We start from the raw sequence: 288,358 nt of genomic DNA, 5'->3' as shown, positions 1-288,358 counted from the left end.
TATATCCCCAAATCCCCAAATACCTCAATAGTGTGCGTCACAAGTGCGTCACAGTATTACAAGGTCTCAACCATTTGCAATTTTCCAAGCTCAACCTCTTCCCGTGCTTTGATGAGTCTGACTCGTGATGCACTTACAGCTGAAGTATGACAAACCTTACTCAAATTTTGAATACTCTTCAAAATAGCTCTTCAAAGTACTCTCAGCCATAATCCAGCCATATCAAGGATCCCTGATTATAAAATAGTTACAACATTTTAATTCTCTTTGTCAGTTTTAATGTTTATAGCTCTGAATAGTTAGCATCTGATAAATAAATGGTGCGCAAAGGGGTTAAAAGCTTGAAGACCAGAAAACTAAAAATCCCTAAAAGTATATCAACGACTCTCCGTATTTATAAATTTGATGGTTTTGTATCGCACACATGGACATAACATGTGGCGAGCTAAATTCGTAGGTTGTGTATCTACGTGTTTTAGGGGTTGCAACGCGGTCCATTCGGCGAACAAGCTCGTAAGTAACCTCTGGTAAATCAGTACCCAAGGTGGCCGTAAATCTGTCCCCCTGGACGCAGCGTCGCGGCGCAGCGCGTCGTCAGCGTCGGCAACACGATGGAGGAGAACCCCTTGCTGCCGAACCTGTAAGGGCTCATAACAGCCGGCGGACAAGTGTTATGGTATGGCTTATAAGTGAATGCCACCCTCTAATCGGAAAATACGAGCTCGATTGTCGAGCGAGGGTGGAAATTTCAAAGCTTCGTCCTTTTCTCTCTTCAAACCTTTTCTCTCGTTTCTGATTTTTTTTAAGCGTCTCTTTTATCATCGTTCCGTTTGTCTCTCTCTCTTTCTAAACGGTACGCGTGACCGAACCGAACCACGCTCCTTTTATGGCCGAATTTGTAACTTTAAATTGGCGGGCTCGCGCCACCACAGCTCTCGCACCGTGAAATTTCATGGCTTTTTTTACGGTCTGATTTACTGGATCAAGAGGACGATTTTCGGCGATTTATGGGCTTTCTTGATACTGCTGGATAATATATGTCAAATTCGGTCGAATTTTGGGCTGTTTCATTATTGTGGCAATATACAGTTCTTGTGATTTTTTCCACTTTGAGAAATTTCACTTTAACATGTACATATGTGAACATGCATGTATGAATGTGTGTATTTATTTATGTATGCATGTATGTACATATGTATGTGTTTATTTATGCATGCATGTATGTACATATGTGTGTGTTTATTTATGCATGCATGTATGTACATATGTGTGTATTTATTTATGCATGCATGTATGTACATATGTGTGTATTTATTTATGCATGCATGTATGTACATATGTGTGTATTTATTTATACATGTATATATATACGTATGTATGTGTGTATGTGTGTCATGTATGTCATGTATGTCATGCATGTAATGTATGTAATGTATGTCATGTATGTCATGTATGTCATGCATGTAATGTATGTAATGTATGTAATGTATGTAATGTATGTCATGTATGTCATGCATGTCATGCATGTCATGTATGTCATGTATGTCATGTATGTCATGTATGTCATGCATGTCATGTATGTCATGTATGTCATGTATGTCATGTATGTCATGTATGTCATGTATACATATGTATAATGTATGTAATGTATGTAATATTATGTCATGTATATACTGCATGTAATGTATGTCATGTATGTATGTACGTATGTATATGCATGCATGTGTGTATACACACATATGTATGCATACATGTAAAATATATTTATTATACATTTTATCAAAAGAAGTTCATAAATTTTACATTTCACTATTATTAAAATTATAATTAAATGTCACATAATTTTTCTCCTAATAAATTTTCTTCTTCTATCAATCATATATTTATCACATATTCACATATCACAACGTGCACAAGTACAAAGAAGCATGTTTTTCCAAAATAGAAAAAAATCATGCAAAGAAGTATTTAATAATACATATTTCTTTTTAATACAAACAAGGATTCTCGTTCTAAGAGAAAAATAGTCGTTTTATTCGATCTCGAATACTGATCGTTTGATTTATATAATTTTCCAACAAGCAGTTTTCGTTATTATACAAATCACCGGTTGCTACTTTACTATATATAACGTGCCAGTTTGGTAAAAAGGAAATTACAGTGGAACGAGAATACGATTATAACTGCATCCTTCACTCCTTATGATTATGTCAATCCGATGGTATACGCTGAAGCGTGCATCATATTTGCCATAACACAATTTTCGTACCTAGCGGTTTCTTGGATCTTCGATCTATCGTTGCGCCGAGCGAACGTTGCCAATAACGACCGATCGTTGACCAAAGAAAAGTATAAAAGCGTAAATTGTACCCGGGAAATTGATCCATTAAAATTTTTCGTTCCGAATATAGAGTCGGTAATAGTTTCGATGTCGATGGCTCCTTTCGAACTTTCGCGTTTTCACCACTTTTGCAATACTGGATTTTCAAGGTTCTGGATGTTTGGGGAATTTTGGAATTTTCAGATTTGGAGATTTTGGGGATTTTGGAATTTTGGGACGTGAGATTTTGGGGATTTTGGAATTTTGGGACGTGAGATTTTGGGGATTTGGGAATTTCAGGACTTTGAGATTTTGGGGATTTTGGAATTTTGAGTCGTGAGATTTTGGGGATTTTGGAATTTTGGGACGTGAAATTTTGGGGATTTGGGAATTTCAGGACTTTGAGATTTTGGGAATTTTGGAATTTTGGGACGTGAGATTTTGGGACTTTTGGAATTTCAGGACTTTGAGATTTTGGGGATTTTGGAATTTTGAGTCGTGAGATTTTGGGGATTTTGGAATTTTGGGACGTGAGATTTTGGGGATTTTGGAATTTCAGGACTTTGAGATTTTGGGGATTTTGGAATTTTGAGTCGTGAGATTTTGGGGATTTTGGAATTTTGGGACGTGAGATTTTGGGGATTTGGGAATTTCAGGACTTTGAGATTTTGGGAATTTTGGAATTTTGGGACGTGAGATTTTGGGACTTTTGGAATTTCAGGACTTTGAGATTTTGGGGATTTTGGAATTTTGAGTCGTGAGATTTTGGGAATTTTGGAATTTTGGGACGTGAGATTTTGGGACTTTTGGAATTTCAGGACTTTGAGATTTTGGGGATTTCGGAATTTTGAGTCGTGAGATTTTGGGGATTTTGGAATTTTGGGACGTGAGATTTTGGGGATTTGGGAATTTCAGAACTTTGAGATTTTGGGGATTTTGGAATTTTGGGGCTCTTGGAATTTCAGGGCTTTGAGATTTTGTGGATTTTGTAATTTTGTGGCGTGAGATTTTGGGGATTTTGGAATTTTAAGATTTTAGAGATTTTGGAATTTTGGGATTTAATATTTTGAGGATTTTAGAATTTTGAAATATTGGAAATTCAAAGGAAACTTGAGAAATTTCAAAATAAATCAAAATAATGAAAATTGTAAACAACTGAAATTTCAACATATCAAAACATAGTTTGTCAAAATATATTTAGTGCATCTAAAAATGAATAAAGTAAAAATACATGAAATATAGTGTCGGGTAGTAAAACAGTATGAAGTGTCCATAAATTTCTCACTGATTTATCCTTGAACAAAGGGGAGCATAAGGAGTCGGATCATTCGAATCGACATAATACGATAGCGTAGTGTATCGAATGGTGGGTGGAAGTGGTGGTTGATCCGCGTGTAATTCATTGTATGATCATAGGTCGCTATGGTCGCACGATTGTTCCGGGGTTAGTGGCGTCTGGCAGGGTTTGAACGTCGCCATCTATCCTTCTATTTGTTAGCGGGCTTAGCAAATCACCCCAACGAGCTTACCGTTGCCTTCGAACGAGGGTGCTAAGCCGTACTTTTGCGCGTCTCGTGTCTCCTTCGCAATATCCACGCTAATTTCGGATCAACTTCACCGGAGCCGTGACATTTCGATGATAATCCAATAAGCGAACTGCTGTTGCGGACTACGAACGCCCACATTTTGTGCCAGTTAAGTTGATCTTGCTATTTTGAGATTTTTAAGTTGCGAAGTTAGAGAGTTTTGAAGTCTTGAAATTCCTTGAAATTTTTCTAAAATATCAAAATTTCAAGAACTCAATTGTTCTGAAGTCCCAGTATTCAATAGCTTCAAAATTTCATGACATTAAAAATTGCACAGATTAATAGTTCAATGATTACCAAAATCCATGAATTCTAGATCCTTGAAAGACAAGAGTTTCATAAATTCTAGAGCCTTAGTCCTTAGAATCACAAAGTCCCACAATTCTAAAATTCTGGGGTCTGAAAGTCTCAAAATCAAAAGTCCCTAAGTCCCAAAATCTAAAAATTCAACATATGAAAATTTCATACATTTCTTCTTTGTCAAATTTTTATATATATTAACACTGAAAATTTCACATATTTCAATTTAACAAAATTTTCATATATTTCTTCACATTGAAATTTCAAACATTTCAGCCTTCTACAATTTTCATATATTTCACAGTATTCAAATTTCAAATAAAATTTCCTATATCTCACCACTTCACCATGTCATCATTTACCATTTTAAAATATATTTCATATTTTGCCTTTCGTTCTCAAATTCTATAAATATTCATAACTGTTCTGAACAAAAACTGACTATGCTGATAGCATTTTAAAATATACTTCATGTATTCTATCACACATTTTATCTTCGTGAATTATTTATGTATCTATAAATCTACGAACTATAAATGTCTACACAGTGTATGATTACAAAATTGGCTTAATAACAAAATAATAAAATAATAAGTAAAAAATAAGTAAGAAATATTAAAAAACGGTTTAGCAAATATTCTAACTAAAAACTTTCAAGGTTAATATATCTTGCAATAGTAAAAATATCTGTGAGTGCAGAAAGTTAACCTCAAAATACTACACTATGTGTGATTACAAAATTGGCTTAATAACAAAATAATAAAATAATAAGCAAGAAATAAATAAGAAATAATAAGTAAGAAATAAATGAGAAATAGTAAGTAAAAAATCAGTAAGAAATAAATAAGAAATAATAAGTAAGAAATAAATAAAAAATAATAACTAAGAAATAAATAGGAAATAATAAGTAAAAAATCAGTAAGAAATAATTAAAAAATAATAACTAAGAAATAAATAAGAAATAATAAGTAAAAAATCAGTAAGAAATAAATAAGAAATAATAAGTAAGAAATAAATAAAAAATAATAACTAAGAAATAAATAAAAAATAATAAGTAAAAAATCAGTAAGAAGTAATTAAAAAATAATAACTAAGAAATAAATAAGAAATAATAAGTAAAAAATCAGTAAGAAATAATAAGTAAGAAATAAATAAAAAATAATAACTAAGAAATAAATAAGAAATAATAAGTAAAAAATCAGTAAAAAAATAACTAAAAAATAGTAAGTAAAAAATCAGTAAGAAATAATAAGTAAAAAATAAATAAGAAATAATAAGTAAAAATTCAGTAAAAAGTAACTAAAAGACAATAAGTAAAAAATCAGTAAGAAATAGTAAGTAAAAAATAAATAAAAAATATCAAGTAAAAAGTAAATAAGAAATAATAAGTAAAAAATCAGTAAGAAATAATAACCAAAAAATAAGTAAAAAATATTAAAGAAGGAAGTGTTTCTATAGAGTGCATTCAGGGTGAATTTCCATATTGTATCCGGCGCCCGGACGATGCTGTATTAAATTATCCTACGTGCAAACACGCCGAATAATGGCGTGTACCGAAACGCAAATAGGTCTAGTCGAGCGCCAGTTTGATTCGACGTTACACGTCTTCATGGCAGCAACGAGGAATCGTTTTCGTGAAAAAATTTCCTCTTCTCGTTACCGGTTTCCAACCTCGAGGAGCTGGCGAACGGCCAATTACGGACACGCGAGATCTCCGAGAGGAGACGCGCGAGAATTCTCGTCGGGGTTTCCGCGAATATTTCATACGCGATAGGATCGGTGAAAATGCGAATCTTACCGGGCCATCGACGGAAGGGTTGAAATTTTCGGCTTTGAATACCGATCGATTGTCGAGGAATTGATAGATGAAGGAAAGGTTATTGTTAGTTATGTAGGAATTGTTACTAAACTGTAGTTTAGAAAGATTTATGGTTAGGTTAGGTACTATCGTGGGATTTATGGTTAGGTTAGGTACTATTTTGGAGGATATTGTTTATCTCGTATTAATAAATTTTGGGATTTTTGCAAATTTCTAAATTTTTCAGGTTATTACAGTTTTAGAGTACTTTTGTGTATTTCGGAATTTTGAAATGGGAGAAATTTTTGAAAATCCTAATTTTGCAATTTTTCAAAGTTCTACACTTTGAAATCTTGAAATTCCTGGATCCACGAATTTCTGGATTTCCAAACTTATGTATTCCCCAATTCCCACATTCCCCTATTCGAATATTCCCCAATTCCCACATTCCCCAATTCCAATATTCTCCAATTTCCACATTCCCCAATTCCCACATTCCCCAATTCCCACATTCCCCAATTCCCACATTCCCCAATTTCCACATTCCCCAATTCCCACATTCTCCCATTCCCACATTCCCCAATTCCCACATTCCCCAATTCCCACATTCCCCAATTCCCACATTCCCCAATTCCCACATTCCCCAATTCCCACATTCCCCAATTCCCACATTCCCCAATTCCCACATTCCCCAATTCCCACATTCCCCAATTCCCACATTCCCCAATTCCCACATTCCCCAATTCCCACATTCCGCAACTCCCACATCCCCCAATTCCCACATCCTCCAATTCCCACATTCCCCAATTCTAACATTCTCCAATTCTTACATCCCCTAAATCCCTATATCCCCAAATTCCCAAACCCCCCAATTCTTATTTCCCCAATTTACTAATTTTCCCAATCTGCACACCCCTAAATATCTATATTACCTAATCTCCAAATTTCCAAATTCCTATGTCCACAAATTAGTAAATTTCTCTGTTCCCAAAATCCCCAGATATCACACACGCTATTCCGTCAAATCCCTATGCTCCTCTATATCCACCGATTCATTCACCCTTATTATCTAAAGCCCTAAAATTCAAAAATTCCCATAACAAGAAATCCTAAAATCAACGTCCATTCTGCCGATTACTAAAAATCCCTAATCCTAAAAATCTCTAAAACTCCATAATTCCTAAAAATCCATAATCTCTAAAAATTCCTAAAAATCTCTAAAAATCCATAATTCCTAAAAATCCATAATCTCTAAAAATTCCTAAAAATCTCTAAAAATCCATGATTCCTAAAAATCCCAAAAAATCCATAATCCCCAAAAATCCCTGAAAATCCCTAAAACTCCCCAAACAAAAATTTCCCAAATCCCGAATACCAAATTAATTCCTAAACGCCCCATATACACTCTCACCACGCATCATTAAAAAAGCACTTAATTTCAGGAAGCATAAACGCGTACTTAATGCACTGAAAAATGTATGTACCTCCATCTGAAAGCAACGATATCAAGAAACATAACGAAGTGCAGCAATTAGCGCAGACACAGTCGTGTTAGGTAGCAATTAGCAGCGAAATTAATTAACCCCTTATCACGTAACAAGACAGAGCCAAGGAACGTTCTTCGGAGATTAAAGCTCAAGAAATATTCGTTCGTCCCTTTTTTTCTATGAAAGAAGAGTCCCGGAGATAAGGGACAGAAGATATGATCGCTTTTTTTGTCCCTGAGAGATACATCAACTGATGTGTATCGTCGAGGAATAATTGCAACAAAGAAAGTGATTCATTGACAATGTTTAATCATTGAAGTTCTTATAACTGAATCCTATGTTGTTGACTGCAGATTACGTCGGAATAAATTTATTATTAATTTAGTTATTAGGTTACAATGTTAGGTAATGGTACAATGGTAACAATGGTACTTTATTAAGTTATAATAGTAATTTAATACTGTTATTATTACTTTACTGGTTTTTCATTTTTATGTAGAAAATTTGTTATCTAGGTTTTTGGATGTGAAGAATTTTATGACATAGGTGAAGTAGGTTGAAAGTCATTTTGGGGATGCATATGGTTCACTCGTTATTTTATTAAATTTTTACAAATATTTTACTGCCTATTTAATTTTATTAAGTGTCTATTATCTAGGTACATACTTGATGCATCAACGTAGAAAATTGTTAAGTAATATACACAGGATATATATAATAATTGTTACATGAAGCAGCTAAATAAATGTGGAACCAAAACACAAGAGGGTTGAATGTACCTCACCTTTCATTTCTTTTAATTTCTACAAATATTTTGCTGTCCCTTAAACTTGATATTAAGTGTCCATTGTCTATGTTCAAACATGATGTGTTAATATAAAAAATTGTTAAAAAATACATATAATATAATAACAGTTACAGTAGGTAAATAAATGTGGAACCAAAACACAAGAGGGTTGAATGTACCTCACATATCACTTCATTTAATTTGTACAAATATTTTGCTGTCTTTTAAACTTGATATTAACTGTCCATTGCCTATGTTTAAACACGATGTACCAATACAAAAAATTGTTAAAAAATACATATAATATAATAACAGTTACAGTAGGTAAATAAATGAGGAACCAAAACTCAAGAAGGTTGAATGTACCTCATCTATCATTTCATTTAATTTTCACAAATATTACACTGTCTCTAAAACTTGATATTAACTGTCCATTGTCTATGTTTAAACACGATGTACCAATACAAAAAATTGTTAAAAAATACATATAATATAATAACTGTTACAGTAGGTAAATAAATGAGGAACCGAAACACAAGAGGGTTGAATGTACCTGACATATCACTTCATTTAATTTGTACAAATATTTTGCTGTCTTTTAAACTTGATATTAACTGTCCATTGCCTATGTTTAAACACGATGTATCAATACAAAAAATTGTTAAATAATGCACATAATATAAAAACAATTACAGCAAGGTTAAATGTAGCTCACCTACCATTTCATTTAATTTGTACAAATATTTTACTGTCTTTTAAACTTGATATTAAGTGTCCATTGTCTGTGTTTAAATTAGGTGTTTCAATAAAAAAAATTGTTAAATAATGTATATAATATAAAAACAGTTACAGCAAGGTTAAATGTAGCTCATCTACCATTTCATTTAATTTATACAAATATTTTGCTGTCTTTTAAACTTGATATTAAGTGTCCATTGTCTGTGTTTAAATAAGGTGTATCAATAAAAAATATTGTTAAAATCGCACATGATATAAAAACAGTTAAAGCAAATAAATAAATGAAACAGTTTGAACATACCTTTTATTTAAACCACTCGTATTAAACACTTATAATACCTTCGTGCGAACGAAAATACATTATAATAATTAACAGGAATATTTCCCAGCGCGACGAACATTCAATTATCGGCACGCAAATTCGCGCGGCGATCGGCAACGAAACGATGAAAGTTAACGAACCGATAGAATTTGCAAATCGAAACCGCACCGTTTACGGGGGATTCGATTTCAGGTTGGCCAACGGAGAAAAAGGAAACACGATTATCGTTAAGTTTTGACACGCCCCGAACATGCCGACCAAGCGAATTCAACTTGTGGAAATCCCAACAGATTGCCACGGGGTTTTGTCGCCTGGCTCCCTTTTCATGGTGGTTTCCTCATAAATAAAAATAACCATCGCACCCCTCGAGGGATACGTAGACGCGATATCGTTTTCGCGTCTACTCACACCCGCCGCTGGAAATCAGAAAGAATCGTCACGTTTCCTTTCTTCGTCCTGTGTCCATTTCCTCTTTTCTTTCTTTATAGATATTTCGACCGGTAAATATTTCCTTCGTGTCGATTGCCACCACCATTTTTTACATTTTCTTAAATTGGGAAAAAGATCTTTTCAGAGCAATATCTCGCATAATAATTAAATTGCAGAAGTTATCTTATTAATTACAGCATTTTTCAGTTCTCAAAATTTTTATTTGCCAAAAATTCAAATTCCTAAATTTCCAACACCCTCATGAGTTCTACATATCCCGTTTAAATTACTAAACATAATAGCGAATAAATCAAATGTTAGTAAAATGCCTGCAGAGGGTAAACAAGATGGCGAGAATAAAGCAACGAAACAACGAGCCGTATAAAATCGTTTAAAAAGCAACCACCACGAACAACAGGGGGTTGTCTTTAACGCGTATGCACTTGTCCATATGGTCCTGGTGGCTGGTACGCGATAACAGCAAAGGGGACCCCGTTATTCTCGCGGACCTAGTATTCTGGTGTCACGAGGGTGGGGACGGCCCGTTATGGTACCCATGGGAATTCGGCCGCGGGCTACGCAACGACCCCTCTCTCTATTGGCTATGTAGATACACGTATTACGGGATTTTCAGCCTGATTCTCCACGTACACTTTTGCCACCCCCTGACCTCCTATCTTTCTATTTTTTGCTTCGCTCCTCCTGTCATTTTTATGCTGACTTCTGTTGTTACAAATTTTGTATATCTTGCAAGTTATGATGATATTTAATTAAGAATGGAAAGGTAGATGATGGTGATGAATGTCATCTTTGACGGTAATTTTTAAATTAAAATTGAAGACTACCTCTTTTATTTACTATTGCATAATGTATTATGTCTGTGCTGTATTATAATACAATTATATTATATTATATCATATTATACAATTATATTATATTATATTATATTATATTATATTATACAATTATATTATATATTATATTATATTGTATTTTACAATTATATTATATTATACAATAATATTAGATGACTTTGTTGGTCATGATGAATGTCATCTTTGATGCTAATTTTTAAATTAAAATTCAAGACTTAACCCCTTTTATTTACTATTACATAATATACCGTGTCTATACCATATTTATAATACAATTCTTAATAATACTTAATCATTGAACCACCCTGTTTATTTACATTAAACAAGATACAATTGCACATATAAATCTTACATATATTATTAATATTTTACATAACATATTTTACAAATAACATCAATGTCTTACATAATATATCTTTCATGTATCATCAATGTCTCACATAATATATTTTACATTTATAATCAATGTCTTATATGTATAATATATTTTACATACATTATCAATGTCTCAATCAAAAATAAACATAAATCATGAAGCTCAGCAAAAATTCGTAAATAATAAAAATTGCAGTATAAAGTTTCCCCATTTATCGGTTTTCTCTCCTGTCGTCCAGGGTGCGTTTACTTGCGGATCGAAGCGCTGCCAAGACCAAGAGGATAACATCCCCCGGGAAGAGGCTTGAACAGGGGGTGGCTCCTGTGGTCAGCCACCGATACCGCACACACCAAAGGCCAGAGAATTTGCCAAGCTGGCGAAAATATATTTGGGATTCGTTTCTCTGTCTATCGCAATCCCTGAACAGGGGGTGGCGACCAACAGAGGTTACGGGGTGAGATCCTATAAGCTGCCTTACGGGACTCGATTCTGCAATCTTCACGATTTTTCCGAAAGAACAGGCTAGTCAGTCTTTACGAGATTTATATAAATTTTATGGTAGGCATTTGTTAATATTATTGGTTTAGTTAATTGTTAAATTATTAGTTAGTTGTTGCAAGCTGTTCATTTATAGGTATTATTAGGGGTTGTTGTAAGCTTTTGATTTGTTAATATTATTGCAGGTTGTTGCAAGCTGCTCAGTCGTTAATATTATTGCAGGTTGTTGCACGCTGTTCATTTGTTAATATTTTCATAGGTTATTACGAGTTATTCGTTTGTTACTATTATTAGGGGTTGTTGCAAGTTTTTGATTTGTTATTAATATTAGTTGTTACAAGTTTTTGATATGATGTTGTTATTGCAGCTTGCTTCAAGCTGTTCATTTGTTAAAAATATTTCAGGTTGTCACAAGCTATTGGCTCTTCTAGAATTATTACATCAATTATACTACTTTCCACATTGAAATTTATTTGAAACAAATTAAGCTACATAAAAAAAGTTTTGAACATAAACTTTCTTACATTACAAAAATGTGCATGGTTTAAAAAAAAATAGTACTTTTTAACATCCTTCACGAAATCGATCATAACCAAAAATCATACAGCCGTAAGTAAAAGAAAATGGCGGACATTGAGTCGATCTTCGAGAAGCCCAGAGATGGCGATCCAATTTAAAAGGCTAATTCTCTAACGGAAGCCCGTGGGATCGTCCTTTGTCGCCCTCCTTCGTTTACGGAGAAAAGTCGCCTCTCCAGACGAGACGGGGTGGCTTCCAGCTCAAAAGTAAACCAATTTCGTGGCTTGTTTAAAGCCGAAGCTCGGATAGAACGTCGACGAGGCCACGGTCCCCCGAGTTATTTCGCGTAGGTAACGCGCCGTGAAATTACGATGATACGCGAATCAATGGACTTCCAGGGACTCCGACGGTTCTTCCTGTTCTCCTCGCACGCGTGAGAATGCCTGGGAATTTCGATTATCGATCTTCTGCTCGTCTTTTGGTACCTCCGACGGATATTTTGCGATTTTATAGTGCATTTTATGCGGAATCGAACCGTGATATTCGTCAATTGCTCGAACGTTTCGTTTGATTTCTAACTTAGAGAAGTGGAGAAATGTCTCTTCGGATGGACCTGAACCTTGTCAAGCTGAGATCGTGTAACGAAATCACGGGCAGGCGCAACAAACTGCTCGCGTTGAATATTGCGAGTTCTTATCAAAACAGCCAGACGAAACTATACATTCCTGGAATCAATTGTAACTAGTGATGGGACGCGGTGCTTCAAGTATGAATCTCGAACAAAGCGCCAAAGTGCAACGTGGAAATCTCCAGGCTCTCCAAAATCAAAAAAATTGCGATTCCAGAAGTCCCACGAGAAGACAATGTTAATTTGCTTTTACGATTCTAAAGGAATTATACTTCGGGAATTCGTTCCACAGGGACAAAATGTTAATGGCGAATATTATCTGGGTGTTATGGAACATTTGTGGAAGAGGATCGTTCGTGTGAGGCCCGAATATCGAGCGCCGGGAAGTTGCTTTCTGTTGCATGATAACGCACCATGTGAACTGTCGCTGTTCGTGAATTTTTGGCGAAAAAACAAGTCTGTTCCAACATCCTCCTAATTCTGACTTATCTCCGTGTGATTACTCCTTTTTGCAAAACTGAAATTAGCTATAAAAGGATCTTATACAAGTCTAAGCAGTTGTGACAAGGGTGTTTGAAGCGATTCTGCAAAACAACATAAAAGAATCTGTGTTCTGTCCGAAGTAGAAGAAAATGGCGGACATTGAGTCGATCTTCAAGAAGCCGAGATGGCGATCCGTCATTTTTTCGACATGAAGTCAATAGTTAATAATAATTAATAGTCTACAAGTGCAAGAATAAAGCTAGTATTTACTCAATTCATAAGTACTTCATTTAAAAGTCTTCATCTTCCTTTATCCACCTAAATTTGAAAGAATCACTTAATCTCCATTAAAAGATAGCAATCATCGCAGCTGGCACATATTTATTCCCGAACGTGAGAAATCGAGGAGAACGCGTTTAAGCGGATATCGAGTTCTCCGTAACGAATCTGGAGGACCCAGTCGGTGTCGGGTCGTCCTGATCAAACACATTAGCCTTGACTTCCGGTCGAACGTGCCAGTCAAAGTGTGCCAGGATGATGACAGGCCATTGTCGCGGTTCGCGAGGACGCTCGTTTGTCGAGGAAATGGGAAAGTCGAGTGCCTCTCTCGACCCTCCATTGTTAAAGGAATAGGGTATCTTTCGATATTTCCTGTGTCAAAAAGGACCATCAAGAGTGACGATTGTCGATGATATTGCATTTATTTCGGAGGGGATACATTCAGGCTTGTAGATACTCTTTTTCTAGGTTTACTAAGTTTCATCTAGGTCTCCTAGTCTCTAAAGATTCCATGTTCCAGTTTCACAAAACTAAAATTGTTAACATTTCTTTTAGAGGTGAAAGGAAATTTGATTTGTTTGGTTCATCTTTCATGGGCAAAGGGTTAAATTTAGAAAGAGTTATGGTTACGTTAGGTTAGGGTAGGCTTTCAATATTCCCTAATAAGAATATTTCCAAATTCCAAAATTCCCAAATTCCAATATTTCCAAATTCCAAAATTCCCAAATTCTAATATTTCCAAATTCCAATATTTCCAAATTCCAATATTTCCAAATTCTAATATTTCCAAATTCCAATATTCCCAAATTCTTATATCCCCAAATTCCAATATTGCTCAATTCCAACATTCCCTAATTTCAATATTCCCAAATTCCAATATTCCCCAATTCCCACATTTCCCAATTCCCACATTCCCCAATTCCACATTCTCCAATTTCCACATTCCCCAATTCCCACATTCCCCAATTCCCACATTCCCCAATTCCCACATACCCCAATTCCTACATTCCCCAATTCCCATATTCTCCCATTCCCACATTCCCCAATTCCAACATTTCCCAATTCCCACATTCCCCAATTCCCACATTTCCCAATTCCCACATTCCCCAACTACCAAATTCTCCAATTTTCACATTCCCCAACTCCACATTCCCCAATTCCCATATTCCTCAATTCCACATTCCCTAACTCCCACATTCCCCAATTCCCACATTCCCCAATTCCACATTCCCAAATCTCTATATCCCCAAATTCCCACATCCCCGAATTCCAATATTTCATAATTCTTACATCCCCAAATCCCTATATCCCCAAATTCCTATACCTCTAAATTCCAATATCCCCAAATACCCAACTTAGCTTCCCCTAAAATTAGAATCTAATATTTCATCAAATCCGCTCAGCCAGAATCGATTTCACAGCAAAATGAAAAGATTCCCCAGATCGTCGAAACGGTGCAGAAGATTTTAATCGAGGCAATCAAAAAGAAAGATGGGAAAAAATTGCATGTACAAGATAGGAGGATTTTTGTGCGGGATTCGAAAGTGGAAATGCAACCGCACGAGAGGCAGTAATGGCGAAACGAATTTTGCAAGAAAAGCGGAGTGTAATTCGGCCATTTCTCTTCGTGCTGCATAACTTTGCATGCCACCATCTTTATCGCACTCGTGGGAACAGCGAGCTGGCCGTACATCACCGGCGCAATATTGTGCAAAACGCGGCCCCAACGTTTCCCTCTCGTTCGCTCTCTCAGAACGCTCTTCTTCCACCAATCCCCCGCTATATTTCTCTCCCGTGCGCACGCTTTATCCCGCGAAATTTCCCCTATACCGGTCTCTCTCGCTCACTCATGGGAGTAGCTACATTCAATGTGCCGACCATATCTCAGCTGCGAGAGACACTTTAATGAAAAATCATACGGCGAATGCACGTACCGTTGGGTATAGAGCGAATATTTCAGCCGGAATGAGATTTTAGACGGGAATAAATAAGGAGTTAGAACATCCACGGATGATCGTCGCCATTTTTCGAGCCGCCAATGGAAAACATTCGATGGAATTTTTTTTACCTTCAAGAAATACTTCCGTAAAGATACGACTGTATTTTTAGTATAAATCCTATTATCTTCCAACATGTGACTCAATATTATTATCTTTCAATGTATTATTTCTGTAAAATTATTTCATTTCGTAACAAAATTATTTCATTTTCTGCTATATTGTATGGTACTTTTTTATAATTATTTTATTGGATGATGTGATGAGTTTGGTAAGAGGTGTTTCTTTGACGTACACAACCGAAGTAATTAGCTCGACACATAATTAAAAGGAATTCTTTTTAAATTGCTTTAGGCCGCGCACAAATTTAAGCGGAATTTTTACCAGCACGAATTTCGCGAACGCTGCGGAATAAATATTCATGAGCGTCACAGGACTTCTGTTCTTCCAATAAAACGCGAACGAATGCGACACGGAACGCGTACGATATTACACGAACGTTGCTACATTAAAAATTTATTAGCCGAATACTATCGCGGATACGACAAAGTTGTTTCGAAAACACATTCAACATCCGGTGCACACGTTCTGGTTCCAAAAACGTATCTCCACATAAGTTTTGTACGTATGTTATATTAAAACTGGAAGACGTATGACTTCTCGGTGAAAAATTATTTTTAGTTGCAAATGGTAATAGCAGTTTTTTTATAAAAATAGGTATTGCGGATATTTGCTTGAATATTAAATTACTAGATATTTAGATTGTTAGGTTAATATAGTTCTAGAAACTTAAATCCCTAGATTTTAATAACATTTGAAATGTAGGTCTCTAAGTATATAGATTCCTATTAGGGGCTTAAATTCCCTAGATTTCTACATTTCTAAAATTTTAGATATGGTTACTTCTAAGTTATTAAACTTTCGTGTTTCTAGTACCACAAATTCCCTAGATTTTCCTGGATCCTCTAGATTCCATAAATTCCCTAGATTCCCTAGATTACCTGGATTCCTCAGATTCTCAAGATTTCCTAGGTTTCCTAGATTCCCTAAATTCCACAGACTTCCTAGATTCCTAGTTTCTAAGAATCCCTAGGTGCCTAAATTCCATTGCATAGACTTCCAGATTCCCAGAAATCCCTAGGTCTCCTAAATTCCTTAAATTCCCTAAATTTCATGGATTAATAGATTACAAATTCTCAAAGTTCCCCAAATTCCCTAAATTTCTTGGGTTCCCTAAATTTCCTAAGTTCCCTAAATTCCCAAAATTCTCAAAATTATCTAAATTCCCTAAATTTCATGGATCAATAGATTCCCAAAATTCTCTAAATTCCCTAAATTTCCTAAATTCCCAAAATTTCCCAAATTCTCAAAATTCTAAAAATTCTAAAAATTCCCTAAATTCTCTAAATTCTCAAAATTCTCAAAATTCCCTAAATTCTCAAAATTCTCTAAATTCCCTAAATTCCCTAAGTTTCCTAAATTCCCAAAATTCCATAAATTCTCTAGATTCCTTAGATTCCCAAAATTCCCGAAATTCCCTAGATCTTCAGTATCCTAGATGCCTTGGATTAATAAATTTCCTAGATTCCTAGATTCCTTTGATGTTCCCACTTCCCTAAGTCTTGCGATTTCCATAATCCCAGGTACACAAACTCTACGATTCTTGCATCTCGAAATCTCGAGACTTCTAGTAATAAATTAGAGCAATTAAAAAATGTTGTTTCAAGCTTTCTAATTATTCCCTATATTTGTACACCTCTAGATTCAATATATTCCATGAAAAGCGCGAAACCGAAATACGTTTCTGTTTCTTCGACAACGATCCGATTTTTCCGTCGTCTGCCCGCGTCTCATTACCATCGTTATTACCGCACAGCGACGCCGCGGCGTCGTTTTCCAATTTTCCCGGAGGCCGCCCTTCACGGACCGCGTCGGCGTGGCGGTACACGACAAGAACAGGAGAGAAAGAAAAAAGAAAAAAATTAGCTTATCGCCGACAATAATCCCGTTTCCCGTGGGACCGCGGCTACGACGACGACACGGTGGGCGTGCGGTCGCGGATTAGGGAACATATTTCGTAATCCGCGATAGATACACCGTGATTATTCCACTCGCACCCCTGCTTACGCAACCCCATCCGAGGGTTCAGCTCGAATTATTATTACGAAGATCTCCATGTATCTCAATGACGCATCGCTTCACACGGGACTTAAGGTTTAATGGAGTTCGGACCTGACCGGGCCCTTTTGCATCCCACCCTCGTCGATTTCGAGACTCCGCAGGGAGGACGAACTACTAAACACGTGAAACGCGTGAAATCGGGGTAATTTCGACCACGAGGGGCCTGGTTCTTGAATCGGTAACGAGATTGTGGGATAAACTGAAGATTTTTTATGGGAGTTCATTTTGTAGAACACTTATTGAAAGGTTTCTTTATTTTAAAGAAGATACTTGCGAAAGTAAACTTGAACTGATTGGTGTTTGAGTTATGTCTGAGTTATGGTGTCTTATTCTGGCGATATAGTGCGAGGAAGAGGTTTGTACTAATCAAGGGTATTGTGATGAATTTTTACATGATATGAATATAGTCTGATATGAAAGTTATCATCAGATATATTATTATATTATTATATACTATTATCACACATATGCATCACATATGAGACTATATATTCTATCAGCACATATGGTAATTTTGAAGCTTGAAAATTAATCAAAATTATCGTGTAAGTATTGATGCTTTTAACAATTACAATTACATACCATCATCATATACTATTATCACACATATGCATCACATATGAGACTACATGTTCTATCAGCACATATGGTAATTTTGAAGCTTGAAAATTAATCAAAATTATCGTGCAAGTATTGATGCTTTTAACAATTACAATTACATACTATCATCATATACTAGTATCATACATATGCATCACATATGAGGCTATATGTTCTATCAACACATATGGTAATTTTGAAGCTTGAAAATTAATCAAAATTATCGTGTAAGTATTGATGCTTTTAACAATTACAATTACATACTATTATCATATACTATTATCACGCATATGCATCACATATGAGACTATATGTTCTACAAACACATATGGTAATTTTGAAGCTTGAAAATTAATAAAAGTTATCGTGTAAGTATTGATGTTTTAAACAATTACAATTACATACTAATATCATATATTATTATCACGCATATACATCACATATGAGACTATATGTTCTATCAGCACATATGGTAATTTTGAAGCTTGAAAATTATTAAAAATTATCGTGTAAGTAATGATGTTTTTAACAATGGAATATAATGCATATTAAAGGTATTTGATGATGTTATAGTGTGTTAGTCTTTCATATAGTGTGCTTGTTATAATGTGTAACCATAATGGTACATATACATATACATATATGTATACACACATATATGTGTATATATGCAATGGTTCATTCTTGATATGATATTGTTATGATATTTGTTATAATTTGTCTCCTTTGTTATAACCTTGATCCTCCATTTTAGACATCTCACAATCTTGAGAATATTCATGAAGTATTTTCCCGCCATTTTTGTACAATCTTAGGTTATGTTGTTTCATGAGAAAAATGTCCCTCAAATTATGTGGAGCCATGTAGAAACTTGTATGTATAATATACACAATCTAATACAAGTCATGTATCATACACATAGGCTAACACAATTAATAAACCACATAAGCTGACATAATACGATCGAGATATAGCATATATCAATGCTCAGTAAACATAACCTAAAACCGCACACTAGCGCCATAAAGGTTACAATTTTCCTAATTTCAAGCTTGAACCTAACCTCCACAATTTCTGCTAAAATCCACACACTGCTATAATAAATTTGATACTGCTTCGATAAATTTGGAAGACTAAAGAAAAAATTCAAAATGAAAGTAAAATGAATCGTATTAATCGAAGAGCAATAGAAACGATAGCGGTTTAATTAACGAGATTTTAAAAATGCGACGGCAATTTCAATCCAGCAGGAGTAACTTCAGCTCCGAGGGTAATTCTATTAGGCACTGGCGCAGCATCGTAAAGGGTTGAGAACAAGAGACAGACGGACGAACAAAGAGAAGGAGAAAGGAAAAGAGAGAGAGTAGAGAGAGAGGAAGAGAGAAAGGTGAATAGCAAACGATGGTAGCAGGGGTGTACTGCCCCCTGGGGCACCCTCACGCTAACTGGCTGCGACTGTGCCGCGGACCCCTTTACGATTCTGACTTAATTTATGTATCATCCGAGAGTTAAGTAATTTCTCCTCACGAATTACCTTCATACGCTGACTGAACGAATTTCTTTCTCTTCGATCTCTAATTTCTGATTTTCTTGTAGACGCCATTTTGTTATAGCGGCCATTCTGTCGAAACTGTTATAGCAGGCGCCATTTTGTCGAAACTACTATATTTATTTTCAATGTTTTCGTTCCAAGATTTTTGCTTAGAAATTAGAAGTTGTATCTGTAATATAATACGTACGTGATTGAATAAATTTCTGTAATATAAAAATGACGAAAATTAAAATATAAAATACAATGAACCTACTGTTGTAACAAAATGGAAGCTGGAAGCCTTCGAAATGGTATCTTTTTAATATTCTTCACTTTTGATCCCCAAAAAAGGTAAAGATTAATTCTTTTATAATAAAAAAAAGTTATTAAAATAGAAAGAAGACTACAAAGTATTAATAGTAATATTTTCAACACGAAAACAGCGTACCACAAAAAATTGTAAATTAAATAATGTACCTTTTGAAAAGAGGAACCGATAAAGGAAGTTTAAAATGGTTTTAATTTGAGAAGAAAGAAAATCGTGATTTAGAAGAAGTTCGTCGAAGTTAGATAACGAAAGGAATGAATTTTATTATGTCGTCTTTGACATTTTCCAGCATTGGAGCACGAAAGATCGAAGAGGAGGGTAGATTATTTAAAATTTCCTCGAACGCTCAGCACGAGGATTTTCCTAGAGGCGAGCGGTTCGCTAATTAAAACGCGAGAAAGTTTCGTGGCAGCCCCGAGGAAACGAGTTTAAATCTGTTTCAAACCAGTTTCCAACGAGCGGTGCCTTAGTGGCTCCCTCGTGGACCGTTTCCAACGTGACTACACCCCCAGCACTTTATTACGAGTCTAATCTATCTCGGCGTGAACCAACGCCAGCCAAAGGGGGTAGGTATTTAACCCCCAAGTTAATTGCTACCCTTCAAATTTTCTTAGAAACATCTTTCTTCGTCTTTGTGGTCGATAGTAATATCTATTTTTATTATTATTTATTTTTAGGGGAATTTTATTATTTTTATTTTTAGTCCTGAATGTGGTTTTGGGGGTAGGAAGATTTGGTGGGGGGAAAGTTTCAGTTGTACAGTATGCAATTTCACAAATTTTGTATTTAAAAAGTTAAGATATTTTCAATTAATAATTTTGAGGTCTTGAGATAGTGAAATTTGCAGAGCAGTGAGTTTTGAAATATCAAATTCTGAAGGTAGTAAATTAGTAAATTATTAAATTACTAAATTGCTAGTTACTAAAATATTAATTTATTAATTATTAAATTACCAAGGCACTAAATTACTAGTTTATTAAATTACTAGATCACTAAATTACTAGATCGCTAAATTACTGGATCGCTAAATTACTGGATCGCTAAATTACTAGATCAATAAGTTACTAGATCATTAAGTTACTAGATAATTAAGTTATTACATCACTAAGTTACTAGATCATTAAGTTACTAGACCACTAAGTTACTAGATCATTAAGTTATTACATCACTAAGTTACTAGATCATTAAGTTACTAGACCACTAAGTTATTACATCACTAAGTTACTAGATCACTAAGTTACTAGATCACTAAGTCACTAAATCACTGGATCCCTGGATAACTAAATCACAAAATCACTAAATCACTTAATTACTAAATTACTAAATTACAAAATTACTAAATTACAAAATTACAAAATTACTAAATTACTAAATTACTAAATTACTAAATTACTAAATTGCAAAATTTCCAAATTGTAATTTGTTGAATTTCAAAATTTCTAAATTTCCTAATTTTTAGATTCCTAATATTCAAATTTCCAAATCCCCAAATCCCCAAATCCCCAAATCCCCAAATCCCCAAATTTCCAAATTACCGTACTTGAAAATTCCAAGTCCTCAAATTCTAAAATTTCCAAATTTTAAAGTCCCCAAATTTCAAAATTTCCAAATCGCCAAAATATAATTTCTCGAATTCCCAAATTCGCAAATCTAAATTTTCATCTCCCCAATTTGCAGGCCCTAAATCCCCAAATCTCCAAGTCTCAAGTCTCCAAATTCCCTTAATTCCCCAAATTCCCTAAATTCCCCAAATTCCCCAAATTCCTCAAATTCCCCCCAAATATTCCACAAACAAAAACAATGCAAAATATCAAGTAGTCCCAACAAACCAACCATAAGAAATAATCAGCAATCCCAACGTATTCACGCAAACTAGTCAAACGCAATTAATAATTGCCTAATTAGAACGAATATTTAATTCAAAATTTCCCTATGAACGAAGAGTGTAAAAATAGCCCCTAAGAATAATTCCCGATTCCATCTGCGATTTGTCAGAGTAATTACACCGGGCTCCACCATAAATTCATCAGGGCCGTTTCATCTATCACAAGCTCATTACGCATTACACGTAAGTAATTAACCCGAAATATTCTAAACAGAGGTCTATAAATAAAAATTGCATCATAACATTTTACGGTCCGCGTACTGGAAAACCAGATGCAAAATGGTCAGATGATCGTAACGGCGCCAATTAAACGCTTCCTGAAACGTAGCTCTGCCAAAATAAGAGACTGTCGGTTCGTGGAAGACATAAAAGCCGCGAGATCGTGTAGCATTTGCAATTCGATATTTAACGGTACAAAGATATGGAACAAAGAGGATCGGTTCACCTGCCGGATTAAGTTATTCAGGGTGTAAGGTGGCGTCGTTAAATGATTTAGGCGAGATCGGAATCAAAAATTGCCGAAGAGTCGACCGATCATCCATGGAAACATGTGGCAAACGTGAAACGTGTTCCCCGCGATGGATGCGCCCGTTATGCTCGTAATTGCATCTTACACCAATGAGCAACGAATTACCAGGTAATATATTACCTCAAATTATAGGTGATAACCGACCGGGACATTACGATCGCCACCATTTGGACCAGATGGGTCGATCGGGTCCGTTTTTCGGTGGCGATTCGCGCCACGGCATATGGAACCCCCATAAATAATTCCACGGGCTTCCTGCTACCATTGACGTAACTAGGATTTTTCTCCGGACACGGTCCAGATATGTAAATATCAAATATCCAGATATGTAAAATATGTAAATATGAAAATATAGGGATTTAGGTACCTCTTAATCTATCAGTGTAGTGATTTAGGTAGCTGAGATTAAAGAACCTGGGGATTTAGGTACATAGAAATCTTAGAATCTAGGAATCTGGAAACTTAGCAATGTAGAAATCTAGTTATCTAGCAATCTAGTAACTTAGTAATGTAGTAATCTAGGAATCTAGGAATCTAAGAATATTTCTACATTTGAGACCTCAAAAATTTTTAATGTAGAAAAGATAAAAATAAAAGTATTTGATTTTCCCAAATAGAAAAATGTCCCAAATGCGTCCCAAACTTATCCCAAAATTGTCCCAAAATTGTCTCAAAATTGTCTCAAAACTGTCCCAAACTTGTCCCAAACTTGTCCCAAACTTGTCCCAAAATTATCCCAAAACTATCCCAAACCTATCTCAAACTTGTCCCAAACTTGTTCCAAACTTATTCCAAACCTGTCCCAAACTTATCCCAAACCTGTCCTAAACTTGTCCCAAACTTGTTCCAAACTTATCCCAAATTTGTCCCAAACTTGTCCCAAACTTATCCCAAACTTGTCCCAAACTTGTCCCAAACTTATCCCAAACTTATCCCAAACCTGTCCCAAACTTGTCCCAGACTTATCCCAAACCTGTCCCAAACCTATCCCAAAATTATAAACACCAAAAAAAAATTCACACCTTGCCTCCTACACTTCAAATCCAACCACTTACGCCAATGTTCACCACTCACCTCCGAACCTTCCTATCTCACCTATTTCTCACCCGAAGATCAATTCCTACAGGTATCAATAGACCCGATTCTCAAAAGTTTGTTCAGTCCCTCCATCCCCGTGTTAATATTTCTGACATACTTGAAATTTTCATTGAAACGAAAAGTATACAGAAGAGAAGTTACTTTAATGGTCGGAGGAATCTCGTCCCGAAGCCGCGAAGTTCGAGATCACTCTAGGGAAATGAAAAATACATTATTAACGTTTGGAAGAAAACGGTGAGTACGTGTCTTGAGAAACTTGAAATTAATTGGCCGTATAGGAATTCGTTTGTGGGATTCGTGTCTGTTAGGATAAAAGTTACTTCTGTCATTCTTGTTTGAAAGTAAAAAACAGTCTTTTTGTGTTATTTAATTTTGAACGTTAGATTGACAAATATTTAGGTGGACAAATATTTGGGATTGACAAATATTCAGATTATAGTCATCAAATATTCAGACAACTGATATGTGTTGATGTGCATTTTGAATTTCCCACTCCTTTTTATATTTGTTACTGTTATAAAAATAACATATACCAGGTATCTCACAAATAGTGGTCCCTGAAAGCTGATGTGATTCTGAATAATATTTCCCTTTGCAAAAATGAGGTTTGAAGCTTCGTTTTTGAACTATTCGTATTTTCATCTTCAGCCGAATTTTAGCTAAACCGATAGAAAATCAGAAACTGTTTTCTCTCGGCAATGTCACAAAAATTGTTAGCCCACTCCGAGCTTTTGTGAAACGTAAAAATTCTTCGAGGAGTCACTCTCGAGTCATCAAGTACGCAGCAAAATAAAAGTACGTATCAAGTTCCAAGTATCAGGTTCCAGGTATCAAGTATCAGGTTTCAAATATCAAGTTTCAAGTATCGAGTTACAAGTCTGGTCGTTAAAAGTACGTATCAAGTTACAAGTATCAGGTTTCAGGTATCAAGTGTCAGGTGTCAGATATCAAGTTTCAAGTTCCAAGTATCAGGTTTCAGGTATCAAGTGTCGGGTTTCAAATATCACGTTTCAAGTTCCAAGTATCAAGTTTTAGGTATCAAGTGTCAGAATCCTTATTTAAAAAATTCTTAGAACCAATAAAATATTGGTATAAACTCCTCATATCAACCCACATCATAATTCCGAAATATTATAAACTAAATAAACGATCTAATAAATATTCTTGAGTCCACGTGACGCAGCGACCTGTAATTGCATTAATCCCACGATGACGGTGTATCGTAATTCCGCGAAGTCGAAGGTCGCATGAAAGGGTGAGAAACGGAAGGGTTGTAGGTTGTCGACGATAGGGGTAAACGCCGGGAGGTAGAAAGTGTTGCCGGCGTACAGGTGCCACCAGGGTGCCGTTACTTTGCCGTGCAGAGCGGCGGAAAATTGTTTACTGGATTGTTTAAACGAAATTTACTAAAGCTTACTGATTTTATATCACGCCAACGCAGCCCCGGGGAGCCAGGCTGGATTATACATTAACGAAGTTACCAACAGGGAAGGAGAAAGCGGGAAAGAGGGAGCTCGGCTAGTTGGAAATTAGCTTTCCACTATAATCGTCCTGTTATAAAGTCACGGTTAACCGCGGACTTTAAAGAGCAAACTCGAAAAACGAACTGTGCGATATTGCACCGGTTGTAAAACGGGCTCAAGTATTTTTAATGACTTTCGAACGTCTGCTAAATCCTTTCCCTTCGGCTGAAAAAGACACCCTTGTTTATTCATGCTATTGTTTCTAACACCGTTCAACAGGGAAAATTTTAATTTTCAATACAAAAAAATAAAACACAAAACCTTATGAAAATATTTAAAATTTGCAACAGTAATTACAGATCTCAATTTTGAAAATTTTCCCCGATTAAAAGTTCGACACCTGCGCCCTTAATGTACGGCCATATAACGAACATCGTATATCACACATGAAAAAAGTAAAACAGAAAACCTTATGAAAATATTTAAAATTTGCAACAGTAATTACAGATCTCAATTTTGAAAATTTTCCCCAATTAAAAGTTCGATACCTGCCCCCTTAATGCACGGCCATATAACGAACATCGTATATCACACATGTCAAAAATAAAACAAAAAACTATATGAAAATATTTGAAATTTGCAGCAGTAATTACAGATCTCAATTTTGAAAATTTTCCCCGATTAAAAGTTCGACACCTGCCCCCTTAATGCATGGCCATATAACGAACACGTATATCACACATGAAGGGCAGATTTCGAAGGATGCGTGTTTTCTGCGACAGTTTTCGAAAATTCCGATAAAATATCGGCGCGTCATCGATACCGATGGCAGAAACCGTAGGAAGGTTGCGTCCCAGCAGATACAGGCCGCTGATGCATTTTCGTCATAAATAACGAGCGGCACGGCGAATAAATAAATGCCGGTGCGTGATCACCGTAACTCACAATTATGGAGGGCCGGTTTTCACGGTGCCGATATGCAACCGCGTACAATACACGCCGTTCGCCCGTCACTTTTAATTTCGCGGCCGGCCCGTTTGACACGTTTTGATTTGCGATTTATGGCCGCGTTCGATATCCCCCGGGACACCCACCACCCATTCATCCCCCCTCCGTTGGATGATTTGTGCCTGTTCCTCGCCACTCTTTTTTTTAACTGAGTTATAGATACTTTTATCACTATCACTCTAGCACGCAAAAATATGCCGTAAATAGCGATACCGTGTTTTTTTTTCTTTGGTTTGCGGATGCGATGTTTGCTTGGGAAATAAATTTTGGTGAGTAATTTATGTGGACGCGATTAGAGGGCGACATGATGGAATGAGGAAATATTTGCTGGAAATATAGGTTATGTTTAGGCTCGTATTTTTGGTGTTTATGTGCAGTTGTTGTTGGGACGAAACGTGTGGTAATATAAATGCATTTGTAAGGTGAATTTCTAGGTTAATCAACTTGAAAAATTTGTAAAAAAGTTGAATATATAATTATTTAAAAAATGATCGAGTACAACTTTAAAGTGGAAGATTGTATTATTTGGATATTATTTCACTGTTCAATTTTTAAGTTACTGAAAAAAGTTTTCAGATCGACAAATTAACAAATCTCATCCCTCTAAATTCTCAAATCTTGAAATTTCCTAATTGTTCCACATCCAAATTGCAAATTTTTGTACCCTGAACTTGCAAATCATAAATTTCAATGTTTCAAGCTTGCAAACCTCACATTTCAGTATTTTAAGCATGCAAAACAGGAATTACAAGGTTTTAAAATCACCAAATTAACAAATTCCACACTTGTGAATATCGAAACTACAAATTCTCAAATTTTTCCAGATTGAAATCATAAATTTCAATATTCTAAGCTTGCAAATTTCAAATTGCAAAGTTTCAAAATCACCAAATTAACAAACACCACCCAAATACCATCTAAATACCTAAATCCCCAAATACCACCTTCTTAAATCCCTAAATCCCCAAATACCATTCTCCCAAATCCCTAAATTCTCAAATACCACCCTCTTAAATCCCTAAATCCTCAAATCCCCAAATCCTCCCACATCCAAATCCCAAATTCCAAAACTTCAAAATCATCAAATTAACAAATCCCACCCTACTAAATCCTTAAATCCTCAAATCCCACCCTCCTAAATCCCTAAATCCACAAGTACCAGCCTCCTAAATCACTAAATCCATAAATACCACTCTCCTAAATTCCTAAATCCCCACATCTCCAAATCCACCAATCCACCAATCCACCAATCCACCAATCCACCAATCCACCAATCCACCAATCCACCAATCCACCAATCCACCAATCCACCAATCCACCAATCCACCAATCCACCAATCCACCAATCCACCAATCCACCAATCCACCAATCCACCAATCCACCAATCCACCAATCCACCAATCCACCAATCCACCAATCCACCAATCCACCAATCCACCAATCCACCAATCCACCAATCCACCAATCCACCAATCCACCAATCCACCAATCCACCAATCCACCAATCCACCAATCCACCAATCCACCAATCCACCAATCCACCAATCCACCAATCCACCAATCCACCAATCCACCAATCCACCAATCCACCAATCCACCAATCCACCAATCCACCAATCCACCAATCCACCAATCCACCAATCCACCAATCCACCAATCCACCAATCCACCAATCCACCAATCCACCAATCCACCAATCCACCAATCCACCAATCCACCAATCCACCAATCCACCAATCCACCAATCCACCAATCCACCAATGCACCAATCCACCAATCCACCAATCCACCAATCCATCAATCCCCAAATCCCCAAATCCCCAAATCCCCAAATCCCCAAATCCCCAAATCTCCAAACCCCCAAATTACCAAATCCCCAAATCCCCAAATCCCCAAATCCCCAAATCCCCAAATCCCCAAATCCCCAAATCCCCAAATCCCCAAATCCCCAAATCCCCAAATCCCCAAATCCCCAAATCCCCAAATCCCCAAATCCCCAAATCCCCAAATCCCCAAATCCCCAAATCCCCAAATCCCCAAATCCCCAAATCCCCAAATCCCCAAATCCCCAAATCCCCAAATCCCCAAATCCCCAAATCCCCAAATCCCCAAATCCCCAAATCCCCAAATCCCCAAATCCCCAAATCCCCAAATCCCCAAATCCCCAAATCCCCAAATCCCCAAATCCCCAAATCCCCAAATCCCCAAATCCCCAAATCCCCAAATCCCCAAATCCCCAAATCCCCAAATCCCCAAATCCCCAAATCCCCAAATCCCCAAATCCCCAAATCCCCAAATCCCCAAATCTCCAAACCTCCAAATTACCAAATTCCCAAATCCCCAAATCCCCAAATCTCCAGATCCCCAAATCTCCAGATCTCCAAATCTCCAAACCCTCAAATTACCAAATCCCCAAATCTCCAAATCCCCAAATCCCCAAATCTCCAAACCCCCAAATTACCAAATCCCCAAATCCCCAAATCCCCAAATCCCCAAATCTCCAAACCCCCAAATTACCAAATCCCCAAATTCCCCCACATTCAAACCAGAAATTCGTATACCCTAACCTCACAAATCCACCTTGCCATCTCCCAAATACAAATCCACCTTATCATCTCTTTAAGTCCCTCAAAATACCCAAATTTTAAAACCTTCCTCACACAAAGAACCTCGAATTCCATCCCCCTTCAAACGAATCCTCCAAAACTTCAGCAAAAGGATCTCAGTGCCCGAAGCAACTCTAAGCACTCGCGCGAACAGTTGTCTACGAATCCTCCCGAAAACCCTTTAACGAGGAAACTTTTCGTGGTAGTCGAACGTTTTCGTCGGTAAGTTTAAATATTCGAAAGCATAGCTTTTCCCTTGGTCCGCCTCTTTCTCTCCGTTCGGCCCGGTACACGCTTCAGTCCGCCATGACAGTTCTAATTTAACGCTAGCTAACGACGGAAAAGGGGGAAGGTGTTACTCGTTCTCCCATCCCCATATAGCACCGGCTATAGCGCGCGTTCCGGCTAACAATGTACTGTTTCGGGACCAGGAATAAACAAAAAACACCGATTCTCCATCAAGTTGATTGGCAGCGTGTCCGAGGATTTACGATGCGGACTTTTGGCGAGCACGGTCCATCGGCTGCTTTTTTTATTTTTATTCCGTTTTTCCCTTTTTTTTTTTCGTTTTTCAATGGCGCGAACGGTGCCCCGTTTAGACGTTAACGTTGAAATAATTTAAATTACCCGGCGAAAATTGTAATTAGCCGGCCCGCCCGTGTAATCGGACGTGCAGAAAATTGCGAGGAAGGAACGTTAATTATGCGGACGTGACATAATGGCACCGAAAACAACTTCTGCTGCCTCCAAACGCGCTCGCAATTATTTTTGAAACGCCGCGTAACTGGGATTTCGCTGTTTGTTTAAAAACTCGGAAAAAATTATGGCGACATTTAAAACTACGGTCGTTGTTTTTTTCACGGCGTTTAGGGAGGGCGGAATAATTTTGGGAAACGGGTTTCGTGCTGTAAATTCGCTGAAAATAGTATTTATATTATATGGTATAATATGTTACACATTATGTGTCATAATAATATAAGTATCGTGTGTGGCTGACAAGCTGACAGTTGGAGGAACATGAATCTGATTGGCTGCCGACGTAATTGAGGTGAACAGAAAATTAATGTATCTTCTTCCATGTCTTGTGTAATTATACAGCATCGAAATTGTACAACGGCAGCTTTAGAAACCGATAAACGAGCATCGTTATGTAAAATTGATCATTAAACGTGACACACGATCCATTCACACGTGCACACGCATTAAAATCCCCCGTTCACGGGCGCATTATACAAGATTCGAAATTCCATTCCGTGTGCAACGAGACGAAAGGTCCGGCAATAATGAAAATTTTCAAATTTCACGCTCGATTATCCGCAGACCCGCATACACCACTGCCATTTGGCGCTTTCACGATTGTCGATCCCTCGCAAAGATTGCCTCTGTCCCTTCCTTGATCAATCGATAAATTATTCGATTACTTCGATAAGACTGCAATTAACTTCTAGCTTGTGCGAAGTCAAGTCATGCAAATATCTTTGATTTAGGAAAATATTTTGCAGTGGGAGGCCAGACTTATATTTTCACAATTAAATTTACGGTATGATTTGTCGAGTTAAAAATTATGGTAACCTCCTAACATAATTTCTCTTAATAACCTTTGTACAATTACTGTAACACTAATCACGAAGCCCCAAAATTTTCTTCGAATCGAACCGAAACAAACGGAACGAAAAACAAGAGTAAAAACTCGAAATTAACCGACGCGGGTTAACCCCGCTAAACGTGCACGCGAACGAAAAGTTCGTTGGTCGGTTGATTGTTTCACGACGCGTTTTTCCAAAAACCAATTCCGCTCTTCAATGAACGAAACGCGCTCGGCGGTTGAAAATGAAAAAAAAAAAATGCCTAGCATCGGGTCGCGGAAGGCAATCTACGAGGTGTCACAGGCGAACACGGCGTAGCTCGTTAAAAAATCATCACCGAATTAAATCGAGTCGCCTCTTTCCGGCGGTGTAAACAACCCCCTCCGTATAGATTTCGAGGGGTCGAGAGAGGCCGACTTTCGGGTAGAACGGCGGCAGTCTGACCCTCAATAATAGATGGCACCCCTGGGTACCGCAAATGAACCACGAAATGCTGTGCCCAGGACCAACCTGTCATAGGGCCTGCTGCCCGGAGACGCTGCAGACCATCTGTCCAATGTTCGGATGCGACGATGCACTTTGGGAGATAACGCGGAATTCGACGCTTCGCGTTTAACGTCGCGACGATCGTTTATGACGGACGAGGCGTTGAAGGGTGAATCGTCGGGGGTTGACCGATTAGGAACACGCCAAATGGCAGTCGACAAATGTTACCGTTTCAACGATGTTTCTTTAACACCGAGGTTCGGAGAGGAACGATCAGAATGCGGGATGTTTGTATTTATTGCGGTATTTTGAGTTTGTACTTGTGACGCACTGGTGACGCAAGGGTGACGCACTGGAGACGCAAGGGTGACGCAAGTTTGACGCACTGGTGACGCAAGGGTGACGCAAGTTTGACGCACTGGTGACGCAAGAGTGACGCACTGGTGACACAAGACTGACGCAAGGTTGACGCACTGGTGACGCAAGACTGACGCAAGTTTGACGCACTGGTGACGCAAGAGTGACGCACTGGTGACACAAGACTGACGCAAGGTTGACGCACTGGTGACGCAAGACTGACGCAAGGTTGACGCACTGGTGACGCAAAAGTGACGCACTGGTGACGCAAGAGTGACGCACTGGTGACGCAAGGTTGACGCACTGGTGACGCAAGACTGACGCAAGGTTGACGCAAGAGTGACGCACTGGTGACGCAAGGTTGACGCACTGGTAACGCAAGACTGACGCAAGGTTGATGCACTGGTGACGCAAGAGTGACGCACTGGTGACGCAAGGTTGACGCTCTGGTGACGCAAGGGTGACGCACTGGTGACGTACTTGTGATGTATTTATGACGCACTCATGATACATTCTTGACACACTCATGACGCACTCATGATGTAATGATGCATTCATGACGCACTCGTGACGCAATCGTGATATATTACTGACGCATTCATGACGCACTCGTGATATATTCTTGACGCACTCATGACATACTCGTGACATATTCTTGACGCATTCATGATGCATACGTGACGCACTCGTGATATATTCTTGACGTATTCATGACGCACTCGTGACGCACTCGTGGTATATTCTTGACGTATTCATGATGCACTCGTGATATATTCTTGACGTACTTGTGATGCAGTCGTGATATATTCTTGACGTATTCATGACGCACTCATGATATACTCATGACGCATTCATGATGCACTCGTGACGCAATCGTGATATATTAATGACGCATTAATGACACACTCGTGATGAACTTATGACAGACTCGTCATAATATTTTATGCAATATAGTGCGTCACATGACGCACTCTTGATATTTTCATGACGCAGAGACCACATTGAAGAATTTCATTCAAACTGTACTGCAAAACTAATAATCATAAGCTGTATCGAATATTTTTGTTAAAGATATTTAAAATTAATAACCATGAACCGTGTTGAATAACTTTATTCAGAATATGCTTCACACGTATGTTCAAATATATTTACTCCTACATGAACGTACGTGGAATCACTAGTTAAACGTAAAATTATGTAAATGATGCGAATGCAAATTCAACTGTCGTCGAGGGATGATGAAGATACCGATCAAGAATTTCTGATAATTTTATCACGATCAGATCTTTTGGCACTGGTCAATTAATTCTTTATATCGAACGATAAGCTGTAGCCTTTTTATACTAAATATCCCGCTGAGCTGCATTTATTTCAATTTTCAGTAATCTGTCGACACGTTTGCAAATTTAAATATGAACTGAAAATTTGGAGGGAAAATTTCATGAGTGATTGAATAACTGTTTTTTTTAAAGACTCATATGTCCACATATGTTGACAATATATGCAGTGGAATTGTTCAACAATATCACATTAACAAATTATTGTACTATAACGCTATGACAACAATCAACAAGTTAATAAATTTTATACGTTTCAAAAGTGGAACCCTTAAATTCGATTTAATATTATTTTGACTTCGAGATACAAAATGACCTTGTAAATTCATAAATTATTCGCGATAAAATTTTTCCACCTTAATGATAAATAGAATTTGGTAGTTTTCCTTGAAAGGAAACTTTCACCGTTCGATTCTCGTTTCCCGTTTTTTCCCCTGTCGGAGGACTTCCTCTTGTCCCGTCGTTCGCTTTTCATTATCACCCAGCACGGGATCGCGCGTTCCCTTGAGTGAGACATAACCAGTCGAGAACGGGCCGGGCACCTAACAAGACGTACAAAATAAATTGAGAGACGCGAGATTAATGAAACCCCCGTAGGCGTCGGCGAGCTCGAAAGGAACGCGTTGAAAAAAAGCCCAGCGAAACAACAGAGAGAGAAATCGAACGAATCGAAGGAGAACAGAGAACTCTTGTTACGGCATTTTTGCCAGCTCCGAATCGGGTTCCTGCCCAATTGGTTAGCCTAATTTACTCCTTTTTAATTACTTCTTCGACTTCCTAATTCTCTTCTTTCAAATTCCTTTTCCCTCTTAATCCCTTCTTCGACACTCTTACGGCTTTTTGTGTAAGATATCGTAACTAAAATTAATTTACCACCACACATTTTTAAAACAAAATATTTCAAGTTTATTCAAAGTTTGATCGAGACGCGTCAGAACCATTAGCTATAATAATAAAACAGGCAAAAGAAGTCAAAATGTTATGACAGTTTATTATGCTGATTGACTTGAATTCTAAACTGAAGCGAATTAAAGTTTCAGTAAAATCATTAGTATCTTACAAAGTGCGTCAAGAGTGCGTCACAACTGTATCAAGAATACGTCATCAATGCGTCACGAATATATTATGAGTGCGACACGAGTGCGTCATGAAAATATCAAGAGTGCGTCATGTGACGCACTATGTTGCATGACGTATTATGACGAGTGTGTCATAAGTACAATATATACTTCTAAAGCACGTTTTGAATAAAATTGTACATAGTTTCTCTCGATTACTTACTTTGAAGTATATTTTTAATGAAACAATACATAATTCCTCTTGGTTGTCAGCTTCGACGTATATTTTGAATCACCCTGTACAATATATACTTCTGAAGCACATTTTGAATGAACCTATACATAGTCCACGTTACTTATTAGCTTTGAAACACATTTTGAGTGAAATTATCCAACACAATTGAACCATGTCTCTCAATAACCTCCTCTGAAGTATATTTTGAACAAACCTGTACATGCAAGCTTATTTTCTCACAATCCTTTCAATGAAATTTCTCCACGTATCTATTGCAGTATATTTTGCAGTAAAATTACAGCCCAGCCAATATATTCACCAGTTAATAAACTTGCGAAATTAATTTGCAAAATCCGAAAAAAAATACTTCAGCAGCTCCGAACTTGATTTTTACACCATCACCGCGGCATTTATCTACATTCTCGAAAAAGCCCGAGGAACAAAGCTACCGTCGAGTAGAATCTAGCGAGGGAATCTCGTAATTAACGTGTCCGATCATTGTGATCATCTCTTAACGCGACGTGGCGGCCGATCAAAAACGTTCTCCTTATCGTTTCCATCGATCTTTTCTCCGGTGGTCGCGTTCGTCCCACAGGACCGAAAAAGGGGACTATCCTCGGTGTACTGCTGACGTGTCCCTTTTTGACGAGCCACCACGGGGACGTTTCGTAGCCCGCGGCTGCGAACAAGCATTGTTCCACGGTCGAGAATTGTTCACGTTCGCTCGTATTTACGCGTGGTCCATGGTAAACATCCTAATAGTAACGTGGAACGATGATGGTGCACGATTGACCCCGAGCAACGACCGCGCTCGCATACCAGATTACGGTGATTTGCGCGTTGTTACGCGTTCGCAAGGAAACAACCAAATCTTTTGTAATCGACACCATAACTGTCGTAACGCAACTTTTTTTATTAAAATTAATCAAGTTGATAATAGTACATATACAGTATTGTAGAAATTTCAGAATGTATGTGTCAAGAAACGTATGTTACAACCAGACGCACCAGGTGCGTCATACAGTTAGCCTGAACCTTGCAAGAAATTTAAGAGATGAAAATTTAAAAATTTTATCAACCCATTTGTAGGTGCATAATTTCACGTAATTTCAAGTTTAAGAAATTTTTATATCAAAAAACGTGATGTCAAAGCCTGACGCACCAGGTGCGTCATACAGTTAACTTGATCTTTGCAAAAATTTTGAAGGGTAGAAGTTTAAAAATTGTATTAATCCATTTGTAGATACATCATTTCACCTAATTTCAAGTTTAAGAAATTTGTATATCAAGAAACGTCGTGTCAAAGCCTGACGCACCAGTTGCGTCATACAAATACTTAAACAAATGTGCAGAAATTTAAAAAATTTTTAAATTGTATTTCAATTGACTTGTGAGCGTACATGTAAAAAGTTATTATATCAAGAATATGTGTATCAGGAAACACGTTAACGTCCGACGCACCATGTGCGTCGTGCAGGATAACCCATTTACGAATCTCGATTTCACGTAATTCGACGATTAAGAAATTTTGCGTATATCGAATTGCAGTCCCGTTCGAGACATCAAAGGATTTCAAGAAAATAAAAGCGAAGGAAAGTGGAAGAGAAAGCTTCGACGGTAATTAGCAAGACAATTCTCATTAATCATGTTGTACCGATTCTGGACGGTACGATTTTTTTTTTCCTTTCCACGATGCACGCAATTAGTGATTCATTTTCTTCGCGAACCGTCTGCCCGGAAAGGAAGCAAACAGCTTGTGCAACACAACGTGTTATTCGATTCTCGTACTCCCACGAGGATCATAGATGTTTGCCGGTGACACGAAATCGATCAACCTTAACTGCGTGGAGGATGCTTCTGACCGTTTTTATTAACATGCGATGCGGAGAGAAATAATCAACTGTCTCTGTGCAGAAAACAAGCTCATATGTCTACGGTTGAAGCTTGAAAAATTATGGGAAGGAGAACCTGATTTATAGAACTTGATTTCTGACTCAGTTGATTTTGATTTTCAGGGACTCAGTTGATTTTGTACAAGTTTGATGATTAGTTACAGGTGCTTGATAACTGGCTTTAAATTCTTTGAATCAGACGTAGTATTAGTTCATATCCTAACTCTGAAGATGCCAGATTTATGTGTTACATTCAATTTATAGTTCCAAGTGATCTAGACTTAAGATAGACTTAGACTTGTTCAGACCTAATCCACATCTGATGTTGCAATTAGGCTAATACATGATTCTGAGCAACTGGAGATGAAGTTTACCCAAATTCTAGCTTTGTACACCTTGTGTACATGTGTCACAATGTGTCATTTGTCATAATATGTCACAATTCCATCAGCATCTACCTCTGAACCAAACCCAAACATTAATACAGCACCTAAGACTAAATCAATATACCTAACTGTCCACATGAATCTACAATATATGAGTGTCTTTAGCTTAAATTTTAGCTCTAAGCAGCTTTAATCTAACAGACACCTGAGTCCAATAGTCTAAACCTAGTCAGAGTTAGCCAGAATCACAGGTGGAGCATACCTAAGCCACAGTTAGGTCATCTACCTCTGAACCTAGGACTAAATTAAATTTTAGTTTAATTAGTCAAATTAGGTGTAGCAAACCACAATTAGGTTAACATCTACCTCTGAACCTAGGACTAAACTAAATTTTAGTTTCAAGTAGTCAAGTTAAGTGGCACAAACCTAAGCCACAGTTAGGTCATCCACCTTTGAATGCAAGACTAAACTAAATTTTAGCTTTAGCAGTCAAGTTAGGTTGAACAAACCTAAGTCACAGTTAGGTCATCTACCTCTGAACCTAGGACTAAATTAAATTTTAGCTGAAGTAGTTAAGTTAGGTGGAACAAACCTAAACCACAGTTAGGTCATCTACCTCTAAACCTAGGACTAAATTAAATTTTAGCTTAAGTAGTCAAGTTGAGTGCAACAAACCTGAGCCACAGTTAGGTCATCCACCTTTGAATGCAAGACTAAACTAAATTTTAGCTTTAGCAGTCAAGCTAGATTGAACAAACCTAAGTCACAGTTAGCTCATCTACCTCTGAACCTAGGATTAAACTAAATTTCAGCTTCAAGTCTCCATCTAGCTACCTAAGTGTAAATAATCTGAACCTACCAGTTAGCTAAATCCTTGCATCAAACTTAAACTGCTCCACAAACCAACAATCCAAAATCAAACTACACCTAACCTAACTAAAATTTCAGTAAAATTTCACTTCCACATCCAGCTAAACCTGAAACAATCATCCTGTTTTGCACCCAAATCAAGTTTGAAACCCGAGATCATATCACATTTCGCAGGAAAGTAAACAAGCGACCATAATCCATTTGTCGGAACAAAATAATTGATAGATCAAAAGATTAATTAAGTCGGACAGAAAATTAGCAGTTCTAAGGCGATCGATTTCAGTTGGAGAAGCCACGGATGTATTAATTCGCAGCGGGAAGACCGGCTGAATCTCTACACGGCGTTCTGGATATTCCATTTCCACCTCGTTGCACGGTACCACGGTGATATAAATGCTAATTCGTGACGGGCATCTCCGATCGAGACTAGAGGAATCCGTACCTAATTTTCCTGCTGCCAAGGGATTCACCACGAATAGAGACAGCTGTTTCTCCGAGAGAACGCCAGAAACATGTGTACGTCCCACTTTTCGTGCCAAGTTTGACATTTGCGGCCTCGTGCTACGTTTTAATTGCATCCATGTCTTCGATCTGATTTTACTCGATTAACTTGCGTTCGCTTACAACCGGATTAATATCTGGATGATTGCTTAATGTCTGATAACGATGTTACTCGATGTGCTTTTGCCCGGAAATTATCGGGACAATCTAAATTGCAGGAAATTAGGTGGACAAATAAGCTTTAAGAAGTTTAACTATGGAACTGTTTTTAAAAGCTCGATAGCAACAATAGAAAAGAATGACAAAGTACCAGAAATTGTCACGAGTTTCATATCAAAGTGTAACAAGCAACAGGAACTGTAAATGGTATAAAATTCCCTATACATAAATTACAGAGACTTTCGTGCAGTTATTCGCGGTTGGAAACGTACGAGATGTCCTATTGATGCACACTCGCGTCGGCATTTGTTGCTCACGAAACAGAACAAATGGCGGAGGGTAATTAATTTACGTGGACAAAACCAGTAACACGTTCGATGCATGCAAGCAGCGTGCAGAGGGGCCTTTTCTCACGCGATATCCCGTGATATTCCTATCGAACATCGTGTACGTACACACATGTGGACTCGTCTTAATATTCCATGATGTTCCTCCGATCGTCGTGTTTCATCGCAGGTGTCTCGATCCTGCCCACGTAGCAAACGTGTTCTCTTGCGCGTCTTCGTTTATACGTCAACAGAGTACTCTCTTTTTGCTCTGTGCGGGACAAACATATTGAACTCTGTGGATTTTTGTTTTGAGATGTGGTTATGAAGCTTGGGAAGTTGGGAAGTTGGGAATATGGGGATTTGGGAATTAGGGAGATGGGGAATTAGAGGGATGGGAATTTGGGGATTTAGGAGTTTAGGGAGATGGGAATTTGGGAGATGGGGAATTAGGGAGATGGGGAATTAGGGAGATGGGGAATTAGAGAGATGGGGAATTAGGGAGATGGGGAATTTAAGAAGATGGGGAATTAGAGAGATGGGAATTTGGGGATTTAGGGATTTAGGGAGATGGGAATTTGGGGATTTGGGAATTTGGGAGATGGGGAATTAGGGAGATGGGGAATTAGAGAGATGGGAATTTGGGGATTTAGGGATTTAGGGAGATGGGAATTTGGGGATTTGGGAATTTGGGAGATGGGAAATTAGGGAGATGGGGAATTAGAGACATGGGAATTTGGGGATTTAGGAATTTAGGGAGATGGGAATTTGGGGATTTGGGAATTTGGGAGATGGGAATTTGGGAATGTGGGAATTTGGGAGATGGAGAATTAGGGAGATGGGGAATTAGAGAGATGAGGAATTAGAGAGATGGGAATTTGGGGATTTAGGAATTTAGGGAGATGGGAATTTGGGAAAATGGGGAATTCGGAAGATGGGGAATTAGAGAGATGGGAAATTAGAGAGATGGGAATTTAGAAAGATGGGGAATTCGAGAGATGGGAAATTAGAGAGATGGGGAATTAGAGAGATGGGAAATTAGAGAGATGGGAAATTAGAGAGATGGGGAATTAGAGAGATGGAAAATTAGAGAGATGGGAAATTAGAGAGATGGGGAATTAGAGAGATGGAAATTTGGGGATTTGGGAATTTGGGAAGATGGGGAATTAGGGAAATGAAAAATTTTAATGCTTCAAAATTGGAAATTAAAAAATATTTGTAAATCATTCTGTTGCCACTAAGTCGGTACTGAACATTGTCAAACCGCATCCAACCTTGTCAAACGTCATCCAACATCATCAAACAGCATCCAACCTTATCAAACATCATCCAACATCCTCAAACTTGATTTTCATCCATCCGAACCCTTTAAATGTTTGTAAATCATCCTACAACAAAACCTATGCTAATTTTGAAGATGTTCCCAAAGCAACTCCGCTTACTCGCCTAATCGAGCAACAAGGTATCTGCGTTATCATACGCTCCACCGATCCACCTGCCTTTTAATTTCCGCCTTCGATTATCGCAACGAAACTCTTTATCAATAATTAAAAAAAAACGTTAAACTTCTTATTCCATGCACAATATCGTATAGGTTCGGTACAAAGAAGTCTTCTATCGTTTCCGATGACTTCACGGCATTTTGTCGAATGGCATCAACCAATTCATTTCCGCTTCTTTCATCGACACCGATCGAACGAGACACGCGATTAGATTAACACGACGTTAATCGCGACTCAACGATAAAAAATCGTGACGCGGCCATCAACCATCGGAATAGTAAATAGGAATCGCTGCATCGGAAAATAGAAGAGATTCGAGAATATGTTTCACTGTTATCAACGATGCCATCGCTTATAGGAGGCCTGATAGGATGAAACAGCGACTCGATTAACACGCGCATGTGCCGGTAGGCGTATATCGACATTTATTGCCTACCATTCTGGTCGATAATAGGACACATGATGCTGCGTAATCAGTTTACCGCGAGAATTGCTAAATCTCTTGCAATCGGTTCGTTTAGAACGAAAGCATAAAGCATGGTCGGAATTCTAGCAACGTAAATGCGAACGTGCTGCTCTAAATCTAAACGTTCCTCTATTTACCGATTAATTAATCGATGCGTGTAATAATATACCGGCTATTTCTCGCCGCTCGATAAATCTGTTTATTCAATTTTAAATTAACACCTTGGTTACAGTGTGGCTCAAACGCGGTGCTGCAGATATTTATTATAGGATGTGCGAGTTTGTGCTTTGGATTTATTGCATTTTTAGGTACGAGATTTGGAGAATTTTTCGGTGTCAAATTAGTAGATCTTTAAATTGAGTGGAAAGCTTCAAAGTTAGTGGATGTTACGTATTTTCGGGTTTGCTAATTTCCTAATTTTTAAGGTCTCAAATTTCTGGGATATAGAATATACGGAGTCTCAAGTTTCCAACTTCTCAAATTTCTATGTTATCAAGTATTTAAGTTCTCAAATTTCCATGTTATCAAATATGTAGGTTCTCAGATTACCAAAGTATCGAATTACCAAGTACTCAAATTACCAAGTTCTCAAATTTCCAATATTCCAAATTTCAATATTCCCGAATTCCAATATTTCCAAATTTCTATATCCCCAAATTCCAATATTGCCCAATTCCAATATTCCCAAATTCCAATATTCCCAAATTCCAATATTCCCAAATTCCAATATACCCAAATTCCAATATTCCCAAATTCCAATATTCCCAAATTCCAATATTCCCAAATTCCAATATTCCCAAATTCCAATATTCCCAAATTCCAATATTCCCAAATTCCAATATTCCCAAATTCCAATGTTCCCAAATTCCAATATTCCCAAATTCCAATATTTCCAAATTCCTATATCCCCAAATTCCAATATTGCCCAATTCCAATATTCCCAAATTCCAATGTTCCCAAATTCCAATATTCCCAAATTCCAATATTCCCAAATTCCAATGTTCCCAAATTCCAATATTCCCAAATTCCAATATTTCCAAATTCCTATATCCCCAAATTCCAATATTGCCCAATTCTAATATTCCCAAATTCCAATATTCCCAAATTCTAATATTCCTAAATTCCAATATTCCCAAATTCCAATATTTCCAAATTCCAATATTCCCAAATTCCAACATTCCCTAATTCCAATATTCCCCAATTCCACATTCCCCAACTCCCACATTCTCCAATTCCCACATTCTCCAATTCCCACATTCTCCAATTCCCACATTCCCAAATTCTAATATTCCCAAATTGCAATACTAAAATTTCCCAAATCCACAAATTCCAATATTTTTACATCTCCAGAGGCCTAAATATATCCCTAAATTCTGATGTTCCAAATTACTACATCAAAAAATCCCTAGACTCCCAATTTCTATCATCCGAAGTCCCTAGATTCCAAGTTCCTGCATTCTAAAATCCCTAGATTCCCAATTTCTTCGTCCCGAAATCCCTAGATTCCAAATTTCTACGTCCTGAAATCCCTAGATCCCAAATTCCTATATCCTGAAATCCCTAAATACCAAATTTCTATATACAGAAATCCCTAGATTCCAAATTTCTATATCCCAAAATCCCTAGATCCCAAATTTCTACATTGCAAAATCCCTAAATTCCAAATCTGAACATCCAGAAATCCCTAGATGTCCAATTTCTACATCCCAAAATCCCTATATTCTAAATCTCTACATCCCGAAATCCATAGATCCCAAATTTCTACATCCCGAAATCCCTAGATTCCAAATGTCTATATTCCCAAATTCCTATGTCCCCAAATTCCTTCGGCTTGAAATTACTATACATCCCCAAATTCCCATGTGCCCAAATTTACAAATTCCCCACGTCCTACTGTATTAAATCCCTTCGCTACCAGTCCATAAATCCCCAAAAATCCTATCCCCCAAATCGGAACATCCCCAAATTGCAAACCCATCCCAAAATTTTGCAATCCTCAAAAATTCTCCAAAATCTCCATAAGTCGACTGCAACCCGAATCGTTACCCTACTACCCTAATTACCCTAATATTTCTCCTAATAAATTTCTTGAATTTAAATTATCAATTATTATTTATATTAATTATTACTAATAATTGTCAGCTGTGCAACTGTCCAAAGCTTGTCAATGTCCTCCAAGACATTATCAAGCTAAAGAAAATTAAAAAGATTAAGAACCTCGAGAAGATATTAGCGAGCGAAGTTGAATTTCCCTGAAAAGAATGATCGAAATCTACGAAGATGGTAGAAGTGAAAAATCAAGGGTCCCGGGCAAACTGTTGGTCGCGCGCTCGAGCGGCGCACGGTGGGGGTAATAACGTGAAATTAGGAGCTAATGTGGATCGATGTGCCCTGCCGACGTCGTGGCTCGACTGTTTTAAGAGCGATAATAAAAACGAAACGATTTCGACGAGGGTTCGTCCACGGACGTTGTACGACGAGGGGAACGAACAGCGGAAGAGGCGTTTCCAGCGAACGCGACTTCTTCGTTCAACTTTTGCCCCGCCTACGCCTACGTGTTTCTCCGATCCCCACCAGGATTCCCCTAGAGAGAGGGGTAACTCCCTACCCGCGATGTGTTTCGATTACCAACCGACTGGCTGCGAACGTTCGACTGGCGCAAGTCGCCATGGAAACCGACGAAAAGCGTCGCCCGGGATTGTTCGAAACAATTATCCGACGCTCAATTCTGCCCGCCGCTAGTTCTATGTATCTCTTTGCGCCTGCCGGATGCCAACGGTGAATAAAAATTCTGAGAGATACTCATTTGATTCGTGGGGTTCTTTTTGACTTTTATCGACTGCGACAGGGAGTTCAATGTTTTCTTACGCTTTTGAGTTATTCTCACGGTTTCTTATGTTATTGGACTGTTCTTATATTTTATGTTATTGAACTATTCTTCTTATATTCTTACTGAAATATTCTTATTTTCTTGCGTTATTGAATTATTCAAAATTTCTGACGCTTTCCAATTCTTATGATTTCTCATATTTTTCAGTTATTCTGGAGTATTTTTGTATTATTGAGCGATTCTCACATTTTCTTACGTTATTGAATTATTCCTATTTTGTTATACTTATCAATTATTTTTACATTTTCTTACACTTTTAAATTCCCGAATCTCCAAACCCTAAAATCCTGAAATCTCTAAATTTTCAAATTTCCCATCTTCCCAAATTCCGAAATCCCCAAATTCCCATCTCTCTAATTTCCCATCTCCCTAATTCCCCATCGCCCTAATTCCCCATCTCCCAAATTCCCAAATCCCCAAATTCCCATCTTCCTAAATCTCTAAATCCCCAAATTCCCATCTCTCTAGTTCCCCATCTCCTTAATTCCCCATCTTCTCAAATTCCCAAATCCCCAAATTCTCACCTCTCTAATTCCCCATCTCTCTAATTCCCCATCTCTCTAATTCCCCATCTCCCTAATTCCCCATCTCCCAAATTCCCAAATCCCCAAATCCCCAAATTCCCATCTTCCTAAATTCCTAAATCCCCAAATTCCCATCTCTCTAATTCCCCATCTCCCTAATTCCCCATCTCCCAAATTCCCAAATCCCCAAATTCCCATCTCCCTAAATTCCTAAATCCCCAAATTCCCATCTCTCTAATTCCCCATCTCCCTAATTCCCCATCTCCCAAATTCCCAAATCCCCAAATTCCCATCTCCCTAAATTCCTAAATCCCCAAATTCCCATCTCTCTAATTCCCCATCTCTCTAATTCCCCATCTCCCCAATTCCCCATCTTCTCAAATTCCCAAATCCCCAAATTCCCATCTCCCTAAATCCCTAAATCCCCAAATTCCCATCTCTCTAATTCCCCATCTTCTCAAATTCCCAAATCCCCAAATTCCCATCTCCCTAAATCCCTAAATCCCCAAATTCCCATCTCTCTAATTCCCCATCTTCTCAAATTCCCAAATCCAAAGTAAAATTAAATTCTTCAACCCTAAAATAAACTTTCACAGATACAAATAATTTTTATCCATCACAATATCGAAGAGGCACATATAAGCTCCTCTAAGTACCTAATTTTTACCCATCACAGTATTTGAAGAAGCACATATAAGCTCCTTTATATACCTAATTTTTACCCATCACAATATACAAAAATCCACATAAACATATAAGATCTTCTAAATACCCGAGGCGTATCTCACGGAATATGAAGGAAAAAGGTATTCTGCAAATGTTTCCCAGAAGATGGCTGAATAGTGGTTATATAGTATTCCGGTGGAGTTTTACTTTAGCAGAAGCGAGCAGGGATTCGTGGTGTATGTGTGTGTAAGAGCTTGCGTGGTTAAGGGTACCACGATTCGAGCAAATGTGTTTCACGCTTCGCTAAGCGACGGCTCGATTGGAGATCAGAAAGATGTACGGCATCCCGACTGTCTCCTCGGAATATAAAACTTTACGTACAAGCGAAATGAAAAATTTCGGTACACTCTATCTGCGAAGCGACACTTGGATGGTGTAAAATCCATTTGAGATATTGGGGTTTGATAATTTGATGAGATGGATAAGCTGATATTGTTAATTAAATAAATTTTAAGTTGTTAGTGAGTAGTACTCTTGCTTGAGTAGTGAAAGTTACATCTTTATGATAATATATTAGAAGAAGTTAACTTAAGAGAAGAGGTTAAAGTCAGAAGGGACAATTATTTATACTGAAATGCAAGATTAATTCTTTATTTCTTGTAGGAACTTTAATTTATGAAATGGAACGGGAAATGGGATTCTAAATAAAATTGCAAAAGTGCAGTATGTGACAAATTTTTCATTTGTTATTAGTAATGAATAAATAAAAATGTATATATTAATATTTATCTAAATTATTTTTGAGATTCAAAAGAAATGAAAAATACAATATCTTCACATATGAATGTTAAGGTTTCACATGTAATTTAATTTGCCACCAAACATATTGATGAACAGTATATTGATAAACAATACTTTTTGCATAAGATATATCTCACTATTTAAATTTACACAAGAAAATTAGCATACAACGAACAATTCCTAATAAAAATGTATGAACGCACAAAGCATCATTGTTCATCCCCAAGATTTGCGACGGACGAGATTTTCTGCTAGGACTGTATTTGAAGCCTCTGTTATTTTCGCGAACATCCAGATATCGTTTCCGCATCACGTCTCTGCTATTCGCCTCGGTTCACCTGGAAATAAATATGTTTCCCTTATCGTTCCCGGCCGGCCGATCGGAGAACAACGATTTCTGCAGTTCTGAAGGGTCGACAGAGGGATAAACGTAAGAAAATCTTTATTACACGGTATAACAGATACACCTGAAGCCCTTTTGTTCACAGGAAAAATTCTAAATTCGTGCCAACATGGTTTGTAATTATTGTTATCTATGATCGTTTATGATACAGGTGATTAAGACAATTTTGATTTTTTTTTTGTTTAATATAATTCATGGTAAGTGGTTGGAGATTCAGGAGATACGGGTAATTTACGTCCTTATTAATTACGCATCCTTGATACCCTCTTTATCGTAATTAATTGCTTGCCTCCAGTTTCTAGCTGATGAAAATGTTAATTAACATGCGTTTGAAAGATTCAGTTGTTTCCTCTATATAGGGTTTATTTAGTTTGTAATATTTGGTAGCATTATGAAAGTACCAAGAGTGGAAATACCACGCGTGGAAGTACGAAGCGTGAAAATTCCATGCGTGGAAATACCAACGCATGCAAATACCCGGCATGGAAGTACCAAGCGTGAAAATTTCACGCATGGAAGTATCAAGTGTGAAAATACCACGCGTGGAAGTACCAAGCGTGAAAATACCACGCGTGGAAGTACCACGCGTCGAATTACTACGCGCCGAATTACCACGTATCGAATTACCACGCGTGGAAGCACCACGCGTCGAATTACTACGCGCCGAATTACCACGTATCGAATTTCCACGCGTGGAGTCACTACGTATCGAATTACCACGCGTCGAATTACCACGTATCGAATTACCACGCGTGGAGTCACCACGTATCGAATTACCACGCGTGGAGTCACCACGCGTCGAATTACTACGCGCCGAATTACCACGCGTGGAGTCACCACGTATCGAATTACCACGCGTGGAAATACCAAGCGCACAAATACCACGCGTGGAAGTACCAAGCGCACAAATACGACGCGTGGAAGTACCAAGCGTGGAAATACCACGCGTGGAAGTACCAAGCGTAGAAATACCATGCGTGGAATTACCAAGCGCACAAATACCACGCGTGGAAGTACCAAGCGCACAAATACCACGCGTGGAAGTACCAAGCGCACAAATACGACGCGTGGAAGTACCAAGCGTAGAAATACCACGTGTGGAAGTACCAATCGTGAAAATACCACACATCAAAGCTTCGTTTCTGAATTATTAAGAAAAAAGCTCACTTCTAATAAAGTAAAAGATATTGAAGCAAGAAATAATTACATGAAAGTTCCTCCACTTCTAAAAAATAATAAAGAGGTTAATTGCAAAGTCACGAAGTTCGAATAATCAATCAATGACAACTTTTCAAAATTCGCTCGTAAGTATATCTTCATCTTCATCGATAAAGTAGCAGTCCGTATTTTGCAGTCAACGAGTGTTAACATCGTTATTAACGCAAAGAATACAGATTGAACGGTAATTCGAAACGCGGCAACACAGAATGATTCAGATGCTCATTGCCACGAAGCTCCGGTACCGTTCGAACATCAATAACGTCTAATCACCCTGACGTAGAACCGATCCTGCTTGGTCCTGCGGTGCAATTTCGTCCTCTAAGCGTCCGCCACAAATCACACCCCGACGCGATTTCGGGACCCCCATTCTCGACATTTAAACTCGGCCGGATTATGGTGCCGGAGCCTCTTGCTCTGCCCGATAATTAATCGCCACGATCTGTTTTACGATCACCTCTAATCACGCTGCGGAAAGAGTTTCAAGAGATTCCAAGTGCATTTTCGAAGCTCTGCCGCCTCTGAAAAAACCATTTCTTTTTCCGGGAGGATCTGTTACTCAATTTGCTATTGATACTGTTCTCGTTATTATTATAGCATCACGTCTCTTTTTTGATTAGCATCTGATTTAATATACATTATTGTTTTTTAGTGAGCAACTTTAGTAGTGAGTACTATTGTTTTTTAGGGAGGAACGTTTTTAGTTAACATTATTTAAAGACCATCTTTCCTGGAAAGATGGAATTATCTGTAAAATTTAATTTATTGTAAGTTTTGTTGATAATAAACTTGAAGTGCTTGAATTGACACGGTGAATTTATGGTGAACCCACAATAATTGTCTTTGGAAGTGAATATTACACATATGAATAATACACATGTTAGTAATACACATATGAATTGTTCATACACATATGAGCCCTATATTCACATATGACTTTCTTAAAAGAGAACAATATATGATTTTTGTACAATTTGTAAAATTGATTGTTTTACACATATTAATTATTCACATATGAGCTTCATATTCACATATGAACTTTATATTCACATATGAACTTTATATTCACATATAACTTCCTCAAAAGAGACCAATATATGATTTTTGTACAATTTATAAAATTGATTGTTTTACACATATTAATTATTCACATATGAGCTTCATATTCACATATGAACTTTATATTCACATATAACTTCCTCAAAAGAGACCAATATATGATTTTTGTACAATTTATAAAATTGATTGTTTTACACATATCAGTAATACACATATGAATTATTCACATATGAGCTTTATATTCACATATGACTGTCTCAAAAGGGAACAATATATAATTTTTGTAGAATTTATAAAATTGATTATTTTGCACTAATACTCACCTTCAAAATGAAAATACGTCAGCAAGAAAAGGAATCGATATTTTTTAAATTCACTTTCCAAGTGAAAATCAACAGCACATAAAGTTCAGATTGCGCGACTCGAACCGGGCATACATTATCCGTGAAGTGGTTGTAATTTCAGTTCATAACTTAATTTCGGTGGTTTATGGGAAGAAAAACGATGACGAGAGTGGATCGTAGCTATCCGATACCGGGAACCGGGTAATAATTCTCATTTAACCATGTGCCGGAAATAACGATGAAATAACGACGACGGAAACGTCGTCCGTGGGAAAACGAGATAAATATTCGCTTAAATACGGTCAACGTTTATAACTGCTCACGTTATAAACTTGTTTGTGGAAGATACAATTTTCTTCTACTTATTTGTCCCTAGATACATTCTTACTAGGACATGTTCAAAAATGTGTGGAACTTGTGTACAAAAGATGTGTAAATTATGTGTGAAGATGTGTGAATCATATGTAGAAAACATATGTAAAACACATGTACAAAAACATATGAAACATGTGTGCAAGAAATGTGTAAAACATAAGTAGAAAACATGTATGAAACACATATGTAAAAATATATAAAACTTGTATATAAAACATATGTAAAAAACATGTGTAAAACACATATGCAAAAATATATGAAGCATGTGTATAAAACATATGTGAAACACATATACAAAAACATATAAAACATGTGTGTAAAAGATGTGTAAACCATATGTAGAAAATATGTGTGAAACACATATACAAAAATTCATAAAACTTGTATATAAAACATGTGTGAAACATATGTGGAAAAGATGTGTAAAACACATATACAAAAACATATGAAACATGTGTATAAAACATATGTGAAACATATGTAAAAAACATATGTAAAACACTTATACAAAAATGCATAAAACTTGTATACAAAACATATGTGAAACATATGTAGGAAACATGTGTGAAACACATATACAATAAATCTCGAATATTTCGTTTCACAAACATCCTCATCATGAATAAATATAAAAGTACTAAATGCTTGAAGTTTATTAAAAAATGATGCAGAAGAATAAAAATCAGGAAAACATAAGAAATCGTAAAGTCATGCGAAAGCGTAATAAGTTTGTACAGTGGTTAAAAGTGAGAGACACATGCTAGGTATTATCGGAACGTATCTCAATTACGTTGGCGTCCATAATTAACAAAAACAAGGGGGATAGTAGTAGAGCGTTTGTCGGAAGCTCGGGCTATTTTGTTATCGAGGCACAGAAACGGTGGATGGTGGAACCGCACAATTACCCGGCGCAGAATGTACATCGTTCGGAAATAGGTGCACGGAATCGCGGGCGCAGATTAATTGTAACTGCATCGTGGCTACCGATTTGCCTAATTAATTCGGTTACTAATGGTCGCCACGGAATCCTCGAGTTCCGTGGATCGAAACGTGGCTTGTGCGAACGCGATTCACGTCCAACGCCTATCAATTGGAATCGAAGCGAAACCGAGTTCGATTCCACGGCTGCCAGGCGACGATGGAAACACCGGCGCCGGAATTAAATCGTCAGAAATCTTGGCTAACCCGTCCTTCCTCCCATGTGGACTCGATTAATTCCAATCGATTCCTTCTCTACACCTGTCCTCGCCGTTTCTTCCAGGGTTTAGTAATATCAATTGCGACGGACACTTTTCGACTCGCTGTAATTGCTCCTGTCACAACTGTGCCTTAAGCTTTTCAACGTTATGAACATACAAGCTTAATCCGGTGTTAATGTTTAACTGTTGCTCTTTTATTTTACTTTTGATCAAATGCTGAAGGAGAGAGATAATCTGGAAGTTTGAGAAGTTAGGTTGTGAGTGATGTGTACGATATGGAGAGCCAAGTTATGTGGCAAGACATGTTACACATACGACACATATGTATATGCACATGTATGTTGTATACATGTGTTACACATGTATGCTAGTTGGACATCATTACATATGATATAGAGAGCCAAGATATATGACAATATGCATACTACACATATTATACATATTACACATACGACACATATGACACATATGTATATGCAAATGTATGCTATATACATGTATTACACATGTATGTTAATTAGACATCATCACACATGATACAGAGAGCCAAGTTATATGACAATATATATCTTATACATAATACACATATGACACATATGACACATATCACACATATATATATATAGACACGCATGCTGTGTACATTACACACGTATGCTAGTATACTACCACACTGTTTTAGCATATTATACATGTACGTATATATTCATATATGTATACATGTATGTACATATGTATGTGTCATACATGTACATATGTGTGTGTGAATTATTATCATTAATAAAAATTCAGCAACCATATAAATATCGAGCCACCCAAAAATTGAGAACAGAGTGCGAAATAGGAATTTATTCAGAGGTATAAAAAAAGCAGTAATTAAAAAAGTAATGGAGCAATTTTTGATCGCATACCACGATAGTACAATGTCTCGCTAGCGAGGCAAAATGTTCCCAAGCGAGAGGCGGCGATAATGGATTTTTCACAGGGACCGAGAAACGGCGTGGCGTGCCGTTACGAAAACGTTGTTCGACCGCAACAATCACCGGCTTGTTTACCGAACAAAACCGCGAGGACGTGATCGCGGATGGTAAAAAGAGGGACGAGACGGCGTAGAGTAAGAACGAAGCCGAGAGAAGTCTATCTCGTTGAAAGGAAGGTAGCCGATCGAAAGATATCGGCGTCGAACGGTTACGAAGAAGACCAGAAGCCACCACAAAAGATCCCGGTTCAGATATGGACATCGCGTTCGTTCCTTTTCTTCTTTCCTTTTCTTTTCGCTTCCACCTCGGTGAAATCGTTGGCCTCGCGATTTCACGTTGTAAACGATTGACTCGAACGAGATCGACGGCTCCATTGAAAACATCGAACGAAGAAACGGACTTGCGTTATAAATTGAGATACAAGGTATCCACTTGACTTTTTTTCATTTCTCGCTTCAATGATTCCATGCCGATCCTCTTCCACTCTTTTAATTGATTAGCCTGGGTATATGAACCTTCCCTGCCATTTTTTCGACATTGTTGGATCTTTGATTAAGCGGAATTCTTCAAAACTTTCGGCACGGAGTAATGTCGCGGGCTTTCTCTTTAATTGAACTGTCAACGATCTTTGTTTCGCCGCCAGTTATATAGCCGTATGTTATGCCGTCTTGAATTATATACCTTTGTGTCGAATTTCGTATTTTATAATAATGTAACAATGCATTATATCGCCACGCGTTATATAGCCACGCGTTGTATCACCACACGCTATATCGCCACGCGTTGTATTGTCACGCGTTATATTTCATATGCGTTATATCGCCACGCGTTATACAGCCACGCGTTGTATTGTCACGCGTTATATTTCCCACGCATTATATCGCCACGCGTCATATTTCCTACGTGTTATATCGCCACGCGTTATATTTCCCACGCGTTATATCACCATGCGTTATATTTCCTACGTGTTATATCGCCACGCATTATATAGCCACGCGTTGTATTGCCACACGTTATACTTCCCACGCGTTATATTTCCTACGCGTTATACAGCCACGCGTTGTATTGCCACGCGTTATATTGCCACGCGTCATATTTCCTACGCGTTACATCGCCACGCGTTATATTTCCTACGCGTTATATCGCCACGCGTTATATTGCCACGCGCCGTACTTCCCACGCGTTATATTTTCTTCGCATTGTATTTTCCACGAGTTGTATCGCCACGCGTTATATCGCCATATGTTATATTTCCTACGCGTTGCATCGCCACGCATAATATTTCCTCCGCGTTATATTGCCACGCGCTGCACTTCCCACGCGTTATACTTTCTTCGCGTTATATCACCGCGCGTTGTATTTTCTACGAATTATATCGCCACACGTTGTATCACCATGTGTTATATTTTCTCCCGTTATATCCACCATGCGTTATATCTTTCATGCATTGTATCCCTTGTTTCGCATGCATTAATTTTGCCCTCCACTTCTTATATAGCCATATTATTTGCACCTAAACAAATTATTAAACCTTGAAAACAATACGAAAGATTGCAAATATAATGTCCAAATATTAAAACGGAAATAAATTTGAAAGACTATCAAATTTTAAAAACTCTATGTATATAGCCGTTAAACAATTTCAAGCGAAAAAGCATAGACGAACGGTGAAAAGACATAAAGCAAGCGAGGAAAATTAAAAGGGATAGCAAAGTGAGCGAATGGACGGCGTGGCACGGTTAATACAGCACGGTGGAAAAATTAAAATAACGACTTGATTTATTGCCGAAGTTCTCACGGTCGACAAGAAGAACGAAAAAGTTTCGTCACGCCAGGGATTCCGTTGGTCGTCGTCGTCGTCGTCGTCAGATACGAGAAAGAACGTTCGTTCCCTCTCCCTTTTTCGCCGGCCGGTTAACACCCCCTTTTTCCACCACCACCACTACCGCCGTTCTTTATTCAAAGTTGTAATAACGTTTGGCAGATGTTTCTGATATAGTGGCGAAGCTCAGGGCCGCTTTATTCCGCGAACTTTTATCGAGTCAATTTAAGTTGCTGCCAGAGAGCCGGGCTCGCGTCTGTTCGCCTTCCTTTTCTCCTTCTGTTGCCACCCCCTCGTCTCGCAACCCCCTTTTCTTCCACCTTCGTCACGTTTTTCTTCTCAAACTTTGTATTCATATTCATTGTGAAGCGTGGCTTCTTTTCGACGCGACTCCGGCCGGGCGGATAGATTTCCTTAATTTTATGCCGCCAGACAACTTTCGACTTTGTTGGACGGAATGCTGATGAAGCTTGGAAACGTCTTCGTTGATCGCTTTCGAAAATGAAGCCACCTTTCGGAACTGATAATCGCTCGAAACTGAATGCGTTGGAGCGACGTTAGGGGCTGTGAATTTCGGGGATGTGGAAGTTTAGATGATTGCACTTTGGGGTGTAGAATTTTGGAACACTTGAATTTGGGATCATAGGATTCAGGAGGATCAAATTTGATAGAACGTGGAATTTGGAGGCGTGAAATTTGGGGGCGTGGAATTCGAGGGCGTAGAATTTAGGGGCGTAGAATTTGGGAAAATCGAATTCGGGGGCGTAGAATTTTGCAACCTTGAAATTTGGGAAAGTTAAATTTGAGGACGTGGAGTTTGACAGCGTGGAGTTAGGGAGCGTGAAATTTGGGGGCATGGAATTAGAGAGCGACGAATTTGGGGACGTGGAATTTCATATCTTGCAATTCGGGATTGTAAAATTCGAACGGATCGAATTCAAGAGCGTTAAATTCAGGGACGTGAAATTTGGGGACGTGGAATTTGACAGCGCGGAATTAGGGAACGTGGAATTAGAGAACGTAGAATTAGGAAGCGTAGAATTCGGAATTATCGAGTTCGGAAACGTAGAATTTTGGAACCCTGGAATTCGGGATCGTAGAAATCAGGAGGACCAAATTTGGGAGCGTGGAATTCGGAGACGTGGAATTAGGGAGCGTGAAATTAATTAGCATGGAATTATGGAGTGTAGAACTTCAAATTATTTAATTCGGGAGCGTAGAATTTTTGAGCCCTAGAATACAGGATTGTAAAAATCAGAAGGACCAAATTTGAGAGCGTGGAATTCGGAAACGTGGAATTAGGGAGCGTGGAATTAATTAGCATGGAATTATGGAGTGTAGAACTTCAAATTATTTAATTCGGGAGCGTAGAATTTTTGAGCCCTAGAATTCGGGATCGTAGAAATCAGAAGGATCAAATTTGGGAGCGTGAAATTTGGAGACGTGGAATTAGGGAGCGTGGAATTATTCAGTGTGGAATTAGGGAGCGTGGAATTTGGGATTATCGAATTCGGGGAGCGTAGAATATTTGAGCCCTGGTATTCGGAATCGTAGAATTCGAGAGAATCAAATTCCGATGCGTGGAATTCGGAGACGTGGAACTAGGGAGTGTGGAATTAATCAGCGTGAAATTAGAGAGCATAGACCTTGGAATAATCGGATTTAAGAGTGTAGAATTTTGGAACCCTAGAATTCGTTATCATAGAATTCGAAAAGATCAAATTTGATGGCATTAAAATGAAGGGTGTGAAATTAGGAAACGTGGAGTTTGGAAGCGTGAAATTAAGTAACGCGGAATTTCCCACGTGCCAAATTCCTGTATAAAATTTGCAACAAAAATGTGAAATCGTCCAGAAAAAGTGAAATTATGCATAACTCGACAAGTAGAGAAAATAACAGAATATAATCCAGTTCATTGTACGAGCAATAATTTGATGTATGTGCGGGCTTCCTGTAACGAGCAGCATATAAATTCTAGCGCACGTATTATGCCAAACTGGTATCGATACGTAGGCCAGGCAAATATAGCCGGGTTTAAACCTGCCGATGTCACTTTATTTCAGCTCACGTGCGAATCCAATCCAGACATGATTTTCCATTTCAAATCGAGCGTATATCAAAAGTCGAGCCGTCTCATCCATATCAATTGAAAGAGGGTATCGCCTCGTGTACCGGAATTATAATAATTGTTTGAACCCACAGAAAAATTGCTAGGCTACCCTTGTAATTCGATACATTCTTTCTTGGCCAGAGAATTAAAAAATGGTAAATTAAATAAACTGTTTCTTGATTAAATTTTCTGGTGTATCGTCGATAAAAATGATAAACGATATCTGTTATTACTGATACGGTGCAGATAATTTTGGGCAATTGAGTGCGATTCGGTGTCATTTTTATCGTATGTAAATTTTTACTTTGGGGTCATTAAATATTTGAAATGTTTCCGATAATGGTTTGATAGGCTTATCATATGCCGGAGCGTTCGTTAAATTACTGTACCAATAAAGTCGAATTGATTCTGTTGGATAACAATTATTGGAAGCCTGGTTTTTCAGGAAAAGAAGAAATGTTTATCGAAATTTTGCAGACACGTCATCCGTCTTTACGAGATGATATTAGTACTTTATGGGTTCTTTACAAAAATGCAGTTAAGTAACAACAAAAATTTCAAAGATACAAAATAATTTTATCTAATCAATTTATAGGACTATCTAATTTAATTCATAAATAATTTATTTATTGACTGTTGTAAATGTAGATTGTCACTTTCTCAGCAACAGATATGAAGTTTCCTTCTTTATTGACTGTCGGTAACTTTTTCTAAAAATCTAATTTTTTCTGAAGTTAACAGAAATTTCTACTCTGTATTATTTCAGGTGCGGACAAAATATATAACAGATTGCTTTAATACTTTTTTCTGTGAGTCTCTGAAGGTAACTTACCTTATATCGCATCCTACTATATCAACCGAGCCTGGATTTGTACCACAGCGCTCCCTGTCCTCTAATTATTACCTCCAGTCGATAAAGAAGATTTCTACACATCCCACCACAGATAAAACAGCTCAAATATTCTAATATCTACAGATGGTTGCTCAGATTAAATCAATTTAAATTAATTACAAGAATCATTAATTTTCCGGTAGTTAACTTTTACATGCATTCATCTCCAAGTTCAACTGATTGTAACAGTTTAAATAAATTTGAATAGACACTTTCATAACAGAACGGTAAAATCCAGGCTATTTTCCATCATCGAAGGTTACTCTTTTTATACGAATCAAGCGAGTGGAAAACTGTGATACATTACTCGCATACCAAAGTTAAAGCAGTGCAGGTGTTCGCATTACTGAACTATAAACAGAAGCATTGCATCAAACATCTTTTTCCTTTTATTAAAATTGTAATCTGAATACTCGTCCTTCTGTAAGCTAATGCGATGATCTAAGGTCTGCATAACTTTCCTGTGACGTAATCTCTAATGACTCTTCTGCATTGCTTGAGCTAATGAACCTGTATTTTATCTGTTTATGCAAACCTACATAGTACTGGAAAAATTACTGAAATTGTCGTTATTTATTTCTTGCAAAATATATATTTTGTTCAATTAATATTGGAATAAAGCAGCTTCTTCAAAATTATATACAATTGTGACATCTGAAGATTTATTATAGCGTATATTGCTATAGTGTTTTACAATAAATAATTTGTTCATATAATTACAATTTTATATTTTACATTTTGCAATTTTACTTTTACAATTTTCCCAAGTTTATGAGAAACATTTTGTTCTCAAAATTGAGATCACAATCAGAGCCTTATAATCCTAGACTCTCATTATTATTTTACATTTACAATTTTCTTAAATTTATGAGACACATTTTGTTCTCAAAATTGAGACCACAAACAAAGCCTTATAATCACATACTCTCATTAACATTTTACATTTACAATTTTCTTAAATTTATGAGACATGTTTTATTCTCAAAATTGAGACTACAAACAGAACCTTATAATCACATACTGTCATTAACATTTTACATTTACAATTTTCTTAAATTTATGAGATACATTTTGTTCTCAAAATTGAGACCACAAACAGAGCTTTATAATCCCAGACTCTCATCATTTTACATTTACAATTTTCCCAAATTTATGAGACACATTTTGTTCTCAAAATTGAAACCACAAACAAAGCCTTATAATCACATACTCTCATCATTTTACATTTACAATTTTCCCAAATTTATGAGACATATTTTGTTCTCAAACTTGAGACCACAATCCAGAGTCCCATAATCCCATCATCCCTATACTCTCACCATCATTCTACATTTTCCTGAATTCACAAAATCCTCGTTGCTTAAGTGTCCTCAAGAAGTGTCCCAAAATATCTGAAGATCTTCCCACAATTCAAGCCCATCAGAGTATCAAACTCCACATCCCTCCCCATAGACACCTCAGCAGAATGTACAGTTGTCCCCAGTGTGAATTAATATTCACCTGACCCCCAAAATCCCACGATGAAATTAGCATTACCTACATCCCCGATTGGAGAAAACGAGGACCGCATACCGTCGACGAAACCCGGTTGTAGCAAAAGTGAAAATCGTGCAATAAGTCAGAGAGTGGGTCCGTCCGAGTCCCGTACGAGGACAATGGCCGGCGATTAGACACTTCGGTCCGTCGTATTTGGTATACACCTGTGCAGGTAGAAGCAAGCCTGGATCGACGGTTAACAAAAGGGGACTCCACGAGCCACCTGTAACTCGTGTGTAACGGTACAGGGGCTCGTACAGTGGCGCCGATCGTCGCCAGAACGAACTAGAGTCTTGTTAGGCGAGGTCGAACAGCCGCATACCACGATCCAGAATCGCGTCGAGAAGGCAGTCGGTGTGTCCGGTTGTCCGGGAACGCTTGAATCGAAAACGGCCGAGGTGACCTGGAACCGTGTCCAGGTACCCACAGGAGTTCAAGTGACACGCGTGCAAATACCCGGATTGTGATCTACCCGGTTCGGTTTTCCTCTCCGTTTCACTTCTCCTTTCGGTTCGTCCCTTTGTTCCTCGTGGATCTGCAGTGAAATCATCGGCTACGACGCTTCCCAAGTGAGTACAGCTACGGAGACATCGATGAGCGCATAAGACATGCGCTTCCCACGAACGATCTACGCTCGATCGATTTTAAAATGGCGCGGTGCACCATGACACACGAGATACGCCTGGTATTTCGCCGTCCGGATGCTGCGAGACGAGGAATGCCATTGAACCTAACTCCGGGAACCGCAGTCCTTTCGCTGCCATAAACGCGGAGTTTCGAGCCTTGTCACGTTGCTGACAACGGAATTCTTTAGCTTTAGCCTCCTTCAAAACTTTTCACTCGAGTATTCCATATTTTTTGTATGGCGATTAAAAGTGAGAATACTCCATGTACAGGGTGTTTCATTTTTGTCATAAACTTTGTAATGATTAATGGGAAAAATGTTTTAGGGTGGTGTTGTATGTATTTTGTTCAAATCTTTGTGATTACATTGTTCATATTTGTAAACTCACTTGACAAGATTTGTAAATTAACTGACTTGAATAATTTTAATTAAATTTTGTACGAATTTTATCTTCGACATTGAAGGAACATCTTCAATATCAGAGTCATTTATAATTATTTATCTTCAGAATATTTTGTCCATATTTTGTCTTCAACATTGAAGGAACATCTTCAACATCACACTCATTTATAATTATTCATCTCCAGAATATTTTGTCCATAGTTCAGTAGTGTTTTTCTAACTTTGAAAGAATTTATCAATCAACTTTGTTTATAGAATTCTTTACTTAAATTTTGTCAGGGAATATTCTGACATAATTTGACACTAAAAGTGAAACAACCTGTACGTTTGACAAAATTCCTCGTAACAATTATAAAATACAAAACAAGTTCATTAATTTTTTTTAAGCCTCCATTTTTGGATAAGTGAATCATAGATCTTTAAAGAATAATTCAATAATTTTACACTTCTTTCTTTTTTTATAATTAAGAATTGTGACCCAGCTTCAGACTGAAAAATTCTATGTGAATGTTCACAATATCATTCAGGTATTGTTGGGATTTATTTAAATTTTGAGTAAATTGAAAGATTCTGATCTTAAAATGCATGATTTCATAATAGTGTGTTCGTGACACAAGCACATTAAGTGAACTAGTCAGTCAAACTGCCGGTAATCAAGTACCTTTGCGAATTAATTTCAAGAAGATGAAAGCGAGCAACTTTTCCTTTTACACAATGTTTCTCACTATCACGCAGATGAATTTGTATCCGCAAATGGCGTACACTTTTAAAGAGGGTAAACGAAAGTTTTCCTGTAATTTCCTGGATTTTTAAATAATCTTCAAATGATCTTCAAATAGATCTTCAAAATTTAAATCTCCAAATGAAGATTAACTTCAAATAATCTTCAAATAATCTTCAAATAATCTTCAAATAATCTTCAAAAGGAGATCTTCAAAATTTAGATCTCCAAATGAAGATCATCTTCAAATGATCTTCAAATAATCTTCAAAAGTAGATCTTCAAAATTTAGATCTCCAAATGAAGATCATCTTCAAATGATCTTCAAATAATCTTCAAATAGATCTTCAAAATTTAGATCTCCAAATGAAGATCATCTTTAAATAATCTTCAAATAATCTTCAAAAGTAGATCTTCAAAATTTAGATCACCAAATGAAGATCATCTTCAAATGATCTCCAAATAATCTTCAAAAGTAGATGTTCAACTTTGCGAGGTCACAAAGAAAATGTGGGAATAAAAATGTCCTGCGAATTCCAGCGAAATACCGTTAAAGTGTAATTAAAAAGATGGTTGACTGTTAAAATTCATCGCGGTATTTTAATGAAATCCTTATTGTAACAGGAGCAAGATACAGTTCGATCTAGTTGCCCGATTAGGCGAAAGTATTCAAGGACAGTGAATCGTGACCTCTTGGCTCTGCTGCTAGATTTGCCCCGTTATTAACGATTCATTCGTGTCACGCAAATGTTCGAACGTGTTGGAAATCACCGGTGAAATAATTAATTAATCGCTGCGCGTTGCATCGTGGAATGTCTTCCTCTATCCACATTTTGTAATTCTAACTTTGCAACTTCGTTGTCAAACAATTACAAAACGGATAAATATCGGGGTTACGTAACATTTCGCAATACCTTTCGGCGAATGGTTCGGGCTGAATTTTTTTTTATAACAAAAGTTTGTAGAAAGTTAACTGATTTGTAGATTTATGAGATAATTTGTGAAACTATGTTTCAAAATATTATTGTTAATAATAGAAATTATGTACAATTTGATATTGGTGATTTAAATTATGAAGAGAATTGTTTTATTCTAATTTCAGAGCAAGTCACGTGACCTAACCTAAAATTTCTTGTTATTTTATAACAAAGTTAGTGGTAGAAAGTTAAATAATTTGTTAATTTATGAGATAATTTGTGAAGCTAGAAATGTTCAAAAATAATATTGTTAATAATAGAAATTATATACAATTTAATATTGGTGATTTAAATTATGAAAAGGCTTGTTTTATTTTAATTTAAGAGCAAGTCACGTGACCTAACCTAAAATTTCCTGTTATTTTACAACAAAAGTTAGTGGTAGAAAATTAACTAATTTGTAGATTTATGAAATAATTTGTAAAGCTAGAAATTTTCCAAAATAATATTGCTAATAATTGCGTGCAATTTAATATTATTAATTTAAATTATATTAACAAGTGTATTTGAATTGTTCACATGTTTTACCTTAATGTCAGGTCAAGTCACGTGACCTAACCTAAAATTTCCTGCTATTCAACTCGTACCAAATGAAGCTTATACAAATGAAACAAATAATCGAAAGAGTCGATCTGAGTTTACACCATGTTCTATGGTTAATGAATTGACATTAATTAATTTGCTCTCCACGCTCAGGAGCTTCAAATCGTCAATAAAAGAGCAGCCTTTAGGAAGCACTTTCACCGTGAATTTTAACTCGTTTCGTATCACTCGCAATCGAACTTTCAACGGCATAACAACCTCTTCCAATTACAAGCTAGCTAATAAATATTTGCACAATCTCGACATTATTTGCGAAATAATCCCGCGGCGATAGAAATCGTATTCCAATTAATTGGTTAAGCAGGGGCAAACAGAACTGTTCTCGTTCCATCACCGATGCTATTGTAACTGTTCGATCAATTAAAAACTAAATTCGCTAGATTAATTATACAAACATTTAGATTTGAATTTCAAATTGTTTCATGCATTTTTGTTTGAATTTTAGTTTGAATTTTCTAAATGAAGACATTAGGTACATTTGACTAAATGTTAATTTGTGTGACCATCAAAAATAAATTATAATAAAGTAAATAAAGTAAAAATTTATTGAAGAAATATAAAACTTGATGTTATAGAAGGTTCAACTAAAGATACACGTTACATAATATTTAATCTAAACTTGTATGGTGGTTGCAACCCTTAAAATTGAATATCTTCAGTAACAATATTATGTACTCATGCTAAACATCAATGCTTATCTTCTTACGTTGAAAATCAATTTTTCTGATAAAAATTTCAGGTAAAATACTGGATGAAGTAATAAAAGACTCAATCACTAACACACATTAAATAAAATTTATTCTACAATTATATGGTGATTGCAACATTTAAAATTGAATATCTTCAGTAACAATATTATGTACTCATGCTGAACATCAATGCTTATCTTCTTACGTTGAAAATCAATTTTTCAGATAAAGAAACTTGATGTAATAAAAGATTCAATTAACTCAATACACGTTAAATATGGAGCATTAGAGTTTGGGGATTTGAGGATTTCTTGAGGTGGTTATTTTTGGAAATTAAGGGATTTGGGAGGTGGGGAATTATGGAGTGGAAGTTAGGGGATTTGGGAAGTTTTTGAAGAGTTGGCGGATTGGAGAAATTTGGAAATTTGGAAGTTTGGAATTTTGGAAAATTGGGAATTTGGAAGTTTGGAATTTTGGGAAATTGGGGATTTAGAAGGTGGGGAATTATGGGCTGGACCTTGGTGAATTTGGGAAATTTTTGAAGAGTTGGAAAAGTGGAGAAATTTGGAAGTTTGGAATTTTGGGAAATTAGGGAATTTGGAAGTTTGGAATTTTGGGAAATTAGGGAATTTGGAAGTTTGGAATTTTGGGAAATTAGGGAATTTGGAAGTTTGGAATTTTTGGAAATTAGGGAATTTGGAAGTTAGGAATTTTAGGAAATTTGGGAATTTAGAAGTTTGGAATTTTGGAATTTTGGGAAATTAGGGAATTTGGAAGTTTAGAATTTTGGGAAATTAGGGAATTTGGAAGTTTGGAATTTTGGGAAATTAGGGAATTTGGAAGTTTGGAATTTTGGGAAATTAGGGAATTTGGAAGTTAGGAATTTTGGGAAATTAGGGAATTTGGAAGTTTGGAATTTTGGGAAATTAGGGAATTTGGAAGTTTGGAATTTTGGGAAATTAGGGAATTTGGAAGTTTGGAATTTTTGGAAATTAGGGAATTTGGAAGTTTGGAATTTTGGGAAATTAGGGAATTTGGAAGTTTGGAATTTTGGGAAATTATGGAATTTGGAAGTTTGGAATTTTGGGAAATTAGGGAATTTGGAAGTTAGGAATTTTGGGAAATTAGGGAATTTGGAAGTTTGGAATTTTTGGAAATTAGGGAATTTGGAAGTTTGGAATTTTGGGAAATTAGGGAATTTGGAAGTTTGGAATTTTGGGAAATTATGGAATTTGGAAGTTTGGAATTTTGGGAAATTATGGAATTTGGAAGTTTGGAATTTTGGGAAATTAGGGAATTTGGATGTTTGGAATTTTGGGAAATTAAGGAATTTGGAAGTTTGGAATTTTGGGAAATTAGGGAATTTGGAAGTTTGGAATTTTGGGAAATTGAGGATTTAGAAGGTGAGGAATTATATGGTGGATCTTAGGAAATTTAGAAAATTTTTGAAGAGTTGGGTAATTGAGGAGATTTGCAAATTTGGAAGTTCGGAATTTTGGAACATTGAAGATTTAGAAGGTGGGGAATTATGTGTGGACCTTGGTGAATTTGAGAAATTTTTGAAGAGTTGTAAGATTGAAGAAATTGATATTTCAAGAATGTAGAACTCATAAATCCAATAACTTTCAGTAACCTATAGTTCTAGAAATATAAAACATCCCAGAAAATATTATTCCATGTCAAAGTGGTATCAGAAACAGTGTTTACATGGAACGGTAGACCCAGGAAAATAGTACAAAATTACAGCGACAAATCGCTGCAGCTACGACACGGTGAAATAAGTTTTCAGGGCAGCGAATAAATTGCCTTCCGTTTCGTTGAAATGGTTAATTCGCTTCTGTTAAATCGTTCAGCAAGACAAATTGTGCATTGCAAAACCCTCTGAACAAGTTATACGAAAAACAACGTAAACATTTTATACAGCTTCTTTTTCCGTTTATACAAAACCGTGTGGCTGCTATAGAATTCGATTTATGGTAGTAAACAGAGAAGTACTTAAAATCGGTAGGAGAGATTTTGCGAGACAAAGGCACGAATCTAACATCAAAGAGAATCAGGGTTTCGTCGAGCAAGTATCGAGGTCATACAGAGAAAGCAGCAGCTCAACTACAGTGATACAAGGATCTTATGTAATTCATAATCGCGCCTCTCCTTTATCGAAAAAGACACGCGAAGGATTACTTATCTCAGCTGTAAATAACGGCGACGTAATCTTTCTAAGGGGATGATTTGTTCACTTACCCTTTCCTTATGGATTTTTTATGGAAAGTTGACTTTTAACTTAAGCAGATAAGCATTAATTTTTGGCAGGAGATTATATTATACAATATTTATGATATTGTTGCTCAAGGTATTTAATCATAAGGGTTGCTGGTATACAATTTTAAAATTCCAAACTTCTAAATTTCCCAATCTTCCAACTCTTCAAAAATTTCCCAAAATTCTCCAAAATCCTCCACCTCTCAGTTCCCTAATTTTCAAAAATAGCCACCTCAAAAAATCCTCAAACTCCAAATTCTAATGCTTCATAATTCCAGCAACACCTCACCAAATCAAACAAAATATCTTTACTCTCAAAGTTTGAACAGATGTTGAATATTAAACCATGAAGACTATAATTCATTTCATATATCATTACACAGAAATTACTCATCTCTAACCCAATTTAAAATTAAAATTCAATGATGAATAACTCAAACAAGATAACGCAGACAAAATTTAAAAAGTCTATATTTATTTTTAAAATAATTCTATCTTAACATGTCATGTCATTCATATGTGGGTGACACTTAAGTTGCTAAGTTGATCTAATATGAGTATTATTAAAAATTTGTTCACTTTCTTCATAAAAAATTCTCGAATTAATTATATGGATCTATGGAAAATAAGTGTAATAAGATAAAATGAAAATATTTGGTAAAATTGATTAAAAATTAAAACACTATTTAATGCAATTTTTAATTGTTTCACTGTGACAATCAATGTGTTAAAAGAAAAGTACTGTTAGTGTGCTATTAATAATTCTATTTCAGTTGAATTGTAATACTAGTTCAGTTGAATTGTTGAATTGTAACACTACTTCAGTTGAAAATACAGGTAATAAATTATTCCGCGCGACAAAGGCTTCTGTTTATATCTGCTATTTTTTCCTTGTACCGTCGTCAATATTCGTTGGTTATTCGCGATCGTTCGTTGACTATGGCTTTAGTATTATCTCGACCGCCATTGAAAGAGGACGCGCGCGATTCCTCTTCCTATTCGAAATTTCCGCGTGGATTCAGTGAACGGTCAGAAAGTTTCATTTACATTCGAAGCTAATGCTTCTTTAGATACAATGAGGTCTTTTTATGTGCTAGTTTTTGTGCGTTTTTTAATTTGCCGGAAGAATTTTGACGTGGGAGAATAATGGCGCCTGATGGCTGTAAAAAAGGTCGATATTATAGTAATTAATACTTTTTAGCTGTGGAATCACGAGGTGTAACAATTTGTTAAATTTTTTTGTGACTTTCATATTGTGAGATGTGGTTTGCAATTTTATATATTTTTTAATTTAAGTCTAAAATGAAAAAATTGCAAATTTTAGTAGAATTCTAATATTCTTATATTTTTCAAGTTCCAATGTTTTATAATTTAAATTTGCAAAGCAAAAATTACAAATTTTATTAGGATTCCAGTGTTCCACTCTTCAAGCTTAAATATTCTATAATTCAAGTCTAGAATGTGAGAATTTCAAATTTTACTGAAATTCTAATGTCCTACTCTTCAAGTCTAAATATTCTATAATTTAAACCCAGAAAGCAAAAATTTCAAATTTTGCTAGAATTCTAATATTCTATTCTCTTCAACCCTACTCCATAATTTAAATCCAGAAAGTAGAAATTGCAACTTCCACTAGAATTCTAATGTCCCATACTCCACTAGTTTAAATACTCCATGATTTAAATTTGCAAAGCAAAAATTACAAATTCCATTAGAATTCCAGTGTCCCACTCTTCAAGCTTAAATATTCTATAATTCAAGTTCAGAATGTGAAAATTTCAAATTTTACTGAAATTCTAATGTCCCATTCTTCAAGTCTAAATATTCCACAATTTAAACCCAGAAAGCAAAAATTTCAAATTTTGCTAGAATTCTAATATTCTATTCTCTTCAACCCTACTCCATAATTTAAATCCAGAAAGTAGAAATTGCAACTTCCACTAGAATTCTAATGTCCCATACTCCTCAAGGTTAAATACTCCATAATTTAATTTTACAGAGCAAAAATTAAAAATTCTATTAGAATTCCAGTGTCCCACTCTTCAAGCTTAAATATAATTCAAGTCCAGAATGTGAAAATTTCAAATTTTACTGAAATTCTAATGTCCTACTCTTCAATTGAAACTTAAGCAAACCTAATTATTAATATACAATAAGAAATTCATAACAGTAAAAAATTCTATGCCCCAATTTCCACATTTCCAAACAGAAGTCCACATCTATCAAGCTACACTTGTACAAACTCATACTCATATTTACCATACGTTCTCCCCAAAATTTATAACACGATTAAATTTATGAGACGAAAGTTATATCGATCAATGATTCACAGTTGATCAAACGCCAAGAGGATAACGTCGGTAAAAGTCCTAGTGTCCTTCTGCTGTACCTCAGGAATGTATTTTGCAATCTTATGCTAATTTGGTTAGTCACCCTCGATCGGTCGCCTCTGCAGTCGAAGTGTGTGTACTTACTCTTTAGAGTACTCGCATAGCAGAGGCGTAGCTCTAAAACTCAACCAAGGGAACAATGGCGACGGCAATTTGGCCTTTCGACACCATCGATTGTTCATTGTCCTTTCGTATCCTTAAAGCTGTTCCATTGAGTGCTCGAAATGGCGAGATTTGTTAGCCAATCACTTTTATAGTGACATTGAAATGTTTATGATGGTTTGATGAATGTTGTTTTGTCGTTTGGACAGAAGTTTCTGTGTTCTTGTGATGGTTCTTTTAATTTGGGGGGTTTTGGTGAGAGAGGAGGATTTATAGGTTGAGATTGTTTGATGAATTAGTTGGTTGGGATGAGTAGACGGATTTGGAGGTTAGAGTGAGTCAGAGGACTATTTTTAGGTTAGGATCATTCGAGGAATTGTTATTACTAGCTTGGGATCATTCGAGGGATTATTATTTCTAGGTTGGAATCGTTCGAAGGGTTATTTCTAGGTTAGGATCATTCGAGGGATTATTATTGCTAGGTTAGGATCATTCGAGGGATTATTATTGCTAGGTTGGGATCATTCGAAGGGTTATTTCTAGGTTAGAATCATTCGAGGGATTGTTATTACTAGGTTGGAATCATTCGAAGGATTAATTCTAGGTTAGGATCATTCAAGGGATTATTATTTCTAGGTTAAGATCGTTCAAAGGGTTATTATTTCTGCTGGAGGATTATTCGATGGATTATTATTTATATATTAGGATTATTCAAGGAATCATTTCTAGATTAATATCATTCAGAGAGTTATAGTTGCTAGGTTAGGATCAATCAAACGGTTATTATTTCTAGGTTAGGATCATTCAAAGGACTATTGTCCCTAAGTTAAGATTATTCGAAGTATTATTGCCCCTAAGTTAGGATCATTCGAAGGATTATTTCTAGGTTAGTATCATTTGAAGAATTATTATTCCTAGTTTAGGATCGTTTGAAGTTGAGTTATTGTTTCTAGGTTAACATCAGTCAAAGGATTATTATTTCTAGGTTAGAATCATTTAATGAATTATCGTCCTTAAATTAGGATCATTCAAAGGATTATTTCTAGGTTAGGATCATTTGAAGAATTATTATTTCTAGTTTAGGATCATTTGAAGTTGAATTACTGTTTCTAGGTTAGGATAATTTGATGAATTATTGCTTATGATGTAAAATTATTTAAAGAATTATTGTCTTTAAAATTAGAATTAATAACAATTGACTAATTTAGAATTAGTCAAAGGATTAGCATTGTCAACATTTTGGAATGAAGTATGTCAAAGTTGTACAATCATCAATTGTTATACAATGTTCACAATTATACACCCATCAATTTTTTGCCAATTAACGTTGAAATGGAAATCAAGTTTCCTCCCAACTTTCAGTGAAATAAATCAAATCAAGATGGTTATAACAAGGATGAGATGGAAGATTTTATAATACTTCAATGTAACACTCGGTGAAATTCACACTTTCTATAGTGAATCTTTTCGATTTCAATGATACATTTATTACGATATCAAAAGTGAATTTGTACTCACAAATTCTCTACAAGTTTCAAAGTTTCAAATTTGTTATTAATCTTCTACAAAATAAACATTTGACAATTTGTATAAAACCACCCTTGCTCTATGACTCACCAGGTGCGTCACAACTACAGCTATAATATTAAAATAAAAAAAGTTGAAATTTGATGTATTTTTGGTATTATATAATTATTATACAAGGTTGACTATGCAAATTGACTTGAATGGCAAATTAAAGTATTAATTTCAGTGAAAACAGCTGACGAGTCACGTGACAGACTCAAAATGGCGCAGGAGGTTAAATCAAAAGAATTAAAAAAGATTTTATACAATACTAGTTCTCCACCTACTAATTTATATACAAAATATAATGTAACTTCATAATTTTAAAATAAAACCAAAGGTAAAAAAATCTGAATAAACCTAAAAATTAAAAATTAATAGAAACGAAGTCGAAGTAAAAATACTTTCTTATCGTTTGTAACTGCATAAGAATGTAAATTCCTCTTGGATCATTTTATCGGAATCTAAACAGCGCCACGAAGTACGGTGATAAATCAAAAAGAAATCTCCGCATATTCAATGGAATCACCTGAATAATTTCATTCTTTCGCAAACACGAAAGTATACAATTGGCGAAATATTTTACACGAAAATTATACGCATCGCGTGTTCAAACATTTCTCCCACTTTCTCCCTGACAATAAACGGTATCGAGTTTCAAGCATAACACGAGAAGCTGTTTCTTCATCTTTCGAAACGATAGATCGTTTTCTTGCGACAGTTCCGGCATCCCGGGAACGCGAACCGCTCGATTTTAAATAGCGATCGCTTTCCAAACACATCGGGAGAACCTTTTTCTTTGTATGATCTTGCAGAAATCGTGAATCATAAGAACGCAATGATATCTCAGCTTTTTGAATCGAGCTATCGTTTCTTCACGCAAATACATTCGCAATGCTTCCGTTCTTTCTGAAACGTCATAGATCGGTATCGTATGTATATTTACATAGAAAAATCTACTTCTTTTCTTCTGATTATCATTTTTTTTTATTAATATACCGATACTGGTGGTCAATTTTTCAGTCTCAACTCTTTATAGCATGATATACAGGGTGTATCACAACTGTAGGTCCCTGAAATGGTAGCTAACGTGATTCTGAATAAGATTTCCCTTTGCAAAAATGGGATCTGAAGCTTCGTTTTTGAATTATTCATTCGTATTTACATCTCCAGCCGAATTTTAGCTAAACCGATAGAAAATCAGAAACTGTTTTCCCCCGGCAATGTCACAAAAATTGTTAGCCCACTCCGAGCTTTTGCGAAACGTAAAAATTCTTCGAAGAGTCACTCTCGAGTCATCAAGTACGCAGCAAAATAAAAGTACGTATCAAGTTCCAAGTATCAGGTTCCAGGTATCAAGTATCAGGTTTCAAATATCAAGTTTCAAGTATCGAGTTACAAGTCTGGTCGTTAAAAGTACGTATCAAGTTACAAGTATCAGGTTTCAGGTACCAAGTGTCAGGTTTCAAATATCAAGTTTCAAGTTCCAAGTATCAGGTTTCAGGTATCAAGTGTCGGATTTCAAATATCAAGTTTCAAGGTCCGAGTATCAGGTTTCAGGTAGCAAGTATCAAGTTTCAGATATCAGGTTTCAAGTACCAAGTGTTAGGTTTCACGTATCAAGTGTCAGAATCCTTCAGATTCACGTCAGCTACCCCCTATTTTAGGCACCTACACTAGTTGAGATACCCTGTATAAAAAATTGTCGGTAACCAATACTGTAATTATATACGAGGTTATAGTACACGAAAAAAGAAGTCAAAAATGCAATATGACATGTTTTCATGGGAACCTACGTTTTCGAGAAAATTGAATTTGAACATTCGTCAAAATATCTGCAAAAATGTTTATACAGAAAAATTATTTCGACAAGTTTTTATTTAATTTAATAATTAATTCAGACTTCAATAGTTCATCTCTCTGATACAAAAATTGATCTATTAAACAATCATATTGTATTAAACAATTATATTAAACAATCACATTGCATTAAACAATTGTATTAAACAATCTACCAATTAAGTGATCATTTCTTTCTATCATAAAAATAATAAAAATGCACAAATTATATTTAATAATATTTCATCCAACAATATCCGAACCGTTGTGTTGCACTTTGTCAATGATACCGGAAGTCGAATAATAATCAGACAGCACGGTACTTCCGGTTCGTATGCGTCGCTATCCCAGTCACGTGTTCTAAAACTTTGCAACATTATTCGAACGTTTATGATTTAATACGATTTTCATTTTAATCTTGCAAAGTTTCCTGTGAGGATTACTGGGATCGGTGCTAATTACATTCATTCATTTATATTCATTTTTATGTTCACAATTTTAATGAACGGAAGAGAGATTCAGGCATCCACTTGCTAATTGAGAGGAGACATATTTTGTAATTTATTCGGATTTTGGAGAAACTTGCTGACATTTATCGATCTTTGATCATTTTTTTGTCTTTAAAGTTTTGAAGGGGATTTTATATTGATAGTTATTTTTAATGCGGTGAAATTTTATTTGGGAGGTTTGTACACTCGTTAGTGACTTGTTCGTTATCGGACCGCTCGCTATTCGACCGTTCGCTATCGGTACGCTCGGTAATGGCCCATTACCTAATTCCCTCAACCAACAATTTTGTTCCAAAGTTCCAAATATCTGAAGCCTTAATATTTAGAAATTCCAAGCTTCTGAGGTTAAAAAATTTCAAATTTCCAAAGTTACAAAATTGAAAACTTCAAATATTAAAAAATTTCAAAGTTCAAAAGTTTCAAAACTTCAACCTTCTTAAATTAAAAAATTTCATGATTCCAAAGCTGCTGAACTGTAAACTCTAAATATACAAAAATTCCAAAGACCCAAATTTAAAAAATTTCAAACTTCTCAAATTCAAAAATATGAAGGGTCCAAATTCACAAAATAAATTTCAAAATTTCCAAAGTCCTAACAAAATCCTATAACTCTAAGGTTGTAAAATTACCAAAGTAGCAAAATTGCAAGGTCCATAAATCCCAGTGATGTTCCCCAGAATCCAACTTCGCAAACAAGTAATAGAAGTCGCTCCTTAAATTTACTACCATCATTCAGTTCGCGAACTTCAATCAATACCTCAACTTTGTTTACAGTGTTTGAAAGTAAAACTGTCTGTTACAGGAAGCGAAGAACAACAACCCGAGGTACTCCCGCAAAATGAGGGAATCTTATCTTCCTTGGATAACGCTGTAACGGTATCTCAAGATGTACACCGAGTGGCAAAAGGTGAGTCATCTTATTATTCCGTGGTTTTCTTTATAATTCAAAAACGAAGCTTGGAACCCGATTTTTGCAAAGGGAAATTTTGTTCAGAATTAGTTTAAGGACCTGGTACGAGGACGCTAGTTGTGAGACGCCCTGTAGAACGACTACAATTATTAATCTACATAATATTAATCTTGCTAGCTTATGTGGATTATAGCTAGCTTAGCTATTATCTTACTAAAAGTATTCCAATACTGAAGGTTAAAGTAGAAATCGTCAACCCTCCCATTTAGATTCCGAAAGAAAATAACTGGAAGGGACACGCCTAAACGTAGAAGACAGAGGAGTCTATTGTTGACGAGAAGAATAAAAAGAAATAATGAGCAGCTTTCGGTTCATTGTGGTGTTGCACAATATTTACGTGGTCAGGATCGTAGCAGGGATTGTTGCGTGGTCGGAGTCAATGATCTGTGTACACGCAATTGCGTCGCCTTGCTAGCTAGCCACTTTCGAATGCCTCTGCGCTTCGTGTTGCTTCGTCCGACGACCTAATCCCACTCTACTCGCCATTACTCGCGAATACTATTGTGCGACTTGTACTATGGGGCGTTCAGCTTTTAACTGGGTACACGTTTTAGTCGGGTGTAGATTTTAGGATCTTTTGCTTAGGTCCACATTTTTTCTAGGTATGGACCTTTCGTAGATTCACCCTTTTACGAGGTCCACATTTTTTCTGGGTTTGGACCTTTCATAGATTCACATTTTGTCTAGGTTTAAATTTCTCGTAGGTTTGGGTATTTTATAGATTCATACTTTGATTGGGTCCAGATTTCTGTTGGGTTTAGAGGTCTTTCAGATTTGGATTTTAGCTAGGTTCAGATTTTTAGATCTAGGTTTTACCTAGGTTCAGATTTCCAACTCTAGGTTTTACCTAGGTTCAGATTTCCAGCTCTAGGTTTTACCTAGGTCCAGATTTCCAGCTCTAGGTTTTACCTAGGTCCACATTTTTTCTGGGTCTGGACCTTACATAACTCCACACTTTCACTAGGTCCAAATTTTTTCTGGGTCTGGACCTTTTATAGATCCACAGAATCTCTAGGTCCAAATTTCTTCCAGATATGGACCTTTCATAGACCCACACTTTGACTAGGTCCACATTTCTTCTGAGTTTGAATATTTCATAGATTTACTCTTTGTCTAGGTCCACATTTCTGTTAGGTTCAGACGTCTTTCAAATTTAGATTCTAGCTGGGTCTAGATTTGTTCTAGGTCTAGATTTTATCCAGGTCCACATTGCTACTAAGTCCAGATTTGTTCTAGGTCTAGATTTTATCCAGGTCCACATTGCTACTAAGTCCAGATTTGTTCTAGGTCTAGATTTTATCCAGGTCCACATTGCTACTAAGTCCAGATTTGTTCTAGGTCTAGATTTTATCCAGGTCCACATTGCTCCTAGGTGCAGACATGTTCCAGATCTAGATTTTACCCAGGTCCACATTTCTCCTAGGTCCAGATTTGTTCCAGGTCCACATTTCTCCTAGGTCCAGATTTGTTCCAGGTCTAGATTTTATCCAGGTCCACATTGCTCCTAGGTCCAGACATGTTCCAGGTCTAGATTTTACCCAGGTCCACACTACTCCTAGGTCCAGATTTGTTCCAGGTCTAGATCTTCCCTACGTCTGAACTTCTTCTAGGTCTAAATTTGCCATAGGTCCAGATTTTCATCAGATCCAAATCCTCACAACGTCCAAATGTTATATAGGTCCAGACGTTCTTTACATCCAAATATCACCTGGATATAAATTTCTCTAAGATCTACGTTTAATCTAGCTCTAAATTTGCAACACATCTAATTCTCCTCTCAGTTTTATATTAAAATCCACATTTTACCTAGGTTCAAGCTTCGTTCAGGTCCAGATCTTGATCCACATTCCACATGTTCAAATTGTTTCTAAGTCTAATATTATTTCAAGTCTGCATTCTTATGCATATGTACTGATTTTCTGAGTTTGAGCCACACCATTGATCGTCATATTTAATCATATTTTGATCTACACCATAAAACTAATCACAGCACAAAATCTAGCACCATGCTGCACAGAAATAACTTTCATATGCAGATCAAAGAATATTATATAACGCAGTACATAACAATGTTACAATTAATAGAACATATACGAGTGAAAAGAAGTTAGTGAAGCTTGAAATAACATTCTTAAAATTAGGTATTCAGTAAAAATTGTACCAAATTAAGTAATTATTCGATAGCTTATGTAACTCGCAGCTATCAGTTAGCGAACAAATGGGGAGCAATTATTTGAATAGAGGACTCCGTTCGTGGGAGATGTAGCCAACAATGACTCATTATGAAGTATGCTCTTTCAGAATGTTCAAAATACTGATATACGTAAAATAGCATATATGTTCTTTCAAACTGAACATTCAAGTGTCACTGTTTCGAATTTCACTCGATTCGATTTGGAGTTAAACCAGCAGCGTATTTAAATGATCAGAAAAGGAAATATGGTACATTAATTATCAAAGCTATGTGCGTTATATTGCACCGATATCATAAAATTGGTTACGCTACTCGACGACGATGTCTTCCTCAATTATTCACGAGCTCATTATTCGTGATTGGACGAATGTAATACGGGCTCGAGTAAAAGTGAGAATCTGTCTGAGCAAGAGGGAAATGTTTTTAAAATCATTGCAAATGTTGATTAATTTCACGACCCGCGTTCTTGCTTCTTGCGGAAACATTTCCCTGTGCATCATAATTCATTTGATGCACCGTTCGCTTTTTACGGAGTCTTATTTACAATTTAAATTCGACTATGTACTTATGGAGAGTTGGGGATTTTGGAATTTAGGGATTTTTGGGAGAGAATTTTTGGAATTTGGGGATTTAGGGACTTTGGGGCGGGAATTTAGGAATTTAGGGATTTAGGGATTTTAGGGCAGGAATTTTTGGAATTTAGGGATTTTGGGGCAGGAATTTTAGAATTTGGGGACTTAGGAATTTAGGAATTTAGGCATTTAGGAATTTTGACATTTTGGGACAGAAACTTTGGAATCTAGGAATTTTGGTATATAGAAATTTTGGAATCTAGGGATTTGGGAATTTTGGGATTTGGGGACAGAAACTTTGGAATCTAGGGATTTTGGGATATAGAAATTTTGGATTTTAGGGATTTTGGTATATAGTAATTTTGAATTCTAGGGATTTTGGTATATAGAAATTTTGGAATCTAGGGATTTGGGATTTGTGGACAGAAATTTTGGAATCTAGGGATATTTGAGATATAGAAATTTAGGAATTTGGAATCTAGGAATTTTGAAACAGAAATTTGGAAATTTATTGAATTTTGGGATAGAAATTTATGAATTTAGGAATCTGGGGAATTTTGGGAGAGAAATGTACGAATCTAGGGAATTATGAGACATGCATTTAGAAATCTAAGGATTTTGTTACAGAAATTTAGAAATTTAAGAATCTAGGGAATTTTGTTACAAAAATTTAGAAATTTAAGAATCTAGGGAATTTTGTTACAGAAATTTAGGAATCTAGGGATTTTTCAACATAGAAATTTAAAAACTTAGGAATTCAGAAATTTAAGAGTTTACAAATCTGAAGATCTAGATTGGAAATTTTGGAATTAAGGAATTTATTAATTTTGCTGCAAATTTAATTATTAGAAAATCTGGGAATTTAATAACGTCCAACATTCAGAATAATGGATTTGACACTTTGGAGATCTTCAAATTCCAGAACCTATATTTTTGAAAATATTAAAATTCCCCAAAACTTCTAAACTATCTACTACTCTCTCAAAAGTCCTAAAAAATATATTCCACTTACATTGATCGAATCAACAGATATACTTGAAGAGTCCAAATACCTAAACACAGTCGATCACAACTTCAAACGCTTCCATACTCGATCACAATTCTGCCCGTCGAACTGACGTTTCTACCAACACAATCGGCTTTTACCATCGATAGTTCATGCCGCTTCTGCAACTCGCCACGGTGGCTAGTTAGAGAATCGCTTCCCCGACGGCCACAACCTATATCCAGGTACCTCCACGTAGGCGTACGCGTATTTAGCGCGTAATTTATATAAGAAGAGAGGCACGCTTGGTTCCACCCCAAAGCACTTCGATACACTGGCGCCAGCACTTCTTCCTTCACGTTTCGAAAACTCTGTAAAAACTCCGAAACCTCCTCAACAACTGCCTCCTATCGCCATGAAAGGACAAACCGCCTCGATAAGCATCTCGATAACAAATTCAACATAATTTCTTGGACAGACCGGTTGCTCATAGCTAGCCAATTAGACGGTGTTTCGATAAAAAAGGTGTACGCCACTGCGAGCACACAGCAATTGTTGCGGAGAAGAGGCGTATAACTTCCAGTGTTGCATCGAACATCCTCGCGTCCGGATCGTGAAAGCCTCCTCGTTCTTTTTCGAACAACCCCCAGTTCTCTTCAGAAGTGCAATTTTCGTGTTTGTGCAAACTTGTGACTTTGTGCACTCGGATTATTCAGAACAAAGTATGTCGAGCTGAATTGGTTCCTGACGTATTCCCGAAACGTACACCGACCGTTAACGCATTCTATGGGACACCGATTTTTCGAGACTGCTGACCCAATGTTCCCGATAGTAATCGCCTTCGTGGCCTCCTAACTCCCTTTAAGTGAATTTAAAATTCACGGCGATAGTGCTCGAGCAAATCTGTGTCCGTACGTGTCCGGCTTATTAAACACTGTCCACATCTTGCCTCTGATTTTCTGAAGACTTTTGCTCAGATTTGTCAAAATGTGACGAGGTCAAAAAGAACGGAAAATGCAGCTTTCTATAAATAGAAAGGGTGACTAAAATCGCCTGGGGCAACCTTGAACCCTGAAACACGAAGTTCGGTTAAATTGTCGCAGAAAATAGCTGGTTAGACAGGTACAGGTAGAACCCGTACGATCGAGTGATAAGAAGGTCAAGCGTTAACCGGTGTTAAACGAAACTGGTGCACGCTTTCAAACGGCCGGCAGCTTTGTTGAATTACACGCTTCGTGGTCTGTTTGTGGTTTAATCGAGGTTCCCGTTACCAGAAATGTCGCTGGCGGAATATCACGTGTGCACAGAGTCGAGTTATAAGTTGAGTGATAAAGTGCGAGAAATGAAAATCTGAAGGTACAAGATGGAGTCGTGCAAGAAAGCTGAGCGCAGGTCTACGCGATCGTCGACCTCGAGGAATCGGTTTTCGTCACGAAACACGCGCTCGGAAGCTTTCTACGCTGCCGCGGAACCGTTATCCGTCCGACGCGCGTTGCATAATTCCTCCGGCCCAGACCCAGATACGAATTCCGCTCTGAATTCCAGCGGATCGACGGAACGCGTTAGAAGGTACCACTCTTCCGGTCGGCCGAGGAACCAGAGTCCGGTGAAAACCTTCCATACAATCCCGCGGGACGTGGCGGTCTCCAGAAAGGACATCTTGCGAAGGTACAGCAAAGAGAAAGAGGAGGATGGCAGAAGAAGGTCCACGGACGCGGAGAGGCCTAAGACTCTGCCCTCCGTGGGCAAAAGGTCCAAGGAGCCGAGCCGGGGTGTCCGAAGAGTCTCCAGACAGGATATCATACAGAGGAGAGCTAGCGTGGACGCGTCGACTCTTCGGGCCAGAGAGCTAGAAAGTTCAGAGGCGAAAGGTGGCACCTCCACCGGTTTCTCGACGAACGTCTCGAGGCCGAGGAACACCGGGTGGGGCAGAGAAGATGAGAGAGAGTCCAGGTCGGCCTGTGATTTCCTGACAGTCACCAACAAGCTGCAGGATATTAACCGCGGCCTTGTGCCGAGACCGTCGACCTTGCCCAAGATTGTTCACGCATCGAGGACATCCAGGTCAACGGAGGATTGGGCCAGCCCTAGGCTGGCCAAGGACGCGGTCAAGAAGGAACCACCTGTCTACGGCAGGATTCGACGGAGGAAGTCCTCCCTGCCGAACAGTAGAGGCTCCACGACGTCCCTTAGCGACACCAGGTATAGGCCTGGGAGTTTGATGGTTAAAGAGAGGGCGGTGGACGTGGAGTTCAAAACGACCCGACACCTGCGGGATCCTGTGCCTGACGCGCCGTACTATCCGGCGACCCTGCCTCTGGTGGACATGCGAACGAATCCTCACAGAAATGCGCTTTACGCCAAGGTGTCTCGGAAAACGAAGAGTCAGGCGCACGATAACAAGGCTGATACGAAAGCTGGTGTGGACGGTAGGGTCGAGAGTGAGCTAGAGCCTGGACGGACCATGTCGAGGAAGAGGATCATAGAGAACATGAAGGAGGACAAGGACTCTGGCGAAATTCAGTCGGAATTTCAGTCAGAAAGTCAGTCAAAGCACTTCGAGAAGGAAAAGAACGCTGTTGACAGCAATCGAACGAAGCGGAGATCGAAGTCTCAGAGCAGGTTGATCGAAAACTTTCGCTCGACGCATCGAGAGATCGACGCAGTCACCAGACTGGCCACTCTTCCCAGTTATGTGAAAAGTTCGAGAAAGTGTTCGACCGAAAGCCCACCGGGTATCGAGTGTCACGGAAAAACGACCAAGGAGATGTCGAAGCAGAGCAAGGAGAGGTCCAATTATGTGAAGAAGTCCAACGGTCATGCGAGGACCTTTAGCGACGCTAATAGTGGACGATCCATCTCGCCAGTTACGACATCCTCCATTTTCGGCTTCTGTACGGGAAAGAGGAAAGTTCAAAATTCCTCTAACGGTGCCGCCAAGAATGAAATCGTGTCGTGTCCCACGTGGAACGTGAAAACGGTTAGCATTCTTTATGATTATGCTGACAGCGTGATATTCTTGTAACTGTGTAGTTCAAAGGGTGAACATAAATCATTTCTATACATGATAGGATTCATAGTTTGTTCTTAGCGGACCTTCATAACTGCGCGGTCAGTTATGGAGGGTGGTGTGAAAAGGGACTTTCAGGCTCAATTTTTGATTGGAGAAATATGAAAAACAGTATGAACTTATGGTGGCAACTTTTATATCAAAAGTTGTATATTTATCTTATATTTTTATGTCCAAATTTTTGTCTCACAATTTTACATTTCTGCTTGAGAATTAGGTTTTGTTTTTGTTCTGGGTTTTGTCAAATAGACCCATTTTAAAATATTTTCAAGTGGACCTATTTTGAAATCTATTTTGAAAATGGATCTAGAGATGTTGCTTTAATATACATTACAGTGGTGTCTCGCTATATGGCCCAACAGTTAAAATTTCGAAATTTGAGTACAATAAAATGTGAAAACCTATTTTGAACATAGATCTCTAAAAGATGTTTCATTGTACATTGCACTAGAGTCTCGCTATATGGCCCAACAGTTAACAATTCGAAATTTGAGTAGAATAAAATATGAAAACCTATTTTGAACATAGATCTCTAAAAGATGTTTTATTGTACATTGCACTAGAGTCTCGCTATATGGCCCAACAGTTAAAATTTCGAAATTCGAGTACAATAAAATGTGAAAACCTATTTTGAACATAGGTCTCCAAAAGACGTTCCACCGTACATTACAGTAGAGTCTCGCTATATGGCCCAAAACCGAAAATTTCGAAATTTGACTAAAATAAAATGTGAAAAACTACATATTAGCGAATTCTAAGTTTTGTAATTGTATTTGCAGGGTGAATTAGTGTGGTTCGACCCGGGTGTCGGCCACGTGTTACCAGGAGAAGTCTTGGAGTACCACAGAGCGGCGAACGTTCTATCCGTGCAAGCAGTGATCGCCGGCAAGGTATGAAGTCAATCAAAAAAATGATGAATCGATTACTGTAAATGGGACAAGCGTAAATTATTCGCAATTTGAACGATCGACTAAGTTATGCAAGATCTGTGACAACCTCGATTACGATGCGCGCGAGTCGTTAATGAGTCCGCGTTACGCTTTTGCGTCGTTTTTTCGCTCGGGTCAAAAATGAAACTACGTTATTACCGAAGGGATAGAAACGATGGAAGTGTGTTAGCGTACATGCTAGTCAACAATACGACTTCGAGGCCAAGGAACAACCGGTTATTCTGCATTTCCTTAAAGCGACGTTCGCTTCGACCAGTTGGTCGACGTTCTTTACTATGTTCCATTGACTTTTTACTATGGCTGTTTGGCGCAATAACAATGGCTGGAGAATAGAATTCGCGAGAAGAGCTGCTCGTCGGAAATGTTTATTCTATTTAATCACCGTTGTTTGTTTCTTGGAAGTGGGTCTTCTAACCGAGTTATTGTGAGAACATTCTTACAGATTCGAATATTCAAAAACTCGCTTCTTTAAGTCACTGCATTTTCGAGCTTCGTGCTTGCCGATTTATTGAAATCGTGAAAGAAATTGTACTTACTGAATTGTTAATGAAAAATAATTTTCACAATGATGGGAAAATGAAAGTCTTCGTATAATAAAGTATTTTATTAACTCTAACTACATGCTGACAAGATTTTGTAATCTTGAAAGTTTTATGAAAATTATTGGAATAAATAAATTAATTCTCAACTTGTAAGATGCTCTGAATCGTTTTCACTGTACTTTCAAACTGCTGTACCACTGCTAGTTTGCAATACTATGTCATCGAATCAATTACGCTTTCATTTTCTTTTCGTTAACCAGATCACTTGCGCCATTTTGTGTGTCGAATGAAGTTTACTCTGCATCTGGTCTTTGCAGCAATTAATTATTTGCTTTATGTACTGAATATTGGTAAAATGTTTATGTACACATGTTCTTTAATTCTTGAACTTTAAATTGACGTACCACAAGTGCTATTTTAAATCATTTTTATAAAATTATGATCGTGAGGCAGACATAACCTAAAACCTACATATTCTGAATCTGATCATTGCTGAAATTATTATTCATTTTGTGTAAAATATTGATGAAATGTTTATGAACACACTTTCTTCAAACCTTGAACTGTAAATTGAAGTATTATAAATGCGATTTTAAATCATTTTTATAAAATTATGATCGTGAGACAGACATAACCTGAAACCTACATATTCTGAATCTGATCATTGCTGAAATTATTATTCATTTTATGTCTAAAATATTGATGAAATGTTTATGTACACATGTTCTTTAATTCTTGAACTTTAAATTAACCTACCACAAGCGCTATTTTAAAGCATTTTCAAAATTTTTACAGACAGTCTTTATGTAACAAATCTGACACATTAGAAAGTTCACATATGCAAAAAATGCACGTGTCGCGAAAAAATCTTGGAAATCAAAAACTCAATTAAATAACATGAAACAGCACTTCCTTGATTTTTGTTAAGATTTCATACTGTCAAGATTTTGTCAAGATTTACCGCGTTAACAATACATACGTAATATATTAATTTTTATTCCTCGAGTAAAAATACCTAACATATAATTACATATTACAAAAATGCCTAAAGAAGTATCAAATCATCAAAAAAGACCATTTGGTCAAAAAAGACCATTTGGTCGCAGGAAGTAGCGATTCGAGCTACAAGACTTCCCGTGGAAGCCTGGCTAGTCAAATGCATCGGGACTAGAAAGTCCCGATCGTCGAATGCCATGCATTCTTTGCGAAATACCGCGAAATACTTCCGCGAAAGTGGTCTGTTAGGTATCTTGGAAAATTACGTCCACACCGTGTCCGATAGAACGTCGTGTATCGATCGTAACGCGAAAGTGCATATCGTAAAAGGGGCAGCATGCTGATCGCGGGGTTGCAACACCTTCGTACACTTTCAAGCTCCAAGGACGATATATCGGCAGGAAACGTGTCTGCTGAGTATTTTTCACGTTCCTGTCTTTCACTTTCGTGTCTCTTCTTTGCGTTTCGATTTGGTCGATTTGTACTTGCTTATCGATTTGTACTCACGTGATACGACATACATATGTGATATTATACGATATTTTTATTTGATGTTGCATTGGGAGTCATGAGAGTTAGGTCTCAAGGTGTGGTTGATAGTTATAAAATTTAAAGTAATTTCAAAGTTTGAGTTGTAAGTCAATAGTTGGAAGTTTCAAGATGGATTCCAAGGAAGATTCAATATGGCTACCAAAGCATCTGATGCTTCTAAAGCATCAATCACGTGCTTTTACAGCATCAATTTAGAACTTCAAAGTGATGAAGACACAAAATACTATTTTTTGAGATTTTTGTTTCACAAGGTTATTTTTTAATGTTGTGTATTTTTCTAAGCTTTAAATTCTTAAAATTTCAAGGTCTTCAGGGTTACAAACTCTTATAATACTAAATTCATGAAGTTCCAGTATCTTGGGGTCCTATCTTCGAAGGTCCTATTTTCAAATTCTCAAAATTCCATATTCTCAAATTTAGTACCAGGGTGTCTATTTGTCGAAGACCCTAACTCTCAAGGTTCCTATAATTGAAAGACCCTAACTCTCAAGGTTTCTATGTCTCAAGGACCCTAACTCTCAAGGTTCCTATCATTTAAAGACCCTAACTCTCAAGATTTCTATCTTGCAAGGACCCTAATTCTCAAGGTTCCTAACTCTCAAGGTTTCTATGTCTCAAAGGCCCTAACTCTCAAGGTTTCTATCTCTCAAAGTTCCTAACTCTCAAGGTTTCTGTCTCTCAAAGTCCCTAACTCTTAAGGATCCTATCTCTCAAATACCCTAACTCTCAAGATTTCTATCTTGCAAGGACCCTAATTCTCAAGGTACCTAACTCTCAAGGTTTCTATCTCTCAAATACCCTAACTCTCAAGATTTCTATCTCTCAAAGGCCCTAACTGTCAAGGTCTCTATCTCTCAAAACCCCCCTTCACAAGGTCCCAAACTTTTATAATCCCAAATTCCCAAAATTCCAAATTTTCTAGGTTCCTATCTCCTAAGTATCCAAATTTGCAAGGTTCCTATTTCTAAAAACCCCTAACTCTCAAAGTTCCTATCTCTGTAGGTCCTAAATTCCCAAACCCCCCCCTTCTCAAGGACCCAAACTCCTGTAACCCCCAATTCTCAAAATTCCAAATTCTCGAAATCCCAACCTCCCAAAGTCCCAATCTCGCAAAGTTTCAATCTCCCAAAGTCCCAATCTCCCAAAGTCCCAATCTCCCAAAGTCCCAATCTCCCATAGTCTCAATCTCCCAAAGTCCCAATCTCCCAAAGTCCCAATCTCTCAAAGTCCCAATCTCCCAAAGTCCCAATCTCCCAAAGTCCCAATCTCCCAAAGTCCCAATCTCCCAAAGTCCCAATCTCGCAAAGTCCCAATCTCCCAAAGTCCCAATCTCCCAAAGTCCCAATCTCCCAAAGTCCCAATCTCTTAACTCACCAAATTCCCAAAATACCAAATCCTCCTTAATTCCTCCCCAAGTCCCTAATTTCCAAGGTTCCTATTTCTCAACATCCCAAACCCCAAACCCCAAACCCCGAACCCTGAACCCCAAATCTCAACATTCCAAAACTCCGAATCCCTAAAATCTAAAAGCCCAAATAAAACCATGACACTAATCACTCCAAGACCGACAAATAACCTCCCAACGAAAACGCAAGTTTTTGTAGAATAATTGCCGTTATCGGAGCGCGTCAAGAGGAAATCCCTCGTCAACAAAGTGCTCGTCGGCTGTCAGCTGACAGTTTATTACACGATCGACAGTAGCAACGCTTTTCTAAATAAAGCATAACGTTAATGTAATTGCAGTTGACGAGCTCACAGCCGTATCGGGTTCGTTTTATTTCGCGTGACGAACGCGGCTCGACTTATCATTGATTATTTACCTCTGTGAATGTGTCTCGTGTTCGATTTCTCGATGCATTGTGCACCAGCGGCGGAGTCTAGTTCAATGGTATCCCATTATAGATGACGATGCACACGGGCGTAGGAAATAGATACTCTTGTTTCGGTCGTTTGCATTGTAACTGTATTTATTCTTCATTTATTCTTCATTTATTCTTCATTTATTCATTTATTCGTATACTTATTTATTTTTGAAAAATCACTGTTTCATAGAAAAAAAATGTATGTTCTATACATTTTTAGTATTGTTTTTTTTGGTGAAGTTAAGAGGTTTGAAGTTGTAATTTATTAGCTAGTGATACTATTATAATACATAACATTAATATATGTTAACACTTTAATAGTCGCTCACACAACATATGTACATATGTGTGCTGACTGATGAACATATGTGAATGAGTATTTTTGATAAAATTAAAAGGTCTAATGAAGTTGTAATTTATTGGCTAGTGACACTATTACAATACATAACATTAACACATGTTAGCAATTTAATGGCCGCTCACACAACATATGTACATATGTGTGCTGACTGATGAACATATGTGAATGAGTATTTTTGATAAAATTAAAAGGTCTGATGAAGTTGTAGTTTATTGGCTAGTGACACTATTACAATACATAACATTAACACATGTTAAAAATTTAATGGTCGCTCACACAATATATGTACATATGTGTGCTGACTGATGAACATATGTGAATGAATATTTTTGGTAAAATTGAAAGGTCTGATGAAATTGTAATTTATAAACTAGTGACACTATTACAATACATAACATTAATACATGTTAACAATTTAATGGTCGCTCACACAATATATGTACATATGTGTGCTGATTCATGAACATATGTGAATGAATATTTTTGGTAAAAATAAAAGGTTTGATGAAATTGTAATTTATTAGCTAGTGACACTATTACAATACATAACATTAATACATGTTAACAATTTAATGGTCGCTCACACAACATATGTACATATGTGTGCTGATTTATGAACATATGTGAATAAATATTTTTGGTAAAATTAAAAGGTCTGATGAAGTTGTAATTTATAAACTAGTGACACTATTACAATACATAACATTAACACATGTTAACTATTTAATGGTCGCTCACACAACATATGTACATATGTGTGCTGATTCATGAACATATGTGGTTGCTGCAATAATTATCATACAGAAGAAAATATTAAATTTATCATACTAAATGTATTGATTATCGATAGTAACACGTCAGTTGCTATATGTACATCATTATCAACATACGTATTAATAATTTTGCATCGCCTAATTTTCCACATATGACACAATTATAGCCATAATTCGGAAGTTGCTGTTTACCTATGATTTATAACCTAAAAAATTACTTGAACAGGTGTTTTCTATTTAAATGAAAAATTCAAGTGATAATTGGTGTTTACAAACGTTCTCAAAAAGTTCCAATTAATCAATCAATTTCAAAGTCAGTTAATTACCCAACGTTCCAGCGTTAAGTCCCAGTAACTTTCGCCAATTAATCCGTCCGTAAGTGCACCGTTTACCACATTTCCAAAACGCGTCTCAAAAAGAGTTTCTCCGATATCAATCACAGCAATTAATACGGGTTAAGGAGTTTAACAAAGGAGAAATAAATAATACTTGTAATTACTGTGTCAGTAAGGGGTATCGTTTTGTATTCATATATATTTAGAGTCAGGCTCGTTAAGAAGCCGGTAACGGGATCGGTTTCCGTTCGCAGCGATAAACGAACATGTCAGTTAAAGCGTTTAAGATCTAAGGGGATCGCGTTTCCCGCGGTTGGTTCGACGCCAATGGTACTGCAAAGTCAGCCTGCTCCGGTATCCGGTTAAGTCTCACGTGAGTGGCTTTCGCGTCTTATGTGAATTCGCGCGGATCTTCCTTTTTTATCGTGCGTTCGCTCGGTGATCAGCTCGCGTTCGTCGGGAGAATCGGGCAAAAAACGCGATGCCAGGAAAGTTCTGGTACAACGTTTCAACGAACTTGGAACCTTCCTACTAACGCAAATGTTTAAAATGTCTCGACGTGTTCATGTAGAAATTTTATAAACATCACGCATTACGTGTACAAATTAAGGATATTGATATGTATGAGTTTAAACTCATAGGTACACAAGGTTATAGAGATCTCTGTAGGTATGTGATCATATAGGAATATTTACCTAGGTACACAAAAATTGAGGATATACTAATTGACACTAGGTAAAGATACCTAGGGATATGGAAGTTCAAGAGTATAGTAATCAATATACGTAAAGATTTGGACATCTAGGGAGACGGTAGGGAGAAGGTAGGGTGGTACAAGGATTTAGATATCTAGGGATATTCGATAGTACACTTGTCAAGATATACGGTAATCTAGAAATGTAGATATAGGAATCTTGCTATCTAGGGATATTGGGATCTAGGGATATAGGACAATTTTGGATCGTGAGAAATTTGGGGTCTAGAGAAATTTGGGATTTAGGGATATTTGGATTTAAGGATATTGGGATTTAAGGATCTAGGGAAATTTTGGGGTTTAAGGAAATTTGGGATGTAGTGAAATTTGGGATCTAGGGATATTTGGATTTAAGGATATTGGGATTTAAGGATTTAGGGAAATTTTGGGGTTTAAGGAAATTTGGGATGTAGTGAAATTTGGGATCTAGGGATATTTGGATTTAAGGATATTGGGATTTAAGGATCTAGGGAAATTTTGGGGTTTAAGGAAATTTGGGATCTAGGAATATTTGGATTTAAGGATATTGGGATCTAAGGATCTAGGGAAATTTTCAGGTTTAAGAAGATTTGAGATGTAGTGAAATTTGAGATCTAGGGATATTGTGATCTAGGAAAATTTTAATCTAGGGAAATCTGGAGTTTAGCAATAGTGTGACCTAAGGAAATTTGGGATCTAGGGAAATTTGGGACCCAGGAATATTGGGGCCTTGAGATATTATGATCTAGGGATAGTTGGGATCTAGGGATCTAGGGATGTAGAGATCTAGAAATCTAAGAATTTGGAAATTTGGAAATTTGGAAATTTGGAAATTTGGAAATCTGGAAATTTGGAAATTTGGAAATTTGGAAATTTGGAAATTTGGAAATTTGGAAATTTAGAAATTTAGAAATCTGGAAATTTGGAAATCTAGAAATATAGGAATCTCAGGATATAAACACCTAGATCTCACATTTCCCTAAATTTCAAATTTCCCTAGATCCCAAATTTCCTTAGATCTCAATATCGCTAAACCCCAAATTTCCCTAGATCCCACATTTCCCTAGATCCCAAATTTCCTTAGATCTCAATATCGCTAAACCCCAAATTTCCCTAGATTCCAAATGTTCCTAGATCCCGAATTTCCCTAGATCCCAATATCCCTCGATCCCAAATTTCCCCAGATCTCAAATTTCCCTAGATCCCAAATTTAAATCTAGAGAATTGAACCAATCCATTGACCTGAAAATAGTATTTCAATCTAGAAACCTGGGAACCTAAGAACCTAAGAATGAAAAAAAAACTAGGAATGTAGAATGTATACAATAAATCTAATATACATTTTAAATCAGTTGCCACGTACGATTGCATGAATATCTCGTCAGTAAGCGGCGATCGAACAATAACGACACTCCAACGGAAAAGTTTGGGCTGCACAAAAGGAAAACTAGAGTCGACGAGTTATTCTGAAACATGACGATGTCAGAAATCCACGATGGAACCGAGCGACGATGTTCAAAAGTCAAGGTTACGCTCGAAGGAAAGTGTCTTCAGACACAAGGACGTGGAAGAGGTGCGTTCGTGTGCGTCACGGCAACACTTCGTACAACGGCATTACAAAACGACCGAGCCGATGCCGAAGAATTTAACGTCCGCCATCGACTTGAACTTCGATGAGGAATTTCTTCGAGAATTCCCAACGATCGATTCACGTATCGATCACCTGTTGCCAGCTCTTTCGAACGAGGAAAGTGACTATAGCGTTGGGTTGAGGATTTTAAAACTTCAATGTTCTATCATGATTTTATTATAGAATTGAAAAGTGTTGCATGACACTTTGCGTGTAACACTGGTACGTTAATTTAAAGGTCAAGATTTTATCAAAATTACTGCAAGGTTTGGGTAAAATGCCTGATACTTTTAACACAAAATGGTCACTGAGAAGTTGCAAGAGATGACTCATTTTGAAAAGTTGCAAAACTGAATTTACGCTTATGAGTTTGATAAAAATAATTCGTTGAATTAAAGAATCAATTTTTAGGCTTAAACTGAAATAACTCGAGGATGATTGTAGTGAAGTAAGTTGTACGTTTCAGCCACAGATCTTCACCCTGACAAACCTGAGCGGAGTGAAACCGAGGCAGGATCTTGGTCAAAATGGAGTCGAGGACATGATACAGTTAACGTAAGTTTGGTAACTAAAAAATGAGACCTAATTTAAAAGCATGATGAAAATTGCAGGGACCTGAACGAAGCGTCCTTACTATGGAACCTGAAGATTCGGTACGACAAGGAGCTGATATACGTACGTCTTTTATTTATTACAGCAGTGAGTAATTACAATAATTATGATAATTTAATTTAATTGTCAATTGATATCGTTAGACGTACACGGGAAGCATCCTGGTGGCGGTGAATCCCTATAAGATGTTCGACATTTATGGCTTGGACCAGGTGAAATTATATGAAGGACGGATCCTTGGAACCCTGCCACCGTGAGTTCTTTTAATAAATACTCGAATTTTATGACAAAATTATAAAAGTTTGTATAAGTTTTAAGATAAAGTAAAAATTTGTTAACAATCTCGAATTTGTTGATTTGAATTTTTTGGTTTGCAGTCATCTGTTCGCTGTTGGTTCGTCGGCGTACAGTCAGGTAACGGCGGCAAATAATGCAAGTGCGAATCAGGTGGTGGTCATTTCCGGTGAATCCGGTTCGGGAAAGACGGAATCCACCAAACTTGTAATGCAGTACTTAGCTGCTGTTAATCGAGCGCCGAACAACCTCGTCACGGAACAAATTCTTGAGGCTACCCCGTTATTGGAGAGTTTCGGCAACGCTAAAACGCCGAGGAACGATAATAGCAGCAGATTTGGGAAATATCTGGAGGTTTATTTCAGAGAGTGAGTATGAGAGAAATTGGAATCGTGCTACGTGTGAACGTTAGATAAATGAACGTCCTTGTGGCATAATTAGAATTGACACAAGTTATCCTATATGTGGAGGTTAGATAAATGAACTACATGCTGCATCATCAGATTTATGATTGCATTCAACTTATTCATATATGAAAATTAGAAAAATAAACTTCATCTTCACATTTTGTTTTATTAAAATCATGGGTACACTTGAAATATTATAACTCTCCACATATGAACATCTCCACACATGTATGTATTACAGCTCTCCACATATGAACATCTCCATACATGTATGTATTACAACTCTCCACATATGATCATCTCCACACGCGTATGTATTATAACTCTCCACATATGAACATTTCCACACATGTGTATTATAACTCTCCACATATGAACATCTCCATACATGTATGTATTACAACTCTCCACATATGAACATCTCCATACATGTATGTATTACAACTCTCCACATATGAACATTTCCACACATGTATGTATTACAACTCTCCACATATGAACATTTCCACACATGTATGTATTACAACTCTCCACATATGAACATTTCCACACATGTATGTATTACAACTCTCCACATATGAACATGTCCACACATGTATATTATAACTCTCCACATATGAAGTTCTCCTATAACTCTCCACATATGAATATCTTCACATATGAACTTCTTCTATAACTCTCGACACATGACTATCTGCACCTATGCATAACTCTCCACATATGAAAGCTAAATAAATAAACATCCTCAAATTTGAACTAAACTCTGACGCAAAAATAATCCTATCGTATGATTCATCACTGAAACTTGTATCTAACTAATTAAAACACTTCCTCGATTAATTCAACGACGATTTCCAGCGGAGTGATCGTGGGCGGAAGAATAACTCAGTATCTGCTAGAAAAGAGCAGAATAGTGACCCAAGCGTCAGAAGAAAGGAATTACCACGTGTTTTATGAGCTGTTAGCCGGTCTTGATCAGCAACTCAGGGACAAATACGGATTGCTAACGCCGGATAAATATTTCTACTTGAACCAGGTGATCAGAACGTTCAACTGAATTAATATTTGCTCATTTAACACTTGGCTAATAAATTCATTCAGAATAATCATATGATAATTGTTCACCAGGGTGGGAACTGCGAAATCGATGGCAAGAGTGATGTTCAAGATTTCAAGGCACTGCTATCAGCCATGCAGGTCCTCGGTTTCACGTCCGAAGAGCAGGACACAATTTTCAAGATCCTCGCCAGCGTGTTGCACCTTGGGAACGTTTATTTCCACCGGAAGCAGATGAGACATGGGCAGGAAGGCGTCGAGGTTGGATCGGACGCCGAGATTCGTTGGGCTGCTCATCTTCTTCAAGTTAATTCCGATGGCATCATTAGGGCACTCACCACGAAGACAACGGTACATTCACATTGCACTACTAGTGACATCACTTCTTATAAATAATTGCATTTTCATTTATTTACTAGTTGTAAATGAAAAATTTTATATATATGCAAGATTATATGCCTTGATGTGTTTTGTGAATTGAGGAGTTGATAGGTTAAAGAAATTAAGTGGAAAGGGTTAGGTTGTTATTATATTACTCATATGTTATTACACATATGTGTTTAACTTACAATACGTGTTCAGTTGTTTACAATATCAAATTTTTAATTTTATAAGACTTGGTCTGAGTCTCACAGAAGTTGCATGTGTATTTCATATGTGTGTCCACATATGCACATGTTCCCTTGCTTATAACATGACATTTCAAATTTTATTCAAATCCAAAGCTGTCTCATAGCTGTTTAAGGTTACTGAACGTCTCTGAGTCTCAGAAGTTGCAAGTGTATTTCACATGTGTGTTCATATGTGTGTCCACATATGCACATGTTCCCTTGATTATAACATGACATTTCAAATTTTATTCAAATCCAAAGCTGTCTCATAGCTGTCTAAGGTTACTGAACGTCTCTTAAGACTCAGTCTGAGTCTCAGAAGTTGCAAGTGTATTTCACATGCGTGTTCATATGTGTGTCCACATATGCACATGTTCCCTTACTTATAACATGACATTTCAAATTTTATTCAAATCCAAAGCTGTCTCATAGCTGTCTAAGGTTACTGAACGTCTCTTAAGACTCAGTCTGAGTCTCAGAAGTTGCAAGTGTATTTCACATGTGTGTTCATATGTGTGTTCACATATGCACATGTTCCCTTGCTTATAACATGACATTTCAAATTTTATTCAAATCCAAATCTTTGGTCTGAGACTTCATCTGACTCTCTCATAAATTTCTAAAAGTCCAATTTTTTTCTAAAATAAAATTCTTACAGGAAGCAAGAAACGAAAGAGTCTTCACAGCTCTAAACATCGATCAAGCTCTGGACGCAAGAGACGCGTTCGCCAAGGCGTTGTACAACTCATTATTTTCATGGCTAGTAGCTCGCGTGAACCACATAGTTTACAAAGGAACGAAACAGACCGCCGCCATCTCGATACTCGATATATTCGGGTTCGAGAACTTCACGGAGAACAGCCTGGAACAACTATGCATCAATTACGCGAACGAGAATCTTCAGTTCTATTTTAACAAGCACATATTCAAGCTGGAGCAGCAAGAATATGCCAAGGAGAAAATTGATTGGACTACTATCAATTACACGGTGAGTAACAGGATATTTAATGGTGGAGAAATTAACTGATAAGACTTTATTGATGCTTCGTTTGAAAATTAAAACAGCTAGTCATTGAGAGAAGAACATTTTTATTTATAACAATTTTAATTGTTTCTGACAATTATTAATGGTTTGAATTATTATACCAAAAAATTTATTATATAAAAAGTAGAATTATTATACCAAAAATTAATTGGAAAATTGGGAAATGCGTGCAGGATAATTTGCCAGTGATTCACCTAATCGCAAAGAAGCCTGTTGGTATACTACACCTTCTGGACGATGAAAGCAATTTTCCGAAGGCCACGGATCTCTCGTTCCTGGAAAAGTGTCATTACAATCATGCTCTCAGCGAATTGTACTCGAGACCAAGGATGAATTCCGCTGAGTTCGCGATTAAACACTATGCGGGTCAAGTTTGGTACAACGTCGAAGGTTTCTTGGATAAGAATAGGGACACGCTGAGACCCGACGTGGTAGAGCTGTTGATCAGCAGTAAAATATCTGTGAGTTATTGTTTATATAACAAGTTTTAATAATCCTACTGTTATATTAGACTATTAACTTAATTATTCTTAAAGAAGATTTTTAATAAATTCATAATTCACAATTGTGATTCATAATTCATAAATTCATCTGAATGGTCTACAATTTTAAACTGAATAATGAGATGTCACTACAAACTTTTTCTCGATGTTGTTAGATGGTGAGCAAAATGTTCCAGCACGTAAGAACGACACATGAAGCAAACAAAACCATGAACAAACCGAATGGTAGATTTGTTACTATGAAACCTAGAACGCCGACTGTGTCTGCAAGGTTTCATGACAGTCTGCAGCAGCTTTTGGACTCCATGTCTCAGTTAGTATATTTGGAACTTTTATTGTTTTTGGGAGATTTACAAATTTTGGAGAACCACATTCCAAATCCTCACATCTCCAATCCCACACACCCCAGATCCATCACATCCCAAATCCCATACACCCCAAATCCCACACATCCCAAATCCATCACATCCCAAATCCATCACGTCCCAAATCCCTCACACCCCAGATCCATCACGTCCCAAATCCCATACACCCCAGATCCATCACATCCCAAATTCCATACACCCCAAATCCATCACATCCCAAATCCATCACATCCCAGATCCATCACATCCCAAATCCTTCACACCCCAAATCCCACACATCCCAAATCCATCATATCCCAAATCCCTCACACCTCAGATCCATCACATCCCAAGTCCTTCACACCCCAAATCCCACACACCCCAGATCCATCACATCCCAAATCCCACACACCCCAAATCCCACACATCCCAAATCCATCACATCCCAAATCCCACACACCCCAAATCCCACACATCCCAAATCCATCACATCCCAAATCCCACACACCCCAAATCCCACACATCCCAAATCCATCACATCCCAAATCCCTCACACCCCAAATCTATCACATCCCAAATCCTTCACACCCCAAATCATTCATGTCCCAAATCCCACACACTCCAAATCCTTCACATCCCAGATCCATCACATCCCAAATCCTTCACACCCCAAATCCCACACATCCCAAATCCATCATATCCCAAATCCCTCACACCCTAAATCCTTCATATCCCAAATCCCACACACCCCAAATCCTTGACATCCCGAATTCCAAATCCCCCAAATCCCTCACACTCCAAATCCTTGACATCCCGAATCCCAAATCCCCCAAATCCTTCACACCCTAAATCCTTGACACCCCAAAACCTTGGCATCCCAAATCCCCAAATCTCGAACCTCCCTAAAACACTAGAAACCCCAAATCTCCAAACCTCCAAATCCCCAAAATCCCAAGTACCTCAACATCCAACCCAACCCCACCCTCCAACCCAAATCCTCCCAAATCCCCATAATCTTCGGGTCCATAATTTTCAACGCGCACGTCAACATTGCAGATGCAATCCATGGTTCGTGCGGTGCATCAAACCGAACACAGAGAAGGCGCCCATGAAATTCGACATGCCCTGCGTACTGGAGCAGCTGCGTTACACGGGAATGCTCGAAACGATTCGAATTCGGAAAACGGGTTACCCGGTCCGACTCTTGTTCGGACACTTCGTGGATCGGTATAGATACCTGGTTTCCACGCATTTACCTAGAGGAGCACCTAACAAGGAGCTTTGCCGAATAATTTTGGACAAGGCTGCTCCGAAGGAAGCTCAGTCGCAGTATCAACTGGGACTCACTAGGGTGTTTTTGAGGGAGTCGTTGGAAAGGACTTTGGAGTATAATAGGGCGCTGATTTTGGAGAGGGCGGCTATTACTGTTCAGAGGTAGAGTATTAAAAATCATCTAGTTTGATTATTTAGTTAGTTTGCATAGATGATGTGGATTGGAATCTTTGACTGAAGCTAACTAAAATTGAACATTTGTATCTTTGATGAATCTCACATGTAGTCGAGTTGTATTTATTGTATGATAACTAGAATACAAGTAATTTTTTATAAAATACCGAATTTGTAATTAAACAAGGTTCTGACAAAGCTAGCCATCCACATGTAAAGCAACAGCCTATATGTTAGTATATGAACATCTGATACAATGTCTGTAATTGTCCCACAAAACAGGTACACAAGAGGATTCCTCGCCAGGAGAAGGTTCTTAAACATTTCACGTAGCACGGTGCTGATACAAGCCGTTTATCGCGGTTATCGCGAAAGGAAGAAGTACAGGGCGTTGAAGAAAGCGGCGTTAATGGCGCAGAAGATATACCGAGGCAAAAAACAGCGCGATAAGTTTAAGGTGCTGAAGGAAGAAATGGCAAAGAGGGCGGAGATCGAGAGAGCCAGTAAAGAACGAGCTAAGGTGAAGCAACAGAGGGAGGAGCAAGAAAGAACCTCCAGAGCTGTGGCTGGTGTGAACCATTTGGAGATTCCGGCTGAGTTGGCCTTCATTTACAGTAAACTTGATGGTAATTTCTTGGAAATTGTTGGTTAAGTGTTGGGGCTATGTAGGATTTATTTCTGAATGGTTAGATTAGATAGTAGATTTACTAGTAGATTAGATGTGGATTATTGGATTTGTGTATATTGTGTTTATGTAGTTTAGGAGTTAGGTTAATAGGTCTAGGTATGATTATGGCTAGGTAGATCCATAAATACCTGTGCACTAAAATTGCAAAGGGCCTAGGTTCCTATACTCCACATCTAGGTCACTAGGTCTAAATATCATTATGGCTAGGTAGGTCCACAAATACCTGTGCACTAAAATTGCAATGAGCTTAGGTTCATATACTCCACATCTAGGTCACTAGGTCTAAGTATCATTACGGCTAGGTAGGTCCACAAATACCTATACACTAAAATTGCAATGGGCCTAGGTTCCTATACTCCACATCTAGGTCACTAGGTCTAAGAATCATTATGGCTAGGTAGGTCCATAAATACCTGTGCACTAAAATTGCAATGGGCCTAGGTTCCTATACTCCACATCTATGGTTCTAGATACCTATACTCTCCACATCCCTATAAGTCTAGATATACCCTCCATATCCCTATAGTTGTAGCTATACTCTCCACATCCTTGCAGTTCTAGATACCCTCCACATCCACATAGTTCTAGATCCCTATCTCACTAAATTCTTATATTCCTAAATTGACATAGCACTAATCCTCTTAGACATTTAGACACTTGTAGTCCTAGGTGCCTATAGCTCTAGATCACCACATTCCCAAACTCATACACCTCTAAATCTCCACATCACTCAGATGATTGTATCCTAAATAATGATGTGAAGATCCATATGTCCCTACATCCCTACATTTCTAAGTCTCAAATCCACATGCACCTGGATACCTAAAGACCTAGACCTCCACATCTTCAAACCCATATACCTCCACATTCTGATACACCCACCCATCTTGATTCATCAGATCTTGATCTTAATAGTACAGTCTTACAATAATAATAGTCTTACAAATCCTTAAATCGATAGACTTGCCATAACCCTAACAGCCTAACCCTGCATCCAACTAATCACTACAATTTATTCTTACAGACTGGCAGCCTACCCACACAGAAAGAAACCTCCTGAAAGTTGTAGGCCAAGTGATCCCCATGCACCACAACTACACTCTACCCAACGACATCGACCAGCACCAGTTCTCGAAATTCACCAACATCTACTTCAAGAGCCACATCTTCGGCATGAAGCGAGAACCAATAAAGACACCGTTCCTAGCGAAAGCCAGAGATCAGGATTACACTGACTCACTGATGATCTTCAAGATGATACTCCGCTTCATGAACGAGAACAACTTGAGCGGCAAAAGGGAGCAAGCTTTAGGAGACTACATAGTGAACAAAGGCATCGTCAATGAGAAATTGCGAGACGAGATTCTGTGTCAGTTAGCTAACCAGACGTGGAAGAATGAGAATGATGCGAATAAAGAGAGGGGATGGTTGTTGCTGTCGAACTGTCTGTCAGCGTTTCAACCATCGTCGACTTTGTTTAAGTACTTGCTGAAGTATGTGTCTGATCATGCGTACGATGGATACAAGGCTTACTGTCAGAGGAAGCTTCTGCAAGGTGAAAGAACGATATTCAGAATTATGAGCAATAATCAGCAGATTGTTCATCATGTGCCGAGAAACTATCCTCCGTGCGTTCTGGAGTGGAGGGCGAATAGGAACCGAGTTAATATGGCGCTGAGTGTGGGATTCTATGATGGTGAGTAGGTGTGAACTTTCAGTTGGAGAGTCAGAGGATAGGGTTAGGTAGAGGGATGAGGATAAATGATTTTTGATGAGGTCACTAGGTCCCACTAGGGCACCACTGTTCTGAAATCTGAGGACTCCAGTTCCAAATTCCTAAAGTCACAAATTCAAAAATCCTACAGCCAAGGTTCTAAACTCCTGAAGATTCCAAGGTTCCAGACTGAAAATCACAAAGCACCAAATCCCAAGGTCACAAGGTTCCAAACTTCTGATATCTCAAGATACTAAAATTCCAAAGTCCTCAAGCTTCAAACAGCTCTAAAATTCCAAGCTCCCATGATCTCAAAATCCCTCAATTCCCAAGGTCCCATGATTCCAAAATCCCCAAGTCCCAAGGTCCTAAAATTCCAAGGTCCCAAAACCTAACCTAACCTAACCAAAAAAACCCAAATCCTACCCAGACTCGAGCAGAAGTTAAGAATCCTTGCAAAAGGTATGGTTATTCACTTCAGCATCTATTTCCAGGTGAAGTAGTGACCTGCGCAGTGGATTCATGGACGACCTGCGAGGAGTTGGCTAACCTAGCCGTCCACAATCACGGTGTGGACAATTCTGGCTGGACCATCACTCTGTGGAACCAGTTAGATGGTCCAGACGCCATAGTGACGGAGACCAATGGATTCGATTACGTGCTAGACCTGATTTCGGAAATGGAACTGGCTCCAGCGTTCCCAGCTGCCAAACACATGTTCCTGGAGCAGCGGAAGAATAGCTTCCCTCCGATTAAGAAGAGAGAAGTGAGTGCACGTTTATGTGGGGATATTATGAGTGACTGTGATCTCTTATGACTGTGTGATGTCTTTCAGCATACGCAGATAATTCGAGAGCTGGAGCAGGAGATAGAGCCGCCGGTTCTGAAGACCTTCCAGCCTCTGGAGAGGAAGACGGTACCCAAGGTTGTGGACAAACCTGTGGAACCGGAGATCCAGTCGCCGAGGAGGCCGGCTGTTCCTCCTCCGCAACCACCTGTCACCAAACCATCGGTATGTGACTTCTTGCAAATCTATCTTACTGAGAAGTGTATTTGAAACATCCTTGATGTTTATTAATAGATGAGGAAGCAATCACATGAAGGAATACTCGAGACCACAACCGAGACAGGTCTCTCCCGCAAATCTGCCCTGAACGACAGATACTTCGAGAAGGAGAAGCAACGCAGCCGCAGTTTGGATAACTTACTCCAACCAGAGGTTGTGGCTCCACCCGTGAAGCTAGCCAATCTGGGTCTATCCTCCTCGAAGTTGAACGAACGTTACCACAGTCTCGAGAGGATAGGCGAAACGTCCGCGGTCAGCAATGTGGAGTACATGAGCAGGAACGAAATCTCGCAGGAGAGGAAGTACAGTAGGATAACCAGGACGACGGAACCGAATATCGAGGAGGAGGACCTTACCATCGATTTTGAGTACCCGGACATTCAGTCGGTCAGCCAGACTGGGAGGTCCGAGGATGATAAGAGCAGCTACATTAGGTCCCAGACTAGGTTCATCAAATCTCAGTACCCTGGTAAGCTTGCTTAGGTCTTTAGTTTTTATGTGATCAGGTCACTTCATCGCTTTGTTTATGGGATCACTGGAGCATTCAGTGATCAGGATTTCAATATTGTTGATGTTAGAAGGGTAGAGGCTAGAATGTGAGGGATCACCAGTTAGGTAACTTCTAAGCTATCTAACTACCTACTCTCCTAAGCTACCTACTAAGCTAACTACCTACTCTCCTAAGCTACCTACTAAGCTAACTACCTACTCTCCTAAGCTACCCAACTACCTACTCTCTTAAACTACCTAACTACCTACTCTCCTAAGCTACCTACTAAGCTATCTAACTACCTACTCTCCTAAGCTACCTACTAAGCTATCTAACCACCTACTCTCCTAAGCTACCTACTAAGCTAACTACCTAGTCTCCTAAGCTACCTACTAAGCTACCTAACTACCTACTCTCCTAAGCTACCTACTAAGCTACCTAACGACCTACTCTCCTAAGCTACTTACTAAGCTACCCACTCTCTTAAATAACTAAGGGCATACCTCAGTCATACCTTAGATCATAAGGTATCTGAAGAATGTGACGAAGTAATTTCAACATGTTCAGACTTTCAAAGAATGTGCTACTTTCAGTACATTCCCTCAATGTGTTGCAATTCAATCAGATCCCTAACAGTACACCTTTGGAATGCGACTGAAATCCTAAGTAATGAACCTCAAAGCTAACAGTCCTCCGTATAATTTGAAGGTAAACGAGCACTGCCAGGCAGTCAATCCAGCCGAGCATACATCGAGAAGAGCGAGTACGGTGTGAAATCGTCGGCCATGTCAGACACGAGCGAAGCTCCTTCCCTGGCGTCCCACGTAAGGCGAGTCAGGGTCCCTAGTCAAGCTTCGGACGTGGACCAGTTTCTGGACGAGTTGTTCATGCCCGTCCTCGACGGCAACCTGGACGAGCTATCGGACGCCAGAAGCCTGGCCGCCAGCATCAAAGGTACAAAGGAAGACAGATCTCGGAGCGATGCCATAATCCTTGAATCCCTGGAGCGAGATCATGCGCCTCGAACTGTGAACGAGTTCATTGAGAGGATGATGAAGAGCGACGACGAAACGATCACGGGTGAAGAGTTGTCAAGGAGGATCAAAGGCGGAGGCAACATGGACATACCCAACCAGAACGCGACCTTCAACTTCGGTGCCATTACGCCAGGGATGATGTCACCGCCCATGATGATGCCGATGTTCAGTGCACCTCAACAAGTACCCCCTGCTCAGAGCAGCAGCATGAACATGAATCCTAGCTTCATGCCCATTCCGATTTATAGTATGCAAGGACTCAGTCTCCCTCAGTATCCTAATTCACCTCCCAATCCTAACAACGACATGATGGCCTATCAGCAGAACTTGCAAAGAGCCTTCCTGCAGAGTGCCATGGCGCAGAATATACAGATTCAACAGCAACTGCTTGCGCAGAATCAGGCTCTTCAGCAACTGCTCGTGCAGAGCCCTCAGAACTCTTCGCAACAACCGGTGAGAAATTTTTTATCAGTTCGTGTAGGAGTTTTGAGAATCAACACTGCAGAATTTTCGGTTATTTTCTGGGGAGTGAAATTGGTTGATGTTTGGTCTTTGAAGGGGGGTTGGATATCTACACGTTTGATATGTACACGTTAGATGTTTACTCGGTGGATTTGCACGTGGTGGTTTTGTTGCGTTGGATATTTACGCGTTGGATATCTACACGCTATGTTAATACGCGTTGGATTGCTGCGCGTTAGATATCTGCACGCTAGATTTCTACACGTTGCATTACTACGCGTTGGATCTCTACGCGTTGGATTTCTATGCGTTGGATTTCTACGCGTTAGATATCTGCGCGTTGGATTTCTACGCGTTAGATATCTACACGCTACATTACTACGCGTTGGAATTTTACGCGTTGGAATTCTACGCGTTGGAATTCTACGCGTTGGATTTCTAAGCGTTGGAATTCTACGCGTTGGAATTCTACGCGTTGGAATTCTACGCGTTGGAATTTTACGCGTTGAATATCTATGCGTTAGATATCTGCGCGTTGGATTTCTACGCGTTAGATATCTACACGCTACATTACTACGCGTTGGAATTCTACGCGTTGGATTTCTAAGCGTTGGAATTCTACGCGTTGGAATTCTACGCGTTGGAATTCTACGCGTTGGAATTCTACGCGTTGGATATCTATGCGTTAAATATCTGCGCGTTGGATTTCTACGCGTTAGATATCTACACGCTACATTACTACGCGTTGGAATTCTACGCGTTGGAATTCTACGCGTTGGATTTCTAAGCGTTGGAATTCTACGCGTTGGAATTCTACGCGTTGGAATTCTACGCGTTGGATTTCTAAGCGTTGGAATTCTACGCGTTGGAATTCTACGCGTTGGAATTCTACGCGTTGAATTTCTACGCGTTGGATTTCTAAGCGTTAGAATTCTACGCGTTGGAATTCTACGCGTTGGAATTCTACGCGTTGGAATTCTACGCGTTGGATTTCTAAGCGTTGGATTTCTACGCGTTGGAATTCTACGCGTTGGATTTCTAAGCGTTGGAATTCTACGCGTTGGAATACTACGCGTTAGATATTTACACGCTAGATTTCTACGCGTTGTATATCTGCGCATTGAATTTCTACGTGCCAGATCTTCATTCCTTAAATTTTTACGCGTCGAATTTCCACATTTTGAACATCTATGCATTCAACATCAACATGCCCAATATCTCCACGTTAGACATTTGCACGTCGGATATCTACACGTTGGATATTTTCCTGTCTTATAATTACGCGTTCAATTTTCTCTCACTGTACATACATTCCAATGCATTCTATGACATAAATCATCACAATTCCTTGAAAAATAACATCTACAAAAATACCTAGAATCGCAGAAAATCAAAACCAACCACAATCCAATTAACTTGAAAGTTCCATACCCAATTGAAAGGTTAAACATCGAGCAATTTAAGTCAGTGAAAACCTAATCTTGACAAACAAGTATTGCGTCACAATCTCCAGAAAGTAATCGACAAACACAAACGCACAAACAGACACAACCTCGAACAAATATCGATTCTCGTACAGCAGCATCACCTTTGTCGCACAATAACAATATACTCACTGTAAGATGTTGTAACACGTGTGTAAAACGATGAATCGCATGTTAAATATCATCACAACGAACGAATAGCGATCGTTCCACACACGCGATCGGTCACTTTCACGATCACATAACTGGTATAAGTACTAACACGATCGTTGTTTGCGCAATACACCGCACGAACGGCTTTAAAAGTGAATTACGATCGCCTCGTGATTTGTGTCCTTATCCGGAGGAAAAGAATCCTGGTGGGCTTTTAGAGCCGCATCGCGGCATGGGTGTGTGTTTCCAGGGCACGGTGTTGTCCGCAGGCCCCTCCAGTATGAATCTTGTCCCCCCAGCCCCTCAAAACGGTGCCCAAATGGGGCCCAATGATTCTATTGGACGCTACTCTAAGGTATCTAATGATTTCATCTAACAACAAAAAATCAAACTTGTATATTTATTACTCGTAACCGTTTCAGAGTCGATTGTTTTGTTTCTGTTTAGCTCTGATGTAATTCGAATGTTGTAACATATGTCAATGATATTAACTGGTTATGGGAAATCGATTTCTGCAGCCGATCGGTACAGTGGCGTGCTAGAATGTGCCAATACTATTTTAACATTCGACTCGTGCAAAATTCCTTCAAAATTTTAAACAATTTTTTAAAATAAATGACGATTTAGAGTGAAAACTTTGTGTAAATATTTTTGGAGAGAACCTGGTGTAAATACTGTGAAATAGTAAAACTTTATGTGAAATATCGACCGAGCAATCTTTCACAGCACTGTACATAGTGGCACGGATAAAGTCATTCGAAGCATTGTAAAATAAAAATAACTTTCTCTGATCAATTACCAAAATATAACAAAGCTTGCAATCATCAGGTGTCGTTCAGAGAACCAGAAGACGGAGAGCTTTGGTCGACAGAGAAGCAAGCAGGACCGCAATCGTTGAACCAACGTCAAGAGGTAACCGTGAAAGCTCAGATCCACCGTTCCCAGAGTCCCCCGAGGAAAAATTCCGAGTTGGTCCGCAAAACCAGCGTGGAATACGCGGTGAAGAAAACGATCGTCGAGAGAAAGGCTGGTGACAAGAAATCCTCGGGTCCGGTGGATCCCAAGAGGTCCAACAAGAACAACGTGCAAAGCAATTTCACGAATGTGCTGAGCGAGCTGAAGAACCGTAAGAGTAGTGTGGATAGCAATTTATCGAACTCGAGTAATAATAAGGGTGTGCCACCTCCTCCGCCGATGCCACCTCCTTTGGAGTCGCATGATCCTTCGGAGTCGAGGCCGTTTTTGGATCCTTATGGACGGGCTAAGACTGTTCGAATCGGCAAGTGGAGGTAAGGATGTTAATAATGAAGCTGCAAGTCAAAAATTTTGGATAGCTTGTATGATCTCATGTGAGGATGTGGAGAGACTTTGTGTGACGTCATGTGAGGATGTGGAGAGACTTTGTATGATCTCAGCATTGAAGGATATTTTAAAAAGTTGCTGTTGAAGTGTACAGAGTGATTTACTAAGTTTGTACTTAGTACCAGAACACTTATATGACATCATATGTGGAGACCTCATATGATCACATATGAGGATATGTAGAAACCTTGTATAATCTCAGAGTTAAAAGACACTAAAAAATTACTGTTGAAGTATACAGAGTGTTCAACATCCTCTAAATTTGTACTTAGAACCAGAACCCTCATATGGTCTCATATGTGGATATGAAGAGAGCTCATATGATCTCATATGAGAATATGAAGGAACCTTGTATGATCTCACAGTTGAATGATATTAAAAAGCTTGTTCTGAGGTATACAAAATCTTCAACATCCTCTAAATTTGTGCTCAGCACCAAAGTCCTCATATGACCTCATATGTGGTTATGAAGAGACCTCATATAATCACATATGGACATATGAAGAAACCCTATATGATCTCAGAGTAGTTTGATATTAAAAAGCTCCTGCTGAAGTATACAGAGTGTTCTACATCCCCTAAATTTTTGCTCAGCACCAAAACCCTCATATGATCTCATATGTGAACATGAAGGGACCTCATATGACCACATATGAGTATACGAAGAGACCTTGCACAATTTCAAAATTGAATGCTATTAAAACATTACTAGTAACATTTCAAGGTCCCTGTGCATATAAGTTTGATTTAAGAGGACACCCTATATCCTTGATGATTCATTTAACACATTTTCAGATGGCCCCCACCGAGCGACTCGAACGAGAATCAAAGCCAAGACAGCTTCATCGAGTTCAAAATGCGTCAACAGCACCAGCAGCGTAAAATCACGCCCCAGTACCAGGAGTACAATCAAGGAGACGGTGAACATAGCACAGAGGGTGCGGTGGAATGGGAAGAGTTCGAGATCGAGAACATAGTTGGTGTGGAAGAGAAGATCACTCACGCTCCTGTCCCTAGCAAGCACGAGAACGGGTACAAAGAAGAAGGGGAGAAGAAGAAGAAGAAGTCCAAGTACGATAATATTTTTTACTTCAATCCCTGGGAAGAGGATTATTGAATGACCTGAATTATTTGTTGAATGACTTTCGCTCATGTTCTTTGTTAGGTCCGGTTTGGAGGTGGGTGCACAGAGGCCATCACCAGGCAGTATAGGAAAATTGAAGCTCAGCTCGGAGATGCGGCAGAGGTTGGAAAAGGTGACTGCGAATCATAGTGTCAGATCGACGAAGACCAGCGAGAAACCAGCACTGCCGCGAGAGGATGGTAAAGTGAAGCGTTTGGAGGATAATAGGAAGCTTCTGCTCGAGCAACAATTAGGTAACTTTTGTGTTGAGGGTTAATTTTTAAGATTGATAAGAGTTAATGATATTGAACTATCGTAGGAGGACGATGGGACGATTACGCTTCCACGGCTGACGATACGCAAAGCGTGACTTCAAAAGGCACGACGGATATGATGACTCAAGCGCAAGTGGTTAGAACTCAAATTGAGAGGATGGAGAGGCCTGTGCCTCCTCCGCTTCCGGTTACTCCTCCACAACCTCCTAGTCCCAGAGGTGGAAGCATGTATAGTAATAGGTACTTTTGCAACCATGTGTGGATACGTTAATTGAACCTTGTAATAGCTTGGTGCTTATATTAGGTATATGGTACTTGTATTAGGTACTCATACGTTACACACACTAGATTTTCATATGATACTTGTACTGGGTACTCATATGTTACTGATATTGGGTATTCATATGGTACTTGTACTAGCTACACATATATTACATATAGTAGGTATTTATATGCTACTTGTACTAGGTACTCATATGTTACATATACTAAGCACTTACATGGCACTTGTACTACTAGGTATCCATAAGTTACATATACTAGGTACTCATATGACACTTGTACTGGGTACTCATATGTTACTGATACTAGGTATTCATATGATACTTGTACTAGGTACTCATATGTTACTGATACTAGGTATTCATATGATACTTGTACTATGTACTCATATGTTACATATACTAGATACTCATATGATGCTTGTCCTAGGTACTCATATGTTACTTATACTAGGTATTCATATGATACTTGTACTAGGTACTCATATGTTATTGATACTAGGTACTCATATGGTACTTGTACTATGTACTCATATGTTACATATACTAGATACTCATATGATGCTTGTCCTAGGTACTCATATGTTACTTATACTAGATATTCATATGGTACTTGTACTAGCTACTCATATGTTACATATACCAAGTATTCATATGTTACTCATACTAGGTACTCATTACCATAACAAATGTCTACTGGCACTTCCACTGTACACTTATAATTTATTACTCTATTAATTACCTTGAAGTGCTACTAAATGACAATGATAATTAAAAACACTTCTTCAAATATTTAAATCAGGTGAACAACTAATTAAAAATCTTTATGTATCAATATGTTCTGTGGACACTATGTTTGGTCACACAGTCTGAAACAACTGCATCCTATAAATCTAACAAAATTAATCAGCTCTTAAACTTCTCTCATTTCAGTCAATCAGGAATAGCTCAGCCCAGGTCTCCCCCAGCGCCCGTAGAGCCAAAGTCCCGGGACTCCTTCAGAACCTCCCCAGACTCCGAAGCGTTCGACCACTTCGCCAAGAGCCAGCGCGACATGTTCAGCCAAAGTCGCGACATATTCGCGTCCCAACAGCACCTCCGCGAGAACCACGAGTACCGCAACGACTTCGACAAGTCCCGCCAAGACCAAAAATCCAAGGACTTCTACGGGAAAGACAGCACGGATCTCGCGAGTTCAGCCAGAGACCGCAGCTCGGACTTCGACTCGCGTCGCGATCTGAATTCCGACATATTCGACCCGAAATACGCCAGAGACATCTTCGAGAACACGAGTTCCAAAAGAGACCCGTTTGGAATGACCCGTGACGTGTCTCCCAAGTCACGCGACAGCTTTGGAATGCCATCGTCTAGGGACTTCGGTGTAATGCCGAACACCAGGGAGTCGTTCGTAGCGGCGCGTCAGAGCTTCAAAAAGCTGGATCGCGAGGTCGACAGAAGATCCAGCATCGCGTCGACCCATCGCACTGACAAGATGGAGAGGATCGAGATCGAGGAGTGGCCGGAGTTCCTGAGACCCGTGATGCCTCCAGCAGAGAAACCGGAAATTGAAAAGGTGCAGGAAGTCGTGAACACCAAACTGTACCCTCAAACGTCCACCGCTCATTTCACGTACAACCGAGTGACGTGGTCGTTGAGGGTGAAGAAAGAAGTCTTTGCACCCAATGAGACATTAAACAGTCCTCTGGCATTGCATTTGGTCTTCTGTCAAGTGGCCTACGATGTCCTCGCCACGTCCAGTATTAGAATCACCAAAGAGGACAGGCAGAATATGCTGAAGATGCTGGACAATTATGGAGTCACTTTGGACAACCTGCAGAGCACTCAGCATAAGATTACTATTAAGAAGAATGTTGTCGATATGGCGAAACAGTGGCCTTTGTACTTTGCGAGGATCTTTCCTGTGTCGGTGAGCAAATGAATATTTAAATGTATTTGTGGTGTCTTCGGGTTGTGGAACTTTTGGACTTTGATGGACTTTTATGGGGTTTTAGGATTGTGGTGTTTTGGATTGCAGAGTTTTTGGATTTATAGGTGGAATATGGGAACGTTGGGACGTGGGAAGTTTGGAATATAGGGGTTTTGGGGTGTAGGAATTTCGGGTCGATGGAATTTCGGGACGACAGAATTTCGGGGCTTGGCGACTTTGGGACGATGGAATTTCGGGGTGTGGGAATTTCGGGACGATGGAATTTCGAGGCGTGGGACTTCGGGACGATGGAATTTCGAGGCGTGGGGACTTCGGGACGATGGAATTTCGGAACAGTGGAATTTTGGGACGATGGAATTTCGGGACGATGGAATTTCGGGACGATGGAATTTCGGGACTATGGAATTACGGGACGATGGAATTTCGGGACAATGGAATTTCGGGGTATGGGAATTTCGGGACGATGGAATTTCGAGGCGTGGGACTTCGGGACGATGGAATTTCGAGGCGTGGGGACTTCGGGACGATGGAATTTCAGGACCTACGAATTTCGGGACGGTGGAATTTCGGGTCGATGGAATTTCGGAACGATAGAATTTCGGGACGATGGAATTTCGAGGCGTGGGGACTTCGGGACGATGGAATTTCAGGACCTAGGAATTTCGGGACGTTGGAATTTCTGAACGTAGACTTCGCAACGTAACTTCAGAACATAGCACCATCAGAACATAACCACAAAATCTTAAAATTATAAAGCCACACACCTCCGAATCTCAAAATTCCAAAACACCCAAACCCACTAACTTTTTTAATCCTCCAAACGTCATCAATTCTCCATCTTCCTAAATTTCATCAACTTTAAAAATGAAAGACATTACAGCTAAATCCAGTCCACATATAATGCAAAGCAAAGCATTAGCAATGTGCAACTGTGCCATAATGAACATGTCCGTTCCAACCCAAGCAATCAACATTCTGAATCAAATTAGGTTTACCATATTTGTTTCGCTTGTTTTTCCATATGAATCACATTTAACTGTTCGCTACATGCACCGTGTGTGAATTCATACATGGCTAATCACACGTGCAATTCTTCAGTAGAAAGTCATGAATAGAAAATACTGTGATTAAGAATACCATTGCTAGTTTAACTTTGGAGTATCGAGCAGTTGTTCAATGTACTTCTTACGATGTAATTATGTCACGTGCTACCGTTTCGTTTTCTATTTTCATTGGATAGATTTTAATACCGTTGACATGTAAGTCTAATCAAGCTGATTAATTGACTAATTTAATTTGAGTGATTTATTATTTGTTCACAGAGTTGTTCATTATTTGTTCACAGATTGGACCTCAGCATCCAGAAACCCAACACGTAGCCGTCTCCCATCACGGTCTCCGACTCATAAAACGCACTCCAAACGGCGATCTGGTGATTCTAGAGACTTTGCCTTTGGAGGACATTGTTTCTGTGAGTTCACCCAGAGCCGGCGTGTGTGTTATGCAAATTTCGTCCGGGGTTAGGCTACCTCTGCACACCAATCGGGCGCCGCAGCTGACTGAGATGATCAACACTTACATCAGACTGGTAAGTCTCATACTTAATTTATATTATAATATATGGGCTAGGTACCATGCGTGAAAATACCACGCGTGGAAGTACCATGGATCGAATTACTATGCGCCGAATTACCATGCGTCGAATTACCACGCTTGGAAGTACCACGGATCGAATTACTACGCGCCGAATTACCACGTATCGAATTACCACGCGTGGAGACACCACGCGTCGAATTACCACGCACCGAATTACCACGCGTAGAGTCACCACGCGTCGAATTACCACGCGCCGAATTACCACGCGTGGAGACACCACGCGTCGAATTACCACGCACCGAATTACCACGCGTGACGTCACGACGCGTCGAATTACTACGCGCCGAATTACCACGGATCGAATTACCACGCGTGGCGTCACCACGCGTCGAATTACCACGTATCGAATTACCACGCATTGAAAATACCACGCGTGGAAGTACCAAGCGTGGAAATACCACGCGTGGAAATACCAAGCTTGAAAATACCACGCGTGGAAGTACCAAGCGTGGAAATACCACGCGTGGAAGTACCAAGCTTGAAAATACTACGCGTGGAAATACCAAGCTTGAAAATACCACGCGTGGAAGTACCAAGCGTGGAAATACCACGCGTGGAAGTACCAAGCTTGAAAATACCACGCGTAAAAGTACCAAGCGTGAAAATTCCTCGCGTGGAAGTACCAAGCGTGTAAATTCCACGCGTGGAACTACCAAGCATGAAAATACCACGCGTCGAAGCTTCATTTCTGAATTATTAAGCAAAACACACGGACTTCTGATGTTGCTACGTGACACAATTGAAGAAAGAATGTTGTCAAACGGTTAAGGTCAAATTGCAACGGTGCAGCGAAGTTGCAAGACAATGTAGATTTCAGAAAGCGAACCCAAGGACACAGGTATAGGTTTTCCGGTAAGATTTCGCAAAATTTTCCGGATTTACGTTTGCTCTCAATTAACTACGGATTGTTCGAACACAGCCGGATACAGATTGAATTATAAAAGGAAGAATCGAACGTGGCTGAAATTTCTGCGGTAAGACACGATTGACCGACATCCGTGTGTGTCGTTTTCTTCGATAATCTAGCTGTGTAACCGTTATCCGTGACGAGTCGCGTTTCCGAATAACGCGAAACGTTTTGCGCGAATTGCTGCGATAAATTTCGCGGTTGCATTACGGTTTGCTTTTGATGTTTGCGGAAACTTCTTGTAATCTTCTACAATACTTCCTAACATTTATTCTTGTAATCTTAAAACATTCTTCTGGTCTTCTTCAAAAGTCCTATGTGAAAATTCTTTCTGCAGTTTTAAAAACTTTTTTTAAAAATTCTTGCAATTTTAAAAAATTTGTTTGAAAAATCTTATTGCATTCTTCAGAAAACCTTGTTCAAATTTTTTCTTGTAATTTTGAACAATTCTTCCGAAAACTTTTCTTGTCATCTTCAAGAATCCTTGCTAAAATTTATTCTTCTAATCTTGAAAAATTTTTGTGAAAATTCTTCTAATAAAAATTCTCCTTCAAATCTTCGAAAATTCTCACTAAAAGTTTTTCTGTAATTTTAAATGCAAGGGAAAGCATAAGGATAAGACTAATTAATATTTGCATCGATTTTCTTTTGATTTAGAAATGTTTGCATGAATAGACTGGTTCTCAATGCAGATTATTTTATCAAGAATTTTCTGCGATTTTTATGGGGAATTGATTAAATTTATCAGTGATGGTTAATTCATGAGGAAAGTTATCTGGATCATCGATTTCGGTCATCTGATAGAATTTGAGGTTCTTGATATACACTTTCTGATAGTGGTCATTAAAATTGAACAGCTACTTAATTTGTTAGATGAATTATTCTTAAGATTCTATTATAAATATGCTAAATAGTGCACATACCAGAGCTTCACAATTAAAATTAATTAAAACATTTATTATTCTTTCTAACAATTTTTTTTGTCCTTCAAAAATATTTCTAGCCTAAAATACTGTATCAAAAATTATTAGACAAACTTGAATAAAAGAACGAATGATCGAACAAAATTTTTTTAAACAAAGAAAGAAAATTTCTTGAACAAAAAATGTGCATAATAATATCAGACGAGAGTACAAAACTGAGTTTATTAAAAAGAACAGAATAAAATTGTAATAAAGTGTAGTGTAACATAAAATTACATAGCTTAAATAAAAACTGTAATAATCCACAGGTAGTAATTACAAAACGAGTGTTTATCAACGACCCAATATAGTAAACGTTATCAAGAAAGTATCCACGATTTCTCTCAGCGGATTCCTCTTTTTCCATTTCTCCGGAGGATGCAATCTCTCTAATCCCGCGACAAGAACGTGGAATCGGCAAGATCCTCGAAGGTCGGCGAGTACGTTTTTGCGCAATTAATCGCGTGCACACAGTCGCCCCGATGAAGTAACGCGATCGCACGTGTGGAAATCGGGTACGGCTGTAATAAGCGCTACAGAAATGAAATAAAACGACGAGGTGTGCGTCCAAGACGCATACCAGCACGGTAATGCGTAGGTAGCGGAAAACGAGGCCCACGATTTCCTTGAGAAACGATCCTGATAGACGTCCCTAAGGAAGCGTTTTAACATTTCGAGATGGCGTCGTTAGATTCGATTGCTGAACGAAATAGAGAGAACGCTTATTTATTTCCTTGCCCTGGGTTATTTATACTTATTTATATTTTGTAATAATAATCTTGTTGTTTGGAAATTTTATAAACATATTGTTCTAAAATTATATTACCTTCTTTTGGAATTATATGCAGATACGAGTATAAGCTTCCATTTTTGAGACATCCTGTAGAAGGTGTGAAACATTATACCGTAATCCATTGTTTGTTCCAACAAAGAGCTATTTTGTATCAAGAATACTGTTGAACGTTTATGCAGTCCTTGTCAAACTAAGCTAATTGCTGTCAGTGCAATTTTGTAGCACTTTTATGAAGTCAAATTACAATAACATGAATCAGAGCCTTTGTACTTCTTGAAATCATTGTTGTCTATAATTGGTGATCAGGCATTTTATATTGGAGATATTAATGGGGCTCTTATACTGCTATTTTCCTGAAGCTTTACCCTCTAATTTGATGTATCATAAGTGGTATTTGAAGATACTTTTCTGTCATGAATTTATAGTGACATAAATTAGTAATAACTTACACTTCCTATACTTTTAACTGAATCATTGCTTGATACATGTGGTCGTCAGCCATTTTGTATTAAAGATATCGAAGGGGCTCACATACTGCTATTTTCGTGATACCTTAACCTTTAATTTGATGTATCATAAATGGCATTTGAAGATACTTTTCTGTCATGAATTCGTAATGACATAAATCAATGACAACCTCGACTATATATATTTTTAATTGAATCACTGTTTGGTACATATAGTCGTCAGCCATTTTGTATTACAGATATCAAAGGTGCTCACATACTGTTATTTTCGTGATGCCTTAACCTTTAATTTGATGTATCACAAGTGGCATTTGAAGATACTTTTCTGTCATGAATTCGTAATGACATAAATCAATGACAACCTCGACTATGTATATTTTTAATTGAATCCCTACTTGCTACATGAGATCGTCAGCCATTTTGTATTAAAAATATCAAAGGTGCTCACATACTGCTATTTTCGTGATGCCTTAACCTTTAATTTGATGTATCATAAGTGGCATTTGAAGATACTTTTCTGTCATGAAATCCACTTCCCAATCAAAACCAATCTCACAAAAACTACCTAAAAAACAAAGCCAACGATTAACCTTTCCATACCCAAATTCACGGAAGAAGCTATAAAAAGAACTTTCTCATTCGACGACAAACGAATGATTAAACCCCGACCGGTTCGATCAAGTCGTGTAATTACACCGGCAGTCGATTTTTTATGGTACGGAGAAACCTATAAACGGAGAGATCGAATTTCTCACAAGGTGTATTCGCTCCTCTCACGAGTGATACACCTGCGCTACAGGTATGGTGTGTTTACAATCGGACTCCGTATATTGAAGTTCGTGAGAGTCGCATCTCGAAGACGAATATTCCTGTCGACGTTTCATAATTCGCCGCAGGATAGTTTCATAATTCCTTCCTTTTTATCGGATGAAAATTGTCTAATTGCGAGACGCGGTGAAAGTCTCTTCGTTGGCGGAAAACGCATTGGAAAGGTGTCAAACCGGTAACAAATTGTTTGCCTCTTTTGTCGCGACGACCATTTTGTGACGACATTGCGTACAATAGATAGCCGGAAGATGTCGGCGTCTTTCAAACATTTTACGAACGCTGAATCTCTGCATAACATGTCTTGAGTCCACATGATTTTAATCATCTTTGAAGTCCACATTATTGTCTGGATCTAAATGCTTCTGATCATGTTTTATGTCCACATGATTTTGATCATCTTTTGAGTCCACATGACTGTGATCATCTTTTGAATCCACTCGATTGTCAACATCTTTTGAATCCACATGATTGTGATCATGTCTGGACCTAAGTGCTTCTGATCATGTTTTACGTCCACTTAATATTAATCGTGTTTTATGTCCACCTAACTTTGATCATCGTTTGAGTCCACATAATTGTATTCATCTTTTGAGTCCACATGATTTTAATCATCTTTGAAGTCCACATTATTGTGATCGTTTCTGGATCTAAATGTTTCTGATCATGTTTTATGTCCACATGATTTTGATCTTCTTTTGAGTCCACATGACTGTGATCATCTTTTGAATTCACTCGATTGTCAATATCTTTTGAATCCACATGATTGTGATCATGTCTGGACCTAAGTGCTTCTGATCATGTTTTACGTCCACTTAATATTAATCGTGTTTTATGTCCACCTAACTTTGATCATCTTTTGAGTCCACATAATCGTATTCATCTTTTGAGTACACATGATTTTATACCCAATCCAGACCAAGCTTAATAACCACATGGTCTTGTTTCATGTCCACATAATTCCTAACATCTTTCAGGTCCCATCAATAAAAAGCTTAAAACAAAATTGAGTAATCCTTCCAAGTATGTTAAAAGTCAACGACCAAGAGAGAAATGGGAAAGTGACACGGGTCAATGAGATTCCTATGCATTTTAAAAGGTTTTTGAGGCTCGAACCATTTGATATTTAAATTCACAGCAAGTTATTTATGCTATCTCCTATCCGCATTACTTTCTAAGCTGTCTCCCGTTCATCCTTGACAGTGTAAACTGGTTTCAGAAGCTCGACCATCAATTTCTTTTTTCATGTAAATGAAACGCGTAACAACTGTGTTTAAGAATTATCATAAAAAGATTGAAAATGCCGGGGAAGAAATTGGGTTGGCGATTATTTAGAAAGGATGTTTTGTCCCGGAAATCTGCTATTATAATTTCAAATGAAAACCATATGCACTATTGGAAAAAATCATTTTTTAATAATTAATAGTCAGTTCGCTACTTTAATTTTCTCAGTAATATTTCATCTTTCAATCAAGCAGAGAATTATCATTTATTTATGATTTTTCAAGTATAATATGAAGAATAGTAATATAATAGACATGCAATATATGAAACAGTGCAAAGTTGCAGTAATTAAATTTTCATCAATCAATTTTCTAATAAAAAATCGTTCAAATGATTTTGTCAACAAACCTAACTACTTCAGAAACATTTTTCATTCCTGCATGTTAATTCAAGATTAATCATTCTCCGTTACGAAACCAACACCGTTCATAAAACAGGGCTTATCACCGTCGTAAATGAACAATCCACGATAAGGTTGCCAATCGCAACGCGAGTGTACGCAACAACAACGTGTAATCTTGTCAGTCGACTTCAATGGGATTCCGATTAATTATCATAAAAGAACGTTCGATGTACAAACAGCGGTTACTTCTTTCACCGTCATTTCGAAATCATTCGACCCCGATCCATTCTTCATCCGCTGCCATTATCCGGCAATATACGGCCATAGTTGGATAGCCTTCAATTTTCGATTGAAATATTATATTTATATGGTGCTGTTCAAGGATTATGATCTAAGAAGTTATGTGGAATCTTGAGACTCTTAGTGGGAGGCTTCAGTTGTGGAGGTTTTTGAATGGAGACTTTTTTGGGAAGAACTTTTAGGAATGTAGTGCGAGAGGCAGAGATGGGAATTTTGAAGATGTGGTTTTCTGATCTCAAGGTTTTATAAAGTTGTTAAGGATCTGAAGGTTTCATAACCTTCTTAAGGATCTCAAGGTTTCATAACCTTGCTAAGGATATCAAGGTTTCATAACGTTCTTAAGGATCTCAAGGTTTCATAACCTTGCTAAAGATATCAAGTTTTAAACTATGTAAGTTTTGTGATTTGAAAGTATAAAAATATCAAGGTCAAAAACTCTTAAAATCTAGAGATCTTAGTCGTCTAGAATCTTCAAATCCTAAAATCCCAAGGTTCCAAAGATTTCAAGGTTTTAAAATCGTGAAATCTTGAGATTTCAAGGTTTGAAAACCTCTAAGTTTTAAGATTTCAAGGTTTAAAGATCTCAAGGTACCAAGATCTCAAGGTTCTACAAATCTCAAAATCCTTCTACCTGAAGGTTCAAAGGCCTCAAGATTCCAGAATCTTTAAAATTTGAGATCTGAGATCCCCAGAACCTTCAAACCCCAAGATCTGAAAGATTCAAAACCTCTAAGTCTCCAGATCTCAAAGTCTAAACACAACAAGGTCTAAAAATCTCAAGATTTAAAGACCTCAAGGGTCTAAATACCTCAAGGATCCAAAATCTCAAACTCTTCACATCTCAGATCCCCAAAACTTTCAAACCCCAAGATTTGAAGGACCCAAAACCCCTAAGTCTCCAGATCTCAAGTTCTAAAAATCTCAAGGTTCTGAGATCTCAAGGGTCCAAATACCTCAAGGTCCTAAGATCTCCAGGTCCACAGACCTCGATGTCATGTAATCTCAGATCCCCAGAACCTTCAAATCCCAAGATCTCAAGGATCCAAAACCTCCAAATCTCCAGATCTCACTAACCAAAGACCTACAGATCAAAAAATCCCAGAATCCCCAGATCCACCAAATTCCCATATCTGAACGTCTCATCCTCATCAAACACCCTATTCCTCAATAGTCCCACATCCCACATCCTATAACTCAAAATTGACCCACATCCCAAAGTAATCCACATCCCACATCTTAAAGTAACCCACAGTAACCCACATCTCACATCCCATATCTCAAAATTGACCCACATCCCACATCCCACATCTCAAAGTAACCCACATGACCCACATCCCACATCCCAAAACTAACCCACACCCCACATCCCACATCCCATATCTCAAAATTGACCCACATCCCAAAGTAATCCACATCCCATATCTCAAAGTAACCCACAGTAACCCATATCCCACATCCCAAAACTAACCCACACCCCACATCCCACATCCCATATCTCAAAATTGACCCACATCCCAAAGTAATCCACATCCCACAGTCCACATCTCAAAGTAACCCACAGTAACCCACATCCCACATCCCATATCTCAAAATTGACCCACATCCCACATCCCACATCTCAAAGTAACCCACAGTAACCCACATCCCACATCCCAAAACTAACCCACACCCCACATCCCACATCCCATATCTCAAAATTGACCCACATCCCACATCTCAAAGTAACCCACATAACCCATATCCCACATCCCAAAACTAACCCACACCCCACATTCCACATCCCATATCTCAAAATTGACCCACATCCCAAAGTAATCCACATCCCACAGCCCACATCTCAAAGTAACCCACAGTAACCCACATCCCACATCTCAAAGTAACCCACAGTAACCCACATCCCAAAACTAACCCACACCCCCAAAATTTAACCTATACCATCGCTCCACCTATTCTCCCCTTTTCCAAAATCCGAAACCACCCATAAAAGTTCCCTATGACCAACCTCGCCTATGATTCATTGATCAACCTAATACACCGAGTGGTAGTAGAAACCGGTATCCATTTTCATCCTTGATAAAAATGGAGTGCCATTGAACGTCAATACCGGTGGCACGATATTCGTGCGACACTTGAACCTCTGCATTGAATTCGATTGCGAACGTGGGATCGATCAACGCTATCGCTTTACATCGATCGATCAGCGCCACATCACGCCGCAAGATTTCTCTGAAATAAACCGCATACGCACACGTACGCGTCGGCGTGTTGATTTCTCTTTTTTCGAATTTGTACTTTCCATTTTTACGTGATCCGAATCACTTTCATTTCCATAAGAGAGAACCTGTTGTATTCCTGCGGAATAAGGAATTTGTATATTTATTTTCTATGAATTTGTTTTATGTAAATATGTTATGTATTTAGAAAGATCGATATAGCGATAAGATGTTTATTAGGTGTATCGATCGATTGAAAATCTTGATTATGCTTCGATAGCTGCACGTTCTCCGTGAGGAGAACAGGAGGCATTGGCCAGCATATATGACCACTCATTGGAAACGCAATTTACACTAGGCGTTGCCTCGAGTTACCTTGTTACGTTGCACACGACTCTGCCCGTTAGAATTTCCAAGCCCGTCGTCGTTAACACTTTGCTACCGCGGTTCAGACGCACGCAAATGTTTCTTCTAACAGAATATGGTAACTCTTTGCTTCTTGATTTTTAGGCATTTTTCAATTTTTATGTTTCTCGGTTGGGAGAAGGATTAGTAATTTCAGATTGGAGGAATTTGGGGATGTGCGCGTGACGACTAAGCAATTTGAGGAGTAGGTAATTTGGGGAGTAAGTAATTTGGGGACGTAGAACTTTGGGATATGGTACTTAGGGATTTGGCAATTTGAGGACGTAAAAATTTGGGATATAGGTATTTGGGGACTGGACAATTTGAGAATATAAGTATTTTGGGACAGGACAATTGGGAAATATAGGTATTTGGGGACTGGACAATTTGGGAATATAGGTATTTGGGGACTGGACAATTTAGGAACTAGGCAATTTGGGGACGTAGAAGTTTTGGGATATGGTATTTGGGGATTTGGCAATTTGGGGACGTAAAAATTTGGGATATAAGTATTTTGGGACTGGACAATTTGAAAATATAAGTATTTTGGGACTGGACAACTTGGGAATATAGGTATTTGAGGACTGGACAATTTGGGAATATAGATATTTGGGAACTGGACAATTTGAGAATATAAGTATTTTGGGACTGGACAATTTGGGAATATAGGTATTTTGGGACTGGACAACTTGGGAATATAGGTATTTTGGGACTGGACAATTTGGGAATATAGGTATTTGGGAACTGGACAATTTGAGAATATAAGTATTTTGGGACTGGACAATTTGGGAATATAGGTATTTTGGGACTGGACAATTTGGGAATATAGGTATTTGAGGACTGGACAATTTGGGAATATAGGTATTTGGGGACTGGACAATTTGAGAATATAAGTATTTTGGGACTGGACAATTTGGGAATATAGGTATTTTGGGACTGGACAATTTGAGAATATAAGTATTTGGGGACTGGACAATTTGACAATATAAGTATTTTGGGACTGGACAATTTGGGAACATAGGTATTTTGGGACTGGACAATTTAGGCACTACGCAATTTGAAGACGTAGAAATTTTGAATATAGCCATTTGAGGATTTTAGGATTTGAAAATCTAAAAGTATAAGAATCTAGAGATTTTGTGATCTAGAAATACAAGTATTTAGGGATTTCAAGGTTCAGAAATATTGCAATCTAGAGATTTTATAATTTACTAATACAAGAATCTAGGGATATTGTGATCTAGAAATATGTATGGGAATTTAGGAATTTGGTGATCTAACAATTTGAAGACCTACAAACTTCAGATGATAAAAATTTGAGAATATATCTAAAGATTTAAAAACATAAAATCTAGTAACCTAACTAAAAAATCAAACCTAACCTAGAAATGTATGAATATATTCCAATACCCACAAACGTAGAAACCTAGAAATTATGTACTTCCCGCTTATTCAACCAGTCACATTCGATATATGAGATCCAGCAACTAATCAAATTCACCGGTTGTTCAGAAAGCATGAAATAGTGATAAAAATTTGAGCAGTTTCCCCATTAATCATACCTAACGAGCGAACCACTCGCCGTAAAGATGTCAGAAGACTAGGAAGGAGGTAGTTTAATCGTGAACAGGTGTCACTCGAAGGAAAGAAAATAATTAAATTTATTAGAAACGATCGAGTGTTAAAACGTAGTAATAATGATTAGAAGTGTTTAGATCCAGACATGATCATGTGGATTCAAAGGATGATCACAGACATGTAGACCCAAAACATCATATAACAATCATGTGAATGTAAAGAATGATCAAAGTCATGTAGATCCAAAACATCATATAACAATCATGTGAATGTAAAGAATGATCAAAGTCATGTAGACCCAAAACATCATATAACAATCATGTGGATGTAAAGAATGATCAAAGTCATGTAGATCCAAAACATCATATAACAATCATGTGAATGTAAAGAATGATCAAAGTCATGTAGATCCAAAACATCATATAACAATCATGTGAATTCAAAGAATAACCAAAATCATGTGATTATAATAAACATACCCAAAATCATATTGTTACAAAAAATACCCTAAATGGACCCAAAACTAGCCCGGCACCACATGCATTCCAAATCTAGCCAACAGCACATGGACCTACTACCTGACTGCAATCTTATTTACAAGTCACAGAAATCTTGTAAACATAAAATATTTCAAATTTCCTGCAACCACAAAACACGACTTAAGCTTATAAAGCAAGATTACATGTAACAATTTAAACACAAAACAAGAAATAATTATTTTAAAACCTCACTAGACATAAAAATACCCATCTTGCACAGAAGGCAAGTGAACACAAGGGACATGAGGCATGCGACGTGTTCGTGTATGCGATTCAATGAATCGTCTCGAAATTTGAATAAACGCGTAGCCATAGAAAATTTTAATTTCCTCGTTTGAATTCTGGGAAGCACTTTGGCGGATCCGATGCACACGGTTGCATGCGTGGCAGCCTCCTCGGAAGCTGAAGCCACGTAACGTTCAGGCGCACGGATACTTAGGCTTCTTTCGAGCGATTCAGGGTTCAAGCAACTCGTGTTTACCGCAGGCAACACCTTCTTTCTCGTGTGTATACGCCAGCATGGAGGCCGGAAACCGTTTGAATTGCTAATGGCCCTGGCAACGATCGTTATCCCGACACACGGCGTCTGGCCTAAATTCCCACCTGGGTGTCCTTCACGGGAGCTGTCCTTTCCGGTTTCGAAGCTTTGACGTATCGAATGCACCCTGATAGGGTGGATGTGAATCACCTTGATACATGGTTTACATGAAGTTCGTGGGAGATGATTTTATGGAGATTTTGGGTGGGGACATGTGGATGTGGACATGTAGATGTGAATACTTTAGAAGTGGACATGTGGACATGTGGACATGTGGCTGAGGATAATTTAGATGTGGACATGTGGATGAGGATACTTTAGATGTGGAAATATGGACATATGGATGAGGATACTTTAGATGTGGATATGTGGATGTGGACATGTGGACATGTGGATGAGGATACTTTAGATGTGGACATGTGGACGTGTGGATGTAGACATATGGGGATTTGGGGATTTGGGAAACTGGGGACGTAGAAATTTGGGAATGTGGGAATTTGGGGGTTTAGGATATTGGGGATGTAGAAATTTGGGAATGTAGGGAATTGGGGATTTGGGAAATGGGAGATATAGGAACTTGCAAGCTTAGAAACTTGGGACTTTACCAACTTGAAAACCTAGAAATTTGTTAATATAGAAATTGGAAAATTGGAAACTTGAAAAAATGGAAACTTGGAAAAGTGGAAACTTGGAAAAATGGAAACTTGAAAACCTAGAAATTTGTTAATATAGAAATTGGAAAATTGGAAAATTGGAAACTTGAAAAAATGGAAACTTGGAAAAGTGGAAACTTGGAAAAATGGAAACTTGGAAAAATGGAAACTTGAAAAATTGGAAACTTGGAAAAGTGGAATCTTGGAAAAATGGAAACTTGGAAAAGTGGAAACTTGGAAAAATGGAAACTTGGAAAAGTGGAAACCTGGAAAAATGGGAACTTGGAAAATTGGAAACTTGGAAAAGTGGAAACCTGGAAAAATGGAAACTTGGAAAAGTGGAAACTTGGAAAAATGGAAACTTGGAAAAGTGGAAACTTGGAAAAGTGGAATCTTGGAAAAATGGAAACATGAAAAATTGGAAACTTGGAAAAGTGGAATCTTGGAAAAATGGAAACTTGGAAAATTGGAAACTTGGAAAAGTGGAATCTTGGAAAAATGGAAACTTGGAAAAGTGCAAACCTGGAAAAATGGAAACTTGGAAAAGTGGAAACCTGAAAAAATGGGAACTTGGAAAATTGGAAACTTGGAAATTTGAAAACTTTGAAAATTAGAAAATTAGAAATTTGAAAACTTGGAAACTTGAAAATTAGAAAACTAGAAACTTGGAAACTTGGAAACTTGGAAACTTGAAAACTTGGAAACTTGGAAACTTGGAAACTTGGAAACTTGGAAACTTGGAAACTTGGAAACTTCAAAACTTCAAAACTTCAAAACTTCGAAAATTAGAAAATTAGAAAATTGGAAAATTTGGAACTTAATAAACTTGCAAACTTGAACTCCAAAAAACTTGCCACTTGCAATATCTAAGAATTACAGTGAATTCCACCACCCAACTCAAAGATAAATTCCAAGCTAGCAAGGTGAAAAATAAACGAGTACAAGTTTCGTTTTCGCAGGACAGTCGTAAAAGGGAGTTGCGAAACAGAGGACGTTTGAAATGGAAAATGTGTCTCCCAATCGCATAGGAGAGTTTTGTCCGACCGGACTTTCCGGTCACGATGGAGGCCTTTTAGAGCGTACGATCGCGATCGTTCAGGGAAAAGATTTCGCTCGCCTCGATCGCCTTCTTTTTCGCCGTGATGTCGAAAAAACGACGTCGTAGAAAAACGCGACTCGTTAGAAAATCATGTACAGGAAGAATAGTAAGCGAGAAAGCGTTGAAAACGTTTCACGATGAGTCGCGCGGAAATGGGACCGAGTTTCCTTAAAATGGAACTCTCCAGAATTGCTAGTTCATCGGATTTAATATAAACTATCAACATCTGTTACTGTCATACTTCATCATTTGTATTCTATTGAAGTTCCATTACTTCTACTGAAATCGTTATTTGCTATAACTGGTGATCGGTTGTTTTGCAATAAGAGTTGCGATGGTGCACTTATGTGGGCATCTTCCTGAAGCTTCAAGCTTTAAATTCATGTATCATAAGTGCCATTTGGTAATACTTTTCTGTCATGAATTATTAACGGTACGAAGTCAATCTTATTTCAGTTTTGAAAATAGTCATTGTTTGCTATAATCGATCGTCCGCCATTTTACAGTAAAAATATCGATGGTGCACTTATGTAGGCATCTTCCTGAAGCTTCAAGCTTTAAATTCATGTATCACAAGTGCCATTTGGTAATACTTTTCTGTCATGAAATATTAACGGTACGAAGTCAAGCTTATTTCAGTTTTGAAAATAGTCATTGTTTGCTATAATCGATCGTCCGCCATTTTACAGTAAAAACTTCGATGGTGCACTTATGTAGGCATCTTCCTGAAGCTTCAAGCTTTAAATTCATGTATCATAAGTGCCATTTTGAAATACTTTTCTGTCATGAAATTATGTCAGACTTTCGTAAAACGATTTTATAACAGAAAGTTTCTTGCAACCTTATTTAGCAACGCCATTAGAAGATAATTTGATAGTTCGATGATTGCGGATGATACAAAAACCTGCGTGAAATGCATAATGATGTGCCACGACATGTTTATCGGAACGTTGCTCCAGGGTGAACAATTATAACGCAACTCGATTTACATTTAATTATATTGAGAGATTATTTTAATAAAAACAGTGGTATACATTGTCTAGAACAATGGTTACGTAGCTCATCGTTGCTAAATCGTCAATGATTTCATCGGATGGAAAGATGTAGAATCGTACAGAAACGTGGGAACTAGAAATCTTTGGATCCTTCCGGTTGAAAATATTTACAATTACAGTTGGTGTTTGCGCAGAATTTTTTGAAACGTTAGAAAAATTAGTATTCTTGAACTGAAAGTATAGTTTCACATGGTCATTAAACGAAAGAGAAAAAGAACTCTTTAATCGAGAAAAGAAAAGAGAAATTTTCTGCGATTACAACTATACTGCAATTTATTATCAACGTATCTTACTTTCGACTGGTCTCTAACCTCATTTGAAATTGTAATTTGAAAATCTGAACGCCTTTCGCCCAAGTGTTCACGTCAAAAATCAGATACACTTCGTTTAAGATAAAATTAGATGTGGAGGAATATTTACTTTCTTTTTGAAACGTAATATAACGGTGAAGGAAAAAATATTTGGGAAACGAATTAAATGAAGTCCCTGCTGAAGGGCCTCACGAATCTTGAAAAGGGACCCATAATCGTTCGTTTCCGTTAACGACAGGTGCGCCTGATGTTACACAAACGCCAGTGAATCACGCATCTTTTGTGTAGTTTCTTTTCAACGACGGCTTCGATCATGAATTTAAAATCATGGAGACTGCCTTCGCTCTGTTATTATCGTTACAAGTGAGTCACTTTTGCAATAACGTGACTGCAAATCTCGGGCTAAATTTCAGCTTGATTTACCGTTTCAAATTGACAACCTGTTATTTTGTATTAACAGTTCATGCACTTATTTCCATATTTATACATGAATACCATTTTCAGATAATTTTATGTCATCAAATCGGGCAATGTCTAAAATTGTACTTTTAAATTATTGTTTGATGTAAGTGATTGCCAGACATTTTGCGATGAAGATATTCGAGGGGGCTTTATGGGGTCTTTTTTGGGAAGCCATGAGCTTTAATTTTATGTATTGTAAGCTTCATTTGGTGATACTTTTCTGTCATGAATTGTCAGTTGCAGAAATCAGAGTTAATTCAAAATATATAGGTTTCAAGATTAGGACATGGTTTGCTATAATTGAGGATCGGCCATTTTGTGTTGAGAATATTGGTGGCGCTCTTAGATAGCCTTTTTCTGGACGCTATAAGCTTTAATTTGATGTATCATAACCTCCATTTTATGAAACTTTTCTGTCATGAATTTTCAATTGCAGAAATCAGAGTTAAATCAAAATTTATATATATCGAAAGTAGGACATGATTTGCTATAATTAACTATCGGCCATTTTTTATTGAGAATGTTGGTGGGGCACTTAGGTAGCCTTTTTCTGGAAACCATAAGCTTTAATTTGATGTATCATAACCTCCATTTTGTGATACTTTTCTGTCATGAATTATCAATTGCAGAAATCACTTCAATTCAAAATTTCAAAATCGGTCATGTTTCGCTCTAATTGCCAATCGGCCATTTTGTATTACGAATATCGAACAGGAACCTATGCAGCTACTTTCTAGAGATCTCAAGCTTTAAATTGGTATATCACAAGTGCCATTTAGAGCTACTTTTATGTCATCAAATTCCTATCAGATCCAAGCAAAGATGAATGTTAAATTAATTTGAACAAGTAATGCCACTCGCAGCTTTCACGAGCAGGCATTTTACCTTCAAGTATGTCTATCGAGCGAAGAAATTACGACCGGTGCACGACTATCACTTCCGACATTTTCCTACCCCTTCTGATTTCTATTTTATTGCGGATTTACCTGTCCAGCCTGTTTTTGTCGGCTATCATTTGACACATTACGCACTTTCAAAATGCAGAGGGATTAGAAAAGTAACAATTACGCGGATAAAATTTTGATAAATGGTCGACATGATTTTCTAAGTGGCACACGAATTGTGAGCATTATGGATAATTGATGAAAAGATGCGCCGGTAACTGTAGGTTACACACTAGCCTAATAAGAGAGAACCGTAAGTATTAATTAATGTACCTTCAACCCGATTAATTTACTTCCCGTTTCCACTTCGCGGTTTCTCTGAACTTCTCGACGTTTATTACCATCGGTAACAGTTACGCGACTGTGTTCGACGCGGACTTATGGAAATCTAATTTGTAGCGATCTTATCGAGTAATTGGGTAACGCGGTTAATTAAAATTCCTGAATGTCGAGGAATTATTCGGAAATTTGCATAGGTGGATATTTGTAAAGTATGCAAAATACGTAAAATTCAAAAAATTGAAAAAAATTAAAGTAATTGAAAGAATTGAAAGAATTGAAAGAATTGAAAGAATTGAAAGAATTGTAAGAATTGTAAGAATTGAAAGAATTGAAAGAATTGAAAGAATTGAAAGAATTGAAAGAATTGAAAGAATTGACAAAAATTGAAATAATTGAAAAAATTGACTAAAATTGAAAAATTGAATGACTGAATAACTGAATAACTGAAAGATTGAGAAATAGAAAAATTGATAAACTGGAAGATTGAAAAATTGAATAATTAAAAAATTGAAAAACTGGAAGATTGTAAAATTGAATAATTAAAAAATTGAAAAACTGGAAGATTGTAAAATTGAAAAATTGAAAAATTAAAAAATTGAAAAACAGAAAAATTGAGGAATTAAAAAATTGAAAAATTGAAAAATTGAAAAATTGAAAAATTAAAAAATTAAAAAATTGAAAAACTGAAAAACTGAATAATTTAAAAATTGAAAAACTGAAAAACTGAATAATTTAAAAATTGAAAAATTGAAAAATTGAAAAATTGAAAAATTGAAAAATTGAAAAATTGAAAAATTGAAAAATTGAAAAATTGAAAAATTGACATACTGAAAGTTTGAATAACATTTCCACGAACAAATCACCCATCCTACAAAAAGGCTAGCACTTCTGCCCACACCTAACGTTACGAAAACGTGAAAGTAGTATTAAACAAAAGAGCATTCCACTCTCCGTCTCGAATCAAACAAAATTAATGGCGTTTAATGATACAAGACGATCAGGAAATTTCACTATCCACATACCTGTCCAACGGGCGTAACTTTTTTTTACTCCACATTCTTCGTTTTCTAACGCATACAAATTTTCCTTATTGCCACTTGTTTTATCTATAAGAACGAAGTACGAAAAGTTGAACGATTTTGTAGAATGACTGTTAAGAAACGTTCGTCAAGAAACGTACTATTGAAAGTCTAATGAAATGGAAGACTTCTGGTTATGTCATAAACATCACTGACCTATGTTAATTGGCCTTTAAGCCAGCCATTCTTTCGTCGCTTGCTAAACACTTGACTAGTTCACCTGCACGCGTGGTGCATTCCTAACTAGAAAACTGTAAACCCAATACCGTTCTGTCATACCAATTGTGGAAATTAAATGCAGAAGAATGCAGACACGTATATAAGAGTCTCACGATGAACAATTTGCGATCCTTGGAGTCTATTAAATACTTCACATTGATGGATTCACGATAATTGATACTTGATTCGATACTATGACAATTTTTATAATTTTCTGGGAAAATTTGTTTGCTTGGAATTTCGGTAATATTTATTCTGTTAGTGTATGCAAACATGGTACATACATGGTACACATATGGTACATATATGGTACACATATGGTACACACATGGTACTTACATGGTACATACATGGTACATACATGGTACATATATGGTACACACATGGTACTTACATGGTACATACATGGTACATACATGGTACACACATGGTACATACATGGTACATGATGCGTATATTTGACAAAATCCTGTCTCGCTTCATCGATCGCTTTCATCCTAATGTACACTTCAGCGCAAAGGCAATTAAAAGAAGAGCAAAATACAAAAATAGCGTATCAATGTCATCCGAAATTTTTGTAAATGTAAGATCCTAAAATTGAGTTAATCTTAAACGTCTCTGTGGATAATAATAATTACAACAAAATCCTGTCTTGCTCCATCACCCTCTCCAAATGTACACCTCAGTGCAAAGGCAACTACCCAAAAAAATACAAAACACAAAAACAGTCCTCCAATGTCATCAAAAATTTGTATAATCAAAAGTTCACACAATCGAACTAAAATCCCAAAATTGAGTAAATCCTAATCCTTGTGTCTATGTATAATAATAAATACAACAAAATCCTGTCTTGCTCCATCACCCTCTCCAAATGTACACCTCAGCGCAAAGGCAACTACCCAAAAAAGTACAAAACACAAAAGCAGTCCTCCAATGTCATCAAAAATTCACATAATCGAACTAAACTCCCAAAATTGAGTAAATCCTAATCCTTGTGTCTATAATAATAATTACAACAAAAACCCGTCTCGCTCCACCGATCACACTTTTTGCACCTTGAAAAGCTCGCGCCCCACCAGTTTTCGGTCGCTGAACACAAATGAAGCCAGGTATGGATGGGCATTGCCGTGTGGAACGTACACGCGGCCACACATCGGTGGAAAGGCTCCGACCCAGATATATCGCCGGGTGTTTCGAAGGTGCCGGCTGGTCGGAGCGCAACCATCGGGGAACAGCTTTGTCTATCGGAAAGACGCACGGTTCTTCAGTTCATCGACTGTCGTCGTGCAGTGCGAACAACGTGTACCTGACATAGGTACACGCACACGTATACACCTAGAGTTTCGACAGATCGAGTGTTCCGCGATTTCGTTGAGAAACTTTGCGGTGACCAGTGAGTGTCGGTGTCCGTTTGAACAACAGGTGACATGTGAGAACGGTTTGTTACGTTCTCTTGAATGTACCGTGCATATACAGGAATTTTCTAGACGGAAGGCTCTAGAGTTTGTGGACAGGTGGGAAATGATGGACTTGGGAGATTTGGATGGAGATGGTTGAGAGATTTTTTGGGGATTGTGGACTTGAGGGCGATGAAATTTTCTTTGTTGTTTTAGTTAGTTTCAGTTGTGTAATTAGGTGGTTAATTTTGAGAGGTGGTTGATTTGTCTTGGGTGGTTAATTTTGAGAGGTGGTTAATTTAAGTCCTAGGTGGTTAATTTTGAAAGGTGGTTAATTTAAGTTCTAGGTGGTTAATTTAAGTCCTAGGTGGTTAATTTTGAGAGGTGGATAATTTTGACAGGTGGTTAATTTTCAGAGGTGGCTAATTTAAATCCTAGGTGGTTAATTTTCAGAGGTGGCTAATTTAAGATTTAGGTGGTTAATTTTGAGAGGCGGCTAATTTAAATCCTAGGTGGTTAATTTTGACAAGTGGTTAATTTTGAGAGGTGGCTAATTTAAGGCTTAGGTGGTTAATTTTGAGAGGTGGATAATTTAAATCCAAGTGGTTATATTTTGAGGTGGTTAATTTGAGTCCTAGGTGGTTAATTTTGAGAGGTGGTTAATTTAAGTCCTAGATAGTTAATTTTGACAAATAGTTAATTTAAGTCTTAGGTGGTTAATTTAAGTCCTAACACCGACTCATTTATTAACCCACCTTTAATAAATTTTATCAAACAAATTTTCATATACCAACATTACATAAAATCATGAAAATATCTGAAGATTCACTCTTCGCAATTATTTTTAATTCCCAGTGATCAAAGTCGAAGTGTTTTTCTAAATATCACAAAAAGTGGACTTGCAAAGTAGTTTTTTCCACTGATATCTCCTAAGTGTTTAATTTTTTCTTACTCTTGTATAAAATCCTATAACATATGAGTACGTCTACATAAAACTTTGAGAAGTTACCAAAATAAAATGGACGAAGAGTAACGTTTAAATAACTCTCATGCAAGTGTTGTATAATTAAAGGAATTTTCTACGAACAACTGCTATGAAAAATATGCAATAGAACGAACTTTCAGACAGTCTGTTTCTTTTGAATATTTAGACACGTAATTCTTTTTTTCACAATTTGCGTAATTCGCATTTGCATCGATTTACACGTCTGCTTTTTTTGATTACGTAAGATTTTTTTTTGGTCTCTTTTTATGAGAATTTTTTGTTTGAATAGAAGCTTCTCTGACTACGTTTGATGTAGGAGTGAAATGATTTTAATACTTTTACAAGGATTCTATTTAAATAACAGTTTGAATATAAAATACAATTTTGATATCAAATTTATAAAATACAATTTTAATAAAAAAATCTTCAAATACAATTTTGACAAAAAATTTATAAAATACAATTTTAATAAAAAAATTCTTGAAATACAATTTTAATAAAAAATTCATGAAATACAATTTTGACAAAAAATTTATAAAATGCAATTTTAATAAAAAATTCTTGAAATACAATTTTGACAGAAAATTTATAAAATACAATTTTAATAAAAAATCCTTGAAATACAATTTTGACAAAAAATTTGTAAAATACAATTTTGACAAAAATGTTTTGATATATTTTCTATAGCTGTTCACTATAATTTAATTTGCTATGTTAACGCTATAAAAGGAATCTAAAGTAGCAAAGGCTTTATTCAGAAATGATATAATACACCAAAGATCAGTTACTTTAACCGCGGCACGAAAAATCATACTTTTTCTCACGCTGCGTAAAGTGTGACACGCCATTGTCCGTTTCAGTCTCTCTCAAACAAGAGGGCTCATTAAAGGTGCTTCTCCCGGCGGCTCGTCGTTCGATTACAGATAATTATCGCGATAGCGTGTATCATCCTTAAAAGCGGGGCCCATATACTCGGTCGTGTAACAGTAACTGTATGGTAGCGTGAAATCAGCAGGCGGTCTTATAATTAATAGTGCATGACTCGAATAAAGAAAAAAAAGAATTATACTCTGAAACATTCTGTACTGCTATTCGATTTTTAGCGCGTTTCCTTGTTTCCGTAACTTGTGTGTCGAATAACTGATTTCGGGATAATGAAAGTTTGCTCATAATTTCATGACAGAAAAGTATTTCAAAATGGCACTTATGATACATGGATTTAAAGCTTGAAGCTTCAGGAAGATGCCTACATAAGTGCACCATCGATGTTTTACTGTAAAATGGCGGACGACCGATTATAGCAAACAATGACAATTTTTGAAGCCGAAATAAGCTTGACTTCGTACCGTTAATATTTCATGACAGAAAAGTATTACCAAATGGCACTTATGATACATGAATTTAAAGCTTGAAGCTTCAGGAAGATGCCCACATAAGTGCACCATCGATGTTTTACTGTAAAATGGCGGACGATCGATTATAGCAAACAATTACCATTTTTGAAACCGAAATAAGCTTGACTTCGTACCGTTAATATTTCATGACAGAAAAGTATTACCAAATGGCACTTGTGATACATGAATTTAAAGCTTGAAGCTTCAGGAAGATGCCCACATAAGTGCACCATCGATGTTTTTACTGTAAAACGACGAACAACCGATTATAGCAAACAATGATCACAAAGTCAACTCCCAGTTAAAAATACCTGCAATTCTGAACAAAAAACTGTTTTCAGTCTCTTCGTATCTTTTCCACAAAAGTCTGAAACCATTAACAATATCATGTAAAATAAGAAGGAGAATAAAGTATGCATTCCAAACTTGGATCGTCAGAAAAAGGTGAATCCGTAAAATGTTATAAATGACCACGAACGTGCGCATTTCGAGCAAATTTGCATAAACCACCGCTCTTTGATGCTTACCAAGCATCATCGTCGAGCGAACAGAAACAACATTCCAATTACGAAATCTTGTTGGAGAAACCTTGAAATTTTTTAACGATGCACGTCTAATAATTATACAAATGTCAAGAACAAAGGCTGCATTTATTAAACAATGTTGGTGAATGTAAACGATATTGGTCAATGTAAATTCATTATTATGCTGGTTCTTTCAGTACTTTGTTTCCAAGGTCTTCAAGTTTTCTCAAGTTATCAAGTTTTTAAGGTTGCATCGTTTCAAGTTTTTAAGGTTGTAAGTTTTCTAGTTTTCAAGTTTTCTAGTTTTCAATTTTTCAATTTTTCAATTTTTCAATTTTTCAATTCTTCAATTCTTCAATTTTCCAATCTTCCAAATCTCCAAATCTATCATATCTTCAAAATTCCATCTCCTTATCATCTCCACAATACAATGCATCATCCACACAAAAAACTGGTCCCCGAATCCTACCTCAAACTACGTAAACACAAGTTAAAAGTATCCAACTCAAAGCGGTATAACGGTGTCGATCTCGATCTCGATCCTGTCGCAATAAATCGGTTTCTCCTCGCGCCAGTGTCATGGCGAAATCCCGGGTATTCGTGTCGCGAGGCTCAATTACGACTAGCAACAATGTTGTTTACTCGTATCATGCCTCCCCGGCCTGTTAAGGAACGCTTCTCCTCTCGTTCTTCGCAGAAACCCGGGGCTGCATAATTACACCGATGCAGGATCCAGGAAAGTTTCCAGGCTCTCTTAAAATATTGATTACGGCTGCGTGCAGGCATTCTTCGCGTTCTCCACGATCGCGTGATGCAAACAAGTGACGTGATACTCGCACTGCTACTTCATTCTTTGCCGAACTTCACGCATCTTGCTGAGACGATTCATTTTTCTTCTGGTGTTCTTTCAGATGTTCGATCTTTTATTCAGATTGGATTATGAGTCATGATATGGACTGCGTTTATTAACTGTACACGTTTAGAAGTTTTAGATTTGAGACTCGAGTGTTGTTGTGTGTTATAGCACGTTAGATTAGTACGCGTTAGATTGGGCCATTTTAGATTACTACGCGTTAGAGTTCCACGCGTCAAATTACCACGCGTTAGAGTTCTACGCGTCAAATTACTACGCATGAGAGTTCCACGCGATAAATTATTACGCGTTAGATTACTACGCGTGGAATTACGACGCGTAGAGGTACCACGCATTCGACTACCACGCGTCGAATTACCACGCGTCGAATTACCACGCGTGGGATCACCACGCGTCGAATTACCACGCGTCGAATTACCACGCGTGGGATCACCACGCGTCGAATTACCACGCATCGAATTACCACGCGTGGGATTACTACGCGTCGAATTACCACGTGTGGGATTACCACGCGTGGGATTACCACGCGTCGAATTACCACGCGTGAGATTACCACGCGTCGAACTACTACGCGTGGGATTATCACGCGTCGAATTACCACGCGTCGAATTACCACGCGTGGGATTACTACGCGTGGAATTACCACGCGTCGAATTACCACGCGTCGAATTACCACGCGTGGGATTACTACGCGTGGAATTACCACGCGTCGAATTACCACGCATAGATTTACCACGCGTCGAATTATTACGCGTGGAGTCACCACGCGTGGAGTCACCACGCGTTGAATTACCACGCGTCGAATTACCACGCGTGGAGTCACCACGCATCAAATTACCACGCGTGGAGTCACCACGTATCGAATTACTATGCACCGAATTACCACGTATCGAATTACCATGCGCGGAATTACCAAGCGTCGAATTACCACGCGTGGAATTACCTAGCGTCGAATTACCACGTGTAGAAACTCTTACAATTCTGTAATATTATGGACAGCACTTTATTGAACCCGTACATCACTTTTGACTGTAAATTAGAACTTTCTTTTAGCACTAAATGTTTTGATAGCAAAGAAAGTGTGCCATCTAAATATGTAAGAGAATTTTAAGCTGACAAGTGAAAATGTAAAAAAATAAATGATTGAACAAGGTGTATCATTATTCGCAATCTGTCATAGCTGAATCAGCGAGGAATTGAAAGTTCAGATTAATTGCTGTTCAGGGACCAGCTGGTAATTGCCTTACTTATTCGGTTAGTTAAACGGAGAAAGTGGATCGAAACTGAAGAACAGAAATCGCGGATCGAAACTGTTTGGTATCAAGTTCAATTTAAAAAACGTTTCGTATATTTCATAAATGTCTTCTTTATACATTAATGTTGGCTAGCAGAAATAATGTGAATTATTCAAAGGTATAGGAAACATGTGAATTATTCAAGTATTATCATGTTTTATGAATGCAAGTCATTCAAGTGTTATCTATATCAAATTATTCACATGTTAGTATCATTCAAATAAAAAAATAACTGATAATTATTCGGACATTCATATAACTTGATATAAATTATTCAAACTTTACTGAATTCTATCATCGATGTATATTATCCAATTATTTTTAAATTAATAAATTATTAAAAATTGAGTACGTAACTGTGCTGTTATAAATAAGCCAGTAACGAAAATCCACTATAAATAAATACAGAGGTATAATAATTGTTTTAAAAGATTTCTTGTAAAATACGATTTAAACGTCATAGACTAGCCGAGGTCGTTTTCCACCGTCTCGATGAAGAATCTCGAGAAAGGAAAAATAGGCGTGTGATCCTGATCTTCCTTACGCAAGCGTTCCAGCCCCATGAAAGATCGTTAACGACCATCTTCTGTAGCTTTACGCGTTCCATGAATAGTTGCGTAGTGCTCGTCAAAATACCGAAGCAGCCTATGTCCGAGATATCGATCTTCCATTGGTAATAACAGTCACGATCATAAACTTGTTTCCACGGTGCGCGATTAGAATAACATTATATTTAATCATCCGCTATTACAACTTTGCTATTCAAACATTGTCTCACCATTCAATCTTTTTAAAGAGTCTCAAGAATATTTAATAATTTCAACATACTCGAGAAGAAATAGTGTTTCAATATTAATATATTAGTTGCTCAAATACTCAAACTTTATGAAATTTATAAACTTGCAAAATTTGTAAAATATTCAAACTTCATAAAATTTACTAATTTGTGAAATAACGTACCTAACGTACCTAACATATCTAACCTACCTAACGTACCTAACGTACCTAACGTACCTAACATATCTAACCCACCTAATATACCTAGCTTACCTAACCTATCTAACCCACCTAACCTACCTAGCCTACCTAATCGACCCAACATGCGTAATCTTTCCTAACCTACCTAACCCACCTAATCCACCTAATTGCCTAACCTACCTAACCTTACCAATTATAACGCTAAAAGTCGAATACCGAAATATTCGAATGCAATTACAAAATAAATTGTCGCGTTTGAACATGAAATTTTGAAGAATAAAGATCAGAGCACCATTCGAATGAGATATCGGTGAAAGTCGAGTGAAATCTCATTAGCCTATTGTTTCATTCGCAACGAATCAGCGTATTTTCTACACGAACTGCTAAAAGTGTAACTTGTGTAAAAACGGCAGTTAACCGAGACACAGTCGGTGCAAAAGTATAGCGCTTGTCATTTAATTAGAGCCGTGCAGCAGAGCGGAACAGGACAGTGCTAATTAACTGTTCCTTCACCGATTGTTCTCTATGCCCTTTCGCGGAACGGGTATCCTAAAAATTTCTCTATCGATTCCTGTTTCACCAACATATTTTTACGATTTTCTATCAATTTATATAACTCGAAATTTTTGTAGAAGAAATCTTGTGACGAGCGTGTTTGTACTGGAGCTAAATTGTGGAATAATAGGAGAATGTTTGAAGAATTAAGTTTGAAGATAAATTTGCATAGAATTATAAAGGTAGAACGGTGCACGTTTTGTGGGTCAGAAACTCATCGTCCAGTGACATACTAACTAGAAACGACTGGATTCTACTTCCTACTTTTTCCGCCATTCTTCTCTTGCATTCGAATCTGGGTTTTATAGCCTTCTCTCCGTTGAGTTTGCATTTTTACGAATTCTCGGAGAGTAAAGAGGACGAGCATTCCACCGGCCATATCCTCCTGTGATTTCAAATAAACCAGTCTCTTTACACGCTGTAATCGGGGTCAATGCATTCATAAATTACCTCGAATTGTGTACCAAATTATTTCTATTAATATTTAAACACTGGTCGAGTTGTTCTGTCTTAAGAGTTCAATATTTGAGTATTCAGAATGTGTTGGTACTAAAATATTTGTCTATTTGGATTTTGTCAAGTGTTTAGATAGTGGACTTCTGTTAGCAGTGGAATGTTTGAGTGTTTGATTTCTAGCTTTGATATCTGACTGTTTAACACCTATCTTTGATGTATGACTACTTGGCGTCTACCTATGATGGCTATTTGAAGTCTAACTCTCATATCTGACTATTTAACGTCTACCTCTGATGTTTGACTGTTTAACATCTAACTATGATGTCTGTCTAGTTAACATCTAGCTCTGATGGCTATTTGAAGTCTAACTCTGATGTTTGACTATTTAACGTCTACCTTTGATGCCTAACTGTTTAACGTCTACCTCTGATGTCTATTTGAAGCCTACTTCTGATATCTGACAAATCAACATCTACCTCTGATATCATCTGATTATTGTCTAATACTGTAATGCAATAAGTCATCATTTGCTGTACCTACCGATCAGCCATTTTGTGTCAAGAATATCGACAGAGTCTAAGAAAACCTCTAATCGTCTTAGTCAACCTTAATGACCAAGAAGAAAGTCTCAAGAAGCCTCGATTAAATATAACATAATTCAGCGCAGAGTTTCGGCAGCCTAATAGAATTTCGAAGCCGTGAAAGGTGAAAGAAATCGTGAGAAACGGTATCTGTGAATAATTAAAAGTCAAGAGAAATGAGCGAAAAAAAGAAGAAATATGGATAAAGATACGCAACGTCGATTCGGGAGAAAGGTTTGATCTGGGTTCCTTGAACCCAGAGCTTTCCGAAAACGAAGCTGTCCTCGTTACGGCACGCAACTGAATGTGGATCACGGAAAAAGGACCTTCTCTTCAGGGCCTCGTGAGAACGTGGACGAAGAAGACTCGTCGTGGGATCGTAGAACAATGTGCACTTTTCATTGCAATTATTTTCGCGCTAACAAACTCTCCTTCGTACGGGAAAGAGCTCCGCTTTCGTGGAAACTCTTATCGCGTGTACGCCGGGGAAAAGGGCTTCGCTTTTAACTAGTCGATTTCCCTGGTAATACAGTGAGAAATTGCGGAATACAGAGACATTTCTATGGTAACGTAGGTGGATCATGGGTAGAAATTGTCGGATCGGAGGTATACTCGGTTTGTTATCAGAGGTAGATGTTAAATAGATGTTGGAGGTGGACTTCATATAGTTAGATATCAGAGGTAGACTTCAAATAGATGGACATTAGAGGTAGATGTTAAATAGTCAGATATCAGAGGTAGATGTTAAATAGTAGGACATCAGAGGTAGATGTTAAATAGTCAGATATCAGAGGCAGACTTCCAATAGTTAGTCATCAGAGGTAGGCTTTAAATAGACATCAGAGGTAGATGTTAAATGGTCAGATATCAGAGGCAGACTTCCAATAGTTAGACATCAGAGGTAGGCTTCAAATAGACATCAGAGGTAGATGTTAGGTAGTCAGACATCAGAGGTAGATGTTAAATGGTCAGATATCACAGGCAGACTTCCAATAGTTAGACATCAGAGGTAGGCTTCAAATAGACATCAGAGGTAGATGTTAGGTAGTCAGACATCAGAGGTAGATGTTAAGTAGTCAGACATCAGAGATAAATGTTATGTAGTCAGACATCAGAGGTAGATGTTAAACAGTCAGACATCAGAGGTAGATGTTAAGTGGCCAGACATCAGAAGTAGACTTCAAATAGACATCAGAGGTAGATGTTAAACAGCTAGACATCAGAGGTAGATGTTAAATAGTCAGATATCAGAGGTAGACTTCAAATAGACATCAGAGGTAGATGTTAAGTAGTCAGACATCAGAAGTAGGTGTTAAACAGTTAGCCACCAGAGGTAGATGTTAAACAGTCAAATATCAGAGGTAGTCAAATAGACATCAAAGGTAGATGCTGTCATAAATTTTAATAGTAATGACTGTCCATCTAGAGCCCGTCTAATTGTCAAACATCCAAAAATCTATTTTAAGCATGCACTGACATGATTGCTATTTTATTACTCTTTCCTCACAAAAGTTAAAAGAGAATCTCTCCAGATAATCACAACAGAACAGTGCACGGTACATTCAAGAATCATCTAACCCAAAGTGCTCTAATCCCCCAAATCAACAAATCCCGCAGATGCAACTTCATCGAAAGTGACCATCGATCTCTCCAAATGCCTTCACTTGTCCTCCCACGCATCAGCTAAAAAATGGAGAGAGAAGTGTCCGATACCGAAGGTATCTTCTCTAAAAGACTATCCAGCAACTGGGCCGAGTTGCCGACCACCTTGCGAAAGAAACAGAAACACCGTCCCGAGATTCTCTCGCAATTCGTGGACCCTTCCGAGGTCTCCGAAAGCGAGTCCCGCAAAATCGAGCTGAAGCCCTTCAACAATGTGCAGCGAATGATCAAAAGGTCCGAGTTTCTCCGAAAACTCGAAACGAACGAGAACGGTAAAGATCGAAAACCGGAGAAGAAGTCTGATTTCTTCGAAGACAGAAAAGAGGATCGGAAGAAGAGTCTGAGCAATCTCGTCGGGAAGTTCGAGTCGAGGAACTTCTCCGACGAAGATCGAAAGACGAACTCGCCGGACAGTCTGCTGGTGAAGTCCTCGGAGTCTGAGCTGAGCAGCGACGAGTATGGGCAGACGGACGACTCCGGTGCGTTCCTCGAGAAAGCGTCGAAGGGTCCCAAGGAGCAGAGGAACAAATTCATCAAGTTCTTCGCGAAGGACGAGTGTAAGAAGAAGAAGAAGGAGGAGAAGCTGGACGTGAACAAGAACGTGAAGCAGATTTCGAGGATTCTGGAAACTAAAAAGGACAAAACTCAGCCAAAATACGAATACGAGAATATACCGAGGATCGATATGACCAAGTTAGAACCGAAACCCTTTCTGAACCCTGTGGATCGACCTCAGCCCACTATCGAACAGCTGAGACTCGAGGAGGGCTGTCTTCTGAGGAACTCGAAGAATCAGTCTCCGAAGGAGTGTTTTGAGATCAAATACAGGGCTCAGTCGCCAGCTAGACATAAACAGAACGAGGAGACTCAGGTTAACGAACTGATTCAGGATTTCTACGATAATGAACAGTTCGTTGGAAGGATGAACGGAGAGAGGAAGGTTTCCAAGATGGAGACGATTGCTGAGGAGAACGCGGATGGAAGTAAATTAAGCGTCAGAGAGATACTGAAGAGATTCGAGGAGCTGAGGACACAGAACGAGACGCAGGTCGAGGAGAAGTCGAACGACAAGACGCTCACCACCATTCAGGAGACCTTGAAGAAACTCGACGAGAAGGTCAAGAGCTACCAGGTCACCATCACATTCTTGTCCTCGATTAATAAATACTTTTCTACTTTGATTTTTAACTTCTGTTAATGCGACGGTGAAGAGGTCTATCAATTTTTTTTAGACATTAGTTAGTTTCAAACTTTTATACATTTTCTTTGATCTTGTTACTACGACTTTACTATCATTTTTTTTTTTAATGTTTTTTTGATGAAAAAACTTTGATGTTTTCCTTCGAGTTGACGCAGAAAGAGCAGGGTCATCAACTTCTGTATTTTACGAGAGATACGAGGCGTGTCCTTGATTACCTTTTCGTCTTTAAAGAGAAGTGAATTTTTAGGCTAAAAGTTCGATACCGAGATGTTTACCGTTAAACGGATAAGTACCGGAAAGGAATGTAGATGTCGTACGAATTCGCATAATCGGGAAGATATTAGTAAAGTGGCGATGGTAAAATACCGTAATACCGCGCCAAGTGTAACGAGCGGAACCATTAAAATGTTTAAACAGAATTAATGGTGCCACCATAGAAGGCATCGTTTCTCGGCCAATTAAGGTTAACGAACAACGAATTAGTTTTACGATGCCTAAAATTGTCCATTTTTATTCTTGTTACGTGATAATGCATCCTTTGAAGTATAATGCATCATATTGGCATTAAAATTAATTTTTGAATAATTTAAATATTTTCTAATATTAAAGAATTCGAATACGCTCTGAATTTTACAGAGTCAGAAAATAAAACTATTTTGCTGATAATGAAATTCTATCGAAGATCAAATTTCATGAAATGTCTGCAAATTTATCAGCACTCAAATACAGCGAGAGAGAATTAATTACAATTAAATATAAATTAGTACAATTCTTTATTAGAATTTGACCTTTGAATTTCTAGACTATATAATTTCATCTAGCAATAACAAGGAAATAATTCAGCCGTTCTCTCATTGAAAGATGTTATTAAAAATAACAACTGCAATAACCCAGTAATAAACACTGTAAGACTTGTAAAGTAATTCATTTTATAAACAGGCCGTAGAGAATCAGGTTGTTATTAATACTATTAAATTAACTATGTACGTGTTCTTTCGATGTATCTCGATGCATTGACGATTATGTGGGTCAGGGTCGACATCTGCTTATCCTGCTCGCTCAGTACGTTCAGGTTTTGTCAGCAGTGTTCCATATACCGGGTGTGTAGTCTGATACAAAGACTGTAATTTAAAAATTATCATTCAAATTACTGCGACAATTCTTACTACGTTGCATTATAAAAAATTGAATGGAGGAATAAGGCAATTGGATCATGCGTCGAATTACCACGCGTAGAATTACCATGCGTCGAAATACCATGCGTGGAATCACCACGCGTCGAATTACCACGCGTAGAATTACCTCGCGTCGAATTGCAATGCGCCGAATTACCACGTATCGAATTACTACGCATGGAGTCACCACGCGTCGAATTACCACGCGTGGAGTTACCACGCGTCGAATTACCACGCGTAGAATTACCACGCGTCGAATTACCATGCGTGGAGTTACCACGCGTAGATATACCACGCGTCGAATTACCACGCGTCGAATTACCACGCGTGGAGTCACCACGCATCGAATTATTACGCGTCGAATTACCACGCGCCAATTTACCATGCGTGCAGTCACCATGCGTCGAAATACCATGCGTGGAATCACCACGCGTCGAATTACCACGCGTGGAATCACCACGCGTCGAATTACAATGCGCCGAATTACCACGTATCGAATTACCACGCGTGGAGTCACCATGCGTCGACTCACCACGCGTGGAATTACTCGAATATGTCTGTTATCAGAATTGAAAGAAAATATTCGACCTTCAGATTTCATTCAAATAATTCGAATCTAAAATTAAACATGGGAACTCTTGTACGGACTTTCACATCGTTCTCATTGAATCTAACTGGATCAAAGGAAATCGTTTCACTTTTGATCAAGAAGACAATTATAAATCCATCAACCTCAGATATAAATGTACCCGTATAATTTCACTGTAGTGTTCTATTTAATGCTTCCTGGTGTTCTAAATGTTCTTTTAAACATTTCAAGTCAATTCTGTTATCGATACTATAATTACAATCTGGTACATAAAATTTATTAAAGGAGTTTCTATCGGAAAATTATGTGTAAAGTATCCTTGTAAAACCTCGATTATTATCGGTCCGCTTTCAATGATACACCGCGGTTTCTCGACCTTTCCTATTATTCATTTTCTCTTTCGCGTTTCCTGCTTTTCACCAACGCGGATATCTTGGATCCGTCGATCGATCTCTCGAGAAAACGGGTTTCCTTGCACGCGATCCAGAATCGACCGAAGAATGCGGAGAACACAGTCGAACTCTTATCATTGGCGTAGCTAGCGCCTTTTTTGCGAAACGAGGAATTATTGGGCGGTAGATTACTATAAGCTCGATTAATGCACGTTGAATTATCACAAGCTTCATTACTACCCCTTGGAGTATTACAAGTTTGATTAGTGTGCGTTGGATTACTATAAGCTTGATTATGGCGCGTTAGATTACTACAAGCTTGATTACGGCACGTTAGTGTACTACAAGCTTGATTACGGCACGTTAAATTACTATAAGCTTGATTACGACACGCTGGATTACTACAAGTTTGGTTACGGCGCGTGAGATTACCACGCTTCTAATTACCACGAGTGGAATTACCACGCGTAGAATTACCGCGCGTAGAAGTACCATGAGTCGAATTACCACGCGTGGAGTCACCACGCGTCGAATTACCGTGCGTGGAATTACCACGCGCCGAATTACCACGTATCGAATTACAACGCGTGGAGTCTCCACGCATCGAATTACAATGCGCCGAATTACCACGCGTGGAGTCACCACGTTTCGAATTACTGTGCGCTGAATTACCACGTATCGAATTACCACGCGTCGAATTACCACGTGCCAAATCAGTGCATCACATGTCACATATCAATTCATCAATTTGCAACTCAATTCATAAAGTTTCATCCGCACACCTCAAAGTACAATACAACAAATTATATCTCCGTATAAACATATCTCATAAATGTCAACTTATGTTTGATTTTCTGTACATTTTGAACCGGTCCAAGTTGACCCTACGCCAATGGCTCCTCTTTCCTCTCCGTTCGTTTTACCGAACCAACGAACCTCGGTGAAATGGGGAAATTAATAATCCTCGAACGACCTACGACCGACTTATTCCGCCATTCTTGCAGGTTGCATCCGCCTGGCTGGTTTCATAGATTCAACTCGTTCCATATGTAAACGTCAGCAAACGATACCTGACCGTTTACGAGCTAATGTGATTTGCACCATTAACATGATTTATAGTATCACGTAGATATACCGTGTTACTTGTTCTGTCGCTTGTAAAATTGTTGAAACATTCCTCAAATCGATTGCACTTGATAATCTAGAGATTATTCAATATTTTTACTTGAGAAATTATCGAGATGGAAAAGTTGAGTGCCACGAAATTTGATTGGGATTTTTGATAGAAGATTCTTTTAATTTGGGGTTTTGTGTAAAAATTGTTTTAATGAAAAATTTTTGAATTTCGACGACGAGAGTTTTTAACCTCTCACTCATGAGCCCCGGTTTGGGTCATTTGTAAAGGAAAATCGATACTATTTGCGCCACACGATTTGCGTTACCGTGACGCTTGTAATGTCGTGAAAGTCTGGATTTCTATCCTCGTCCGGTTGCCATTATAGCTTCTCCAGCTGGCATATATTTAGTAAATTGCGATTTCTTTGGTCTGTAACGCAATTTTTCCGCGGTGCCGTTGCCGGAATGATATTGCAATAACGTAACCCTCAATTTGCCATAATTTGCTAAGTAATAAGCGGCTGTTCAATGATAAAACACCATACGACTTCGGCCATTTTTATGGCTACCTTCTAATAATATTACGTTTCGTCAACTATTTTAAGATGAGACTCTTACCTTCGGGCGTAATACTCCACCTTCTTATCTTTTATTGTCATTTTTTGTTATTAAACAAAATGGGCCTCTTTTAAATCAATTATGACAGAACATTTTGTCAAATGAATTGTAAAAAGACATTTTGACTAGACATTTTGATAAATAAATTGTGACAAAACATTTAAACTAGACATTCTAACAAATAAATAGTGACAAAGCAATCTGTCAAATTAAATGTGTCAAAACATTTTGACAAATAAGAAAAAATTTCCCATTAAAAGAAAATGTCTATAAGAAGCATGTAACTAAAGAACGTGTCTTTAAAAAGAGATGAATGAGCGATTAAGTAATTTTCGTAGAGATAAAAGAAGTGTTACGATTGCAGGTCGACCAGAAGCCGTCGCACAAGCCGAACCACCACGAGAATCACGTCTCGCAGATCACAAAGTCGATTCAGTCGCAGACGAACCACAGCACACCGAATCACGTACAATCTCATGGTCAATCTAATCACGTCGTATCGAATCACGACAACCACGTGTCCGTGAATCGTGTGCCGAACCACGTGTCGGCTACGAACCAGACGAACCATCAGAAAAACCAGCTGAACCAACGGCTCAGCCCGACCCAAGAATGGAGGCAACCGGAAGACAACGGCAGAGTGCAAGAAGATGGCATCTACGAGAGCGGACCGGTGGTCAACGATGGAAAACACTCTCTGCTGCAATATGCCATGCTGAACTTCAGGCAGAGCACTGAAAAGTTTGTATCTTATCTTTATAATAGAATTAGATGTTTAGGTTACTGCAAACTTAATTTTAAGTTATTTTGAGGAACTACAAATTTAGGAATGTGAACTCTGCAAGGGATTGCACTATGAATTACCAAGCGTGGAGTTACCACGCGTCGAATTACCGCGTGTGGGGTCACCACGCATTGAATTATGACGCGTAGAATTACCACGCGTCGAATTACCACGCGTGGAGTCACCACGCATCGAATTACCACGCGTCGAATTACCACGCGTGGAGTCACCACGCATCGAATTACCACGCGTAGAATTACCACGCGTCGAATTACCACGCGTGGAGTCACCACGCATTGAATTACGACGCGTCGAATTACCACGCGTAGAATTACCACGCGTCGAATTACCACGCGTGGAGTCACCACGCATCGAATTACCACGCGTAGAATTACCACGCGTGGAGTCACCATGCATCGAATTACGACGCGTAGAATTACTACGCGTCGAATTACTACGTGTGGATTCACCACGCATCGAATTACCACGCGTAGAATTACCACGCGTGGAGTCACTATGCATCGAATTACGACGCGTAGAATTACCACGCGTCGAATTACCACGCGTGGAGTCACCACGCATCGAATTACGACGCGTGGAATCACCGCGCGTCGAATTACCACGTATCAAATTACCACGCGTCGAATTACCACATATCGAACTACCACGCGTAGAATTACCGCGCCCCGAATTACAATGCGCCGAATTACCACGTATCGAATTACCACGCGTGGAATCACCACGCATCGAATTGCAATGCGCCGAATTACCACGTATCGAATTACGAAGCGTGGTATACACTCTTCTAAATTATATTAGAGTTTGTATTTTGAAGTTTCTCCAGTAATTATAGTAATTTATTAATCATAACATACATCTGAGCTAGCAATGAATTTCTTTCGAGCACTTTAAAGGCGACCGTGTTCAAAGAGGATTCTAAGCCGTGACAAAAACACTTTTACCAAATTAAAGTACCGTAGTAAAAGAGAAATTAATGTTAAAAGACTAATTGGCCACTCTTACGCAAGAAACTCGGAGCAACCATGTTGAGAAAGCATAACGCACTTAGAACTCTCAGAGCAGGAGCGACCATCTTGGTGAACGCGTGGACTAACGAGTCTGTATCTTTCGACATTATTCAATATCTCACGAGTTAATGCTCGAAAGTGCTTCGAAAGTGTTCGACTAAATCAAGTGTTTCCTCGGGATATGGACTGGTGGAAATGAACAGGTGTCTGAAATTTATGTATGTTGACGTAATACTGTAAGACAAGTTCAAATGCTATAGAGATTAGTGTGCAAATGAAGAAAAAGTGAAAACAGTATAATGAAATTTTAACGCCATTTTAATATCGGTGATTAAAATATCGTAAAAGCTAATAACAGTTTGAAAAGTAATGAAACAATACAAGGATACCTGACGAACACGAATGAACAGATGCAGCAGCAAAAAAGATAACGAATCGAGATACGATCTGAGAGGAATCATTAAAACACCTAACTAGAGTAAAGACTTCCTAAACATGACGATGACAAGTGACGACCACCTAGCTTGTACTCTCAACGGGACTTTTTCCTCTTTGTAACAGCATCCAGCAATGGGAGTCCCCTTTATGGTTTAGCTCCTTCAACTAGTCTTCCGTTTTGGAAAACTATCACTCACGTCACCTTAAAGTCCCGTTCCTTCGATCAATCAATTCTAACAGTCCCTTCGTGCAATTATACAAGAACTAGGATCCTAGATCTATCCAGCACAGTCTACTTTCTTCATTTTTTGTTCTGTACCACCCTACAAATATTTAACTCATTGCCAGATAAATTTAATAGTTGCAAATACTGAAGTATAAAATCATTAGAGTTATCCCAAAGTTGGTAGAAACTTATGAAAAAGTGAAGAGATTTGGACTGAAATTGTCTACCTTTTCAGCAAACTTTGTTAAGTAGTGAGAGGAGCGAAGAAAGTAATGAACAAAAGTTTAACTAAGATAATTTCTTTGTAGGTTTGAAATGCTGAAGACTGCGGATGGTTCCATAAGTGGTTCACTTAAGGTGATCGAGTCTCTGAAGAACAAGAAGAAGAGCAAGAAGAGCAAGGGTCAACAGGATGGAGCAGAATGGACTTGGAAGGAGCAGGTGGATCTCGTGAAATACTCTGCTATGCCGATAGAACAAAGTCTGTTGAGGCTGGATGCAGATTTGAGTGCCTTAGCTGTGGAGTGCTTTTTGTGTCTGATGAGATACATGGGTGATCAACCATTGCCTCCAGACACCAGTGAAGTCAAATGCGTTTACACTATTCTGATGGTAAGTAATTAACTAGAAGTAGATGAGGTTTTAATATTTCATGTGAGAATGTCATGCCATCTAATTGGTATTAGAAAGTTTTATTCAATGTCTCATACAAAAATGCAGTGAAATGTATTAATAATTCCAATATGGGACAGTGATTTCATGTCCCACTTTCAGTGCAAAAAGTTTTAATTTACTCTCAGCTAGTTATAAAGATTTCCCCTTGATGATCTAGTTGAATCTGAAGTATATAATAAATTGAATGATAAATGAGAGAATTATAAATTTAATGTGATTACTTTTCTGTGGAAGCAATTTTATGACTTTCTATGAATGAATCAATCAACATTAATTTCAATTTTATTACAGCACTGTCACAAGTATGAGCTCCTTAGAGATGAAGTATACTGTCAACTAATGAAACAAACTACCAACAACAAGAGTCCAAACCCTGACAGTTGTCAGCGAGGATGGAGAATCTTCAGTATCGTTGCTGCCTATTTCACCTGCAGTGATGGCCTCAGACCGTATCTCACTAAATATCTTGAAACTGCTGCTTATGATAAGAGAAGAGCATATCATGGAACTGCTACAGTATGTCTACAGAATCTCAGGAAAACAGTTAAATATGGAGGAAGGAAGAATGTGCCCAGCGTAGATGAGATTATGGCAATCAGTGCTGGCAGGAATGCAAAGAGACAGATTTATAGACTTCCAGGTGGAACAGAGAGGGTTATCAACACAAAGTGTACTACTGTTGTGCAGGTAAATCTCTAATTATACTACAGTAACTTAAAGCTATAAAATTACTACATTACTAAATTACTTTTAAGAAAGTACCCTTAAGCAAAAAGTAAAATATGTTGTAAAATTCCCTTTTGTAAACTAAACACTGTTATCTACTATTTAATTTTAACAGGATGTTATCGAAGAGATGTGCAACATAATATCTGTCAGGAATCCCCATGAAATGGATGAATTCTCATTATATTGTATCGTTGACGGTGATGCGTTCACCATGCCATTAGCAAGAGATGAATACGTTTTAGATGTAACTACTGAACTTCATAAGAATCATCAAGTTTTCTACTTAATATTCTGCAGGTATAAAAATGATACTGTCACTAACCTAGCAATAAATCAAACTACTTTCAGCCATGATTTCTTTTACTTTAATAAAATATCACTTTAATAGAATTAATATCATGTTGTTATATAGACCTTAGACATTCAAAACTATTCATTCAGCTGAAATAATATATTCAAAGGATAACACAATTTTTTTTCTGTACAGATCGGTCTGGTACTACCCTCTCAGACTGGATGCACCACTGTACATAGAAGTTGTGTTCAATCAAATAGCTCCAGACTATCTAGAAGGCCTCTTACTGGTCTTGCCCGGAGAACATTTACCTCAAGAAGTTATAGTAAGTCTCTTGAATCATTCTAATCAAACTTCTATTCTACTTAATTAATCCTCCATTCTTTGCAGTACGACATGGCACAAATAGCAGCTCTCTTGCACAGGGCAGCAGACATGACCCATGAACCTACTACCAAGGAAATTAAATATTTATTGCCCAAACCAGTACTCAGTTTGAGAGACCCACGACCCCAGCAGTGGGCAAATATGGTTCAACAAGCATGGAACAACGTTCAACATAATACAGTAGCTGCTTGTAAAGCTCAAGTTCTTGGTAAGTGTTCCTTTACCTCTTTTCAATTTTCTTGCACAATTTCTGTAATATTGACATTTCAGAAATTTTGTGGAAGTGGCCATTATTCGGATCAAGTTTCTTCGCTGTGAAGAGGGTGCCTGAAGGGAAGGAGAAGGGTGGTGACCATATTTTGGCGTTGAACAGACACGGAGTACACTTCATTGATTTAATTACACATGTAAGTAAATTTCAGAGATAAGTCAAATAAGTTGTTCAGTTTGTAAAATTAAATTGGAAGTAAGACAGCGGTGGAAATATAAAGTAATTTTCAATTGTTGATAAATTGCAGGAGACACTGTATCATTATCCCTACTCGGAGGTGATCTCCACCAGGAAAGTGAAATCCGAGGAAGGAACTCTTTACCTGGATATGAAATGTGGCAATCTGATGCAGCAACGTATCACAAGGCTCCAAACAGAACAAGCACACGAAATTTCTCGACTGATCAGACAATACATCACCATGGAACAAAGGACAACCAACGCTCAAGGCTCTGGAATCGGATTCGGCATGAGATAAAATTTTCTATCTGTCAGTTCGATTAATGGCCGTCAATAATCGATGGAGCCACAGAGCACTGTAAATAGAGATCTGATGGTCGAGTTTGGACAAAGGAAGTTTTAGCTAAAAACTTTGGTCATGTACATAGAAGTTTATTCAGAATCAAGGAAACAGCAACGATTTTATTTTTGTTAATTCTGAATACCGGAGACTGTTTCGAAGAGGGACTTCATGGAACAACGTGTGAACCTTCCTTGAAATAGTTTCTTGAAATATTTAAAAATTTACAATAGAAATTTTCTAAAGGAATTCTAATTTATTTATTAATCTGTGGAATTAATTGAAAGTCTTGTAAGACTTGGCAAGATATTTCAAGACATCTGCCAGAATTTCTTGCAAGTGTAGATGCATTTGAGAAGTAAATCTCGAAGTCTCGGTAAATATAAATTTTCTTCTAAATGTGTACGGAAAATGTAAACGAAGAGGATGAAGAATGCTCAAGTATCTAAGCAATTATTCTCGACTCTGTAAATACGCGTTTAGAAACGTTTAGAGAAAGAGAGGACCGTGTGAACGAGATATTTTCGAGGAAAGATGCTGAGTCCAATTTCTTTTCTCGACAAGAAATCGAAGTTGATTAAAGTGCAAGAAAAGGAAATGACCAGCGATTCGATTTGTAAATCCAATTAATGATTAATCTTACGTTCCGATGGACACTAACAAGCTGCGGTTATATTGTTTATCACCAGACATTATTATTAATAATTGTATGTATGCGTATCGATGTGAACGGAGGTGTTGATACTTTATATTAAAAAGTTTCTACATATACAACAACTTGTTTGCTTCCTTTTGCTTCTTCACTGAAAGGTAAGTATAATTTACAATTAGTAGTTCAATTTCAATTTTTCTAATTTTAGTTCTGTTCTCACAGATTAACCTCGTTTACAGGAAACTGAAGAAATGACATTACATTGTAATAAGAAATTTGTCAAGTTTTATTTTAGCTTGTAAAGTACATAAGTGTTCATAATTTAATTTTTATTTGCAAAATATTAAAATATTTCTTGGAACACTTGAGGGCAGTTAAAATAAATACTTAATACATGAATAATAAATATTTCTAAAAATATTTTCTATAAATCTTGATACTCACAAATTAAAAATTAAAAATTTAAGTACAACCTTTTGTTAAACTAATCTCAGAACAAAAAATGCATCAAAATATGCAGTAAATATCAATATTCATAAAAACATAAAGTAATTCAACTCAGTATTGTAACACCTCTAAAATTTCACATGGAATATAATTTTCTTCAATTCTTATTCTTATTTCTTCAACTAATTTCTAGATCGATTAGGACTGGAAGGTGATTTCGACTTCGCTTCATGAGGCCAGTTGCTAGCTGTATGTCGAACGTATCCAGGGTCAGTTGGGGTCGAAGGTGTCTTCACGTTAGCCGTCTGTGTTCCGGTACTCGCGGTTCTGAGAGAACTGAAACATTCTTCCAGCATCTCAATTTCGTCTTTGCTTTTTTCTATTTCCTTTTCGTAGCCCTTTGGGGGAGGCGGTACGTTGAACGACACGTCTCGATTCTTTCTCTGACTCTTTGGGGACGATCTTTTCATTCGGATGGGCACGTTGTCGTATTGACTGGTGTCGGAGTATCTGAAGACAAAATAGTGGATGTGATGAAAATGTGAAGATTTTGGGATTTGGGAGGATGGGAAGGTTGGAGAGTTGGAGAGTTGGAGGGATAGGAAGGTTGCAGGTTGGAGAGATGGAGATTTGGAGGGATGGGAAGGTTGGAGGTTGCAGAGTTGGAGATTTGGAGGGATGGGAAGGTTGGAGGTTAGGTATTTGGGAATTTGGGAGGTTGGGAGGCTAGAAATTTGGAGATTTGGGTGATTGGAAACTTGAGAATTTGGGGATTTGAGTGATTGGGAACTTGAGGGTTTGGGGATCTGAAGATTTGGGGATTTGGGTGATTGGAAACTTGAGGATTTGGGGATTTGAGTGATTGGGAACTTGAGGGTTTGGGGATCTGAAGATTTGGGGATTTGGGTGATTGGAAACTTGAGGATTTGGGGATTTAGGTGATTGGAAATTTAAGGATTTGGGGATTTGGGTGATTGGAAACTTGAGGATTTGGGGATTTGAGTGATTGGGAACTTGAGGGTTTGGGGATCTGAAGATTTGGGGATTTGGGTGATTGGAAACTTGAGAATTTGGGGATTTGAGTAATTGGGAACTTGAGGGTTTGGGGATCTGAAAATTTAGGGATTTGGGTGATTGGAAACTTGAGGATTTGGGAATTTGGGTGATTGGAAACTTGATGATTTGGGGATTTGGGTGATTGGAAACTTGAGAATTTGGGGATTTGAGTAATTGAGAACTTGAGGGTTTGGGGATCTGAAGATTTGGGGATTTGAGTGATTGGAAACTTGAGGATTTGGGGATTTAGGTGATTGGAAATTTAAGGATTTGGGGATTTGGGTGATTGGAAACTTGAGGATTTGGGGATTTGAGTGATTGGGAACTTGAGGGTTTGGGGATCTGAAGATTTGGGGTTTTGGGTGATTGGAAATTTGAGGATTTGGGGATTTAGGTGATTGGAAATTTGAGGATTTGGGGATTTGGGTGATTGGAAACTTGAAGATTTGGGGATTTGGGTGATTGGAAACTTGAGGATTTGGAGATTTAGGTGATTGGAATCTTGAGAATCTGGGGATTTGAGTGATTGGAAACTTGAGAATTTGGGGATTTGAGTGATTGGAAACTTGAGGATTCGGGGATTTGGCTGATTGAAGACTTGAGGATATGAAGATTTGGATGATTGCTAGAATTGTGTACCAGGAAAATTTAGAATCTGGATGCATATAAAATTACGGCCTAAAGATTTGGGGATTTGAAGCCTTGGAGATTAGAAGACAATCTCCAATTAGTAATTGGAGACCATGGAAGCTAGAGATTAGAAGGTTTGATGATTTAAAAATTCATAAGATTTGAGAATTTGCTGATTTGCAGATATGAAGAGTTAGAGATTTGAAAACTTATACATTTATGAATATATAAACTTGTATATTTGTACAATTTCCAGCTTCAGACATTTGAGAACTTAAGAAAAATGATGATCTACAAATATATAGATTTGTGGATTTACACATCTGTACATTCATACATTTACAAATAAACATACATATTTATATTATTATAATATATTTATGCATCCAAAAATTTTGAAGTTCACGATTCACTCCTTCATTTGAACATTAATAAACTTGAAAAGATATAAAATTCATAAAAAGTTTGAAAATAAATAGGACCTCACCTGTACCCATCAAAGGCTTCATCAACATCGTGCTCCACCTTCATAATCTTCACACCAGGATTAATAATCTTCGCAAACATCGTCTCCCCTCTGTTACTAGACTCAATAGGGAATCTTGGTGTATCCACTTCATCGACAGGCCTCTGATAAATATCATGACTTTTATACACCACCGTAGGCATCTCCATTCGGTGCATCATTTTATAAGATTCTCTGTTCGCGCTCTTCTGCGTCTCAGAGTCTCGATACCTCTGCGAATCTCTGAGAGCTATTCCGTTTTCAAAGTTCTGAGTATACTCTTTCGGTTCTCTTTTCTCTTCTTCGCTTCTGTACATGTCTGTCCGTTGATCTTGCTCCCATTTTTGAAGGTTTTCAGACTGAGGAGCTGAGGTCTTTTGACGTTGCTCCTCCATTTTGTCGAAACCCACGTTGATGTTGCCGTTGTCGTCTTTCTTGGAGATCTTTGGACTCTCTGCTTTTGGTTTTGTTTCCTTCTCAGTCGTTATCGTTATTTCGTGTCTTGCTATGGGAGACAGGAAGTGTAGGATTATTATTAGTAATTATTAGTTAATATTTATATTTATCATTAGTTATTTATGTTATCTTCTAGAATTTTGATTTAAGCATTCGTAAATTTTAGCGTAGACTGAGAACCTTTAAGAGAAGTTACAAAAAAAGAATACTAACAAAATAAAATCATTCTTCATAAAATTTAATTCATTCTTGCAAAATCAAGCTTTGTATAATTTCACAAATAATCTACAGATGTTTTTTTACTTTTTTGTAGTATTTCAATTTTCAATAATTTTGTAGAACATCTTCTGTTATTAAAATTTTGTAGAACTACTTCAGTTGGAAATAATTAAGTTACCTCTCTTGTCAGTTAAATGTTCCTTCATGTCTTCTTTATTTTTCTTCTTGGGAGTGGTCATTAATAAATCAGCGATGAAAACCAACGCTGTTAATAAACACAGTGCCCCAAAAACGGCGGCGTTGTCTACTAAATCTTCAGGGACGTTCTCGATGGACGCCATTGATAGAGCACCAACGATGCCGAAGAGGATTATACCCAGTCCGAGAAAAAATAGCTCCTGCAAAATTAGGGAGAGATTTTTATGAATTTGTTGATGTTGACTGGGTTTTTGAAAATTTAGGATTTGGAGATTTGGGGATTAGGGTCTTAAGGACTTGAGAATTTGGGGATTTGAAGATTTGGAGACTTGGAAATTAGGGATTTGAGGATTTGGGAATTTGGGGATTTGGAGACTTGGGAATTAGGGATTTGAGGATTTAGAAATTTAAAGATTTGAGAATTTGGAGATCCAGAGATTTTCAAGAATTGAGAATTTGTTACTTCTTAAATTTCATAATTTCTGAATTTTGTTACTTAGATTTTTCCACGTTCACTCTCTTTTCTATCACAAAACGGAATCTTCCAGAGCGAACGAATTTGCATGCATCGTAATCAGCCAATCCCCAGATATGACTCATTAAATAAATCACAACATGCACGTTACGTATCCACATCTCCAAGGATATTTTTCTTAAGTTATTTGCATTAAGAACCTATATAACCTTGCTCGTCGACAACAGGTTATTCTCACGGTATCGTTAAAACGTGTGCTCTATATTTAACCGATTTCTCCTATCAAGCTGCATAAATCGAACAGAAAAAGAAATAGTGTCCTTGAAACAAGAATTTCTTATTGAGTTTATTATGTCAGCGAACAGAGGTGTGTCTTTAGAAAAGTTGCAGGTACCAGGAAGAATATTAGGAATGTTTAATGATACTCGAGATTAATATCGTGAGAGAGTGAGGTGTTATACCTCGTTGCTGCTTAATTGCTGTAGGAATGATGCGCTTCCTGACGTTATCATTAAAAATTTATTAATTTAGTTATTATCTGATGAGGAAATAAGTGCCTTGAGAAGTTTTGGTTTTAGCTTGAGATTGTAGGTGGAATTAATTAGAGGAAATTATTCACTTTCGTTTCGTTTCGATTTTCTTGTGGTTTCACTGCTGTTACTTTACCACTTTTATTTATTTTTTTGATTGTTGACGTAGGTGGGATTTTGAAAATAAATGGATTTGGAGATTTTGGGGATTTAGAAGATTGGGGATTTGGAGATTTGGGAATTTGGAAAGTTGGGAATTTAGGAATTTGGAGATTTGGAAGGGTGAAATTCTAGGAATTAGGGGATTTGGAGATTTGGGAATTTGGAAGGGTGGAATTTTAGAAATTTGGGGATTTGGAGATTTGGGAATTTGGAAGGGTGGAATTTTAGAAATTTGGGGATTTGGAGATTTGGGAATTTGCAAGGGTGGAATTTTAGGAATTTGGGGATTTGGAGATTTGGGAATTTGGAAGGATGGAATTTTAGGAATTTGGGGATTTGGAAGATTGGGAATTTGGAAGGGTGGAATTTTAGAAATTTGAGGATTTGGAAGATTGGGAATTTGGAAGGGTGGAATTTTAGAAATTTGGGGATTTGGAGATTTGGCAATTTGCAAGGGTGGAATTTTTGAAATTTAGGGATTTGGAGATTTGGGAATTTGCAAGGGTGGAATTTTAGGAATTTAGGGATTTGGAGATTTGGGAATTTGCAAGGGTGGAATTTTAGGAATTTGGGGATTTGGAAGGGTGGAATTTTAGTAATTTGGGGATTTGGAAGATTGGGAATTTAGAAGGGTGGAATTTTAGAAATTTGGGGATTTGGAGATTTGGGAATTTGCAAGGGTGGAATTTTAGGAATTTGGGGATTTGGAGATTTGGGAATTTGGAAGGGTGGAATTTTAGGAATTTGGGGATTTAGAAGATTGGGGATTTGGATATTTGGGAATTTGGAAGGGTGGAATTTTAGGAATTTGGGGATTTGGAAGATTGGGAATTTGGAAGGGTGGAATTTTAGGAATTTGGGGATTTGGAAGATTGGGAATTTGGAAGGGTGGAATTTTAGAAATTTGGGGATTTGGAAGATTGGGAATTTGGAAGGGTGGAATTTTTGAAATTTGGGGATTTGGAGATTTGGGAATTTGCAAGGGTGGAATTTTAGGAATTTGGGGATTTGGAGATTTGGGAATTTGGAAGGGTGGAATTTTAGGAATTTGGGGATTTGGAAGGGTGGAATTTTAGTAATTTGGGGATTTGGAAGATTGGGAATTTGGAAGGGTGGAATTTTAGAAATTTGGGGATTTAGAGGATTGGGAATTTGGAAGGGTGGAATTTTAGGAATTTGGGGATTTGGAGATTTGGGAATTTGGAAGGGTGGAATTTTAGGAATTTGGGATTTGGAAGATTGGGAATTTGGAAGGATGGAATTTTAGGAATTTGGGGATTTAGAAGATTGGGGATTTGGAGATTTGGGAATTTGGAAAGTTGGGATATTAGGAATTTGGGGATTTAGAAGATTGGGGATTTGGAAGTGTGGAATTTTAGGAATTTAGGAATTAATGAATTTAGAAATTTAGAAATTTGGAAATTTGGAATTTTTGGAATTTAATAATTAATAGTATCAAAGTTTTGAAAGTTTAAGAATTTAGGGTTACAATGTACAAAGGCAAGGTTATATACTTGAAAGCGTCATTAAGCAGCATACAAACGCATTACACGATAAAATCATTGTCGCTGAAGGACACAGTAACGCAAAGAAGAAATACCTTGAAGAACCCAAACAATACGACTATTAGGGAATCTGCTTGCGTAATTGTTAGCGAGGAAGAAATGAAGAGTTCGTAGAATGCACGTTCGATATATCGTTATGAGTCAGTCATTATAATACATAGAGAAGCAAATACAATTACGACAGGAAATAGTTACCGTTTTTCGGCCAGTGAGTTCTCCTGCAGCGGCGGCTATGAGGAGACCCGTTGTGATTATTATGTAACCACCGCAGGTCGCTGTCGCGAGGGCGGCGCCTGTATTTTGTGCCACAAAGAAGAATATTAGAAATTTTTATGTTGGAGAATCTTTTGAATTTGGGGAGAAGTTTTGGAATTTGGAAATTTGGGAATTTGAGAATTTGGGAATTTAAGGATTAGGGAATTTGAGGACTTGGGGATTTGGGGATTTGAAGGTTGTAGGAAAGATTTGGGAATTTCAAGGCTGAAGAATATGGGGTTGGGAATTTGGGGATTTAGAGGTTGCAGGAGAGATTTAGAAATTTAAAGGCTTCGGAATTTGGGGGTTGGGAAATTGGGGATGTGGGAATCTGGGGATTTGAGAATTTTGGGATATGAAGATTTGGGGATGTGACAATTTGGGGGTTTGAGAATTTGGGGATGTGGTGATTTAGAGGTTTGAGATTTTGGGGGTTTGAGAATTTGGGGATGTGGTGATTTGGACGATTGAGAATTTGGGGGTTTGAGAATTTGGGGATGTGGTGATTTGGGGGTTTGAGAATTTGGGGATGTGGGGTTTTGGAGGTTTGAGAATTTGGGGATGTGACGATTTTGGGGGTTTGAGAATTTGGGGATGTGGTGATTTAGAGGTTTGAGATTTTGGGGGTTTGAGAATTTGGGGGTGTGATGATTTGGAAGTTTGAGAATTTGGGGATGTGGTGTTTTGGAGGTTTGAAAATTTGGGGATATGGTGATTTGGGAGTTTGAGAATTTGGGGATGTGGTGATTTGGAGGTTTGAGAATTTGAGGGTGTGATGATTTGGAAGTTTGAGAATTTGGGGATGTAAGAATTTGAAGGTTTGAGACTTTGGGGGTTTGAGAATTTGAGAACAGAAGGATTTAGGGATATGAGAATTTTTGGGATACGAGGATTTGGAAGTTTGAGATTTTACGGTTTTAAGAATTTGGAGGTTTGAGAATTTTGAGATATGAGGATTTGGAGATGTGAGAATTTAATGATGATTTGGGAAAATATGAATTTTAATATACATACGAGTACTTAGAAATTTGAAGAGATCAAAGAATTTGAAGAGTGGAAGACTTGAAGATTAGTAAATTTAAAACTTCAGATACTTCGAAATATTAGAAAATTCAGATACTTGAAAACGTCTAAAATATTTAAAAATTGACCTAAACCTAAAAATCAGAGAATGATAAAATTTCTAAATTTCTCTACCAAAACTAATTACGTAAAACTAAACGAACCTATAGCACCCCACGTAACATTGCTTATAAGAGGCCATTCTCTGCTCCGACTCCTCAAATAATGAAACACCCTTCGACTCTCGTCATCGGTCACCCTGAGTGCCACCACACAGGCAATACAAAGTATCTGTAAATCAAACAAGACTTTTACCTAATACGTTTCACACGTGATACATATTTTAAATTATAATAGTAAAACCAGTTACCACTTCGATAATCCTGATGAACACTTTACGATTCCACATATTATGATTAGAAGAACGTTGCGAAGGCATAAAAAAAGAGTCAGAGAAACGGACGACGTTGACCCGTTTGCATAATTTTCACTTTTGTTCGTTGCATTACCAGCTACTATAATTACACGGTTCAGTAACGTTAAATGAGATCGATGGATTAAATCTAAATTGTCTCTAAATAGATGACATTTAAAAATATTTCAAAATGGTTTCAGATAAGGATCATTTATTATGTAACATCGAAATGTTTTTAAATAAAGATCATAATAGTGGAAACAAAATTTTCTTTTCTTTCTCATTTACTTATTTGTTAATCAGAGAGTTGCAATATTTTGTTAATTTTATTTTTAGAGACCTCTTCAAGTTTCCAAAAATATATTACACAAAATTTTAATTCATTTAAAACACATTTCTAATTGTTGTGAAATTTTTAGTTATAAATAATTGCACTTTATATTTTTAAAAATTATGTTAGTCTAAGATGTATTAGTCTTCCAAAGAGTAAAATCTGTCACTACATATAATAGTTTCCTACGATCATGACAAATCAACTATTTCATTAAAAACTGTATATTAATAAACAATTTTTAAATTGATAACATAGCAGCAATTTTTCTATATTTTCTTCAAATCACTTCCTAAACAGAACAAACTAAAATGCAATAATAATCCACATTTTTGCACTTTTACAAATTTTCCAAAAAAAAAAAAGAAATCACAACAATAAAATCAATCTAAGTCCATGTTTCTTTTCCTATTTAAAATATTAAAAAATTTTATTTAAATTTGTTTAGATAATGTAAATGAACCTTGTGAATGAAAGATGAATGAATGAAAATATAATGAATGAAATTCACGTTTAAACTTGGTGATTTTAATGATCGATCGTAAGAAAGGGTTAAGAGAAGAGCACTCGCGTCGCGACGCGTTCGAACGACAACTGAACAGATAGAAGAGAATCGCAGTTAAACTTACACAAGCTATACCTTGTCACGTAATAAGGTCTGCGTACTGCAGTTAACAACAATGCTACTATCGTAAGGTGCATTGGCGCAGGACGGTGTGAATTTTCGCAATAAACACCATGGAAATGACTAACCATGTGTACCTTGAACCGGTTCGATAGCATTTCGTTGAAGCGACGAACAGGCTCGCAAGAAAATATTTTTAGTGAAATGAAATACAGTTTTTGCTGTTGGAGAGATTTGGAGATTTGGGAATTTGGGAATTTGGGATTTTTGGGATTTGGGGATTTAGGGGATTGGAGAGTCGGAAATTTGGAAATTTGGGAATTTAGGATTTTAGGAATTTGGGGATTTAAGGGATTGGAGAGTTGGAAATTTGGGATTTTAGGAATTTGGGGATTTAAGGGGTTGGAAAGTTGGAAATTTGGGATTTTAGGAATTTGGGGATTTAAGGGGTTGGAGAGTTGGAAATTTGGGACTTTAGGAATTTGGGGATTTAGAGGGTTAGAGAGTTAGAAATTTGGAAATGTGGGAATTTAGGATTTTAGGAATTTGGGGATTTAAGGGGTTGGAGAGCTGGAAATTTGGGATTTTAGGAATTTGGGGATTTAAGGGGTTGGAAAGTTGGAAATTTTGGATTTTAGAAATTTGGGGATTTAGAGGGTTGGAGAGTTGGAAATTTGAGACTTTACGAATTTGGAGATTTAGAGGGTTAGAGAGTTAGAAATTTGGAAATATAGGAATTTAGGATTTTAGGAATTTGGGGATTTAGGAGGTTGGAGAGCTGGAAATTTGAGATTTTAGGAATTTAGGGATTTAAGAGGTTGGAGAGTTGAAAATTTGGGATTTTAGGAATTTGGGGATTTAGAGGGTTGGAGAGTTGGAAATTTGGGATTTTAGGAATTTGGGGATTTAGGGAATTGGGAGTTGGAATTTTGGGAATTTGTAAAAGTGGAAATTTTGGGAATTGGGGTATAATTTGGAAATTGGGGAAATTAGTAATTTGGAAATTTGGGATCTAATTCATTTGGAAATTTGGGAAATTAGTCGTTCGGAAATTTGGGAAATTAATCAGTTGGAAATTTGTAAAATTGTAATTACCAAATTTCAGAATTTGTGAAACCAAAAACTTGAAAATCTATGACTCCAAAAATTTGCAAAATTGTACATTCTGGAATGGCAAAAATAAATTGCAAGCTGCGAAATTGAAAAATTCAACAAGTCAATACGGGATTGCAGAATAAAATCTTTGTTAATAATGTTCATGAGGAACATATTAAATGACTCAGGATATAAAACGATTTAAAATTGCAGGTATACGACAAATTGCTCGTACGATTTTATTGAATCATGCTATGAATCAGCTACGATGTCTAGAATCAATTTACCTATTTTACTAGAAATGTAGAGATTTTTAAAAAATAATATTATTCAAAGACACTTCTATAGTTGATTTACAAATAATAATAATAATATACATATTTTACATCAGTAAAATAATTTGATGAAGTTTTAAGAATTAATACACGTGCCATTATAAACTTGGAATATTCCGCTCGAGTCTTCTGTCTTTTCTTTTAACCTGTTCAACGGCAACTCACATACATTGTATCAAGAACTGTATCGATTTTCGAGCGAGCAACAAGTTGCCCAGACGACAAATGTATCCTTCACGAAAAATAACTTGTACGAACAGTCTAAATAACTTAGCAGAATATATAAGTATAAAAAATAGTTAATATTCACTCATTGAACTCATTGTACATATAATTAATTTAACAACAACTGTAGATTGTAAAAAATATGTAGATAAAATTATTGTACTCTCAGTAGATAAATAGTGTGGTTCATCAAAATGTACAAAATTGTGTTGCTATTAAAATTATTATTAATTTACATCTTTGACAAGTTTGTTTATATTACAGAATATTTATAGAATATTTTTTTTAAGAATATTTACAAGAACATTTTTTAAAGAATTATTTGTAAAATATTTTTTTACAGAATATTTGTAGCAACATTTTTTTACAGAATTATTTATAGAATATTTTTTTAACAGAATATTTATAGCAACATTTTTTTACAGAATTATTTATTGAATATTTTTTTGCAGAATTATTTATGATATTTTTTTAACAATATTTACAGGAACATTTTTTAAAGATTTTTTAAAAAATTATTTATAGAATATTTTTTTAACAGAATATTTGTAGCAACATTTTTTAACAGAATTATTTATAGAATATTTTTTTGCAGAATTATTTATATAATTTTTTTTACAGAATATTCACAGGAACATTTTTTAAAGAATTATTTATAGAAACATTTTTTTAAACAATTATTTATAGGAATATTTTTTTGTAGACCATTTACAGAATATTTATACAACACATTCTACAGAATATTCACTAAATATTTATAACAACAAGTTAAAAATTAAAAATATAGAAAATAAAATATGTGAGAAAGAATTTACAGAACCGATTTCATTTCAGAAAGAAACGATTCCTCAGAAACAAAGACGTAAATCGAAAAGAAAGAGATTACCAGAAAGGACAGATGAATATTTACTCCCCTCCAAGGGCTAACAAGAAATAAATTTGTCCAATGACATTAGTCCGAAATAAGCGCCATCTGATCTCGCCATCGAACGGCCCTGCTTTTTAGCATCAGTCGCCTTCGAACCGTGATCTTGTGTTTATTGATCGTCGATCTCTCAGAGTCTATTATCTCTCGAATCCACTTTATGAATTATTAAATATATTTACAACATTAGCATACATTTATGAATCACCCTCCTCGTTTTACAGAATATTATTATAAATAAAAATTATTAGTGACATGTCGATAAATATTGAAGAAAAAGCTTGTAAGGAAATGCAAATATTTAACAGAAATCATGAAGAAGATAGTAAGAAACAATTTGGTAAGTGACAGATTATTTTAATTTAATATTTACTTTAAATTGTGATAATTTATAGAACACAACTTTTGTGTTAACTTGTTAATTGTTAAATTTTTTCAATTTTCATGACTTGAAAATTTTCAAAGTGTTTCTATATGATTTTGGTTTTTATTTGTTTGTGTAAGTGATTGTAAGATTAATATAATATGATAAAGTTAAAATATGGTTTTTATTAAAAAGATATTGTGAATAGTATTCGATCGTACCTCTTTTCTTTATCGGAAATTACCGTTGGAAATATTGTTTGCTGTCTTCTTTTGTTTCACGAAATATTTTGGGAGCTTGAGTACAGAACACCACTAGAAATATAAAGTCCCTGGGTTTAAATTTCTAAGTTTTATATTTTTGTAATTTTTTGCTGTGTGAAACATTTTTCATGTGGATGAAATTTTTAAATTTTTAATTTTTAAATTTTTAGATTATGTTTAGAAATCCAGAAAGACTTTACACTTTGAAGCTACCTAAATTATTGGGTTGAAAAATTTAGAAATTTTCGATGTTTCAAATTCTCAAATTATCACATCAAACTTCTAATATTTCAATGTTTCAAATTTTCAAATTATCACATCAAACTTCTAATATTTCAATGTTTCAAATTTTCAAATTATCAAGTTATGAAATTATCAAATTTTTAATGCTCCAATGTTTCAAATTTTCAACTGATCAAATTTAAAATTCCCTTTTGCGTTTCACTTTTGAGCCACCATTAATTTGAACAACTGACCCATTTGTTCCCACAAGCATTTTTGCAAAAATTGTCAAAACTTGTACAGATAAATATGTATTGAGTAATACAACTTTATTGAGCAAATAAAACAATTGTTACAATACAAATCTTATAATAAAAACTTCTCTTCATATTACAAACTTTAGTACAGTACTCATATGTCTCATATGTACTCATATGGTAACACATGTGTAAATTTTATGTTTTACAAAAATAAATGTACTTAAATGAATACTAGATCACAATGAATCCTCTTAAGAACCATAAACGAACACAAAAAAAAATCGAAAAAATCCACCCCTAAAATTCCCCAAAATTCCCCCAAACTAACCATAACTAACATAACTAATCCAGGTAGCAAGAAGTCCACCCCGCAAGCACGATGGGGCAACAAAATACCGAGCCTAAAAGAACAAATGGAGGCCAGCATGAAGTTATTACAATTCGTAGCCGACACTCAATTAACACTAACTCAGATCAATGGGCAAAGAAAACTTGGTCCTCCTCCAGGATGGACAGGACCTCCTCCAGGACCCAAATGCGAGATATTCGTCGGCAGTATCCCTCGAAATTACTACGAGCCAGAGATCGTTTATCTGTTCAGTTCCGTTGGGACGATTTACGAGCTGCGTTTGATGATGGATTTTTCGGGGACGAACAGAGGATACTGTTTCATCATGTACAGCACTGAAGAGGAAGCGGCTCGTGCAGTCGCAAAATTGGATCAGTATGAAATTTATCCTGGGAAGAGGATCGGCGTTGTGGCGAGCATTAATAACTGCAGACTTTATATAGGGCAGTTGCCGCGGAGTATGGATACTACAATTATTGTTAAGGTCTGTTTTATTTCAGAAATAAGTATAGAAAGATAGAACAAGTTATTGTTGTTTATTATTGAGGGCGTCGACTGCCGCGGTTATTAGCCCGAGATAGAACAAGTATAGAGATATAGAAATATAGGAAGGATTAGAGAGATTAGAGATTAAGATTAGAGGAATATAGGAATTTGTAGATATCTGGGTTTGTGAATTTGAGAGTGCAAGCAATTAGAAATATGTATAGGGTTCAGGGAGTTGAGGGATTTAGGGGTGTTCAGGTACATAAATGCGGTGGAGAAAGCTTGAGTAAGAGTTTGGGAATGGGGAAATTTGGGGATGTAGGGATTTCGAGATGTAGAGATGTGGAGACGTGGAATTTGGGGATGTAGGGATTTGAACAGAGGAATTTGGGAATGTAGGAATTTGGACACATAGGAATTGGGGGATGTAGAGATTTGGAGATGTAGGAATGTGGATATTTATGGATTTGGACGCATAGGAATTTGGGGATATAGAGATTTGGACATAAGGCATTTTGGGGGTGTAGGAATTTGGACACATAGTAATTTGGGAATGTAGGAATTTGGACACATAGGAATTGGGGGATGTAGAGATTTGGAGATGTAGGGATGTGGATAATTATGGATTTGGACGCATAGGAATTTGGGGATGTAGAGATTTGGACACATAGTAATTTGGGGGTGTAGGAATTTGGACACATAACATTTTGAGGGTGTAGGAATTTGGACACATAGTGATTTGGAAATGTAGGGATGTGGACGCATAGTAATTTGGGGATGTAGGGATGTGGATAATTATGGATTTGGACGCATAGGAATTTGGAGATGTAGAGATTTGGACACATAGTAATTTGGGGGTGTAGGTATTTGAACACATAGTAATTTGGGAATGTAGGAATTTGGACACATAGTAATTTGGAGATGTAGGGATGTGGACACATAGAAACTTGGTGATGTAGAGATTTGATCGCGTTGGAATTTGAGACCATAGCGATTTGGGGATCTAGGGATTTGGATATGTAGGAATTTGAACACGTAGGAATTTGGGGATGTAGAGATTTGGACACATAGCATTTTGGAGGTGTAGGAATTTGGACACATCGTAATTTGGAAATGTAGTAATTTGGGAATGTAGGGATGTGAACATATAGGAACTTGGTGATGTAGAGATTTGCTCGCGGTGGAATTTGCGGCCGTAGCAATTTGGATATATAGGAATTTAAACACGTAGGAATTTGGGGATGTAGAGATGTGGCCACATGAACATTTGAGGACGTAGGGATTTGAACATGTTGAATCTTGAGAATGTAGGTATAGATATATAGACATTTGTGGATGTAAAGATGTGAATATGCAGGAACTTGAAGATATAAGAATTTGGGGATGTAAGGATGTGAATATGCAGGAACTTGAAGATATAAGAATTTGGGGATGTAATGATGTGAATATGCAGGAACTTGAAGATATAAGAATTTGAGGATGTAATGATACATAGACATTTAGTCATGTAGGTATTTGGATATGTAGGAACTTAAGGATGTAGAAACTTGAGGGTGTAGGGATGTGAACATATAGACATTTGAAGATGTAGGGATTTGAATGCCTACAAACTTGATGTTAGGATGTGGACACATACACATTTGTTAATACATAGATTTAAAGTAGAATTTCAAGTAGAAACTTGAAGATGTAAGATATTCTATAATCTTGCATATGCATATGTACATACACACTTGAACATATATGTAGAGGTTTGGAAATGTAAGGATTTGATAACATATGAATTTAACAATGTACAGACTTATTGTTAGTACGATTATATATATAACTAACAAGTATAATCACTAATATTTGTTTCAATATCTCCAGCGTATCTACGAAATCACAGACGACGTGGACAAAGTATCGGTATACCGAAACCACAACGGTTTTGTCAGCTACGTGTTGGTCTCTTACAAGACTCATCGAGGTGCAGCAATGGCGAGAAGAAGATTAGTACCCGAGTCATCGACGCTTTTTAAAAATCATCAAGTTATCGTAGAATGGGCGAATCCTAACGTGTCGCCTTGCAATATGGTACGTTTATTTAGAATTGAGGGATTTGAGGGTTTTGGTACTTGAGTTGGGGATTTAGTGTGGAAATTTAGGAATTTGGGAATTTGAGAATTAATATGATAGGTGTTGTTAATTTAGAATTTAGGGAATTTTGCAATTTCAGTGCTTGAGAATTTGGGGATTTAAGAGGGTGGAAATTTAATAATTTGAAAATGTGAGAATTAACGTGGTATGTATTGTTAATTTAAAATTTGGGGAATTTCACAATTTCAGTACTTGAGAATTTGGGGATTTGGAAATGTAGAAATTTAAAAATTTGATGATTGACATGATGCATATTGTTAATTTAGAATTTAGAGAATTTCACAATTTCAGTATTTAATAATTTGGGGATTTGAAAATGTAAAAATTTTAGAACTAACATATCGTTAATTTCACCGAAATTTATGTTAGGAATAATTGATTTTTATCCACGGTGTATTTAATGGAGGAGAAACGTCAGATTCGACGAAGAGAGTCAGTGTTTGCAAATGTCGTAGATTATGATTCTCCTTTTTCGCGTCGAGAACAATGACAGCAGTCAATTATGGTCCCACGAGAAAATGGGACGTGGGTACTTTCCCTTGTTGATTTGTCTCTTTATGTCCCATCGGTATTTGCAAGAATTAGAAACCTTGTCTAAGAAAGCCGAACAGAAAATTGTTCCTATTATAACTCGTATCTTGATGAATCTTCGATATCACTCTCAATTAAAACAAAAACTTCAGCGTGAGAATTATTTTTACTCAAGATAAAACTAAATAATTTCATCGAAAGCAAAACTTATTACAAAAAAAATTCAAAACTTAGAACATTTACAGATTTATTTTAGAATCATTAAATTTTACATTTTTGCCTTGGAAGTGTTTGAAGAAAAATATTAGACATTTTAACAAAATTATTTTTAATATTATTCTTTTCATAATTTTCTTTTAATTTTGGATTATAAAAAGGAAGCTTGACAAATCACTCTAAAATATATTACAAGTATATTATTCTTTAAAAATTATGAAAAAAAGATTTTTATACATAGATGGCGTAGTCACGTCAATAAGGTAGTTTGAATGAAGCGATTCATAAAAGCGCCACTAGAGGCGTTACACTCCGTCGACATTCATTAAAGCCAGTGTACAATTGCTGAGTTGATCAGCTGATCGTAGTGCGTACTCGTGTCACACAAAACGGAGTTTCTCTATTATATTATTTAGAAAATCTTGTAAAAATCAGTGAAAATGAGTGTCTCCGATATTAAAAACAGTGAATATCACGATTATCGCAGCCCTTTGGCGACGAGATACGCCTCGAAGGAAATGCGTTTTAACTTCAGTGAACAACATAAGTTCAGCACGTGGCGAAAATTATGGGTCTACTTGGCTAAGGCAGAAATGGTTCGTAATTATCGAACTAATTATTATATTGCTGGATGACATACTTTTACTTGCTTCATTTTTTGGGGAAATATATATTTGCATGCAAGATAATTGTATACTAATTTGTTATGTAGAATAGTGTATTTGTTGAGGATATTGTTTTGGCGGGAAATATTTATTAATTTAATTTGAGAGAATTTTGGGAAATATTTTATTTATTCTCTATGCATTCTTCATTTATTCTTTATTGATTCTTTATTTATTCTTGCTTCTATTCTTTATTCATTGTTTATTCTGTTATTCATTTGGGAAATAAATTATTGTTCTTTATTTATTTTATTTATTCATATGTTGAGTTGCAAGATAATTTGATATATTGTGGATATTGAAGTTTTGGAGGAGTAGATATTTGCTGAAATATTTGATAAAATATCTAAACTTATATCTGTCATATTTAATGTGTCATAGATTATTTTTAAAATGTGTTGAATTAATATTTGCTAAGATATATTTAAAAAAAGATCTAGACTATTACTTTCAGATCATCTACAGAATTATTTCCATTTAACATTAGGTTTACGGACACTTGATAGTCACTTATATTTAAATTTGAACTAAAATAGAAAAATAAATAAATTTGGGACAATATGTGAACTTCTTAAGACATTGATTCTTTAGCTTGATGGAAGTTGACATATATTTGTGCAAAAATTTCTTAATAAGTCTTGTCATTTAAAATAAGAGATCTATGATCCATCATTTTGACGGGTTCCATAATTCTAATATTAAAATATGTATCGGTAGTTTGTATCTAAATCTTTTAAATATGCATATACTTTTAGTAAACATACATATACTCTGAAAATAAATCTATTATTCTGATAAAATATTTACAGAAATATCTTGCCTCCATATGTACATATTGATACATTTATTTTCAGAGTCTTTAAAATACATATGCAATATGATTTTGTCGAAGAATATATAGAAATATTCAAGTTTGAAATTAACTTAAAATATATTTACATTTTCTACATATACCTAAACTTTTAGAATGAGTCAGAAATATCTGGAGAATTATCTAAACTTCAGAAGTGTCTATAGAAATAGCTAAACTTTAAAACTGTCTATAGACAGACCTACACTTCAAAATTGTCTGTAGACATATGTATACTTCAGAATTGTTTATAGAAGTATCTAAACTTGAGAATTATCTAAGAAAACATCTGAATGTCATTTAATTGAAAATACATATATACCCTTAAAATTTACAAGTACCCACAGAAATATCTCTTTTTTGCATTTTGCATCTGCCAGTCATAATTAGACTTAACAATATTAACAAGTAACTAGCTGCTGAGTTAATATGAACAGGAAAATACATTGTACAGTAAATATTTACACATACATTAATCAGTAAATTAACAACCGAAGAGGAAATGATCTCGAAGTTTGCAAACACGTCTCTCCTCTACCCTCAACCTATTTTCCAATTTCCCCTAAATTTTAGTACGAAGAATGCGGTACAATGGACAGGCACGGCAACGTGTCCATAACTCAAACCTTCATCGAGCCAAAGAGGCTGAAGAAGGTCGTAGCCCAAACGAAAGACAAAACCGAAACCTGGGACAAAATGACCCAAACCCACAGCTTCGACGTTACAGTTCGAAGAGGTCGACCGATCAAAGCCGCCAATCAAGCTCCATCAAACTCCCTTCAAAAATACAACTCCATAGACTCCAAACGTCAACGCAAAATGTGGGACATCAACGGAAACTTCAGAAGCTCCTCAGATAATTTGCACAAAAATCCTGAACAAAAATACACAGACGTTTTACCGTCCATCAGCAATTTCCTGAACAGAAGACACTCGAAACCGAACGACGAGAGAACCTTCGGAGTAGACATTCAGAATTTTACCAGCAATTTGTCTCGAGATTTTTATAATTATATAAGTCCGTGTCAATGCAGATTTTATGCGAACGATTTTAACAAATTTTGGAGTCCTGTTGACGTTCTTGTACCTCGGTTCTCTGATACATTGAACATAAATGGAAATGAGAATTGTCAAAACTATGGGTATAATTATCAGGTGGCGCGAAATGTAGGATTTCAGGGTTTCAGGGAACCTTTTTACCCAATGGGGCAGAATTTGGGGGTTAATAGACAGTTTGAGGGGAAGAATTTCTCTAACGAAGTTTCTTTTTGTAATTCTTTCGATAATGTTAGAGTTGATGACAAGTGTTTGCAGGAGTACTCTGGGAACTCTGTTAGCTATCCACAGTAACAAAATTTCGAGGTTATGTCTTATGTTTTCAAATAGCTCTCTTTGCATTCTCGCAGTGTATAATTATTTTTAGTCTTTTGCAATGAAATTAAATTTACAAATTAAGTTGACAAATTCAATTTACAAATTTAATATTAGAGACTCAGTATCAAGAAATCAGACCCCCCTGTAACAAAGATGGCGATAGAATATTCATGGAATAATTCAGTAATCAGCACAAGCGTCGAGCAAGCAAATTATTTCAATCTTCGATTGCTTCGTTGGGTGGCGTTATATAAGACTGTTTGTCTCGCGATAACGAGATCATAAATATTCAGCGAAAACATCAGAAGCTTATCTTTGTAAATAGTTCGCATTGAAAAATTTTGTTAACCAGCTACATTTACCGGATCATTATACCATTTCCTATATTGCCATAGAAGTTTGCTAGAAGTCAGTTTGCCATGGTTTACTGAAAGTGACTGAACTTTTACAATTTTGAAATATTTGTAAACATTGAAACACTTATCAAAATTTTTTTTATATAAATATAGGCATCATGGTTCAATTTTTATTATTTCTTTTTTATGTAGAAAGCGAAAGAAATTTTTGAATAAATTGAGTAATTTTTTTTCTGAAAAATTTATGATTGTATTTTTTATTAGGTCACTTTCGAGCAAACTGGTGGACTTTGTTAATCAGTATTTGGAGTAATTAACTTGTAATCAGTTTTTATAATCAGTGTAGTGTTAACATATTTTTGTAATATAGAATAATTATGTAATTAACCGCCACGATAAAAGCGCGAACTTTTATACCAAAGATTAATCTATATTAAGAATAGTAACTAGATAATCGTTTTTCTTTTTACTTTCGTATCACTATAATCGTAAGAATCAGTACGTGACCTTTGTATCATTTTATTTTCTAATCTTATGATTCATTTTTTTTTAATCAAGATCCGTTTCCTTCGATTCTATATATTTTCTGAAATGTATCGTTTATATCTTATTTTTTCTAATCAGTTTGTAATCCGAAAGAAAATTGCGATTTTTGTTTGCGAACAGCTGCAGTTATTATTTATTGGAAACATTAACAAATATAATATTATTTTACAATAAGTATCTTACAATCATTTGTTACTATGTTTAACTTTCCATGCGATCTCGTTTTTTTTTTGAAGAAATAAATCGAACGCTTCGAGTTGTGTTTGTAATTCATTTAAGTCTTTTACAATTTCTTAAAATTATAAAAATATTTTTAAGTAGAAAATTTACAGTCGATTTCAAAGTATGTACATGGAAATCTGCAAAAATATTGAATTTTTAAAAATTGTAATAAAGTTTTGTATTTTTTTCTTAAATTAAAATAATACTTGATTACCTTTTACACAGACATCTTAAAATTATATTTTCTTCAACAATACCTTCAATTAATAGTATTTTGAGACAAATTATTATTTAATTTGATAATATCGGAGCCACCAGTTGCTCCTGCACTTTTCCACAGTTTGGACAACCATTAATCTTATTTCGAATTCCCTACAAAAATAGAATTTATCAATTTTTAAAAAATTGTTATTAAAATTTAAAGGTATATCAGTAATATTACAGCATTATCCTGCAATTCGTAACTGCGTTTTGGACGTATGAAATTTTTACAGCCGGCACACTTTAAACGCTTCTCACTGCCATCTTTATATAGAACCTACAAAAAGATTCACGTAAATTATGAAACCTCGAAAATAGTTTTAATCGTGGTACTTTAGTAGAGTTGGGAGTTGCACAATATTTGCAGTAAAATCTTCCACGTTTGTCTTTGAAAATATTGTAATAATCCAGGGAGGTTGACCCGGTTGCCACCTGTTTAAATTTATGGGAGATTTAGGGGTGAATGTGGTCAAATTTGGTATGGTAAAAATATTCAAATTTTGTGTCATTAAGTACTCAAGTTTGGTACTGTAAAAGTATTCAAATTTGGTATCATTAAGTACTCAAGTTTGGTACTGCAAAAGTATTCAAATTTGGTAGCAATAAGTACCCAAATTTGGTATCTTAAAATATTCAAAATTTGTATCATAAAAGTACTGAAATCTGGTACCATAAAGTACCAAAAATTCCAAACAAAAAAACTACTAAAAATAAATTCATCAAAAAGTAACAATTCAATTTACTTGTAGTCTCCTGCAGGATGGACAGACATTAACAGCTTGCAACGCTGGACTCTTTTCTGCAAACAGTTTCTATAAAATATTTTACTAATTATCGTATAAAATAGGGCATTTAAAGTACACAATCGAAAGAATTAGGGAAGCAGTCTTTTCTTTGTTGAAAAAATTGCATACAACCATTGCAGATGTTTCTTAACGTCAAAAATTCTTTCTGGATGCAAGGTGGGCTAACCTCGGATTGGGCTTCGTAACTCAAGGTTTGAACGTCCGTTTCCGTATGTCTGTAGGAACAAATAAATATGATGTACTGATGTCAAACCAGGGTTTGGTATATTAGTACATTATCTCTTACGTCACTTCGGCTGGTTCGACTTTGTTCTTCTTTTGGAAAATGTAGGTCCTTTTTTGTCGGTTCGGGTTTGGCGCCTCTCCAGGTTTCCTAATTAACAGAATAAAATTTGTAGGTCCCTGATTATTCACTACTGTAGGTCCCTGAAATTGGGGGTAGCTGACGTGATTCTGAATAATATTTCCCTTTGCAAAAATGGGGTTTGAAGCTTCGTTTTTTAATTATTCCTCCGAGCTTTTGTGAAACGTAACAATTCTTCGAAGAGCCACTCTCGACTCAAGTACGCAGCAAAATAAAAGTACGTATCAAGTTCCAAGTATCAGGTTTCAGGTATCAAGTATCAGGTTTCAAATATCAAGTTTCAATTTTGAAGTATCGAGTTACAAGTCTGGTCGGTAAAAGTACATATCAAGTTACAAGTATCAGGTTTCAGGTAGCAAGTGTCGGGTTTCGAATATTACGTTTCAAGGTCCAAGTATCAGGTTTCAGGTATCAAGTGTCAGAATCCTTCAGAATCACGTCAGTTACCTCCCATTTCAGGGACCTACACTAATTGTGAGACACTCTGTATCTGAGGAAGCTTTTCAACTAGTGTATAGTTATCATTTCTCAATACTTATGTCATGAAATCGTATCAGACTATACTGAAATCGTATTCGGTAACAAAATCGAGTGATGCCATTACTTTACAAACTTGAATAAATACTACTGTCATTCAATTTGAATAAATACTGTCATTCAACTTGAATAAATACTGTCATTCACTTTGAATAAATACTGTTATTCAATTCGAATATATATTGCTGTCATCCAATTTGAATAAACACTATCATTCAATTTGAATACCACCAAATCTCTTACGTTTGCGTTCCCATGTGAGGTTTAGGTATCACAATGGAGTCCGACGATCGTTCCACCTTCTCCGTTTCGTTTCCACTTTTCACAGGTTTCAATACGTCCTTGTCAGAATAGCCATACGCTTCAGAGCTCTCCCTCGATATATAAGACGAAAGTTTACTGTCCATGGTAATGTTACTCGAATCATTCTGACTGTCCAAGCTTTTCATCCGACTATCATCACTGAATATTTCGTCGGGTCCTTTAGCAAAACCCACGATCCTCGACGTGCCCACCTCGCTCTTCTTCTCACTCGTTCCCACTTTGCTTTCCGTTTTATCGGTGCCTTTCCTCGAAATCTCGCTGGCGGTCGACAAATCCTGCTTATTCCCTTCGATTTCCTGTAGACGATCGATCATTTCCGCCACGAGCCTCGGTGGAGAAATCAGCTGTTTGGTCTCTGTGGGTGTCATCGACAGTTTTTCCTCTCCGTCGATCGATTCCTTGGCTGTCTCTTGAGAAACCGTATCTACAGGCTTTTCTTGGGTCACGCATTTTACCGAATCTGTTGGCCTTTCTGCAGGTGTTCTCACGCATTCGGTTATCTTCACTTCTGTTTCCGCAACTTTCGCAGCTTTTGTCTCTTTTTTGCTCGATTCTGCTTTCGACTCCTTTAACACGGGCTTTAGTTTCTTCGAATCGTTCTCTTTTTTCTCCTTTTCTGGTATTTGTACCTCGGTCAATTTCTTGTCCTTTTTCTCTCGTTCTGTTATCTTCACCGCTGGCTCTGTTATCTTCACCACTGTTTCTGCCTTCTTACTGTGTTGAGAAAAGTCGATAAATTATTAGAAGAACGTTGTACGGTTGTCAACCCACGAGATGGCGCGTGAGCTGTGACGCACTGATGACGCACTCGTCACTCCTGATACATTCACGACGCACTTATGACGCACTTGTTGCTCACTCGTGATATATTCGGGACACATTCATGACGCATTCGTAACGCACTTATGACGCACTCGTGATACATTCGTGACATCGGTTCGTAAATGAAGCAACTTGCAAAACTCACGTGGCTTTCGAATCTTTGCTGACAGTAGTCTGACAAGAAGTGTCAGTCATTTGGCTCGGGGTGACACAGTAGGATGCAAGAGTGAGTTTCGTGATGGTCCCCGTTCTTCCTTTCATTGCATCGTCTTGTTCACCTTTGTAAAATGTCCAAATTATAAACTTTCATACTGTGTCCCACACTGTGAATCACATTACTCATAAAATACTCGAATTATAGTTTGTCAGTTAAAAAAAATACCCATTTTGTTTTTCAATAATTTCATCGTATATTTATGATGATTTGTACTGTTTGCATAAATGTTTAATTCAAGATTGATTTAAAATGTCACATGTTTGCTCTTTGATTTCTCGCTCGCACTCGCAACCTGATGGATTCGAGGTTGCTCACTCGTCACGATTTCGTAGGATTTCTCGTCTACCGGTTGCTGCCAGTGTTTCGCGTCTTTGACCGGTTTTTGGTCCTTTGACGATTTTTGTCGTTGGGTTTGTTGCTGCTGGGTCTGTTGGGGCACTTGAATTATTCCTGTCACGCATCTACAACTGATTTTTACGAGGTGATCACATTTATTGAAATTTGGAAATCTGTTTCCGTTTTGATGGAAATTTCTGTGTGGTTAGATCTTTTCAGTTTTCCAAATTTCTTAAGTTTTTCGGGGTTTTAGTTTACTTCCTGGTTATACTATTTTGCAATTTGTGAATTAGTACATTTGTAAATTATTAAATTTGTAAATTATCAAGTTTGTACATTATCAAGTTTCTAAGCTATCAGACTTCTAACTTACCAGGTATCTAATATAACAAATTTCTAATTTGCCAAAATTTTAAGTTGCCAAATTTTTCAATTTCCAAAATCTCCACATTCTCAAACTCATAAATTACCAAACCCCTAAATTTTCCAATCTCCAAAAGATAAAATTATGAAGTAAGCATGAGAACGCACCCAGGGCAACACGGTGCTCCTCGAATGAGCTGCATGAGTGCAGGACATGTTGCGCAAGGTGTCTGTGGCACTGTACCCACCATAGGATCCTTCGGCGTCGAAAATATCGGAATTTGACGATTGCAGAGTTCGCATTTGCTCACGGTTTGCACTGGTATTTCCTTTATCTCTCGATGAGTCTAATTTATTAAAATCATCATATTACCAAAAAAATCTTAAACTACCCTGAAATATTCTTAATGCAATATTCACTAATTTAATACAAGGTGTCTCACTACTGGCCCTTAATCAAACAGTGTATACTTCAAACTAATACTTGTATGAAGATTTCTACAAGTACATTGTCTTCTCACTCACTTGACTCTGTATATTGCGAGTATCACTCGGTTCCGTTTGTATGTCGGCAACTTCGACAATGGCAACTTTTGGAGCACTAGTCTGACGATCGACGTATTCGCGTCGACGTCCATATCCAACTTTTCTGCGACTATGATCAACCTCCTCGTCTCCGGAAGCTACTTTGAGGCTACTGACGCTTGTCGTCAAGTCGTGCTTGGTTATCTAAACAATTTTTAGTTTCATGTAAAAGACTTGAAAATTTTTCAACTTCATTTCTCGATATTTAGAATTAGGCTCACTTCGTCACACGTAGGATAGCAAATCACGGGTTTCTGATATAACACCTCCACTCGATTCGCGCAATAGAGTTCCTTGCAAAAGTCACAGCTTCGTTTCCAAAATCTGATACAGAATTTCAGTGAAGTAAAGTTCCTTGACCGAGTGAATTCTATTTATTTCAACTTACACGACTACTGTGAGAACATCGATCAGGAACAGGATAGACAGTAATAAACAGAGACACAGTATTGTTAATATGTACCAAAGCTCGGTGGCAGAAAAAACTGGTATCAGTAAAATTCCAGCTATTCCGAACAATATTACACCGAGAAAAGAAAAGAGAAACATCTACAACAGACATTTATTATCCTTTTGTATATAGATTTTACGGTTAGATTGTTAGGGGTGTAAACTTCTAGGGATATTTACTGGAATCGACTGCAGTTCTCCTCCGCTGAGTTGACTGATAATATCGATTGCCAAGACCAACACGAAAGCTCCAGACAGTATAATAAGTAAAATACACGTTACCGACGACACACTTTCACTACCCAACGCCGTCATGTATGTTACAAACGCGAATATCAGTAGTACCACTAGCTAGTCAATCAAAAATACAATTTTTTATTTGATCCTCTTCTTCAAAAGTTTGAGAGTCAAGATTAGTGATCGAATCAGGTGTCAAGTTTCAGATATCAAGTTTCGAGATTTAAGTGTCAGGTTTCGGATATCGAGTGGCAGGTTTCAGATATCAAGTTTCAAGATACAAGTATCAGGTTTCAAGTATCGAGTGTCAGATTACAGGTATCAAGTTTCAAGATACAAGTATCAGGTTTCAGGTATCGAGTGCCAGGTTTCAGATATCAAGTTTCAAGATACAAGTATCAGGTTTCAAGTATCGAGTGTCAGGTTACAGATATCAAGTTTCGAGATTTAAGTATCAGGTTTCAGGAATCAAGTGTCAGGTTTCAGATATCAAGTAACAAGTCTGGTCGTTCAAAGTCAAATTCACTAAAATACAGTCTATTTATGTTCACTCGTTGGGAATCTAATGATTCACGTCGTTCAATCGTCACTCACTGCTACTTATTACGCTACGACTCATACAGGAAATCGATAAAATCCCCCAGAACGGAACATTCGATCACTATACTTGACTTAACTGTGTACACAGGTACCATCACCAGATACCTGTTACGAGTGTATATCCCAGTACTCACGAATTGGAGTATTCTAACAGGCTTAAGTAGCGGTTTCACGAATCTATGGATCCTGTCTAAGTCCCACTTGCCAGACTTCGAAGGATGCACACTATGACACGAGGGTCCTGTATCTGACGGATGGAAAAATTTGCTGTTCTCAGTTTGTCGTCGAATTACAGAAAAAGAAGATATTTGTTGAGTTATTTAACCTTGGAATTGCATGATCACTTGCGTTTACTGAGCATTCGCTTTACGCGTTCGTCGAACCTCGAAAAGTTTGGAGACCTTTCATGTGTCATCTTGTTTTTTGTTTATTGCTAGTGATCGAGATATCGATTCGTAGAGCAACTTCCTTTCGTATGTTGATTGGAAAGGAAATTATTCAGACGTTTCCTTGATTTATTATTATTTATTGTTGTAAAACTAAGTACTTTATTTTGATTTTTTTTCATTCCTTTATTTTTATATCTTTTTTATCATTTTTTTTTCATGCCATTTTTTTAAGGATTAAACATTTTGTTTTATTTGACTCTGAGTTTATTGTTAATACCTAAATTACATAATTACATAAATTATTCTTACAAACTATGTCTGTGTAGTTTACAATTTTGAAGTGTTTTTACAAACTGAATAATAAAAATTGTAATTATACATAATACATTAGAAGTCACATACATCACACACTGTGCATACACTATCATACGTTATACATAATTTTTGCAATACCATTTATTAAAAAAATAATTTTATGCAATTAACGAATACATGTAACGATACTTTTGTGCATATAATTTATTAACAATAATTGAATAAACTTTTCATTAGAATATTTTGATCGTTACTTTACGTCTAATACAAAATTGGACGGATTTAGTTTGATAAAGACACATTCACGATGGAAACAAATTAAAATTCTTGATCGACTTACAACTACAATTAACATTACTAGAATTATTATATGACCTTTGTATTATACAAAAATATTCAATGGCAATTCTGAGACTATTTGCATATAACTATAAAAGTTTAAAAATTATACTACGTCGCTGTTGCTAAACTAAAATGCTTTGGATCAATAATGTATTAACATTGACTGCATAAGTAAATAATAAAGTGTTTTACAACATCTTTGGGTACAAATTCTAATTAATTACTGAATTACGAAATTAATAATCTAAGTTCCTAGGTACATATACAAATATAAAAGTTAACTTATAACAATGTCTATATAATTTTAGATTAAGTATGTGGTTTAATTCTTACAATTTTTAAAAGTAACATATGGACGGAATCAGGGCTTACAACTAAATATTTCGCTATGTTAAATTATACTAATCGCTCTCTAAAAAATACGTTTTATTTTACACTACTTAATTTCTCGAAATCCTAGAACACATATGGTGGATACTTCTAATATTTAAATATGAAATATTGTTCCCATAATCATTTTCAATATTTTCCACGTCTTTAAAATTTTTAATCACTTTCGTATTAATCATGCAAATACTTTCTAACCGTATAATCACGATTTATAACATTCTTATAAATTCGGTTCTATTTTCCTCTACCCTTTCAGTACTCCACAATTTTTATTTAAAATTTTCTTTTAAATTTTAAGAATAAAATTTTGCTATGATGCATACTGTTAACTTTTTATAAAACAAAGCACTGAAAAGGTTATCACTTTTTCTATAAATTATACAAAACTTGACTGTAAATTATCATCGATAATTTCTCGATAATGTTCCTCATTCGACACTCTTCGTCGAAGTTCTGATGATAAAGACGATTTCGATAACAAAAACCAAAGCGTCCACAAACGTGAAGACAGCACCGGATATGAACATATCCAGGTACTGTTTGCTGGGATAGAGTTCGTTGTTATAATAAGGACCCATAGGTTTCCTCCAATCATAGACGATTACTGCTCCAGCGACGACGTGTAGGAGAGCTCCCATCGAGGCAAACAATATCAGCTGTAATCAGAGCAGATCGATATTATGTACTTGCAATGTTTCGCGATCAATGATCTACTTCCGTTTTTTTTTATCGTAGCTATGAATCAAATACTACCCTTCAATATATTTATATGAGATCCCTATATCGTTTTAACTTATAATTTCTGTGTTGAGATAGTTTTATGCCTTGATATATGAATGTTGTCTACATGTTAACAGAATGTTTATATATTTTGATAGTGATAGGCCTTGATAGTGATTGTGTGGTGATATGATTATGTTGCAAGATTTCTAGGATTTGATATCTCTAGGTATGAAGATTAGTGTATTTTGATATTTTTAGGTTTTGATAGCTTTAGGTCTTGATAACTTCACGTTTCGATCTCCACGTCCCGATATCTCCACGCCCCCATATCTCCATGTCCCGATATCTCCACGCTCCGATATCTCCATGTCCCGATATCTCCACGTTCTAATATCTCCACGCTCCGATATCTCCACGCTCCGATATCTCCACGCTCCGATATCTCCACGCTCCGATATCTCCACGCTCCGATATCTCCACGCTCCGATTACTCCACGCTCCGATATCTCCACGCTCCGATATCTCCACGCTCCGATATCTCCACGCTCCGATTACTCCACGCTCCGATATCTCCACGCTCCGATATCTCCACGCTCCGATATCTCCACGCTCCGATTACTCCACGCTCCGATATCTCCACGCTCCGATATCTCCACGCTCCGATATCTCCACGCTCCGATTACTCCACGCTCCGATTACTCCACGCTCCGATATCTCCACGCTCCGATATCTCCACGCTCCGATATCTCCACGCTCCGATATTCCTACGCTCCGATATCTCCACGTCCCGATATTTCTACGCTCCGATATCTCCACGTTCCGACATCACGCTCTGATATCTCCACGCTCCGATATCTCCACGCTCCGATATCTCCACGCCCCGATATCTCCACGTTCTAATACGCAAAATAAATTTTTGAAATAAAGCATGTTGCTTTTCAATGACTTCAATTCTGTTTTTCGTTCAATACAGAATTTACGGCCACAGGTTAGGTAACGCCGAAACGTCACATCCGTGCGTGACACTTTAGAGCTACACCTTATCGTCGCACAAAAGTAGGAGAGTTATCGGGCGACATGTTCAATGAGAGAATTATAGCTTCAACTTAACCTGTTCTTGACGCTGTTCTAAAAAGGTCAGGAAGTCATTCACTTTTGCGTGGAAGATCATAATTATTCCGTGCGTTATCACACCAGTGAGACATGTATGACAATAATTATCGCGCTTTCCGAAAGTAGTTGTACCGTTACTATTCATATCGTTGAACGAACATAAACGACTTGTAAAATGTTGATAACAGGACGTGCAACTTTGTTATCGATAATTGAATTGGAGGAATAAGTATGTCTGTCTGGGACAGGTATTTTGAATACTCGTGAGAGAACGTTGTGAACAATAAAAATTTATTTATAAAAATTCAAATCATGTTATGTTTGTAAAAAAGATTTAAATATGCAAAATAATAAAAATTTACTTGCAATGTAATATGTAATAAATTTTTGTAAGTACAATATTAATTGAAAATATAACAAAATATTTTCTAAGTAAAATACTAATTAATAACATAATAAATTATTTTCAAAGTATAATAACAATAGGTCTGAAATTTAATTAATTTCAAGAATTTTAAACACTTTCCAATGACCCGAATACACGACACGAAATTATGATTCTCCACAGAACACTCGAAGGCCGATCGATACAGTTATTTAGTTATTAGGTTATTAGCAATGCCCAATGCCACTTATGCGAACTATATAAATCGAGAAAACCTTCATTAAATAGCCTTGGATGCCTACTACACATTTGCAGTGACTACTAACATCGTACTTTGTTCTTTTTGCCATACTGCGTTATGTAACATTCAGTTGCAAATTATATATGCAATGTTTCTCTTATAGTTTGCTCCAAAATTGTTTAAAATAAAAGTGTATATATACAAACATTATACACATATATGGTTCAAAAATTGCAATTTGACTCATGTCCACATATGTATGACTCTACGATAACTCCTCGTCTCGATAACTCCACGTTCCGATATCTGCACGTCCCGATATCTCTACGCTCCGAGAATTCTACGTTCCAATATCTCCACGCTCCGATATCTCCACGCTCTGATATCTCCATGCTCCGATATCTCCACGCTCCGATATTCCTACGCTTCGATATTTCCACGCTCCGATATTTCCACGCTCCGATATTTCCACGCTCCGATATCTCCACGCTCCGATATTCCTACGCTTCGATATTTCCACGCTCCGATATTTCCACGCTCCGATATTTCCACGCTCCGATATTTCCACGCTCCGATATCTCCACGCTCCGATATCTCCACGCTCCGATATCACCACGCTCCGATATCACCACGCTCCGATATCTCCACGCTCCGACATTACCACGCTCCGATATCTCCACGTTCCGATATTCCTACGCTCCGATATCTCCACGTTCCGATATTCCTACGTTCCGATATTCCTACGCTCCGATATCTCCACGCTCCGATATCTCCACGCTCCGACATTACCACGCTCCGATATTCCTACGCTCCAATATCTCCACGCTCCGATATTCCTACGCTCCGATATCTTTACGCTCCGATATCTCCACGTCCCGATATTCCTACGCTCCGATATCTCCACGCTCCGATATCTCCACGTCCCGATATTCCTAGGCTCCGATATCTCCACGTCCCGATATTCCCACGCTCCGATATCTCTACGTCTCAAAATTCCTACGTCCCGATATCTCCACGCTCCTATACCTCACATCTCCCACCTCAACACCCAAATTCCCCACCCCCACTTCCAACAAACAATCAACCAACTCATCCACTCGCAAATCACAGTCTGAACAATTCGTCTTCATAACGGAAGACTTCCTCCTCAGTCCCCAATATGAATAACCGTTCAATTATTCCAACACAATCGAACGACTCTACACATACGTATATTTGCAAGAACGATGATAGTGTCAGTACACGCACGAAGGACATGACGCATCTGTTAATTATATCAGACTCACGGTTTCTGCGACGTCTCAGCTGTGCAAATGTGACTAGTATCCAGGAAAACGCCGGAAGGTTTAAGTTACACGAAACTATGTGGAAAATAACGAATCGGGGGAATAAATCTAGCTGAATGGCGCCCTTCGTCACGCGAGCCCTTCGTCGTTTTATTTACTTCATTAATTTATCGTCGTACTTGGAATTTGTATACCGATCAAACTTTCTGTTCAGTTTTGGGAAACTTGGTTATTACATTGTTATTAAAATTTTGCAAAAAAACAAACTTTTAACTAAATTCTTTTTCTTCACACAAATATAAATAAATAAATTTCAATCATTCTTCAGTCATTCCTAACATTTTTTAAACTTTTAAATTAAAATTAAAAAAACTTTTAAAGCTAAAACATTATTAAATAATTTTCTGAATTGTGAATATTTAGGTGGATATAATATTTTAATGTAGTAATTTGTTTTTTAATTTGTAGAGTGTATTATTTTGCTTTCTGAACGTTTTCTGCTGCCTCATGTCATAAATTGTTTTAACTATTGTTTCTTCTGGTTTTTGTTAAGGAGTCTTTTGTTGAGCGTTAGTTATGGAAATTTAGGAATGACTTACCGTTCTTTTTGGTATTCGGTCACCCAGCAAGTGGCAAATAATGAAGAGCGAATTGATTATAATGTAACCAGCTATGCTGATGTAAATTATCGCCGCGTCGTCTAATTTGAAGTGAGACTTAATTAGGATTCTTTGGAACGAGTTCATCGGATCCACTATTAATCCAATCGCGAAGACTGCTAATACCTGTAAAACACAAATTAAAATTCAACAAAATATAAAGACATTAAAGTTGATTATTTTATCAGATACATACAATGTACCTATTACATATATTCACTACATATGTACATATGTTTATGTCATTAAAAAATAACATATTCATTTGATTGAAAAATGGCAAATTTATTTCATCAAAAAATGGCAAATTTATTTTATCAAAAAATGACAAGAGAACATAATAAATGTAAACATTTATCAAATGTGTATAGAATACATATATGTAAACATTCATCAAATGTATAATGAGTACATTTATTTTATAATCTGACTTCCAATGAAAATAATATAATGATTGAACCATGTGTGTACATAATAAATAAAAGTTAAAGAACCTTGCAATAAATATTATTTACCACTTCAACAGCTTTTATCATGAACGGTAAATGATAGATCATCCTATTCTCCCTGGATATTTGCTGAACGTGCTGAGTTTCGTCTGCCATTCTGACTCTACGATGTTTTCCTCTTCCGTCACCCAGCTTGAAAGATTTCACCTCTACCTTCTCGTTTAAGATCAATTCTTTCCACTCCCCTAATCTTCGCTCATCAAGCACATCGACCCTAATAACATCCAGTATTATTAATAACATCAACCTCAGAAATTTTTAGCAAGGTTTATTCGATGAGTAAGAGTAATTCATTTTTGTGAATGAAACTTTTAAATGATGTTCTTAAAATATTGAGGAACATAGATATTTAAGAATACTTGTATTTTAGAATTTTATTTGAAATAATTTTTTGAGATAAATTTTGAGGGAAGTTAAAATATTTGATGAGTTAGAATAATTTATTTTTGTGAATGAAACTTTGGGAAATTTTGTGAAAATTGAAACAAGAATTGTAGAATAAAAATTTCGAATGATATAAAAATATTTTGGAAAAATTTTTCAAAGACACTTTCATTTGAGATCAAACTTGACAGCACTGTGTTCTAAAATTCCCAAGAAAAAATTATTTAAAATTCTAAAAAATTGAAGTCTTTCAGTCACTCTTAAGTAAAATCAAAAATTCAAAGATATTATGCTTTTAAATCCCCAAAATCTCAAAATTACAAGCTTCAAAATTTTCAAGGTTTCAAAATCCAAAACTGTAGTAATTAAAAAGTTCGAAACTCACACTGACAATGAAGTATTAAAAGCAACATTACACAGCAATATTACATCACCTATTACACACCCTTCATTCACAAAATCCCAACTCCACTTCCACTCTATCCACAATCACTATTACAGTATTTCACCATAATTTACAAAATCGATTTGAATAATCAAATTGAATTCATTAGAATAATTGAATTGAATTCATTAGAATAATTAATGAAATTAATTAGAATAACTAATGAAAGGTAACGATTACTATCAACGTACCGATAGTCACAAAAGCAGACCAGCAAATCATGGAGTTCCACACCGCGTCGTGGAACAAGTTAAACTGGAACGCGAAGCGTGACACACTAGGTGTAGTACGTATGTAACGTGCAAGTTGCGCAGACAAACCGACATTGGCCACCGCATGTCGCAGCCATTTTTTCTTTCAGTTAGATGCTCATCATCGCTCGTTAACGGCGTTATCTTACTTTCCCGCTCATCCGATTAATTCACCGAGTTTTGTTCATTTTGCATTCCGATCGAGATTGCGTAACCGCTGCGGAGACCTTCAATCGATGCTACTACTGGTATTAATAGTATGAATGAAACTTCAATGCTGGGTGTTTGTTGTAGGTATACTAGAGAAGTAGATTGAACATGATCAATTAACTGTTTCACCTTTCATTTTTTTGGAGATTTTAGTTTTGTGTATTTGGGGATGTAGGAAGTTAGGAATGTGGGAATTTGGAGAGTTGGGGATTTAAATAGGTGGGAAGTTAGAGAGTTGGGGATTTAGAGAGTTGGGAACTTAGAGAGTTGGGAATTTAGAGGGTTGGGGATTTAGAGAGTTGGGAAATTAGAGAGCTTGAAATTTAGAGAGTTGGGAATTTGAAGAGTTGGGAATTTACAGAGTTGGGAATTTGGAGAGTTGGGAATTTAGAGAGTTGGGAAATTAGGGAGGTTGAAATTTAGAGAGTTGGGAAATTAGAGAGCTTGAAATTTAGAGAGTTGGGAATTTGGAGAGTTGGGAATTTAGAGAGTTGGGAATTTAGAGAGTTGGGAATTTGGAGAGTTGGGAACTTAGAGAGTTGGGAATTTAGAGAGTTGGGAAATTAGAGAGCTTGAAATTTAGAGAGTTGGGAATTTGGAGAGTTGGGAATTTAGGGAGTTGGGAATTTAGAGAGTTGGGAAATTAGAAAGTTGGGAATTTATCTAGTTGGGAATTTGGGAACACGAAAATTTAGGAATTCAATAATTCAAAGACCCAAGAATTAAAAATTTGAGAGTTGAGCTCCTTCAAAAATCCATAAATATGAAAATTTATTTATTCCAATATTTAAAAATTTGTAAAGTCAATAATCTATAAATTTTGAAAAATTGAAAGATTAAAAATGTGAAGGTTCAAGTCTAAAAATAAGTCTAAAGCAAGAAAAATTGAAATATCACCTCGAAAATTGCAATATCACCTCATCTAACATTTACAACTTTAATGTACGTCCATTTTCACATACACCTACTGTACATTTCATGACAATACGTGTTTATATTGCACGCATTTTCCCAGTATCGTTTCCCACTGATACACCATAATGACTGGCTTGGACAGTCGCTGATAAACATACCTGATTGTTAGCAGGAGTTTGTATCGGGGACACTGTATTTTACCAAACATTCTATACAATACTCTCTAAAAATACATCGAATGAAGAAGTACAATACTAGGAATATCGTGTTTGTAAATCACCTGGAAAAATATTCTCATAGAAGCTCATTGTAAGAATTTATATTCATGTAACTAATCACCATGTTCACAATTACACAATTAACTTGTTCACGATACATATTCACAATTTATATTTATGTAACAAATAATCATATATATTTGTATTCACAATTTGTATATAGGAAGTTGTTACATAGCTGTCTAAGCTCTCTAAGCTCCCAACTCTCTAAATTTCAAGCTCTCCAAATTCCCAACTCTATAAATTTCAAGCTCTCTAATTTCCCAACTCTCTAAATTCCCAACTCCCCAAATTCCCAACTCTCTAAATTTCAAGCTCTCTAATTTCCCAACTCTCTAAATTCCCAACTCCCCGAATTCCCAACTCTCTAAATTTCAAGCTCTGTAATTTCCCAACTCTCCAAATTCCCAACTCTCCAAATTCCCAACTCTCCAAATTCCCAACTCTCCAAATTCCCAACTCTCTAAATTCCCAACTCTCTAAGTTCCCAACTCTCCAAATTCCCAACTCTCTAAATTCCCAACTCTCCAAATCCCCAACTCTCCAAATTCCCAACTCTCTAAATTCCCAACTCTGTAAGTCCCCAACTCTCTAAATTCCCAACTCTCTAAGTTCCCAACTCTCCAAATTCCCAACTCTCTAAATTCCCAACTCTCCAAATCCCCAACTCTCCAAATTCCCAACTCTCCAAATTCCCAACTCTCTAAATTCCCAACTCTGTAAGTCCTCAACTCTCTAAATTCCCAACTCTCTAAGTTCCCAACTCTCCAAATTCCCAACTCTCTAAATTCCCAACTCTCTAAGTTCCCAACTCTCTAAATTCCCAACCCTCTAAATTCCCAACCCTCTAAATTCCCAACTCTCTAAATTTCAAGCTCTCTAATTTCCCAACTCTCTTAATTCCCAACTCTCTAAATTCCCAACTCTCTAAATTCCCATCTGTTTAAATCTCCAACTCTTTAAATTCTCAACTCTCCAAATCCCTATGTTACATTCCTAACTTCCTATATCCCTAAATATACAAAACTCAAATCCCCAAACTTCCAAATTCCTAAATTCTCTCTTACCAAATCCCAAAATCCCAAATTCCTAAATTCTCAACTCCTTCATCCCCAAATCCCCAAATTCTCACCTCCTCCACCCCAAAATCCCCAAATCCCCACCCTTTTCCCAAAGATTCAAAAATTTGCCGCGCAAAAGAAAAAACAGTTCCCCATTTAACCTTAGTTAAGGGCAATCTACACGGCATCCAACCGCATTATTCAGATGTAATCAGAGTTCGGCGACGAAGGGCGAGGTGACTGCAGTATTTAATTCGCGAGCACGTGTTGTGGGTGGTGCGTCACGAAAGCAGGCATCGGACCGTGTTCGACTTCACGTGATTCACACGCTGTATAATTTACACGTAGCTATTGCGGATACGTGCACGTGCAAAAAGCTTCGGGAGCACGTAGGGCGGCCGCCATTTCAGTACGTATGCACGAATGTTCGGGTCCCCTTGAATCGTGTTACCATTGAGCAACATTGCGAAACGATTCCTCTATCGTTCCTTTTTCCTTCATTTTGTGCGACGTATCGACTTTCATACGCAACATGTACGTTTTTCTTGAATAAACGGAAGCTTCGTAAATGTGCTGTGACTCATATCATTCTTTGAGTATACGTGTGTGTATTCGAAGAATTGTGTGTGGTTGATTATAAGAATACCTGCATTTAGATGCGTAATGAAATTTGTTGTCGAGTATCGGTGTATGATGTGAGGTTTTAGATACATCACATATGTGATTAGTAAGGATGGTCACATAGTATGGATATATACAAGTGATTATGAATTTATAGTACATGTGTGTTTGGATGTATTAGTATATTTGTTTGAATGTATACTAAGATATGTTGTCAAGTATCACCATGTGATGTCAGGATATAGATACACATATCACATATGTGGCTAGTAGGGATACTCAACATACTATGGACATGTGAAAATGATTATGAATTTATAGTACATGTGTATTTGAATGTATTAGTATGTCTGTTTGAATGTATAGTAAAATATGTTGTCAAGTATTACCATATGATGTCAAGTTCTAGATACACATATCACATATGTGGCTAGTAGGGACACTTAACATACTATGGACATGTGAAAATGATTATGAATTTATAGTACATGTGTGTTTGGGTATATATGTATGTCTGTTTGAATGTATATTAAGATATGTTGTCAAGTATTACCATGTGATGTCAAGTTCTAGATACACATATCACATATGTGACTAGTAGGGACACTTAACATACTATGGACATGTGAAAGTGGTTATGATTTTTAGAATATGTGTATTTGGATACACTAGTATATGTATTTAGATGCATACTAAAATATGTTATCAAGTATTACCATGTGATATCAGCTTCTAGATACACATATCACATATGTGACTAGTAGGGACACTTAACATACAATGAACATATGAAAGTAATTCTTATTTTTATAATATATGTATCTTAATACACTAGTATGTGTATTTAAATGAATACTATAATATGTTATCAAGTATCATATGATGTCAGGTTCTAAACACATATATCACATATGTGACCAGCAGATATACTCAACATACTATGCACATATACAACTGATTACGAATTTACGTGTGTATAATTTATACATGTAATTGGATATATTACTACGTCTATATAAATGCGTTCTAAAATATGTTATCGAGTATCACCACATATACACATATCACATATGTTCTTCTAATAGATACATCACATATGTGGATAGTTAACATGTCCATAATACCACGGTCACTTAAAAGTAAACTTCATAAGTTCACTGCACAATAATCGACGTGTATCTGTACTAGAAACTTAGGCTCAGACCATGACACGATAAAAGCGCAGTGAAATAAATATTAACAAAGATAATTTTCCATGTTATAAATATGGAATGAGTGCAAGTCGTGATCCCGAGTTATTTTCTTATATCCAACATCGACCATGAATTTCTAATTATAGTACAGGCTTTATCGATGAGAAACCACTAATATTTCATGCTAATTTCTACTGATACATTCCAACATGTGTGTACATGTGTACAAGTACGTTAAATAACAGTAGATAGAAGTACATTAAATAGTAACTCTAAATATAAATAAATTATTACAAAATGCATCATGTAACCAAAGTGTCTTTCATGCACCACAATGTAAATAAAATTTATAAAGAAAATTTGTTAATTTTGCAAAAAAAAAAATATAAAATAAAATATACAAGATTTTGAAAATGTTATAAAGAAAATACAAGTACATTAAATAACAACAATACACATAAACAAATTATTACAAACTACCATATGTAACCAAACTATGTTTCACACACCACAATATAAATAAAACCCACTAAAAAAAAAATTTGTAAATTTTACAAAAAAAAAAAAAAAATGTTAAGTAAAATAAAAATTTAAAAAATGTTAGAAAGAAAATATGATTCCAAAAAAGAATTTATATCACAAGAAACAGGAATGAGTAATTGTATAACCGAGGTATTGGATTGTGAAGGATCCAAATAACTCGTATTAGCAACAGATTATGTGTTTCTAATTGCGTAATAGAGTTAATGCGTTGTTACTTTTATTACAGGAGTGTTATCGGGTATAGTACATGCACATGCACATTGTACCGTGCATAGTCGGTTGCACAGGTGTGAATAATCACCACAACGATGATCGGAGTCGTACAAACATGTCTATGGACGAGATCACGTGTTCAGTAGGTCAGTAGGTGTGGCTTGGTCTTCGTTCGCAATCATTATGCCTTCTTCCTGTCGATCTTGAACCACGTGCAATGATTTCCGTGTTTGAATGCTTTGTTATTGATACTTTGAGTGGGTATTTTTAGAAGCTAGAGATTTTTGTTTGGTTTTGGGGAGATTGGGAAGGTTGCTTCCGAGGTTGAGGAATTTGAGGACATTTTAGAGAAGTGGGATTTTCTAAATTTTATTTTTGAGATTGGAAGGTGGTAATTTTGGTTACTTCTGAATTTCTACATTTCCAAATTTCTGAATTCTCAAACTTCTAAATTTGCAAATTTCTAATTTTCCAAATCTCTACGTTCCACAATTCTCTAAATTCCCAGCTTTCTAATTTCCCAACTCTTCGAATTTCCAACTCTCTAAATTCCCAACTCTCTAATTTCCCAACTCTCTAATTTCCCAATTCTTCAAATTCCCAGCTCCCTAATTTCCCAACTCTTCAAATTTCCAACTCTCTAAATTCCCAGCTCTCTAATTTCCCAACTCTTCGAATTTCCAACTCTCTAATTTCCCAATTCTTCAAATTCCCAGCTCTCTAATTTCCAACTCTCTAAATTCCCAGCTCTCTAATTTCCCAACTCTTCAAATTTCCAACTCTCTAAATTCTCAGCTCTCTAATTTCCCAACTCTTCAAATTTCCAGCTCTCTAAATTCCCAGCTCTCTAATTTCCCAACTCTCTAAATTCCCAACTCTCTAATTTCCCAACTCTCTAAATTCCCAACTCTCTAAATTCCCAACTCTCTAAATTCCCAGCTCTCTAATTTCCCAACTCTCTAAATTCCCAGCTTTCTAATTTCCCAACTCTCTAAATTCCCAAATCTCTAAGTCCCCAACTCTTTAAATTCCCAGCTCTCTAATTTCCCAACTCTCTAAATTCCCAGCTCTCTAATTTCCCAACTCTCTAAATTCCCAAATCTCTAAGTCCCCAACTCTTTAAATTCCCAACTCTCTAATTTCCCAACTCTCTAAATTCCCAATTCTCTAAATTTCCAAATTCCTAAATTCTCCAACCCCTAAATTTCCAAATCCTTAAATCCTTAAATTTTCAAATCCTTAAACTCCTAAATCTCCAAATTCCTAAATCCTCAAATTTCTAAATTCTCCAACTCCTAAATTTCCAAATCCCTAAATCCCCAAATCCCTAACTTCCCAAACCTCGAAATTCCCCAACCCCTAAGTCTCCAAACCCTAATCTCTCCACCTCAAAAATTCCCAAATCTCAAATTACAAAGCTACAAAATATACAATTCAAAAAATTCATAAACCCAAAAATAAAATCTCAGCAACAGAAAAAATTGATTAGTTTATTTATAGAAAATTTCTAAGAAATGACTACAGCGTTAAAAAGGTCACTATGGAGCACGTTTCTCCTGTTGGTCAAATTAGGTCTAAGAAGGGTTAAATTAGTGAGAGAGTATGTAATTAAAGGGATTATATATCCGGATCGTGGGTGTACGATTGTGCCGGTCATTCAAGGCAATTAGGAGGTCAAGTAGATTAATTGATGCATATCGTGGACGTTGCTGTGACCCTTTATGGGACACCGTGCTCTTCTTATAAGACGACTCCATAAAACTTTGCTTCAATTGTATTATATTTTTCTTCTTACTTATTCTACACATTATATATTCCCTTCTGTATTTAATTTTGAATTGATTCTAATATTTTATGTTCAATTTTAAACCCACTATAACTACATTTAATTTTAAACAGAATTAAAGTATTTTTATTTTATTTTAAATTGATACACATATTTTTAATACAATGTTGAATTGATTTATATATTTTTAATTCGACGTTAAATTTACTTAAATCTTTTTATTTTACTTTCAATTCATTTATTTAATCTGCCTTGATTTCAATTTAATTCTTTTAATCGTATTTCTGATTTGAGAAAATCATATTGTAAATTTTGATCCCATTTTTGCAGCTTCAATTCTTCATTTACTATGAACAAAATTATGGTCATATTTTATAAAAATTTTATTTAGAGGATATATTACGTGGTTTTTGGAAAAGTGGATCAATGTCCAGATCCGGTGTTCAACGACTGACGCCAATGAAGAAAACGATGAATCATCACGGCAATTAGAGAGACAGAATGAAGTAAGAGTGCAAATGCCAGCATTACTTCTGGAGTACTGAAATTCGAGTAGATAATTTTCAACTATTTGCTAATAATTGTAACCGCCTTAATCCGTCCACCACCAACTATTTTATAGTGTCTTTTTTATTACTGTAAACCCAGCTTATAGTACTTGAATGTACAACTAAATATATTTTGTCAAAATCTCTGTTTTCCTTCAAACAAAATCTGCAAACTACATTTGGCAGTCAATGGTTCAAGCAAAAAATTACTAAATATTATACTTTGATAAAATTTATTTTGCTTCAAATAAAATCTACAAACTACATTTGGTAGTGAATGGTTCAACCAAAATTACCTTCAAAGTTTATGAAAGTAATAAATAACTAAAAATTAAACGTACTCGTCATCCGCGTTAGGATCCTCTCTGGTGTCCTCTAGCCACGTTATCCATTTGTAAAATTGATAACCGCTACACACTAGGTTACCCACTGCACCAATCACCGAGAAGCATGTTTCCTTAAGGAGAATCATTAATTAAAATCTCTCCCTCTGTTAACACTAGCTTTACGGTCACTTATATTTAAATTGGAAAAATAAATAAATTGGGAATGTCTGAGAAACTAAGACATTGATTCTTTAGCTTGACAGAAGTTGACATACATTTTTACAAAAATTTCTTAATAAAAATAAGAGATCCTTTAATCTAGTGTTAATATTAAATAATACAAGTTATATAAATAATATTTTATACTTTGTCACTTACTCACGAGAAAGATATATTCCTCTCCCATGACCAGAAAGTAAATGTCTGAGGAATGTATAACAATGTACCCTGTAATGAACGTAGGTACCAAAATCCCAAAAAATGGCATCTCGAAATATGGCTCTAGTGGTTGCAGATATATTACACTGCCAATTATACAGGCAGCCTAAAAAGCGTTTGATTTTAAACAAAATGTTGAACAATATACATGTGCATAAAACAAACCATAGACACTGTTTTCCATATTAACAATTTCTTCTCAGTCGTCCAAGAATTTATTCTCAAATGTGTGAAAGGGATCGGTATGTTCCCCATTTCTTTAAATAACACTGTTGTCTTCAAATGAAAAATAATTCGTTCACGAAATTGACGACGATATTTTGTTTAATATTATCATACGTCTGAACATTCAAACAATCGATTTAACTGCGCAATGATCATATTTTCACATACGATTTCGTATGTTATTTGCATATAAAATTTCATATATTATTTTTATATATGATTTTATAAAATTATAATTGTACAAATGCGTTACATGTTTACATATTTAAAGACTGGTACGATTCGGTTTCCGTGTCGATTTACGTTCACTGTAGATCATGTACGCAACTTCCAGAAAGAGCCCGATAAAATTGGCTGAAAGTGGTAGAAGCAGAATTAATTTTTGTAGTCAGTGGTTCAGTCAGTAGTCAGTCAGTGGTTTTATTGATCAAGCACCTAGTAGCAGTAAGCCAATTTTCAACTCGCTCCGATTTTCGGAAGTGTCCAAATATTCGTTTCGTCCTCTCTCGATTCCTGCGACTCCGCCGATGAAGTTGAGAATCACCCCCACTGAAAAGTACGTGAATTCCTATAAATATTCACAAAAATGTGGTGAGAAATTATTTTTTAAACTTAAACCCTTACGCCCCTCATTGAAAAAAAAACGCAAAAAAAGAATTCGTTTAAATTTTTCGATATTTCATAACAAATTTATGGAATTAAAAAAAATATTTTAAAATAGCCCAATCCTTTGTGAATAAAACAAACAAGAATTTAGCCAAATCGGTTGAGTAGTTTCCGAAAAAAAAATTCGTAAGTGAAGTCTATTTTACGCAAAAATTGCAAACTTTGAAGGCTTGTTATTTTTTAACAAATTCGAAACCGGAAAAATGATGACTTAAACCCCCTCTAATTTTGCATGGACTACAACATATTTTAATTAGAGCAAAATCGTAGATAGACGTCCAAAGTGATCAATTCGGATTGACCCATCACTACCTAGTGATGGGTTTAAACGACTACAGTTTTACTTATCTATTTTATCAATAAAAATCTTGTGGGACTGACTGATAATTTTCGTGGTTGCTCAAACACGTGCGTCAACGCGATACAAAAGTACACGATCGCGTACGTGAACGAATCGATGCAGTAAATAATCCACAACCATTTTGGAATCAGGTACTCATTGAATTTGGACAGCTCGCGCAGGCAGACACACGCTATCAGCTAAATCATCAACAAGTTTTTATCGGATCTCGAAAATATTTTGTTATAGTCTGTTTTTACCAATTCGAAAACTTTCACGAGGAAACTGAAGTCCTTGAAGAGTCGTTTTATTTGTGAGAACATGTTTGTCAGACTGCATTTGCGAAAATAAGTATTTGAAGGTAGGTGTATATCGATTAAAATCGAAGGCAACTTAGGTTACATCTGATATTCTCTTTTGTGTAATTGACTTTTGAACAATTCTTAATTTTTTAACAATTTTTGGTTTTTATTTTTTATTTCATTTTCGATTTCGTTACATTCGAGTTTGGTACAGTAATTACGTTGACAAAATATTTATTTTGTAAACTCGATGTTACAATGTAACTTTATTATGAAACTTTAAAGATGTTATTATGTAACTTTATGAAATAACTTTATGTTATTGCATATAGTAAATTTGTATATCGATGTAAGAAAATATAAAAATTAAATAATACTACATTTAGTTTGTGCGTAAATATAGTTTACAATTAAAGTGCAAAGTGAAGTTGCACATTCTTGATGCTGTCTTTAACTCGTTGATGTATACTTGTGCAATTTTATATTAAAAATGAATCTGTTTTTCTTAAATTTAAAATGAACATGTCTTTTCAATTTTACATTAAAAATGAACCTGACTTTTCAATTTTAAAATGAATTTTTTCAATGTTACATCAAAAATGAACCTGACTTTTTAAATTAAAAATGAACTTGTTTTTTCAAATTCAATATTAAACTGTCCTTTCAATTTTACATTAAAAATGAATTTGTCTTTTCAAATTTAATATAAACTTGTCTTTTTTATTTTACATTAAAAATGAATTTACCTTTTCAAATTGAAAGTGAACATGTCTTTTCAATTTTACATTAAAAATGAACCTGACTTTTCAATTTTAAAATGAATTTTTTCAATGTTACATTAAAAATGAACCTGACTTTTCAATTTTAAAATGAATTTTTTCAATGTTACATTAAAAATGAACCTGACTTTTCAAATTAAAAATGAACTTGTTTTTTCAAATTCAATATTAAACTGTCCTTTCAATTTTACATTAAAAATGAATTTGTCTTTTCAAATTTAATATAAACTTGTCTTTTTAATTTTACATTAAAAATAAATTCGTCTTTTTAAATTTTAAAGTGAACCTGTCTTTTCAATTTTAAAATGAACCTGTCTTTTCAAATTTACATTAAAAACGAACCTCTCTTTTTAATTTCAAAATGAACCTGTCTTCCTAAACTTAACCTAAAACTAATTCCAAAAACTTAATACCTAAAAAACATGTTGTATGAATGTTCTAATTCCACTCTAAGAAAGGTTCTGATTATTCTTGCTCTTCGTGAAGATTGCTCTATGATGATACAATGAACAATTTTATATACATCAAATTTAGTCGAACATTTCATCTCGATTTTTCGCAAAATGTAGAAAACTAAGTATTAAATCAACGAGGTACGCGGAGCCTTCGATGACGCAGAGGGATCCAACAGCTAAGCCAACCTGCGAATAAAAAGCGGTCAGTTATATAATGTTCAATACGAGCAGCGATCAATTTTATCCGGATCATAAATTCTATTGATTAGTGATTTATTGGTATTGGTAATTACCTGTCGTTCTTGGACAACCGTGTCGTACTTGTTTTCTGGTTGATAACCGTTCCAGTAATGGAGGGCTGTTCCTCCTACTGCGATGAACATGAAGGTTCCAACAAAATTCATCAGGATTTCCTAAAATATATAATAAATAATTAGTGATATAATCGATAGTATTGTATATTAATTTTCTTCAAACTCATTATTCAATTTTTTTCAATTTTTGTTATTAGATTTCTTCAAACTCATTATTAAATTTTTTTCAATTTTTGTTATTAGATTTCTTCAAACTCATTATTAAATTTTTTCAATTTTCTCAATTAGATTTCTTCAGTTTCGTTATTAGTAGATTTGTTAATTTTTTTTTATCTTGATCATTATTAGATTTTTTATTTTTTTTTAATCTTGATCATTATTAGATTTTTTTTACCATAATCATTATTAGATTATTTTTTATTTTTTTTTAGCTTGATCATTATTAGATTTTTCAATTTTTTTTTAATCTTGATCATTATTAGATTTTTTATTTTTTTTTACCATAATCATTATTAGATTATTTTTTATTTTTTTTTTAGCTCGATCATTATTAGATTTTTCAAATTTTGTTTGATCTTAATCATTATTAGATTTCTTGATTTTTTTTAAATCTTGATCAGCATCAAATTTTTCAATTTTTTTTTTAACCTTGATCATTATTAGATTTTTTAAATTTTGCCAGAATTTAAAATTCTTACAACAAGGGTCTTTTTGTGATTGGTGCTCCCAAAACAGTAAGTGATGAGTACAACACTGGTGTATATGAAGAAGCCCACGAGAACACCAGAAGCCACGATTTCTGCATCTGGATTTTTATCTTCGTTCAAATTCCACGTGCCACCGACACCCAGAAACTCTCCATCCTTGTATCCTGTTCGGTACAGGATCAGGATTATGAGATTAATTACCTGAAAGGACAATTGACGTCAATAAAAGATTACTATACAATACTTGTTAACATTTGAACATTCTATTTGAAATTTTTCAGTAGTTGAATTTCTGAATTTAGAAATTTTCGATTACCAAATTTTGACAATACAGAAATTTTCGATTACCAAAGTTTTACAACTCAGAAATTTTCAATTATCAAATGTTAACAGTTCAGAAATTTTCGATTACCAAATTTTGACAACGCAGAAATTTTCAATTATCAAATTTTGAAAATTCAGAAATACATTTGTGAAAACTGCAAGTTCTTAAATTCAGAAATTGACTACATATTGACAATTACTGACATGATTCATATAACACATTTAAGATAAATTTCCCAAATTCTTCAATAAAATAAAATTGAATAATTCTGAATTTCTCAATCAAAAACCTTAGTTTTCTTAACCAAAAGAGAATTATTCCTAGTAAAAATTAATACCACATCTATGACACATAAAAAGGGTGTCATATCGCACTGCAAACAGGGTTTCTTATCGTTCGACGATAAAGAACGAAATGAATCATGGAACCGCGTATAAATATTTCTTGAATGAGTACGATTATGGTGATACATCTACCATTAATTAATAAATCCGACGTTAATAACTTGACGATAAATCTTTATGAAACTTTCATATTAAATTCCAGCAAAATTTCTTGTATCTCGATATAAACATCTAATGATAATATACATCAATGGCTACTATACATCTAATCCACCTATCTTTGTAAGATAACTGTAGACAAAAATAGTTTTGGCGTAAACAATTTCTTTTTGCAAACACGACATTAATCTATGTAATCAATGTAATTTAACAAAATTATATTTTATTAAAATAAATAATAAAATAGTTTACAAAATTATGTTTTAATAAATTCTTTAAGTTATTCTTTAAATTCTGAAGAAGTAGATTTCTTTCATAGTATAATGTAGTATTACTTAGAATGTGAAATATAATTTTTATTAAATTCTTTGGGTTATTCTTTAAATTCTGAAGAAATAGATTTTTTTCATAGTATAATGTAATATTACTTAGAATGTAAAATATAATTTTTATTAAATTCTTTGGGTTATTCTTTAAATTCTGAAGAAGTAGATTTCTTTCATAATAGAATGTAATATTACTTAGAATGTAAAATATAATTTTTATTAAATTCTTTGGGTTATTCTTTAAATTCTGAAGAAATAGATCTTTTTTTATAATAAAATTGCAATATTGATTACAATGCAACAACTTTTAATAAAACTTGAAGAAGCTGATTTCCCTCCAAAATAAAAACACCCTAAAAAAATATCTAAATACATAAAAATACTAAAATTCCGCCCATTAAAATTATTTAAAATACCAAAATGTTATAAGCTTAAATTATTTAAAATACTAAAACATATACTTAAATTATTTAAAATACCAAAACGTCGTATACTTAAATTACTTGAAATACTAGATGAAATTTTAAAATACTAAAACGTCATATACTTGAATTATTAAAAATACCAAAATGTCATATACTTGAATTATTAAAAATACCAAAACGTCGTATACATAAATTACTTGAAATACTAGATGAAATTTTAAAATACTAAAACATCATGTACTTAAATTATTAAAAATACCAAAACGTCGTATACTTAAATTACTTGAAATACTAGATGAAATTTTAAAATACTAAAACGCCATATACTTAAATTATTAAAAATACCAAAACGTCGTATACTTAAATTACTTGAAATACTAGATGAAATTTTAAAATACTAAAACGTCATATACTTGAATTATTAAAAATACCAAAATGTCATATACTTGAATTATTAAAAATACCAAAACGTCGTATACTTAAATTATTGAAATACTAGATGAAATTTTAAAATACTAAAACGTCATATATTTGAATTATTAAAAATACCAAAACGTCATATAGTTAAATAATTTAAACTACAAAAACGTCATATGCTAAAATAACTCAAAATACTAAATAAAATCCTAGAACGTATAAATACAAATAAACTTGATATTCACGCAATATTCATCCACACATGTCCACCCGAATGACTCAACATCTACCGCACAATTTCCACAAAATAACGCGGTCTCACCAGCTTCAGAACTTTGATCACTATACTCGCGATAGTCTCCAGAGACACCATGATTTTCTTGCACGCGAATACTCGACGATGTAAAACAGGTGAACAAAATGAGTTTCACATCGCGTTAGATGCTTTTGACCCAGCACCAAGCCCTCTTTATCTAATCAGATGATAGAGCGTACGTCGAAAGAGGGATAAGGCGTGTAGAAAGGCACCTGCACATTCATACCACATTATCTCTTACGATAATGTTCGTTGGATCTCGAAATATAACGTTTATTGTCATTTTACCCTTTGCTTAATTTCTTTTACTCATCAATTTACGAAATGAGTGAAGAAAAAGAAGAAACGAAGATAATTTTTAATAAAATGTGTTGTGAGGGCCAGCGTGTGGTTTTCATTTATTACAAATTATTTTATTTAACCTTGCTACTTAATTTCTTTTACCTAACAATTTACAGAATAGATGAAGAAAAGGAAAAGAAGAAGAAAATTTTTAATAAAATGTATTGCAACAGGGAGCATGTGATATTTTCATTTATTACAAATTATTTTATTTAACCTTGCTACTTAATTTCTTTTACTCATCAATTTACAAAATAGATGAAGAAAAGGAAAAGAAGGAGAAAATTTTTAATAAAATGTATTGCAACAGGGAGCATGTGATATTTTCATTTATTACATATTATTTTATTTAACCCTCTGCATTTAATGTCTTTTACCCATCAATTATTAAAATAAACGAAGAAATGGTTTTTAATAAAATGTATTGCAACAAGTGCATGTAGTTTTCATTTATTATAAATTATCTTATTTAATCTTTTCTACTGAATGTCTTTTACCCATCAATTTACAAAATAGATGAAGAAATGGTTTTCAATAAAATGTATTATAACGAGTTGCATGTGGTTTTCATTTATTATAAATTATCTTATTTAATCTTTTTTACTGAATGTCTTTTACCCATCAATTTACAAAATAGATGAAGAAATGGTTTTCGATAAAATGTATTATAACGAGTAGTATAACGAGTAGCATGTGGTTTTCATTTATTATAAATTATCTTATTTAATCTTTTTTACTGAATGTCTTTTACCCATCAATTATCAAAATAAACGAAGAAATGGTTTTCAATAGAATGTATTATAACAGAAGCATGTGGTCTTCATTTTTTATAAATTATTTTATGTAACCTTTGCAATTAATTTCTTCTACCCCGTCAATTATCAAAATAAACGAAGAAATGGTTTTCAATAGAATGTATTATAACAGAAGCATGTGGTTTTCATTTTTTATGAATTATTTTATGTAACCTTTGCAATTAATTTCTTCTATCCCGTCAATTTACAAAATAGATGAAGAAAGGGGTTTTCTTATAAATAATTTTAGGAGCTTGGATTGGCTATCACTCCGGAACAAATAGCCGAAATGGAGGCCCATATCAACGACATCGACTTCGAGGCTGCCGCGAAAGAAGAGAAGGCAACGAGACACGATGTGATGGCTCACGTTCATGTTTTCGCCAATCAGTGCCCGAAAGCGGCGCCCATTATTCATTTGGGGGCTACTAGTTGCTACGTTGGTGATAACACGGTAATTTCAAAACTTACTATACTTATGACATTTATAACTAAAGGAATTCAAGGAATATTTCAGGAGTCCTTGACTGATTCGAAAAATCTGAGAACTCCATTATTCTTTGAAGATGAAGAATTCTTTACTGATGTGAAAAATTCTTGAAGTCTCCAGTAATTTGGAAAACTTTCGAAAAGTTCTTAAAGTGTCATTAAATCCTTAAAGTATTCTTAAGTGCTAAAAAATCCTTGAATGCTTAAACCTTTAAGTTCTAAAAAATCCTTAGATCCATAAAGCATCGTTGAGTCCATAAAAAATCCTTGAAGTCAATTCATCAACCTTGAAAACCTCATCAATTCATCAACCCTAAAAGTACCTAAAACTTTGAATATTTGCAAGTTATTAACTTCTCTACAGCAAAACATCCTGCATATAAAACATTGACCTTCACATTTCTTCCCAAAGGACCTGATCATCCTACGACAAGGATTCGACATACTCCTACCAAAACTAGCGAACGTGCTGTCGCGCCTCGCAAAGTTCGCCAAAGAGTACAGCAATTTACCGACGTTAGGATTCACTCATCTTCAACCAGCTCAACTTACCACGGTCGGTAAACGAGCTACATTGTGGTTACATGATCTTCTGATGGACGAAAGAGCAATTCGTCGTGCTCGGGATGATCTGAAGTTTCGAGGTGTGAAAGGAACCACTGGTACGCAGGCTTCGTTCCTTCAGTTGTTCAATGGTGAGACTCGAATTTCATTTATTTTGTTATTAGTCGGCATAAGAGTTAAAATTGTTTTAATAGAGAAAACATTAGTTTGTTGGAATAGTTTCTGATTATGTTCTTTTGTAGGTGACGGGGAAAAAGTGAAACAGTTGGATCGGTTGGTAACCAAGATGGCCGGCTTTGAGAAGCACTATCCTGTAACTGGACAGACCTACAGCAGGAAAGTCGATGTTGAATGTTTAAATGTTCTGAGTTCTTTGGGCTCTTCTGTTCATAAAGTAAATATATTTTTATCGGCTTAATTTGTTATGTAAATTATATGTTACTGTTAAATTGTTTATTAATGTTATATAAATTACATACTGTATTTTTTTATTTTCATCTTCATCTTCAACCTTCAATCTTCATCTTCATCTTCAACCTTCAATCTTCATCTTCATCTTCATCTTCATCTTCAACCTTCAATCTTCATCTTCATCTTCATCTTCAACCTTCAATCTTCATCTTCATCTTCAACCTTCAATCTTCATCTTCATCTTCAACCTTCAATCTTCATCTTCATCTTCATCTTCATCTTCAACCTTCAATCTTCAACCTTCAATCTTCATCTTCATCTTCATCTTCAACCTTCAACCTTCAATCTTCAACCTTCAATCTTCAACCTTCAATCTTCAACCTTCAATCTTCAACCTTCAATCTTCATCTTCATCTTCAACCTTCAATCTTCATCTTCATCTTCAACCTTCAATCTTCATCTTCATCTTCAACCTTCAATCTTCATCTTCATCTTCAACCTTCAATCTTCATCTTCATCTTCAACCTTCAATCTTCATCTTCAACCTTCAATCTTCATCTTCAACCTTCAATCTTCATCTTCAACCTTTAATCTTCATCTTCAACCTTCAATCTTCAACCTTCAATCTTCATCTTCATCTTCAACCTTCAATCTTCAATCTTCATCTTTAACCTTCAATCTTCATCATCATCTTCAAACTTCATCTTCAAACTTCATCTTCGAACTTCATCTTCAAACTTCACCTCAAACTTTACCTTCAAACTTCATCTTCAAACTTCATCTTCAAACTTCATCTTCAAACTCCATCTTTAAACTACATCTTTAAACTTCATCTTTAAACTTCATCTTTAAACTTCATCTTTAAACTACATCTTTAAACTTCATCTTCAAACTTCATCTTCAAACTTCACCTTCAAACTCCATCTTTAAACTTCATCTTTAAATTTCATCTTCAATCTACAATCTTCATCTTCTTCTCTTCCAGATATGCAGCGACATCAGACTCCTAGCAAACATGAAGGAAATAGAAGAACCGTTCGAAAGCACCCAGATTGGCTCCAGCGCGATGCCATATAAAAGAAACCCGATGCGTTCTGAACGTTGCTGCAGTATAGCACGACACCTAATGACACTAGCTAACAATGCTTTACAAACGGCTGCTACTCAGTGGATGGAAAGAACTCTGGACGACTCAGCGATCAGAAGAATCACTTTGTCAGAAGCGTTCTTGTCAGCCGATGTTATATTAATGACACTCCAAAATATCACTGAGGGTTTGGTTGTATATCCAAGTGTCATTGCTAGACATGTCGCTCAAGAATTACCTTTCATGACCGCAGAAAATATTATCATGGCTATGGTAAAGGCCGGAGGCGACAGACAGGTGATTTTTTAGTAGGAAGATTATTAAAAGATGATTGTTAGGAAGATTATTAGAAGCTGATTATTGCTAGGGAGATTCATGTGTGTTAGGTATTTGCACGAGTAGATGTCTATGCGTTAAATTAAAATGGGTTTGATATCTACATGTTAGATATGCATGTATTAGATTACTAGGTATTGTATGTGTACTGACGCATTAGATATCCACTCGCTAGATTATTACGCATTAGATATTCTCGCGTTAGATTACTACGCATTAGATATCCACACGTCAGATATCCTCACATAAGATTACCACGCATTAGATATCCACGCATTAGTTATTTACGCGTTAAATATCCAAGTGTCAAATATCCACGCGTCAGATATCCACGCGTCAGATATCCACGCGTCAGATATCCACGCGTTAGAAATCCACTTGTTAGATATTCTTCTCTGACATTATTACGCATTAGATATCCACACGTGAGACATCCTCACATAAGATTACCACGCATTAGGTATTCACGCGTTAGATATCCAAGTGTCAAATATCCACGCGTCAGATATCCACGCGTCAGATATCCACGCGTCCGATATCCACGCGTTAGAAATCCACTTGTTAGATATTCCCCTCTGACATTATTACGCATTAGATATCCACACATAAGATTATCACGCATTAGATATCCACGCTCAGACATCCACGCATTAGGTATTCACGCGTCAGATATCCAAGTATCAAATATCCACACGCCATATATCCAAGTATCAGATATCCACGCGTCAGATATGCAAGTGTCAAATATCACCGCGTTAGATATGTACACATTAGATATCCACGCGTTGAATCATAATGCATCTCCTATTGGAATCAAAGTGCGTTCATATCACCACATGTTGCAATCATCAAGCACCTATATCGTCATACATTAAAGTCACCGTGTGTGGTAAGACTATCCTCTGCAAAGTAGCGTTATGAGTAAGAGACAAATTGAATTATCCTATTGTACAAAACTGTCTACAAAATTTTACAGTAAGTTATGAATCAGTTTCACAAATTGACTTAGTTGAACTAATAATTGCATGCTTTATTTCCTCTCGCATAAAATTTAAAATTGTAATTGATAACTAATTGTTTGTAGGTCTGCCACGAGAAAATAAGGGTGCTCTCTCAAGAAGCAGGCGCACAAGTGAAGCAACACGGTCTGGACAACGACTTAGTAGAGAGGATCAAGAAGGACCCTTACTTCCAACCGATCCTGAATAAACTGAACGATCTTCTCGATCCTCGAACCTTCGTCGGCAGAGCACCTGAACAGGTGACGGAGTTTCTGGAAGAGGACGTATACCCCGTGCTCGAGAATTACAAAGGACTCTTGGGTGGATCCGTACAATTAAACATTTAATGTTAACTCAAAGGATAACTGGATCTGGACTTGTAAAATAATTTCAATTGCATGATTTTTTAAACTTTCTGTCGATTTTCTTTTTACGAACGATACGTACAAGATTGTTATTGTGAATATTACAGAGATGAATAAATCGTTTTATTTTTCTCTATCGTAACCTGTGCAATTCTGATTACTTCTCGACAACGTAACTGCTGTGATAGCGAAACGGGCTCGTAAGTTATCGAATTTCGCGTAGAGACGCAAGATAGAAGTAAAATTGTGAAGGTAGAGAAGGCAGAGTAGAAAGACAGAGGTACGAAAGCCGATCGTTTATTTTAATAGTCATAGCAAGTAACCATTGCTTAATCGTTCATTTATTTATCTTACCTTTGTTTGAGAAATACATCGGTTGTATTATTGTATTGTATCGTGTTGTATCGTCACGACCGCAATGTCTTTGTACTCATTTTCATAATTCGTGATAAACTATTTTACATTTAATACAAAAGTTGTACTATGTTGTACTTTCATAATAATAAATCGTTTAAGCAATCGTTACGAATTACAGGACAGTTTCTGGCACAGAAAATACGTAACTGTTTCGATGGCAGAATATGAGAACAAAGATAGAATCGAGATAGGTGATAGTTTATAGCACTCGAGGATCACAGCATAGGGAAATATTCGCGTCATTCGTTCGCTAGGTGGAGTTTGGGTGGGAGAAGACTAGAAATGAGAGAAGAAAGGAAACGCGGTTTCCAAAACTCAGAAATATATTCTACGAATTCTGTTTGGCAGAGTGGTTTGTGTAAAAAAATATATAAATAAGTTTTGTCAATCCTCGAACAATCTTAGACTAAGTATATTCTTTAATTTTCAAAAAATTGAATGTCTTTCTGCTGAAGCACTTGGTCATAAATGACCCAATTTCGTTGTTCGAGGATTAAGTAGAGAAAGAAGAGATAAACAAGATAGAGAACAATAAATGAAAGGAAGAAAAGATTGAGTGAATTTGGGAAATGAAAAACAAAAGTGAAAGAGTATTGAAGAAAATCAGAAAAACAGATTTGAAGAAATGAGAGCAATAAAAAGATTGCGTAAAGAAAGGATATCTTAGAGTACAATGCACAGCATTATTGGAGCATCCAATTTCACATTTGTATTATTAAACAAATAACAGGACTAGATGAGACATCGCTTGTCAGCGACAGGTGTAACAAATTTATAATAGAATTTTAATGTTGAGGCAAAATGTTGATGAAAGAAAGATGAAGAGTGTGGAAGAGAGGTTGTAGGAGATAGCGAAGAGAAATGTAGTTGAGAAGAAGACATAAAGATGAAAAAGATGAGCAGAAATAAAGACATAAAGATGAGCAGAAATGTATGAAAAATAGATGGAGAAGAAATCACAGAAGATAAGAAAGAGAATAGAGTTTAGAGAAGGCTAGTGTGAAAAATGAAAGTTGAAAGAAGTGAAAGAATTGAAAGAAGAAATACAATTTTCAGGAAAGTTCAAGTGATGTAAAGAGTAATAGAAAGTGAGATGTAAAGAAAATTATGTACATACATTTCTAAATGTAAAAGCCATAGGATTTAAATAGAAGAAGAGAAGAGATACAGAAGGAGAAGAAAGTTGTGAAACATTGAGAAAAAGAGAAGACAAAATAAATGAAAGAATAGATGAAGAATAAAAGAAAAGATCAGAGGAAGAAGAAACAGAGTGAAAAAATATTTCAGTGCACAAATATTGAAGAGATAAAAGAAGAAAAGAGAAGCGAAGAGAAGTAGCAAAACTTGAAAGGCAGGAAGAAAGAAAGTAATAAAATAAAGGAATATTGAAACAGGAAAGACAGTAAAGTTTCAAATCAAAGAGAAATGTCAGAAGACAATAAAGAATGAAGAAAACAGAAGTTCAGAAGAAGAAAACAGGAATTGAGACAAGAAAAGACAAGAAAAAGAAGTTAAGACAAAAAGAAGAAAACAGAAACTAAAGCAAGAAGAAAACAGAAGTTGAAACAAAAAGAAGAAAACAGAAATTGAAACAAAAAGAAGAGGCTAAGGCAAGAAGAAGAAAACAGAAAATAAAACAAGAAGTAGAAAACAGGAGTCAGACAAGAAAAAGAAAAAAGAAGCAAAAACTAGAAGAAAAAAAAGAAAGAAGTTGAAGTAAAAGGAAGAAAACAGAAGTCAATAAAGGAAGAGAAACTAAGGAAGAATAAAGTATCGCTTTAAAAATGCAATAGTCTTTAAAATTTCAGGTACTTCAGTATTTCACACCAATGTTCACAAAGAGACAGCAAAGAGAAATACAAAGATAGAGAAAGTAGAGGAAAATTGTGGAGAAAGTTTATCAAGCAAATAACATAAGAGGAAAGATAAAGACTATTCACAGAAGGTTATCTACAAAGTAAAGAGTAAAAATATAAGAAGTGAAAGTAGGAAAGAAAATAAGGATAACGGAGACAGTTTCATTGAGACATTCTATGGCAAACTGAATTAACATAACTGTAATACTGATGATAGGTATTTGAAGCAAGAACAGAATAGATAAAGAAACTTGCAGAGCGCAATAAAACAAAGCTGAAATTATTGGAAAAATAGTGAAAGAAAGAAGAAATAGTGAAGCAGTAGAAAGAGATTTGTACAAAGAGACAGGGTAGGAAGAAACATTTATATAAAGAAACAAAGTGAAAAGAAACATTTGTACAGAGAGATAGGTTAGAAAGAGATATTTGTACAAAGAGATAGGTTAGAAAAATCTATACAAAGAGACAGGGTAGAAGGAGACATTTTTACAAAGAGAGAGATTAGAAAGAGACAAGTATGCAAAGAGACAGAGAAGAAAGAAGAAAAGTTGAAGAAGCAGGAAATAAGATAAAAAAAGGAAAACAGAATAGGTAATCAAAAGAAGAAAAAATAGAGTATTAAAGATACAAGTTGGACAGAAAAGATAAACCAATCATAATTTCACATCTCACAACTTCACTGATCCACCAACTATCAAAGTATTGACCAATGAAGTTGCAAGGTACTAGAAGGGCTATCACAGAGCGTTAGTTCGTGGAGAAGATAGCTCTGTCATTTCCAAAATCAGGAACTCCAATATGGTAACCATCAATTTTACCAATCATAGAGAAAATATATGTTCCTGATCAGCCTCCAGGTTAATCGTCTTCTGTTTCCAAAGAATCTACTTTTTGGCGATTCGATAGCCAGAAAAAGTGGCGCTGTCCGCGATCTTTCCAGAATCCACGAAAACGGCGAGTTGGTCTCCGGCGTCGACGTCAAGAATGACCAAATTCGCACCGCCTCCTGGACCGGCGCTGACCACCGGTCTCCAGCTGTCGGTATTACTCAGTTTTCTTTTCAACGTGAGTCGCAGATCCGTGCTACCATAACCGGCGAAGCTGAATTGGTAAAGTCCTGGACAGTGGGCGATGAAGGTTCCCGTCTGGGCCACGTAACCCACGCCTTTGTCGACCAGTGTCTCCGCGAGAACGACTTTGGCATGCTGCAAATAAAAGATATTTATGCAAATTGAGGATACTTTAAGGGGACGTAAAAATTGAAGTGTAAAGCTAGAATATTTTTAATGGGGAAATTAATTTGAAACATCTTACGTCGACAGAAGCTTGAGTGGCAGAAAAGGCGACAACGCCATTGCAGTCAGCGGCAGTTGCCAATTTCAAAGAACCTACGGTTGTGATGGCTTCCGGTGGGTCTGGTACCGCCGCTTCCGTTAGAATGGCTGTTGTCAGTAACAGCACCAACCACACCACCCTGTAACCAAAATTGTATTGTTAGAAATGGAAATTGTATTCTTGGAATTATTACAAGTTGTGTTATAAAATTTGATTGCAGTGTTGTACTATTACAATGATTATTAAATGTATTAATGTATAATTTTGTTTATGTATATAATGTATGTAATGTTGCATGAAAAGTGAAAGATTTGAATGAAGCAAAAAAAATTAAATCTATTATATAATTATTATGAAATTAGGAGAAGATATTTTTGAATCTTAGATAATTTATTTCAAGTTAAAATAATTGACTAATTTTACAAATTAGTAAAAATTGACTAATTTTACAAATTAGTAAAAATTGACCAAGTTTAAAATTAATAAAAATTAGTCAATTTTGAAATTAACAAAAATTAGTCAATTTTAAAATTAATAAAAATTAGTCAACTTTAAAATGAACAAAAATTAATCAATTTTAAAATTAATAAAATTTAGTCATTTTTAAAATGAACAAAAATTAGTCAACTTTGAAATTAGTAATATTAGTCAATTTAAAAATTGATAAAATTTTACAAAATAAGAATGAAGCCCTATATTAGAGGCTTATTAAAATTCTGAAGAACCCTTAAAATTGAACCCTAAGAATTAAAAAATATTAAAAGCCTTGCAACTAATATCTCGTCGAGACTTGTAACGTTCCGGTTGACTAAGTAAATTTTCACTAAAATAGCCAGAGTGTTATAGAAATGAGTATGTACGTCACTCAGCCACGAATTAAGGCAATCGCAGTAGAAAAATAAGTCGACTCGGTCTTATGTAAGAGTTCAAGTGGGCGTTCAGAGTATTTTTATAATTTTAACCCGTTCATATTTCCCTTGGAATCGTGTTAAATCACCAGCGTGACCATTCTCGGCAAAGTTCAACCCGACTTATGACTTTCACTGCTTCAGGCTACTTTGCCATCTGGTTCTCCTTTTTCTTCTTCTTCTTTTTCTTATTTCTCCTTTCTTGCCGACCTGTTTACTCCATCTTTCGTTATCGCCTTTCGTTTTCGAACGGTTTTTGTTTTGCTTGTTTCGGTGAAATCGGACTTTCTGCTTTGTGTCAGCTTATGTGTGAAATTTTATATTTATGTACTTCAATACTGTATGAAAAATTTTATATTCAAGTACTGTAACTATATGTAAAATTATATGTAGCTGTACATGTAAAATTATATGTTAAACTATATGTAACTATATGTGAAATTATATGTTAAACTATATGTAACTATACATGTAAAATTATATGTTAAACTGTATATAACTATACATGTAAAATTTCATGTTAAACTCTATGTAAAATTATAAGTGAAACTTTATATTAATCATATGTAAACTCATACGTTAAACTATATGTAACTACACCTAAGATCTTGGTATTCGCACACTTATTTCTTTGCAAAGATTCATTGTTAAAATCAAAACTAGCCTAAGTGTAAATATTAATTTATAAGTTCTTCATGGAACACTTCATTAAAGCAAATTCATTTTAACAACACTTGAGTATTAATGAAAATGATCATCAGTCATATTTGGTCCACATCTACATCTTACGTGTCAGTATAAAATTTTATATTGTGTCCACTCAATGTACTATATTTTAAGAAGTTGCCAGTATGCAAGATAAAGTGTGTTACCAATCTCACTCTATTAATCCTGCAATAATTGAACAGAAGTAAAAAGTATTTATCCGTCAAGCATGATTAACCACGCCAATCTAACTTTCTACTTTGCACGAAGAGAGAGTATTTCAAGCTTATTAATTTTCTTGCTAAGCAATCTGTCTACATATTTTTTCTCCTGGTGTCCCATTTCTGTCACATAAAAATTGAATCCCATTTTTATCATTAATCATGTATCCACTTATGTTAATATGTACTCTTGTTGTATCGACTACTCATGTATCAACTACTCTTGTATCAATTATTCTTGTATCGACTACTCTTGTATTAACTAGTCTTGTATCAATTACTCTTACAACTACTAAATTTTGTTAAGAAACTATTACACTAATTTCCACTATATAATTATATTAAAATTATAACATTCTGACAACATTATAGCATTCTCTTTGACTCAATGCAACATAATGGTGACACAAATTCCTCACAGGGTAAAAAATCAGAACAATTGTCAAGATTTATGATAATCGAAAGGCAAAGTGTGTTAACAGCTTGCATAATATGGGTTAAGAATAAACTCTGCGTCGAGGGCAAACGTAATGTAACCGGTGTAATGCACTTTTAACCCCTTAGCTGCATTTGCCTGTGGCAGATAAAATCAGGGATCCTTTCACTTTCACGGGCTTCAAGGCAAGGATCTCACGTGCGACACACGTTTCTGTCGCCTACGTTCTCCGAAATAATAGATAGAACAATTCATAATAATAAATTTTGATCATTGTGCAACCGGTTCTATTCACCTCTTGTTTTATTAAAGAGGGTTGTGATCATGATTAGAATGACCTTGAATTTTAGCCACTCGTTCCTTCAATTTTCTTAATTCTTCATTTCGTTACCCTGTAATTATTTGTTAAATCTTGTCTTCTATTAATACTTTTTTTTATTCTCTCAAATACATCGTCTTTTACGGTCCGTTAAATTTACGTAATAAATGTTTCTCACTCGGCGTAAAATGTTTATCAAAATTACGTATCGTTCTCCAGATACAACTATTAATTACCACAATTTTTCCTGGAACAGTACCCATTCGTTGATAATCGTTGAATATTTACTGCGCAAAAAGGAAACCAGTACAATTTGCATCTGTTTAAGGCCTCAATTTTTTTCTCGTTTCTCTAAAAAGAATTGAATAACAGACACGTAATCTTCACCGCACGAAAATGTAAGTTCTCTTCCACAATACGATATTCTCTTTCGACAAGAGAATCCACGATAAGTGGATCATGCACATGAAGTTATAATGTATGCAAAGTGTGCATAAATTGAGCAATGACGTTCTCGCACGATTTTATAGCGCATGTAAATTTCTCTTAACAAGTGTTCTTTTTTTTAATCCATTAGGCTTGCTGCGTAAGAAGAACAAGTGATAACGAAGAAGATCAATAAAATTGGATTATGTTCGAAAATTGTAATACCGCAAAATGTTGCGTTGGTAAGAAATTTATTAAAGGTAATTATGTGTGCGGTAAGTCGTGCGAAAGACAAAACAAGTTTTACGTAACTGGTCGTTTCTACGTAGATAAAAGATCTTCCGGGGTCGATTTCGTCACACAACTAATAACCTTGTCGATTTTGCGTAGGAAATAAAATCGTGCGGGAAATTAGATGGATAATCGATGCAATCTAATTTTAGGATTTAGGGATTTGGAGATTTGGGAATTTTGGGATTTGAGAATTTGAGGATTTAGGAATTTTGGAATTTAGGGATTTGGGGATTTGAGAATTTTGGAATTTAGGGATCTGGGGATTTGGGAATTTTGGAATTTAGGGATCTGGGGATTTGGGAATTTGGGAATTTAGGGATCTGGGCATTTGGGAATTTTGGAATTTAGGGATCTGGGGATTTGGGAATTTTGGAATTTAGGGATCTGGGGATTTGGGAATTTTGGAATTTAGGGATCTGGGGATTTGGGAATTTTGGAATTTAGGGATCTGGGAATTTGGGAATTTTGGAATTTAGGGATCTGGGAATTTGGGAATTTTGGAATTTAGAGATCTGGGGATTTGGGAATTTTGTAATTTAGGGATCTGGGGATTTGGGAATTTTGGAATTTAGGGATCTGGGGATTTGGGAATTTTGGAATTTAGGGATCTGGGAATTTGGGAATTTTGGAATTTAGGGATCTGGGGATTTGTGGATCTAGGGATCTAGGGATATTTTTACCTAGGAATATTGGGACATAGACAAATTTAGGATCTAGGTAAATTTGGGATCTAGATAAATTTGGGATCTACGTAAATTTAGGATCTAGGTAAGTTTGGAATCTAGGGAAATTTAGGATCTAGAGAAGTTTGGAATTTAGTAGAATTTGGGATCTAAGGATCTATGGATTACAAGTGAGTATAGTTATAAAATATGTACAAAGCTACTAAGCACATACAAATTGACGTAACAACGAAAAGATTAAAAAAACTATACTCGCGCATATTTTAAAATTTGCTTAAACGTTAAATTTTCCACCGACGCATGCACTAAAAAAATTTGTATAATTATTACTGAGAACTTGACTAAACTAGTGATAATTGAAGCTTGTTTACATATCAGGAGTGTAGTAAGTTCACAAAAGAATTGGAAATATTAATAATACACAGGGGAATATATTAATTGATATGAGATGTGTGTGTTAAAGTGTACAGGTGATATAAGGAACTCTTCAAGGTAGTGGATATTAAAAAAGATGGTATACTAGATTAGAATCAACAGATACTGTCAGCTTGCATGTAATTAATCTTGAACTGGGTGTTAACTTAAATTCCCAGCATTCTTATTTATCATATCTAGATTTGCATTTAGAAACCTGGTAATTTTGTATTTTGTATCAACTAATATGCTGTGATATATTGTGAACTTGACTCATGTATTGTAGACTTGACTAATACGTTGTTAACTTGACTAATATATTATCAACTTGACTAATTTTATTGCAAACTTGACTAATATGTTATAAACTTGATTAACATATTATAAACTTGACTAATTTTATTGCAAACTTGACTAATATGTTATAAACTTGATTAACATATTATCAACTTGACTAATTTTATTGCAAACTTGACTAATATGTTATAAACTTGATTAACATATTATCAACTTGACTAATTTTATTGCAAACTTGACTAATATGTTATAAACTTGATTAACATATTATCAACTTGACTAATGTTATTGCAAACTTGACTAATATATTATAAACTTGATTAACATATTATAAACTTGATTAACATATTATAAACTTCACTAATTTTATTGCAAACTTGACTAATATGTTATAAACTTGATTAACATATTATCAACTTGACCAATTTTATTGCAAACTTGACTAATATGTTATAAACTTGATTAACATATTATCAACTTGACTAATTTTATTGCAAACTTGACTAATATGTTATAAACTTGATTAACATATTATAAACTTGACTAATTTTATTGCAAACTTGACTAATATATTATAAACTTGATTAACATATTATAAACTTGATTAATATATCATAAACTCGTCTAACATATTATAAACTTGATTAATACATTATAAACTTGTCTAACATATTATAAACTTACCTAACATTACATTGCTTTGTACCAAATTAATTCAGTAATGTTATCACTCTATACAACGATTAACCTACAGTATTCTTTTAATCTAATTCCCCTAATTCCTCTATTCTAATACCCCTAAAAATAGTATTTAAACTTGAAGACATGAAATGCAAGTCTAATCGCCTGAACGTAATTCCATGTGACATAAAAGCAAAGAAAAAGACTCACATGATGGTAGAAAGTGGTGTGGCAGTGGCGGATGTTGTCAGTGGTGCTGGAGAACGCAGTTGTTCGATGTTCCAGGTAAGTTGAGCCAGGTGAAGTCGACGTACGCCTTTATATCACCTTGGAGTCCGAACAACTTGGTCTTGACGCCACCTCCGATCTTTCCTCTCTCACCTCCTTCCTTTCCATTCCTTTCCTCGTGTCAAGTGCTGTTCTTTACGTTGTCTCCCCACCTCCGTGACCATTGTTGCTTACGGGGATTCGAGATAGTCTAACTCGTACTGAAACTGAAGACTCGACGAGGACAGAAAACGGTGTCTCTAAAATTTCCTAAGTGATACCAGTTTTTAGGTCCATCAAATCTTGTTGGTTCATCAAATCTTGTTAGCTCATCAAATCTCGAGGATCCATCAAATTTTGTTGGTCCATCAAATCTTGATTTGGCAAATTTCAAAATGGTGCACTAATTTCAAAATCTTTCACATAGGTTTCAAATTTTTCAGAAATTTTCTCATCAAGCAAATATTGTGCTTTGATGGTCCATCAAACCTTGATTTGGCAGATTGCAAAATTGTGCACTGATTCCAAAAGTTCTAATTTTTTCAGAATAAGCAAATTTTCTCACCAAGCAAATATTGTATGCTTTTTACCAAATTTTTGAGCTACGTCAATTGGTGAAATGTTTGTTATAAATGGTAATTAATTTTTTGCAATTTTCATGAAGGTGCAATAATCTCAAATATGCTTCTTGTAAATATTACACTGTCTGGAAGAGCTTCTTAAAAGAATTCTTGTATTAATTAAATTTGCTAGTTTAAAGAGTTATTTCAACATACTTTGAAATTTTTTAAACATCTTTCAATTTTATTGACATTTCTTTTAAGTTTAATTCAAATTTTTCTTCTTGTGACATGAAATTAAATATATTAATGTGATGTCAATATGGCGGAATATTAGTTTAGACGGGTGCAAATTATTTTCCTGAATTTTTATTTATATAATGTCACTTTGTGTTTATGGTTTATTTATAACATGTCAATTTTTATATTAACTGTAATATTAATTTTATTTTTATGCAATTTAACGTAATTTTGTACAACGTAACATCAATTGTCATATCAATTTTGACATCAATTGTAGTATGAATTTTTTTAAGAGTAAAAGTAGGTATCAAGATTAAAATAAAAAATAAAATATACAGAATTTTTGCAGAAAAATTTGGAAAAATTATTAAAATCAACAAAATGAAGTATTTACAGCTGTACATGAGTTTGACACTAATTACAATAATTTTGATAAAAATAAAAATCAAGTTTGAAATAAAAACGAACGTTTATAGCCACACATTAATTATAACAATTTTAATAAAAATAGAAATCAGTTTGAAATAAAAAGGAAAATTTACAGCAACACATTAATTGTACACCACTCCCAATAATTTTGATAAAAATAGAAATCAGTTTGAAATAAAAAAGTAAAATTTACAGCAACACATTAACAGTACATAAATTACAATAATTTCAATAAAAAACGAGTTAGAAATAAAAAAGAAAATTTACAGCTGTATTGATTGTACTGACACCAAAGGTATGCAGATGGTTGATAAAGCATTATTACGCGATTATTACAAGAAGCGGAAATAGCTGGTCTACCAAGTTGAATGTATAATAAGTAAATAAATGTTATTCTTGTATCTAACCGAGCATCATTTGTCCACCTTTCAAGTGACATTTCAATGCACTCCCGTCGACCAGTTAATGTAATCTTCAAACTTGATTGAATGTACCTAGAAATTGCACACGAACTATACTTAGCGTGAATTCAAATGAATTTTCTCTCTTTTGGCATACAATAGTATCTGTTGGGAAAACTGGGACGCGTAATTAATCGTGGATGAAATTTTAATAAAAAATACATTAATAATTTTTATGTTACTAATGTTAAATTTATTATATTATAATTATTACAAAATTTGCATTCGTAAATTGACAATTTATTTTGAGCCTTGAAAATTGTTTGCGATTGAAATAATTTTTATTGTGATTAGATTGAGGAGGTTATCTTTGTAAAATTAAAATTTTCAAAAATTAATAGAAACTAATGTTAAAGTTTGAAAATTATGTTTAGAATTGAAATAATTTTTATTGTGGTCATTTTGAGAAGGTTATCTTTGTGAAACTAAAATTTGCAAAAATTAATAGAAACTAATGTTAAAGTATGGAACGAAAGTAAATGTTCCGCTTCGAATTAGCATAAGAAAATAGTACAACTAATCTGCGGACAAAAATAAAATTCTATCGACTGGTTTATTCCATAAAATGTAACTTTCACTTTGACTTTCGGCTCCAGTTATCTCTGCGGGTTGCGTTCACTAGTTGTGCCCACTTTTCGACTTAATTCAATTTACCTTATCTCATTTTAAATCATTTCGAAGCAAAAAGTACAAATTTTTAATTCTAAAATAATTCTCAGCAAAATTTACTCAAATTCTATAAAATTGATACAAATGTTACAAAAATGATAACGTAAAATATTAAGATAAAATATGCTTCTGTAATGTACTGTAAATACATACCACAGTAAAATATCTCGTGAAACAATTATTTTTTCCACAGAGAAGTTTTGCGTAATCACAAATTACTAGAAAAGATCCGAAAGTATAAGAACCCGTTATTAAAGAAAATTCTATAACCTATTTCTTCCTTCTTCCTTCTTTCAAATTGCTTCCTTTCTGCATGAGTCGTTTCGTAATGCGAGCCTAGCCTACTTCAATTATATCCTTGTGACACTGGAACTTTCATCGTACGAAATCCAAAGTATAACTCGCGAGAGAAACGATAGATTGCTATTAAAGTAAACAAACGTGTTTGTGTGTCATTTCCCACTTGCAGTGGACGAAAATGTATCAGTGGGTCATCGCCGGCACGGTTTATTTCTGGTGGCCTCCTTTTCCTCCCTTCGAATTTCCTTTTGCGAGATGCTTAATGCAAAATTGAATATTCCCGCCAATTTATCGAAACGAAGATACTATCTACAGATGCTAAGACATTTAGATATTTTAGATCTTGTTTTATTTGAAATAAATTGATATTATTTTTAAGTACTTCATATTTAGATAGCTAACGCGATTCTGAATAAGATTTCCCTTTGCAGAAATGGGCTTTGAAGCTTCGTTTTTGAATTATTCGTATTTATATCTCCAGCCGAATTTTAGCTAAACCGATAGAAAATCAGAAACTGTTTTCCCTCGGCAGTGTCACAAAAATTGTTAGCCCACTCCGAGCTTTTGTGAAACGTAAAAATTCTTCGAAGAGTCACTCTCGAGTCATCAAGTACGCAGCAAAATAAAAGTACGTATCAAGTTCCAAGTATCAGGTTTCAGGTATCAAGTATCAGGTTTCAAATATCAAGTTTTAAGTATCGAGTTACAAGTCCGGTCGGTAAAAGTACGTATCAAGTTACAAGTATCAGGTTTCAGGTATCAAGTGTCAGGTTTCAAATATCAAGTTTCAAGTTCCGAGTATCAGGTTTCAGGTAGCAAGTGTCGGGTTTCAAATATCACGTTTCAAGGACCAAGTATCAGGTTTCAGGTATCAAGTGTCAGAATCCTTCAGAATCACATCAGCTACTTCTATTTCAGGGACCTAAAGTTGTGAGACAACCTGTAGATATAACTAGCTAAAGAATAAATGTGTGTACTAATTTATGTTTCATCGTTTGTTTATCTATTATACAACTTCATTTTTAATTTCAAATGAAGTGCGCATTATATGGTACGTTTAGTGTTAATCTCAGATATTTTCATTAATGTTTTTTTTTATAAGTTTGCATTTTCAGTACCTAGATTTTTTAACTTCATTTTTAATTTCAAATTAGGTACGCATTATACGGTACGTTTAGTGTTAATCTCAGATATTTTCATTAATGTTTTTTTTTATAAGTTTGCATTTTTAGTACCTACATTTTTTAACTTCATTTTTAATTTCAAATTAGGTACACATTATATGGTACGTTTAGTGTTAATCTCAGATATTTTCATTAATGTTTTCTTTTATAAGTTTGCATTTTTAGTACCTACATTTTTTAACTTCATTTTTAATTTCAAATTAGGTACACATTATATGGTACGTTTAGTGTTAATCTCAGATATTTTCATTAATGTTTTTTTCTATAAGTTTGCATTTTTAGTACCTAGATTTTTTAACTTCATTTTTAATTTCAAATTAGGTACACATTATACGGTACGTTTAGTGTTAATCTCAGATATTTTCATTAATGTTTTTTTTTACAAATGTTCATTTTCAGATCTCAGATATTTTTCTTCATTTTTTTTTATAAGAGTTCATTTCCAGATTCGAAAGCAATTGAAATGGAAATATCTACCAAAGCGATCTCCATGAATAATTCGATGAATGCCAAGTTATTCAATCGGATAGAATTCCGATTACGTTATCTGCCGCTTTCGTATGATGCAACGTATCACAAATTACGGCAGCCGGAATGCTTTTATAATTAACCGTGAATAGAGATGAATATTATTCGCGCGGGATACGCGTAGCGAATTTCTCTCACGGACTGAAAGTTTGTGTCTCCGTTTATTATTAACTACGGACAGCCGAAAGAAATTCGCTGTTTTGTAGAGGCAGAGAAATCGTCGTCTTATGAATTCCCGTTTAGCATACTGCTTTCTAAACTTGCGATTTGTGTATTGAGGATTTTAATTAGAATCTATGGGTCGTGGATTAATTATTCAAATATCCTAGAGACCCTAAGTAACCTGGAGAGTTTAGAGATTGTGAGTTCTTGAAAACCCTAGAAAACTCAGGGACCTTCGAAAATTTAGAGGCCCTGAGAAATTTGGTGAACATAGTTACTCTTGAAAATTTTGGAAACCTAGGGATTTTATAAAATTGCGAAATTCTAGAAAACATAAGAATCCCTAAAAACAATTCCTAGGAGGTCTAGGGATCATTGAGAATTTTAAAATCCTAGCAAAACTAGGAAACCAAGAAATTCTAGGAAATCTAGTGATTCTGGAAAACGTAGAGATCCTAGGAAACCTAGAGATCCCCAGTAAAAATCCCTAGAATACCTAGTAACCCCAGAAAAACTCCCTAGAAAACCTAGTAACCTACAAAAAATCCCTAGAAAACCTAGTAACCCCAGAAAAAATCCCTAAAAAACCTAGTAATCTCCCCAAAAAAATCCTTAGAAAACCTAGTAATCCCCAGAAAAAATCCCTAGAAAAGCTGTTAATCCCCAGAAAAAGCTAAAGATCTTCCAAAACCAGAAATTCTTCAGGTTCCACTAAACTTAAAGTCCCTAGAAACGTTTGATCTTGAAGCTAGAAACCGTATCGCAATTTTAGCCAGGTTTTGCAGCGATCATCAATGATCCCGTTTCGCGGTCGATTGCCCGTGTTCATCATTAAATGGAAAGTCACCACGCCTCTCTGTCTCTATATGGGACAAACGAAAGTTTAGCCGCAGGCAATTGTCCGGTTCATTTAACAATTAATAAAAGCATAAGAAAGGGACAGTGAGTGACAGTGATACTCGTTACCAAATTGACACGCCTTACTATGTTTATTCTAGATTCGTACATATTACATATTCGTTAGATAACCACGATAAGATGGCACTGATCGATTCCAAACTGTGCGAACGAGAATACAAAGGTTCTTACAAATACCTACAGATAAGCTGTAAATAAATAAACTGCGTCAAGAAGCGAGTGGAAAGATAGGAACGAGATGAACACAGAATCAAGGCAAGCTAACACATAAAAATTAGAATAAAATTGAAGCACGAGGATAGAGGATTAACGAATAGGGTGCATGTCCTGCACACGTTTATACACCTGTCGTAATTATATACAATACAAATACGTTTAGTCAGATATTAGATGATATTACAAACTGTGGGAGTATTACGTTACTATCGAATCATGCTCTGAATCCTTCAGCGTCTACCAGTGGATCGGAGCTGATATAAGTTGCAAATTGCAAGAGAATTTAATATTATTATCAAATGATGATTTGAATCCTCCAGCGTCTACCAGTGGATCGGAGCTGATAGATATAAATTACAGATTGCAAGAAAATTTAATATTACTATCAAATGATGCTCTGAATCCTCCAGCGTCTACCAGTGGATCGAAACTGATAGATATAAATTACAAATTGCAAGAAAATTTAATATTACTATCAAATGATGCGCTGAATCCTTCAGCGTCTACCAGTGATCCGAACCTGATAGATACAAGTTGCAAATTGCAAATGAATTTAATATTACTATCAAATGATGCTCTGAATCCCTCAACGTCTACCAGTGGATCGCCAATAGATATAAGTTGCAAAATTTAACATTAAATGATCTAAATCCTTCAGCGTCTACCAGTGGTCTTTTGTCATCATTTTAACAGGGGTATATAACGCGTCGTTATTTACAAATTTCGAGGGAAAGGGAACGTTATTTACAATGATCCGACTGTATCCAATCACTAACGATTTGGATCGTCGAGCACAGTTTGACTTTCACTCTGGACACACTGTGCTTTCGCGTGGTGGCACCTCGATCGCCTTGGATCTTTCTTCGTCTTTGTCTCGTTACCTCGAGAAAGCATTCTCTTACTGCTCGGGTGAAGGTTTCAGTGGTATGCAAAGAAATTGCAAACCACCGTTATAATTAAGCCTCGGCCTTCTCATTCTTTCTTACTATCCTTTCCCCATCTAAAAATTCCGCAAAACCGCAGCAACCCATGAGATAAATTCAAACAAGCCATTAAATGCAAACTAAAATTCCAGATACCAAATTTTCTGATTCTAAACCACAACTTTCAAAAGAGGAATTAAAAGCTAAGAGAATCCATTCAACAGAGAGAGCACAGCGTGTCCAAACTGAAGCAACCGTCTAAACTAACAAATTATCGTCCTGACATGCGGGTCCCATGCTGGGCCAGTTGCAGGCGTTCGCGCCGTTGTCGAAGGTTAAATGCACCGGGCAGTTAAACATGTGTAGCGTGAACTTCTTCTTCCACTCGTCCCAATGGCAAGCGTAGAACTTGTTGCAGAAGTTAGGATGCCGGAACAGACCGGGTCTGGCACAATTAGTGGCACCGTCGATGACCTCTTCAGAGTCCCCGAACGCAGGTTGCTCCACAATCTGCTTATCTGAAGAATCAATATGCAGACTCTTTCCGGACCTGTAATTGGCAGTGAAACCATGGCTGAATCCGCCGATTAGGTTTTGGGAGGCCACGTTGGCTCGGACACCCAGGTTCGGAGCGTCACTTGGCAAATATGTGGTGGACACTTTCTGTTGAGACTCTGATGACAGTTTGGCAGCTATATCTTCGTCCCAGATTTTAATAGGACCAGGTGGTGTTTCAGAATTGGTTATGTAATCCTGCTGCTCGTAGGAGCCGTCCTTTTCAAGGTCGACGTAGATTTCGGACTCGTCGTAGTTGGACAAGTCCACCTTGCCTTTGGAGGAGTTGATCAACTTGGAACCTGGTCCTCGGAGGTTGGCGAAGGGATCTCCTCGGCAGGTGCATTCCGCTCCAAGTTTACCCAGAAGCAGAGGATGAAGGTCGCTCCATTTGACGATTACCTTGCCTCCACCTACGGCTGTGGATTTGGCAGTGGATTGATAAGTTAGCGAAGGCTTTGAGTAAGTTCCCACAGCAAATGGTGTCTGCGTTTTCTGGACTGTGTAACCTTGTCCTACGCTGGATCCGCTGACTGATCCAGTAGAATAGACGTCGTACTGGCTGGGGACGTATCTGGTCGTTCCCCTGTAATTCGTGATTAGTTTACCGGCGTCGTCTTTGGGAGAGTAGCCTGAAACTGCAGGGGTGACGGTCGATATCGTGAACGGCTTCCTGTAGGTTACTCCGACGGCCGGGGAGATGGTGCTGCTGGGCAGATACTGAGTCTGAAATCAAACACATCGTTAGATACATTGAGCTGAAGGTCTTAAATAAATACATACACATCGTCAAATGTTGAAATGAACAACCGAATGTTAGATAAACGAACCTGTGGTTTGTCCGACGGCACCTGAAACACTGAAGACGGTGTGCTAGAACCATCCTTTCGTCCATATCCCTGTTTCGTTCCATATTCGAACTGATCACCAGATCCGCTGAACTGATCGTGACTTATGGTCACCGGTACCGGAGTCGAGGATATAATGGTCTTGTAACCTGTATCCAGCACAGGTCGGACTGAGGACGTCGCAAACGGAATCTTAGCCGCATCAAAAGCAGTCGTCTTGTAATTTTCAAGAGGACCCGTCGTGAACAGTGGTGAGACGGTCGACTGACCGAAGCCAGGCTTCTGATAGGTGTCTACTCTAGGAGTAGAGCTAGCGAACTTCGGGGAATTGTACACCTCGACGTTCAAGAATGGTGTCGGGGTTGTTGCGGTGAAAACGTTGCCCTCTGTCGGGGAGATGGATCCGATAGATGATGTGACACCCGTGTCGAAGGGAACATTCGGTGCAGGGTACTCGTAGCCGGAGGACTTTGATGGACCCAAGGTTATTCTTGAGGTATCGATCTGACCAGACGGGTACTTAGATGGAGACGTGTAGGTCTTGACGCTACTTTCGGTGGACGATTTCGTGTATCCCGCCACGTTACCCTCGAAGGCCTTCTCGCCGATATTGTCAGGTCGTGGTGTGGGTCTTGTTTTTATGGAACCGACTACGTAACTGCCGCTGCCACCTACAGTGGCCTTTGTGTAACCTGTCTGGGTGGGCTCAGTCTTAGAGAACCCTCTCGGTGTGGATGTACCTCCATTTAATAACGTATCGGGAATAATTGTACCTCCAGCTGGTCTATAATCTGGAATATCGTTCTCCGTGTATTTGGTGGTCACATCTCCATTGTTGAACCTGATGGTACCACGTCCTCCATTATCGTGGTACTCGTTCGTCTTGTACCCGGTGTCAGGCACCTTTCCAATTTTAGTTCCGTAGGAACCTGTGACACCTCCGTAGCCTGTTTGGCCGAAATGATGACCGCTGACTGTCTGATCGAATGGCAGAGGAGTTGTTCCAGTTAGAACAATACCGGGACTTGTTTGTTCTTTCACGAAAGTACCTGCACCAGGTGCACCAGTTACCAGGACAGTTGATGGTGTCCCGTATACTATGGTTCCGTGGCTAGATGCGCCAGGGTAGACGGTCTTCACTCCGACGTATCCAGGTGTAGTGTATCCTGGATAGCTACCTCCAGTTACGACAGTTCCTTGCTGGGAGGATCCTGATAGGGTGCCTGTGTGTCCATAAGTGACTGTTCCTACAGAGCCTCCAACTGATCCTTGGACATGTCCTGTCAGAGTACTGTCTTCTCCAAATCCATAATCAGAAGGTGTTATGTGATATACTGGACCTCCGGAAGGTGTGTGACCAAGAGTGGTGTTACTGTAGTATCCATTGGTACCTTGATAAACGGTTGATCCAGATCCGGAAACGCCATGGTAACCATAGGTCTGGCCTGGAGATGGAGTGGAGGAGCAGGAGATACAATTGTAACGTGGTCCATCTGGTTTTTGTACGTACGTGGAGACGGCTGTGAAATACAGTGAAATTAAAAGACTGTGATTGAACAGAATGAATTGATTTTATATGAATACTCACGAACTTGTCCGTCACTGCCTGTCGACCCAGTGTACTGTACCCCACCTCCAGAAGTAAACGTAGATCCACCATGACTCACATCATATCCAGAATACTTTGTTCCGGTTTGGCCAGAATAATCGACACCTCCAGATCCGGGTGATGTGGATCCGTAACCTGGTTGAATTCCAGGACCATGTCCTCCCTTCACTCCACCTTTCACTCCTCCCTTCACGCCACCTTGATATCCACCAGTAGGAGCTACTGTGTAACCTGGTCCAGATGCTCCATGTCCTCCTTGATATCCACCAGTTGTAGATCCAGTGTAGCTTATTCCAGATCCTCCATGAGCAGTTGATCCTTGGTATCCTCCAGTGGGAGCTACTGTGTAACCTGGTCCAGATCCTCCATGAACTCCGCCTTGATATCCACCAGCTGTAGATCCAGTATAACTTATTCCAGATCCTGCATGACCACCAGTTGATCCTTGATATCCTCCAGTGGGAGCTACTGTATAACCTGGTCCAGATCCTCCATGAACTGATCCTTGATATCCTCCAGCAGTAGTGCCAGTATAACTTATTCCAGATCCTCCATGACCACCAGTTGATCCTTGGTATCCTCCAGTGGGAGCTACTGTATAACCTGGTCCAGATCCTCCATGAACTCCGCCTTGATATCCACCAGCTGTAGATCCAGTATAACTTATTCCAGATCCTGCATGACCACCAGTTGATCCTTGATATCCTCCAGTGGGAGCTACTGTATAACCTGGTCCAGATCCTCCATGAACTCCTCCTTGATATCCACCAGCAGTAGTTCCAGTATAACTTATTCCAGATCCTCCATAACCAGTTGATCCTTGATACACTCCAGCAGTAGATCCAGTATAACTTATTCCAGATCCTCCATGACCACCAGATGATCCCTGATATCCACCAATAGATCCACCTGTTTCAGATCCATGAACTCCAGTTCCTTGATATCCCGTGTCAGTGGACCCAGTGTAACTTGTTCCAGATGCACCATGACCCGTTCCAGCTGCACCACCATAAACTCCGCTTCCAGAGTGTCCAGCACCTGCTGTGTATCCCGTACCAGCGTGTGCTGTACTTGTTGCTCCTGCATATACATTGTTACCACTACCAGTGGATGCCTGGCCATTCGTCCATACGTTATTATCTGAGCCTGAGTATCCTGTACCACTTGTTGATCCGTAATAGCCGGTATTTGATCCCTTTCCACCTCCATAATATCCGTCAGTCACTGGTTTGACGGTTGATCCACCATATGCTCCTCCTGAGTATCCATGACTTGTTGATCCAGAATAGCCGCTTCCGGTGGTTCCAGAGTAAGCTGTTGATCCTTGACCATGTACGGTTCCTTGACTTCCTCCGGTGGATCCTGAGTAGCCGCTTCCTGCGTGGCCTGATGCGGTGTAGCCAACACCAGCTGATCCTGTGCCTATTGTGACAGTTGACCCAGCACCTGATGAACCATGGTAGACACCTCCTTGGTAGCCTGTCGTTCCATGAGACGATCCACCTTGATCTTTCACTCCTGTCGATCCTCCTTGGTTTCCACCCTGACCTGTCGATCCTCCTTGGTATCCACCATGACCTTTCACTCCTCCTTGGTATCCACCTTGACCTGTCGATCCACCTTGATATCCACCTTGACCTGTCGATCCACCTTGATATCCACCTTGACCTGTCGATCCACCTTGGTATCCACCTTGACCTGTCGATCCACCTTGGTATCCACCATGACCTGCCGATCCTCCTTGGTATCCACCATGACCTGTCGATCCACCTTGATATCCACCTTGACCTGTCGATCCTCCTTGGTATCCACCTTGACCTGTCGATCCTCCTTGGTATCCACCTTGTCCTTTCACTCCTCCTTGGTATCCACCTTGACCTGTCAATCCACCTTGACCTGTCGATCCACCTTGGTATCCACCATGACCTGTCGATCCTCCTTGGTATCCACCTTGACCTGTCGATCCACCTTGGTATCCACCTTGACCTGTCGATCCTCCTTGATATCCACCTTGACCTATCGATCCTCCTTGATATCCACCTTGACCTGTCGATCCTCCTTGGTATCCACCTTGACCTGTCGATCCTCCTTGGTATCCACCTTGACCTGTCGATCCTCCTTGATATCCACCTTGAACTGTCGATCCACCTTGGTATCCACCATGACCTGTCGATCCTCCTTGGTATCCACCTTGGCCTGTCGATCCTCCTTGGTATCCACCATGACCTGTCGATCCTCCTTGATATCCACCTTGACCTGTCGATCCACCTTGGTATCCACCATGACCTGTCGATCCTCCTTGGTATCCACCTTGGCCTGTCGATCCTCCTTGGTATCCACCTTGACCTGTCGATCCTCCTTGGTATCCACCATGACCTGTCGATCCTCCTTGGTATCCACCATGACCTGTCGAACCACCTTGGTATCCACCTTGACCCTTCTGTCCTCCTTGATACCCTGATCCACCCTGATATCCTCCATGATATCCACCCGTAGATCCCGTGAATCCATCAGGCAATGCTCCCGTATAATACCCGCCAGTACCCGGAGTAGTTCCAGTACCATATCCTCCATGTCCATAATCAAGTCTCGTGTAGCCACTGCCAGTGTAACCTTCCACCAACCAAGGCCACTCGCAAACCAATTTGTGTTCGTCGAAGATGAGACCGAATGGACAACGGAATTCGTACGCCATCATATGTGGACCTCCTACATAATTTGAACACAACATTTAATTCCACTCTAGTTTGAAAGTACATTTAAAATACATTTAAAAGTAGAGATGCTGAATAAGAAATAAGAACCTAGGTCTATACAGGCGAAGAACCATCTCGGATTCTGTGGGTCGGCATAATATCCTGGTGTTGAAGGACATTCGAACCTTACTCGAGCTACCGGTGCAATTTCGCTGCTTCCCGGACAGGGAGATCCTTGAGACAGTGATCCTGGCCAGACGCAGACCTCTGTAGTTTCATCGAACGCCAGACCTGCTGGACAGTCGAACTCGAAAACAGAGTAGTCTTCGATTTCTTGGTTGAATTTGACGCATCGGTAAAATCTGTGGAGAGGAATGAATCAAAATAGATTCAATTTTTTTGAATTTCTCTAAGGTACCTGTTGCAACTCTTTGGATGAACAAAGTAGCCCTGTCTCGAGCAGACAAATTCAGTTTGGGTGTTCTCACGAACCGCCCTGATGTGTCCTTCGGTGTCCACCACACGTACCACCCGAAAATCGGATGACCTGACTTTTGTAGGATAGGACAGCTCGGTTTGCTGAAATTTTGAAGACGTAAAATGATTCAAATTTCAAAATACGAGTTATAATGAAATATACTGCCATCTATCAATAGTTGTGTTACTTGAATTTTCACTTCATGTTAATTTTTTGATAAATGTTTCAACGTGTGAATGTAATCAAGTTAGTCTAATGACTTTCATGAAATTACAATTGTACTAGTTTAAATTTTAAGCAGCTGGTGAATTATACTCAAAATTATTTTGTTCAAATGTTCGGCCGGTAAAGTAGTTACCATACTTAACGACTGATGGTAAAAAAGATTATTACACTTTCGTGCTTACATGTAAATCATCTTCCAGGGCGTCCAAAACAGCAGCCCTCGTTTTTCTCTTGAAGTCCATGAACGAATGATTGAGTTCATACGTCAGTGGCTTTCCACACGTCGTTTCAGTGTCGTTCTCTATATCTCTTATTGCAAGTCCAGGTAGATCCCGAATCAGCGCATATTTTCCCTATAAAAACATTTCATTAATTTCCAAACATACACTAAGTAAAACATACAGCTAAATAATTGTTGAACATACGAACCTTTATGCTGACAGAAATTTTATCTTCAAACGCGATCCAGGTTTTATTCTTGAACGCATACGGCGCAGTCAGATCCTCGTCCCTTTCGACCGTCCATTCACCTTGATTCATCAGATCGCACAACTATAAAATCAAGAATATGAAAACTTTACTAAAGAATCAATCAGCGTTTATCAAAGAGTCAATCAACTGAAAAATCAAGAATATGAAAACTTTATTAAAGAATCAATCAACGACGTTGACATCACATACCTGTTTCTGATCAATGATAACCGGTTGCATGTCTTCAGTCGGCGCCCTTGGAGCATTATCGTCCTGATCCTTCAGAGTGAATTCGTACGCGTTGGATGGCAGTGACACCAAGATTTTTCGCTTTGGCACTCCCAATCCGCTTATTAAGTCGATCAGATTGTCGGCGTTGAACATGTCAAAGAGACCCATCAGTCGAGAGGGATGGAAGGTTCGGTAGGCCTCGTCGTCTTCGACCAAGTAGTGCGTTGGAATCGTAAATAGATCCACATACCTGATGCGTATGAAATGGACGTTAGTTGATTAGGTAGCAAGGAATAGATAATGCAAATTACAAATGGCTATCACGGTTTAACTTCTTAAAGTGTGACACTTTGTCGGGACTCACTTGTGACGCACTTATTGCTCAAATGTGACAAACCTTACTCAAGTTTTGTGACAAACCTTACTCAAGTTTTGTGATACACTTTACTCAAATTTTGTGACACCTTACTCAAATTTTGTGACACACCTTACTCAAAGTTTTTGAATACTCAACTTGAAATTTGGGTCCAACTATAAGTTGCGTTATCAAGGATCCTTGAATATATAGTACTCAGAGCATTTTAATTGCCAAGTGATTAGAATCGTTCTACATTACGTAGCGGTGTTGGTATCGAGTTCATTAGTGCCTCAGCGACAGGTCAATCGACTCATTCATATTCAACGAAATATTCGTATACGATTTGCGTAATGATTGTCTGGGAAATTGTCCATTGTGAGGAAGTGGAGGAAGTTTTGAAGAACCTGGACTGACCCCAGAGACACTTGGGTCTTGGGAAATTTGGACATCTTTGCATAGTAATACTATACTGTCTGGTATCCTAGTCAATTTAGAGGTCATCTATCGGTAGACTGAGGAATATGGAGAACCTGGAGGAGCTGGAGGAGTGAAGTTATTGAGGACTTAGAGATTTAATAGTTGTGTTGATTCCAACGAAATCCAAGCTTTAGAGATTTAATAGTTGTGTTGATCCCAACGAAACCTAGGTCCTAAGTATCCTAGGTAACACTATAGTCAGTAGACAGATTTACTATTAGGAAATCTAGAGATCGTATTACCTATCTTCAACCTGAGGAATCTGAAGAACCTACAGGGGAGCCTACAGGGTCTGAAACTAACCTAGTCTTTAATGACCTAGATTCCACAACCTAGAATTCTTGAAAACTATAAGAAACCTGGAGATCTGTAACCTACTGTCACCTACAGTAAGAAATATAGAGACCTTCAGGAACCTAGAGAATCTATAGACCCTGAGGAACCCAGGTAACCTTGAGAATCCACAGAACCTCAAATTTACTGTCACTTACAGTAACCTAAGAAATATAGAGACCTTCAGAAACCTAGAGAATCTATAGATCCTGAGGAACCCAGGTAACCTTGAGAATCCACAGAACCTCAAATTTGAAAGTTAGAAGCTAGCAATATAGATCAAAATTGTTAAACCTCAGGTGACCTTGAGATTCCACAGAACATCAAATCTGAAAGTTAGAAGCTAGCAATACAGATCAAACTGCTTAAACCCCAGGTGACCTTGAGATTCCACAGAACTTCAAATCTGGAAGCTAGAAGCTATCAATACACAAAATACTTGATCACCCACCACCAAATCTCGACCCAAAAACTATAACTACCACAAGAACTCAAATACTAAAACCTTCATTGCATCACAATTGCGTTATCGATTCAAAATCTCATCTCACAACAACCGCTTCACGACTCCGTTCTTGATTCGACAGTAAAACTTGTCATCGTTCTCATTCACATTCAGCTGGAGCTCATCCATATTCAATGAAAAAGTTCGATGACTGTTCGAACAATTCGTGAGACGTATCTCCGTGAACAATCAACTGGTGCATCAGCACGGTTGCAGCATTCCTATCGAGCCGACAACTGGCACAAGGTTAGGCACCCAACATGGATGAGCAGTTTTTGCAGAGATCTCTCGCTCGGTCAATAATTCATCGGATTAATTGCGGCGACACGTAACCGGTATCGCGAAAGAAGTTCACTTAATCCGTTAACCAAATCTTTTTTAGAAACTTTCGTTACAACGTAATTTATCTTACGGGTTAATTGGACCTTTCACTGGAGTTTTCGGATAAAAGAACGTTGTGAGAGCATGAGTCGATGAGTAATCTTAACTGTTACTTAATGTTACGATAGACTGTCATTTTGTATTACATGTATTACATCTATTACTTAAATTTTAAGTAACTTAAGTTAGTTAATTAACTTAAGTTTAACTACTATTAAATTAGTTAATTAACTTAAGTTAAACTACTATTAAGTTAGTTAATTAACTTAAGTTTAACTACTATTAAGTTAGTTAATTAACTTAAGTTAAACTACTATTAAGTTAGTTAATTAACTTAAGTTAAACTGCTATTAAGTTAGTTAATTAACTTAAGTTAAACTACTATTAAGTTAGTTAATTAACTTAAGTTAAACTACTATTAAGTTAGTTAATTAACTTAAGTTAAACTACTGTTAAGTTAGTTAATTAACTTAAGTTAAACTGCTATTAAGTTAGTTAATTAACTTAAGTGAAAGTACTATTAAGTTAGTTAATTAACTTAAGGTAAACTACTATTAAGTTAGTTAATTAACTTAAGTTAAACTACTATTAAGTTAGTTAATTAACTTAAGTTAAACTGCTATTAAGTTAGTTAATTAACTTAAGTTAAACTGCTATTAAGTTACTCAATTAACTTAAGTTAAATTACTATTAAGTTAGTTAATTAACTTAAGTTTAACTACTATTAAGTTTTGATGATTTAACAAGAACTTAAATTAATTACTTGGATAGTTCCTTCAGGTCGAACTGCTTCGCTAGTCCTTCTGGTTTTGTGGGAAGGACCAGGAAGATCCTCGTGTCGTATGATTTCCTCACCATTTCGCCTTTTAAACCCTTGATGAAGTGCACTAAACGTTCCTTGGAACCTGCAGTCATGTTCAGCTCGATTCCATCGACCTACAGAATGAATTATTATTAGCAGTTTATGTATTATTATACATTATACATTGTACATTATTAGCTTGTTTATACATTACACATTGTTAGCTTGTTTATACATTACATCTTAGCTTGTTCATACATTATACATTATTAGCTTGTTTATGCATTACACATTATTAGCTAGTTTATACATTACACATTATTAGCTTGTTTATATTTACTTTACACATTATTAGCTTGTTCATACATTATACATTATTAGCTTGTTCATACATTACACATTATTAGCTTGCTTATACATCACGCATTATTAGCTTGTTAATATATTATTATCAGATTAATTATTTTCGAATTAATGTTAATACAGAAACATGAGTTACCTCTTTCAAAATACCACTGAGACGTGCAGTGATCTCCTGACGAACCGTACCGGAAGTCCTCAGGGTCTTCCCAGGGTCGTCAACGGAGATCACGAATTGCAGTGCAGGATTGATTTCTTTCAGCGATTTCCGAAAGTCTTCAAATTCTGAAAAAAGTTCGTATATGACCAAAAAAAAGTTTTATTACATTTCTGTTAATATTATATCACATATTTGTTAACGTGTTTCATGTCACATATGTCAATCCGTGTATCACGTTTCGCTGTGAAAGTTCACGTTAAGAGTAATTAAAAAAACTGTTACTTAATTGTCAACTAAATTTCTCTATCAGTTTACGAACAAAAAGTTGTCGCAGGAATTTCCGCCTTTCTTTCATTGCCGATCTTGGACAATCAGGTGAGACAAATCACTGACTCTGTACAATTAATCAACTTTCACATATTTTTCGTAATTACGATGGAGACAGTTTAAAAAGATCTAAAGATGATCATAATGATCATGCAACATTGCTTCTATTCAGAATTAAGCAGCAGATCAATTTACTATTGATAGTGGTACTTCCAAGCCTGGTATTTTCGCGCTTGGTACTTCCATGCGTGGTATTTCCACGCTTGGTACTTTCACGCGAGGTATTTCCACGCTTAGTACTTCCACGCGTGGTATTTTCAAGCTTGGTACTTCCATGCGTGGTATTTTCATGCTTTGGTACTTCCACGCGTGGAATTTTTACGCTTGGTACTTCCACGCGTGGTATTTGTGCGCTTGATACTTCCACGCGTTGTAATTCGACGCGTGGTAATTCGATGCGTGGTAATTCGGCGCGTTGTAGTTCCACGCATGGTGACTCCACGCGTGGTAATTCGATACGTGGTAATTCGACGCGCGGTAATTCGATACGTGGTAATTCGATGCGTAGTAATTCGACGCGTGGTAACTCCACGCGTGGTAATTTGATGCGTGGTAATTCGATGCGTAGTAATTCGACGCGTGGTGACTCCACGCGTGGTAATTCGGCGCGTAGTAATTCGACGCGTGGTGACTCCACGCGTGGTAATTCGATACGTGGTAATTCGACGCGCGGTAATTCGATACGTGGTAATTCGATGCGTAGTAATTCGACGCGTGGTAACTCCACGCGTGGTAATTTGATGCGTGGTAATTCGATGCGTAGTAATTCGACGCGTGGTGACTCCACGCGTGGTAATTCGGCGCGTAGTAATTCGACGCGTGGTGACTCCACGCGTGGTAATTCGATGCGTGGTAATTCGATGCGTGGTGACTCCACGCGTGGTAATTCGATGCGTGGTAATTCGATGCGTAGTAATTCGACGCGTGGTGACTCCACGCGTGGTAATTCGGCGCGTAGTAATTCGACGCGTGGTGACTCCACGCGTGGTAATTCGATGCGTGGTAATTCGATACGTGGTAATTCGATGCGTAGTAATTCGACGCGTGGTGACTCCATGCGTGGTAGTTCGGCGCGTGGTAATTCGATACGTGGTAATTCGACGCGTGGAATTTACACGCATGCCAATTCAATACGTGGTAATTCGGCGCGTAGTAATTCGATCCGTGGTACTTCCACGCGTGGTATTTTCACGCTTTATACTTCCACGCGTGAAATTGTCACGCTTGGTACTCCCATGCTTGGTATTTTCCTTAACTATCTAAGGGTGAAATAACTTTGTAAACTGAAATAAATAGAAAATGAATGCCATGAATATTATCACATAGCAATAAATAAATAGACCTTAAGGAAGAAGTTGAGTCAAAATGACCACCCAGTAACAATTAACAATCACCATTTTATTATCCCATAAAACAGTCATTTTCCCAGAGACATGTTTCAAATTACAAACGAACGTGTAGCAATAAAATACAGCACATGATTCATAAATTACGTACATATCTCCAAAATAGCCGGTAATTAATTACTCTCACGACGTGAATCTTATAATTCCAAGCGATTACCTTTGTACAACTTCGAGTTGCAAAAAAATATACGTTTAAGAAGGAATAAATTATCCGTGCTCCTCGAACCGATATATTTTGTGCTCCTCAAACTGAGTGAAAGTCAAGTTTGAATAAATTTCATGAAACTGCAACCGATATTAATGTACATTGAAATATTCATCGCTCTACGAAGAAATCGAGTGGTGAAGAAGAAAAAATGGACAGTAACTCGAAAAAATATAATTCAACGGTGCGTGCGAGGGAAAGTGATGTCTGATTACATCTGGATCGTCTATAAGGACCACTTTCGAGTGTCCTCGGTTCTCATTAACCACGCCCATGCATGAATTTTATATAGGGTGACTTGGAAATGGGTCAGTACATTCCGTGGGATTGTTGAGAAGAAATTTAGAAACCTCATAGCACTGCAAATTTTTAACTACGAAGTAAAAAGTGAATAAATATGAAAATTTAAAAATTGAAATATGAAGAAATTTACTGGTGCTGAAATTCTAATTTTAAAAAATTAAAAAATGATCAAATAAAAAATGAATAAATATAAAATTTAAAAAATTGAAGAATGTAGATATGTGTACGTACTCAAATTCTAATTTAAAAAGATTAAAAAACACCCACATAAAAAATGAATAAATACAAAATTTAAAAAATTGAAGAATGCAAAAATTCACTGGTGCTAAAATTTCAAATATGAAAGAATTAAGAAAGTATCAAATAAAGACTGAAAAAATAGAAAAATTAAAAAATTGTAAAGTGTAGAAATTTGCAAATGCCAAAATTTCAAAAATAGAAAAATTAAAAAACTACCAAATAAAGAGTGAATAAACACAAAACTTAAAAAATTGTAAAATACCTAAATTTGCAAGTGCAAAAATTTCAAAAATAAAATAATCAAAAACCTACCAAATGAAGAGTGAATAAATACCAAAATTTAAAAATTGAAAAATACCTAAATTTGCAAGTGCCAAAATTTCAAAAATAAAATAATCAAAAACCTACCAAATGAAGAGTGAATAAATACCAAAATTTAAAAATTGAAAAATACCTAAATTTGCAAGTGCCAAAGTTTCAAAAACAAAAAAACTAAAAAACCATCAAATAAAGAATAAATAAATCCAAAAATTAAAACATTGAAATATACAAAAATTAATTAGTATAAATTTGAATACAAAAGAGCGAATAAATCAGCAAACACCGCTAACAAGGCTAAAAATATATGAATCTGGGAATAAAGTATAGAGTTCACTCGCAAGTGTTACGAAACGAGGCTAATTAATATAGCAGTCTAAAGTGAAAGACGAAAGGGGGCGAGATTCGAGAACTGGTTTCCAATGGCACGTCCTTGCGAGTCAATTTTAATTGACATTCTTTATCAAAGAAATTTTTCTCCGCGAAACGAGGCGTCCGAACGCGACCATTCATGGTAAAGCGATGGCGGCGTGCGTGGAAAAAAGAAACATAACCGAATCTTTTCGTTTTCGCGCGATTATGTCACAAACACGATGCCTTTTTCGTTTCAGGTTTTTCTTCTTCTCGTCTTTCTTCTTTTTCTACGCCTTCCCGTGATTCGTGATGTACGACGAATATTGGATTTCACGCGTGACATACCGTCAACACCGCACTCTGTTATGTATAACAAATTGATTTTCGTGAAATTTCGAAACCAACTTGTTTTTTCCGATGGACCCAATTTTCTGTTGCGCAACGGTATTGCAATTTTATATGCATATCGGCGACTTGCGAGATTCCGGTTTGGTTTGTTAAATTGCCGAGTGAACTTTTCACCCTTGCATCTTTCATTATAAGATTTCAGTAATTTTGGCACACGAAGAATTTGTACGTTTAAAATGTAAAGAAGCCGACAATTTAATTTCTGACTTAAAAGGTACAAAAATATGAGACTCACACTTTATACTTTTTATGCGTGGAAATTCAGCGCGTGGCAATATAATGCGAGGCAATATAATCCATGGAAATTCAGCGAATGGCAATATAACGCGTGGAAATTCAACGCCTGACAATATAACGCGTGGCGATATAATTCGTGGAAATCCAGCGCGTGGAATTTCAATGCGTGGCAATATAACGCGAGGCGATATAATCCATGGAAATCCAGCCCGTGGAAATTCAATGCGTGGCAATATAACGCGTGGCGATATAATTTATGGAAATCCAGCGCGTGAAAATTCAATGCGTGGCAATATAATGCGAGGCGATATAATCCATGGAAATCCAGCGCATGGAAATTTAGCGAATGGCAATATAACGCGTGGAAATCCAGCGCGTGGCAATATAACGCGTGGAAATCCGATACGTGGCAATATAACGCGTAGAAATCCAGCGCATGGCAATATAACGCGAGACGATATAATTCGTGGCAATATAACACGTACCATTATCAGCAAAATATATATCAAACTTTAACAGCAATATTTAATTATTAGCAACTCGAAATTAAAAGTTTGCCAATTAAGCAAAATAAAAGAAAAGAAATAATTTGATCGGAAGCTCGTATAAAAAGGCAGACAAGACACCAGACACGGTTAAAATATTCATCGAACACAATGCTCGATGAATATTCATGGAAATCGATCGCATTAATCTCCAACGAACATCACACATTGTACAGACACTTTCGATTTCGCATTAAAAAGTTCGGCTTTAAAGTTTCAACGACTCGATAAGTTCGACATTATGCAATCCCAATTTGTACCTACTGGATGTCTTTAAAAGCATTTACATACGAGACGTCGAAGTAGCTCGTTGGTAACTTATGAACTTCGATTGACCCATATCGCATAATCGATAAACGGAGTTCATTGAATTCATTATCTCTCTGTGGAAATTTGTGGACAGTCACGAACAAGAGTTGAATCTCTGTATCGAACATTAATACTTTCGTTATATTGCCACGCGCTGAATTTCCGCGAGTTATATCGCCACGTGTTGGGTTTCCACTAATTATATCACCACGCGCTATATTGCTACGCGTTATATAGCCACGCACTGAACTTCCACGCGTACTACAGCCACGCGCTGAATTTCCACGCGTTATATCGCCAAGCGCTGTATTTCCACGCGTTATATTGCCACGCGCTGGATTTCCACGAGTTATATCGCCACGTGTTGGGTTTCCACGAATTATATCACCACGCGCTATATTGCTACGCGTTGAATTTCCACGCGTTATACAGCCACGCACTGAACTTCCAAGCGTACTATAGCCACGCACTGAATTTCCACGCGTTATATCGCCAAGCGCTGTATTTCCACGCGTTATATTACCATGCGCTGGATTTCCATAAATTATATCGCCACGCGTTATATTGCCACGTGTTTCATTTCCACGCGTTGGATTTTCACGAGTTATATCGCCACGCGTTATATTACCACAAGTTGCCATATAAAATAACAAGTCTTGAATAAATTATGAAACTGTAAAGAATGAATACCGAATTTTTTATCCTGAATTTCGAAAAACACAAAATCTAATATACTCTTCATCAGCAATAAGCGGTGATGCGCTAACAGAAATATGATAGAAGAATCGATTTCACGATATCGAACGTAAGAGTATACGCGCATTGTGGTTGGATTTCGATATCCTGCATAAGTGCAACGATGCGTCTGCACCTCGATCGACAGAATGAATTTATGCAATCGTGAGAACACAACAATGCTGCGTTGAAAAGAAAAAAAGGTCTTGAAAGCTCATCGAGAACGATTATCTTCAGTTCCGATAACAATATAAGATGATTTATTTCAGATGCGTTCGCACGATGTCCGGAGAGATACGAGGAATCACGTGACTTAATCGTTTCTGCATATCACTGATTGCCACGATTATCGCGAATCAAAGGATCCGTTTTTCCGAACGATTAACGCTTGGAAAAATTATCGTATTACGTTTCAGACGCATACGATTAGCGACTATTATGGGAAATGAAATATGCTTGATGCTTACCGGAAATCGAAAGATTTTGCACGTCATAACCTTGCTGCACCAGGGTGGTGCATTTGCAGACGGCCTCGGTTAGCTCAGACACGTCGGAAACGGAAGTGTAGCAGACCACTTCTCTGCCTGGTGATATTTTCTGCTTTGGGCATTCTGAAATCAATTTTCATTCATATCAATACTTTTGTCTTAATTTTATTTTTTTTTACTTACATTAATATTCAATTTTATATTACTTAACATTAATATTCAATTTTGTATTATTTAACATTAATACTCAATTTTGTACTACTTAACATTAATATTTAATTTTCTATTATTTACGTTAACATTCAATTTTTTATTAATTACATTAATATTCAATTTGGTATTACTTTTAATTCCAACGTTTGTACTATGTAATTGACGTTTGGATGATTTCGTTTGGGAAGATTAGGTTTATTCGGTAAGAAAGCGTGAAGTTTGATGTGCAAAGATAATGGACTAACAGAAAACAATTACTATGATCATGCATCTTTGGTTATGTACATTGTACAAAATAACAGTTTTTTTTAATTGAAAGTAATGTATAATCATTAACGAATATAATATTATTGTATTAATGTAACAACAAGGTATATAATATTCATTATATATTAATTTTTATTAACCATGAAGTTTTGTCACGTTTGAAGAAAATTATTTTAACAGTTCAATTTATAAACTTAACATAAATAATAATAAATATTTACAAAGATATTTTAACAATAAAACATGATAAATGGCGAAGATCATTCAGATAATTTAATCTAACACTAGATTTAATAATTAAACGAGTTCGCAAGTTTGTATTTCAAACTTGCCGCCAAGATCCCAAGTACGCGTTTGAAATTGGCGCCAAACGCGCTCCCGCGATGGCGTTCAAAATTTAGCGCCAAACAAGTTCCAAAGTATTCAACATTCGTTTCTCAAGTTACATGCTTAAATATTAAATAAAATAGCACCTATCAAGGTTATATAAACCATAAGTTTAAATAAATTACTATAAAACAATGTAATAACTTGTACACATGTGATAAAGTCCGCCATGTTTACATTGTTCTTTAAAAGTATCATTATTCTCAAATAATTAATTGAATTAACACAATCAATTCTAAATATAGTTTTTAACAACTCCTCTCATCAATTTTTGTTAATTTTTGTCAATAAAAATCAATTTTTTAATAAATTCTTTTTAATACGTTTTTTAATAAAAATTCTTTTTCAATAAATTCTTTTTAATAAATTTTTTAATAAAAATTCTTCTTCAACAAATTCTTTATAATAAATTGTTTAATAAAAATTCTTTTTCAATAAATTCTTTTTAATAAACTGTTTAATAAAAATTCTTTTTCAGTAAATTCTTTATAATAAATTGTTTAATAAAAATTCTTTTTCAATAAATTCTTTTTAATAAACTGTTTAATAAAAATTCTTTTTCAGTAAATTCTTTTTAATAAATTGTTTAATAAAAATTCTTCTTCAACAAATTCTTTAAATAAATTATTTAATAAAAATTCTTTTGTAATAAATTCTTCTTAACAAATTTGTTAATAAAGAATTTTTTCTTAATGAATTCATTAATAAAAAAAATATCAACAACAGAAAATTGCATCTCCTCATACTTCAAGCTTAAAAAAAAACTACGTTAAATCATCGAAGACTACCAATAACCCATCCATCAAATAATTAAAATTAATACTCAAATCAATCCTAATTTGCCTTTAAATTAACAATGACTCGCATCGAATAATCATGAAACGGACTTGATCTTCCACGGCCATGAAGACCGACGATAAAAAAAGGAAATAAATATACGAGCCAAAAATTAGTAGGTTCGGAGATTCCGTTTGTTATGTACATTGATTGAACGTTGCCGTTGACATCATCCTTCATACGCTATGCAACTCTGTTGCTATAATAGTCGTTTACATAGTCACGCAGCCTTGTACTGACGACATGAAAAAGAAAGAATCATGCTTAGGATGCTCCTCGCGAGAAAACAACCATTCGCTGATTATCGCTTCGCATTTATTAATAATCAATTCTTTTTTGTAGCGGTATTCAAGTTATTAAATCAATGTAGGAATTGTCGGAGAATTATTTCGAGAAATAACGGATAGAACGTGTGACGTAAAATCAAATTGAAATCTTTGTTGTGCAGGTTTCTTAGAAATCAATATATTAACGAATATGTAAATTGATTAGTAGATGTGAAGCTTAATCTTTAATGAGTGACTCATTGTACGATTGATTTTTGTTTCTGGGAATGTGAGAAGGAACTATAGAAATTACTTCTTTGTAAGGCAAGTTGGGGATATTCTGAGACTTCGGAGGTTAACAATAAATAATTTGAAAGGCGAAAATATTAGTGTTTTAAGGAGTTGCAAGAAGTGCATTCCGAAAACTCTAACACACCGAATTCGTAAACTTTCAAGGTTAGAAAATTTGAGCTCCTAAAACTTCGAAATTGTAATATTTTAAATTTCTAGAGTCCCTAGACTTTACTAATCCTCAAGATCCAAAAATTACTCAAGATACCTATTTCAATAAAATTTCAACATTTCGAGTTCTTAGAGTTCCTTGAATATCAACGTTTGGAGTTCTATAAAACTGTAGATCTCAACATTCCAAGTTCCCAAAGTCTAAGAATTCTAATATTCCGAGTTCCCAAGGTTCCACAATTCTAATATTACGAGTTCCTAAAGTTCCACGGTTATAATATTCGCAGTTCTCAACGCTCAAAAATTCTAACATTCCGAGTTCCAATGGTTCCATCATTCTAACATTCCGAGTTCTCAACGTCCTCAAAATCTTAACGTTCCGAGTTCTCAGCGTCTCCCAAATTCCATCATTCCGAGTTCTCCACGCCCCAAAATTCTAATCTTCCGAGTTCCATGATCCTCCGAATCTTCACATTCCAAGTCCTCAGCGTCTCTAAAATTCCATCATTCCGAGTTCTCCACGTCCAAAAATTCTAACCTTCCGAGTTCCCAAGATCTCCCAAATCCTCACATTTCGAGTTCTCAACGCTCCCAAAATTCTAACCTTCCGAGTTCTCAAGGCCCCCAAACTCCATCATTCCGAGTTCTCCACGCCCCAATATTCTATCCTTCCGAGTTCCCAAGGTTCCCCAAATCCTCACATTCCGAGTTCTCAGCGTCTCCCGAATTCTAACATTTTGAGTTCGCCACGTCCCAACATTCGACCATTCCGAGTTCTCCACGCCCCAATATTTTAACCTTCCGAGTTCCCAAGATTCCCCAAATCTTCACATTCCGAGTTCTCAGCGTCTCTAAAATTCTACTCCATTCCGAGTTCTCCACGCCCCAAAGTCTCATCACTCCGAGTTCTCAGCGCCTCCCAAATTCTAATCTTCCGAGTTCCATGATCCTTCGAATCTTCACATTCCGAGTCCTCAGCGTCTCTAAAATTCCATCATTCCGAGTTCTCCACGTCCAAAAATTTTATCCTTCCGAGTTCCCAAGATCTCCCAAATCCTCACATTTCGAGTTCTCAACGCTCCCAAAGTCTAACCTTCCGAGTTCTCAAGGCCCTCAAACTCCATCATTCCGAGTTCTCCACGCCCCAATATTCTATCCTTCCGAGTTCCCAAGGTTCCCCAAATCCTCACATTCCGAGTTCTCAGCGCCTCCCAAATTCTAACCTTCTGAGTTCTCCACGTCCCAAAATTCCACCATTCCGAGTTCTCCACGCCCCAATATTTTAACCTTCCGAGTTCCCAAGATTCCCCAAATCTTCACATTCCGAGTTCTCAGCGTCTCTAAAATTCTACTCCATTCCGAGTTCTCCACGCCCCAAAGTCTCATCACTCCGAGTTCTCAGCGCCTCCCAAATTCTAATCTTCTGAGTTCTCCACGTCCCAAAATTCCACCATTCCGAGTTCTCCACGCCCCAATATTTTAACCTTCCGAGTTCCCAAGATTCCCCAAATCTTCACATTCCGAGTTCTCAGCGTCTCTAAAATTCTACTCCATTCCGAGTTCTCCACGCCCCAAAGTCTCATCACTCCGAGTTCTCAGCGCCTCCCAAATTCCATCATTCCGAGTTCCCAAGGTTCCTCCAATCCTCACATTCCGAGTTCTCACCGTCTCTCAACATCCTAACCTTCCGAGTTCTTCACATCCCAAAATTCCATCATTCCGAGTTCTTCACACCCTATAATCCAACCTTCCAAGTTCAAAAATCCTCCAAATCCTCACGTTCCTTGAATATCAAAATATTCAAGAAACTCTCTGAATATTTTGATATTCAAGGAACTCTCAGAACTCGGAATGCTTAACTTCTATTGAAATCTTAAGCAACTTTTGGATCTCGAGAATTAGTAAATTCTAGGGACTTTAGGAATTTAAAATGTTACAGTTTTGAGGTTTCAGGAGTTCAAATTGTTATAACCTTGAAAGTTTCTTCTCCGTATCCTCAACTCCAGAATCCCCAAATCCATTCCAAAACATCAATCTCTCAAACATTTCAAATTCCATCCTTCCAAAGACCACAAACCTTCCTGCATCAACGCAATTCTAAATACCTCTCTAATTGTTTATCTTCCTCAAACATTGTACAGTGAAAGATCAGAATGCATATTTTTCAATCGAGAAGTACAATCGTTAATTTGACAGTGCTGCCGGCGAAACGGAGAAAGCGATTTGAACGCTTTTAATTTCTCAAATCGCGTGCTGCGCTCGAAAATGAAAGTCCACGTAACGATTGTTCGATCTCACGAAAGTTTCGAGCGGTTGAGATGCATCACGCCTATCGATGGAATGCGTTGAATTTTCGTCCGGAATGGAAGATCAAGAGGATTCAGATGACGTAAATGGCAGCGTCCTTGTACGGAGCGTTGCTCCAGTTGCCGATGGCGCAATCTAACCTTAGAGGACAAGCACGCTCGATTAAGAAGAAGAAGCATCGCCGCGCCTTTAATCACCGTACATGGATTTCGTTTCAATTAAGAAGGAAAACTAGCGGATCACGCGATTCCACAGGTGTTAATAACCAGCGATAACGTAACTTTAACGTAATTCGCGAGATCAACAGTTTTTTGCATTTTGTTAGGAGATTAACACCTTTTTGGAGATTGTTGAGTGAAGAAGATTGGAGAATTGGAAATGGGAGATGTAGTTGCGTGTTTTAGGGAGTTTTGTGTGGGTGTTTTTTTTTGGAAATATTATTTTAGTGTGAATACTAGTTTAGTATGTGTAGTGTACATTTAGTGGGAGTACTTTATGTTTTAATTTTAGAATTAAAGATTTTTTAGGTGACTGATTATTTTTTTTATTAAACTTGCTCAGGTTGAGAATTTTAGAGGCTATGATTTTTTAAATATTTAAATAGGGGATTTAGTGTAAATACCAGTTAGTATGAATATATTTAGTATACATTTAGTGCAAGTACTAGTTTAAATTCTGATTTCAAAATTAAATAATTTTTGCATATCAAAACTTTGACAACTCATTTTTATGATGAATCTTGTTCAGGTAAAAAATTTCAGAGGCTATGATTTTTTTAAAATATTTAAATAAGAGATTAAAAATATATTTTGAAGGTCAAATGAAATTTTTTGAAGGTGAATGAAATTTTTGCTAAAAAGTAATTTTTTTTTAAATACATATAGAAATTTGCACTATAAATTTTACACTAACAAGACAGTTTAATAAATTTTAACAAATTTTTAACAATTTTTTACAATTATAGTAATTAATTTCAGTAATTAATTTTAATTTATAACATAGGTTAAACTAAACATAATTTTAGACACATGACATAATATAATTTTAACTAATAACATTTTAATATATAAATAAATAATTTCACAGACTGAAAGTGTGTTTAAAAATATAAACTAAAAGATGTAACGTGTTTTGAAGTATATGAAAATTAATATAAAATACAAATGTGCAAAATATCACCATAAAACAGGTAACAGTGAATTTCAGAAGCTTGTAAGGTGTTGCTGAAAGGTTTGAACGGTGATTAGGGTAATCAGATCTTATCTTTGCAATCTCATTTGCGTAGCGTAAACTACTTCGACCGACGCTTTCATTCATCATTTTCATTCACGACTCGTGTAATGTTACTCTGAACTCAACACGATAATCCTCATTCCTTCACAATAATTCGCAAGTAATTCAAAATAAAATATCCAACACCAAATTCAACATAAATATCCAATAAGAAAATTTGTTATTAATGATATTTAGTATAGTATCATGTATAAATTTCTTTTAAATCATTTACTCAAGTGTATTTCATTTAAGACATTTTCAGAAAATTTGTTTGCATCAAATTTCATCATTTGTAATTCATAAATTATGTAATGCATAAATTCATAACAAATGTAGTCTTTTAGTATTAGCCTAACACTGTCATTCTTATTCTATAATATATAAAAATTATTAAAAATCTTGCAAGACTACTGAAACCTTGTAACAATCACTTAGACAAACCCTATTGATCTTGACTTTATTCAGAAATAAATCTTAGGAATTTAAAATCTAAAGAGCACTCAACTCATCTAATCAGCAAACCTCACTGCTGATTACTCACTGGACCCTCAAACAAAAATTCCTACAAACCCCATTGTCATAAGAGAATAAACTTCCTTTCAGAAAAACCTTCATAAAATTTAAACCAGCATCAAATCGTTCGATCATCAAATCAAGTCTATCCAAAAATCTTGAAAACTCGAACAACAAGAACCTTGCTCCAAGAACTCTTGCTACAAGAACCTAAATCAAGAACTCTTACTAAGAACCTAAAACGTCTCAAAACCACCTTCATCTACCAGTCCATAAAATAAAAAAGAAATAATCTTAAAAAACTTACGCAAGCCATAGCAGAGTTCCAGCAGTCCCAAAAGGACCAGCAACCACGTGCGGTTCATCCCAGCCGTTCCCCAAATTTCAGAAACCTTTCCTAAGTTACAAGTTCCTTATCCCAGTAAAAGCGCCAATATCCTCAAGATTCATGGAGACGCGATTAAACCGCGTGCAGAACTCGCGAGTGCCGGGATGTGTCTCTGGTCCAAGAAGTCTAAAGAAGTCAGATCCTTCGAGTTCGAGAGCGCGTTTCGCACTGAACCTTCGGAGGATTCGTGGTCTCTTAGTAAACCCTGAACCGATCGGATGTAAGCGCGGCAACGAGCAGCAAAACTTCGAGGGAGATGGAGTTACATCAGGTACAAGAAGAGGGGATCGTGAGGGAACGAGGAGATCGGATAAACGCGTCGGGACCACCGGATTACCGGGTGCTTGGGTGGGGTGGACAGACTGGCCCAGATCGGGACACTTTCCGTGTTACACGTTACCCACGTATTGTACACGCCAGCAGGTTAAAAATAAGATGACTCGAGGAGCTACTACGTGACTAAACCGATTGCAACGCGTGCGATTGTATGTGCGAAACTGTTTCTTCGTTCTTACTTTTCCTTTCTGTGCTTACAAATTTTCAGTTCGATACGTACAAATTTTTGCTACGATGCAAATTTTTTTTTACATGGGTGCATCATGGAAATGTTCTAAATTGAGGGTTAGCGTCAACCTTTGATCAAGTGATTGATGTGTCAATCACTTCTTTTGATGAAGTCATCAAGCTTTTTTGGATACCTGTATCTGTACTTTTTTTATGAGGAATGGTATTATGACAGAAGGTGTAGCTTCCTCATATGTGGATGGTCCACATATGTGAATGATGACCATCTAGGTTTTTGGATATCTGTTTATACTTCTTTTGTGAGGAATGTTATTATGGCAGGAGGTTATTTAGCTTCCTTCATCCACGTATGAGAACCACATATGTGGACCATCCACATATGTGGAGGATGATCATTGCTAGGTTATTTGATATCAATCTGTACTTCTTTTGTGAGGACTGTTATTATGGCAGAAGGTTATCTAGCTTCCTTCATCCACATATGAGAACCACATATGTGGACCATCCACATATGTGGAGGATGATCATTGCCAGATTATTTGATATCAATCTGTACTTTTTTTGTGAGGAATGTTATTAGGGTAGAAGGTTATTTAGCTTCCTTCATCCACATATGTGGACCATCTACATATGTGGATGATAACAATTACTAGGTTATCTGATATCAATCTGTACTTCCTTTGTGAGGAATAGTATTATGACAGAAGGTTATCTAGCTTCCTTTATCCACATATGTGGACCATCCACATATGTGAATGATGACCATTGCTAGGTTATCTGATATCAATCTGTACTTCTTTTGTGAGGACTGTTATTATGACAGAAGGTTATCTAGCTTCATTTATCAACATATGTGGACCATCTACATATGTGGACCATCCACATGTGTGGATGATGACCCTCTAGGTTTTTGGATATCTCTATCTATACTTCTATAAAGAATGTTATCATGTTAGAAGGTCTAGCTTGCTTCATCCACATATGTCCACATGTCTACCTCTATCTTCAGGTTCTATGATTATCATGAAATATTAAATTCCTAGATCCTGACATACCTATCCCTTATACCTTATAGCCCTATCCTTATACCCCTAAGTGTACACGCATCCTACGGTCCCATATCACCACCATATCATCATATTCAATGGTTCCTTTAGAATTTTATATACTAAAGGTTGAAACTGAAAATTTGAACAGTGCAAAAGTTCAGTAGTAAATAAAGTAACTCTACACAGGAAGTATACGATGTATCTGCACAACTCCATTAAAATAACATGGAAGTTCAGAGAAAAGGTTTGCATAAAAATCACAGGAAGCTCGTTGTAATCCATCTGGTAGAATCCTTACGACTACCGTGTCTAGACCGCATCCCGTTTTCGTCCACAAATTCGTGAATCGTGTCCTAATTGCCTCGAATCTTACGTAATCCCGGTTTTACCGCTGTCGGTGTTGATTGAAATCCCCCGAAACATTCGACTGTTTATAGAATCGTTAAGTGCTAGAATCACTAGGGTCAATAGCGTGGAACGCCTCGGAAAAAAATTCCTCTTCGTTCGCCAAACAAGCGAAAACTCCCTCCGCGTCTTACCTGTGGCTTCACCTTGATCGCCTAACACGGAACTTGACTTTTATGCTCGCAAGATGTAATCACCTTAACGCTTAGAAGATTATGATTAAATGACCCTGGAACCTTGTTCCAGTTTTTCGGGAAGGTCACAGAGACAGATTTAGTTTTTTCTTAATTGAACATGAGGTTCGAGCCGCTTCTAGTTTCAGGTGCTTGAAGGATTAATGTTCTTGCAAGATTTATTCGGAGGATTTGAGGCATGGAGAGAATACTTGAAGTACTAATAAGATATTTAAGATATTAACATATGGATACTTGAGGTATATGAAACTCAAATATGATACTTGAGGTACAAATATAATACTTTAGGTAAACAAAAATTATATTTTAAGTATAAATATAATACTTGAAGTATGAGAAAGGTATTTGAAGTAGAAATGGATTATTTGATGTACAAGTATGTAGACACATAAAGTATTTCAAGTATGTATTCTTGAATAAGGCTTGAAGTAAGGTTCTTGGAGTATCCTTTACACGATACAGAAAAGGGAAAGAGAAGCGACAAATTTGGGAAATTAGGGAAATTAGGGAAATTAGGGAAATTGGGAAAATTTCGCAAATTTGAAAAATTTGAGAAATTAGAGAAATTAGAGAAAATTGTGAAATTAGGGAAATTTGGGAATTTGGGAAATTTGGGAAATTTGGGAAATTAGGGAAAGTAGGGAAATTTTGGAAATTTGAGAAATTTGGGAAATTAGAGAAATTTGAGAAAATTGTAAAATTAGGGAAATTTGGGGAATTATGAAAATGTGGGAAAATTGGGAAATTTGAGAAATTAGAGAAACTTCAGAAGTTTGAGAAATTTGGGAATTTTGGGAAATGGGAAATATGGGAAATAGGAAAAATGGGAAATTTGGGAAATGAGAAATTTGGGGAATGGGAAATTTGGGGAATGGGTAATTTGGAGGAATGGGAAATTTCGGGAATGGGAAATTTTGGAAATGGGAAATTAGAGAAATGGGAAGTTTGTGAAGTGGGAAATTAGGGAAATGGGAAATTTAGGAAATGGGAAACTTGGGAAATGGGAAACTTGGGAAATGGGAAGTTTGTGAAGTGGGTAATTAGGGAAATGGGAAATTTGGGAAATGGGAAATTTGCGAAATGGGAAATTTGAGAAGTGGGAAATTTAGGAAATGGGAAACTTGGAAAATGGGAAATTTGAGAAGTGGGAAATTAGGGAAATAGGAAATTTAGGAAATGGGATATTTGGGAAATGGGAAATTTGGGGAATGGGAAATTTGGGAAATGGGAAATTTGAGAAGTGGGAAATTAGGGAAATGGGAAATTTGTGAAATGGGAAATTTGAGAAGTGGGAAATTTGAAAAGTGGGAAATTAGGGAAATGGGAAATTTGTGAAATGGGAAATTTGAGAAGTGGGAAATTTGAAAAGTGGGAAATTAGGGAAATGGGAAATTTGTGAAATGGGAAATTTGAAAAGTGGGAAATTTGAAAAGTGGGAAATTAGGGAAATGGGAAATTTGTGAAATGGGAAATTTGAGAAGTGGGAAATTTGAAAAGTGGGAAATTAGGGAAATGGGAAATTTGTGAAATGGGAAATTTGAGAAGTGGGAAATTTGAAAAGTGGGAAATTAGGGAAATGGGAAATTTGTGAAATGGGAAATTTGAAAAGTGGGAAATTTGAAAAGTGGGAAATTAGGGAAATGGGAAATTTGTGAAATGGGGAATTTGAGAAGTGGGAAATTTGAAAACTGGCAAAACGTTAAACTGCAAAACTAGAATTCTATAAATCTAAAAAATGTGAAATTCGGAAATTTCGAAATTTCCACCATCAAAAATCTGTAAATTTTCAAATTTCCCAACTCCACCACCCTAATCCCATATGCAAATCTCCACGAACGCCTCCATCGTCACTGCACGTGTACCCGTCGCTCCCCCTCAACAGTGCACACCTGCCCGTCACTGTCCTAACCAATACCGTATATCGTCCCCACGCTCTCTAACAATATGCTCATTTCAAAAACAACAAAAAACCGTTTGGTACCTGTCGGTCGATCAAAGAAGCACGCGTCACGAACGCCTCACTTCAACTACTCTCCAGCATCATCCGAGTTATCCTCTTCGCGATGTTGCACGCGCGTTTACCGGTTTATCCGGTATGCACGATAAACTCGCATGCGGACAGATTAATCAGCGATGTATGCTAATCAACGACGATCACCGTTTCGCGCGACGTCGAGTTACGTCAGCGAGCATTTTCGTATCATCTTGTTTCCCGCTAATGGATCAAATACAGTGTGCCTATACCCGCGTAACATCGCTCGATAATTATAAGCCAGTTAGGTTTTTACGCTGAGATGACGATTCCAAAATAGCTTCTTGGAGCGGTGACGAGAAAATAACGTTGCAAACATTATTCTTGTACCTTTCAATTTTATTATTACGTTTGGTAGAATTATGGGTTAGGTCATCAATTTCAGATGCAGAGATTGCTTACTTATATGATGGTATTTATTTATCTGCTAGGTTACAAGTTTTAGTTTTTTGGGAAATGAAATTTTAAAATTAGCGAATTTTAATGGTTGTTGATGTGGAAATTTTAATATTGGAAATTTTTAAGTATATGAATTTTTAAGTTTTCAAATTTTTTATGATGAAAATTCTGAAATTTCGAAGCTTGAAAATGTCCAGATCTTAACATAGAAAATTCTCAAATATATTTATCAAATCTGAAGTGCTTAACTTAAAAAATTTTTAACACAGAAAATTCTGAAATGTTAAAGTTTGAAAATGTCCAAATCTCAACCTTGAAAATTCTCAAATATATTAACCAAATCTGAAGATGTTCAATTTTCAAAATTTTCAACACAGAAAATCCACAGATTTCAAAGTTTGAAAGTGTCCAAATTTCACCACTAAAAATTCTGAAATAAAATGATGAACCCAAAAGTATTGAATTTTCAAATTTCCAACACCAAATTTACAATTTCAAGTTTACCAGAAGCTTACCAGGTCACGCAGCTACAAAGAACTTAAGCGACATGACTTAAGCAACGTTAAATGGCAAAGAAATTCACTAAATCGTGAGGGTAGATCCAACCGAGTCGATAACCAAAAAAGGGTAGATATCCGACTGTCTGTTCGCCGATCGTAGGAAAGAGATTGTCATCGACATCGTCATTGAGTCATGAGAACAGTTCGTTCCGAGAGACAGAATAATGGTGTGCCAGATATAGTTAATCGATTCGATTTTCCGATAAAAGGAACTTGGGTGTGAATCGATGAAAAGTCAATGCTAGAAATTCTAGCTGAGTTTGATATAGCAAGGTATAGTATTTTCACTTTTATTCGATGTTGATCAAGTTTATTTGATGTTCAAAATTTATTTGATGATCATCAAGTTTAGGAGGTGGTTCAAGGTGATGATGGGGGAAGCAGGATATTTTTGGAGGAAATATAGAGAAATTTGTGGAGGAAGGATTGGAATGTGAAGGATGTAGTTGTGGAGGGAACAAAATTTATTTGATGATGATCAAGCTTAGGAGGTGGATTCAAGGAGATGATGGGGGAAGCAGGATATTTTTGGAGGAAATATAGAGAAATTTGTGGAGGAAGGATTGGAATGTGAAGGATGTAGTTGTGGAGGGAACATGGTGATATTTGTGGAGGAAGTATGAAAATATTTGTGGAGACACAATAATATTGTTGCTGGAACTTCGAGGAACAAGCAGAAAAATCAGAATATTTGTGGAGGAACTGCAAAAATATTTATGGAGGAAGCCCAATGATAGTCATGGAAGAGCCACAAGGATCACCCACAAAGAACAATGTGATCTTTGTAGAGGTACCACAATAATATTCATGGAGGGACCTCAAAGATTAGAATAATATTTGTGGAGGAAGAACAGTAGTATTCATGGAAGACCTACAAAAATATTTGTGGAGGTACCACAAGGATCAGCCAGGAGGATCAGAATGATGTTTGTGGAGGAACTGCAAAAATATTTATGGAGGAACTCCAATGATAGTCATGGAAGAGCCACAAGGATCACCCACAAAGAACAATGTGATCTTTGTAGAGGTACCACAATAATATTCATGGAGGGACCTCAAGGATTAGAATAATATCTGTGGAGGAAGAACAGTAGTATTCATGGAGGACCTACAAAAATATTTGTGGAGGTACCACAAGGATCAGCCAGAAGGATCAGAATGATGTTTGTGGAGGAACAGCAGTAACATTCATGGAGCAACCACAAGGATCAACCACAATGAACAATATGGTGTTTGTAGAAGTACAATAATATTCATGGAGGGAGCTCAAGGATTAGAATAATATTTGAGGAGGAAGAACAGTAATATTCATGGAGGGACCTCAAGGATTAGAATAATATTTATGGAGGAAGAACAGTAATATTCATGGAAGACCTACAAAAATATTTGTGGAGGTACCACAAGGATCAGCCAGGAGGATCAGAATGATGTTTGTGGAGGAACAACAGTAATATTCATGGAGCAACCACAAGGATCAACCACAATGAACAATATGTTTGTAGAAGTACAAAAATATTTGTGGAGGTACCAGAAGGATCAGAATGATATTTGTGGAGAAACAACATAACATTCATTGAGGACCACAATGATTCACCAGAAGGATCAAAATCATATTTGTTGAGGAACAGTAATATTCATACACGAACCACAAGAATCAGCAACGAACAATACAATATTTGAATAGCTACCACAATAATTCACATTACAACTATATCTATCTAACAATCCATAACTTTACAAATCTACAAAAATACAAATCTTGACAAATCCAGTGTCAAGGACATCCAACATACAGAATCTCGAATTCAGTCCATGTTACCGATTTCCCGATAAAACACGATCCCACGCACGGTCAAGATGGATTCCGGTGAATCATCCTGGATAAGGTCGTCCCGTATCCAGGTCTGCGTTCACGTATATCTCTCCATTGCAGTTTCTTCCTACGAGTTACGTCATTTTCCAGAACAGCGACAAACAGCGGTTCAGCCGTGATTTCCGTGGACTTTGTGATTACCACATAGAATCGTTTCATAAATTTTCAATGATTTATTGCTACCTTTAGCGTTCTCGATGCTTGTAATTTTTGACAGATACAACTTTCCTTTCAAGGTGACTCATCTTGTAATAATATTTTATTTTTAACTTGACGAATCTCTTCTCTGTTTTATTGTCTTCATGGTCGTAGCGATTCTTCGGGGTACTTTTTTTATTTTATACAGTCATGTTGCTTTCAATACTTCACGTAATTATTTCTGTTGCTTAAATTTGCTCTTCGATGAATTCTGTAAAGATTATTGATTAATCACTGTAGGATATATGCAAGTTTATGTACAGTCATTTATATAATTCAGTAAGGACCTCAGATTTAACGTTAATTGAATATGTGATCGGTTTGAGTATCATGTCTGAACAGCATTGTCTCTTTTTCAAATAATAAAAATGTACATCCTAAACCACACTGTCACATCTTACAGAACATTCATTCTGAAATAAATATTGTACTGAAACGTTTTGGACATGGAAGCTCGAACCGAAAGATTGTTTTATGAAATATTAAAGTGTTACTATATATAACGCATCATTAGCAAAGTACGTCTCCAAAGATTATATCCTAAGACAGATATTGATAGCCGTTGGACTCAAGTTAACGATAAAAGAAAAGCGAAATGTCCATCATTCCGCGCTTCGGGCAATCTGGTGCAACGACAATGCACGCGTAGACGAGGGAAAGGAACCTCTTAGAAAATTGCATCGAACGCAAAAAGGCTGTCATCGGTTGAAAACAGGAGACACCTACCACCTGGTGGGCGTTTAGCCGCCTTTTACAAACTCTGTGTCGTGGGTTACGCACCTCTAACGATTTCAAACTTGTCATGAGAAAATATTTTCTTTAATCGCTGGTTTCAGGTAGATTTCCACTCGCAGTTCTTTTTCAATTTTTATATTTTAATATTTTTCGGAAGTGTCATTTTTTAGGTTTTGTAATTTTGTAGATGTGTGGTGTGCATGTGTGACATACATGCATGATGTACATACATATATGATGTCTACATATCTGACATATATGTATAAAATACATGTGTGATGTACATATGAGATCTACATGTATGACATACATGTATAAAATTCATGTGTGATGTACATATGAGATCTACATGCGTGACATACATGTATAAAATACATGTGTGATGTACATATGAGATCTACATGTGAGACTTACATGTATAACATACATGTGTGATTTACCTGTGTGATCTACATGTGTGATCTACATGCGTGACATATATGTATAAAATACATATGCGATGTACATATGAAATCTACATGTGTGATGTACATATGAGATCTACACGTGTGATCTACATATGTGATCTACATGCATAAAATACATGTGTGATGCATATCTATGATCTGCATGTGTGATCTACATATGTGATCTACATGCATAAAATACATGTATGATGCACATGCATGATCTACATGTGTGACACGCATGTATAACACACATTCCTACAACGAATTTACATCAAGGTTGGCACTGTCCAATTCACCTGTAATACATGTAATAATCACTCATTAAATAGTCATTAACAGCTCATTAATTTTAAATACAATAATCGAAAACTATAAACATCGATAATAGAAGCACTCACCCGAAACAACCCTTTGACACATAAAAATGCAATATCAATTACTACACCCATCATCAGAAATGACCAAAGTCACATTTTGCAAGACCATGTTTTAAATAGAACCTATTAAAAAATTCCATAACATTCTCGTTGTCCCGACCGGTCAATTTCGCAGTTAAATGTTCCCAAGAGAAAGCGTAAAAAAATCAAGCACATACCTTGTCAAATTTCCGTTACGTAAATGGGAATTAAAGTAAATCCGGCGAGGATTGACGGCGTACATTTCGTGGCAGGCGTCGGCGGCGTGACGCGACACAGCACGTCACGGAAAACCGTGAAAGATGATCTTACGAATTCACGGCGCAGAACGGTGAACTTGTACTTGCGAATAAAACGTACGCCGCTATCGTGCCCGATCTGTCAAAACACAATGCGTTCACGTGAAATCTCGTGGTTCAACGTCGACCTGGTAACCACGTATTCGTAATTTACACGCGGATCGACCTTCTCGCGTTCTGTCGGCTCGTCCGCGCCAAAATATAATCGCGAAACAATGAGACGAGCACGACACGCAAGGTCGGTACAGCGGACATGTTACTAACAGTCGCTGAATATGAGCGCTGAATACTTTAATCGAGTGATTTCACGTTTGCGAAGTTAAAGGATATGATTTTATGATGTGACCGAAATTTCGTTCATTTTTGGTATTTTTAGATTTTGGGGACTTTGGCGATGATTGGGACTTTGGGGATTTTTGGGGATTTAGGAATTTTAGGACTTTTGGATTCGGGAACTTGCGGAATTTGGGACTTATGGAATTGGGGACTTGTGGAATTGGGGACGTGTGGAATTGGGGAGCTATGGAATTGGGGACTTGTGCAATGGAGGACGTGTGGAATTGGGGACGGTTGGAACTGGGGACGTGTGGAATTGGGGACGTGTGGAATTGGGGAGCTATGGAATTGGGGACTTGTGCAATGGAGGACGTGTGGAATTGGGGACGGTTGGAACTGGGGACGTGTGGAATTGGGGACGTGTGGAATTGGGGAGCTATAGAACTGGGGACTTGTGCAATGGGGGACGTGTGGAATTGGGGACATGTGGAATTGAGGACGTGTGGAATTGGGGACGTGTGGAATTGGGGATGTGTGGAATTGGGGACGTGTGGAATTAGGGACTTGTGGAATTGGGGACGTGTGGAATTGGGGACGTGTGGAATTGGGGACTTATGGAATTGGGAATTTGTGGAATTGGGGACGTGTGGAATTGGGGAGTTATGGAATTGGGGCTTATGGAATTGGGGACGTGTGGAATTAGGGACGTGTAGAATTGGAGACTTGTGTTATTTGAAACTTGAGAAATTTGGGACTTGAAGAATTTAAAGCTTGAGAGATTGAGACTTGTGGAATTGAAGACCCATAAAATCCATAACCTCAATTTCCCCAAAAACCCACCTAAAACTTGCCACCTCAAATCCAAAACAAAACCCGCAACCCAAATTTCTCCTAAAAAACACTTCCTCGACTCCACTAACCGATGTATCAAAATGATATACCGAGAGGTGTAAGATATCGAAATAAGGCGATGTATCGAGAGCAATGTGATATAAATATTAAGAAGGGCATAAATATACACTGTACCATATTGTCCGTAGATTAAAATCTCGAAAGGAAACGGACAAGCAAGTTTCTGTTCGATTTCAAGCAAGAAATATGTCTATATCGTTCGAAGCGTGCAGATTGATCGATCTGCAACGATCATTCGATATAAAAGAAACTTATGGCGGAAAAAGAACCACGCCCAGGTACCTGAGGGCCACATAAAGACAGGATATAAAGTTACGGACGGTTACGTAAGGACAAAGTTACAAAGACACGCTCTGCCACCATAAGCCATATTTTCGAGCGTACGTTGCCCATGCATAATATAAAAGGTCACTGTTCACTGCTCCGCAGACAATTTCTCGTTCGAAGGAAAAAGAGATAACAAGGAATTAATAAAACTAGGGTAATTTGTCCTTCTGTTCGAAAAATTCGAACATTCAAGATATATTTTAATATAAAATATTAGAAATTATAAAAATTAACTGCTTGCACGAATTTCTTTTATCCATCAAGTTAAGGTACAAAGTAAATCAAGAAGGGGTGTGTGATAATGTATAGTCACATAAGTGTGATGCACAGGGTGTCTTGCAAATGTAGGTCCCTGAAATGGCGGGTGCTGACGTGATTGTGAATAGGATTTCCCTTTGCAAAAATAGGCTGGATACCAAGCGTACAAATACCACGCATGGAAGTACCAAGCGTGAAAATATCACGCGTGGAAGTACCAAGCGTAGAGATACCACGCGTGGAGGTACCAAGCGTGGAAATACCACGCGTGGAGGTACCAAGCGTGGAAATACCACGCATGGAAGTACCAAGCGTGGAAATACCACGCGTGGAGGTACCAAGCGTGGAAATACCACGCATGGAAGTACCAAGCGTGAAAATACCACGTGTGCAATTACCAAGCGTAGAAATACCACGCGTGGAAGTACCAAGCGTGGAAATACCACGCGTGAAAGTACCAAGCGTGAAAATACCAGGCGTGGAAGTACCAAGCGTAGAAATACCACGCGTGGAAGTACCAAGCGTGGAAATACCACGCGTGGAAGTACCAAGCGTAGAAATACCACGCGTGGAGGTACCAAGCGTGGAAATACCACGCGTGGAAGTACCAAGCGCGGAAATACCACGCGTGGAGGTACCAAGCGTGGAGATACCACGCATGGAAGTACCAAGCGTAGAAATACCACGCGTGGAGGTACCAAGCGTGGAAATACCACGCATGGAATTACCAAGCGTAGAAATACCACGCGTGGAAGTACCAAGCGTGGAAATACCACGCATGGAATTACCAAGCGTAGAAATACCACGCGTGGAAGTACCAAGCGTGGAAATACAACGCATGGAAGTACCAAGCGTAGAAATACCACGCGTGGAGGTACCAAGCGTGGAAATACCACGCGTGGAATTACCAAGCGTAGAAATACCACGCGTGGAAGTACCAAGCGTGGAAATATCACGCGTGGAAGTACCAAGCGTAATAATACCACGAATCCAAGAAAAATGAGAAGCCTCCTTAACCACTGCACCCCACTATTAATTTACTCCATTATTTGCACATTACAGTATGCAAATTTAATTGACCATTAAAGTAGAGAAACACCTAAACAGTTTTATAGAATAGACTCATAAAGATTGTATCTTTAATTACGAACATAACGAAGCATCACTTCAGGGAATAAACAAAATTACCTTGATATCTAGATCCTATCTTTTCGTATTCTTTCGCACAACATCATTTTCAAAATTTTCTACACGTCAAAGCGAATAAATGTACACACCTTGAATGTAGGAAACGAAGCGGCAGTAAATCCTAAGATGTCGACAAAGGCACGTCAGAGATAAGCCCCGAGGGCTTCGAGCTACTTGTTTCAGCCAAGTGGATTCTTGACGAGCCGATTCCTTTGTGATACGAAAGTTCTCGCACGGGAGAGAGCTTATTTGCATTCGATAACAACCGGCGGCACACGGATGAAATGTGATCGCAGGCGAATGGAATTTCTGGGACCGTTTGGTGAAAACAAAATGGCAGACCAATATATGTAGACATTTTGGAGCAACCAAAATGTGGAGCAACTAGGATTTTGGGTTTTAAGATGGTGGGTTCTTCCGTAAGTTTAATAATTAATTTTTGGTTCATCACACTTTTGATGATATTGAGGAAAAATAGGAATTAGAGAAAATAGGGTTGGAATATTTAGGAAGTTGAAAATATTTAAATTTGAAATTTGGGAGTTGGGGAGATTGGTAATAGCGAGAGTGAAAAAATTGAAAAAGTGGAGAATTGAGGGGTTTGGGGAATTAGGGAATTGAGAAATTGGGAATTGAGGAATTAAGACACTGGGAATTGAGAGAAATACGGGTTTGGAAGATTGAGAAATTGGGGACTTGTGGAACTGAGGAGTTATGGAATTGGGGACTTGTGGAATTGGGGACTGGTGGAATTGGAGACTTATGGAATTGGGGACTGGTGGAATTGGAAGCTTGAGAAATTGGGGACTTGTGGAATTGGGGAGTTATGGAATTGGGGACTTGTGGAATTGGGGAGTTATGGAATTGGGGAGTTATGGAATTGGGGACTTGTGGAATTGGGGACTTGTGGAATTGGGGACTTGTGGAATTGGGGAGTTATGGAATTGGGGACTTGTGGAATTGGGGAGTTATGGAATTGGGGAGTTATGGAATTGGGGACTTGTGGAATTGGGGACTTGTGGAATTGGGGACTTGTGGAATTGGGGAGTTATGGAATTGGGGACTTGTGGAATTGGGGAGTTATGGAATTGGGGACTTGTGGAATTGGGGAGTTATGGAATTGGGAACTTATGGAATTGGGGACTGATGGAATTGGAAGCTTGAGAAATTGGGGACTTGTGGAATTGGGGAGTTATGGAATTGGGGACTTGTGGAATTGGGGACTTGTGGAATTGGGGACTTGTGGAGTTGGGGACTTGTGGAATTGGGGACTTGTGGAATTGGGGACATGTGGAATTGGGGACTTGTGGAGTTGGGGAGTTATGGAATTTGAAACTTGAGAAATTGGAATTTATGGAATTTGGAAATTCTGGAAATCTAAAATTCTAAAAATATAAGAATATAAAAATTAATTGATACTAGAGAATTCAGAGCTTCATCCCACTAAAAATATCCAAATTCCCAAATTTTTGTTAATAACACGAAATGACCCGTCTCTTCCACACTCATGGATCAAAAGGTCAGCAATCGAGAGACATACAAAAAAAAGGTCTCCAACCAAAAAATGAGACTAAAACGAGCAAAAAGAACGTGGTCGAAAACGAGCAATGAAGTTGATAAATTTGATTAAAGCAGCTCCGTATCCGAAGGTCCCCTAAGTACCATATTTTACCGCCCTGTCAAAGGTGTAGTTAAATTTAGCACAGTCATAAGTACGACAGAACATAAATGATGGTATAAAGCCTTGTTATCTGCGATGTTAAAAGCTTTGAAATTTACGTGACACGTGTTTGCATACATTACGAAATCATAACTCGCCTGAAATCGAGACAACGTTAGAATTTAATCGATCATCATGGATTTCACACGGAAACAACAAAAGAAGAAATACCCCATTTAATGACGGGGACATTCTGTCACGATGAGACTCGATAATTTCGCAACCTTCGTCCTTCGAGCACCGTTATGAAGAAGAAAATGACACATTAAAATACCTTTTCGTCCTTCCTCTTCAAATTTAATTGCTTCCTTTTAACCGGCGTCCTTGCACACGTGAAATTGCGAACCGTTCGAATTGCGAGGTTAACTTTAATAAATGCCTGTCTGGGGAATTCGCAATTTCGATTACAGTTTTTCAGACACCTTTTTTACGTGAAGGTGTTTGATAAATGATAAGGATCTCACCGAGGATTCACCTTTCTCCAGCGAATGCAATTAAGGTCTACGTTCTTCTCTGTCGTACGTAATGCTTGACATTTTAGATAATTATTTAAAATTCTCCGATGTCCATTGCTAATTAGGCTAATTACTCCATCCATTTGTTTGCCACTGCTTCTAAGATTTTTTCGAACAGAGTCTTCAAAAATGAAAAAAAAGCCCAAAATAAAATACTCCAAGTAAAAAATATATCAATAAACCCAAAAAAAAGAGCATGGTTAAAACTATAAGAATTTCGGTAAAAGTAAAATTTTTAAAGTCAGGCATTTTGTCTTTTCAATTGACTTAATATACAAGTTGTAATATAATTTTGCTGCAATATTATGCAGCTTAACAGAACTTCACTCGGAAAGTGTTTACTCTTCGAAGCTTTCAAGCGGAGACTTTAAATACGGAAGAAAAACAAGAAATAAACTATTGCGGCCACAAAGAATATTAATGCACCCGAACAAACGAGCGCAATTATAATTAAGAGTATTTTGGTAAAAGAACAGTTTTTACAGTCAGGCATATTATCTTTTACGTAACTAATATTTTATTAATTTCTGCTGCAATGTTATGCAGCTTGATAGAACTTCACTTGGAAAAACGTGTTTACTCGTTTTGCACTGGCTCGTCGTCAATTTCACTAGGAACTGAGCACACTTCGTGCGTTCGTCCGAAGGCGGATGCGATCCATATTTTCATGGTCACATGGATTTGTTCCAGACTTGTGTCCGCCAATTGTTATACGTAGTTTGTTTTATGTGACCTTTTGTGGCAATATCCTAAACAGCGGTAATTGGTACGCGTGTCATCTGCATGACTAGGAAATGAAATTAATAGAAGGCGATGAACATATGTTACATATGTTGTGTGTGTGATATAAACTTGATATGTTACATATGACACATGCTTGTAATGTAAGTTTGATATGCTACGTATGTCACATGAGTATAATATAAACTTGATATGTTACATATGTCACATATGTCACATGTGTATAATATAAACTTGATGTGTTACATATGTCACATGAGTGTAATATAAACTTGATATGTTACATATGTCACATATGTCACATGTGTTTAATATAAACTTGATGTGTTACATATGTCACATGAGTATAATATAAACTTGATATGTTACATATGTCACATATGTCACATGTGTTTAATATAAACTTGATGTGTTACATATGTCACAAGAATATAATATAAACTTGATATGCTACATATATCACATATATCACTTGAGTATAATATAAACTTGATGTGTTACATATGTCACTTGAGTATCATACAAACTTGATATGCTACATATGTCACATATGTCACTTGAGTATAATATAAACTTGATGTGTTACATATGTCACAAGAATATAATACAAACTTGATATGCTACATATATCACATATATCACTTGAGTATAATATAAACTTGATGTGTTACATATGTCATAAGAGTATAATACAAACTTGATATGCTACATATATCACATATGTCACTTGAGTATAATATAAACTTGATGTGTCACATATGTCACAAGAGTATATAATACGAACTTGATATGCTACATATATCACATATGTCACTTGATTATAATATAAACTTGATGTGTTACATATATCACAAGAGTATAATACAAACTTGATATGCTACATATATCACATATGTTACATGTGTATAATATAAACTTGATGTGTTACATATGTTACATGAGTATAATATAAACTTGATATGTTACATATGTCACATATGCCACATGTGTATAATATAAACTTGATGTGTTACATATGTCACATGAGTATAATATAAACTTGATATGTTACATATGTCACATATGTCACATGTGTTTAATATAAACTTGATGTGTTACATATGTCACATGAGTATAATATAAACTTGATATGTTACATATGTCACATATATCACATGTGTATAATATAAACTTGATGTGTTACATATCTCACAAGTGCATAATATAAACTTGATATATTACATATGTCATGTGTGTATAATATTAACTTTATATGTTACATGTGCTACGTGTGTATAATATAAACTTGATATGTTACATATATCACATGCGTATAATATAAACTTGATATGTCACATATTCTATACATGCGTATAATATAAACTTGACATGTCACATATTCTATACATGCGTATAATATAAACTTGATGTGTTACATATGTTACATGCTTATGACGTAAACTTGATATGAATCAATTTTACAGTGACGTCACACTATTACACCGAACTCAATTAGCACATATGCCACATATACCCACTTAGCACATATGCAATATCGAAGTACATGTGTCGAGTACATGAAAAGAAAAGTTTACAGCAACGTGTCCATGGTAGTAGAGATGGGGTGCCATGGTAAACGTCGTGTGACGTAATTGCGGAGAAAGTGGAGGCAGAACATGGTCCTACGAGCGGACATCTTGGGTGCTACCAGCACATCGGTGCCGGAATGCGAAAAAGCGAAATGCGTTCGAAGGTGGATCACGAATCGATTACGTAAAACGATTTCGAACCGCCCAACGAATTCAATAAGGTGAAGTTACACCCGGACGAAAATGGATCTGTTAACGTGTAATTGAAGAATCGTGTAGAATCGTCGAGACGAGGCGCGCGAGATGATACGTTTTTTAGATATCCGAGATCGTCAACAAAGGAAGACGGTATAATTAAAAAATTTGATACACCGATGTTCAAGTTGGAGGGAATGATTTATGGATTAATTAGTGCTCTTCTGTAAAGTACGTGATATTGTATTGTACACTGAAGAGAATAAACTTGTGTAATTTTTAATAAATTTGAACAATTTTAAAGAATAAAGATGTACAATTTTTAATAACTTTAAAGAATAAATTTGAATAATTTAAAAAAATGTGAACAATTTTAAAGAATAAAAGTTGTACAATCTTTAATAACTTTGAACAATGAATTTGAATAATTCAAAAAAAAAATTTGAACAATTTAAAAAAATTCAAACAATTAAAAAAAATTAATGTGAACAATTTTAATAAATTCAAACAATTATAAAAAACTAATGTGAACAATTTGAAAAAATTCCAAAAATTACCAAGAACAAATTTTGTACTTCAATCAAATTTCCAAGAACCCAAATAAAAATAATATTCAGATAAAGAAGTATAAACGTGTCGTGCCGCTAATTATCTCCTTCGAGATCATTCAATTAATCGCACCAGATAAGCATTAAAACAAAAATTAACAGATCAAACAGGTACACCAAAACCACACTCAAACCACCTTACTCCGATCCACATAATTCATCCGAGAATCCGTAAAATCACTTACAAACAGAATCCAGAAAATGAAGTTTACCTTCGGTCCATAATGGTCACGTGCATAGGATCGAGTGTGCATAATCGTTGCGTGTATTACGAGTCAAGTATGTATATATATGTATGTCGTAAATTATCCTGTGAAATTCTTATCTCATTGCATCAACCAAGGAGCTGCTAGGACCTTGACAATGCAGCCTCCTTCGGGTCTTTATGTATAGAGTTACAAACTTTATAAACTTCTACCATTTCAGATGGGGATTAAGGTGCTTTAGGCTGGTGTGTAGCTCTTTGTGGAACAGGGCTTTGGGACGTATGTGTGGATATGTGGATATGTTGGGGATGTAGGGATGTAGAGGTGTAGAGATATGAAGGTTGGCAGGTAGGGAGGTATAGAAGTAGAGAAATGATGATATAGGGAGATGTAGAGATGTACACATAGAGTATCTAACTATACAATTTCACAAGTTTACAATTTCTCAAGTTTCCAATACCACCAGTCCCCAATTCCATCAGTCCGTAATTCGACAAGTTTCCAATTCCATCAGTCCCCAATTCCACAAGCCCCCAATTCCATAAGTTCCCAATTCCACAAGTCCCCAAAATCACAAGTCCCCAATTCCATGACTCCCCAATTTCACAAGTCCCCAATTCCACACGTCCCCAATTCTTCAAGCTTCCAATTCCACCAGTCCCCAATTCCATAAGTCCCGAATTCCACCAGTTCCCAATTCCACAAGTCCCCAATTCCATAACTCTCCAATTCCACAAGTCCCCAATTTCTCAAGCTTCCAATTCCACAAGTCCCCAATTCCATAACTCCCCAATTCCACAAGTCCCCAATTCCTCAAGCTTCCAATTCCACCAGTCCCCAATTCCATAACTCCCCAATTCCACAAGTCCCCAATTTCTCAAGCTTCCAATTCCACAAGTCCCCAATTCCATAACTCCCCAATTCCACAAGTCCCCAATTTCTCAAACTTCCAATTTCACAAGTCCCAAATTTCTCAAGCTTCCAATTCCACCAGTCCCCAATTCCATAACTCCCCAATTCCACAAGTCCCCAATTCCTCAAGCTTCCAATTCCACAAGTCCCCAATTCCTCAAGCTTCCAATTCCACAAGTCCCCAATTCCTCAAGCTTCCAATTCCACAAGTCCCCAATTCCATAACTCCCCAATTCCACAAGTCCCCAATTTCTCAAGCTTCCAATTCCACAAGTCCCCAATTCCATAACTTCCCAATTCCACAAGTCCCCAATTTCTCAAGCTTCCAATTCCACAAGTCCCCAATTCCTCAAGCTTCCAATTCCACCAGTCCCCAATTCCACAAGTCCCAAATTCCACAAGTCCCCAATTCCATAACTCCCCAATTCCACAAGTACCCAATTTCTCAAGCTTCCAATTCCACAAGTCCCAAATTTCTCAAGCTTTCAATTCCACCAGTCCCCAATTCCACAACTCCCAAATTCCACATGTCCTCCGCCACATCATACATGGACCTGGCCACGCAATATCCTAAAAGTAAAAAAAATTCATAAGACGAACACAATCATAAAATGCGATGTAAAAAACTATAGAGAACCGATGAATACAGTAAATTAATAAAGCCTTCCTCACGTTCAAACTATTAGAAAGGAATGTAAAGTGGTAAAATTATCTACAGTTCTCAGTTCTTTCATCCATTCACAATTTGTTTTTTTTTCCGAGGCTTCAAATGGTTTCGTCTTCCATCAAGACGCACAGTGATGATCAAGGTGCTCTATTCATTACTACAATATGTATTACTATCGTTGCTGAATAGTGTTATTTTAACCTACAACCTACGCCAATAGCACAAAAGACCACTTTTCGCAGAGTCATTTGAAAGTAATTTCATGTTTGGAATACGTCTTAGTTGCGTCATGCATAATGCGAACCATTGTGCATTTATTAACCAGAAACTCTAATCAAGGTTGCCGTTGGACCTTGGAGAGTTAGTCGCGTTTATGAGCTAAGGATCGCTTGAAATGATGGAGTTTTGCTTAGGTTGAATGGTGGCTGGAATGGTGCGATTACGTGATCTCTTAAATCTTGGAGTTATCGTCTATCGATTATGATTTCATAACTTGTCGGTGAAAGTGTGATCGTAATATGTCTATAATAAAATTGAACGATCAAAATGTGTTACGGGAGCGAATATTATTAAGGCGAGGTTGAGAGAATTAAAGATATTCGAGAGGTTTATGTATGTGACTCTCGATGTTTTTTGTTATCCTGCAAATTTTTTAATTTATAATTCTTGCAGTCATAAATTCATAAATTTGCAAATTTCTATATTTTCAAATTTGAGCACTTGTCAATTCCTACGTTTCCCAATTCCCACATTGTCCGATTCCCACATTGTCTAATTCTCACACTATCCAATTCCCACATTGTCCAATTCCGACCATCGCCAATTCCCATCTTGTCCAGTGACCACATTCCCCAATTCCCACATTGTGCAATTCCCACATTCCTCAATTCCCACATTGTCCTATTCCCACATTCCCCAATTCCCACATTGTCCAATCCTCACATTCCCCAATTCCCATATTGTCCGATTCCCACATTCCCCAATTCCCACATTGTCCAATCCTCACATTCCCCAATTCCCATATTGTCCGATTCCCACATAGTCCAATTCCGACATTCCCAATTTCCATTTTTTCCAGTTCCCACATTATCCGATTCCCACATTGTCCAATTCTCGCACTGTCCAATTCCCACATTGTCCAATTCCGACCATCCCCAATTCCCATCTTGTCCAGTTACCACATTCCCCAATTCCCACATTGTCCAATTCTCACATTCCCCAATTCCCACTTAGTCCGATTCCCATATTCCCCGATTTTGTTGAATATACATTTAATGTATTATTTATTGACCTCAATGGTACACAAGTAATATCGAAATTTATTAAGGCAATTATAAAAGTTACAATTATAAATCATCAGTTTCTAGAAAGTCCTAAAAAGAATCGTGATTGGTACAAGTTCACTCTCGTTCCAGATCGATCATTCTTTCTAATCGTACCAAAGACGATGACTAGGACACGTATCAACTTTCTTTCCTGACTACAACGCCTTTGAAAACTGGATTCTTTCACCGCAGTTTTGTTTTTATTTGCTTTTTGTGGGGCACTCAGACGTGAATTGACAGCAATTAAATGTTTGCGTACCTGGTATTTCCCACTGGGATCTGTTTCGTGTCAGCGATACGTGATCATAGAAGCCAGACACTTTTTAGTTTTGGAGGAGTTGTTTCGTGTATTTGTTCGAATTTTGACGTTTGGGGATTTGGGGATTTAGGGATTTAGGGATTTAGGGATTTAGGAATTTGGGGATTTAGGGATTTGGGGATTTGCAAATTTAGAAATCTAGGGAGTTGGAAATTTGGGGATTTAGGAATTGAACAATGAATGCATTCTCCAATTCCACATTCCCCAGTTCCCACATTCCCGAATTCCCACATTCCCAAATTCCCATATTCCCCAACTCCACATTCTTCTATTCCCACATTCCCCAATTACCACATTCCCCAATTCCCACATTCCCCAATTCCCACATTCCCCAATTCCCACATTTCCCAATTCCCACATTCCCCAATTCCCACATTCCCCAATTCCCACATTCCCCAATTCCCACATTCCCCAATTCCCACATTCCCCAATTCCCACATTCCCCAATTCCCACATTCCCCAATTCCCACATTCCCCAATTCCCACATTCCCCAATTCCCACATTCCCCAATTCCCACATTCCCCAATTCCACATTCTCAATTCCCCTATTCCCCAATTCCCACATTCCCCAATTCCCACATTCCCCAATTCCCACATTCCCCAATTCCCACATTCCCCAATTCCCACATTCCCCAATTCCACATTCTCAATTCCCCTATTCCCCAATTCCCACATTTTCCAATTCCACATTCCCCAATTCCTACATTCCCCAACTCCACATTTTCCTATTCTCACATTCCCCAATTTCCACATTCCCCAATTCCCACGTTCCCCAATTCCTAAATTTCCAATTTTAATAATGCCCTACAAAGAACCATAGGACCACCAATTCTCCCAACGCTTCCAAACCTCAGCTTCAAAATCTCTTTCCAATTTTACCATCGACATCATAGAAACCTTGTATCTAAAATATCTGAAACCGTATAGCAAGTGAAATGCAAACAGCTACGTGCGTCTCATACAAACCGTTCATAAAAGCAAGTTCGCTGTCCTTATCCGTAAACTTGTCCAAAGTCTAGTGCAATCGCTATAGTGAATCATCGCCTAACAAGTCGCGGGTGTCGTCACGGTTGATCCTATAGGATTCTCGTTTTCAATAGTCACGGGATCAATCTCGCCGAAAATGGAGATTGATTTACCGTTCGAAATTGATTCGATCGAATATGTTACCATCGGAGGAATCGTTAATCAAAGTTTCGTCGATCCGACGGCACATCAGCACATTTCCATAATTCATGCTGGGATGCTGTAGAAAAGCTTCTAAGAGGATGGGGATATAGGGTGACAAGGGTGGACACAGGGAAAATTATGGAGACACTTTGTTTCGGAAGATATTGGATATTTATTTGTGGAACTATTTTTGGATTGAATGTAATTTGAACGAATATAATTTAGGGGGTACTCTTTGTAAGGGAGTGATTTTTGTGGGATGTTATATTGTTCTATTTTAGGGTTCATTTTAGGCATTTTTGTTCGGTCTATAAATTAATGCTTCATCATAAGGGTGTGATTTTTGTGGAATATAAAATTTTTCTATTTTAGTATTCATTTTAGGTATTTTTGATCAGTCTATAGATTAGTACTTCATCATAGGGGTGGGTTTTTTATGGAATATTGAATTGTTCTAGTTTAGGGTTCATTTTAGACATTTTTGTTCAGTCTATAAATTAGTGCTTCATCATAAGGGTGTGATTTTTGTGAAATATAAAATTTTTCTGTTTTAGTATTCATTTTAGATATTTTTGTTCAGTCCATAGATTAGTACTTCATCATGAGGGTGGGTTTTTTATGGAATATTAAATTGTTCTAGTTTAGTGTTCATTTTAGGTATTTTTGTCCAGTCTAAATATTAGTACATCATCATAAGGGAGTAATTTCAAACAAAATATTAAATTATTCAATTATTTATTATTCATTTCAGGTATTATTGTTCAGTCTATATATTAGTACAACATCATAAGGGAGCAATTTTAATAAAACATTAAATTGTTCAATTTTAGTATTCATTTCAGGTATTATTATTTAGTCTACATATTAGTACATCATAAGGGAGCAATTTTAATAAAACATTAAATTATTCAATTTTATTATTCATTTTAATTATTTTTGTTCAGTGACATTTCAGTCAATAGATCTCCACATGCTCACATTTTTATTTTCTATAAAAACTAATTGTGCCAATAAATTCATATCCAAATAACAAACTCTTCTTCACGTGTCTACCACAATTTAATAAAAATGAATTGAGTGAAAATGACTATGTCAATTCGTTTTAAAATTATACGTTTTGCGAATATCTCGATCTTCACGGTCGAATAATCGCCACGGTCAAACGCTCGGTAAAACACGTAGCTCGCCTTGATCTAAAGCCATGATTCTTTCGACAAAAACACAGACTACCTTTCCCCGGTTACGTGAAAATAATTCCCTAACGTGCACGCGTGGAAAATCGGTTGTTGATCCGAGGACATGAATTAGTCTTACAAAACGATCATTAACTTGTCAGGTGGATTGCGTTTCTACTACGTTTAGTCGCTTGACTGCGTCGATTCTCTTGCCCTGTTAGTCGAACATCGCCTCGGGGTATCCTGGCGAAAGTAACAATTCGCCTGGGGCTGATTTACGGAATTACACCCCCGCCATGCTGGTCATTAATCGTGGAAAACGTTGACGTATCACTGGTGACTTTTTTTGCTCTGTTAAGAGTGTGATGGTCAATGAATAAATTGGTTAGAATTGCTCTTGGTGATTGTTAGAGGCACTTGGTAATTATTATTTTTATTGGTATCTCGATATACAAACTTTCAATTATTCAAATTTTCAATTATTCGAGTTTTTAATTATTCGAGTTCTCAAGTATTACAATTCTCAACTCTTCGAACCCTCAATTCTTTGAATTTTCAATTATTCGAATTCTCAATTATTACAATTATCAATTATTCGAATTCTCAATAATTCGAGCTCTTAATTCTTCGAATTCTCAATTATTCAAAATCCCAATTACTCGATCTCTCAGTCACTCGAACTCTCAATTCTTTGAATTTTCAATTATTCGAGTTCTCAATTATTACAATTCTCAATTATTCGAATTCTCAATAATGCGAGCTCTCAATCATTCGAACTTTCAATTCTTCGAACCCTCGATTCTTTGAATTTTCAATTATTCGAATTCTCAATAATGCAAGCTCTCAATTCTTCGAATTCTCAATTATTCGAAATCCCAATTACTCGGATTCTCAATCACTCGAACTCTTAATTCTTCGAACCCCCAATTCTTCGAATTTTCAATTACTGGAATTTCAATTATTCGAATTCTCAATTATTCAAATTCTCAATTATTACAATTATCAATTATTCGAACTCTCAGTAATTCGAGCTCTCAATTCTTCGAATTCTCAATTATTCAAAATCCCAATTACTCGAACTCTCAGTCACTCGAACTCTCAATTCTTTGAATTTTCAATTATTCGAATTCTCAATTACTTCAATTTTCAATTATTCGAATTTTTAATCATTCGAATTCTCAATTATTCGAGTTCTCAATTATTACAATTCTCAATTATTCGAATGCTCAATAATGCAAGCTCTCAATCATTCGAACTCTCAATTATTCGAACCCTCGATTCTTTGAATTTTCAATTATTCAAATTCTCAATAATGCAAGCTCTCAATTCTTCGAACTCTCAATTATTCGAAATCCCAATTACTCGGATTCTCAATCACTCGAACTCTTAATTCTTCGAACCCTCAATTCTTCGAATTTTCAATTACTGGAATTTCATTTATTCGAATTCTCAATTATTACAATTATCAATTATACGAATTCTCAATAATTCGAGCTCTCAATTCTTCGAATTCTCAATTATTCAAAATCCCAATTACTCGAACTCTCAATTCTTTGAATTTTCAATTATTCGAATTCTCAATTACTTCAATTTTCAATTATTCGAATGTTTAATCATTCGAATTCCCAATTATTCGAATAATGGTAATTATTATTTTTATTGGTATTTCGACAAGATTACAGAAATTAAATGGAGAAGATTTAGCTACTTCATTGCTAGTTAACAAATGTGTAGACAGGGTAATTTATTGGTAATTCAGATTGGTTAGACATCATTAGATATTAAGGTTGTGTTATACGTTGAGTTTAGAACTCAATAACCTTCATATTACAATTATGTTTATATCAAGGTTAGGTTATATTATTAAATTTAGAACTGCATAACCTTTGTATTAAGGTTAGGTCTATGTTAACGACATGTTACATATTAAATTTAGACCTCAATAATCTTTATATTGAGGTTAAATATTACATATTTAATTTAGACCTCCATAATCATTACATTAAGATTAGGTTCATGTTATGGTTAGGTTACATATTAAATTTAGACCTTCATAACCTTTACATTAAGGTTATGTTATACATTAAGATTATGTTAAATATTAAACTTAGACCTCAATAACCATTACATTAAGGTTAGGTTCATGTTAAGGTTAGGTTACATATTCCATTCAGACCTCCATAACCTTTACATTAAAATTAAGTTTATATATTAACTCTAGAGCTCCATAACCTTGATACCTAAAAATCCACCTAACCTCTAAAAACCTCCCATCATATCCACATTTAAATATCAAATTTCCGGACCTGAACAGCTGCACTTAAGTGTACATACAATCATAGTCTACATAAAATTCGTCGTATGTCCTTCACATCACAAAGAAAACGAATCGAACTTCTCCGAAAGTAAACGAGTTTCGACGTTATCTCTCGAAGGTCTGGGTTAGGTTTTCGCCAAGAGAGCGGCCTTGTCGATTCTACAATGTCGATACTATACGACCGTTCGGGTTAACGAAACGGGGGCACATTAAAAAGCTGGCGCCAGGATACGTTGCATCACCATCTTGTTAGTCGTTCCGGCTTTGCACGTTGTAAAACGTTGAATATCATCTATTCGAGCGTATAAAACTCGATGGAACGCTATAATGTCTCTTAAATTAAAAATGCTGATGAAATCGTGGAAAAGATTTTCCGCTTCCTGAACCAGAATGACTTTTGCTGGCGATCGGAGAAAGGAGGAATGGTATTTGCGCGTAGAGTATTGCGATGACTAATCGGTGTTAAAGAAATGTCGAATCGTACTTGTCAGTGATATTTATGTCGATTGTGAACGGTGAGTAAGTTCGCCCTCGCAGGATTTAGAGAATGTGTCATGGCACTTGGAATTGATTACTCTTGCAATTATGTGTGTGGTGTATTGATTTAGGTGTGGGATTAATTTTATGATCATTTTTGGAATTTTGTTTTAAAATTGCACCTTTGCAGAATTAAAAAATAATCAAATTCCACCCTTGCAAAATCCAAAACTCCCAAAATTCCAATCTTTCAAAATTCCACCCTTGTAAAATCCAAAACTTTTCAAATTCCAATCTTCCAAAATTCCACCCTTACAAAATCCAAATCTCCACAAATTCCAATCTTAAAAAATTCCACCCTTGCAAAATCCAAAGCTCTCCAGATTCCACCCTTGCCAAATCCAAAACTCTTCAAATTCCAATCTTCCAAAAATTCCACCCTTACAAAATCCAAATCTCCACAAATTCCAATCTTCCAAAATTCCACTCTTGCAAAATCCAAAACTCCCAAAATTCCAACCTTTCAAAATTCCACCCTTGCAAAATCCAAAACTCTTCAAATTCCAATCTTCCAAAATTCCACCCTTACAAAATCCAAATCTCCACAAATTCCAATCTTACAAAATTCCACCCTTGCAAAATCCAAAGCTCTCCAGATTCCACCCTTGCAAAATCCAAAACTCTTCAAATTTCACCCTGGCAAAATCCCACCCTTGCAAAATCCCACCCTTGTACAATCCAACTCTTGCAAAATCCCACCCTTGCAAAATCCCACCCTTGCAAAATTTCACAGTTGCAAATTCCAACTCTTGCAAAATCCCACCCTTGCAAAATCCCACCCTTGCAAAATTCAACTCTTGCAAAATTCCACCCTTGCAAAATCCCACTTGCAAAACTCCCCAAACCCCAATCCTCAAAACTTTCAGAACCTCCTCCAAAAATTCCAGAACCCAAATAATTCCAAACCTCCCCACTTAAAATCACGCCAAAAAAAATTATTTACCCCAAAAAATATTCCTACAAAAACAAAAAATTCACACAGTTTCCATATACTTCAGTTGCAGATAGTTTTCACGGCCGTTCCACCGCTAAATGAGTTGTCCTCGCGTAGCAAAGCTACTAATTACGGTAACCAATTAGCACAGCTGTCTGGCCGAATGAGAAAATCACGGAAGCAATTAGAAGCTTGTTAATTAGTCAGAGAACTGTTGCAGGTCTTCGGTTTTCCATAAACGATACAGATATAGAAGCAAGGCTGTGTATACTGTTTTTGTCTTGGAATGATTCTGAAAAACGTGTGTCATTGTTCTGTTGCTAGACACGCGTTGCCTTCTTTGGAACGAGTGAAGCTAATTCTCACCCTTGAAACGGTTTCGTAATTTTCTATTGAGAGTTACGAAAGTCCTTCGGTTAATGACTCTTGCTAAAATGTTTCTGTGGTAAATTTACAGAAACTAAATTAATAAAAATGTTTCTGTAGTAAGGTTGTAAATTTACTTGACAAGATTTTCAAAATAATTTTGTAACACCCACGTTATTGAATAACTTGTCAGAAAATAAATTATAAAAAAGGAACACTGACTAAAAAGACACATCGAGATGAATTTGAAAGGAAAATACAAAGGTACGAATGTTTGGAGAATTGAAACGTTCAGCATGTTAAAATAAATTCGAAATTGGAGTGCACGTATGATATTGTCGTCGAGAGGGTATTATAACGAGGATCGGATAAGATCGTTGAAAAAAGAACAGAATTTGTTTACTACTATAAAATCGACGAGAAAGGGACAGGTCGATGGAGCAAACAAGGATCAACGCGAGCGGTGTCGAAACATGGTCCACCTACAACAAGAGTTAATCATGTCAAGGACCCACAAGGAGCCTTCTCTCTGCTTCGTGTAATCTCGTTATAATACCCTCTTAACCCTATGTGCGCTACGGTGGATCGATTTTATTCGACTCGATTGTACGCGATGACAAAGAGCTTGGTGGAATTCGGACGCGTGCCAGCTAAGTCGTCTTACGAAATATTAGACAATGGTAACCTTATATGTTTTATTATTGTTCATTTTGATTTTCATTTCAAGTTCATTTTCATTTCATAGCAAATTTAACTTTGAAATTACTAAGTGAAATAGTAGTATTATATAGTATGTATAGTTTTGTACTTTGAGGTAAATTAATTGGAAAAGGTAATTTGTGTGATGAGAGAATAATTTTGAATTATTAAGGAAACCGCGGACTTCGGAGTTGCGCGCGCAGACAGCGAAAGAGCCAATCAGAATCGAGGCTGCGCGCGCAACTCGCACTCAGGCGTACACCAGTTGTGAGGCACCCTGTATTGTTCTGATAAATTGAAGTGAATAAATTGTAAACATTATTCTGTGAAACTGAAGAGAACTTATATACATTATTCTGATGAATTAAATTGTACAAATTGTGTACATTATTCTGATAAATTCTGTACATACCTCTTTCAAATTAAACAGTATAAATTGCATGTACAGCTCGAAGAGTACAAATTAAATAATACCTGACTCCGTTAAATTAAAGTGTGTAAATTGACTATATTACTCTGTCAACTTCAAGTACATAAATTAAGTAAATTACTCCGTTAAGGCTCAGTATAAATTACATCTGCAAAACTGAATGAGATAAGATCGCTAATTCCGTCAGTAAAACGAGTGACAAGAAACAATGTGTAGCTTCTACAAAAAAGGATCTACATTCTGTTATTGAGCTCATACTACTCGGAAAGGACATTTTATTGTTCCTACGCATTCGTAGAAAATTACACGCCTTTTCTCTTGGATCACTTGCGCTCACGGGGCAGATATTTAGATCACTCTCTATAATTATAATTTTACGAAGCAGGCAATCGGATGTCATTCTTGATGTCATGAATGAGAGCTCATCGATGAAACTAGCATTCTTTTATTAGTAGTTCCACGTGTCTTAATTCCATGCACCGTAATTTCCCGCGATGTAATACCATGCACCGTACTCTTACGCGCTGCAATTCCACGCGTCGTAATTTCACGCGTTGTAATTCCTCGCGTCGTAGTTCTACACGTCATAATTCCATGCGTTATTAATTCCATGCGTCGTAATTCCCCGCGATGTAATACCATGCTCTGTACTCCTACGCGCTGTAATTCCACGCGTCGTAATTCCACGCGTTGTAATTCGACGCGTTGTAGTTCTACGCGTCATAATTCCATGCGTTGTAAATCCATGCGTTATTAATTCCATGCGTCGTAATTCCGTGCGCCGTAATTCCCCGCGATGTAATACCATGCACCGTACTTCTACGCGCTGTAATTCCACACACCGTAATTCCACGCGTGGTAATTCCATGCGTTATTAATTCCCCGCGTCGTAGTTGTACGCGTTATTAATTCCACGCGAATATCGAGCGCCAGGAAGTTGCTTTCTGTTGTATGATAACGCACCATGTGAACTGTCCGTTCGTGAATTTTTGGCGAAAAACAAGTCTGTTCCAACATCCTCCAAATTCTGACTTATCTCCGTGTGATTATTTCCATTTTCCAAAACTGAAATTAGCTATAAAAGTAAAGTAAATGATTGAAAAATTTGAACCTTGCAAAATGTTCATCCGATCGAAAATGAACGTCCGTTCCCAGGATAGTTTTATGAATCACATCCGGCATCTCGGAAGAGAAATGATCAATACGGTTTCATTAGAGTAATTAACTCGCCTCCAAGGCGATCGTTTGTTTCGAAGAAAAAAAAGCGATCAATGTGTTTGTTCTACGTTCTCTGATCGATCATCGGTTACCTTTCAACGTAGAATGTATCTTTACTTTCAAGTCGAAAGTTTTCCATCCGCACTTTCAAAATCCACCAACGTACATCCAATCGTAGACCGTATCCAACATCGCGAAAATATTCCAAAATCCCTCTTAAAAAAATTCCACAAAATAGTTAAACTTCTCTACTTCGTTTTTGTGTCAATTCCTCCACCACATCAGATTAGATGAAAAAAGTTTGATATCCCCGTACGTAACTACCGTATAAGTACACAGTTGCCCGAAGTGGAATCACGTAACTCAACATCACAACGTAATTTCATAACACGGTCAATCTGATTAAGTATTGATAACGATCGTCACATAAAAATCGTAATTTTATAAAAGTACGATATACTGTTATCTATTCAGAGTTAGACACAAAGGTGCAACTACTTGTACTAGTTATAAAACGACAAGTACAAGACTCTTCCAGAGGACAACTTCAGCCATAATCTGCTTGAAATACGATAATTGCGTCACATGGTAATCTGGAAAAGGATTATAGAAGTTATTAAACGATGGAAAAGTTTGCCGTTTTAGAACCCCTCCCGTGTAACACGTTGGTAAATCATTGTAATTGAATGTTTAGATAAAAACTAATCTAGGGTATCAAACACTATCGCCGCGTATTTCCCAATTATGAGTATGACTCTTGCACGATGACGAAACTCGTGCTGAATGAATATTAACTGCTAATATCTTATCGTTGCGAGCGGTTTAGACATTGAAACTGTACAAATTAACTTGATGTACTGCTGGATATGTCATCGTATATTGTTCTTACAACGTCACTAACATTTTTCTCTGGTTGGTTAATTATAGATGATATCCGGGAGTCTGTTTAGACTCAACGCTCTGGGGCTATCGTACGGTTGAATGCGAATTGATGAAATTATTGCGGGAGGAATTTTGATATTAAACTTTCAATTGTTCGAATTTTTGAATATTCGAATTTTCAATTATTTGAGTTTTCAATTATTTGAGTTTTCAATTATTTGAGTTTTCAATTTTCGAGTTTTCAATTATTTGAGTTTTCAATTATTCGAATTTTCAATTACTCCAATTCTCAATCATTCGAGTTTTCAATTATTCGAGTTCTCAATTAGTCCAATTCTCAATCACTCGAACTCTCAATTCTTGGAACCCACAATTCTTCGAATTCTGAATTGCTCAAATTCTCAATTATTCGAAATCCCAATTACTCGAATTTCCAATTACTCCAACTCTCAATTCCTCGAATTATTAATTCTTGGAACCCTCAATTCTTTGAATTCTCAATTATTCGAAATACCAATTACTCGAATTCTCAATTACTCGAACTTGCAATTCTTCGTATTCTCAATTCTTGGTACCCTCAATTCTTCGAATTCTCAATTATTCGAAATCTCAATTACTCGAACTCTCAGTTATTCAATTATTCAATTATTGAACTATTCAATTATTCAATTATTCAACCATTCAACAATTCAACAATTCAACCATTCAACCATTCAATTATTCCATTATTCAATCATTCAATTATTCCATTATTCTATTATTCTATTATTCTATTATTCTATTATTCTATTATTCTATTATTCTATTATTCTATTATTCTATTATTCAATTATTCAACTTTTCAATTATTCAAATCTCCAATTCTAAATCCAATTCGAAGTCTGAAATTCCCCAAATTTTCAATTATTAAACTCTCCAAATCCCAATATCTCTAATACCCCAAAACTCCCAAATTGTCAGATCTGTAAAATTCCCCAAATCTTCAATTATTCAATTATCAGAATCCCTAAATTCTCAACTACCCAACTCTCAAAATCTCCGAATTTCCAAACCCCAACTCTCCAAGTCCCAAAATCTCTAAAATCCCAAAACTCCCAAATTGTCAGATCTATAAAATTCCCCAAATCTTCAATTACTCAATCCTCAAAATCCCCAAATTCCTAACTACCCAACTCCAAAAATCTCCAAACCCAGCTCTCCAAATCGCAATATCCCCAAAACTCCCAAATCATCATACGTAAAAAATTCCCTAAATCCTCCAATCCTAAAAATCTTCCAAAAAACTAATCCCAAACACCCCATACGACCATCATTCCCTAAAAATCCCTAATCCACCCGGAAAACCCCCTTCAAAATCTCAACATCCCGCGCTCCTACCACACCTACCGAACCTTATCTCGCTCCACAGCGATCAATAGCTCCGCGATGCCCCCTTCAGCCTCGCGTCCGAATCAACATCGTCGCGTTTCCATTCACACAACGATGGCGCTGTTTCCTCGAAGACTCCCCCAGCGACCGCCGCGCCACACGTTCTTTTGTCAATGAACGAAATCACTTTCACGAACTCCCACGTATCTCGATGCTCCCGATAACGAGGGCGCTCGCATATCATTCCCGGGAAAAATTCGGATTCTAATCGCTGGTGCATGTCGCCACAGGGGCGCATGCGTGGCTGGACCGGATCGACACGAGGAAACCAAGCCAAATTTCTCTCAGTTCTTCTAGTGGCCGGTTTGAGAAGGGCTGCCACGAGAGGAGTATTTTTTTTGTTATTTCCCGCCTGCGCCTCCCTTCGACTGCTACAAAATCATTCTCTTGACGGCAGGCATCGCTCGACGAGATGTCTTACTGTACCCGAATTATTAAGAGCCAGGTAAGAAATTCATCATTTTTTCGGAAGTTATCGATCCGCGTTTGACGACCCCGTTTGTCAAGGTCAACCGTGTCAAGGTGATTTTTGAAAATCTCTTTTTTCGTTTAAATAATCGCAATTATTTATACCCTTTGTTTTTTATGAACTCGTACATTTAATCTCTGTTCGTTATATTCGAACGTGCTTTTGATATCCAAAACAATATTTGGAGAGCCGTTATTGGCTGCAATTTTGAACCCGTTCGATTATTTCGGAAGCACGAATCTCAAGCGAGGAAATTAAGGAACGATAGCGATAAGAGCCTACGAGTTCATAAATGATATTTCGTTACATAATCCAGTTCGAAAGCTATATAGAAACGCATCAGTTTGAAACGTCGGGAGATTTTGAGGTTATGTTTTCGGCCACTGCGCAGAAGGCTGCGCACAGTGGCGCGTACGGTTGAAAAACACCTTTATCCAGTTGTTGACAAATGTGAATTAATAAGCGATAAGAGTATCGATGACGGAAGTTCTATTAGCGATAACTAGACGTATAATTACGCGTGAATGAAAACATCGTTTGAATAGGAAAATTCTGAATTTATTACGAGAGTATTATGTAACACAGCCGAATTCTCTTTCGTCACACTTATGTATATGCAAGTTAAAAAGTATAGAAATAGGTACGGAATTCTATTATCGAAATATTTCGTTGCGTCACTTTGCAACGCGATTGTTCGAAATGTTATCTATAAATTCGTGTTTGCGAATACTTTGTCGTTATCAGCTGGCTGACGATTGCTAGTGTCAGTAAGACCTTGTCATCCCGCGTCAAAATAAAGATATATAATTAATATTACGAAATCAGACAATTAATTCGACGAATTTTATCGATGGATTTGATTTCATTGATTTGATCAATAATTGATCGATGTTTTTTGCAGAGGCTCGCCGTTTTTGCGGCGGATATTCAACAAAGATGCTTCAGCGTCAGCCCCTTGAGCTTCGCCGCTCAAAAAGTGGCGATGTCCAAATTCGACTCGAGCAGTTACCTTCCTTATGATAAGCTGGAGGAAAATCTTAAAATCGTCAAGAAGAGGTGATTAAACTCGAATCTATCGCAGTTATGATTCCGTGTTTTCCCGGTCAGACTGATAATTAATAGGGTCAAGACGGAGCTCATGTTTCATCTTTGTCTACGCAGTTGGGTTCTTGGATGGCTTATGGACTTTGTACTGCAATTTTGTATGCCTTCCGTTTTATGGATTTTTACGTTTACACATTTGCAAATTTATACACTTGCATATTGCTGTAATTGGGCACTTGTACATTTATGCAATTGTACTTTTGTGCATTTTTGTATTTATGCATTTGTGTATTTTTGCATTTTTGCATTTATACGTTTGTACATTTATGCATTTGTGTATTTGTACATTTTAGCATTTATGCATTTTTGCATTAATACATTTTTTCATTTATGTATTTGCAACTTTGTGTATTTTTGCATTTATACATTTTTACATTTATACATTAATGCATTTATGCATTTGTGTATTTATACATTTGCACATTTGTGTACTTGTACATTTATGCATTTATGTATTTGTCCATTAATGTATTGTGGCATTTATGCATTTTTGCATTAATACATTTTTACATTTACACATTTGCGCACTTATGCATTTATGCATTTGTGTACTTGTACATTTATGCATTTATGTATTTGTCCATTAATGTATTTTAGCATTTATGCATTTTTGCATTAATACATTTTTACATTTACACATTTGCGCACTTATACATTTATGCATTTGTGTACTTGTACATTTATGCATTTATGTATTTGTCCATTAATGTATTTTAGCATTTATGCATTTTTGCATTAATACATTTTTGCATGTATACATTTGTGCATTTATGTAGTTATGCATTTATACATTTGTACATTGTTGCACTTTTACATTTATGCATTTACTTATTTGTACATTTATGCATTTTTGCATTAATACATTTTTACATTTACACATATGTGCATTTATACATATGCACATATATGTATTTGTATATTTTTGTATTAACACATTTGAACATTCTTACATTTGTACATTCATATATTTATACATCAGTACATTTTCATATCTCAACAAGTACCCAGATGTGTAAACAAGGACCGATAAATCCAAACTGAAAAAGCTTTCAACCATATCAGCTGACAACTGAACTCTTCGAGCCTTTCTATTAATGATAAAATTATTTCAGATTGAACCGGCCACTGACCCTGTCCGAGAAAGTTTTGTACTCCCATCTCGATGAACCCAACAAGCAAGAAATTGTTCGTGGTACAAGCTACCTCAGACTGCGACCCGATCGTGTGGCGATGCAGGATGCCACTGCTCAGATGGCCATGTTGCAATTTATCAGTTCCGGTATGTTTTCATTGATTCAGGTTAGGTTATATAACTAATTTCCATACCTAACAATAATTTACAAGTCCGTAAAAATATACTGTCATCGGTGGTCACACACTACTTCCATGACTGTTATTTTTGTTATTATAAACTTTTCTCAATAATTGCAAAGTCAGGACACTTCATATCAAATCGTTGGCATTGCACAAGAAGCTTAAGAGCTGTAAAATAGTTGTATATTCCATAACAAACTAATAGTCACAAAATAGTTGTATATTGTATAACAAGATTGAGACGTGCAAAGTGCCTACAAAGAACCTATCCAGTCACAGAACCTCGAGTTCCACTATTCCTACCAAACCTACAATTCCACGATCATCCTCTAATTAATATAACATCTCTTTGCCCTCCAGGATTGCCCAAAGTGGCAGTGCCCTCCACAATCCACTGCGATCACTTGATCGAAGCGCAGATCGGCGGCGAGCAGGATTTAAAACGCGCGAAGGACATCAACAAAGAGGTCTACAACTTCCTGAAGACCGCCGGCGCCAAATACGGCGTAGGTTTCTGGAACCCGGGTTCCGGTATCATTCACCAGATCATCCTGGAGAACTACGCGTTTCCGGGTCTGCTGATGATCGGTACCGACTCGCACACACCAAACGGAGGTGGTCTGGGTTGTCTCTGCATCGGTGTGGGTGGTGCCGACGCTGTCGACGTGATGGCCAACATACCATGGGAGTTAAAATGCCCTAAAGTCATCGGGGTCAAACTGACCGGAACCCTGAAGGGTTGGACCAGCCCTAAGGACGTGATTCTGAAGGTGGCGGGTATCTTAACTGTGAAGGGTGGCACTGGAGCCATCGTCGAGTACTTTGGACCCGGTGTGGACAGCATCAGCTGTACCGGTATGGCCACCATTTGCAACATGGGTGCCGAAATCGGCGCCACCACCTCCATCTTCCCGTACAATTACCGTATGCAGGACTACCTCAAGGCTACCAATCGTAAGGAAATCGCTGGAGCTGCCGATCAACATAAGGAGACCCTTCTCACTGCCGATTCTGGGGCCAAGTATGATCAGATCATCGAGCTGGATCTTTCGACCTTGGAACCACATGTTAATGGACCCTTCACACCGGATCTTGCACATCCCATCTCTAAATTGGGTATGTGTTTATTCAGATTTGTTAATTATTCTGGTTTGGGTGTTTTGAATACTTGTTTTAGTTATACTTGCTAATTAGCGAGATCAGTTCTTTCAATTCGTCTGATCAGTTCTTTTTTGCTTAAGTTAAATATGTCTGGTTCCGCAACTTGTTTCGTAGGTGGATCTCGAAAGACAATTTTAGAATGCAAGTGATTAAATGTCTGGTTCTGGAACTTGTTTCTTGCGTGGATCTTGAAAAGGAAATTTTAGAATGCAAAGGAATTAATGTCTGCTTCATAGGTAGATGTCGAAACAAAATTTTAGAATGCAAATGATTAGACATATCTGACTACAACATTTCATCTTGAATTTCAACTTGTTTTAACTTGAAGCAAATGTTGAACTGAAAATGACTGAAGATGTCTGGTATTTAGACCTTGTGTCAGAGGTAGCTCTTGAAACAAAATCTGGAACTGAAAAGACTGAACTTGTCTGGTATTTAGACCTCGTTTCAGAGGTAGCTCTTGAAACAAAATCTTGAACTGAAAAGACTGAACTTGTCTGGTATTTAGACCTTGTTTCAGAGGTAGCTCTTGAAACAAAATCTTGAATTAAAAAAACTGAACTTGTCTGGTATTTAGACCTTGTTTCACAGGTAGCTCCTAAAGCAAAATCATTAAGTTTAAAGCATAAAACATGTCTGAATCCTAACTCTTGTTTCATAGGTAGCTCTTGAAGCAAAATTTTAAAGTTAAGAGTCAAACATATCTGAATCCTAATTCTTGCTTCATAGGTACACCTACATGTGACCTAGGCTACTTGAACTTATCCTTAATCTATCTATCTATAAATCATCTTTTAATCAAACATCCAAATTAACCTACTTGACAATATAAACAAAAAAAGTATCCGAACCAATGAAACCAATTGAAAACCAATAGAAGACCAAAACCAAACGCCTTGAAAACCAAAATCGATAGAAGTAGCAAATCATCCTTCAAAGACTTTCGCCGACCAAAAAGCAAAAAATAAGTACATGATTTATAATTAATCGTGACCAGGTGACGCTGCCAAGAAGAATGGCTGGCCAAACGAGATCAAGGTCGGCCTCATTGGTTCCTGCACAAACAGCTCGTACGAGGACATGGGTCGTTGCGCGAATATCGCGAAACAGGCTCTCGAACACGGATTGAAAGCGAAATCTGCATTCAATGTGACGCCAGGATCCGAGCAAATCCGTGCCACCATCGAACGTGACGGAATCGTAAGTTTCTCTTCAAAGTTTCAAATGATTGTACATTGTAGTTTAAATTCTTTGACGGTGTGCCAGATATTGGTACATGACAGCAAACAACATTGCCAATTCTTAATTTGGGTTCGATATATTTTGACGGTGGGAAAAAATAGCAATTCTTTTCTGAGAACGACTGTTTTAGAATTTCGAAATGAAGTGTAATGTCGAAAGTGTATGAAGTATACGGAAATTTAAGGCTTTATGAAATATAGCGGGGATTTTTGCTACAATTTGCGAAATTATGATAATAGAAATATTTGTACTCTCTTGGGAAATGGGGCGTAATCGATAAATTTCGATTCCCTGTGACGCAAACAATTTAACAAATTTCAACAAGAAACGAGTTTTATCGTCTCGAAACTGTGCAATATTAAAGTTTATCGTCGTCACAAAAAACAATGCAAAAACATTGCACGTTTCTCCATCCGTAATATTCCCAGCACATCGATAAGCTAGATCGATAAAGAGCCTCGTTGCGTAAACGAGCGTGACAGCAATAGCGATCACCAAATTCGAATGATAAACATGAATTTTTCAGGCGAAAATCCTTCGTGATTTCGGCGGCACCGTTCTGGCCAACGCTTGTGGACCTTGCATCGGTCAATGGGACCGTAAAGATATCAAGAAAGGAGATAAGAACACCATCGTCACATCGTACAATCGTAATTTCACTGGTCGTAACGACGCCAATCCAGCTACGCACGCTTTCGTTACGAGCCCCGAACTTGTCACTGCCCTGTCGATCGCTGGCCGATTAGATTTCAATCCAGTCTCTGATAAACTTAAGGGGAAAGATGGCAAGGAATTCCTTCTCAAGGATCCTTATGGTAAGTTTATGGTAAATTTAATATGATTGGAAGAGGTAACAGAATGTTTACGGAATGGTAAAGTTGATGATAGGGACATTCGTTATTTCCCCGTGTATGGGGCTGTAGAGATAGAAATTGGAGGCGATAGTTTTTTATGCTATGTGGCAATTTAATGTATGATGTACGCGTTCTAATGTCTATCAGTAGGAATATACGTGTTCTTACATCAACTTGTGGTGATCCAACACGTTTTAATGTCAATATGGGTTGACTTAACGCGTCGTAATCGGACGTGTGGTAATCTAACGCGTGGTAATCGAACGTGTGGTAATCTAACGCGTGGTAATTGAACGTGAGGTAATCTAATACGCTGTAATACCAACACGTAGTGACCTAACACGTTGCAATATTAATGTCTGGAAATCTAACGCGTTCTACTATCAACGCGTGGTAATGTAATGCGTAATAATCGAACGGGTGGTAATCTAACGCGTAGTAATTGAACGTAAGGTAATCTAATACACTGTAATATCAACGCGTAGTGACCTAACACGTTACAATATTAACGTCTGGAAATCTAACGCGTTCTAGTATCAATGCGTGGTAATCTAGCGCGTAGTAATCGAACGTGTGGTAATCTAATGCGTTGAAATATTAACGCGTGGTAATCTAACGCGCTGAAATATTAACGCGTGGTAATCTAACGCGCTGAAATATTAACGCGTGGTAATCTAACGCGCTGAAATATTAACGCGTGGAAATCTAACGCGCTGGAACATTAACTCATGGCAACCTAACGCGTTCTAATATCAACGGGTGGTAATCTAACGCGTAGTAATCGAACGTGTGGTAATCTAACGCGCTGAAATATTAACACGTGGGAATCTAACGCGCTGGAATATTAACTCATGGCAACCTAACGCGTTCTAATATCAACGGGTGGTAATCTAACGCGTAGTAATCTAACGGGTGGTAATCTAACGCGTAATAATCGAACGTGTGGTGATCTAACGCACTGTAATACTAACGCATAGTAATCTAACGCGTTCCAACACTGAATCTTGCCAACCTAACCCATTACAATACCACCACACGGCCATATAACGCGAGTCTCTCCAAAAACCTCCAACATCAACACCCACAAAGACTAACACCCACAAAAATGCAAACCAATCCTCCACAAATTATTCTCAAACGCAGAAAATTTATCTCACAGACTAATTCGCGAACATACTAACAGTCCAAAAGGATCCGACCGATAAGTGATAAAAGCAATTTACATGAAATTGCACATGAGTCACCCAGATTACCATATTCGTTTCATAACACGAAGACTAATAGATGTCTGGTCGGCCGTTGATAAAAAGCGGTAGTACACCGAATTCATAAATCGCTAAATATTGTGAAATATTTTTCTAGAGTAGACATCCGCCTCCGGAATGATATTCATTTTTTTCTGGTCAGTCTCGGTAAGTTTTGTCAGTTGCTTAACGAGGCGATTATTTCGTATGAATGTACCGATAGCGCGGGGACAATGTTTGCTGTTTTGGTTGCGGAATGAACAAAGTTCTTTCGTATCTATGTCCGGATTATTTCGCGTGATAATTATTTGTGAAGATGCTCGTGGAACTCTTTCATAACACGTCAAGGCTACATCTGGTAGTATCGCTCTAAGTCACACTTACGTATAGACGAAAACATTCTCGTATCGTTTTGATAATTGTATAGGGTGATTTAAATACCTTGGCAAAACTGAAGAGCGTCTGATATGATAATAATTGAAATTGAGAAATGACCTTTTGTGACCTTCAGAGCCACTGCGTTTGTCCCTTAACTTACAATTTTCTGGTTCGCATCATTTATAGCTAGCTAATTATTGTAACAACCTTGAGACAACTAATGAAAAGTAAAATATTAAGAATTTTAGTTAGAATTAAAATTCACTTGCAGTGAAAATATCAATTTTCAACTTAGTATGCGTCATGAGTGCGTCACGTTAATGAAGTAACCCAAAATTCACTTGTACTAACAATACGAGTCTTCACCTTAGTGTGCGTCATAAGTGCGTCGCGTCATCGAATTAACCCAAAATTCACTTGTAGCAAAAATATGAGTCTTCAACTTGGTGTGCGTCATGAGTGCGTCACGTTATCGAATTAACCAAAAATTCACGTGTAGCGAAAATATGAGTCTTCAACATAGTGTGCGTCATGAGTGCGTCATGTCATTATAGGACAAGGTGTTCAGCAATAATTTTTTTACTCGTTAATAAATTCTTCTCTAGACTATATTAATAATGAAACCCTGTATTTTCCCAGGTGATGAGCTTCCAAGCAAAGGTTTCGACCCAGGAATGGACACCTACGACGCGCCGCCCTCAGACGGCAGCAGGGTCAAGGTCGACGTGAGCCCATCGAGCGAAAGATTGCAGCTACTCGAACCCTTCGACAAATGGGACGGCAAAGACCTCACCGACCTCACAGTTTTGATCAAAGTCAAAGGAAAGTGCACCACTGACCACATCTCTGCCGCTGGCCCCTGGCTCAAATACCGTGGACACTTGGACAACATCTCCAACAACATGTTTATCGGGTAAGAATGTTATCAAAAACAAATCAGAAATACGGTAGCCGATAAAGTCTGGGCAAAATTTGGAAAACATTGGGTTTGATAACTTGACAGATAACTGTGAGGATAGAGATAGCTCAGCTATAATCAATTTATGATCTCCTTGCTGTCTTTTGGAGATTCAAGCTTGTAATGGTTATATCATGATACGCGAAATGCAATCTGAGACACGTTCAAGTCTATACTACATCAATATGTGTCGCTAATGCTTTAATTTATGACCACATTATATCGGATACAGTTAAACCGCTTCTGTTATCGCTGCGCTGATTTATCTTCACTGTAGCTTGAGAATATCAGGACCATTATTTAGGATGTAGGAGTATCATCGTTTATTTCAGAACCTGTCAAGATTGTTTTAACCTATGATCTTTGTTCTTGATTGATATCATTGTTTACTTCTCAGAACCTGCTAAGATCATCTGTGTTTGATCAATCTTTTGATGCAACTTTGATCAGATTTTGAAAGATGCGATAGCAAGGGAGGTTTTGGGAGACATTGGGTCTTGGAGTATTTATGTAAATTGTCTGGTATAAATTAGATATGAAGGTTTATCTAAAAAATGTATATATTTATACAAATTTGTAGAAGTACAAATTTAGCAATCATGAATCAACCTTCAGATGGACAAATTTGCACAAGTCTTCATAAGCAAAAATTTGTACAAACCTTCAGAAGTAAAAATTTGCACAAACCTTCAGAAGTAGAAATCTGCACAAACCTTCAGAAATAAAAATTTGCATAAACCCTCAGAAGTAAAAATTTGCATAAATCTTTAGAAGTAAAAATTTGCACAAACCTTCAGAAGTAAAAATTTGCCCAAACCTTCAGAACTCCAAATCTACCCAAACCTTCAGAACTCCAAATCTTCACAAGTAAAAATTTGCCCAAAGCTCCCTAACAAAATAAGACTACACGTAAATAATATTGCATTAACATTTACAGTGCCGTGAACGCTGAGAACGGAGAAATGAACAAAGTGAAGAACCAGCTAACCAACGAATGGGGAAAAGTACCCGACGTAGCCCGTCACTACAAGAAGAACGGTGTGAAATGGGTGGCCGTTGGTGACGAAAACTACGGAGAGGGATCCTCTCGGGAGCACGCTGCCTTGGAACCACGACATCTTGGTGGAAGAGCGATCATCGTGAAGAGCTTCGCTCGTATCCATGAAACTAACCTGAAGAAACAAGGATTGTTACCTCTCACCTTCGCTAATCCTAGTGATTATGATAAGATTCAGCCCACGGATAAGATCAGCCTTCTGGGATTGAAGGATCTTGCGCCTGGCAAAGTATGTTCAGATCTTGGTATCAAGTATTGAGTATTGATTCACTGTGGTGGAGATGGAGAATTCATTGTTACTTGAAAATGAGGAAAATTTGGTTCACAAAATTTGATTCGCAAGTTCCTACATTTTCAAGTTTCTAGGTCCACAAACTTCCAAATTTCTAGGTACCCAAATTCCATAATTTCTAAGTCCTCCAAATCTTCAAATTTCTAACTTAACAAATTCTTCATTTCCAAATTTCTATTTCTACATTTGCTAGTTCACGAATCCTTAAACACTCCAAGATCCACCTAACCTAACTTAACAAATTCTTCATTTCCAACCCTCTATTTGCAAATTCACAAATCCTCACAGTCTGAGATCCACCTTACCTAACCTAACCTAATTCTTCATTTCCAAATTTCTATTTCTACCTTCGCAAATCCTCACATTTCAAAATCTACCTAACGCGTAATAATCGAACGTGTGGTAATCTAACGCGTAGTTATCGAACGCGCGGTAATTCAGTGTGCTGTAATACTAACGCGTGAAGATCTAACGCGTTCTACTATCAAGGCGTGGTGATCTCACGCGTTCTAATATCAAGACGTGGTGACCTAACGCGTTCTAATATCAGTGCGTGGTGATTTCACGCGCAGTAATCCAACGCGCTGTAATACTAACGCGTGGTGATCTAACGCGCAGTAATCCAACGCGCTGTAATACTAACGCGTGGTGATCTAACGCGCAGTAATCCAACGTGCTGTAATACTAACGCGTGGTGATCTGACGCGTTCAAATATCAAGGCGTGGTGATCTAACGCGTTCTAATATCAGTGCGTGGTGATCTCGCGCGCAGTAATCGAGCAGGTGGTAATCTAACGCGTGGTAATCGAACGTGTGGTATTCTGACGCGTTGTAATACTAACGCGTGGTGATCTAACGCGCTGCAATATTAACTTGTGGCATTTCAACGGGTTCTATTATCAATGCGTGGTGATCTAACGCGCAGTAATCCAACGCGCTGTAATACTAACACGTGGTGATCCAACGCGCTGTAATACTAACGCGTGGTGATCTGACGCGTTCTACTATCAAGGCGTGGTGATCTAACGCGTTCTAATATCAGTGCGTGGTGATCTCACGCGCAGTGATCGAGCGGGTGGTAATCTAACGCGTGGTAATCGAACGTGTGGTATTCTAGCGTGCTGTAATATTAACGCGTGGTGATCTAACGCGCTGCAATATTAGCTTGTGGCATTTCAACGCGTTCTATTATCAACGCGTGGTGATCTAACGCGCAGTAATCCAACGCGCTATAATACTAACGCGTTCTACTATCAACGCGTGGTGATCTAACGCGTAGTAATCTAACGGGTGGTTATCCAACGCGTAGTAATCTAACGGGTGGTTAAGATCCACATCCCCAAATTCCAAAATTTCCACATCTCTGTAAAATATTACAAAAACCACATCCAAATACCTCCACCAGCCTAACTAGCCTAACCAGCCGCCAATGGCACTAGCCTCTAACTAGTACACTGTAACTAATCGCTGTTAAGGACAAAAGCTAAAGAATTGTCAATTTGCAGCCCGTAAAGGCGGAGATCAAGCACAAAGACGGCAAGGTGGACACCATCTCCCTAAACCACACCATGAACGAACAGCAGATATCCTGGTTCAAGGCAGGATCGGCTCTGAACCGCATGAAGGAGATCGCCAGCGGACAGTAAACGCGAACAATCCAGGAAAAGTCTCGTTCGAGGGAGGCGTGCACGATATTTCGTAGTTAGTTGCATGCATACCGATACGCGACTCGAGGCCGGACAGATCGGTATGATGCTATAATTTTCCAGGTAGTTTCACTTGAAACTAATCGTGAACGTCTTGAGGATGCGCTCGCAGGGCAGCGTTTCGAAGGAGAGGATTTAAACGAGAACGTCCATCGATACACCTCAGGGTGCGCGTGTACCGTTTTTTTCGTGACAATATCTCAGCAGTCGTCTGCGATGACGATCGAGTCGGGTAACATACATTGTCTAGCGAAAGATGTTCATAGGACGCGTATAATCTTAGACGATACGTTTTAGAGAGTATTCCAGTTCGAGGATGAGGAAACGCAGGAAAACGAGGATTCCGCCGACGGCAGGATCTAAGGAGCAATCTGGACGTGCCAAATGTGTTCATTTTTTGAAAAATCGTGTACAGCCCGCCAATGGCACGTCGAGATTGCACGATTTTGTCGCTGCGCGAGCTTCCTTCTGGCTCCGAGCTTCTGTGTATATAATTGTTCACGATGTAGAATGCATCATGGTTATTTTCTAGACTGATTCTACTGCTGTTGTCAAATAAACGATCACAGCGAATTCTGGGCTTATTTATTCGAATCTCCTCGTCTCCTGCATGTCGGATTATTTTCAAAATGGTGGATGAAAATTTTGTCTCCAATTAACATTTGATTAAAATTAAACTTGATTGTGTAAAAATTAAAATTAAACTTGATATGTGATGATACATTTTATTAGGTATGTGTAGGATCTTGTGATGCATGGTACATATGTGTCACCATGCGATATGTACATATCACAGAAAAATTTGTATTGCATTTTAGTAATAAAAATAGTGATTGTATCTGTTGCAGTTACTGTTGTTAATGAAGGAAACTGTTTTCAATTTAAATCTGATCTTCATAATTGAAAAACAAGTACAATAATTTCAAATTGATGTTATTTTAATATCAATATGTTTTCAGTAAATAATTGCAAAAATTTCATGAAAAAAAAATTTTTAATTGCTATAAATGTCATGAAAACTTGTAAACCTATTATATAACAAATGTAACCTTATGTAACAGAAATTCTATTTTCACATTATAATTAAAATTGAAACTTTTTCTATATTTAAACAATTTTTGCAGATAAATATTTCAAGTATTTCTGATTCACTAAAATATTTTAGTGAAAAGTTCTTTGAGGTAAGTTAACAAATTTTAAAGTATGCTATAACCTCAATAGTGAATTCTCTTTAAATCAATCAAAAATTAATTAATTGTAGAATCACTCACCCCTTGGAATAATAAAGAAGATGCATTTCAGGTGATTGATTTTAATATCCGTCCAAACTGTGTTTAATTAACCTTCGAAAATAAATGATCACTGCAACTTGTCACTATCGATCAATGGTCAGTAATTTAATTTAAATTTGAAATTACTGTGCACCGTATTTATGATGACCTTCCAAACATGAGCTCATTTCCTTTTTAAACGTTTAATTTTCCCTCTTAATTTTTTTGTAATTCGCAATTATCCTCTGACTAAATTTTCTAAATAAAATCATGCACTGATCTTTTCAGCCTTGAATTAAAAAAATAATTACGAATTTTTTTTTTAGAAAAATAATCACGAAAAAAATTTCCTTAACCTTCCATATTTTAATTTCTAATTTTTGTCTCTTTTTTAGAAAAATAATTACGAATTTTTTTTTAGAAAAATAACGAAAAAAATTTCCTTAACCTTTCATATTTTAATTTCTAATTTTTGTTTTTTTTTTTAGAAAAATAGTTGCGAGTTTTTTTTTCAGAAAAATAATTACGAATTTTTTCTTAAAAAAATAATCACGAAAAAAATTTCTTTTACTTCCACATTTTAATTTTTAATTTTTGTTTATTATTACTGTATACCAAATTGAATTCGGAAGCTTATAATTTTATTTATAAGCGAGTGTAAGCTCGTGAAAATAATTCTTTGGCAATCTCGAAAGAAATCTAAAAGTACAGGAGCCATTGAAAAGTTTCCCTCTTTTAAGTACGTATTTATCACGCCATATGTTTCGCAAAAGTGGGGCGCATGTTTCGTTACCACGACGACGAATCGTACACAAAACATCGATGTAGAATAAACTTGAAGCACATAATACTTTATTGTGACAGTGTCTCGTTTTCACCGGTGAAATTTAGTGCGCTGCGAATCGCAATGTCTGTCGAGGGTGAATTTTTCCTGTCGATCACGGGATCTATCGAATACGCGGAGTTTTATGATACGAGCAACGCGTATTGCAAGTACGGATTCCATTTTGGGCCAGAGTGGTCTGTTGTTGCTGTAAGTTGTTTGTTTGTTTGGTTATTTGTCTATGAGGGTGCTGAAAGAGGAAAATAAAAGTTATTGACTTAACTTTCTATCGATTTAAACTTTTAAGAGATGAATAATAATAAAATGAAGCAGTAAATAAAAGGTTGGATGCATGAAGTGGAGTGCAAGTAAAAAAAGAGGTTGCATATAAGTGATCTTAGATTGAGATAATTATTCTGACATCTTGATTAATTGAAGTAATCTATGATTACAGTAATTGATTTTATATGTTAATAATCAATCTTGGTTTGAAAAAATTAATCTTGCATAAAACGTTACTGATAAGAAATTTAAATAATTCGTCTTGAAATACAATAATTAATCTTAAGTTTAAAGAAGTGATTTTAAATCAACATAATTAGTTTCGAAATAATTAATATGATTAAAATAATTGATCATATGATAGAATTATTAATCTTGAAATAATTAATATGATTAAATTAATTGATCATATGATAAAATAATTAATCTTGAAATAATTAATGTGATTAAAATAATTGATCATATGGTGAAATAATTAATCTTGAAATAATTAATATGATTAAATTAATTGATCATATGCTGAAATAATTAATCTTGAAATAATTAATGTGATTAAATTAATTGATCGTATGATAAAATAATTAATCTTGAAATAATTAATAGGATTAAATTAATTGATCGTATGATAAAATAATTAATCTTGCAATAATTAATATCATTAAATTAATTGATCGTATGATAAAATAATTAATCTTGCAATAATTAATATGATTAAATTAATTGATCATATGATAAAATAATTAACCTTGAAATAATTCATATAATAAAAATAATTGATCACATGCTACAACAATTAATCTTGAAATAATTAATATGATTAAATTAATTGAAATAATTAAAATAATTAATCCTATACTGAAATAAATAATCTTAAGTTTAAAGAAGTGATGTTAAATCAAAATAATTAACCTTGAAGTAATTAATATAACAAAAATAATTGATCACATGCTACAACAATTAATCTTGAAATAATTAATGTGATAAAAATAACTGATCACATACTGCCAAGTTTATATAAGTGAACTAAAATAAAAATAATTGATTCTAAATAAAAATAATGAATATTAAATAAAAATAGTTTTTCACTGATATAATTGATCTCAACTTAAAAAAAAATTATCCAAAGCTCAAATAAGTAATTTGAAAATTTTAATTTATCTCAACATTGTTGACAAATAAAGTTTGATCAACAGCTATGATTTTTTAAGTTAATAAATAAATCATACTCACTGGTGCAATTATGTTAGGGTATCGAGGAAGGTCTGACGCAAATGTGCAAGTGCAGTAGTGACCCTCGAAATTTGGCCGTATGGAATTTCCCATTGGAAATAACGTTTAAAAGTACCAATCCCCATGGATGTAAGTTAAAGTGGTATTTAATCCCTTTCGATGAGAATTCTCTTTGCCTATATCTGATTTGGATTAAACTTTCCATTTAAAATCGATATAAACTCCGATCCTTACTTTTGCGTTTATATTCTGAAAAAAACACATTCATTATTACAAACCCTCTCTTATAAAAATAAACTAAAATTGCATCGATGCATTTTTATCATAAAAAGCTAGAAAATCAAAATTCTTCATTCAACCCTTTGCACTCGAAGGGTGTCACCATTCTATTTAATACAATTTGGAATAGTGTTATGCACATGACCTAACCTAACCTAACCATAGCAAAAAAGCTAGAAAATCAAAATTCTTCATTCAACCCTTTGCACTCGAAGGGTGTCACCATTCTATTTAATATAATTCGGAATAGTGTTATGCATATGACCTAACCTAACCACAGCAAAAAAGCTAGAAAATCAAAATTCTTCATTCAACCCTTTGCACTCGAAGGGTGTCACCATTTTATTTAATACAATTCGGAATAGTGTTATACACCTGAACATAATAAAACAAACAACAGTAGCAATTAATATCAGAAAGATAGCTTCAAAAGAATTTATCGAACTTCAACCTTCCACCATCTCCCAAAGGTAGCCTTCGAAGTCGAAGAAATTCCTTCGAGCGCAAAGGATTAATGAAAAAAATATTTATAGCGAATTCAACACTATTTAATATTGAACTGATACTTCAACGGAAGTGTCCGTAACTTAGCGTCCGTAACTTCTTTCCTTATATACAGAGTCGTAGCAATCTTTTCTATGAAATTGTATCTCAGGGCCCCAGCTAATAATGTCGATCTACGGCCTGGACATCTTTGGCCACGACGTCATCAGAGGCTACGGAGTATGCCATTTACCGCTGAAAACAGGCTGCCATAAAAAGAGGTATTAAGGTATTTCATCGCCTTAAACGGCTTATTAAAACCATCACTATAAATCCAAAACTAAACTCCACGAAAATTTCTTCAAATATTTGAAGAAGATATTTGGTCAACTATTTTACTTATATTTTTGTTTATTTTAGAAATGTTCTTTTACACGTTCATTTTAGAAATGTTCTTTTACACGTTCATTTTAGAAATGTTCTTCTTCGCGCATCTGTTTATTAATCCACTTGTTAAGTTAATGAAAATTTTGTAGGGTGTCAGTATACGTACCAGAGTCCTCTTCCATGTTGCAACGATTTGCAGCTTGGTTAACAGGCAGACGGCCAGAGCTAATTGATCCAACGATATTGGCCTCAGGTGGCGGAAGGGAACGTAAGGCAATATTTTGAAGCAGTTAACGGTAGTCCACAATGACCGTTACGGTTAACATCAAATTAATTGCGATCAAGTTTCAGTAGGCATTGGGGACGATTTAACATGTTCGATATAGTGACGTGTTTTCTTTTGACAAATATCGGTCAATACATTTTAGTTTATACATTCGTGGTGTGGTACTGAGAGGGAAAATTATGTCCCCAGATTCTCCTAGATTGGGGTTACTGTATCTTCAGATTTCCCTAGATTGGGGTTACTATATTCTCAGATTTCCCTAGATTGGGGTTACTATATTCTCAGATTTCCCTAGATTAGGGTTACCATATATTTGATTCCCATAGATTGGGGATACTATATTCCCAGATTCCCCTAGATTAAAGTTACTATATCCCTAGATTTCATTATTTCCAAGTCCCTATATTCCTAGATTTCACTATTCTCAAGTCCCTATATTCCTAGATTCCACTCTTCTCAAGTCCTTATATTCCTAGATTCCACTCTTCTCAAGTCCCTATATCCCTAGATTCTACTCTTCTCAAGCCCTTATATCCCTAGATTCTACTCTTCTCAAGTCCCTATATCCCTAGATTCCACTCTTCTCAAGTCCTTATATTCCTAGATTCCACTATTCTCAAGTCCTTATATCCCTAGACTCCACTAGTCTCAAGTCCCTATATCTCTAGATTCCACTTTTCTCAAGTCCTTATATCCCTAGACTCCACTCTTCTCAAGTCCTTATATCCCTAGATTCTACTCTTCTCAAGTCCCTATATCCCTAGATTCCACTCTTCTCAAGTTTCTATATACCTAGATTCTTGTGTTAACGAATTCCCATATCCCTAGATTCCATTATTCCCGAATTCCCATGTCCCTAGATTGCAATATTGCCAAGTCCCTATATGCCTAGATTTCAATATTCTAAGATTTCTATATATCAAGATCCCTATGATCCTAGAATTCTATGTCTTCAGATTTATATTTCCCTAGATCTCTAAATCATTAGATCTCTAAATGCCTAGATCCCTAGATCAGCAAATCCCTAGATACCTAAATTCCCTGGTCCCCAGATCCCTAAATCCCAAAATTCCCAAATCCCCAGATCCCTAAATCCTAAAATTCCCAAATGCCTACATCCCTAAATCCCAAAATCCCGAAATTCTCAAATCCCTAGATGCCAAAATCCCAAACTCTAAAAATTCCCAAATCCCCAAATCCCTAAATCCCAAAATTCCCAAATTCCCAAATCCCCAGATCCCTAAATCCCAAAATTCCCAAATCCCTACATCCCTAAATCCCAAAATCTCGAAATTCTCAAATCCCCAGATGCCAAAATCCCAAAATCCCAAAATTCCCAAATCCCCAGATCCCTAAATCCCTAAATCCCTAAATCCCAAAATTCCCAAATCCCTAGATCACAAAATTCCAAAATTCCCAAAATTTCCAAATCCCCAGGTCTCTAAATTCCAAAATCCCCAAATCCCAAAATTCCCAAATCCCAAAATTCCTAAATCCCAATATTCCCAAATCCCTATGTCCCTAGATTTACACATCCTCATATCCCTATCTCTCTAGAGCCTCATACCTTCACATCCCAGATCGCTATAATCCAAATACTGCACACAATCACAACCTTCAAAGAATAAGGAAATAAAGCGATTTGAATGGAACAGCTTAACGAGTAATACAGTTTATTTCCCAAGATTTACAGATGTCATAAAGCCCGAACAGAAAAGAGTACGCGCGCACCTGATGTTTCCCTCCCGAGGCACGAGCAATAATTTTCTTTATAATTGCAGTGACGCGCATGAGGGTGGAGGGTATTGTTACGCTAACGTTCAACGTCGTGCTGAAAGATTTCTTCAAGCTCGGGTACAACAACGGCGAGAAACAGAAGAAATAATGAGACCTGTTACCGAAGTAAACGTCCTCCATTAACGGGGCTAATATTTTCTTCTCCCCTCGCGATGTATCGCCGGATCCGCGAGACGCGTCTCGAGGTTTACGAAAATTGTTTTTATTAATGGCCAGGCTCGTTAACTGCGATGCAGTGATTGAGACGGTTACAGGAAATTAAT

At 36.7% G+C, this 288,358-nt stretch overlaps 11 protein-coding genes and 1 long non-coding RNA gene across 32 annotated transcripts in view; 5 read left to right on the top strand and 7 right to left on the bottom strand.

Annotated features, from left to right (window-relative positions):
- Positions 1-56,941: 56,941 nt before the first annotated feature.
- Myo10A (unconventional myosin 10A) lies at positions 56,942-145,075 on the top strand. Of its 6 annotated transcripts, none has more exons than XM_076534774.1 (34): positions 56,942-57,201; positions 70,116-70,220; positions 77,884-77,994; positions 86,305-86,393; positions 86,450-86,513; positions 86,594-86,703; positions 86,828-87,112; positions 88,010-88,187; positions 88,280-88,558; positions 89,477-89,806; positions 90,037-90,324; positions 90,522-90,679; positions 91,767-92,144; positions 92,439-92,782; positions 93,869-94,540; positions 95,053-95,324; positions 95,394-95,570; positions 95,640-96,093; positions 96,823-97,604; positions 99,501-99,605; positions 100,079-100,539; positions 101,408-101,683; positions 101,778-101,989; positions 102,055-102,250; positions 103,225-104,218; positions 105,585-105,827; positions 139,310-139,686; positions 141,730-142,033; positions 142,388-142,783; positions 142,938-143,122; positions 143,313-143,445; positions 143,511-143,715; positions 143,778-143,914; positions 144,026-145,075. In XM_076534774.1, the coding sequence occupies exons 2-34, from the start codon at positions 70,200-70,202 to the stop codon at positions 144,254-144,256; spliced, it is 9,447 nt and encodes a 3,148-aa protein (XP_076390889.1). In that variant the 5' UTR covers positions 56,942-57,201; positions 70,116-70,199; the 3' UTR covers positions 144,257-145,075. The 6 variants fall into 6 exon arrangements, with proteins under 6 accessions (XP_076390889.1, XP_076390892.1, XP_076390891.1 ...); XM_076534775.1 differs by lacking the exon at positions 56,942-57,201 and adding an exon at positions 63,898-64,078; XM_076534777.1 differs by lacking the exon at positions 77,884-77,994.
- Positions 145,076-145,249: 174 nt separating this feature from the next.
- On the bottom strand, positions 145,250-153,867 carry LOC100877926 (uncharacterized). 4 transcript variants are annotated; one of them, XM_012290360.2, is made up of 7 exons: positions 153,768-153,867; positions 152,881-153,025; positions 152,675-152,801; positions 151,389-151,486; positions 148,442-148,661; positions 147,571-148,093; positions 145,250-145,907 (listed from the first exon to the last, which is right to left on the bottom strand). In XM_012290360.2, the coding sequence occupies exons 2-7, from the start codon at positions 152,947-152,949 to the stop codon at positions 145,580-145,582; spliced, it is 1,365 nt and encodes a 454-aa protein (XP_012145750.2). In that variant the 5' UTR covers positions 152,950-153,025; positions 153,768-153,867; the 3' UTR covers positions 145,250-145,579. The 4 variants fall into 4 exon arrangements, with proteins under 4 accessions (XP_012145750.2, XP_076390893.1, XP_012145749.2 ...); XM_076534778.1 differs by having other exon boundaries at positions 153,720-153,865; XM_012290359.2 differs by having other exon boundaries at positions 152,881-153,084; positions 153,720-153,861.
- Positions 153,868-156,372: 2,505 nt separating this feature from the next.
- Positions 156,373-165,200, top strand: LOC100878038 (uncharacterized). The gene is made up of 4 exons (XM_076534794.1): positions 156,373-156,801; positions 157,922-158,403; positions 160,275-160,481; positions 163,380-165,200. Exons 1-4 carry the CDS (start codon positions 156,717-156,719, stop codon positions 164,154-164,156), a joined length of 1,551 nt encoding a protein of 516 aa, XP_076390909.1. The 5' UTR covers positions 156,373-156,716; the 3' UTR covers positions 164,157-165,200.
- On the top strand, positions 161,612-200,152 carry Adsl (adenylosuccinate lyase). The gene is made up of 6 exons (XM_003705424.3): positions 161,612-161,887; positions 194,257-194,460; positions 194,908-195,190; positions 195,302-195,453; positions 196,456-196,854; positions 197,978-200,152. The coding sequence occupies exons 1-6, from the start codon at positions 161,732-161,734 to the stop codon at positions 198,239-198,241; spliced, it is 1,458 nt and encodes a 485-aa protein (XP_003705472.2). The 5' UTR covers positions 161,612-161,731; the 3' UTR covers positions 198,242-200,152.
- On the bottom strand, positions 165,231-171,716 carry LOC105663131 (uncharacterized). Of its 4 annotated transcripts, XM_076534790.1 has the most exons (17): positions 171,532-171,690; positions 171,341-171,453; positions 170,550-170,720; positions 170,308-170,468; positions 170,141-170,243; positions 169,860-170,063; positions 169,503-169,681; positions 168,951-169,102; positions 168,564-168,696; positions 167,516-168,310; positions 166,658-166,744; positions 166,538-166,586; positions 166,309-166,377; positions 165,899-165,997; positions 165,747-165,842; positions 165,519-165,676; positions 165,231-165,441 (listed from the first exon to the last, which is right to left on the bottom strand). In XM_076534790.1, the coding sequence occupies exons 1-16, from the start codon at positions 171,542-171,544 to the stop codon at positions 165,596-165,598; spliced, it is 2,505 nt and encodes an 834-aa protein (XP_076390905.1). In that variant the 5' UTR covers positions 171,545-171,690; the 3' UTR covers positions 165,231-165,441; positions 165,519-165,595. The 4 variants fall into 4 exon arrangements, with proteins under 4 accessions (XP_076390905.1, XP_076390906.1, XP_076390907.1 ...); XM_076534791.1 differs by lacking the exon at positions 165,899-165,997 and having other exon boundaries at positions 165,233-165,441; positions 171,532-171,689; XM_076534792.1 differs by lacking the exon at positions 165,231-165,441 and having other exon boundaries at positions 165,520-165,676; positions 166,309-166,364; positions 171,532-171,716.
- On the bottom strand, positions 172,962-178,737 carry LOC105663129 (uncharacterized). Of its 2 annotated transcripts, none has more exons than XM_012290365.2 (4): positions 178,579-178,737; positions 177,565-177,772; positions 176,990-177,175; positions 172,962-173,298 (listed from the first exon to the last, which is right to left on the bottom strand). In XM_012290365.2, exons 2-4 carry the CDS (start codon positions 177,652-177,654, stop codon positions 173,071-173,073), a joined length of 504 nt encoding a protein of 167 aa, XP_012145755.1. In that variant the 5' UTR covers positions 177,655-177,772; positions 178,579-178,737; the 3' UTR covers positions 172,962-173,070. The 2 variants fall into 2 exon arrangements, with proteins under 2 accessions (XP_012145755.1, XP_012145752.1); XM_012290362.2 differs by lacking the exon at positions 178,579-178,737 and adding an exon at positions 178,328-178,569.
- On the bottom strand, positions 185,565-193,034 carry Ssk (smooth septate junction protein snakeskin). 2 transcript variants are annotated; one of them, XM_076534795.1, is made up of 8 exons: positions 188,262-189,617; positions 188,043-188,201; positions 187,431-187,544; positions 186,936-187,349; positions 186,715-186,876; positions 186,348-186,463; positions 185,862-185,999; positions 185,565-185,805 (listed from the first exon to the last, which is right to left on the bottom strand). In XM_076534795.1, exons 4-7 carry the CDS (start codon positions 187,023-187,025, stop codon positions 185,882-185,884), a joined length of 486 nt encoding a protein of 161 aa, XP_076390910.1. In that variant the 5' UTR covers positions 187,026-187,349; positions 187,431-187,544; positions 188,043-188,201; positions 188,262-189,617; the 3' UTR covers positions 185,565-185,805; positions 185,862-185,881. The 2 variants fall into 2 exon arrangements, with proteins under 2 accessions (XP_076390910.1, XP_003705473.1); XM_003705425.3 differs by lacking the exons at positions 185,565-185,805; positions 185,862-185,999; positions 186,348-186,463; positions 186,715-186,876 and adding exons at positions 189,831-189,950; positions 190,550-190,759; positions 192,877-193,034 and having other exon boundaries at positions 187,200-187,349; positions 188,262-189,723.
- Positions 198,294-207,634, bottom strand: C1q-VP (C1q-like venom protein). The gene is made up of 3 exons (XM_012290371.2): positions 207,462-207,634; positions 201,847-202,006; positions 198,294-201,737 (listed from the first exon to the last, which is right to left on the bottom strand). Coding segments are annotated over exons 1-3 (483 nt in total). The 5' UTR covers positions 207,464-207,634; the 3' UTR covers positions 198,294-201,416.
- Positions 207,635-213,024: 5,390 nt separating this feature from the next.
- LOC105663133 (uncharacterized) lies at positions 213,025-237,693 on the bottom strand. Of its 4 annotated transcripts, none has more exons than XM_076534787.1 (13): positions 237,370-237,693; positions 230,515-230,658; positions 224,580-224,725; positions 224,042-224,214; positions 221,204-221,474; positions 220,952-221,074; positions 220,705-220,875; positions 220,238-220,398; positions 219,928-220,181; positions 219,014-219,832; positions 217,103-218,965; positions 215,497-217,034; positions 213,025-215,392 (listed from the first exon to the last, which is right to left on the bottom strand). In XM_076534787.1, exons 1-13 carry the CDS (start codon positions 237,425-237,427, stop codon positions 214,370-214,372), a joined length of 6,744 nt encoding a protein of 2,247 aa, XP_076390902.1. In that variant the 5' UTR covers positions 237,428-237,693; the 3' UTR covers positions 213,025-214,369. The 4 variants fall into 4 exon arrangements, with proteins under 4 accessions (XP_076390902.1, XP_076390904.1, XP_076390903.1 ...); XM_076534789.1 differs by having other exon boundaries at positions 217,103-218,941; positions 219,020-219,832; XM_076534788.1 differs by having other exon boundaries at positions 217,103-219,001; positions 219,050-219,832.
- Positions 237,694-241,991: 4,298 nt separating this feature from the next.
- LOC105663134 (uncharacterized) lies at positions 241,992-252,659 on the bottom strand. 2 transcript variants are annotated; one of them, XR_013039257.1, is made up of 6 exons: positions 251,730-252,659; positions 251,540-251,648; positions 246,465-246,663; positions 246,268-246,369; positions 245,861-246,165; positions 241,992-244,896 (listed from the first exon to the last, which is right to left on the bottom strand). It is a non-coding gene; the product is annotated as an uncharacterized LOC105663134 (long non-coding RNA). The 2 variants fall into 2 exon arrangements; XR_013039258.1 differs by lacking the exon at positions 245,861-246,165 and having other exon boundaries at positions 241,993-244,896; positions 251,730-252,604.
- Positions 252,660-269,711: 17,052 nt separating this feature from the next.
- LOC100877137 (aconitate hydratase, mitochondrial) lies at positions 269,712-281,830 on the top strand. 3 transcript variants are annotated; one of them, XR_001096610.2, is made up of 10 exons: positions 269,712-269,923; positions 270,849-271,003; positions 272,164-272,330; positions 272,726-273,481; positions 274,524-274,726; positions 275,295-275,583; positions 277,884-278,157; positions 279,140-279,488; positions 281,057-281,252; positions 281,321-281,830. XR_001096610.2 is itself a non-coding variant. In XM_003705426.3 (9 exons), exons 1-9 carry the CDS (start codon positions 269,891-269,893, stop codon positions 281,195-281,197), a joined length of 2,367 nt encoding a protein of 788 aa, XP_003705474.2. In that variant the 5' UTR covers positions 269,712-269,890; the 3' UTR covers positions 281,198-281,830. The 3 variants fall into 3 exon arrangements, 1 of the variants encoding a protein (XP_003705474.2); XR_013039256.1 differs by having other exon boundaries at positions 281,057-281,489; positions 281,555-281,830; XM_003705426.3 differs by having other exon boundaries at positions 281,057-281,830.
- A 1,266-nt stretch (positions 281,831-283,096) lies between these two features.
- Positions 283,097-288,358, top strand: part of LOC100877254 (B9 domain-containing protein 1) — a 5,409-nt gene continuing 147 nt past the window's right edge. Inside the window, exons 1-5 of one of the 2 annotated variants that reach the window (XM_003705427.3) lie at positions 283,097-283,561; positions 284,881-284,992; positions 285,798-285,906; positions 286,162-286,280; positions 288,080-288,358. The exon at positions 288,080-288,358 is cut by the window's right edge and continues 147 nt beyond it. In XM_003705427.3, the coding sequence (XP_003705475.3) occupies positions 283,310-283,561; positions 284,881-284,992; positions 285,798-285,906; positions 286,162-286,280; positions 288,080-288,183 (696 nt within the window). In that variant the 5' untranslated portion in view covers positions 283,097-283,309 and the 3' untranslated portion in view covers positions 288,184-288,358. The remainder of the gene's footprint in view (positions 283,562-284,880; positions 284,993-285,797; positions 285,907-286,161; positions 286,281-288,079) is intronic. The other variant, XM_076534307.1, reaches the window with a different exon arrangement.

The sequence above is a fragment of the Megachile rotundata genome, chromosome 8 (genome assembly GCF_050947335.1).
Source record: "Megachile rotundata isolate GNS110a chromosome 8, iyMegRotu1, whole genome shotgun sequence".
Lineage (NCBI taxonomy): Eukaryota > Metazoa > Arthropoda > Insecta > Hymenoptera > Megachilidae > Megachile > Megachile rotundata.
The sequence above is the reverse complement of the archived record's forward strand: the minus strand, read 5'-3'. Positions and strand labels throughout refer to the sequence as shown.

Bases quoted from the DNA above. Each gene is read 5' to 3' on its own strand.
- LOC100877926 (XM_012290360.2), bottom strand. From the start codon at position 152,949: ATGCCTTCGCAACGTTCTTCTAATCATAATATGTGGAATCGTAAAGTG. The intron at 151,487-152,674 runs GTTCGTTTAGTT...CACAAAATACAG, and splicing joins TGTTACGTGGGGTGCTATAG to GCGCCGCCCTCGCGACAGCG. The intron at 148,662-151,388 runs GTAACTATTTCC...CTAATTTTGCAG, and splicing joins AACTCACTGGCCGAAAAACG to GAGCTATTTTTTCTCGGACT.
- LOC100878038 (XM_076534794.1), top strand. From the start codon at position 156,717: ATGTCGATAAATATTGAAGAAAAAGCTTGTAAGGAAATGCAAATATTT. The intron at 156,802-157,921 runs GTAAGTGACAGA...TAACTAATCCAG, and splicing joins AGATAGTAAGAAACAATTTG to GTAGCAAGAAGTCCACCCCG. The intron at 158,404-160,274 runs GTCTGTTTTATT...CAATATCTCCAG, and splicing joins ATACTACAATTATTGTTAAG to CGTATCTACGAAATCACAGA.
- C1q-VP (XM_012290371.2), bottom strand. The intron at 201,738-201,846 runs GTAAGATGTTTC...TTTTATTTGCAG, and splicing joins CCACTCAAGCTTCTGTCGAC to CATGCCAAAGTCGTTCTCGC.
- LOC105663129 (XM_012290365.2), bottom strand. From the start codon at position 177,654: ATGGCAGACGAAACTCAGCACGTTCAGCAAATATCCAGGGAGAATAGG. The intron at 177,176-177,564 runs GTAAATAATATT...TGTGTTTTACAG, and splicing joins TGATAAAAGCTGTTGAAGTG to GTATTAGCAGTCTTCGCGAT. The intron at 173,299-176,989 runs GTAAGTCATTCC...CTCTGATTACAG, and splicing joins ACCGAATACCAAAAAGAACG to CTGATATTGTTTGCCTCGAT.
- Myo10A (XM_076534772.1), top strand. From the start codon at position 75,398: ATGGAGTCGTGCAAGAAAGCTGAGCGCAGGTCTACGCGATCGTCGACC. The intron at 102,251-103,224 runs GTACTTTTGCAA...CTCTCATTTCAG, and splicing joins GGAAGCATGTATAGTAATAG to TCAATCAGGAATAGCTCAGC. The intron at 139,687-141,729 runs GTTTGTATCTTA...ATTTCTTTGTAG, and splicing joins TTCAGGCAGAGCACTGAAAA to GTTTGAAATGCTGAAGACTG.
- Adsl (XM_003705424.3), top strand. From the start codon at position 161,732: ATGAGTGTCTCCGATATTAAAAACAGTGAATATCACGATTATCGCAGC. The intron at 161,888-194,256 runs GTTCGTAATTAT...AAATAATTTTAG, and splicing joins ACTTGGCTAAGGCAGAAATG to GAGCTTGGATTGGCTATCAC. The intron at 194,461-194,907 runs GTAATTTCAAAA...TTCTTCCCAAAG, and splicing joins GCTACGTTGGTGATAACACG to GACCTGATCATCCTACGACA.
- LOC105663133 (XM_012290372.2), bottom strand. From the start codon at position 237,427: ATGAACCGCACGTGGTTGCTGGTCCTTTTGGGACTGCTGGAACTCTGC. The intron at 230,659-237,369 runs GTAAGTTTTTTA...AATTGATTTCAG, and splicing joins GGAACTCTGCTATGGCTTGC to AATGCCCAAAGCAGAAAATA. The intron at 215,393-215,496 runs GTTCGTTTATCT...GTTTGATTTCAG, and splicing joins TGCCGTCGGACAAACCACAG to ACTCAGTATCTGCCCAGCAG.
- LOC100877137 (XM_003705426.3), top strand. From the start codon at position 269,891: ATGTCTTACTGTACCCGAATTATTAAGAGCCAG. The intron at 269,924-270,848 runs GTAAGAAATTCA...TGTTTTTTGCAG, and splicing joins CCCGAATTATTAAGAGCCAG to AGGCTCGCCGTTTTTGCGGC. The intron at 275,584-277,883 runs GTAAGTTTATGG...GTATTTTCCCAG, and splicing joins CCTTCTCAAGGATCCTTATG to GTGATGAGCTTCCAAGCAAA.
- LOC105663131 (XM_076534790.1), bottom strand. The intron at 168,697-168,950 runs GTGAGCAACCTC...CATTTTACAAAG, and splicing joins ATCCTACGAAATCGTGACGA to GTGAACAAGACGATGCAATG. The intron at 165,677-165,746 runs GTAATATTACTG...CTATTTTTGTAG, and splicing joins ACGAATTGCAGGATAATGCT to GGAATTCGAAATAAGATTAA.
- Ssk (XM_003705425.3), bottom strand. From the start codon at position 192,927: ATGGTGTCTCTGGAGACTATCGCGAGTATAGTGATCAAAGTTCTGAAG. The intron at 190,760-192,876 runs GTGAGACCGCGT...TTGTCCTTTCAG, and splicing joins TGATCAAAGTTCTGAAGCTG to GTAATTAATCTCATAATCCT. The intron at 189,951-190,549 runs GTAAGAATTTTA...TATATATTTTAG, and splicing joins ATCACAAAAAGACCCTTGTT to GAAATCCTGATGAATTTTGT.